The sequence below is a fragment of the Triturus cristatus genome, chromosome 7 (genome assembly GCF_964204655.1).
Source record: "Triturus cristatus chromosome 7, aTriCri1.1, whole genome shotgun sequence".
Classification (NCBI taxonomy): Eukaryota; Metazoa; Chordata; class Amphibia; order Caudata; family Salamandridae; genus Triturus; species Triturus cristatus.
The window spans coordinates 1,846,691,889-1,846,941,440 of record NC_140590.1 but is presented as its reverse complement, the minus strand read 5'-3'; the positions used below and the strand labels follow the sequence as shown (position 1 = coordinate 1,846,941,440).

The 249,552-nt window shown below is 48.4% G+C and overlaps 1 long non-coding RNA gene across 2 annotated transcripts; it reads left to right on the top strand.

The window, feature by feature from the left end:
• Positions 1-7,430: 7,430 nt before the first annotated feature.
• On the top strand, positions 7,431-236,585 carry LOC146813418 (uncharacterized). 2 transcript variants are annotated; one of them, XR_014966976.1, is made up of 7 exons: positions 92,590-92,727; positions 110,930-110,959; positions 178,109-178,138; positions 204,609-204,671; positions 214,174-214,191; positions 217,042-217,098; positions 236,465-236,585. It is a non-coding gene; the product is annotated as an uncharacterized LOC146813418 (long non-coding RNA). The 2 variants fall into 2 exon arrangements; XR_014966975.1 differs by lacking the exons at positions 92,590-92,727; positions 214,174-214,191 and adding an exon at positions 7,431-7,529 and having other exon boundaries at positions 204,609-204,681.
• Positions 236,586-249,552: the final 12,967 nt, after the last annotated feature.

Sequence of the window (249,552 nt, the reverse complement as noted above, 5' to 3'; positions counted from 1 at the left end):
GACTGGGCACGGCACCCTCCCAGGCCACCTGGGGGCTGGGTGGTCCCTGGCCATCTGGTCGCCTGGCTGCGCGACCAGATGGTCCTGCGGGCCGGGCGACCAGATGGCCCTGCGGGCCGGGTGACCAGATGGCCGGCCTTCCGGCCGGCTGGGCTAACTCCAACTTTTGTCCTTCCCCCAGAGTTCTGTAAGCCCCAACCACGTGGGGGCTTAAGAGTCGAGAAAAATGGGCTCCCCGGGCAGGCCGTTGGGGAGAGGACGTGGCCTGGGCTTAACCCTCCTTGGTTCCAGCCGAGGGTCCGGGTGCTGGGGACAGGGGGTCCACCGGGGGCCCGGGGAGGCTCTCCCTGGCCTGGCTAGGGTTCGGAAGCTGGGAACGGGCCTGGGGCTCGTGCTCCGTCCGGCAGGCCCCGGGGTGCGGGCGCCCCCCGTCCTGCAAGCCAGCCGAGGGTCCGGGCACTGGGGAAGGGTGTCCACCGGGGCTCGGGGAGGCTCTCCCCAGCCTGGCTAGGGTTCGGAAGCTGGGCCCAGACCCGGGGCTTGTGCTCCGTCCCAGTGTCCCAGGGTGCTGGAGCCTCCCGTCCTGCAAGCCAGCCGAGGGTCCGGGCGCTGGGGAAGGGTGTCCACTGGGGCCCAGGGAGGCTGACCCCGGCCTGGCTAGGGTTCTGAAGCTGGGACCAGGGCTCGTGCTCCGACCGGCAGGTCCCGGGGTGTGGGAGCCCCCCGTCCTGCAAGCCAGCCGAGGGTCCGGGCACTGGGGAAGGGTGTCCACCGGGGCCCGGGGAGGCTCTCCCCAGCCTGGCTATGGTTCGGAAGCTGGGCCTAGACCCGGGGCTTGTGCTCCGTCCCAGTGTCCCAGGGTGAGGGAGCCTCCCGTCCTGCAAGCCAGCCGAGGGTCCGGGCGCTGGGGAAGGGTGTCCACCGGGGCCCAGGAAAGGCTCTCCCCAGCCTGGCTAGGGTTCTGAAGCTGGGACCGGGCCTGGGCTCGTGCTCCGTCCGGCAGGCCCCGGGGTGCGGGAGCCCCCCTTCCTGCAAGCCAGCCGAGGGTCCGGGCGCTGGAGACAGGGGTCCACCGGGGCCCAGGGAGGCTCTCCCCGGCCTGGCTGCTTTCAGAAGCAGGGACCGGGCCGGTGAGCAGGGGTGGCTGGCTTTATCTGCTATGCTGGCGGAACGGAATTTTCTGCCCACCCCTAGTTATGATGCACATGGTGCAAGCACAAACACTGGCCATATAAAACCTTATAAAACTTAACGTGCTCTACCGGGTGCAGGTCATACATTGCTTAACAAAACATGCTATTAAATTGATCCCTTCCCTCCCCATATTCCTGCACTTACATTCGAGATGCTCACATTGAGGATCTAAGGGGCATATGTATGAAAGTTTGGTTTTGCGATTCCCAAATAGCGAATTTTAAGGAATCGCTATTTGAGAATCGCAAAACGAGATGTATGTAGGATTTGCAAAATAATTTGCGAATCCTACATATTCCTTAATTGCGAATCGCAAAGTGCGATTCGCAATTAAGGAAACCCTCCCCATTCATTCCTATGGGGCTAGAGGCCCGTAGGAATGAATGGGGAGAGATTCTCAATTTGCGATTCGTAATTAGAGAATCGCAAATTGAGAATGCAATTTCAAGGGTGCCAGGGTGTCAAAAGGACACCCTGTTGCACCCCTGAAATAAGCAAGGGTGCACATGTGGCGCACATACATGCGCTAAGGGCATGTATGTACGCCACATAGCACTTTGAAAAATGCAAAAAAGTGCATTTTTCAAAGAAGTTGCAAATTACCACCAACTTGAAGTTGGTGGTAATTTGCGATTTCTTACGGCCAAATTGCACTTTTTATGTGCTTCTTACATTGCATTCAAGGAATCGCAATTTACAATTCCTTAAATGCAATCACAAAATAGGGAATCGCAAATTTTGCGATTCCTTATTTTGCGAGGGTTGTTTTGTGCCATACATTGGACACTGCTGATTTGCGCTCGCAAATGCCGACCTTTGCGATCGCAAAATTGCTCTCATACATATGGCCCTAAGAGTGGTAAAATGTTCTCCGAGGAGTTTGGGTGTATCCAGAAGGCTGCATAATGGTCAGTGGGGATCTGCTCCACATCACTGCAGGATCTATGAGGATTTGCAATGTAGCAGAGGTAACAAACAAGACAATTACTCATGACCCTTTGCGAGATCGATGAGTTGTGGAGTTGGGATACTTGTAACGTTTAGGAGCTCAAGCGTGCGGTGGAGGTGACTGCAGAGATCTTCTCATTTCTTTGGTAAAAGAGTTTTACTACCTGAACACACTTGCATATTGTCCAAGTCTGCAAAAACCTCCGTGATGGAGATCTCATAATAATAATATAGTAATATATTATAATAAATGTACTATAATATACCCTAAATATAATATAAATATAATAGTAATATATTAATATCCAGTAATGACCAGTTGTTACACAGTATCACCCTGTATCATGCAATATTGACCAGGTGTTGTACAGTCCCATCCGGCATCATGCAGTAATTACTAGGTAGAAATGACCAGGTGTTGTACAGTACCACCCAGAATCAAGCAGTAACGAGTAGGTGTTGTGCAGTACCACCGAGTATCATCCAGTAATGACCCGGTGTTTTGCATTACTACCCAGTATTATGCAGTAATAACAGAGTATTGTGCAGTATCACCCAGATTCATGCAGTAATGACCATGTGTTGTGTAGTACCACCGAGTATCATTCAATAATGATTAGGTAGTAAAGACCAGGTGTTGTGCAGTACCACCGAGTACCATGCAGTAATGACCAGTTGTTGTGCAGTGCCACCCAGTATCATGCAGTAATGACCAGGTGTTGTGCACTACCACCTAGTATGATGCAGTGTCACAGAGTATTGTGCAGTACCACCCAGTATCATGCAGTAATGACCAAGTGTTGTGCAGTACTACCCAGTATTACGCAGTAATGACCGAGAGCTGTGCAGTTCCACGCAGTTGACTGCAGTAATGACCAGGTGTTGTGCAGTACCACCCAGTATCATACAGTAATGACCATGTGTTGTGTCTACCACCGAGTATCATTCAATAATGATTAGGTAGTAAAGACCAGGTGTTGTGCAGTACCACCGAGTACCATGCAGTAATGACCACGTGTTGTGAAGTACCACCCAGTATCATGCAGTAAAGACCAGGTGTTCTGAAGTACCACCCAGTATCATGAAGTAATGACCAAGTGTTGAGCAGTACCACACAGTATACTGCAGTAATGACCAGGTGTTGTGCAGTACCACCCACCATCATGCAGTAATAACAGAGTATTGTGCAGTACCACCCAGTATCATGCAGTAATAACCAGGTGTTGTGCAATACCACACAGTATCATGAAGTAATCAGATGGGGTTGTGCAGTACCACACAGTATCATGCAGTAATGACTAGGTGTTGTGCAGTACCACACAGTATCATGCAGTAATGACTAGGTGTTGTGCAGTACCACACAGTATCATGCAGTAATGACTAGGTGTTGTGCATTACCACCCAGTGTCATGCAGTAATGACCAGTTGTGTGCAACAACACCCAGTATCATGCATTAATGACCAGTTGTGTGCGGTACCAGCCAGTATCATGCAGTAACAACTAGGTGTTGTGCTGTACGACACAATACCAAGTAGTAATCACCATGTACCAGCTCTCTGTGCTGTGCAGTAATCACCCAGTATTAAGCAGCAACACATTGTGCAGTAATCACCCATCAGTATGCAGTAATCACTCAATGTTATGCAATAATCACCTACAAAGTATTGTGTAGGATCCTAGAAAGATTCTGGGATCTCTAATCACTGTCACTGTGCAATCAGTCAGTCAAAAGTCTTTATTCGGTTTAAGTGCAAACCATAAAAGCATACTACATAACATAATATATATAAAGAGTTGAAGGTACGTAATTCATTTTGAACGATCAATAGCTCCTAAATACCTATAAAAACATCCAATAGGACAATTAAAAGCAATTCCATTTTAAAAGCGATAAAAAGAGGATATACATAATATGATTATACAATTATTTCCTCAAAAATCTCATAACAGCAGATAAAAAATTTGCAATATTAAAAGTTTCCCAAACGTCAGTTAGCATTTGGAGGTAGAGAAGGGCAGGTCTCACCTGCACAAAGCCTTTGTTTTTTAAAATAGGGAGTATAAAACGTTTCCTGATGACAATGAAGTGTTCACAGAAAAAAAGGAAGTGTGTGATATCTTGTTGTGAAAAATTATCACAGGTACAAGGGCCAAGATCCTCTACCCTTTTCCATCCTTTCTGTTCTCCAATAAGTAGATGCAATTGGTTAAGTCTAAATCTAGTCAATAGAAAACGGTGATTTTTATTTGTGACGTATCCTAGATATGGTTCCATGGACGGTGTTGTTTTGCATAGCTGGTGAGCCCTTACTGTTACCTTTGACAGCTCACTCTCTTCCCTCTCCATGGTGACTATACACAAGAACGTTTCCTTACACCATTTTATATCTCCTTTCACTAGGGCTTCTGGTGATTGATATATTTCTGGGCGGCCCAACTTTGTTGCCAGTCTCTGGATGTATTTAAGCCAGGGTATACGTAGCCCATAGTCAAGTGACATGCAATCTTTCATGATGATACGGTTAAGCAGTAGGTCAGGATTTAACCAGATGCTTATCCATTTCAGTAATGGTGCCACAGCAATAGAGTCTTCCACAAAGCCAATTCCAAGCTCCTGATGAGTGTTGTAATTGGCAGTTGTTTTCGGGACCGATAGAAGGTTTTTTAAAAACCTATCTTCAACAATCTGTATGTTTTTTACATTCTTTATGCCCCATAACTCGGCGCCATACATAGCTAGAGAGAAACACTTGGCTCTATATATTTGAATAAGGGCCTTCATTGGCCTGGCTCCTAACTTTCTGGCAAATCCCAATACAGCCATAGTCGCTCTGGTTAGTATGATTTTTTTCGCTGTGATTTGGGTTCCCCAGGAACCTTGGTCATCAAAAAGTACACCCAGGTAAGGGAATGACGACACCCTAGATAGTGTATGGCCCTCACATTTAAAAGTTTTAGTCTTTGAGGATTTTTGTCCAATGGCCATTACATGCGATTTTGAGAAGTTGACGCTTAGGTCCAGTGCCTTCATAAAACCCGCAAAAGAGTCTAACAATAATTGGAGACCCACTGCCGTTCTTGCAAGTAAGGCGGCGTCATCCGCGTATAAAAGTGCAGGAATCAGGCGTTTCCCTGCACGCGGAATATCTTTACATGAAGCAATTAGGGCATTGTCTAGATTATTTATGTATAGAGTAAAGAGCAGGGGTGCCAAAATGCACCCCTGTCTAACTCCATTTGATATAGGTATATCTTCCGTACAATTTCCCTGTTGATCGTACCTGACCGTAGCCGATAAGTCCCTATGTAGGTCAGCTAAGAAGTAGACGATGTTTTTGTCTACTCCATACGATAAAAGCAAGGACCACAATTTTGACCTGTTTACACGGTCAAAGGCCGAAGACAGGTCCATAAAGGCTACCAATATTGCTCCCTTCTTAGCCACCGTATATTTACCTATTAGTAATTGCAAGTTCAGACATTGATCTATAGTACCCATCCCTTTTCTAAAGCCGTACTGGGCCATAGAGAGTGTTCCAGATTCCTCTAGCCAGCCAATCAGTTGGCCAAGGACCACCCTACCCAGTACTTTCACAGAAGAATCTATTAGGGATATCGGGCGGTAGCAACTCGGGTCATCTCTGTCGCCCTTTTTAGGTCTCGCCTTGCTATCGCGTAAGCGATCGCAAAGCGAGACTATAGGGGCTTTTAAAAGTGCTCCCAAAAAGCGGATTGCATTGCTAGCACGCGCACAATCACGCGCTTGGTGCCGCCATGCACTCCGCTTTTTGGGAGCACTTCAAAGGGTTCGCTCCCCCGCCCCCAAGCGCGCGCGCGCCACGCTCCGCCGGGCTTGTTTTAATTAACTTCACACGTGGCGCCCATTTCCTAAGCGCCGTGCTTTCAACTTTAAAGCGCCATCTCCCCGTAGGCTGCCCTCCCTCCCACCACCAAACACAGGCTGCCTATGGAACTCTCCTCCCACCCCTGCTGCCAGGTTAAGGAGTTTATCAGTCGCCCGGAGTAGACTCTTCCGCTATGTTTTGTTTGCAGCTTGTTTTTAAAGTTGTTTTACCTCCGTCGCTACTGCTGCCTCCTACGCCTAGCACCCTCGGACACAAACGCAGCTTTTAAACGTTGCGGCCAGATTCCTGTTTTGTATAGATGCTTAAAATTGTTTACTTGTGGGTGGACAAATATAGGACTCGAGGAGAGACAGAACAAAAACATGGGCATGAACCTGAAGAACGTTCCGCAGATAGCCACAGTCCAAGGGAACGGAGAGTGCGCTGACAGAGAGAGGAGGCAGCGCTAGCAAGAAGCTGAGCCGATAGTTTTCTGTCTGTTTTCACAATCGTTGCTTTTACTTCTTACTTTCCCTCGGACTGCAGATAAACCGTGTAAATGTGCTTTGATTAGAAGACTGGGTTTTCTTCATACAAGTGGGCTAGTAAAGGAGGGGGTTCGATGGAAAGGCGAGTAAGTTTACAATAGATGTAACTTTCTTTATGTAGCAACCACCTCGTTCCCATTAATTCTAACGACCTCTATTTCCGGATTGGTTTTGTCCAGCTGGGCCAATCATGTGCATGTTTTCTTCAAGGCTCTGCCCTGAAGTGTATGATGAGTAACATAAACTGATGAAAGGAGGGGGTTGCAAGCGGTGCGGGTCGGAGGGAAAGTGCCTGGCTGATCTGTGCAAATATAGGCGCTAGATCCCAGCACAGCTCTCTGACGCCCGGGCCGAAGTGCTAACCGTCAGGCTCGCGTGCAGTGACACTGGGCTTTGCTGCCATGTAAAGGTGCACCGCAGAGGTCATGGGCATAGCAGAGGCATGGCCTGGCTTGGCCATAAGAGCCTATACACAGCCAAACCATCCATTAGGTGTCGGGTAAATTGGCCAATAAAATATTTTGCCCATACCAAAACATTACTCACAAGGTATCTTGTGCCAAGTATGTATTGTAAAGGTATATTAGGAATCTTTAATATGAAAACATATCTTTGAGCTTCTGGGTGCCTTATTTGTAAAAGCGTCACGTGTTTCCCCCAGACAGGTACACTTTGCTCGTTGCCATATTGAATCCCGTGAATAGAATGAGAAATGTAGAAAACTGCAAGTCCCCGAGTGCGAAGTCTGTTTGGCAAGAACCAGGGCTGACTGAAAGCGTCCTCCAGCAGGGGGCAGCAGATATCACACAGTTTGTAAAGCACCCCCACCCATAGCGATCATCAGCACTGGGCTTTACGAACTGCAGCAGGTGATGACGTAATGGGAAGCGCACCTCACACAGACCTATCCATTAGTTCGAGCCTCTGCAGGGCGCACGTGTGAGCCCATGTGGCAGCGGCCCCCGGCTCCTCGTATTCTCAGTTTGGTGCCCGGTAAGTCAGTCCTTTGCATGAGCAGCCAGTGGCAGAGGCCACGGGCTTTGATTACTGTTTGGGGAGGGGAGAACCCGTGTTGCTGGGCTTTTGTCCTCGCCCTCGTGTTGCTTCCACCCTTCCTGGCCCGGCCCTCCCTGCGCGCACACACAGCACCTCCTGCCAGGTGCTACTGTACAGGGGCAACATCCTGTCAGTTTAATGGCAGGCCATTGTCTAGGTACATGAATATCCCTGTGGGCAATGCACAGGGGCCGGTGAAGTGCTTGGGAAGCTGGCATGAATAAAAGATGGGATGCAGGTGTAGGCGAAACGCTTGATGCGCCCTGTATTCTTTGTTTGCTTCTGAGTAGGCAGAGGGCACACACAGGAAGGCATGTATTCTGCTAGATAAGCTGTGCTGGCAAGGGACACTTGTGGGCACTGGCTTAGTGAGCCGAAGCACAAAATATGCAGCTGCGTGAAACCTCGGGATAGGGAGCTTCACACAAGACCTTCAGTTGGGGTTATGGTGCAAAGGAGGCCCTTGATACGATGCTGGTGGCACAGCTCTCAAAAGAGCGTCATTGAGGTAAACTGTTTTCAGACTATTAAGAAGGGCAAGGCTGATGTACGGCTTCCACCGCCATCAAGTGCTACTGCTGTGGCGTAACGGCCAGAGCAGCAAACTTTGAAGGTGGGGAACCATGTTCGAGTCTCGACATCTTCTCAGCATCCTGTGATTCTGTGCAAATCACTTAATCTCCCGGTGCCTAATAAAAAAGAATGTGTCCTTCGGTAATGTAACTGGTGCTCATGTAAAGCTCTCCAATACCCTCTGGTCGAGTTCGCACTATACAAAACTGACAAAAAAAAGCATTTGCAATGCAATAGGTCTCGCATTAGCGGGAGTTTGAGCTATTGGCATTCTAAAGGGCAATGCCTTTTTCTTATCTGTTGGTTTTTAAAACATAAATAAAAGGCATTGTCATTTACAATGCCAAAAGCTTAAACTCTCGCAAAAGCGAGACCTATTGCATTGCAAATGCTTGTTATATATGGGTATGATAACCGATCGTGCCCAAGTAGAGGGCAGACCCAAATGGCAGGCATTAACAAAGACATTGAATAAAATCTTAGACCAAGTTTTTACGTCTGATTTGAAAAGGTCTGCCGTGACTCCGTCGGGTCCCGGAGCCTTATTACTTGTCATTTGCATGATGGCATGTGTAACTTCCAATTCTGTGAAGGTCAAAGTATATTTCTCCATGTTTAAAATTGGGCCTTCCAACATCCCGTTTCCATCATACACCTGTTTAAAATGACTGTGCCATATTTTTTCTTGGCTGCCACAGTCGAGTTCACTATTGCTTTTATCCTGAAAAAAGGGCTTGTTGACCACAGACCAGAATTTAGCACTATTCTTAATTATTGATAAAAGCTCATTCCACGCTTCCTCCCTGATTTCATTTTTACGCTTACTTTGTGCCTTTTTGTAAACATTCCTGAGGGCAGCAATTTCCGCTTTGTCAGGTGGCACGGCTTTCAGCGCTACCATCAACTTCCGTTGGGCAATTGAGCAATTATGATCAAACCATTTTTCCCCGTTTCTGGGTTGCCCCTTCCAAACTTTCTTAAGGTCACTATCGACCTGGGAGCAGATTCTACCGTATGCTACTAAGACCTCATCCCCTATGATGCCATCTTTCAGACAGGTGAACATTTCATCCCCGACCTTTCCCATCAGATTATCCTTAAAATCCTTCGGTACCACGCGGCACCATTTCAGGCGACGCATTTGATCGGTGGGCCTTATGTCCAGAATTCCAGCAGTCAGGATGTCAGATTCTTTTTTCCTTAAATCATCAGATAAAGTCACCTGAACAGGGTTATGATCACCATAAGTGGTCCAGGTAACTTTATACTTGCTCACCCTATTAACTAAATTTATGCTCACAAAAATATAATCAATAATGGACCCCAGGCCACTTCCTTTGTATGTTGGGATATCACCTGTGTATTTGGTGGGGTAAATAAGATCATTTTCAGCAATCAGGTCTTCTAAGTACAGACCCTGCGGGGTGTGTTCAAAATGAATGTTTTCTTGGTTTGGTGGGCCTAAACTGTCCCAAACAAAACAATTGCCTAAACAACAATGAACATTAAAATCACCAAGCACAATAACCGAATAGAGGTTCGTACTGTTAACATTATACATTTCCAAGAAATCATATAGACTGACTAAATGTTCGTTAGGCATACTCTTAGCAAAAGAATTATAAAAATTGACAATAAGCCAATTCCCATTTAAAATGGTTTGAATTTCCACTGCAAGGCAATATGGCGAGCCTGTCTCCACTTTAGTATAAATCCCTTCAATGTTTAATGAGATAAGGGTTAGGAGACCGCCCTTTGCCCTCCCCCTGGGAGAAACAACTGCAGCCGACCAAAAAGCCGCATACCCATCCAACAAAAAAGTATTTTCCGTGTCCCAAGTCTCTTGTAGCCCAATAATTTCACGATCTGATAAGCAGTTCCTCCACTGTGGATCATTAGCTTTACTATTCAGCCCAGCGATGTTCCAACTGAGGACCCTGGTACCGAGACATTGGGCCGGCGCTCCCACCAGGCCATCAATGATGCCACCGTAGGCACCCCCCTCTATATTCATGACATTTCGGGTACCACCCTCCACAGTGCACTCTGAATTTTCATTTAACCCATGATCCTCCTCCATAGTCAAAATAGGAGCTTCTATGGCATGTGTAAGATGGTCCCGACCATAGTCGAGTCAATCGTTTAAATCTAAATCACTCAATGGTTGATAACAATTGAATGTAGCAACACCATGGGCAATCCGCCCTTCGGAACCAGTTTCTCTACCCCTGCCTAAATCTTTTATGGGCTGCTTTGTGCGATATCTATAGAAATAACCAAGCGGGCGAAGTGTGATACCCTGGTCAGTATATGGCAGCGAGGAAGCTCTTATGAGGGCATTATTAACTAAGAATGGGTTACTGAAGTTTATAATGACGCAGTCCCCCTTAATATTCTTTTGTGAACGCCCTATCCATGAAACTCTCCTGGTGGTTAATATCAGGTGTGATAACTCTACTGGGAACCCACACTCTTTGTTTAACCATGAAACAGTTTTGTTCTTTAAGGATTCGTGGGATTCTGGCTTATTTGGCAAACCAACCTCTATGAGAGGTGGGACATTTGTCAACACTGCCACAAATGGGGCACACTCAGGAGGTAAGTCTGGTTGTGCACCAGCCATACAACTAGACCTTAATTCCCTCTTACTCCCTGGGCAAGTATCTAAAGAAGTAATTTTAATCACGGTTTTCAGGGGTACAGCATCTGCAAGTTCAACTAAACTGGGACCTTCCTTAAGGGGCTTGTGTGGCTCGTTTATTTCCCTCTGGCCCCTTCCAACAGCGGTAGCATTAGCAGTTTTATCACTCCAGGGACCCAAGAGGTTTCGTAAACTTTCAATTTCTGCTGATAACACACCAATTTTGGCCACTAAAGGTTCAACTATTTTAGAAATTTTGGCCTCCATAATGCCAATCAGGTAATCTATTTGTTCAGGATCTATTTTAGTTATGGGATTGTTTAACAGGGCCTCCTTTAAACTATCTCCATTTATGGGCGAAGGACCTATTTTCTTATTGCTATTTCGGCCACCCCCCGTTTAAGTTGTGTATGCTTACGAGGTCTCAACACTCTCTGAGTTGCCGGAACCAAGGACTCCTCTAGTGGAGCCTCATTGGTCTCTTTTAAATCAGCCATATTTTCTTGAAGCTGCTCTATTTCAGGAGATAGAGGAACTAGATCTGCCAAATTTACCAGGTCGTGTTGTTCAGTACTACAGCTAACACCTTGGGAGGGGGGAGATAATGTAGTGGGCGTACTAATCAGTAAGGGGGAAGTAGCACCCTGGCCCAGTGATTTGCGTCTTTCACTATTTATTTTAGTAACGACTTTCACCAGATAATTATCTAGTGTTGCGGCAGAGGAAGGTGTTTTGCCTATTGAGGATTTCAACATTTTCACAAATGCCTCGTGATGTTTAAATATTTAATGATAAAAATACCAGACTATAAAAGCGCCTACACGAACAAATGATGACAGAATAAGTCAATAAGGGAATGAATCAGCTCCTTGTACTAAATATCGTCACTCATACTCTATAAGACGATAAAACTCGCCAAGTCCAACACAAAGGTAACAGGGACGAATACCTGACACCAAGTGACGTGGCCCGTCCCGGCCTCCTTGTGCCTCTGAGGGCCTCAGAGGGCCCGCCCTTGTCCCGGGCTTAGCCCGGTGCCGCCCGTGCACGTCCCGCAACGCGGAGGAAGCCGCGTTCTTTTGTGCGCCTCCGGGCGCGTGGGTAGCGTCAGCGGCCGCTAAGGCACCTGGGAGCTGTAGTCTCCCCCCGCTCTCGGCCGCGAGGTGTAGTGGCGGCGGCGGCGGGGGAGACACACAGCGTGAGGGGCCCAGGAGCGGCAGCAGCAACACAGGCACGACAGGACGGCAGGAAGGTCCCCCAATCGGTAAGGTGAGCCTCTGGTTTGAATTCCCGCTCCCCCGAGGGAGCCGCGTTCTTTTGTGCGCCTCCGGGCGCGTGGGTGGCGTCAGCGGCCGCTAAGGCGCCTGGGAGCTCTAGACTCCCCCCGCTCTCGGCCGCGAGGTGTAGTGGCGGTGGCGGCGGGGGAGACACACAGCGTGAGGGACCCAGGAGCGGCGGCAGCAACACAGGCACAACAGGACGGCAGGAAGGTCCCCCAATCGGAAGGTGAGCCTCTGGTTTGAATTCCCGCTCCCCCGAGGGAGCCGCGTTCTTTTGTGCGCCTCCGGGCACGTGGGTGGCGTCAGCGGCCGCTAAGGCGCCTGGGAGCTGTAGTCTCCCCCTGCTCTCGGCCGCGAGGTGTAGTGGCGGCGGCGGCGGGGGAGACACACAGCGTGAGGGGCCCAGGAGCGGCGGCAGCAACACAGGCACGACAGGACGGCAGGAAGGTCCCCCAATCGGTAAGGTGAGCCTCTGGTTTGAAATACCAGGTGTTGTGCAATACCACACAGTATCATGAAGTAATCAGATGGGGTTGTGCAGTACCACACAGTATCATGCAGTAATGACTAGGTGTTGTGCAGTACCACACAGTATCATGCAGTAATGACTAGGTGTTGTGCATTACCACCCAGTGTCATGCAGTAATGACCAGTTGTGTGCAACAACACCCAGTATCATGCATTAATGACCAGTTGTGTGCGGTACCAGCCAGTATCATGCAGTAACAACTAGGTGTTGTGCTGTACGACACAATACCAAGTAGTAATCACCATGTACCAGCTCTCTGTGCTGTGCAGTAATCACCCAGTATTAAGCAGCAACACATTGTGCAGTAATCACTCATTAGTATGCAGTAATCACTCAATGTTATGCAATAATCACCTACAAAGTATTGTGTAGGATCCTAGAAACATTCTGTGATCTCTAATCACTGTGGAATCATAAGCTTGTGAGTGAGTCCTATTGCCAATGCATAAGAGGCAGCGTGCCAGCGAGTAAGAGTGGTAGTGCACCCTTAACCGTATAAATGTGTGGGGAAGTTAATAAGGATCAGAGAAAACCACATATTACAGAATAAACGAGGGGAAGGGTATGAAAGTGAAAGAAAGTGAGAAAACTGCCGCACTAGGAATGTGCCTATTGTTGCAGGGATTCTGCGTAGGCACAAAACAATGCTTGGGACCATAGAACCGTAGTAAGCACTACCACCTTAGTACCAATGTGCTCGGGACCGACTAGCTATAGTGTCTAATTTGCCCTCCTACTCACCCACAGAGGAACAAGTGATTAGACACCCCAGAACACAACATTCCAGACTCTCTCAGGAATCCCGGTTACAGGGCACACCCTTTCGCTCTCACACTTGTTCTAGTCCACAATAAGTTCTGAGAGAGACACGATAAAAGTTTAAAATATTTATTTTAACTATCATGCACTAGTATGCAGTATACGTGCCACAATAAATAATAAAATGTCTAACACAAATACGGTCAGCATAGTGAGTAGTCCATAAATCATAAAATAATCTGTCATTATACAAGACAGGGAAGCCCAACCCCCATCCCATTCTACAGAAGCAAAATGGTTATGTATCAGAAGATCTCTGAGTGTTGGCAGCAGACCCCGTACCTTAGCATACACAGATGAAAGTTCTACATCTCAGGTACTGTCACAATCTCTTCCCTGGAAAGATCCCTCTCCAAGTGTGTTGTTACCGATCCGTGCATACCTATATGACAAAAGTACATGTTCTCAAACAACAGCTGCAGTTGCATGTTTTGTCTAGGTGCTAGGGCCTGACGAGAACAAAATAACAAGGGGCATTGTTGTTTCAACTTGTCTATTGTAAATCGCAGGAAAGAACAGAACGCAAAAACAACAGCAGGTTCTTTGTGAAAGTACAGTGTGGCGCAAAGCAAAAAAAGTTTGTATAGTAGCGTGCGCAAAGCAGAGGGCAGTCTGCAAAGTGCTCATACTAAAATAGGGAAAATAACAATGGGCCTACATGGGACACATGACACCCTCTCCTTGTTGAGGATAGTAGCAACAAAATGACAACAGAAATCAGGCGATAAGCAGAGCCAAAGCATATAAAAAAATGTTTTAGTAAGTGACTCTTAGAGGGACGATGTTCAAATCTGAAAAAAGGAAATTCAATCAATCAATCACAGTTTATTAAGCGCAACTACTCACCCGAAAGGGTCTCAAGGCGCTGAAGGGAGGGCGGCGCAGCTCCCGGATCTTCACGTCTATTCGTCGAAGAGCCAGGTTTTTTTGAGGCCCTTCATGTACTGGAGAGTATAGAAGACTGTCGGAGGTAGAGAGGGAGGGTGTTCCATGCCTTGGCCGCGAGGAGGGAGAAGGAACGACCACCTGTTCTGGATTTCTTGATGAACGGCACCATAGCAAGGGAGAGCTGGGCTGAGGGGAGAGATCTTTGTGGTGCATAGAACAAGAGACGGTGGTTCAGGTAGGCAGGTCCGGTGTTGCGGAGGGCTTTGTGGGCACGGGTGAGAAGCTTGAAGGTGATTCTCCCTCGACGGGGAGCCAATTTAGTGTTCGCAGGTGTTGGGTGATGTGGCAGTGGTGCGGTAGGTTGAGGACAAGTCTGGCAGAGGAGTTCTGGATGTTCTGGAGTTTGCGGGGGAGGTTCTTGTTGATCTCGGCGCAGAGTGCGTTGCCGTAGTCCAGTCTGCTGCTGATGAGAGCATGGGTGACAGTTTGCCTGTGTTCGAGTAGAATCCAGTTGAAGGTCTTTCGTAGGAGTCGGAGGGTGTGGAAACAGGAGGAAGAGACAGCATTGATTTGGCGGTCCATTTTGAGTTCGGAGTCCAGGATGATTCCGAGGTTGCATGCATGGTCAGTAGGGGAAGGTGGGTTCCTGAGGGCAGGGGGCCATCAGGTGCTGTTCCAGGCATTGGGACAGGGGCCCATGATGAGTACTTTTTTGTCCGTGTTTTATGTTGTAGGCAGCTGCTCTTAATCCACCTGGCGACTGCTTCCATTTCTTTTTGAAAGTGGTGTTTGGAGATGTTTGGTTCATTGGATAGGAGAGGATGAGTTGGGTGTCGTCTACGTAGGATACAATGTTGAGCCCATGGAATCGAGTGGGACCATGTAGACGTTGGTTGGGTGCGAGTGGGGCCATGTAGACGTTGAACAGGGTGGGGCTGATGGAGGATCCTTGGGGAACATCGCAGGTGGTCTGTGTGGGATCCGAGGGGAAGGGTGGGAGTCTGACCCAGTGTGCTCTGCCGGATAAGAATGAGCGGATCCAGTCGAGGGCCTTGTTCCGGATTCCTGCGTTGTGAAGTCTGTGGGATAAGGTGTGGTGAGTGACTGTGTTGAAGGCCACAGAGAGGTCTAGGAGGATGAGGGCCACAGTCTCTCCTCTGTTGAGGATGGAGCGGATGTCGTCTGTCACGGCAAGAAGGGCGGTTTCGGTTCTGTGGTTTTACCTGAAGCCGTATTGACAGGAGTCAATGATGTTATTTGCTTCCATGAAGGAGGCGAGGTGGCTGTTGACGGCTTTTTGGATGACTTTCGCTGGGTAAGGGAGTAAGGAGATTGGTCTGAAATTCTTGAGGTCAGTGGGGTCCGCCGAGGGTTTTTCAGGAGAGCGTTGATCTCGGCGTGTTTCCAGTCATCAGGGAAGGAGCGGTTGACGATTGGTCAAAGTTCGGGGCAATGATGTCCGTGGCTCTGTGGTAGATGTGGTGGGGGCACGGGTTCATGGGGGCCTCAGAGTAGGTTGACTTCATAGTCTTCAGGGTGTTTTCGATGGAGAGGGCGGTCCAGCTGTCAAGTGTAGGCTGCGTTGTGTAGGGAATGATGGGTGTAGGTACCGCATGTAGGTTGTTGTCATCAAAGTTGTCGTAGATGGTCTTGATTTTGTGATAGAAGAAGGTGAGGAGTCTGTCGCAGTGGTCTTGGGCAGGGGGATGTCGGATGTCTCATTGTTAGGTTGGGCAAACTCTTTGATGATGCTTAAGAGTTCCTTACTACGGTGCGTGTGGGCGATGATTCTGTCCTGGAGTGCTTTCTTCCTTGTGAATCTGATGAGTTTGTGGTGGGTGGTGGTGGCTGTCAAGGTCTGCTGTGATTTTGGAGTTCCTTCATATCTTTTTGAGGCATCTGCAGGTTCGTCTGGATTCACAGAGTTCGGTGGAAAACCAGCTGGCTCTCTTGGCATGTGAGTTGATAGTATTCTTGAGGGGGTGATGGTGTTGGCGCCGTCGGATATCTAATTGTGCAGGGTTTGGGTAGGGTTCGGGTGGCGGTGGAAAGGTCATTGTTCTTGGTGGTGGGAGTGGAGCTGCTCAGAGGGAGGTGGTAAGCTGGTCGTCGGAGATCTTGCTCCAGTTCCTGCCCTGGCACAGACGTTTGCGCGTGATGTTTGTTTTGAAGGTGAAGTAGATGTAAAGATGGTCCATCTATGGTAGTTAAATCTCATTTAAACAATATATCCAATTACAGTAGAGCCAGGATGTGCGATAATAAGTGAAAAGAGAAAGTTTCCAGTAAGAAATCTGAACCTTTCAAATTAGAAATGTCAGCCATGCAGTTGAGCAGGTCAAAGGAACAAACATGTTCCTCGTATCCAGTTGTAGACAAGACCATCTTAGGACAACCTGTGTTGAAACTGAGGTCCAGAAGACGCTGCACAATTGCACAGGGATCACCTCAAGCCACTAGCCACAACACTGGGTTGTAAACAAGACACACACCCAAGGAACAGTCCTGGTTATGGGCCACTAAGGGACCCATCAACAGTTCAAAATCCAGGGCAGCGTGAGGTGGTGTAGCCAGGCAGATGTCCAGGGCCACTGAAAGGGGCACTGGATGCTGTGAAACGCAGGTTGCTCACAGGTGAAGTAGGCATAGCAGAATGTTAGACACAATTCGGCATCCACAGTATCTAAAGGCACCACTCCAAAACGTTGTAGAATTTGCTCACTGTACTGCTGCAGTGATGCCTTCCCTGGAAGGACCACAAATGGAGCAGCCATTGTGGAATAGCAGGAACCACACAATGATGCCGCAAATTAAGATGAGCATCAGCGTGAACCCACCGAACACACTGTATAAAAAAGAATACATAAAAGCTGGTATTATTCCAAAATAGTTTGAAAAGATGTCACGAGGTCGAAACCCACAAGTTTAAAAAAGTGTGCCAAGCCCGTGGTATCAGACATGTTAAATATTTGATGTATCAATTCACCAAAATGTAGGGGGAGATTTGTGTTAACAGTGTATTTCACTAGATGTTCTCGCCACCTGCAGTTCGAAGGTCTCACGTGCTGAAGTGAGAGACACTTCTTGTTGAAACAATAATGCTTTAAGTCTGCTTAGCTTGTTGAAATCTGTTTTCAGCATTGGAATGGAAGGCCATCACAAACTATCTACATTCCCATGTGGAGGGGGAAACAGGACGTTTTTCCAACAGGTAACTAACTGGGAAACAGATACTACAAACGGGATTCACGCCCATAGACCGCAACAGTCCTGATTATTAAGAACGAGATAGCTTCTATTTGAAAGCAATGTAAGAGTGAGAATGATTACGGGAACAGAAGTTCCTTTCGAATAACAAGCCAGATTTGGGGCAGAAACATTACAAGTGCTGTGAATTTTTACTTGTTTACATACAAGGGAATGATCGGTAGTGGAGTCGCACCCCTCGTTGACAATGATATGTAAAAGGCAGGGAGTAGAACTCATGAATGTAACTGCTCCCAAGGGATTCATATCTACCTACTGGGAAATGTTTCATGGAGGCAGTCAACTGAAAGGTCAAAATAGACAACAAAATTACCCCATGTATTAACCATACCCCAGAATGAGTTTCTGCAATAGTGAAGTTGTTCAAGCTTTTCTATGTGTAGCATAGTGGAACTAGCGACTTTCATTGCCATTGATTGCTGTTTCCGTGTCAAAATAAATGGTAAGAAGAAAGATCTACAATTAAAGAAATGCCAAGGAACGTGCCCACTCTCAAGTCTTTGCAGTGTCCAGCCAAATTGTATAACCGATCTAAGATGATTCAGTCCATGATACAAGGTGGAGACCTCATTTTATACAATATCAATTAGGGAAAACACAATAATATCTAAAGCATAAATACAAGATGACAGTGTATTAATACTGCTGTCAACAACAGCAAGCACGTTATCCAAATTATCTTGATCAATTTGGCTTCAACGGACTGTAGCTTCCGGTTGCAACTATTTCCAAAGTTAATTATCAGCAGCATAAACAAATCATTTAGAACGCGGGGATTTTGGACCCAAAAGGAAATCAGATATATTTATATCTTCGGACAAGAGATAAAAATGTTTCACCCCAGACAATGTGGAATGTTCTAACCATTGTTGACATAATTTACCTACGGAATAAATAGTAACAGTGTTGGAATGCAGGGTTTGTGGATAATATGGGTCAGGTCTATTTAATTTGAACCCAGAAATAGAGTTCATGAAACAAAAATGACAAACATTTGTGTCTGATGGCCATAATGCCCACCCAATTGGAGCTATCATAGAAGAATTAAATGTACCATTTTGTATCATACCATTCAGTTGGTCTTCAATATAATTTGTATAAAATTGCAAATTATCAAAAAGGGCCAAGGATGGAATAGTGGGACTATACAATTTTTTAATCTTAGCCGACACTAGACAAGTAGTCTGTTGGACCGTGTCATTAAAAAAGATAATTTGCGTAAGTATCAGACATGCTCGGTATAAAGATTCTGTACCTTAGACTTGCCAGGACTCAGTGACCCATACTGATTTAAAGTCAATATTGTACTTCCAGTAATAATATCCTTTCAGGGCTATATTATCATTAAAAAGGGATGCATATATCAACTTGGTCTGGGTAAGCATATATTTCTTCGAAAGAGTGGGAACCGATTTAAAATAGTATGATGCCGGGTCCGAAAGGTCACCAGGAGTGAAATAAGTGCTCTTCATCTTTTGTGTATGTGAACTACCCTGAAATAGAGTTGGGCAATGTTTCCATTGAGTGTAGTTATAGTGGGGGCGCTGTTCATTGGCTCTATAGAAAAAATGATGCCCATAATTTTGATAACAGAACAAATCAGCATAGTTAGCAGAGTTTAAATATAAATCCTCAGTGTCAAAGACAGTGTAATATTGGCAATTTGTAAAACATAGAATTCACAGCATCAACGTCCCAATCATCCGATTGCAACCCAGGCACTATTACATCACCCATGGAAACACGGAATACATAGTATATCTGCAGGGTCTCTGTGGCACCAAATTCATCTAATGGTACTTTATCCCATACAATTCCGTCAGTGACTAGGGCAGCTGAAATGTTAACAAGGGACTGATCTCTTTTAGCGAGGAGGAATGTGCAGCCAACAACACGTCGACAAGTTCTGCAGCAGAACGATCTGGTAGGTAATGGCCATTGATCAAAAGAAAAAAAAAGTTACAAAACCAATCCATATGAACAAAAATACCTTGGAGAACACGATCCATACATATATCCAAGGTGGAACCAGATAAGTGTGTTTTACCCAGGAGATGAATACACAAATCCGCGCTGGTGGTTGACATAAGACTGAAGACAACAAAAAACTGTCTGACGAAAAGTTATCCTGATTGATATAGTAATCAGAAGAACTCAGCTGGAATAACAGAGGCTGAGATTCTGGATGTAAACCTGAGGATCGCACTCCTGAAGGGGCCTCAAGGGGTGGATCAGAATAAGCGATTTCCATTGTCGGGTGTGAGGAAGGTAAAACAGGTACCAAGTCAACTGAAGACTCGACATCCGCCTTTGGCAGCTGGGGAGAATCAGAAGTAATGGAGCTCACAGGCTGTTAAGGAACATCCCGTGTTGGGACACCGCTAGGCATACTATTGAGGATGGGCCAAATGGTATAACTTGACATGTTCACTTGAAACAAAGCGATTGTCTTTGTATCCTAGAAGTGGAGGTAAAGTCACAGTTCGGGTACCCTTAAGACCAAGCACTGGATCAGGAGCACGGTAGGAGGGACCAAATTCTTTCTTGATCGCCACCTTTCCAAGAAGCAGATCTCTAACTTTAGGAAGCCAGCCAGAAACAGAAATCAAGACAGCTGCATTCGATGGCGGAGTCAAAGGCAAATAGGGTTTAACCAGAGCATCACACCACTTTTGTAGATCCTGTAATACAGTGTGAGAAGTTGGCCTGGCAGATGCTGGTCACTAGTTATAGTGGCCACCTTGTACCAGTCCAATTCGACTCTTGGTAGATAGGTTTAAAGACAACCTTTTAAAGAAAGCTATCCTAGTAGTAGCTGTGGAGAGCAGCCTTCAGGCTAAGTCTCTGGGGAATGTAAAGCAGCTTGTTTTACCTTATAATCTCTTGAATTACCAAATGAAAAGACACCACACAGGTATATATATCAAATATATATGTATTTATTTCTAAATATACTCTACTAATCTCTTTATGAGATTAGAGCCAGGTAAACATTCAAAAGATCAACAGTTCCCAATAAATTAAGCACAAATATGGCTGTAGCCCTAGGGGCGTACCAGACCATATACTAAAAAAATGGTATAAACAACTCGACTTGCAAATTGAAGAGGCCTAGGGCCTTGGGAATCGCTGGGGCTTCACTGCTGCAGTGTTGGCAGGTAAGTAATCAGCCCACAGAGGACGCATGCAGTGTCTAAACACACACGCGGGTTTCTCATTGATTTCAATGGCAGTATGTCGCGGTTATTATTTTACAGTTCTATGGCACTTCTGAATGGACAACAAGCAAACAACTTACAGGGTAAGTACTTCGATAGCCAATGCACACTTGGGCACCGTAATGCCAGAGTTACCTCACCCAGGGAAGCCGGGTGCATAGGTGTCCTTTGGTGTCGGGTCGCGATGCTGTTTTCAATGGGAATCGTTGAAGTCTTGCTGCTTGTGTCGTCGGGTGAAGTGTCCGTGGAAATCCAACGATGGATTGGAGTTGCAGGCGACCTAGAAATTGAGGGGACAGAGTTCAGAGTCACTTGCCAGTGACCGGTGGCCTTCAGGATAGATGACCACAACTGTCGAGTCTCTTCACGTCGCTGATGGTGTTTTGTCTCTTCGCCCACGTGGTCCAGGAGAGATCAAGGAAGACCAGCAGCTGGATTTGGAGGGTCCCACAACGTCTGCAGCTGATGGCGGTGTCAGCACTCGGATTGGAGCCAACACACCTTGGCAACTGCAAGTCTTGTGTAGAATGAAGATCTTGGATGGTTCAGACCAGCAAGGTTCGATGGACTTACCCAGCAAGGGTAAGTGAAGGCAGACCCAGAGCAACCAGGGGAACCCTTGGAGCAGTTCGGAAAGTCTTCGTGGGGGCTACTAGCCAACGGGCAAGCAACCGCAAAGACGCCTTTGCAGGGAAACTTCAGCAACAGCCCACGGTCACTCGGGACGAGGTAGGCTGCTGATCTTTGGTTCCAGACCTGCTAGGGACTTGGACAGTAAGTGGTCCAAAGCACAAGTTTGTAGTTTGTCGTTCAGGGCTTGCACTTGAAATCAGTGCACGGTTCCCTGGTATTGCTGTTCCTCGTCACTCGTGGGGTCCAGATGCCACAGCTTCGCTGGGGACTCAAAATGGCCGACGAGAGGTCAGGAAATCAGCTGCAGGGGACGCAGGGACTTCGGGCTCCAGCGGGAGCGGTAAAGTTTGCAACCGTTGTTCAGTCCTTTTGGTGCCTGCCAAGCAGGGGAGTCACTCCTTGACTCCAAGGGAGATCCTTCGGTCTTCTAAAGGTAGTAGAAAGTTGAAGGGCCAGGATTCTTCTTCGTAGAGTGTCGTCCAGGTGTAATCTAAGTTGCATTGGCAAGCTTTGGTATCTTATAGTGAAAAGATGGGAGGGACTAGCTCTATGGCCACTCCTCTAGGAGGGCCAGGGTAGTGGGTGGTTACACCCACTTCCCTTTGTCCAGTTTCGCGCCAGGACAGGGGCAGAGGCCCCTGAACCGGTTTGAGCTGACATATGCACAGAGGAGCCTACTGCTCCCCCAGTGCAAGACTTCAAAGCACTCTAAGAGTACAGCCACCCAGCTCCAGTACACTAAGTCCTGTCTGGGAGGTTGTGACACCTCTCTGTGACAGGAAACCCTTTGTTGAGCTCCCTCCACTGCGAGTTTCGGTCAGCAGCAGGAGGGCAGCCCGGTGTCTGTGCTGGTGGCATCCATTTTGTGATGCCAGGGCCTTAGAAGATTTCTACCGGTTAGTACAGTGTGTACATGTCGTCCCCTCTAGAAGGGTGGGATCCTACTCCCACACCAGTTACTGGTGTGGGGGTAGGATTCCAAGTTGTTTGACACCAAACATGACATGTTTTGATGCAGTCATTCCAAAGTTAGCATTTACCGCGAGGTTATAATGCACTTAAGAGTATATGGTTTAACCGCATCCACAAAAAGCAGCAGAGAATGGACTCTGCCAGCTGCAGAGGGGCCCTGCTCAGGCAGAAGCACCCCCTCACATAGTAAACCACGCACCCTGCCCTTGGGATTGATAGGGCCTACCATATGGGTGACTGATAGGTTTATATGTGTGTGTGTATGGTGAGATATAGGAACCTATACCTCTGTGAGGAGTGCTAACACTACCTCACACAGGCTGCAGTAGCAGGCCTGTGGTGTCAGATTGTGAGTGCTTCCCAGGGGTGGCATAATACATGCTGCAGCCCCTGGTAGGCCTGTGAAGTACCAATGCCCTAGGTACCTAAGGTACCATATACTAGGGGCTCATAAGGTACCACAATATCCAATCACTAGTGCATCTAATATGCACACCAAATTGTTTAGAGAGATCAGGTAGACTGGGGCCCTGATTAGCAGGGACCCAGCCAGACTATAGCCAGAAACCAGTGTATACATCAGACAAAAAGTGGGGGCAACACAAGTGCAGATCCTACTCTCCTACATACAGCACAGTGGTTATCTGCTCAAACGTTGTGGCAGCCGCTACAACATCTAGACCATCATTGTCTGGAAAATGCATCTTGATGCCAAAGAGCATTTTGTACGGGGTCCATCCAACCAAAGATCTTCTTGGGAGGTTATTGAGAGCACATTGAACCCCATAAAGATGAGTGAACCAACCAAGGCCGGTACCTAATACCCTACCTGCAAAAGATTGCTGTAAGTCACGGTTCTTCCGGTCCACCACAGAATTGCCCTTGGGCCTATATGGGGACGAGAAATGCAACTGCACTTTCATTGACATCATCGAATCATGGTACGCCATAGAGGCGAAAGCCGGATCCTGGTCTGAATGGCAAGCGCCATAGGCATAAGTTCCCACAAAGACAAGCAAATCCTGTATAACAGGGCGAGCAGCAGCAGAGTGCTGAGGCCAGACCCAGAGAAACCTAGTACAAGAATCCACTGCCCAAAAATATATTTGAACGCATTATCAGATATAAGAGGACCGCAATGATCAAGATAAATGCAGCCAACCTGCTGATTGGAAATATAAAGATGTGTCTGAGGTGGTTGCCCTCATGTTCCTCTGAGGTGGTTGCGACACAGTAAAACTCTTAATTTGCTGGCAAACGTTGCAACAAAGAACATATTGGTGAGTCTACTGGTATAAACCGTGCCACCAATAGCGTTGCTGTAAAATAGAAATAGTGGAAGCCACTCCTGCATGTGCAGAAGCAATACCTTCATGGGCGGCCACTATCAAAGAGTGTCTGCGGTCAAGGTTGGGGAATCAGATGATCACCAACACTAGGAATGGTCACAAAGGGAACTCTGTCAGCAGTTAACTGGTAAGAAAATAGATAAGGAAACCCCTGAGGAAAGGAAGTACCATCCCGAGTAGAGGCGATGGCTGAAAAAATGTAATCATCAAGTTTAGTCCTAGAACTCGTAACTGTGGCTACTTTAACTGTGGCTGCTGCAGATTTGGCTGCTTCATCAGCCAGTGAATTTCCAACAGTGGGCGCTCTCACACGTTGATGGCCCAATGTGTGTATAACATGTGTAACTGGCAAACGTTCTCTAAGAGCAGCCACTCTCTCCCAAAGCATTTTATGCGTTATTGTGCTAAATTTTAGAATCCCGAAAATCATTTTGTGTCCAAAAATACAAATTGTCATTAAAAGACTGTACACAATAAAAAACAATCATGTATAACAAGGGATGGCAATTCTGGATCAGAGCTAAAATCAAGGTTCTGAACTTGGCCAGTTTGGCCATTCTGTCCCCAAGGGACTGGGTGTGGATCAAGGTAGAGTTAAAAACGCCATCCTTCATTGTACCTACGTCAATAGCGCAAGCTGCAGAATAAGTCTGCTTAGAACCAATGGCCGGTTGAGCCGAAACATCAGTGCATATGATACATTTGTTCTGATCAAGAGGAAGAACGTAAGAAGGCAGAGGGTGAACATGTTCATACTGAAGAAACTCTTGCATTTGCAAGGAAAGGTAAAAAATAAAGCTGATATCAGCGGACATCAAAGCTGTAGCCCATTGAATCCAATGAGGATGTAGAGCTTTAGAATTAGGAACACTAGCTTTCATAAACGCCTCTAAGGCCGGCTCAACAAAATGCATTTACCTTGAGCAAGAGGGCGTTTTGTTAGAATCGCCATTTGTACCGCAATCAAAACATTTTCAGTAGAAGAGAGATGCAAATCTGCAGGAGTCTACAGGTGCGATTTATAAGCAATTGGGACTGTGCCCCCCTCATTAAATGTCACATAGGTGAAGCCAATCGTACCAGGCAAAATCTAGATGTCCAAATTGGTAGTATTCAACCTAGTCTATAAATATTGCGTAGCAAACAATTCAGACTGTAAAGCATGCAACACCGTGGTATGTTCCGGAAGCCAGGAGGAAGCAGAAAATGATGGCCGTATCAAAGCATAAAGAGGTTTGATACGCCGAGCATAGTCAGTAATGTAAATCCTGGCAACATTTTGAAAACCAAGCAGTGACTGCAATTTTTTAAGGGTAGATGGAGGTTGCAATTGAGTATACTTCTCCCCAAAAAGGGGTGCTAAACCCCTACCCTAATTAATCAATTCATAACCAAGAAAAAGAACAGCCCAAAATGCAAACTGCGATTTCGCTAAATTGAACTTGTAGCCAAGAGCAGCAAATCACGTGATGATGTGATCCACTCTCTTGAGAAGGGGATTTAATTCATCATTTGTCAGGTATATGTCTTCGACATAAGAGATGCGTCAGGATCAATATCATGCAAAAGAGCCACAATACATGCTGCAAATACCCCGGCGGATGGTGACATTTGAAAGTGGTGAGGCGTAAAACAACTGTCGTACTTCACTGTGGCGAGCCAGCGTAGCGAGCGAGCCTGAACCACCTATGGTGGGTTCGGGGGGGGAGTTATCCCCCGAGAAAAGTTTGAAAAAAGAGTGGGTAAATGGTGCATTTTCACGCAAAGAAATCCCATCTCACGAACTCCACTCAGCAGGGTGCAGCTTTCGTTTGTGCAGCAGGTGCAGTGGCACCAGGGCCCAGAGGGGCCAACCAAATCCTGATTATTATTGTATTGTCCACTTCAGAAAGCAGTATTAAGGAGACCCAGTCCATCTGTCTCAGCATCCCAGGCGAATTCTCTCGCGCCTGGACCACTCGCTTCACAAATCAGAGCCATCTTCTTTTAAACACCCCAGACAACCCCACGCTCATCCCAGGAAGCCCACTCACAGATGGCCCTTCTGGTGGGCCTCTCTCAGGATTGTGAAACAGAGATTGGATGCCACAAAAAAGCTTGAGCTCTGGCCACTACAAGTAGTGCTTCTGCAACAGACACTTCCATCCCTATTAGTCTTAATACAGATAATGAACAAGGCCTTCTAACCAGGCTGACATCGAGCGAGGAGTCGAGCCCACTGCATTCTGGTGGTGGAAAGGGCGTAAGTAATCCATGTATATTTAAGGGTGCATTGGGGATTACACATGCAACTGAGAATGAGATACGTCCTGAGCCTGCTCAAACTGAATCTTGTGCCCTCTAAAAGGCAAAGACATTTTAAATAACAAACCAAATTGGGCTTTAGGAAACCTCGTGCTGTCCATGGAAAGGAACTCCACCAGGCTGGTCATTCAAATGTTGCTTCCTTCATATCGATACCGGCTATTCCACCACAGGACAATACTGACTTTATGGAGTCCCTCTTTGCCAAATTTTTTAATCCAGTACTTTCTGTCTTAAAAGGGATTGAATTAACTCTGAAGGGTATTAAAGGGCAATTAACTGATCTCGCTGCTAAAAGCACCAGCAAGACAACAGGAGGGTGGCCTATACTAACAGAAATGAGGGCCAGTTAACCGAACCCAAGGGGTATTATCCGGGGCGCAAACAGGTCAAACTGACTGGTTATCAAACGAGACTGCCCCAAAGCAATGATCACACTGCACCCCAACTGTTTCGATGCCATTTGTTGTGACAGAAGCAAATTCGTAACCAGTCCCACGTCAGAGCTGCCATGCTGGCAATACAAGTGTATTTCACTCCTCCACGCTCCCTACCAAACATAGGCCTCTCTGCTGGGCATGGCTTTAAAAAATGTACCTGCCTTGCCACACAGTCCAGCCGTAGAATGGGGCCCAACTAAAGAACAAGGTCATTTATTGGCTTTGTTCATCGCTAGGCAGAATGAGAATTAATTTTGCATCACATAACCTCATTACTGTACGAAGAGTTCAATGGATAGGCAACATGTCAACACAACAGGGAGGGCGCCCAATACTAACAGCAGCGAGGGTCAGCTACCCGAACAAAACAGAATTGGCGGAACCCAAGGGGTATTATCCGGGGCACAAACTGGTCAAACTGACTGGTTAACAAACGAACGAGATTGCCCCAAATACATTCTTTCCCCAAATCTTCAAAGAACCAAGCCACATATTCCTAACAACTGCATTTTCCTAAAATGTCCAAATTGTACATTTTACAAATGGCACCGCAGTAACTTGGAGTTATGAAGTGTGCACGTGGCAAAGAAAACAAAGGGGTTACATGCAATATACAAGGTCACACTCAACATAACGTCCCTTAAAATAACTTAATAAAAGTTGAAAGTCTTCATATTTGGTTTAGTAACAATGCAGAATTCGACAAACTGTCGGCACATATAACTTTAGGCAAGATGTTGATTGTAAGCACTCCACTTGAAGCGAAATGTTTGGATATAATCTGGCATTTGCTGTTCTGTTAAATGTATTTACCACCGCCCAAAATTCAGCATTTATGCGTATCGTCTGACAAGGCCATTCTTTACAAACACACGCAGTCCAGATCTCTTGACAGCCGCGTTGTCTGCAGCGAGTACCCCAAGAAACAAACATGACGAGGTTTGCATTAAAAGTTTCCAGGGTCGAGGACCAATATTTACTGACTACTAAACACTGCCTGCGCATGCGCGCCGCGGGGGCACTGGGTGCCAGTGACAAGTGCAGAAGAGGTCACACTGCGAGGAAAAAGCTTTCACCTTCATTGATCAAGAGCCACCGACATTCTGCCCAATGTCCAGATTCGTAACTCCTTCAAGCATGTGCTGCATCTGGTAACCGCCGGGGAATATCAACCTAGGATCTTTCAGTAAGGGCGAGCCGAAAAGTAAGGTATCCTCTGTTTAAAAAAAATAAACAACAACCGGCACCCACCATCTTAAACAGACCCATTTTCACGTTGATCCCTCTGAATTAAGTTAATATTAATAACAGAGGCGCTGTGCGGCCCATCTGCGCGAATACCCGGTTCTGAGGGCGCTCACTTTCCCGGGCCACGTTCCTATAGTACCCCCAGGGGCACCCCTCTGTCGCCCCTCCCCCAAAATGCATACCCAAATAACACACACACAGACTGTTGAGTTGGGTAAAATTGCTGCAGGTTTATTACATAATCCAGATGTGTAATGGGTGGGTTATTTTACGGGCGATCCAAGGGCAGGCAACCAACTGGGCCGCCTGCCCGCCTGATGAGCCGGGCAGCGGGGGAGCGAACCCCGTCTTTGCTGCCATCCAGGTGATTCTTTCTACGATCACATGCCGTTGGTAACTTCTACTCACGCCCCCTCTCTTGGGGCGGAGCGTCGCATAGCAAACCCCCCGGTTGTTCAGGCCCACAACCGCCCGCAGGACTAGTGGGGCACCGACACGGCTTCCGGGACCCTCCCATGAGGCTCCTCGGTTTTGGCTCAGGCACCCCCTATGGTGCCGCGCAGAGGTACCCCTTTGTACCGGCCTGCTTCCAGATCGCCCTGTAACTCCGCCACAGTTCTGGCGGCGGCCACCGTCGCAGCCAGAGCCCCCCACCAGAACAGCTATAGTCTTACCCGCAGCCTCTCCTGTCTAGAGGTTCCTGCAATTCTAGATGACAGAGAACCATCCCTACCGGTTATAGATGGCCCCATCTATATCCCAAAGCCCTTGACGCTAGCCTGGGTCAGATAGTGTCTGATGAAACCAAAGGCCCGTTCAGCCTGAGAAGTTGTGCCGAGAACTATTCACACTCAAGCGGGAATGTTCCCTGCATCACATGCCTCTGCCCCGTGCCAGCTGTGGGCGGGGCGAATGCATTTGCCAAGGCTCACATTGCACCATCTATTTGCTGATCTCACCTAGCTGCCTCTTTTTAGCACCATGTGTGCCTGCACACCTGCGTGCCCCATCTATGGGACAGCAGCCCACTTGCTAGGTGACCACTCCCCCACCCGCCTGCCTACTTTGGCTATTAAGACGAGAGGATCATACCTAACCTTTGAACAGTCCCTTAGTTTGCTAAATCCTGGCGCACAGGTGTGCTCATGACTAGACTTGCGTGACAATGGGCGAGGGGCCCTCCTGCCCTTGCCATGTATCCCTTCTTCCCTATGGAAATTATGCCCGCTCAGTTCCCTCAACACGGGGCATCCCTAGCGGTGACAAATAGCCTGCTCCAATGAAGTTTGGCTGAGGAGACACACTGGACATGCCAAATGTTCTATTGCCATGGTGTCCCATTGAGTTTGGAACACCTTGCTAACCCCAGTTATTGGGACGGCAGCACCCTAAGTTGGCTGACCGTATCCCCCCTAAGCGTGGCACAAGTGTTGGTGTCCCAGGTTCCCCGTATACTGCGGGCTGCGGTACACTCCCAGTGGATCCGCTGGGAGATACCACACACCGCAATGGTCCTCCGAACATTAAGAAGCGCCTCATTCTCACCTGGGCGTGCCTCTAAATGATGGTGCTTTCACACCGCTGTGAGGCCAGAGACGCAAACCCTTGAGCCTGTTTCCCTTCAGGTTGGAGCTCTGTGTTTGCACAGCGCGCATGCTCCCAGGGTACGATGTCGCTCACGGGGCGGGGACTGTTGCCCACTTGCTGTCACTTATCTATCAGCGTTTCCCAGCGCCTCTCTTTGGGTTGTAACTACCAGGGTGAGAATGCAATTATACTTCCCACTGGAGGGCTATTGACCAGTGGCAATGCAGGCAGGCCCTGGGCATGAAAACTGATCTTGAGTGCGTCCCTTACCCAGCCTGTGTGTCCCATAATCCTTTTGCTACAGTCTCCCGACATGCCAAGGGGTGAGCCCGTACTTGGATGAGAGGACAGGGAGTAACATACTCGGCCCTTGTTCTGAAATGGAGAAGCTAACCTCCTAGCCTGGCGAATGCTAAAAGCTCCTGTGCCAATTGGAACCACACCGTCACCTTTCCACTTCTGACTAATTGAATACCTTTCCGCTGTGGATCTGGAACTGACTAACATAGAGTGCTTTCTTTACTTGCCTCCGCCTAATCCGCAGTCATGTGACAGAAAACCCTGCAATGGAGTGGCAGATATTAATTAGGATGCATCGTGCTGTGCTCGCCTGGAGAGGAGGCAGCTCTATCGTCCGCATGCACCGCGTGGCCTCAGGGAAGGTAGTGCACGAAGCAACCCCCCCAGGGGCCCTACCAGCCGCATGATAACGTGCCCACAAACCAGCTCCTGTTTGCAGTCTCCAAGCGCAAATGGCCCGGTGGCTGCAGGAAGGCACTCCGATGGAGATCAATTGGCCGCCTTTGCTCGTGCAGGTGTATGCCGCCCAGGGAGGAGTTGGCTAACTTCGCACTATGACACTTGTGTGCCGATTGGACGGCGGGCTGCGGTCCCACTCCAACCGGGTCAATTGTTAATTTGTACACAGCCAAGCCTTAGCCTCTGCCCTGCAGCCTGAACTAACGCCCTAACTAGCCAGCGGGTCGTGCCGCCGTCAAAGGGAAGCGGACCAATGCTGTGACTGGCCTGGGGAAGACCGCCTCTAACCATACGTGCGCTCCGCTGTTCTGCTCCGAAAGGCACCCGGAGCTTGCACAATTTGCCCGGCTTCCCCCGGGAAAGGGACATAGCGTGCACCACTTATTCCCGTCCCTTCCTCATGTGGCCCGCAGGTTGTTTTGCGGAACCGTCAGCCCTGACTTGCCAACAGCAATCAACCCCTCCCGGTGTGCTATCGCGCCACTCGCAAACAGCAAGACTTATTATTTATTTATTTATTTTCTGCATATTTATATCGCACAAACTGGAACCGAAGCTATTGGAGCCCTGCATATTTATATATCGCGATCTCGACCCGAAGGTATTGGAGCGTATAACATGCGCACCGTGTTAGCAGTCCCTCAAAAGGGGAGCTCGGGTAAACACGGAGTGATGAAATGGCCCACGCGACGGAACAGCAAGATTTTCATCTTGTCGTAATATTTATGTAGCGCGAACTCGAACCAAAGGTACTGGCGAGCTTGACGTGAGCACCGTGTTTACATTCACGTTTGGGTGAACACGAAAGGATTAAATGCTTTGCCCAAATCGAGGACGTGGACGCGCCCGCTACGCTCGCACCCTGGTTGCAAGCCATGCAAATTTATATAGCACGGTCTCGACCTGCAGTTATTGGAGCGCTGTGCATGAGCACTGTGTTTACACACACCTTCGTCTAAACACGGAAGGTTTAAACAGTTTGCCCAGGATCGAGAACGTGGACGCAACCTCAATGTTCGTACCCTGGTTACAAGCCCTGCATATCTATATGGCGCGATCTCGCCCGCAGGTGTTGGAGCGCTTGCATGAGCACCGCGCCTGCTTTGGGGTGACCTCTTGCACTTTGAGGGTTCGGCACATTTTATGAAGTCCACTGTTGGCTGTTCACATATTTGGTGGTACTATTTCCTTTGGGACACCAGTGCTGTCCGCGTCGCCATCTCACATACATTTGAGCTTGGGAAACACCATGCATAATTGATTCCAATTTCCAGGTCATAAATCGTGCCACAAAGACGCTGACACCCCGGGGCTCTGGCACAGGGACACGTAAGTGCACAGCAGGGCCTGTGGTGAAGTAGCCTGCCATCCTTAGTGGGCAGCGGGTCCCGGTATAGGACGAAGGATGCAACGTGCAGTGAGTCATAGTGTGCCAGGGGCCAGTACCCAGCCCTGTTGTGGGGGGGACTACAGTGCACCGCGCAGTGGGGGGCAAAGAAGTAAACATTACACCTTCTGGCACAGGGAGGTTAGGAGTTTTGCCCAGAATCTTCGTATGGGGACACGGTCCAAGGCTGGAAACCTGGTTCCAGCACCAAAGTCAGCGGCACCAACTCGGCAAGAAGAGTGTGCAATTTTGCCACCTTATGACACTTTGACAGCGTTTGCGGGACTCGAACCCTTGTCCTGTGAGATCCAGCATAGCTCCTGGTCAGAAGTGTGGAGCGCTTTCCGGACCAGTTCTTTCCTTACTTATCCAGGTGCATGCGAGTTACTCCACTTGAGAAACGCCGTAATAGAAAGCGACCCTGAGACACGCACCCAGGTTCTAGCACCAAAGTCGGCGGCTCGAGCTCGCCCAAAAGTGTGGGGGCTTGCAAAGAAGAGTTTGAAATTTTGCCACCTTATGACACGTTGACAGCGTTTGCGGGACTTGAACCCTTTTCCTGTGAGGCCTTTTACAACCACAGGTGCAAGACTTACCATTGAGCTATAGCTCCGGGTGTGAGCACAGTTTCTACATTACACATTCAGGCGCAGGGAGATAAAGCGATTTGCCCGGAATCGCTGGATGGGAGCAGAACCCCGAGGCGGGAACCCCGGTTCCCGCACCAAAGTCGGCAGCGCGAGGTCAACCCCAACAGCTTTGAGCGCTCACATGAACAGTTTTACATTACCCTTTCAAGGCACCTGTAATGTCGTGACACTGACGCGATACGCAAAGGCGTACGCATCAGGTCACGTGATTATTGTGATATAAATAAATCGTCACACACGCACGTAAGCCAGAACGGCTACGGCTGCGGACAATACACCAAGTCTCCGTGTCAGCCCTTCATTGCGCCCCACTAGGCCAACAGCGGCAGCGGCCCCCTCACCCCCAAAAACACAACAAAGTGGCGACAAGGGTGGGCGTGCCCTCGTGTTTGCTGACTCCCGTGGGCGTGGCGGCCGTGGAGCGAGCCTCGTTCTCTGCGCTCGTGCTCCGGTGTCAGCGCTCGTGCCCCCGCGGTGCCTCGCTGAGAGGTGTCGGCCCCTGCAGCGGCGTGTGAAGGTGGAGTCGCGCAGTAGTTGGAGCGCGCTCTTGATTTCCGGAGCATCGCGCACCACGTGTCTCCGAACCGGGGCAGAAGCGGGCGGTGTCACGAGCCTCGCTGGAGTGTCACTGGCGCGTCTGCCACGTGGTTGCTGTCTCCCTGAGAGGGACGGAAGCGCTGTCTCGTGCTAGCTGCACGTGGTGCAGCCTTGAAGCCTCCCAGCCCGTGAGTAGTGTGCCTGGGCCCCACGTGTGTTTGGAGGGAGACTGGTTGCTAGCTGCCCAAGGCCCCCGCATCGTTGAATAGCCCTGAGAGCAAGAGGGGAAGTCTCAACTCGGCCAGGCAAGAGGCATCCATCTGCCACGTGGGAGAAGAGCAGGGAAAGTGAAAGTGAGAACACCAGGTGTAGAAATAGGTCTCGCCTAGCGCAGGCAGTTCGCGCGCAACATGACCAACATTCCACCAGTTGAGCCGTTCTCAATAGAGGGGTCTCCATCAGCAGTGGCAGCCCGATGGAGAGACTGGGAAGATAGAGTCCGCATCTTCTTTGAAGCCACGAAGGTCCAGAGAGACCAAAAGCGCGCAATGATAATACACCTCGGAGAGAAGGAAATCCACAATATAGTCAAGACGCTCGTAGAAAACACCCCCAAAACTCACACGACACTGATAGCGGCGCTAAACGAACACTTCGAACCAATGGCGAATCGCGATTATGAGAGACTCATATTCCGCCAAGCGCGCCAGCTTCCCGAGGAGTCGTTAGACAAGTTCCACGCCCGCCTGAAAAACCTAGCAGCCACCTGCGGGTTCCGGGACGAGACAGAAGAAATGAGAGGCCAAATAATACAGGGGGGCGCGTCAGTCAAGCTGAGGGAGAGAATATTGGAGGAATCCGGCAAACCCCTAGCAGAAATACTGACAATGGGTCGGACAAAAGAACTGTCGAAAGCACGTGCTGCGCACATGGAAGTCGCCCTGCAGGCACCTGTAAAGGTTGAGCCCGTCAACGCAGTTGCAGTCAGACCAAGACAGAGATGGCCCAAAAAGGGAGCAAGCTCGACCGCTCAGGAACAACCCAGGTCATGCGGATACTGCGGAGGGTCACCACATGCTGCGGCGGAGTGTCCCGCACGTGGAAGGAAGTGCCTGGGGTGTGGTCGTTTCAACCATTTCGAGAAGGTGTGCCGCTCGAAGAAATTCCGCAAACCCCGTCAAACGGCAAATGCCGTGGAGGAAGGAGAGCTGGTGGCCAGCGACATGGATGATGATGGTGAAGAAGAGAAGGTGATACACCGGATACACATGATAGGCACAGCAACGCGCAGGACAAGACGCCTTCCACAGTGCAGCATCCGGGTAGGATCATAAGAGATCACCACCGTAGTAGACACAGGAGCTAGCATTAACATCATGGCTGCTGCGCTGCACAGCTCCATGCACCCGAAGCCCGTGCTACAACCATCAACGATAACGGTATTCGCCTACGGACAGGAGGAGCCGTTAAAAGTGTGTGGCAAGTTCAAGACCACGATATCTCATGGGACACGATCGGTCACGTCGAACATCTATGTTACAGAAGACGGACAAGGTATGCTCCTAGGCTGCAGAGCCGCGGAGGACCTCGGTGTAGTGACATTCGCGTTTGGAGTGTACCAAGAGTCGATGCAACACATCCTTGAAGAATTTGAAGAGGTGTTCCAGGGGATAGGCAAGTTCCGCGGCAAGGAAATCCACTTGCATATCGATCACACCGTCCAGCCAGTAGCCCTACGACATTGCCGCATAGCGTTCCATCTCCGACCGTTGGTGGAGGCTGAATTGAAGAAGCTTGAAGCGGCTGGAATAATCGAGAAGGTATCTGGGCCGACCCCGTGGGTGTCTCCCATAGTCGTGGCAAGGAAACCTAAACAGCCTGGCGCAGTCCGAATATGCGTTGATATGCGACTTCCCAACGTTGCCATCAAAAGGGAGCGCCATATCACTCCCACCATCGACGACCTCATCGGGGAGATGGCGGGTGCCAGGTGGTTCTCGAAGTTGGATCTCCGATCAGGATATCACCAACTGGTGCTGGATGAAGCGTCCCGGAACATCACCACGTTCTCGACACATGTGGGGCTAAGGCCGATTGAGCTTTGGAGTGTCGAGCGCTGCCGAGGTGTTCCAAAACGTGATCCAGGAGCTCATCACGGGGATCCCCGGGGCAATCAATGTCAGCGATGACATTATGGTACACGCCACGACGATTGCGGAACACAATGAGCGGTTGGTACAGGTGCTACGACGGATAAGAGATGCAGGTCTCACACTGCATCGTGAAAAGTGCGAGTTCCTGTGCGACAAGCTCCAGTTTTTTGGATACACTTTCTCTGCAGAAGGAGTAAACCCCGATCCGGAGAAAGTGAAGGACATTAAAGAAGCGGCCGCCCCTACAAACATCACGGAAGTACGAAGCTTTCTGGGAATGGTCAACTACTGCGGTAGATTCATCAAAGATCTGGCCAACCTAACAGCACCCCTAAGAGAACTGACAAGAGAATCCACCCCCTGGACATGGAGCAGCGAGCATGCCCGAGCATTTGAGGAGATCAAGAATGCACTATCAGACGCAACAACACTTGCATTCTTTGACCCAGCCAAGCTCACACTAATTGCCGTGGACGCCGGTCCAGTCGGACTGGGCGCAGTTTTACTGCAGAGGAAGACGAGTGCGGAGGAATGGACTCCTGTGGCCTTTGCCAGCAGGTCACTCACAGAGACAGAGCAAAGATATTCCCAGATAGAGAAAGAGGCAATAGCCATTCATTGGGGTTGTCACCATTTCCACTTATACGTGTACAGCAAACCATTTGTGGTGGCAACCGACCACAAGCCTCTGGTAGCCCTGTTCGCGGGTACATCCACGAAACCACCACCGAGGATTGAGAAGTGGATGCTTCAATTACAAAATTACAACTGCAAAATAGAGTACCAGCCGGGAACACGGAATCCCGCAGACTACCTCTCTCGTCACCCTCGCAAGGCGACCCCACAAGAGATGGCCGAAGCGGCGGAAACGGGGGAGTATGTATGATGCATTACTGCCCGGTCATGTCCCAGACCAGTATCCATAGCCAGCCTGTCACAAGCCACCAGTGAGGATGAATGCCTGCAGAAAGCCAAGCTGGCGGTCCGAAACAACAACTGGAATAGAGCTAGAGAGGATTGGAAGAGCCTGACGCCTAGAGCGAAACAGATAATGGACAGCCTCTACAACGTCAGAGAAGAGCTGACCGAAGACGACACAGGGTGCTTACTGAGAGGACACCGCCTAGTTGTCCCAACGTCGCTAACCCAGAGAATGGTGGACCTAGCTCACGTTGGCCATCAAGGCATGGTGAAAACCAAGTCGAGGCTCCGCACTAAAGTGTGGTTCCCTCTCATGGACGAACTGGTAGAAGTCACGGTTCGGGCGTGCCACGCCTGCCAGGTCACTGGAGAAGTGCCCCGGCCAGCTCCCATTGCCATGGAACCTCGACCCAGGAGACCGTGGTCCAAGATCAGTGTGGATTTCGGCAGCCTGCCGGATGGAAGGCACACGCTAGTCGCCATTGATGACCACTCAAAATATCCCGAAGTAGAAATACTAGCAGCTTTGAGTGCAAGTGAGGTGATCCCGAAAATAGAGAAGATTATGGCAACCCATGGATTGGTGAAGGAAATCAGAACGGACAACGGGTCCCCATTTCAGAGTCAAGAATTTGCTGCATATCTGCAAGCGTTGGGCATTCATCATCGGCGAATCACGCCCCGCTGGCCTCAGGCCAATGGGGAAGCCGAACGGTTTATGAGGACCCTCAATAAAGTCATACGAATTGCTCATGAGAAAAGCCAGTCGGTAGAGCTCGCGATCTTTACCTTCCTCTGAAGCTATCGCCAAACGCCTCATTCCACTACAGGAACTGCCCCGGCTCATTTGCTGATGGGACGGGTAGTAACAGACACAATTCCACATCATCCAGAGTGGAGACCCGAAGTTCCCGACGACAGTGCCATTGATACCCGGCGCCGCGGAGCATATGCACAGGTTGACACCCGACGACGGGCGGTTGCACCGGACGTGACACCAGGGGACATGGTACTCATCAAGAATCGGATGCCCGGCAGCAAGTTCCGTTTGAGCTTTGAGCCGGAGCCATGGACTGTGGAAGAAGTTAGGGGCACCTGTGTGACGGCCCGACGAAGAGGAGAAAAGATAACGAGGAATATTTCGTATTTCAAAAATATTCCTGTTCCTTTTGGACTGGGAGATGGACGTCAAGGCGCGCCCTCGAGGCATTCGCAGAGAGTGGAGAGGTTCCTGGAACAAGCTGAACTGATGGACACTGCCAGTGGAGAGACTAACTCCCAGGTTCGGAGTATGGGCTCGCAACCTGTCCCACAGCCAGATGCGTCACTGCCAGGAGAACTCGAGGCCCCAGATGTCGGAGGTGAGGTCGACGGTGACTCTGTGAGTAGGGGCTCGGGTGCTTCACCGAACTGTGGGGAACCGCGATACAATTTGAGACCGCACCCTGAGCCTTCCCGTCGCCTTAAGGACTACGTCAAGTAAGACTGTTTTGATTTAAGTCAATCTGTCATGCCTATGTGGGAGGTGGGCCTGAAGTAAGATGGGTAATTATTTTGGGTCCAAGAAGTGACAATAATGTCTGATGTTTGTTTTCAGTTTTCGTGTGTTGGGGAGGGAGGTAATGTCGTGACACTGACGCGATACGCAAAGGCGTACGCATCAGGTCACGTGATTATTGTGATATAAATAAATCGTCACGCACGCACGTAAGCCGCTACGGCTGCGGACAATACACCAAGTCTCCGTGTCAGCCCTTCATTGCGCCCCACTAGGCCAACAGCGGCAGCGGCCCCGTCACCCCCAAAAACACAACAGGCACCCCGAGTTCAGTTATTCGCCCCGAGTCACCATATGAGAGCGCTTTCCTGGGACACGAACCCTGGTTCCAGCACCAAAGTGAGTCAACTAACCCACGGACCACGTCCTCTCTGGTCATGACTGAAGGACCAACCCTCGAGGGGGGGGGTGGGGCGGGTGTCGAACGTGCAGTTGAATGTTGCTCCAACAGCTCCCCCCCCGGTGAGCCTCCGAGGAGATGCCACAAAAGGGGGGTGGGGGGGCGGTGGAGGTGCGATCAGACCTAGATATATCCCAGGCGAGGCGGGGACTACGCTAGATACCATACCCACGCTCGCAACAAAGAAGGTCTCATTGCACAGACTCCACGACTTGTCCAGACTCACAGGATATTGAGCGGACACCGGACTCGAACCTAGGATCCTATGCCCAACCATAGCCGGCAGTTCTGGTCCTATAGCCCTCGTCACTGCAGGAATAATTGCAGTGACCGCCCTGTCGTGTCTTCGTTGAGCCCAATGACGACAGACTCTGTGGGTTCATTCAAGTGCTCTTTATTTACAACCGGTCACCACCTCGTCCCTACTCTCACTGCCGTTCCCCTGTCTCGCCACGCCTCTTCCTCCTGGCCGTCCTCCTCCTCCGGCCCTCACGATGCTCCACCCTCCAACCACTAGACCACCTCACAACTCTACATCTCCCCCTTTGTTAGCAACCAACTGAGTCACTGAAAGTTTACATCTCTTCAATTAGCCGCTTAGGCTGGCGGATTGTCTGTCGGGGTCTGAGTGACCGACCTTCGGGTATCACGGTGGCGTTGTCTCCGGGTTCCTGGTCCGTGTGGGTGCCATTCTCACCTTGCATTTCAGTCTGTTGAACTCTTGGTGGAGTCGTCCGCGAATCGAGCGCCTCTTGCAGAGCTGGACTGCACTTTTGAAAGTGAGACACGTTTCGGGCCTGTTGTCCGACTCCGCTGTCAGCATGGTGCCTTTCCGTCGAGTGACTGTCAGAGGTTCCGCTCTGAACTTGCTATCCGTCTTCTTGCATTGCTCCTGCTTGACTACCACGCAGTCTCCTTCGTGGAACGAGAGAGAGCGAGCTCGTCTTCTGCCATCCGCATACGTCTTCATGCTTTCTTTGCGAGCTTTGTCGGTAACTTCTACTTCCTGATGGACGCGGCTGGGGGATATCGGTCGTAGAGCTCCCTCCCAGGTGGGTATCCGCGTCCTAACCGGGCGCCCCAGCATGAGCGTTGCTGGACATTTGCCTGTGGCGGTGTGCGGCGTCGTCCGGTATGCCCGGAGCACGTCGTTGAGTGCCGCCTGTGGGTCTCTCTTGTCAAGAGCGGCCTGCTGGAATGTCTTCTTGAGGGTGGCCATGAACCTCTCAGCTGTGCCGTTGGCCTGTGGCCATAGTGGTGTTATCCGTCGGTGTCGAACATTCATTAGCTTCATGAAGTCACTGAACTCCCGGCCATTGAAAGGAGGACCATTGTCTGTTTTCACCTCTTTGGGTATTCCCCAGGCTTGTGGTAAATATTTAAATTACCTGTACTATTTTTTTATGCGGTAAAGTCTAGTAAGAATAACTCAGTCAAAATAAGAGGCAGAATCCGTGGTATTAGAGGTTCTGAAAAGGACTTTATTCCTTACAAAGGAATTATGGTTCGAACCAGGCAATCATATTCCATCACCACGGAGGTTCAGGAAGGGATAGGCAATACATTATTGACAAGTAATGATATATATATGAAAAGCATTACATTAAGACAGATGCAGGAGGCGTAACAGCTGATAATACAGATAAGAATACACATACGTAATGAAAATGGGCGTAATAATAGGCGTATACTAGAAACGTCATTTAAAATGATGTCACAAGTGGGTGGATCCATAAGAGAATCCTGCAGTGTCAGCAGAAATATTTGGCAGAGATGCGCGCGCAGCCGCATGACGTGTGATTGACGTGCAACTAGAGGGTGAAGGGGAATTGACATTTAGCTCTACATGTGGAGACAGAAGTCTGGGGGTCAGGTCAACCTAATCCCAAATCGTATCTAATATCTTTGTTTAAGGAACTGTTTTATCCAAAAGGAAAGGTCTCTCGGACGGAATCTATTCTATACTGACTGTTAGTGCATGTACAAGCGTCTATGTGTCTACATGAGATGCGAGGGGGCAGGAATCTTCCATGGTAACAGGGGCTATGAATTACTTGCATAAAGACAGCGAGGCCGGGCCCTTTGCTCGGTAGCTGGAAGGATGTTTACCTAAACTACTAGACAGGAATGCATTGGATGAGGAGCGGAGCAGATAACTTGAAGGCTGAATACAGTTTTTGGCAGGCAACAGGCCGCGTCAGGCACCGTTAGCCGCGCAGGGAGTAGGACAAAGTTCATGGATACGGATGCAGGTCCAGGCTGGAGCATTTCAGAGGCAGAAGCAGAAAAAGGCTTGATGGCAGAATTCAGGGCCTACTCGCCTAAACTGTAAAACGTGAAAAGTGAACCATATAAAGTCGGTGGCCAATCATACTTAGGAATGGAATATTCGACCCATTCATGGTGGATCTGAAAGAGGACATGTTGACGTTGGACGCACATGTATTTGCGTCTTCATAGCTGGAACTGGAGGGAACATACATGTACTTGTAACATGTACATGGAGCCGTTGGGGTCTAAGATAGGGGACATAACTGATCATAAAATTCATATTTCCCCATTCCCTCCTTGTCCCCTACGGACCCTTCATGAAACATCCATCTTCATCAATCCATCAATCTGTTCATATAGCATCATTTGTTCTTCTTTCTTCTTCCGGGATCTTGAATGAAAATTTGAAGGCGGGATACACGATGTGGCACACAGACCACAAATCGCTGGCCCACATTGTAGACACAAGCAGCAACTGAATAGTATGAGAAAGCCAATACCTAGGAAGGATAGGATCCTCCATCCCCAGGCTGACAACACGCTCCAGAACCAACCGGACCAAGTCCAGGTGCCTGGATTCTGGTGTATCTGGCTTACAATCTTATGAAGTCGAGTTATGGCTTTATATACTGACGGCGCGTTTTCTGGTATGAAAACACAGCAACTTGATCCGATGACCCTACAAGCTCCGCCCCTATCGGCCAGAATGACGTCAAGGACAAGACTATTTTGAAGAACAACAATCCGCATCGCAGACTGCTCCTCTGTTAAGTTGCCTAAGGCGGAAGTAGTTTCATTCACTACTGCTTCAAGGGTTCTAGTTAATCTACGTATCAGCTTACTATTAGTGACTGTACCTATGTAGGGAAAGAAACCTTTATTGAAATCTGTATATTGCTCCCATGCTGTTTCAGTGTAGTCGACAATCGGGAGATCTCTCTGCTGTCTATTGTGTACTAAATGGGTATTCCTATGGTAATCAGGCGGGGCTAGGAAAACAGGTGGCAGAAGGAATGCAATGTAACAGGTACCATCCCAATCTAGGGGTAGGCGTATGTATGCGGTGTGACCACAGATGAAGTAAGAGTGACGGGAAGCTCTAAATGTAGACTTGCCTTTATCACTGAATTCTATTACAGTGGTACATTTACTATGGCCCATGTGTATTGAACCATTCTTTCTTACACATAATTCGCCTCTAACTGGAAATACTGACATAGCGGGGAAGATTGGTGTAGCTTCGGATTCAACATTCAGGATCATGAGGTTAAGTGTAAAGTTACCTAATCCATATACTTCATTTTCTAGATCAGTCCCTGTTCTTTTGGGAAGTCCCTCCTTGTTAGGGTAGCAGACTTTAAGTAAAACTAGGTTCAGGTTTCCCCATACCCAGTTGTCTTGATAAACTACTGAATTTGAATCTAGGGAATTACTCAAACTAAACCATGCTCCACAGGAGCCATTGTGTGTGAATGGATACGGAAAGAGGGGCAGAACTCCCCTGTATTTCTGATAGGGAGGGAGTCGGCCACATATCCAACAATTTGTAGCATTGCTGGTCTGATGAGAATGATGTAACATACTAATGAATGTATTGTTGCGCAGCGCAAATCTATAGGACAACTCATGCGGAGGTAATTCGCTAAAAGAATGTTCGGCAGTAGCATTGAAAGCACGCTTGGAAATAGGGTAATACATGTGTAAAAATATACTGGCAATAATAATCAGAAGAGTTAGAAAAAACATAATTAATAATGTCACTATGCAGTGACTACGAAGTGATTTACAGTACGCATGTTTCTTGAGCTGTTTCTGTCTATTTCTCTCTCTATTTCGGTCTAGAGGATACATGTCAGAGACAAATTCAACCGATTCACCTTGAAGAGGACTTAAACAATCAAATTGTCTGACTTGCTAGACCTTAGTTTCAGTTTATAATTCTCCTTTTCTGGCTTATCAACCAGGGGGAGTTTTGAGTCAGTCTGTGAGGAAATGCAGGGCAGAAAGTTCAAGTCAGATGGTAGTCCATGACATTTTTTGATATGGCTCGAGTGCAACCACCCTTTGCGTCCCTCAATCTTCACAGCTGTCCTTGTGGTCAATAAGACGAGCTTGGGCGACTGCCAGCGAGGCTCCAGCGGGTTCCTTCTGTCGAAGTTCCTTACAAGCACAAGGTCCCCCGGAACCACGTCATGGGGCTTCACCTCAGTGTTATCGGGGAAGGCTGCAGCTACCTGTGAACGACAAGATTGTAGTGCAGACATCAAGGAAGCCAGGTAATCTGTCAACATATTACAATCAACATCAGTGATTTTACGAGGTATAGGCGTCCCCCACATATTTGGTGGTCTACCGAAGATCACCTCATACGGGGATAGCCCTGTTCGAGAGTGTGCTACCATTCTCATGTAAAAGAGCGCAACTGGTAAAGCTACTATCCAGTCGACACCTTTTTCTCTACATACTTTGGACAGTCTAATTTTCAGAGTTTGATTATGTCGCTCCACGAGACCTGCTGCCTCGGGATGTCGGACACAGTGGAATTTCCATTGGTAGCCTAACAGAAGTGAAACATGTTTCATTAGCTCGGATGAGAATGGCTGGCCATTATCTGAGTACACGACACGGGGCAAACCATACCGTGGGAAGAATTCTCGAACTAACTGTTTGGCAGTAGTCGGGGCAGTGTAATCTGAGACGGGATACGCCTCTGTCCACCGGGAAAGAGCGCATACAACTACGAGGACATATTTGAATCCTCGACATCGTTCCATCTGGATATAATCCATCTGGAGGACTTCAAAAGGGTGATCGGGGGGTTGAAATCCACCCTGTTCTACAGGTACGCCTTTTCCTGGATTGAACTGACAACAAATCATGCAGGTACGTACTTTCTGTTTAGCTGCTGCTCGCAAGTGTTTATTGAACCAAATGTGTTGGATACTGTCTAGCATAGCTTTCTCTCCTAGGTGCGCTGGACTATGTATTGTGTTAATGATGACTTGAACCATGGAGTCAGGAAGAAACCATATAGATTTTCCCTTCGTCATCCATCCTTGATCCGTTTGGATCCCTCCTAATTCAGTCCATCTCTTTATTTCTTCTGGTGTAGCATGTGTCTGTATGTCAATTACATCAAGGGCAGGATCCTTAACTGTCATGCAATGTGTTGGTGTCGGAACTATTGTCTTTGTCGTGTCAGTTGTATGAGTCTGATTCTGAGCAGTCTGTTTAGCTGTTCTGTCAGCTAGGTCGTTACCCTGAGAAATAATGTCAGTCACTTTCGTATGGGCCTTGCATTTCATAATCGACATTGCAGTAGGCAGATGTATTGCATCTAACAGAGCTTGAATAAGGGGACCGTGCTGGATGTGGGCACCGTGAGAAGTTAAATAACCTCTCTCTCGCCAAAGCACGCCGAAGTCATGGACGACTCCGAATGCATAACGTGAATCTGTGTATATGTTGACTTTCTTATTTTTGGCTTGAATACAGGCTTGTGTCAGAGCGATGAGCTCTGCTGCTTGAGCTGACAAGGTATCGATACAATTTGTTTCAATAACTTCAGTGTCTGTTGTGACTGCATAAGCGGCCACTAACTCTCCTGTATTTGTTCTCATGCATGAACCATCTACATACAATGTCAGGTCTGGATCTGATAGTGGAATATCTGTCAAGTCTTGTCTGGGTTTCGTCGTAATAGTAATAACTTCAATACAATCATGTGCCAGTGGGTCTGTTCCACTTAATGGCAAAAGTGTGGCAGGGTTTAATGTACTACAACGTCTGATTTCTATGTGTGGCTGGAACAATGTCAATTCATAACCCGTCAGTCTTGCTATAGTCAAGTGTTGTGTTTGGGTCCGGTTCAAGAGAACCTCTACTGCGTGTGGTACTTGTACTGTCAATTGATGTCCTAACACTATGGCATCGCTTTGTCTGATTGCTAAAGCTGTTGCTGCGACTGATTTCAGGCACGCAGGAAGAGCCTGTGCTACGGGATCTAATGTACTAGAAAAATAAGCACATGGCTTGTGTGATCCTGCTTGTTCCTGCGTGAGTACTGACAAAGCAGTACCTTCACGTTCTGTGACAAAGAGTGTAAAACGTTTGCTGTAACATGGTGTTGCTAAAACAGGTGCTTGACATAAAGCTTTCTTTAAGCTTTCAAAAGCTTGTGTATGTTCCTGAGTCCAAGGGAGGACAGTCGATGTCGCTGCCTCCTGTGTTGTCAACTGAATGAGTGGTTTTGCTAGAAATGCATATTGAGGGATCCACTGCCTACAGTACGAAGTGAGGCCTATGAATGCCCGCACCTCCTTTTGTGTCTTGGGTGGCGGCATGTTAACAATTAACTGGATACGGTCGGGTGTAAGCTGTCTTCCCCCCTTGGACAGCAAGTGCCCAAGGTACACAACTTGCTGGACACAGAATTGCAGCTTCGAAGGGGACACTTTGTGCCCCTTGTCGGCTAAGAAATGTAAAACCGTCAGTGATGCTTTTTCACATTCAGGTTCGCTTCGGGCGGTGATCAGCAGATCATCGACGTATTGAAGCAGGGCAGTGTTAGCTGGCATGTGGATACTGTCAAGTTCTCTTTTCAGTGCTTGGCTATAGATGCTGGGGCTTTCTGTGAATCCTTGAGGTGCGCGTGCGAATTTAAAGCTTCGTCCATTTAAACTGAATCCGAACAAATATTGGCTTTCCGGATCGATTGGGACGCTAAAGAAAGCGTTCTTGAGGTCAATTACAGTAAAGAACGTTGCTTCTGAATCTATGGCTGTTAGTAATGAAGAGATATCTGGGACCACGGGGTATTGTGGAACAATGCATTTATTTAATTCGCGCAGATCAATAACTAATCGATATACTGGTGGTGCTTTTGGATCAGTTCGTTTAAGAATCGGAATTATCGGGGAATTACATACATTGGAGTCGGTTTCCACGACCACTCCTTGTGCAATGAGCTCGTCAATGATTTGCAGCAAAGCCACTACAGCATCTGGTGGTAATTTGTATTGTTGCACTCGTGGTAGTACTACTCCTGTTTTGAGTGTGACTCGATATGGTGTAATGTGCATACAACCTACATCAGTGGGGCCTTGTGCCCATAAATGTGCAGGTAGATTCTGTAACCGGTGATCCATGTCTCTAGACACGTAGTGACCTTTAAAGTCACGCAAAAATAGTCGTACTTCGTCCGGAGAACAACATATTATAGCTCCTAGAGCTTTCAATGTCTTTATACCTAACAAGTTTTCTGGACATGATTTAGTAAGCAATAAATCTGTAGTCCGTGTCAATGGACCAACTGTAAATGCAAGTGGTTGCGATACTTCGTTAATAGTGGGCTTTCCTGAAAAACCAAGGGAAATATTTTGTGAGCCTGAGAGGGGTGCCCCTGGGACTTCGCTGTGACTGATAGTTGTTCTGCTTGCCCCTGTATCGAGTAGAAACTTTCTGTCTTTCCCCAATACTTGACTCTGTACATAAGGACCCTCTTGATCTACAGGAACCTCAATAAGGGGTAAGCCAACTTCCCTCTCTAGGCTATTTCATGTGTAGCGCTGATACTCTGGGTAGTCATTTTGTGCATACTGGTACATCTGTTGTGTCGTGTTTTGTGTTGCAGCAATAGGCTGTGACTGTTGTTGTAGTTGTTGTTGTTGTTGTGGTGCGGTCTGTTGTACAGCTGGCATAGGCTGTATATTCTGAGGTACTTGTTGTTGGATCTGATCCTGTCTAGGCGGCCGTGGTCTCTCTTTCGTTATACCCGTAGAGATATTATGTTTCAGAACTGCGCACTCGTGTATATAATGACCTGGCTGTTTACAATAGTTGCATGTCCCTCTAACAGGACCCGCTGAATCATTGGACTGCGTCGTACCCTTTTTATGACCGTCAGCTGGAACTGACTGCGCAACAAGCATTTTCATTTTCGTGTCTTTCATACGTCTTTGTTCATGTTCTTGTTCTTCTCTAATTCTATTGTGATGATATTGTAACATTTGTAACATCTGTGACGGTGTGTTACCTTGCCAAGTACTCTCGAATTTCAGTACTCTATTCTTAACTTGGGGCAAGGAATTTTCAACTAATTTTGTCACAAACAGATGTGGATACGACTCACTACTTGCGTTTATGCCACTATTAATACCAAAACATTTTTCAAATCGGGAATAGAAATCACTAGTGTCTTCATCTTGTTTTTGTTTACAGGCTGAAATTGCACCCCAGTCTTCCTTTTTCGTAGTCAATAAACGTGGTAGTACCTGCACTAATAATACTGGTAATGCTGTAGTCTTTTCCCCAAGCCTTGAACCTGCAGCTCGGGCCTTTTCTTCGTTTTCTAATGCTGTCCAATCTATCTTTTGGTCTCCCACCTCCCATTCCTTTTCTTTGAGTTTCTCGTAAATACCAGCAGGTAATAAGACTTTTAATATTTTCATAATGTCAGGGTAAGTATACTCTCCCATGAGTAACATGTCTTTTATCTCACGGTGGAAACCTGCTGGGTCTTTGTCATGGCTAGGTACTACTTTCTTCATTTCTAATAATTCAATTTTAGTTATGGGCGTGTACACAAACACGCGTTTAAAAGTATTGTCATCACCCCTGACTGGGTGCACTTCGCGTAAGGGATTCTGTCTGTCTATGTGATACGTTTTTCTTTCCTTGGGGGGAACTGAAACATGTTCCGGGCATACGAAGACAATGTATTGGTGCCGATATTCTAGAATTTCTTTAATTAAATCAGTACCTGAACCTCTCCATTTGTTCGTGAGTAGTTCTATCAGTATATCAGGTAGGGGACCAGGATCGGAGTGTTGGCTTCTATATAATATAAGGAGGTGTTGTATCATGTATATACCAGCTAAACGCTGTTCATCTAGGGTAAGATTCAAAAACGTGTGTGCTAGCGCATCATCACTGTATTTTTCAGAACTGTCAGCCCATTGTACTGCTGACCTGGCTAATTCTTGTTCATCCATAGAATCGAGCATGTGATACCCCCTTCGGTCTCGAAGTAATTTATCAGCAGCCTGGAATAGGTGTTCAGGGGACTTCGTATTTAGCATAGGGGCTTGAAAATGTCTGTTGCATTCTGGACGTATCGGACGCATCGGATCATTAAAGTATCTGGTATTACTACAAGGTCTTCCCCTACCTACATAAGCTATCGTTTCTAATTGTCCTGTGTGCATTTCTGATTCTTCCTCCTCCTCTCCCTCTGATTCAGTTTTGTCTGCCTCCAATCTGGCTTTATGTATTCGTTCTACTTCTTTGCGGATCTTTCGGCACATAGCTACTATACACGTCTGTTTATCATGTTTTCCCTCTGATATATTCTGACCCCATCTGGTAAGTACTTGCATTTCATCCTGATCTACCCCAGGCCTATCTCTGTCTCTGATCAAGCAGTTTATGAAGAAGCGTAACAGTAATCTCTGTATATCCACTTTCTGGTAATCCATGGCTTCGTCAATACTTTCAGGGCCTTGCCCTGTTTGGACAAAGCGATATATATTGTCCAGATGATTAACCATTCCTGGTAGTGTCGTTAAATATATTGAAGCTCGTCGTATACGTAGTGATGATAGCAGCATTCTGTCATTTTTACCGGGCACTGGATCACATCTACAATCCACAAGATGTTCCTTAAACATGTCGGACGTTGCTATTTGGGGTGTACGTTGGTTTGCTAAATCTCTAAGAGACGATTTACTTCGTGACGGTGGCGTGGCAAAAATTGCTGTCGCACCTCCTGTCGCACCTTCTGAGGTGCTAGGCACAAAAGGATTTGTGGGATGTAAGGTAGAAACTGTGGATGCAGGAAAAGCGGTGGAAACAGATGGACCTATTGGAATGTGCGGAGGAGTTTGTTGTCGCGGAGTTGGGGGCGGATGATCTCGGGGTTGAGCACCATCGACAGGTGGCGTGTGTGGTGGAACATTAACATATTCGGGAGCTACATCGTCTAAATAGGAAGAAAGGAAAATATCTTTTGCGGTCTTGGGATGTGCTTTAATCGGGAGTAATGGGGGTGGCAGATCTTTCGGTATTTCCGGGGTGGCCTTAGGTAAACCTTCGGCCAAAAGAGGATACATACCATTCATGACAGTGTTTCGTTGTCTGTCTACTTGTTCTGTTTTTACTCGGGTACCTTCCTCAATTAATATATTTTCTCGGGCTTTATTTGAGTTCTCCCTACTTTTCTCTTCCTGTCTGAGCGCTTTCTCTGTGCGCCTATGCGATTCTTTACGCCATAACTCAATGGCATCTTTCTGTGACTGTCTGGCTTTCTTTTTCCATAATTCTTCTTCTACTCTCATGATGCAATCTGCATCCCATGTCCCAGCTGCGGGCCACCTCTGACTTTCTGCTAGATCCTTGGTGTAATCCACCCATAAGTCAAGATATAATACGGCATCTAGGCCATGTTTATGATACATAAAATACCCTGGAGTGTCCCTAGGTGGAATGGGAACAGCTTCTTCGAGTACTCCTTTTCTAGTTTTGATCTGTCTTAATTTTGAAAAGAACGGCATCTTTAAACCTTGCTACTTGATTCTTATTCAAACTGGACTTGAACACAATTAATACAATAAACACAATAATGAACACTCATTCATACCACAATTTTTAAACACATTAAAACATTTAACATTTAACATTTAACGAACAATGATAATTAGAAGAAAACTAATTACTGACATAATACTAATACTAGATAATACTGAATTATATACATGAACATACTGGATATACTGCTAAACAGTACAGATACACTGCTGAAACAGTGCAGACCGGATCTGTGTACCCAAACCCGTCATGACCGGCACAAATTAATGTGCACGTTTAAATGCCTCCCCAGCAACGGTACTCACCGGGTAGCACGGAACGGAAGGCCTCGGAACTGAACTGGACTGGACCGGACTGGACTGGACTCGACTCGGAACTTCGGAACCTGGTGGGCCTCTGTATACCCCGGATCTTGCTCTCTCAGCTAGGCTCTGGTCGGGATACTTCGCACTTCTCACCGCCTCGTCTGGGTGTTGATCGCAGCCTCAGTCACCCCCGCTTGGCCGGAGGGAGATACAGGAAATCCTGCGGGTACGCGTAGTTGTCCGTCCAGCTGTGGCAGGAGACCGGGCCTGCAACGCACCTCCGGCGCGTGAGATGGGAAAGTGTCCCTATTCGGGCGCCAATTTATGTGGTAAATATTTAAATTACCTGTACTATTTTTTTATGCGGTAAAGTCTAGTAAGAATAACTCAGTCAAAATAAGAGGCAGAATCCGTGGTATTAGAGGTTCTGAAAAGGACTTTATTCCTTACAAAGGAATTATGGTTCGAACCAGGCAATCATATTCCATCACCACGGAGGTTCAGGAAGGGATAGGCAATACATTATTGACAAGTAATGATATATATATGAAAAGTATTACATTAAGACAGATGCAGGAGGCGTAACAGCTGATAATACAGATAAGAATACACATACGTAATGAAAATGGGCGTAATAATAGGCGTATACTAGAAACGTCATTTAAAATGATGTCACAAGTGGGTGGATCCATAAGAGAATCCTGCAGTGTCAGCAGAAATATTTGGCAGAGATGCGCGCGCAGCCGCATGACGTGTGATTGACGTGCAACTAGAGGGTGAAGGGGAATTGACATTTAGCTCTACATGTGGAGACAGAAGTCTGGGGGTCAGGTCAACCTAATCCCAAATCGTATCTAATATCTTTGTTTAAGGAACTGTTTTATCCAAAAGGAAAGGTCTCTCGGACGGAATCTATTCTATACTGACTGTTAGTGCATGTACAAGCGTCTATGTGTCTACATGAGATGCGAGGGGGCAGGAATCTTCCATGGTAACAGGGGCTATGAATTACTTGCATAAAGACAGCGAGGCCGGGCCCTTTGCTCGGTAGCTGGAAGGATGTTTACCTAAACTACTAGACAGGAATGCATTGGATGAGGAGCGGAGCAGATAACTTGAAGGCTGAATACAGTTTTTGGCAGGCAACAGGCCGCGTCAGGCACCGTTAGCCGCGCAGGGAGTAGGACAAAGTTCATGGATACGGATGCAGGTCCAGGCTGGAGAATTTCAGAGGCAGAAGCAGAAAAAGGCTTGATGGCAGAATTCAGGGCCTACTCGCCTAAACTGTAAAACGTGAAAAGTGAACCATATAAAGTCGGTGGCCAATCATACTTAGGAATGGAATATTCGACCCATTCATGGCGGATCTGAAAGAGGACATGTTGACGTTGGACGCACATGTATTTGCGTCTTCATAGCTGGAACTGGAGGGAACATACATGTACTTGTAACATGTACATGGAGCCGTTGGGGTCTAAGATAGGGGACATAACTGATCATAAAATTCATATTTCCTCAGGCTGCAAAGACTTCATCCAAGATAGTAAGTGTGGCAGCTGCGTTAGTGGATGTCACAAACCGGGCGATAGGGAATCTCGAGTATTCATCTATTATTACTAACACATATTTGCCCGACGGCATGGGGCCATAGAAATCCTTCGCCAGTTCTTGCCACACTCCTGGCGGTAGGGGCGTCATCTGGAGTGGGGCTGGCGGATCTCCTTGCCTTACCACTTGGCACTGCAGACAGTCCTTCAGAGTGTGTTCTACCATCTTGTCCAGGAAGGGGAACCAGACGCGCTCACGAAGGGCCCTTTTCGTTGCGACCACTCCTCGATGGCTTTCGTGCGCCAGGTTGACGACTCCTTGCCGCAATTGCTGGGGGATGACGATTCGGTGATCCCTCAGCAGCAGGCCGTCTGTTGTGATGGATAGTTCCTCGCACACGTTCCGGAACGCTTGCCACTCCTGATGCATTGTTGGGTCGCCGCTTTCATCCTCCGTGTCTTCATGCCGCCATCGGTTTGTTTGAACTCTGCGAATCACCCGTTGCAGCTTTGTATCCTGCAAGGTGGCGTCTTGGATGACTTCTAGGGGAACCGCTGGTGGTCGCGCCTGATCCACTACAAAGTGGATGTATTCGTCAGCAACAGATGGTGTGGGGCGCTGGGAAGCTTCGGGGTGTCGCGACATATAATCAGCTGGGTTGGCTGCCTTCCCCGGTTTGTGCACAATGGTGAACGTGTATTCCTGCAAACGGAGTCCCCAGCGCTCGATGCGGGGAGGCATTTTGGACCGCGGGTTTCCGTAGATGGTGATGAGTGCTTGGTGGTCCGTCACCATTGTGAAGTGTTTACCATAGATAAACACGTGGAAGTGTTCGCACGCCCACACCACCGCAAGGCTTTCCTTTTCGGGTTGAGAGTAGGCCTTCTCTGTGTCGGAGAGGCTTCGGCTGGCATGGGCCACTATGTGGCGTTGGTCCGTGTCTTTATCGTATTGGGCCAGGATGGCACCTAGCCCGACGGGGCTCGCGTCCACGGTGATTTCAGTCTTGCGGTCTGGGCTGAAATATGCCAGGCTCTCCACCGTGCCCACCGCCTGTTTGATTTCTTGAAACGCTCGCTCGCACTCCGACGTCCACTCAAACACTTGTCCCTGTTTGGTCAGCATTCGAAGGGGGTGGCTGAGTGTGGCGTAGTCCTTAATGTACCTTGAGCAGTAGCTCGCCATGCCCAGGAAGGACCGTACATCGCTGACGTCTTGTTGACTCCTGGTGTTGTTCAGAGTGCTCACTTTGTCAGGGTCTGGCTTCATCCCGGCTCCAGAGAAGATGTGGCCAAAGAATTTTAGCTTCGACTGGTGGAACTCACACTTCTCTCTGTTGAGCGTGAGGTTGGCTTCTAGGAGGGCATGGCAGACTCTGTCCAGGGCTGTGTCGTGGTCCTGGATGTTCGCCCCGTAGACTAAGATGTCATCGCTGTAATTCAGCGTGTTAGGGATGTGATGGATTGTTTGTCTGATAGCTTCTTGAAATATCTCTGCGGCTGATGAGATGCCAAAATTCAGTCTCTTATATCTGAACAGCCCCAGGTGCGTTGCAAATGTCGTAATATATCGGGAGCTTTCGTGGAGTTCCAACTGGTGGTAGCCTTTGTTAAGGTCTAATTTGGAAAACACCCGTGCCCCGTTTAGTGCAGCTATCATGTCGCTTAAGTGGGGCCCTGGATGGCGCTCCCTCTCGATGGCGGTGTTGGGCACCCGCATGTCCACACATAGTCAGACCTTCCCTGGTGTTCCTTTCTTTGGTACGACCACTACTGGAGATACCCACGGCGTGGCGCCTTCTGTCCGCTCGATGATGTCAGCCTTTAGCAGATCTTGCAGCTCGTCTTCCACAGCTTGCTGGAGGTGGAAAGGTACCTTCCGCGGATGCTGGGCAACTGGGCGGATTTGTTCATTTATGTGGAGGCGAATTTGGCCTCTGTTCATTTTGCCGAGTCCGGAGAATAACTTCGGGAACTTGTGAATGGTATCGTTGTCACTGCTGACACGGTAAAGTATTTCTACCAGTCTTAACCGTTCAGCCGTCGGCAGGCTGAGGAGACAGTCTGCTTCTGGCCCCTCAATGACGTGTATCACAGCTGGGACAGATGTTGTTTGGTGCCTCAGCGTCGTCGAGAACTTCCCAAGACATGGGAGCGGTTTCCTGGACATCCAGGTGTAGACGCGGACATGTGCAGGGCTTAGTCGGGGCCGAGGGTTCATTTTCTTATACTCTGTCACCGGGATATAATTGAGTGATGCCCCACTGTCCATTACAAACTTTGTGTGATGTGTGCCCACACTGATGTCCAGTCGAGGGTATTTCTTCAGCTGGTCTGGATCAGCAATCATGTTTGCATATTCCACGGAATACTCTTGTTCGCTTGACGGTGAACCAGAGTCTCTGGATGGTGACCTTCTCGACCACCTTGAGGATCGTGACTCCCTGCTAGACTGGGAGGATTTGGACGATGACTTCCGACGGTCATGTACTGCTCGAGCATGGTGTCGGCGCGTATCGCCCCTTGGCATCCTTGTTGTATTTTTGTCTTTCTCACGGCGGTACTCCCCGCACATGGTCTCAAAATGATTACTCCGGCCACACTTGTGGCACTGCTGCCCTAAGGCGGGGCATGCTCCGCTGTGTGGGAAGTCATACCCACATCTATAGCACCTTCGCGCTGGCGCCTTCTTCCCGTGATCCTGGCGTCTGCTCCTCCTTCCCGAGTCTGGCCGCCGATGTCCAGGGCGGCGGTGTCTCGACGGCGGTCGGGCGTGCCGCTCTCGTTCTCTCGATCCCCGGCGGGAGCGTTCGGTGTGTACTTGACAAACTAGCTCCTTGCGCTCCGTACGCCCCGCCTCCATGGTCTTGGCCTGTTCCTCTGTTTGGTCGTGTAGTCTCGTGAGTGCCTCGATTTCATCTAAGGTGTGGCTTTTCTTCAGTAACTTCCTGCGAAGAGACTCTGACTGACAGCCGTCAATCACGCGCAGCCGTATGGCATCATCTGTCGAGAATGCTTCAAAGTTGCAGTGGCGCGCCAATCGCCGTAGTCGCGTTATGTATGAGCCCATTACCTCATCTTTCTCCTGGCGCGCTCGCTGAAACACATACCGTTCGTAGTCCACATTCTTCTTGTGCAAAAACTTCTTATCCAGGGCCTCTCGCACCTTGGCATATGTCCCTGCATCTGCGGCGGGGATCTCTTTTATCATCTTGCTAATGTCCTTCCCCACGAGATTTCGAAGTGCGATCAGTTGGTCTTCATCTCCCAGTACCTTGGAACCTTTGATGTAGTCCTCGAAATCTTCGATCCATTCTTCCCAGCGAGGGCCCATACTACTTCCGACCACGAGCGCTAGGGGTTCTGGGGGTCGCAGGTGCGATAGCCCCATGACAATTGGCTTCACTTCTTGGCGGACTGGGGATCCCTGTGTCGACATCGCGTTTCACGTGATGCTATGTCTACTCTGTCCACTTGCCTTTGCCTTGGTTTGTTTATTTGTTGCTTGTTTTGTTATTATTTCCAGCCTTCCCGCTGTTTTTTCGAATTTAACCGTCCTTTTCCACTCGTTTGAGGCTTTGCTTTGCTCGTGCTTGTTTATTCTTCACGGCGCCTGACTTCAAAATGGCCGCCGGATACACTTGAATGGGACGTCTTGCACTTCGCCTGACCTCAAGATGGCCGCCGGGCCGGTAGCATGCACAGGGCTTCACACGTGCTGCTGTCGCTGCGAGGCTTCACTCACCCCCGGTCCGCGCACCGCTCATTTAATCTCCTCACACTGCTGGGCTCTCTTCACGCTCGGGGGCGCGCTCTGCATGTGGCGGTCTTCCTGCCGTCTTCTCCCGCGTTTTGCCCTCCGGCGATTTCTGTTGCACTTCAGTGTTTGGGAGTGTTTGGGAGAGCATTCAGCTCCATCCCACCCTCGTCGCCAGCTGTCGTGTCTTCGTTGAGCCCAATGACGACAGACTCTGTGGGTTCATTCAAGTGCTCTTTATTCACAACCGGTCACCACCTCATCCCTACTCTCACTGCCGTTCCCCTGTCTCGCCACGCCTCTTCCTCCTGGCCGTCCTCCTCCTCCGGCCCTCACGATGCTCCACCCTCCAACCACTAGACCACCTCACAACTCTACACGCCCCCATAGGCAAAGCCTCGCCGCTTTTATATAGCGCGAAATCGAAACGGGGTATACGGAGCGCACTACAATCACTCCGATGTCTCAAGCCAAAGGCACCGGGCACTCGGGACCAGCCCAAAGAAGCTCAAAGGAGTTGAGTGCATAGCACGGCAATTAGCGACATGCCGGTAACGCACTGTGCTGTCTGTGGTCACTTATTTGAATGCCTCGATCTTTACTTCGCATTGGGCAAGCGTGCATACAATGGCTGATACCCTGTGTATGTAACGATGGTGACACACTTATTTTTAGGTCGAGCTGTTGGCGATGCGCAAGCGCCAAGGCGACATGGTCAAATGCCTTAAAGTCAAAATCACACAGCACAAAATCAGAGATGCCATGATTAAGCTCGTATTTAGTTCATGATCAAATGTCATCAAGCCAAAAGAATGCCTCTCTGCAACATGCAGGCGTACCCCAGAGCCCCTCCCCAGAGCCCTCCGCACCCGCACACCTGAAGGTGCGGGCAACTGTGCCGTGCACAAAAGCGGCAACGTGAAAAGCCCAAAATCACACCATGCGGAAGTTGAGATGCCGTGCCCCAGCTCAGATTCAATACATGCGCACAAGTCCCCAAGCCAAAAAAATAAATTTCGGCGACATGTCGGCGCACCCCAGAGCCCCCTGAACCCGTGCACTGTGCAGCTCAACCCGCCCAAGACCACACAGGCCGAAGCAGAGGACGCCGTGATTGGGCTCTGCCACCTATTTCCCGCGCTGGAGAACAGCATGACCCTTTTCCGGAGCGCCGGGCCGTGCGCTCTCTGGCTGCCGTGCCTGACGCTCCGGTGGGCGCCCACGACCCCGCACTCCTATTCCACGCAACATTACTCGGTGGGCACCCGGTAAAGATTGGGAGGGGAGGGGGGTCTGTGTTGGTGAGGAGGGGTCCACCCCACGGACATTGCCCTCTAGGGGTGGGCCGGGGAGAACGGGGGCAGTCCTTAAGCTCCACATCCTCACCACGAGGCTCACAACCTGCTTCCCCCCCCCACCCCCCGGCGGCCGCGCAGCCAACGGACCACCCTTCGCGTGTCGGTAAATTTTTTTTTCTAATTTATTTTATTTTTTTTAATTTATGGAGAGTGCGGGCATCGATCCCGCTACCTCTCGCCTGCTAAGCAATGCTCTGCCGTTTGGAGCTACGTCCCCTGCACCCGGACCCAACTTGAGGCACGGGGCAATAAATGCTTTGCCCAGACTCACAGGATGGTGACGCGACACCGAGGCTCGCAGCCCGCGTTCTCAGGTGGCAATATTAATGATGCGCCGCCGCTGAGACCATTGCGCCACTGCCAAGCCTCGAACCCTGGTCCCCCAGACCAAAGTCGCACCTTATTCACAGCCATCCTCTTTTTTTTTTTTTATGTTTTTATCAACTAACTGCCCTGCAGTGAACATGAAAGGGAGCAGCGCGCATTGTACCCGCGCTGTCCCAAGGGGGGCCGAATTAAATGGTGACGCGACCACGAGGCTCGCAGCCTGCTTTCCTGACCTTTGGCGGCAGCGCAGTCGACGAACTACATCCTCAAGGCCCCACCCGGACCCAACACAACGCGCAGGGAATTAAATTAAATCATTTGCCCAGGATCACTGGTTGGTGACGCCACCACAAGGCTCGCAGCCTGCATCACCGCACCTTCGGCGGCAGCGCAGCCGACGGACCACATCCCCAAGGCCCCACCCAGACCCACTCGACGCACAGGGGAATAAATTAAATCATTAGCCCAGGATCACAGGATGGTGCCGCCACCACGAGGCTCGCAGCCTGCAATACCGCACCTTTGGCGGCAGCGCAGCCGACGGACCACCTCCTCGAAGCCCCACCCGGACCCGACTCGAGGCACGGGAGGGGTTAAAATGACTCGCCCATGATCACATAGAGGCGATTACCGAATATTCTCAATCAATGCCCATTTGTTAATGAGAGTGCGGGCATCTTTCCCATTACCTCCCGCGTAGCAAAGCGAGTGATGTTACATTCGCACAAATATATTTAGCCGAAGGTATTGGAGTGCTTTACTTGAGCACCAGTTACTTTATTGAAGGAGCAGGAAGATTAGGTTAAGTGATTTGCCCAGATTCACTGGCTGTTGAGCCAGCGCCGAGACTTGATATTTCCCCCGCGTCAACAACCCCACCCAGACCCAACTCGAGGCACGGGGAGGGGGGAATGAATTGCCCAGGATGACCAAATGCGGACACGACCTCACGCTCGAAACCTGCTTCCCCGCACCGGGGCGGCAAGGAGAGTAGGGTCCATTTTAGAATCGAGAGTGCGGGCATCGCTGTGTCAAACCCACCTCCGGACCCTGCTTGAGGCACGGGGAGATTAAATGACTAGCCGAGGATCGCAGGATGGGTAAGCGGCTTCGAAGCCAACCCCATCCAGGGGATTACCTGATTGCAAATCGGGAAGTGCGGACATCGATCCTGCTCCCTTTCGCTCTACCAATCGGCTATGTCCCTCGCTACCTGATCAGTGCCGCCATTCGGCAGCGCCGCCGGGGGATCGCGTCGCCGCCCTCTAAAATCGCCACCCTCGCCCTAATCTTGTGCCCCCTCCGCCCGTGGCCATCCGAGCCACAGGGCCCCGTCGACCTGGTACTGCCCAGGGACAGGGCCGGGGCAGAGTGGGTGCAGCAAGACTCACCGGTAATCCGGGGACACGACGACGAGACGACGACCGATCTGGCGATGCGGCGAGGAGGGCGACAAAGAGGTCACCAGGAGGGTGGGGGAAGGCTAAATAGCCTCCCCTTCCCCACAGGGGCCAGGAAGTAACGCGCTTCTGCGTCCCATCCGGCCAAGAGGAGGAGAGGGGGGACACCGGTCGGCGTCCCCGCCCCCTCCCCTTGGAAGGGGGTGGGGAGGGGTGACCGGTGCCCCGGTGGCACTAGGGCGCCGACCGCTGTAGTGGCCTCCTGTGGGGGCCGCGGTCGGCGGCATATTAACAGGCCACCCCAACCATTTTAGACCCCCATGGAGTGAGTTTGTTTAGGGCCAACGTCTCCTGGAGCCCTAGCGCTGACCGGGGATCTGGGCTGCCAGCTCTCTTGTAGGGGGGACGAATAATGACCCCCTAATCCCGACCCACACAAGCATTCTCCAAATAGGGAAAATATTCAAATTGCTGTACACTGCGCAAATATATTGACGAAAAAGCCATATGTTTCTAGGACTGTTCTAATGACTAACTTTTGAAATTATCTAATGCTGCAGGGCCAGGTCAGTCGCGGCTCGCGGGGGGAGAAGAGGGGGTGTCGCGCGGGATTGGGGGCCGGAGTTTTAAAATAAAATCAATCCTACCTGACTAGGTCCGCGCCGCCTCGGGTCTGTTCTGGCGCCAACAGTGGAACAGCCGCATCACTGCTGGAAAGTAGCAAACCCCTCTCAGCCAATCCTGGCACTGGAGCAGCACCAGGATTGACTTAGAGCAGACCAGGACAGTGTTAAGCTTCGCCTACCTGCCCATTAGGAGACCGAGGTTCGTTCTCCTAATTGGCATGCGCCAGCCTGAGCAGGCACCAGTGTGTATGACTGGGCATGGCGCAAAAATTTGCCTACCTTCCCCACTCATGGGCACTTGTGCTGCTGCTGCTTCCTGCCCCTGACAATACCTGTCAGTCAACATGACGCCAGACCGTCCACCCCCTTCAGACTCTGACTGACATGATTGTCAGTTCTCCCTTGGAGCCGCTGAACTTAAATAAACTAAGAGTTTACTTAAGTTCAGAGACGAGGGAGCTGCGGGCACGGGCCGGGGGGCAACACCCCAACGCCCCCAATGGACGCACCGCCACTGCCCCGGGGCTATTCTTATAAAACATGGGTAGTCTCGCTTATCGCCTCTGGGAACCAAGGGCACTGAACGCAGACAAATACCGGCTTTCAGGAGCCAGGTTATGACTGAAAAATCCTTTAGAAATATCTAGTGTAATTACGACCAACTAGCAATAGTGTCACACTTGCCCTCCTACTCACCCACAGAGGAACAAGTGATTAGACACCCAAGAACACAATCGCTGTCACAGGACACATCCTTTCACTCTCACACTTGTACTAGTCCACAATAATACCTGACAGAGACATGAGAAAAGTTTAAAATGTTTATTTTAAATATCGTGCTCTAGAATGCAGTATACATGACACAATAAGTAAGAAAATGCCTAACACAAATACGGTCAGCATTGTAAGTAGTCGATAAATCATAAATGGAGCTGTCATTATACAAGACAGGATAGCCTAACCCCCATCCCCTTCTACAGAAGCAAAATGATTATATATCAGATCTCTGGGTGTTGACAGCAGATCCCGTACTTTAGCACACACAGATGAAAGTTCTACATCTCAGGTGCTGTCTCGATCTCTTCCCTGGAAAGATACCTCTCCAAGCATTTTGTTACCTAGCCATGTATACTTATATGACAAACGTATGTGTTCCCAAACAACAGCTGCATTTGCATGTTTTGTCCAGGTGCTAGGGCCTGACGAGAACAAAATAACAAGGGGCATTGTTATTTGACCTTGTCTACAGTGTTTAGATTAAATCCCAGGAAAGAACAGAACGCAAAAACAACAGCAGGTTCTGTGTGAAAGAACGGTGTGGCACAAAGCAAAATAAGTTTGTATAGTAGCGTGCGCAAAGCAGAGGGCAGTCTGCAACGTGCTCATTCTAACATAGGGAAAACAACAACGGGCCTGCACGGGACACGTAACACTATGTATCTTCTTTATGAGACTATGATTGAGGAGGCACTGGGGTCAAGGAGTCAAGGAGTCAACACCCACTGTGGGCAGCACAACCCTGTCTGCTGCATGCTGGATTCTGCCATGGCCCAGAATCTTCCAAATGGATTCCTTCAACTTAGAGTTCCCCAGGATTAATATCCAAGCTTGGGCAGGAGAGTAGCAGGAAGTCACAAGTGCTGAAACAGGAAATGTGAGACTTGTCACTGCACCAAGAGAGCCTGTAATAGTGAGCATAATTGCCAGATAGAAAGAGAAGTAGAGGATGTCACGTTCCGCTGTGGCTCCTGTAGATCCGAATGAAGCACAAGGGTTCCACCTCCCGACGTACCTGGCTCTGGTTATAGAGACACAGAGTGCCAGGGCAATCAGGCGAGGGAAAGGACTAAAACGGGGTACCGTGGGAATTGGGAGTCCTGCAAAGAAAGAACAGAAAAGAACATAGGATATAACCACAAGGTAAACTACTCTCAGTTAGGTCTCACTAAGTGTAGCTGCCAAATGTGTCACTTCATGCATACCATGTCCCCTTAGGGACGAAGCCTTCCCTTCAGACTCGAGAGGACCAGCCCCCTCCAACACTCGCAAGATCTAACAGACCTTCTTCCCCTTTGTTCCCCTGTCGGTTCCCCCCGTGGCGCTACTAAGCGCTTCTGAAATTATGTACAAGAGCCCTAATCCCAAAGTCACTAATCCAGCATTGACATCATGTATAGAGTTAGCGCTTGCTGTGCCCTTGCCTGCATGAAAGGGAGTACCAAATGTCTCGTATGCCGGGTTCCCTTCCTCCTCCTCTCTGGCAACAAGAAACAGTCCTGAACAGAGCCGACCCCTCCCTAGGTCCCGAGATACCTGTTTCCTTTGCCGGAATCTCACAGCGTCGTCCTCGGCTCCTGAGGGGAGTAGAACCGCTCCTTACCTAGTTCAGTCCGGGGGTCTAGAAACGCGGCGACGCTTACGTCAGCGTCCCGCGTGTGGTTTCGTGAAGCCGGAACTGGCTTCCCTGATCCGAGTACCTCGTTCAGTCCTGAGGTCTTGAGACGCGGCGACGCTTACGTCAGCGTCCCGCGTGGGGGTTCCGTGAAGCCGGAACTGGCTTCCCTGATACGTGTACCTCGCGGCGGCACTCCGCCACAACCCGGTACTCTCCGAAACTCGATAACAGACGCGAACACACGCGTCTTCCTCCTTCTCTGCTGGGCGTCTTCTCCAGCACCAACCACCTTCCAGTATTACGCGCCTCGATTGGCTTGCAATGCGCGTATTTACCACTTCTGGTCACGCCTCCATACAGCCGGGGATTCTGGGGGATGTAGTCCTCCTCTGGCTGTACCTTCGGTAGGCGCCCTAGATCCGCGCCTGACAGTATGCCCCCCTTCCCGTGCGCCTCCTAAGACCAGGCTTGTCCGGGAACCGGGTGTGGAATGACCGCACCGCCTCCGGCGCGTGGACATCAGCTGCCGGAACCCAGGAATCCTCCTCCGCCGAGTAACCCTTCCAAGCCAGAAGATACCACAGCCGACCCCTCCGGATTCGGGAGTCCAACACCTTCCTCACCTCGTACTCCATCTGGCCGTCACGATAGATCGGCGGGGCTGCCACCCTCCGAGCCCCCACCGCCGGCTTCAGTAAACTGCAGTGGAACACCGGATGGATGCGCAAAGAGGCCGGCAAAGCCAACCTATACGCCACTGCTCCCACGCGACGAACCACTGGATACGGACCGATGAAGCGAGGATGGAAAACGCTGCGCAACTTGAAGCGGAGGTACTTCGTGGACAACCATACCCTGTCGCCCGGGCGATAGGATGGTCCGTCCTGCCGATGGCGGTCAGCCCATGCCTTGTACAGGCCCTTAGCTCTCTCCAGATTCGTCCGGAGGTGCGCGTGCAATTTCCCCAGAACTTGTAACTGGGCCGCCAGAGCGGGCTGGTCCCGCACGTCCGCGGGGAAAGACAACGGAAGAACCTTGGCATGATATCCGTAGGTAGCCCGAAAGGGAGATTCCCTGATGGAACTATGCCATGCATTGTTGTAAGAAAGTTCCGCCAACCAGAGGAGAGATACCCACGAGGCGCTTGCTTCCTTGGAGTAGCATCGTAGATACGTCTTGAGTGTTTGATTAAGGCGTTCGGTTTGGCCATCCGTCTGTGGGTGGAAGCTGGTGGACGTGGCCACCTCCACCTGCAGGGCCTTACACCATGCCCTCCAGAAGCGCGCGATGAACTGCGGGCCTCTGTCCGAAACGATCACTCTAGGGAATCCATGGATACGCACCACTTGAGATAGCAACAGCTGAGCGGTCTGACTGGCAGAGGGTAGATTTTTGCACGGCACGAAATGTCCCATTTTGGTGAGGCTGTCTACCACCACCATGATCGCATCGCAACCCTGGTCCATCGGTAGGCCCACCACGAAGTCGAGGCTGATGTTCTGCCAGGGCCCCGCGGGAGTCGGCATCGGGACCAACTTGCCTTTGGCTTTTGAGCGGTCCCCTTTGGCTTGGGCGCACACGTCGCACCGTTGTATCCATTGACGGACATCCTTCTTCATGTGTTCCCACCAGAAGTGACGTTGTAGGAGATGAAGAGTCTTCGTACACCCAGGGTGACCTGCTATCAGCGACTCATGACACCATTCGAAAGCCTGACGCTGCAGCGCCACTGACGGGACAAACAGCCGATCCCGAAAGAAAGGCAACCCTCCTTTCATTCGCCTCTCTGCTCCCTGTTCCTCCCATTGTAGCCATTGCGTCAGAGTTCGGTGTGTCCTTACAGTGTTCAAAAACGTGTCTGCCCTGATCCCACAGATCACCTTTGCTGGGGGTAGAATGGCCTCTAGGACCTCCCGACGAGCCGTATGTCCTCCGGATTGTCGGGAAAGCGAGTCAGCTTTTACGTTCTCCGAACCGGGTCGGAAAGTGATGACAAAGTCAAAACCTGCGAAGAACAGCATCCACCGCATCTGCCGTTGTGTGAGATGTCGGGCTGTCTTTAGGTATTGTAAATTCCGGTGGTCCGTATACACCGTCACAGGATGCGTAGCCCCCCACAGGTAGTGCCTCCATTCCTGAAACGCCTTTCTCACGGCTAGCAGCTCTTTTTCAGCGATCGTGTAGTGTGATTCAGCCGGGGTTAATTTCCTGGACAGAAAGGCTATGGGATGCAGTTGACCTGTCCGTGCCTCCCGTTGCGAGAGTACCGCCCCCACTGCTATGTCAGAAGCGTCCGCCTCTACTATGAATGGTACGTCGGGTCTGGGGTGCTGCAGAATCGGGGCGGTAGTGAACGCTTGTTTTAGCTCACAGAACGCCTGCATAGCCTCTTGGGTCCAGGAGAACTGGTGTCCTTTCCTTAGCAAGCGGGTAAGTGGAGAGACGAGCTGTGAAAAGTGAGAGATGAATCTCCTGTAATAGTTCGAGAAGCCCAGGAAGCACTGTACGTCTCTCACTGTCTTGGGGATAGGCCACTCCTGTACCGCGGACACCTTCCTCTCAGCCATACTCAATCCTAAAGGACTCAGGACCACCCCCAGGAACTCCACCTTAGAGACATGAAATTCGCATTTGCTCAACTTGCAAAACAATTTGTTCTCTCCCAATTTGTGTAGTATCTGCGAAACATGTGAACTGTGGTCTCTACGATCTTTGGAATATATCAATATATCATCGATGTATACCACAGCTGTTCTATCTATGTACTCTTTGAGAACGTCATCGAGAAAGTATTGGAATGCCGCCGGGGCGTTACACAGCCCGAACGGCATTACTCTATACTCAAAAAGTCCATATCGCGTCTTGAACGCCGTCTTCCACTCATCACCCTCCCGGATCCGGACCAGGTGATAGGCCCCCCGCAAGTCCAACCGGGTGTAAATGGACGCCTCCTTCACCTGGTCCAGCAAGACAGGGATGAGCGGAAGAGGGTAGCGGTTACGCACCGTGTTTTTGTTCAAAACGCGATAATCGATGCACGTCCTCAATTCGCCATTGGCCTTTTTGATAAAGAAAAGAGGCGACGCTGCCGGAGAACGGGAAGGCCTAATGAAACCTATGTCCACATAGTGCTCCAAGTACTGTCGTAGGTGCTCGGTCTCCGGCTCAGATAAGGCGTACACTCTGCAAGAGGGCATGATAGCCCCGGGGATTAATTCTATTTGGCAGTCATAACTGCGGTGGGGTGGCAAAACTTCCGCCTTGCTCTCGCTAAACACTTCCCTGTACTGATCATATACCGCGGGGAGTACCGTCTCTTTCTCAGCGGCCGTGAGAACGTGATACCCCCGGGTAAGGGCGAGAAGATGTGTCCGGTGTGCGTCAGCGCATTCCCCTTTACAATACTCGGTCTCGAATTCCACCGTTTTTCTCTTCCAATCTATCGAGGGATTATGGGTGGTTAGCCAAGGCATCCCTAGTATTACCTCATACTGGGGTGCCTCGATGATATTTAGGGCGACCTCTTCCACGTGATCCCATAGAGGACCTGGTTTGGTCAGAGTCAGGGCTTCCGTGACCTCAGTGATGGGCCCTGATACCAGAGGCTTCCCATCGACAGCCCATACCGTTTCTGGACTAGTTCTCGGGATGCGCCTTAACCCCAGCCGCTTCACCAACCCACTATCCACAAAATTACCTGTGGCCCCGGAGTCAACCATGACTCCGACCTCATGGTCTTGTGATCCCACCGTCAACCGCATGAGCAGCGTGACGTGTGATTCTGAAGCGATTGATTCGATGACCGCCAAAGAGGGCAACTGCAACGCACGGGGTTCGGATACCCGAACGCTCTGTTCTGAAGCCAGGGCGTCTGGGAGGGGGACCTGCATTGAGGTCACCGCCACTTTCTTCAGGCCAGCATACCCACTCTTCTTGGGTTTTGAGGGGCAGTCCCGAACATAGTGGCCCTTCTTGCCGCAGTACATGCATAACCCGGCTTGTCTGCGGCTTTCCCTTTCCGCCCTAGATAACGGGGCCCGGATTGCCCCCACCTCCATGGGTTCCGCCTGGGTATCAGAAGGGGTTCCGGTATTCCTGATCCCCCTCTCGGATTTCTCTATCGGGGCATACACTCTCTCTCCCCTCCGTTCAGACAACCTATGATCGAGTCTCAACGTGAGATTCATCAGATCTGTATACGTGGAGGGCTGCGGATCTATCTGGGCCAGTACGTCCTTCATGTCATCGCTCAAGCCTTGGTAATAGAGGGACATTCTTTTTTCCTCGGGCCAGGCCGTTTCAGCTACCAGACGGTTGAATTGGGTCAGGTACGCGACCAAATCCTGTTTCCCCTGTCGGAGTCTCAACAGTTCCCGGTCAGCTGAGAAAGTGGTGGCCCTTCGATCAAATACCCTCTCAAACTCGCTTCGAAAGGCGTTCCAATCCGACAGCATGGGGTCGTCGTATTTGACCAAGGGCACCGCCCAGTTGGCAGCGTCCCCAGTCATATACGAGATGGCAAAAGCCACCCTAGAATGGTTAGATGGAAAGGAAGCGGGTTTGCACGAAAAATGCAAGGCTATTTGCGTCAGAAATGTTTGAATCTTGAGAGGATCCCCAGAGAACCTCTCGGGGCTAGCCAGGGGAATGGGAGGAGAAACATTCACATGTATGGGAGATGACGACGGAGAGGCGTCAAACGGATTTCTACCCTGTCTGTCCACCCTATCTCTTAGGGCGGCCGTTTCCGCCTTTGAGGCGGCCAATTCCTGTTGCACCACCAGGAGAGCCTGTAACACATCGTCTAGTGACGCCATACTTGTGCTTTATTCGAATTCACAGGAGTAATATCTTGGGCGCGTAATTCTGTCACGTTCCGCTGTGGCTCCTGTAGATCCGAATGAAGCACAAGGGTTCCACCTCCCGACGTACCTGGCTCTGGTTATAGAGACACAGAGTGCCAGGGCAATCAGGCGAGGGAAAGGACTAAAACGGGGTACCGTGGGAATTGGGAGTCCTGCAAAGAAAGAACAGAAAAGAACATAGGATATAACCACAAGGTAAACTACTCTCAGTTAGGTGTCACTAAGTGTAGCTGCCAAATGTGTCACTTCATGCATACCATGTCCCCTTAGGGACGAAGCCTTCCCTTCAGACTCGAGAGGACCAGCCCCCTCCAACACTCGCAAGATCTAACAGACCTTCTTCCCCTTTGTTCCCCTGTCGGTTCCCCCCGTGGCGCTACTAAGCGCTTCTGAAATTATGTACAAGAGCCCTAATCCCAAAGTCACTAATCCAGCATTGACATCATGTATAGAGTTAGCGCTTGCTGTGCCCTTGCCTGCATGAAAGGGAGTACCAAATGTCTCGTATGCCGGGTTCCCTTCCTCCTCCTCTCTGGCAACGAGAAACAGTCCTGAACAGAGCCGACCCCTCCCTAGGTCCCGAGATACCTGTTTCCTTTGCCGGAATCTCACAGCGTCGTCCTCGGCTCCTGAGGGGAGTAGAACCGCTCCTTACCTAGTTCAGTCCGGGGGTCTAGAAACGCGGCGACGCTTACGTCAGCGTCCCGCGTGTGGTTTCGTGAAGCCGGAACTGGCTTCCCTGATCCGAGTACCTCGTTCAGTCCTGAGGTCTTGAGACGCGGCGACGCTTACGTCAGCGTCACGCGTGGGGGTTCCGTGAAGCCGGAACTGGCTTCCCTGATACGTGTACCTCGCGGCGGCACTCCGCCACAACCCGGTACTCTCCGAAACTCGATAACAGACGCGAACACACGCGTCTTCCTCCTTCTCTGCTGGGCGTCCTCTCCAGCACCAACCACCTTCCAGTATTACGCGCCTCGATTGGCTTGCAACGCGCGTATTTACCACTTCTGGTCACGCCTCCATACAGCCGGGGATTCTGGGGGATGTAGTCCTCCTCTGGCTGTACCTTCGGTAGGCGCCCTAGATCCGCGCCTGACAGAGGAGGCAGAGAGACACCACCGTCATAGCGGCTCTGATGTGGACATCCATTCGTGGTCCGGGAAGCCCATCTACATTCAGTGCCATATGTCTGACATGTTGGCAGAGCGATGTGATGATCAGCAAGACAGAAAGTGTCACAACAAGAAGTGGCATGGAATATCCAAAAGCCCCTATGTAGATCTGGAAGGAAAGGCTGAATGTCATTTTGTATTCTTTGATGGTTTGGTTTTTAAGATCTATCTCCGTAGAGTTAATTGGTGCCACCGTGAGCCCTGTGAGCGATGGAAGACTGGTGAGCAGGGCAGCCAGAACTGAGCCTAGGAACATCCAGGGCAGCACCTGAGAGATCTTGGTCTTCAGCCAGAGGAGCAGCACATGTTGAAAGTTCATGATCTTTACGCAGTATTAGATACACAGCCAGGCGGTGAACCAAAAGCTGGTGACGATGCTGCACTCAATGAAGCACCTAAAGGCTTTGGAGAAGGCTCGATGTTCACAGTTGCAAACCAAAGTGAGGAGGCATACATGATCTGCGACCAGGAGAGACCCACTGCTGATGTTTGACAACCCCAGGAAAATCAAGATGAGCTCAAGAGAGTGTTGCTTGCGGTTTCTCACCCAACATCTAAAGCTCAGAAATACGATGAAGGAATTGAAGACGGTTCCCAGTAACGTCATCACACATTCCAAGCTTAAAGTCACTATAATGTATCGATTGACCATGCTGTTGCTAGCTTCCTGCGTGACCCTGTAATGACTGTTTGCAAGTCTTCGAAGCTCCACTGACGAGAGACGTTACAGTTGATAGCTGTCGTTCACTGAGACTGGAACAGACTGGGTGGCTTGAAAGATGATATTTCTTGGCATGAGATGGTTGCTAAAAATCCTTTTGATGCAAATCTAGGGGCTATTCTGTATCATGTTTGAACACATTTGCAAACTGGAAAGCCCTGCTCATTACCATGAAAAATAGCCTCACGTCAATAGAGTCTAAGATGGACACTATGTCAGCCCGAATGGATACCATTGTACGTAAGATCGAAAAACATGATCATTGGATCACGGAAGCTGAAAATAGAATTTCCGAACTGGAAAATACCACAGTTAGTAACAAAGAACAAATCTCCCAAATGGATCGCCTGTTGAAGGTGATCGCGGCAACAAATGAAGATTTAGAGGGACTCAACTGGCGCTTAGTAGGACTACCCGAAAGTACAAATACAGGCCGAATGGAGGATTTCTTCGAACGTTTGCTACAGGAGATATTTGGAGCTGAAGCATTTATACCACAATTGGTAATCAAGCGGGCTCACAGATCACTGGGAGCGAGACCCCCTCCTGGAGCACTGCCCTGGCCCATCATAGCCAGATTCCTCAAATACCGCGACAGAGACACAATATTACGCCTAGCACGGGGATAAAAGGAAAATTGAATATAACAATACCACCCTCACGTTCTATCTGGAATTTACTATGACAGTCCAAGAGGCTAGGAAAAAGTCTGTACAGGTGAAGAGGGAGCTCCAACAGGACCAGATCGATTATGTCATGTTGTATCTGGTGCAATTTAGGGTCACACACGATGGCAAACAACACTTCTTCAACAATCCACAAGTTGAGGACTTCCTGAAATGATTTCATTGATCGGCATCCCATGCGAACTCCAACCAATCCAGATCTCGATCGTCTTCGCCATTATCAAAACTTGATTAAGGATAAAAAAAAAGAAAGAGACATTACAAATGTAGCTGAACGTGACCGGATAGAGCCCGGCGACTCAAAAATAGTGCCCACCCCCACAATACTGCCTGGCGGAACACTGCGGGATCACAACACTATCCGGGCGGCCCCCTCGCCAGAGCCCGGGGGAATCGAGACTAAGATAAGACTTCAACTGATAAGGTGCCCTCTCTTTTCTAAGCTAAGCCTCCCTTCCTGGCACTGACCTATATTCATAGGTCTAGGCACCTCCACACCTCCACACCCCTATTCCTCAACAGACCCATTGTCAACTGGCCACATGGGGCGGAGGTTCACGATGGGCCCCCTAGCAGCACCTCCAAGGGAGAACCCCCTCTCTATCTCTTTTCTTTGTCTTACTTTATTATCACTATCTGCTGATGAACAGTGCTGTTATTTGTTTTCTGTCTTTAATGTTAGTAAATGGTGGGCCATGCATTACCGACAAGTTTGGAAAGTCGGAGTGGGAGGAGGGTGGACTGGGGAAGCATTACTTTCATATTTCACTATACTAATTTAACACTATTCCTTTAATGGGTTCCGGAGTAGCATGCTACTCGTCAAAAAAGCACTTCAACACCCGATCAGGGGTAACAAGCGCTATATAAATGCAAACCTTTTTCCCTCTTCTATCCCTCCGCTATCCTTCTCAATCCAAATAACTGATTAATATCCACCACTCAAATTACTTTCATATTTCACTATACTAATTCTCCACTAATCCTTATGGGTTCCAGAGTAGCGTTCTACTTGTCAAGAAAGTGCTTCAACACCCCATTAGCGGTAACAAGCGCTATATAAATGCAAACGTTTTTTCCCTCTTCTATCCCTCCACTATCCTTCTCAATCCAAATAACTGACTAATATCCACCACTCAAATTACTTTCATATTTCACTATACTAATTGACCAGTAATCCTTTATGGGTTCCGGAGTAGAGTGCTACTCGCCGAAAAAAGCACTTCAACACCCCATCAGGGGTAACAAGCGCTATATAAATGCAAACTATTTTCCCTCTTCTATCCCTCTGGTATCCTTCTGAATCCAAATAACTGACTAACCTATCCATTACTCAAATTACTTTCATATTTCACTATACTAATTCAATACTAATCCTTTATGGGTTCCGGAGGAGCATGCTACTTGCCGAAAAAGGGCTTTGACGCCTCGTCAGGGGTAGTAAACGTTATTTAAATACAGTTAAAATACAATACAATACAAAAGACTGAGTGTAACAGAGCTGCAGAGCGGCTGAATGGTTTGAGGTGCAAGGGGGCCTGTCCACTGTGATCCTCCTCTGAAACACCTTGTATCGTTGAGTAAACGGGATGTGTTGCTTCACGAGGCACTGTATGAGTGGCACATCCCAACGCATCTTAAAGCTACCGAGCTAACCTTGAGATGTCCATGCTGACCCCCTATGAATCAACTGAATGATCCAGTTGAAGACTCAATCTAGGGCACTGGAGGCTTGAAGGTCCCTGGCACAGTGTCCATGTGGCCTCCTGATCCTCATTTTCTCATCCTGTCCCAGTATGTTTTCCTGTGCAGAACTTCTTGTCATAAGTCTCCTGACAGGTACTCTAGATGTGGTCTGTTGTCTATGCTCGGTGATGGAGGTACACCCAAAGTGGTTCTCTTTTGAACCTAGGTGGCTACAATCCCCTTGACCATGACATGACTAATGCTTGATGGCAGTTGATTAAATGTTGTGGGGTGCAAGCATTTGTATCCCTACTTTAGTAGAGAAACCCCCAACCAGCTCTCCTTGTGTGAAACTGTGTAGTCTGTTATGGTGGTGCCCCCTGAGGCCCCTGACTTATGTGTGATGTGCATGTGGAATGCTTGGGTACATAAGAGGTGGGTAACCCATAAGCTGGAAGTCACTTGTGTGTATTTGGCCCCAAGGTTTGCAGTGCATTCAATAGCTATTCCATAGATCGGCTGTTGCTGTTCATATATGCGATTCCACCCTTCATGCAAAAGCCACTGTAAAACCAAGTTTGGTGTCACTATCTTTGAACTAAGGCCCAGATTTACAAAGGTTTTTCGTTGGGCTTGCATCACTTTTTTTTTTTTTTTGAAACCTTTATTACAGAGTTCAAGAGATATACAAGTATGGGCCTACAACCTTCAGGCCGGCCGCTAGTAGACAGTGAGACCATGAAACATATTCATAAACACAAGCAGCAAGCAGTAAAAAGTCCCACAGATCAAAAATATCATTTGCTGCCACATTGCCCAAACATCCCAAATGGCGGTTTCCTTTTAAATGAAAAACAAGAAACAAACCCACAAGGCGGCAAAAATCTAGGCAACAGTATGTGCTCCCCTCGGGAGGGCTCTACCAACCTACACGAATAAGAGGGGGGGAAGGGCAGCGGCAGAAACAAAGTGGTTACGGTAACACAGAATCAAGAGAATGTGCAGACTAGGGAGACAGGGCCACCGCCAAGTCGGGCGTCAGTGGCGGGGTACAGATCCCGCCGCGGTAGGAGTTCCAGGGGCCCCACACCTTTACCCATTTCCCAGGCTTACCTCTCGCCACATACACAACCTTTTCTCGGAACATACACCAATCCATATTTTCCTTCCATACCGAAATCGTGGGTGACCTCTGGGAGCCCCACAATTGTGCAATGTCACGCTTGGCCACCATATATCCCAATGTGACCCACCACGTTTGCGTCACCATATAATCAGTCGGCTCCCACACATTCAGCAGACACCGCCTAGCCTCGGGGAGCAGCGCAACATGCGTGACCGCTTGCAACACCTCATGCACACCACGCCAAAATCGAGTCACCTCCGGACATTCCCACAAAATGTGGAGGAAGGTCCCTAACATGCCACACCCATGCTTACACATCCCATCCACCGCGTATCCCATACGCATCAGGCCCGGTCCCGTAACGTAAACCCTGTGGAGTATTTTGAGCTGGACGAAACGAAGGCGGGCCGGTATGGCCACCTCTTTCGGGGAGGCCACCGCAGATACCCAATCCTCGTCGTTAAGCTCCAATCCATCAGCGACCCATGCCTCACGGAGGGCAGCCAGCAGTCCCGAGCGATCGTTGATGAGCTTTTTATAGATCAATGAGATAGTGCCATCCGGTACATGCCCATCTAGCATTCTATCTTCCAAAGGGGAGCACTCCGGGATGGACGCGACCTCCGGGAACACGGAAGACAACGCGTGGCGAACCTGTACATACCGGAAGTACTCCCTGTCATGCAACTGGTATTCCGCTTTCAGGGCATCAAACGTTTTAAATCCCCCCTTCGTCCAAAGATCGCCCACCCTGCTAATGCCATCGTGTCCCACTTCTCAAAACCTTTCGTCGTCCACAAACAACCCAGTCGTTCAGAGGCATACAGTGTCAACCGATCTTTCCACCCCATCGCCGAGTTTGCCGCATGCCACACCCGTACCGCGACACGTGTCGGACCAGTCAAACGTGCGTCGAGCGATCTAGAGTAGAGCGCACGATTGTAGTCGCCACCCGGCAACAACAATTTGTCCATTTCAAAAGCCGGATTAAGGGCGGGCCCATAAAGCCCGTGGTTTATCGCAGCCAGCTGGGAGGCCCAGTAATAACGTTTGATGTCGGGGAGGGCGACCCCCCCATCGTACCACGAGAGCGTCAGCTTCGCGAGGGCGATCCGCGGCCTCCCATCCCAAAACAGTTGGCGTTGCAGACCCTCCGCCTCCCGAAAGTAACTAGCCGGAACGACATCCATCGTGTTTTGCAAGGCATATAAAATCCGTGGCAACGACATCATCTTAAACAGTGCCGCCCGGCCGAGCGGCGAGAGCGGCAAGCGCCTCCAACGCGCCACATCAGCCTTCAAACGTTGGAGGGGGGGGAGTAGGTTCTGTGTGTATCGGGCCGCCGAGTCCAGGGTAATAAAAATACCCAGATACTTAAATCCCTGTTGAGCAACCTGGATAGGACAACCCCGCGGGAGGATAGGGGCCTCCCCTGAGAGGACATATACACAGGATTTAGCCCAGTTGATGACTAGGCCTGAGTTACGGCCAAAGGAATTCAGCACATCCACTAACACAATCAACGATTCACGCGGGGAAGCAAGATACAAAAGAATATCGTCCGCGTAGAGAGAGACTCGATCCTCATACTCAGGAGTCCATCGGAGACCACGAATCGAAGGGTGCCACCGCAGCCACTCCGCCAGGGGCTCCAAGGCGAGCGCGTGCCCCTACCCAATTCATGGCTTGCATCACTTTTTTGACGCTCACCTGCCGCAAAAGCCATTTTGGTATTTGCAAAACAACTCAAATGTTGATTTGTGTTGCTTTCTAAATACAAAAGTAATGCAATGCACTGCACTGCCTTGTGTTACTCTGCACCAGGGAGCTGTTCCATGGGTGGTGCATGGGCGTTAACATGCTGCATCCACCCTTAGATTTTGACTCAATACCATATTACAAAGAATTGCATATATGAGTTTGTACCAGAATGGTGTGCTTGCCTGATGCTGGCATGACAAAGAGAAATTACTTTATTTCCCCTTGTTATTTCCTCTTTGCTTGTGTGCTGCATTCTGCTGCAGACATACAAAGAGGGGAAGTTCCCAAGGATATTTGTTGTGAAGGAAAGTACGTCTTCCAGCACAAAAACTATCCTGATCATAGTGCAGGTACCCTTGCACTACGACCCAAGGGTGTCTGCTTTGGCACTAGACAGCCCAAAGTGTGCCAGCTCATAAAGTGAGAGAGAGAGAGAGAGAGAGAGAGAGAGAGAGAGAGAGAGAGAGAGAGAGAGAGAGAGAGAGAGAGAACAAGAGATAGAGGGGTGGGGGAGAGAGAGCAAGAGAGAGAGAGGTAAAGAGAGAAAGATGAGAGAGAGAGGGAGAGGGAGAGGGAGAGAGAGAGAGAGCGAGATGAGAGAGAGAGAGCTAGAGAGAGAGAGAGATGAGTGAGATGAGAGGGAGAGAGAGAGAGAGCAAGAGAGAGAGAGAGAGAGAGCAAGAGAGAGAGAGAGAGATGTAGGAGAGTAGGATCTGCTTCACATGGTTACCCCCACTTTTTGCTGGTGTTTCACAGTTTTTCGACTTTAGTCTGGATGGGACCCTGCTATTCAGGGCCCCCGCCTAGCTGCTTCCCCTCTAAATTGATTGCATGTGCTTTAGGTACACTCCAGATTGGATTCTGGGGTACCCTTGTGAGTCCCTAGTATATGGTATACTATGTACCCAGGGCATAGGTACCCCAGAGGCCTACCAGGGGCTGAAGCATGTATTGTGCCACCCCTGGAAAGCCCTTCCAAATGACACCACAGGTCTGCTACTGCAGCCTGGGTAAGGTGGTGCATGCACCCCTTACTGAGGTATAGGTTCACTATACCTCACCTATCACTGCACATAGTAACCTATCAGTCACCCCTATGGCAGGCCTTATCAATCCTGAAGGTGGGGTGCTTGGTTATATGTGAGAGGGTGCCCAGGCATGAGCTGAGCCCCTCTGCAGCCTTCGGAATCTCTTCTCCGGGGTTGTCAGTGGTGCAGCCACTCTTAAGTGCATTATATCTTAAACGGTTAATGCTAACTTTGGACTGGCTGCACGGAAACGTGTCGTGTTTGGTGTCAAACACCTTGGAATCATATCCCCACATTAATTCCTGATGTGAGAATATGATCCCACCCTTCTAGAGGGAGAGACATGGCAGTACTGGTATACCCGGTAGAACCTTAACAGAGCCCTGGCATCACAAAATGGATGCTGCAGCCACGGATATTGGTCTGGCCACATGCTGCTGACCGAAACTCCAGCAGGGGAGGCTTGGACAATAGGTTTCTTGTCACAGGGAGGTGTAACCACCTCCCAGACAGGTTTATGTGTATTGGGGCTGGGTGGGAGCACCCTCAAAGTGCTTTGAAGTCCTGCACTGGGGGAAGATTTGGTGTCCCTGTGCATAGTCCAGCTCAAACCGGTTCAGGGGCTTCCAGCCCCTGCTCTGGTGTGAAACTGGACAAAGGAAATGGGTGTAGCCACCCCTCTTTCCAAACCCTCCCATAGGTGGGTCCCCAGAGCTAATCCAACCCCTTCCTTAGGTATAAGTAAGGAATTCCTGGCAACAGGACTTTAGGTATCCCTGGACGAAACTCTGAAGCTGAATCCTGGAACTTCGATGCTCTACTAAAGACTAGAGGACTGAAGAAATCTCCCTTGGGGTCAAGGAGTGACTCCCCTGCTTGGCAGGCACCAACGAAGCATTTTGCCAGTCTGCATCCTCGAAGCTCCCGCCGGACTCTGAAGTATTTGCAGCCCAGGGAGAGGATTTCCAGACATCTCAGAGGCCGACTCCTGGTCACCATGCACTTTTGCAAGTGCATTGACTTCTCGACATCTCTTAATTCCCTAGCAGCCCCACCGCGTTGGCGCCAAACGAAGGGAAGCGCTGACTTCCCCGAAAGCTGGTCCTTTTAACAAATGCAGGATAGCGAATCACCCAACTACCTGTCAAAAGCGAATAGTTCAATAAAGCTTTTGTTGAAAATAAAAAGATGTGAACTGCTCAGTACTGGCGTTCGTGCAATAATAATTCTCCAATAAAAAATAAAAGTAAAAGTAGTCTCCTCGATTCAGGAAGAACCTCCTCGATTTAAGATTTAAGAAGAAACAGTCTATCACGTTTTGTTGAAACAAAAGTACCCGAGCAACGCTTGCCTCCGATCGTAATGGCAAGATTGGCAGACATATGCCTTTGTATTTTTGGGTGATTCGCTATCCTGCATTTGTTAAAAGGACTTGCCTCATTTATACATTTGCTGGACTTTGCTTGGAGCGCTCTTAGAGAAGTTCATCTATTTGTGTTTGAGAGCAGGACCAGCTTTCGGAGAAGTCAGCGCTTCCCGTTGTTTGGCGCCAACGCGGTGAAACCAGCGCGGTAGCAATGAAGCCGCGGAGTTGAAACCAGTGGAGATTGACAGCTTGGGACGCCCACTGCGAGGAGGAAGGCTGGAGAGACCACGGGCGTTGGGCGCCCATGAAGATTTGCTGCCCTTGTTCTGCGCTGCAAGTGAGTTGGGGGTTCCTGATTTGCTGCTGTTGGGCAGAGCGCTCTGATCGGAGGGTGGCGTGACTGCTCCTCTGCCCTCGCAGATGCCTGGTGTCCTTGGGGTGCATTTCTCCTGCATTTTACCCTGATAACGACGCCCTCATCCACTCTGGTGGGACTCCAAGTCCCAGAGTGCAACGGCTGGCCCCAAATCGATCGCAGCTGAGTGGGAGGTGTTACCGGAGTCCACTTAAGCGCTGCTCACATCCCGTGGCGACAGGTGGAGGCAGGGCAGGGCCATATCCCTTTCGGCCATTTTTGCAATGACTTCCAAAAGTGGTAAGCCTTTTTGACTCTCCTGTGGACAACTGCACTGTCCAGGCGTACCAACTACACCCAGGTTATCACTTGTCAAAGTTGTTATGTCAGTTGTTTAATCTTCTGGCTGTGACTGTGAGATCACATGTTGACATTAGCCCGGGTCCCTATAACATTGAAATTGCTGTATAAACTGGATATCTGGGCAGAAGCTTGGTTATTGTATATGCGCACCATAAACTTTTTTTCGCCCGCCGTGAGGGAAACGGCCAACGAAGACTTAATTCCCTAGCAGCCCCAGCCCAGGCGCCTGACACCAGCGTCACCAGGCAGCGCCGGGGCTGCATTAAAGCAGAGCCGGTGCCCCGCAGCGCGGGACGCGCGCGGGCGTGCGCCGGGCTAAGTTTGGGCAAAGGGTAGGCCATCTGTGGCCGTCAGGGGCCAAAGGAGGCCGGGCCGGGCCATCCCTCTAAGCGGGATATACCGTATTCGGACTTGGACTGTTTTCTGGCAATCTTTAATACGTTGTTCAGTCAAAGTTAGGCTTTAAAGTGATTATTTTATATGATTCACTGTCACAGCGTTTTTAATGGTGTTATTGTTAACTTCTTAAAGACCATTACCCTTTGCAAATTGTGAAGTACTGGGATACTACTATCCTAAACGATTAAGCATCGTACGTGTTGCATCATGGGCAAAACAAATCCTCCAACCTCTCGCCCTCTGACACGACAAAAAGCAGCCCTAAAACCCCCAGTTCCGAGTTTAACTGCTATAGATAAAATGTTACAAAAAACAATAGGGGTGGTAGCACTATTGAGAATACCGAAAGACGTCTTTCCCTTTCCAGCTCTGCCGTCTGGGAATATATCTTTAGCCACTTGTAATTCACCTGACTCACTGTTAGCTTCCTCCTTTGCTGAGCTCCCTTGTGCACAGGTAGTGCAAGATGTTAGCTATCCTACTAAATTGGTACCTGAGACAGCTCCAAAGGTGAATAAAAAGGCACCTAAGCACTGCCCCAGAAATAAGAAATCTAAAACGAAAAAAAAAACAGCGAAGATGAATACATCTGCCCTAGACACCTCTCAGGATGATTTAGGCACCCCTTTTTCCACTTTAGCACCCCCGGTCTGGGCCACTCACTTATTAATCGATCTCCAGGCCCAAGTGGAACAGCTTATCAAATCTCAGTTTAAAAACTTGATGAGTAGAATTGATAAAGTAGTCTCATTGATTAACAATAAGAGTCATGGGGGTGAACAGTTGCCCATACGCACTGGGAATAACTCTGCGACATTGGCTGCAGGTAACATTGACCAGGGGGTCCAGGGCCCTAGTCCTAATGAAGGGTCTCGATCTGACGTCCAGGTACAAGGATCGGTATCAATGAATATGTGTAGACGCACCCCTAACAATATTAGTCCCGGCCCTGACACCCGTCTCAGGGTGCACCCGGACAAAGTTACTCTTCCCACTCTAGACCCACCCATACTCCAAAAATCCATCAGTAAGCAGCAGCCGGAGGAGGGTCCGGCGCCTCAAAAGTCCAACATGAGTTTTCTCCAAAAATGGAAATCGACAATCATTATTTTACCCCCAGTTACCACCCGAGGCATCTCCGTACGTGGTGGTATTAACCGGTGTCCCTCCGCTGTCGGGCGAACGAGGCGAAACATACACCGCGCTGAAGAATAAAATCACTTCGTGGTTAAACAGACATAGACCTCGAATGAGATCGGGTCAGGGGGAAATACTATTTGTTAGAAGAGTTACCTGGCTGGCGACCAAACCAAAAGATATTGGAGGGGAGTGCGTGATTGTTAATTTTAGGGATCCTGGAGTAGTCAAGCACATCCTTGATTGGGGAGGACCCTGTCAAATGGGTGCAATTATTCCACTTCCTCTGGGGTACTTCTACCCTCGGGTAATAGTATCAGGGGGACTTGAACCAACTCATTTTCATCAAGGTGGTCTGGAGGGGGAATATAATATGCCCACAGCCAATGGATTTAGTGCCTTGAATAATGTAGATTGACTATTTCACTCATTGGGGTCTAAAAAAATGAATTCCAAGGTAGCTGGGTGTCCCATGGAGGTTTCTGGGGTTAAGGAAGTAGGTCTGGGGATAATCCCCTTAAGCCCAGGTGCCGATACAAGCTTGTTAAGAGATGGATTTGAACTGGACAATTCTGCAGGGACTCCTTCTATCAACATGCCCTCTTCCACCTCACCCAGTCCTTATAGGGTGGAACCCCCAAGATCATTATTAGGATCCTGGAATATAGCAGGGCTGAGATCTAAGCTATCCAATCCAGAATGGGTTGAGTTGGTGGATCAGTATGATCTGTGCTTGGTTCAAGAAACCTGGATGGTGACTGCCCCCAAAAGGGTGGGATTTGCAACATTCCATCTACCCGCTGTACAGGGACCTAGAGGAAGACCTTCGGGGGGACTGTGCATATGGGTATCTACACACTTGGGGTGTACAGTGAAAGTAATAGATTCTCATTCTCCGGACATTCTCTCTATCATCCTTAAATTTATGGATGGCTCGAAGGTGATGGTTGCTAACATATATTTGCGTCCTACCCCCCCACGAGCTGGGGCTATCCATGTTAGAGGCTCTTGATGAACTTCTTTCATTTTCTTCACCATCAACACATAGAATTATTGGGGGTGACTTTAATTGTCACTTCGAACCTCTTGTGGGGATCCCTTCTGTAACCTTAGAGGAGGATTCCACCTGGCATATCAAGGAGTGTTCTATGTATCCAGCCATGCGCTTATTGCCAGTGGCCATACAGATTAATAAGCTTCTAGTAACCCACTCTCTTAGAGCCTGCAATGGCAGATTCCCTCCTGATGTTCCAGGGAAATTTACATTTAATAGAGTGGGGAAAAGCACTACTATTGACTACATTATGGTCAATGTAGAATTCTGGTCTCAAATAAGGGCTTTTTGTGTAATTCAAAGGGTAGATAGTGACCACAATCTTTTGTCTTTAGAACTAAGACACACACTGGGTCACCCACATGGATCAGGGGAGTTGGAGATCCGTGTTGACAGAAACTTAATCTCAGTAGCGGGTGGCAGACGCATTAGGTGGGCCAAGTTTGTGCTAACACCCGAAAAAATTGCTGAGCTATATTCACATGTAGCTCGCTCCCTAGAAGAGGCCTTTGAATTTCCAGCTGTGAATTATGATCTTTCTTACTTTCAAGCACTGGACTGTATTCACACTCATCTAATCGCCAATATGGATGATTATTTTTATACTACAGTGAATAATAGGACAAGAACAAAAAAACAGGTCCAGTGGTTTAATAGAGCTTGTAGGGAAGCGAAATGTGCACTTGTTAGCGAGGTTAAAATCGGTTCTGTGCAGAGAATTAGAGTGGCCAGAACTACTTATAAAAGTATAATCGCGGAGGCCAAGTCGGAATGGGAGGCCTTAAGATGGGCAACTATAAAAGAAGCCTTGGACAGACGTGACTTTGCCGCTCCTTGGAACCTTGTGAGATCAGGCTCGTCAGAAGGGACGCCCGCTATAACACCCAATCTGAGCGAAGAGGTTTGGATAGCCCACTTTAAGCCCTTGTACTCCCACACTGACATTGTTTCCTCGGTAGAACTAGGTCTCCCCGCAAAGTGCACATCCCCTCTAGTATTATCGGAGGTGAAGGACTCCGATTGTCAATCTTGTTCTATGCAGGAAATTAAGGCGGCCCTTAAAAGTTTGTCTTCTGGGAAGGCTCCGGGATTGGATAGAATCCCAGGAGATCTATTTCTGAGTGAGCAGAAGGTTTGGGTTCCCTACATTTGGTTATATTTGAATGCCATCTTACATGGCATGGAAATTCCCCGAACTTGGTTGGGGGCCGAGATTATTCCCATCTATAAAAAGGCATCCCCACTTGATCCGGCTAATTACCGTCCCATTAGCCTCATTGATGTCTTGCAGAAACTGTTTGCCCGCCTTTTACTAATGAGGTTGCAGTGCTGGATGGACGATCAACACATCCTGACCTCCCTCCAAGCGGGCTTTCGTGCTAAGGTCTCTACCATCGACCAACTGTTTAGACTTCAATTGGTCTATTGGAAGACGGTGACTCTGGGGGTTGGAAGCCTGTACTTGATCTTTGTAGATCTTCGATCTGCATTTGATTTGGTATAGAGGGATAAGCTCGGGGCCATACTGATAGAGATGGGTGCCCCAGCATACCTGTGCCAATTGTTCAAACGTCTACATCAAGGCACCTTTGCGAGGGAGAGGTATGGTAGAAATGGGGAGCTTTCGGCCCCCTTTCCGGTGGAAAGGGGAGTGAGGCAGGGGTGCGTGCTGGCTCCTACTCTCTTCTCTTTGTTTCTCAATGGATTGATTGACCATCTTTTGGGGGCGAGGGATTTAGATTCTCCTAGCTTAGCAGCCCGTAAGATACCAGCCCTGATGTTCGCTAATGACACCCTTTCGGTATCAAAATCTTCTATGGGTATTCAGCGAGCACTGGAGGCGTTCTGCTTTTTTTGCAAGACAAGAAATTTAGACATCAACCTCTCCAAAACCAAATTCATGGTCTTTGATGCAAAATCACCTAATTGTCCCCACCCCCATTTGGACGGCACGGTGTTGGAAAGAGTCTCCACCTTTGACTATTTAGGAGTAACACTCAACGATAAGATGTGTTGGGGGTCGCAGATGGCCAAGGCAAACATGAAGTTGGCCCAATCCTCTGGTGGTATCTTAAAGGTCCATAAAGAGTGTTCACTTAAAACCCTGGGACCCCCTTTAGAAATATACAAGGCCCAAGCGAGAGGGGGGGCGCTCTATGGGGTAGAGCTTTGGGGCCATCTTAGCGCCACCCCCTTGTCCATCACTGAGAATAGCTTTATTAGGCGTCTGTTGAGTCTCCCGCAGAGCACACCTCTGATTCCTTTACGGTTAGATCTGGGTCTGGCCCCCATACAGGGGATCATTTCTAACCGACCTGTGATGTACTGGAGGCGACTCTGGGCTACCCCAGAGCTGCTAAGCTACCGGGATGACCTAAGGGATTTAATGACCATAAGGGGGGTAGGGAAAATCCCCTGGCTAAAATATGTTAAGCAGCTCTGCTATGCACTGGGTAGGGGAGACATTTGGCTCTCTCCGGAGCAGACATGTTCTTTGATGCCTAAAAGGGTGTTGGTCAACGTACTCAATCAATATCGAATGGATCTTGTATGTTCTAGTCCATCCCTGGGCAAGTTGACCAACAGATTTCTGGAGGTGAAGGATACTTACTCCTTTGAGAAATTCTTGGATGACATTCAGCCCTCACTGGCGAAGAAACTTTATGTCCAATTTAGACATGGGACACTTCCACTGAGGGCAGTGACAAACAAGTGGCCAATCGCTTCACACGTTTCTAGCTCATGCCCGGGATGTGATGGTTGTGAAGAGACGGATCTGCACGTTCTGCTCTTCTGCCCTCCTTACACCAGGGCTAGAGCTAAATGGATTGTCCAGCTTTGTAAGTCACTGGGTCTCGGGGATTACAGGGAAGCATTTAGAATATTTAAATACGACACCACCCCCCTGATTGTCTTTGCGACCTCTAGATACCTCTGGGCCATGTGGTGCGCCAGAGGCGCAAAAATTAAAAAACAATTATCTGTTACACCCGCGTTACCACAGACCCAGCATATCACAGGGATTCCCTGATATTAATTTGTGAAGGGATTGATTTTACTCTTTTATCTGTTATGTTTTAAATTGCATAGGATTATTTCCTGGTTTTATATTTGCATTTAAAAACTATATTAGGAGTATTCCTCTTCATCATGAATATATTGCATTGTGGGATATTGGTATGTTTATTTAAATCTTTGTAAATATGTCCTTTTATGGTTTTTAGCCGATAATAAAGCTTTTTGACTGACTGACTGATATTTTACTGAAGTGGTAACTATAAGTATTGCTCTTTCAAGCCGGACCTACGAAGTGTGGGGTAAAGAAAAGGAAGGATATCCAGAAATAAGCAAAACCGCCTTAATTCAAAATGAATAATGTGTGGCTACACTAAACTCATCAAAAAACTATCTGTGCAACTACAAAGTTTCAAAGATTTCGCTGTTTGCTTGATCAAAGATTGACACTGTACGTTTATGGTGCTGATACTTGGGGTTTATTTAGGACATTTGTTGAATTTTGATATATGTTGCATTAAGCTCACATACACATATATGTTCGAATTCCAAAATATCGAAAACGTCTATATATATTCACTGAAAAAAACAAAGGTTAAAGTATTCCAATACGCCCCAAAGCCTATAGCACACTGTCAGGTTCAGTGGTTGATCTCATTAGTAATTTCAACAATGTTGAACCATAATCAGTGATGTCATTTAACATGTCATGAGTGATGTAATATGTGAGCTCATGAGCAGTGCACGTAGAGGGTGCTGGTTATAGTTAGCTCACTGATCTTTAACGGGTGAATTACAGTGTTTTTTTGTTTTTTGAATGTTACGTCTTGTGTGACGTAACATATTTGTGTACGTATATATTTATGTATCCTTGACTAGCATCCACACCGCATCTGAGGGGAGGGGGGCCACACTCTGCCGCACACTGGTCAGTGCGGGCTCTCCTCCCATCTCAATGAATTCTTGACACAACATAGAACATTTCAGAAGGGTGAATCTAGTCAGACTCTTCTCTCCCATTTGCATTCTGCTAGGCTCAAGTGAGCAGAGGTGATTTGCTTGTCGACAAACACCTTGCATGAGTATTCAAATATAAAATGATGCTGTGAGTATGGCTAAAATCAACAGCCTCTGGGACATTGAAAAGAAATAACCTTAGCAATCTCAACCGGGTTATTCTCCCACGACTTAGTATAAGTAAAATTATTTCTCCCCTCTCTACCCCTTTAAGGCAATACTCACTCGATATTGCTTGTAAATCCCTCAAATAAAATAAAAAATGACAAATTATAAAAAAGCGATAAAGTGGAAGAGGAGGTTTAGGACGATGAAAGGTTTTTTGAGGGCTAGTAGTGAGAGCAGTCCCTTACAAGAGGCTCAACACCTGACTGGTTATGGCCCTTTTGTGGCCATAAACCACCTCTCATGCCTAACAAGTCTTAAGTGTGTTTTGTGTCCCTTTCCTGGACCACTGCTGGACTCCTGGGCAACTTGGAGCAGAGTGGAACTGCCATCTCTTGGGGATGTGGAAAACTCAAGGATTTGGACCCAACAGGACCAAGCCTGTCTGTGTTATTCCCTACTTCGAGGTACCTACCTCCAAATCCCTGGATTTATGTGTGGGAATACCAGCCAGAATCAGGGGCCCAGATATACCTCCCCTTCCCTGTACTTAAATTCGGATATTCAGATTGAGGAACTAAGGGTCAAATTCAAGTGTATTTATCATGCATAGTTAATTAAAACCATTACAATTTCTTGAAAACACATTAAAAGACAATACCGTGTAACATATAATCAAGTTAAGCGGGCCTGGTTAAGCAATTAAAACAATATGATACCAGGTTCAGCTGAAGCCAAGAATAAAATCAGCCAGAACAGATATTGAAAATCCACAGGAACTGGTTTGGATGAACCCCCCTCATGCTTTATCTCCTGAAGGGCTTCAATCTTTATACCCATTCGGACAGTAAAGTGCTTATTGTACTGTGCAAGCCTCGTGCATTAAAGTGCATAGCGTGCACATATTGTAACATGCACTACTATATTGGCATTATATTAGAATTAATGTTTAATGTACTTCTACCTTTTTTACTTCCATAAATGTACTTCAATTATTAATTTTCAGCTACTAAAATTATTACCTGAGTATAAATATACTTCCCTACCTAATAACCCTAAATACCTTAAATACCATGTCTGAATAATATATATTTTTAAATATATATAAAAGTAGTATTAATTTAAATGTTCAACATTTATGAAATTTAAATATGAATATTAGAAAAATAATGAACACCTGAGCTTTAATACACTTCTCCACACAATACCCCATTTCCATTACATCCTTTCACTAAATAGCCATGTTTCAATTTTTTAAAATGTTTGAAAATTTAATATTACTATTAATGTTCCAAAATTGCAAATATTATATATTGATACAAAAACATAAATATTAATACCTGAGTATTAATACACTACCCTACCCAAAACCTCTTTATCCTGTACATACCAACCCTAATAGTAATGTTGCAATGTTGTAAAATATTTGAAAATGCAATGTCATTAATTTTCCAACATTAAAAATATTATATATGTAGGTTAACATTTAAATTAATACCCGAGTATTTTATACACTTCCCCACCCAATACGCCTATTTCCCTTGCAATAGTAAGTAAAGTTACAATATAATAAAGTATTTCAATATTTAAAATTAATATTAACTGACAACAATTACACTTCTTAAATATTAATATTACAGTATTAAAATTAATACCTGAGTATTAACCCGCCCAATTCCCCTATATTACTTGCATCCCAATTCGAAATGGTAATGTTAAAACTTTATAAAGTATTCGAAAATTACAATTCATAAATATTTATAGTAGCGTATTTAAATTAATACCGGAGTATTAATACACTTCCCACCCAAAACCCCTATATCCTTTACATCCCATCCCTAAAACTGATTATCGGTTATGATAATATTGTTAAATACCTAGTAGTTGTAAAAACCTGCGTGGTAAAGACTTTGTTGTAAATGTTTTCCGCAAAATGGAATTATTACTATCACATATTATCTGCTTTGTTCCCTCTATGTTTATAAGTGGTTTTGGAGTTGGGTTTTCAGTCAATTGTACCTAATGTTGTAATTAGAAAATAGCTTTTTTTATGTAAAGAAAACACAGGAAATGTTGCACGTGTTTTGATTACAAAAGTGTTAAAAATTAAAAAAATTAAAAATAATACTTTAGACTTGAAAAGAAATCTGGGATCCTGCAAATGTCCAGAAATATTCTACTGTTTATGAATATTAAAGAAAATCCCACGGTGGGAACCACTGTTCTGTGTCCAAAAGTAACATTAAAATGTAAATATTTTGTGTGAAGTTAGGAAACAATGCAGTGTTTTGAAAATCACTGAGGTTTGAAGACCGGTGTGTGAGTAGATTGCATTGATTCCTCACAGTACACACCTGCACTGACCGGATGCTCAGGTGAGCTCTGGGAGGCAGGTGCACAGCACATCTACTCCTGGGTTACAACATCTGTTCCTCCTGCACCACAAACAGCTCCTTTCCATAGCATTTTCTGTCCATATCTGATGTACACAATCTCCTAATGAAGGGTGCTTACAACAGATGGAGTGTGAAATATCCACTGGCGAAAAACAGAACTACAAAGAGAAACTTACAGACTGTTCTCGAATGAAGCTCGCTTCTCCCACAGACCATGTCCGTGATGGAAGGGCATGTCTTCTGCCTTCCCTCACATCCTGTGGTTATGGCTGTCCCTGTAGCCCCCCGCACAGACCTGCTGTACACAGAGAAGGGGTGACCAGAACCATGTGTCTAAAGGCCCCCTAAAGCGTCCTGGTACTCCTCCAGAGGCCCTCACCCTACCTCCTTGGCACATGCTGAGCAGGCATTACAAGCCCCTGCTTGATGGTGAATTCAACCATGTGGATGTCTCGTGACATGGCTCACATCAGTACCACGCCCTGTTGCTGGGTGGGCCCGGTGCTGAGGATCAGGGTCTGAAATACTAAAGCTGCAGGTGAAAGGTGAAACCTTGGAATAGGAGATGTTTATCTGTTCTCCATGTATGGGCAATACCAACTCTCTTCTGCCTAATATGTGCTTAAGGCCTGGAAGGAGTATTTTCCCCATAAATAGAGGTTGACATTCATCACCAAATGTCTCAGCATTCCCTGCTCCTAAGCAGTATGTGGTGTGCCCTGGCTGGGTATTGTTTCACAAGATGTGTTCTGTGTTGAACTGTGCATAATGCAGGTGGGCTGTTAGGATAATGTTAGGTCAGTCCTGCTCAGATGCCTGTGAGCCAATCACTAAAGCACAAACTGGTGCACAGGGGCAAGGAGGTGCTCAAAAAGTCGGAATGTCCTCGGATACAGACAGGCTCAGTACACACTTTGTACTTCTTGTTCAACCCTGCAGCGTTTGGAGAGCCTACGTGTCCCAGTGGGCAGTTGAGCCCGTCACTGCACTTCAGGGAGGAGGTGGAGACGCACAAGCCGCATTAATTAGCGCTTGCCAGTAGCCCTTTGCACAGGACACACCTGGGTGAAGACCGGGCCAAGAGTGGGCCCATATGCGCCCATCAGAGCCTGGATGAGGCTGGACCGCGACCCCTCCCTTGGTCCTGGCTTCCGGACGCGCTCAAAATGAAAACCTGAGAGTCCAGAAAGCTGTGGAAGGATGTAGCGCCAAGGTAGGGCTTTTAGCCCATAATAGCCCATAAAGCTCACCCTGCTAAATTTAATCCATGACATCAATCTGACTATTCCCCACAATCCCCCTAGTCATGGGAAAGAGGAGATTGACCCAAACTAAAAGCGGAGGAGAAAAGGATTCCCTATCTACTCCCTCTATTACCTCTTACCATTCTTCAGCTATGTGGAAAATCACCATCGAACTCGATACAGTTGAGGATTGCATTGATGCCGTTCAAAGACTGATATAAGATCCCTCAACACAACTTGAAACACAGCTCCTGGAAGTGAGCACTGGCTCCAGTGTGGGAGAGGTAGAGGTTGGGAGAATCTCGGGCCAGCTTTACCTACTAAAACTCCGCAGGAGGAAAACAACGCAGGCAGGATGGGGAACCCTTGCATAGTCCATGATCAACTGAAGGACATCCCCCCTGCATCCTCCCGTCCCCCCCAAAACCAGAGCCAACCAACCCTCTCCACCTAAGAGGAAGCGAGTCGAAGGAAAATTAGAGCGGGATTCCCGGTTCAGTTAGACCCAAAACATCTGAACCAAGTAACCCCGCCAGGGTCTGCAAAAGGGCTCAAGCCTTGCCTCCCTGCAAGCTCCCAACTCTATTGGAAGGAACACCCTCAATAAAGGCATACAAGACTACTGTAATCCATTCTTTGCAAATCTAGAGGCCCTTGTGAGGAACTTCCAGAGGACATCATGGGGCGGATTCAATCCTTGGCAGATAACGTTCAAGCTCTGTCTGAGTCACTGAACCTGCTTGCGACCAGAAATGCTGAGTCACACAATGAGACAACTATAGTGAGCTACTTCCCCCATTCCACTATCACAGTTGCTCCTCCCCTTCCACCCGCAACAAACACCCCCAAAAGAAAAAACTCTAAAGTGATGAGCAATGCAATATGGGATCTTGTAGAGGGACCCACAGGTCCCTTCCCTTCTGAAGAGTCTCAAGTCAGATCATACATGTCACACAAGGCCATCAGAAAGGCATCTTCAACTTTCACCAGAGTGCACCTCACATGTCGTTGTCCTAGAGGGGGCCCTACTCTTGCTGAAGGCACCCGGGAAGATTATGAGGGCCTACAAAATAAAGTACCTCACTGGTGGAGGAAAAACACAGGGTGGCCGACGGACTTAGCAGATGATATCATAATGGCCCGCAGAGTGGACCGGCTGGGCCCATCTCCAAAAGATTCTGAGGGGGATTGCATTGTCAAAAATGTCAAAGACCCCCATTTAGTGAGTTCCCTACTGCATCGCCTGGAGTATATAATGAACCAGCAGGGCAGGATTTGTGCCTTTTCTTTGGGCTTCTCCTACCTCCATCTTTTAGAAGACTCCTTGACCCTACTTGGCCCAGGACAGGCCCTGCAGCAGAATATATGCCCTCGGCGATCCCACAAACAACCGTTTCATGCCATTATCTGCGCTCCCCAATATTGATTGACTGGCCTCAGTTTCAGTTTGTCAATTTACTGAGCCCTCTCCTGTTACCGCCCCAATTCTGAAAGTCATACTCTGGGGCATATTTACAACAAAGTGGCAGAGCGCGGAGTTAGCCTTTGTGGTTTAACGCCACGCTCCGCCACTTCAAAAACGCAGGGCTGCACCATATTTACAACAATATGGTGCAGTCCTGCATCTCCCCCTGCGCTGGCGTTAAGTTTAGCAGCCTAGTGCCAATGCAGACACCCTTGCACTATAGTGCAAGGCGGTCTGCATTACAGGGGAATATTGTTTATGTGCAAGAAGGGAGACCTTCCTGCACATAAACAATCAATGGCCTTTTTCTGTTTCTATGTGTGTTGCACAACGCAGCACACATGAAAACAGCAAAAAACGAGCAGAAATAAAGCATTTCTCCTCGTTTCGCCTGTTTTTCCTTACTCTTAACGCTGCCTTGTAAATAAGGCGAGGCCTCTATCGCCACCAGAATTGTCACTGAAAGTGACGTTGTGGGGGAGATAGGGGCTTGTAAATATGCCCCGTGGTCTCTTATCAGTTTATCACTCGACCAAACCCTCACCTGTAACGCTCGCTGATCCCGCAAGTCACTCCATGAACGATATAATCTGGACCCCACGCAGGAGGCAGGAGAGGGTCTACAGTGCCTCAAATCCAGTCCCTGGGACTCAGTGAGGGTGGGAGGCACCTCCCGTTTAAGACATTAAAGCTGTTTTTCCAACCGGTGAATTGAAGTATTGAGAGGCCGATAAGGAGTTACCTGTAAATCAGGATTCTTCCCTCCTCAAAACGGTCCTCGCCTCATCTCCTGGGACATTGCGGGGGCTGCTCTAAGACTGCAAACTCTGAGCGGGTGGCATCTATGAGTGGTATTGAGATCATTCTCTGTGAAGAAACATGGATGCTAGAAGCCCTCCCTATCGATGGGTATCCTGCCCTCTTGCGCCTTCAAAGGCGGGAAGAGTCAAGGGGGCATCACTTCTTTTGTCTCAGTTAAAGACTCTGCCTGCCGCGCTCTGGAACTTTGGTCTCCCCCCTTAGTTTCTGATGACCCTCTTCTCTTTTTCAGCTGGACCAGATCTCATCTTGATTGATTTCTACTATAATGTTTTTAAACTGAACGTAAATGAAGGGATAGAGCACCTTGATGGGTTTTTAGAAGTTTTTTTTATAAGGAAACAAACCGTGCTCTTTATATGTTATGGGTTGTGGGTTTTAATATTGCTTTGTGTCATAACAGTGATAACAGTGTGTCTGGTCTTACAAACCGGAATGATAAAATGTTGCTCATTTTAAGCAACTGTTTATGGTGAGGCCTTAGATACTATTATCCTGAAGTATAATCTATCTTTTGAAGGGGGAAGGACCTCTTGCCAACTCTCCTGGGTTCTCACTCTGGAGCACCATTGACTAGCTCATGAAATCAGCTGAGATTATTCCCCTACTTTCCGATTTTCAAGTGGACCCCAAATGTACAAGCGATCGTAACCCTCTCACCATCATGCTGACCTCCCACACAATTCCTAAAGGTGCTGGAAATATGGCTGGGTGAAGTTATTCTAAGAACAAAGGATTGAGGATTGATTGAGATATGATTGATTCTATCATTCTTAATGGTGATATTGTATCTTGAAAGATGGCCTCTAGTCTAACTTGCCTTTCGGAAGAGTCTAGACTCGATCACATTCAGTGTGAGATTGAGAACATTTGCTGACCGATATCGGGGGAAATGACCAGCGCAAAGTGTGCCAGTGAGCCTCCCCCCCTGTCGATGGTTCAGTGCGGCCCACAGACAGTTGCTGATGGCTCTTAAATCCTCACTGGTCATAACACAAGGGGTTAAGGATGTAAGAAGACTTTACAAATCCAGAACTAGGGATAATACAATGGGAAGTAATAAACCGGCCCTTTTTTGCTTGTTCAGATCTACCAAAAGTGGAATCCCTAATTTCAGTTGACTCCTGGGTGTGTCACTTCTCGACAATCTTTCAGTGTGAAGAGCTTTCCACCACCTCAGGAGTCAGCCATAATCTGACCCCGCAAATACAATCAAGCCTTCCGGTTCCTCTTAGTATTTCTGAAGTAACCACAGAAATTGAGAAGTGTGTCTGTCCCCCTAATAAATGTTTTCAGCTCTGTCTTGGGACGCCCTATTCCAGATTCCTGGAAGCCTGCTCTTGCGATCCTTATTTTATAAAAGGCATCGATCCCTTCCACCCTGTTATCGGCCCATCTCATTGCTGGATTCCAGTGTTCAGATGTTGGGGCGTGTATTCTTGTCCCATCTGGAGAGCTGGGCTGAGGGAAATAGCACGTTATCTGAGGTTCAATACAGTCTCAGGCCCGGAATCAGCGCGGTTCATCAGTGCTTTCACCTCTATCTTATTGCAGAAAAATGTCATAGGGCAAAAGAGGGACCTTTACATCTGGCCTTTATAGATTTATCAAGCATGTTTGATTGAGTGAACCGCTCGAAGCTATGGGATCTAATGGGTAAGATGGGTGTTGAAAAAGAACTTCTGATACCATTGGGGGCCTTCATCAGGACCTGTCAATACACGTCCCTTATGGCCCCGTAGGGCAATGTTCCCCTCATATCAACTCCAGGGGTGTTAGATAGGGGTGCATTTTGGATCCCTTCCTTTTTCTGCTCTATGTAAATGGGATAAATAAACATCTAGTGGATAAAGGAAAAGATATGCCGCGTATTGGAACACATTCGATACCCATTTCACTATACGTAGATGATATGGTCTGGGACTACCGAACTTCCCCCTTCCCCCCTGCGCATAACCACATTTCTAATGATGGACATGAGAAGGGAGTTTCTTTGGAGGCGGGGGTCGTATAACCCCCGGCCGTATTTATTAAAATATGAAAACAAAATTAAAATTGGAAATAAACAATATTTACACAATTATACGCAGAAACATAACACGACATTTGATTACAATTCATATGCACAGATATCAGATGGCTAACCTTAACATATTTCTAATACATAGTTTTTCCTATCCGAATCTAACATCTGGATCATAATCATACATTAATTACTTTCTGCCTATCCTATTTGGGCCTACGGCAAGGTCGCTAACCGGTGTCAGATCCTTATCAATTAGCCACGCCCTCCCGTAGGAGTTGCGCATGCGCAGAGGGCCCGCTTACCCAGAGGGTACTTCCCCCCCCGGTTACCCCCATACCTTCCCTGAACTCCATTAAAATTTGGGGGCTCTTGCACTCTGCGCCATTTAGTGACCGCTCGAAGCTATGGGATCTAATGGGTAAGATGGGTGTTGAAAAAGAACTTCTGATACCATTGGGGGCCTTCATCAGGACCTGTCAATACAGGTCCCTTATGGCCCCGTAGGACAATGATCCCCTCATATCAACTCCAGGGGTGTTAGATAGGGGTGCATTTTGGCTCCCTTCCTTTTTCTGCTCTATGTAAACAGGATAAATAAACATCTAGTGGATAAAGGAAAAGATATGCCGCGTATTGGAACACATTCGATACCCATTTCACTATACGCGGATGACGCGGTGCTACTTGCTCGCACCACGAATGGTCTACAGGTCCTATTAGATTGAGTTCTATACTTACATGGATGAGTTAAACTTGCAGGTAACCCATCCCAAGTCGTACATTGTGACCTGAGGCCGCCAAACACAACATTGAAGCGCTTTGTGATGGAGGGACATCTCTTGCAAATACTAAATCCTTTAAGTATTTGAGAATTACTTTTAGTTCATCTTTTAGCGGGATTTCGTTATTAACTTTAAGATATCAACAATGTAAAAGAAACATTGAGGCCGTTTTTAGATTTACAAACACAGTCATAAACCGAATAAAGAGATGCTGGGCGTGTATAAGGTAAGTGCACCTCGTCTGGGTCTTTGGCGCAGGGCGTTGGGGTTATAGTCATGGGGGGATCCTCCAGCAGGTGGAAAACCATTTCACTCATGGATTGTTGTCAAATGCTGGTGGAACGGCCACTTTCATATGTCATGAGGAGCTGGGATACCGTATCTGGAGGATCAAATGGGGCTTGCGCCCCTAAAACTCTGGATCAAGAGCTGGGGGTCCCCGGAGGTGGCTCTTGTAACAACTTGCATTTCCGACGATTTGTCCCTTGACAGGGCAGATGAGATTTCTTGGCTCCCATGTTTGAGGAAAACTTTTCAGATCCTGGGTCTTATGGGTCTATATTGTGACCCACTTAGGGTCCCGCTCAAACATACAGAAGTAGACGAGCAGCGGTGCCCAGATTTCTGTTTGAATAAGAGACTGGGTGGTTGGCCGAGAAAAGGGGTCTATGGTTAGATATGTGCAGGTCTCAACAACTGGGAATGTGGAACCCTATGTAGTTTGGCTTCAGAATCCTTCTCGCCGGAATGTATGACTAAACAACTACTGCCTAAACCACGACTTCCTGAACCACGAAGGCTAAACAACGAGCTATGCTAAACCACTACTGTTTTTTACAACGGCTTCCTAAACTTCGAACTAAAAAACCACTTCGTTGTTCAGGTAAGCCGTAATTAATACTTCGTTGTTTAGGATGTTTCCCCCTCGCCTTATCCTGTTTTGCGTTCTGTATTCAGCACCGTGGTCCATTTTTCTGGCCCCAATTTGAGACAGTTCAAGGAGGGGCTTGGTTCAATAGAGGTCTGTAGTGCTATTTTAAACTTTGTAAGAATGGCTTTTAATATTAGGGAACGGTATGAATGTATATAGTTATGAGGATGTAATGCTGTTTATATTGTTTAAGATGATGCTGTGCTCTTTGCTATATTTTGCATACATTTGTATGTGTTTCTTTTATGGCTTCGGCCAGATAAAGAGAGATTGGTTGATTGATGAGGTTAGTAAACAGTTCTAGGGGTGGGGCTCCCCGTGGTGCTGTTTCCTCAGCTCTGGGAGTGATTGGCATCTCTTGATGGGTGCTGTGCACCTGCAGCAGGAGGTGGAGTTAGAAACAGCCCCCCCAGAGCCCATCAGGCAGACAAGGACACTCACTCATATGTGTTCCATGTATTCTTTAATTTATTCTGCAGTCCCTCTGGACTTCACACTGAGTTTGAGGACCGATGTATTTACAGTCCAAAGGTACAAGTTTGATATTGTATTTATTTACTTTAGAAATTCATACAACGAAGACTTGGTTGCAACGTCAGTGGAGCACTTTACACCCAGTCACCTGGAGGAGCTGGGAAGGAGCATTAAGTAAACAAGGGATTCAGAGAGGGAGGGGCCTAGGAATAGAACAGGACAGCCGGAAGTGACAGAGGCTTGGACCGGAAGAGGCTCCTTGAAGGGAGGAGTCTTAGGGTCTTGAGTGACAGGAGGGTTCGGTTCATTCTGGAGGCGTCGGCGATGGAGTCCAGTGTCGAGGAGTCAGGAGCAGAAGGCTTGGTTCGCTGCTTTGCTTTTCCTTGTTTTAGGAATTTCTAGAAGTTTCTTTTTCCTGCTTGTAGGTCCTTCACCACCTGTGGAGTTCGCCTGTGAGGTGAGGTGAGGGGGCTGAGCAAAAATTTGGGGGGGGGCTGAACTTTAAGCAATAGGCAGAGTGGAGCCGCAGGGGCTCTTAGAAGGGGTGAAACAACAGCGAGGCCTCATTAACACGCAAATGGTCGTTTAAAGACCTGTGAAGTGCTCGGGTGCGGCTGCTTTTTTGCCCGGGAAGGTGTCTCATCCCGGGCTGCCGCACACGACGGGGGGGGGGCTGAAGCCCTTTGAGTCCAATGGGTGTTGCGCGCCTGATGAGGACTGATACACACCAGGAATGCATGAAGTAAGAAGACACAGTGTATTGAATGGCTCGAGGGGGAGGGGTTACACTCCTCTAAATAGCTTCTTCCTCTTTATTCACATGAATAGGCGCTCAGCATCCAGAGAAGATTATAAGGCCTAAAATGATGTACTAAGATGATGATGAAATGTCAATCATCCAACCGATTTAATTATACATTAATGATGTAATAGTGAACATCAGATAAATGGAAAGTTGAATTAGGTGACCTGCAATAAAATCAGATAAAAAAGGTGCATTGATGAAATAAGGTAACTAAGTATATTTGCCAAAACAAAGGTAAAGTAGTAATTCAGTAATTAGTTTTACTACATCAAATTAGGTCTGTGAATACATTTCGAACCCCTTCTGTTTTATTCGTCACCCTTCATACACTGGCACGAGGAGGCCCCAAACACAACCATGAATCCCAAGTCTGGGGTACGAGAGGTGCTCAGGAGTAGACGGAATACCAAACTAGCCACCGTAGGGCCCGCGTCCGGGCTTGCACCGCTGCTGTTCCGCATCCTTCATATTTATTCCTCCAGATCGCTGAACCACAAGAGAAGGAGAAAGAGAGCGAGCACACAAGGGAGGAGGATTTATTGGACATTGTCTTAAGGAGTTTTAGGGCCCCAGGCAAGACATAACTTAGGGCCCCTTGTTTGTAGCAAGTTTGAATTTTGTATACATGTTTGTACTAGTTGTAGTACACATGATGCCAAAAAAACTTTCAGAAAGAGTTTTTTTGCAAAAAAGCAACTGAAAATGTCTTGCCAATGACCCCAAAAATCCTTAAGATGGCACTGGGCAAAGAGAGGCAGAGGTAGAGTCAGGCAGCGAGAAGAGTGGTTCAGATATAGAAATAGACAGACAGGAGCTAGAGAGAGGTAAAGTATACTTACCTGGTGGCGCCCTGTGTGACAATGTTTGTTGACGCCCCCCCCCCCCACCACCTCCACCACATTCTCTCACTAGCACCCTTTAACAGTGACCAAGTCTCCATAACCACACTCTCTCAGATGCATTGAATTAGTTATATAGCGCCACTCATACCAGTGTAGGGTGTCCGAGCACTTTGCATCACACACACATTACACCGATACAATCAATCATACGTGTGTAAATCAGTGTATAGGAAATGTTACATAAGCCAAAGGACTAAAAGTGTAGGAGTCACATGACATCCATACTGGTAGGCAGTATAGTTTAAGAGTGCTTGGTGTGGAGAAGCACAAACTCAGAGTCGAAAAAGAAACAGCATAGTTGGGAGTTTTCTTTAATAATAAGAATCAATTTCTAGCCAAATTAACCCTTTTTGCAACATTAATCAATGTTCTAATAATGTATACTTTGCAGTGTGTATGTAGTTCAAGGGTAAAAGTTAATAGTTCACTATTCTATATTAGGACTTTAAGTTATAAATTGCAAGTAACAAAAGGATGCCTCTTTTGAAAGCAGTAACCTGCTGATCTGTTTACATCATACGCTCTCTGTAATCTACTTGGGACACGTTCTTTGCAGCAGGCATATTAACCCTCTGCACTAACTTTACCTAAGTCAAAACCTCAACTATGCAAAATGCTGATCTCTTTCCAGGAAGATAATTAATCACACGAGTTATCTTGACATTTATGTGAGGCCTGGTAATTGCCGGGGGGGGGGGGAAGAAACGCTCCAGCACCCGGTGCGGTGGCACCGGTCGCACCGCCCTAAAGCCGGCCCTGCCTTGGAAGATGGGGGCCCTGTGCAATTCCACACTGTGCCCATGCCGTAAAATGTCCCTGGCTAATAGGTCATTTTTTAAATTTCTGAATCAGAGTGGATCGCAATCCAACCTACCTCGTGAATATTAATAACCAGGTGGCAAATTACCACTCTATGATTGGAGAAATACTTTTAAATGAAGCAAGCATTTTGTGAAATGCAACCCGCTTTCCTTAAACAAAAAGGGCCGGCATTTTAAAAACAAATTGTAATATTTTAAAGTTTGTTGAGGGGACCACTGCCTACTCTTCAATAAACTTTTTTTTCACATTCACAAAAGTGTACTTGTCCCAAGTGGACCCCTTTCCTTTCGCAAATGCATTACCACCGCCCTTGAGGTGTTGGTACATTTTCAATCTTTTATGACTAGATTTTGGTCACAAAACATTGATACAAAAGATACCAATTTGGTATTTCGAAGGGACCTGCAACATGCCACTTCCAGATACCGAAACAGTATCCAGTCCAAATCCCATTTTAGGGAACACAGAACCTAAAATGCAATTAGCACACTAGAAAGAGCATTTTAAAGGTCGCTAAGGCTGAATTGAAGCATCTGCGACCGTTAAAATGTGCAGTAAATCTGCCCCAAAGTGCCGACCCCAAGCTTGGCAGAGAAAAAGATTTGTAGGTGATTTTATTTGTGTCTGCTACAGTGGCTAGTCTCCAGTGTTAGCTGTGGTGGCAGATTTCACTGGAGTCCAACAGACCAGCACCCACCGGACTACCCGTTGGGAGCAATAGCAGGACAGGAGGTTAGTCTGCCTTGAACACTCTTTTATAAGTCCGTTCAGTGGCTTGTATCTTGAAACATGTCCATCGCATACAGACTTTCTATAGGATGGGGCACCCAGAGGTCTGGGGGCGCACCCCACAGGTAACAAAGGCATCAGTGTGCAGCTTGAGACTATGTTGGCTCAGAGGTGCTGTCCAGGGGTCGGAAGTGCTTGGGCTTGTAATAAAATGCTAATATTTTCGACTTCAGTACATCCTTCTTTAGCTACTCACACAGAAACCCCAGGCCTGGCGCCACATTATCAGATGCACGAATAGGGAATGGAGATGTTTCTCTCTGGGAGGGGGAACTGAGGTCACTTCCAAGGGGCTATTGGGCGCTCTTCAGTAGAAAAAAGAAATGGGCTCAGAGGGGGTGTTCAAGAGTTTGTGAACATGAAGGCTACAGGGTCCAAGACTGACCCCAGGTAGCCTTACAGAAGCCAACCCCTGTTTAGTCAGAGCACACACATATGGACTCTAATGGACTCCCCACGAGATAATCTGTCGAGCACCCCGGAAATCACAGAAAAACCCATTCCCCTGCACACGTATAATAGTGACATACTCGTGGCATAGGCGTACTCACCGCTGCCACTACATTATCCAGAGTTCTATGGGGCTATTTGCTGGTATGACGAGCAGTGTGCGACCTATTTCGTATTTGCATTTAAGCTCTCTCGAGCGACTTGGGCTGACGAGCCTTGGTTCCGCACCTGCGCACCGTGAGAGGTACTATACCTTTGATATTTTGGCAGTCTATTCGGCACCCCACATACTTCCCTGCTCCCTGCTGACGAGAGGCAATTACCTCGAAACACGTGTCCAGGGATGGCATAATAGTGACATACTCGTGGCATAGGCATACTCACCGCTGCCACTACATTATCCAGAGTTCTATGGGGCTATTTGCTGGTATGACGAGCAGTGTGCGACCTATTTCGTATTTGCATTTAAGCTCTCTCGAGCGACTTGGGCTGACGAGCCTTGGTTCCGCACCTGCGCACCGTGAGAGGTACTATACCTTTGATATTTTGGCAGTCTATTCGGCACCCCACATACTTCCCTGCTCCCTGCTGACGAGAGGCAATTACCTCGAAACACGTGTCCAGGGATGGCATAATAGTGACATACTCGTGGCATAGGCATACTCACCGCTGCCACTACATTATCCAGAGTTCTATGGGGCTATTTGCTGGTATGACGAGCAGTGTGCGACCTATTTCGTATTTGCATTTAAGCTCTCTCGAGCGACTTGGGCTGACGAGCCTTGGTTCCGAACCTGCGCGCCGTGAGAGGTACTATACCTTTGATATTTTGGCAGTCTATTCGGCACCCCACATACTTACCTGCTCCCTGCTGACGAGAGGCAATTACCTCGAAACACGTGTCCAGGGATGGCATAATAGTGACATACTCGTGGCATAGGCGTACTCACCGCTGCCACTACATTATCCAGAGTTCTATGGGGCTATTTGCTGGTATGACGAGCAGTGTGCAACCTATTTCGTATTTGCATTTAAGCTCTCTCGAGCGACTTGGGCTGACGAGCCTTGGTTCCGCACCTGCGCGCCGTGAGAGGTACTATACCTTTGATATTTTGGCAGTCTATTCGGCACCCCACATACTTACCTGCTCCCTGCTGACGAGAGGCAATTACCTCGAAACACGTGTCCAGGGATGGCATAATAGTGACATACTCGTGGCATAGGCGTACTCACCGCTGCCACTACATTATCCAGAGTTCTATGGGGCTATTTGCTGGTATGATGAGCAGTGTGCGACCTATTTCGTATTTACACATATGTGCACCTACCATACATATCGCAGAGGAGGGGAAGTGAATGGACCCCAGTTGGAGGAGTCTGCACAAGCGTTACACTGAGGATTGGAGCCCTTCCCTCCTTAGGGGTTTGGATATGGAGGACTGTACTCTGGCCTACTGGTACTGCTACAACCAGTGTGTGTGGGTATAAAGAAGGACTGTACCCCAGCTTACTTGTACTGCTCCAACCAGTTTGTGTGGGTACAAAAAAGGACTGTACCCCAGCTTACTTGTACTGCTCCAACCAGTGTGTGTGGGTACTAAGAACTGTACTCTGGCCTACTGGTACTGCTCCAACCAGTGTGTGTGTGGGTACAAAGGACTGCACTCTGGCGTACTGGTACTGCTCCAACCAGTGTGTGTGGGTACAAAGAAGGACTGTACCCGAGCTTACTTGTACTGCTCCAACTAGTGTGTGTGAGTACAAAAAAGGACTCTACCCCAGCTTACTTATTCTGCTCCAACCAGTGCGTGTGAGTACAAAGAAGGACTGTACCCTAGCTTACTTGTACTGCTCCAACCAGTGTGTGTGGGCACAAAGGACTGCACTCTGGCGTACTGGTACTGCTCCAACCAGTGTGTGTGGGTACAAAGAAGGACTGTACCCGAGCTTACTTGTACTGCTCCAACCAGTGTGTGTGGGTACAATAAGGACTGTACACCAGCTTACTTGTACTGCTCCAACCAGTGTTTGTGGGTACAAAGAAGGACTGTACCCCAGCTTACTGGTACTGCTCCAACCAGTGTGTGTAGGTACAAAGGACTGCACTCTGGCCTACTGGTACTGCTCCAACCAGTGTGTGTGGGTACAAAGGACTGTTCCCCGGCCTACTGGCACTGCTCTAACCAGTGTCTGTACGTACAAATATCTTTACCCCAGCCTACTGGTACTGCTCCAACCAGTGTGAAAGGTACAAAGGACTGTACCACGACCTACTTGTACTGCTCCAACCACTGTGTGGAGGTACAAAGGACTGTGCCCTGGCCTACTGGTACTGATGCATCCTGTGTGCGTGGGTACAAAGGGCTGTACACCTGCCCACTGGTACTGTTCCAACCTGTGTTTAGGTACAAAGGACCACGCCCCAGCCTATTGATACTGCTCCAACATGTGTGTGCAGGTACAAAGGACTGTACCCCCCTACTGATGGAAGAAAGGGACGGATGTGAAGGTGTGCCACCGGTTCCCTTGAATATTGTCACTGCCAGATATACAATCTTGGTACTCAGTGGACCCGAACATACCGCGCCGTGCAGACGAGGGGGCCTCCATTTTGTTAACAAACTTCCTCACTGTAGAGTTAATCAAGGTGGTCGTAGTAAGGGCAAGAGCTTTTTTTATACTTACGTAAAAGCCACTACGAAGAAGGAGAAAAGTGCCATAAACTACAACACGTGTTACCCAAAGGTGCCAGTTAGGATTGATACGTATTATTTGGGAAATTGGATCATTGCAGCAGTTTCCTAGGTTTATTGTCCACCGCTAACAGCGGTTTCCTTAATGTGTTTTATTCAAGGAGCGCCTATCGATTATAGTCTTGATAAAGATGGTCCCATCAGCATAACCATCGAAACATGTCGACGTTTGTGTTCCACTAATCCATAAAATAGATGTTTCTTTGGATGTTGACTGCTTGAGAAGCTTCAGGAATCATCTTAAATATTTGTATAGACGGATATGATCTGCTATGACAAAGATTAATGTCTTTTTTAACTCTCGTCTGGTGTTTTTAATACTGTGATTTTTTTATTATATGGATTTTTTTGTATCTCTTGTGATCATTTTGCGCTATGAGTATGAGGAAATAAATATTTGAATTTTAAAAAGAAACATTTCTAATAAACTGTGTTATCATAAGCTTAGCCTTGTAGGTTTTTTTGTCAATACATTGAAACGGTTGGACTGATCAGTGGCACGGTGGTTGGATGTCTGAGATCTATTGGGTGAATGATGATAGGCTGGTGAATAGGCCTTTGTTTGCCAAAGGACATTCTTTGTGCTTTTTTCTGTGAACCCTAGTCCTTTGGGTGTCCAAGGGGTCCCTCTCATTTTCCCTAAAAAACCCGCCTACTGGTACTGCTCCAACCAGTGTGAGTTGGACAGAGGATTGCAGCCCAGCCTAATGGTACTGCTCCAACCCGTGTGTGCATGTACAAAGAACAGTACACCAGCCTACTGGTACTGCTCCCACCAGTGTGTGCGGGTACAATGGACTGTACACCGGCCTACTGGTACTGCTCCCACCAGTGTGTATGGGTACAAAGAACTGTACCCCGCCAACTGGTACTGCTCCCATTAGTGTGTGCTGGTACAAAGGACTGTACCCCGGCCTACTGGTACTGCTCCCACCAGTGTGTGCATATACAAAGAACTGTACCCCAGCCTACTGGTACTGCTCCCACCAGTGTGTGCGGGTACAAAGGACTGTACACCGGCCTACTGGTACTGCTCCTCCCACCAGTGTGTGCATATACAAAGAACTGTACCCCAGCCTACTGGTACTGCTCCCACCAGTGTGTGCGGGTACAAAGGACTGTACACTGGCCTACTGGTACTGCTCCCACCAGTGTGTGCGGGTACAAAGAACTGTACCCCGCCAACTGGTACTGCTCCCATCAGTGTGCGCTGGTACAAAGGACTGTACCCCGGCCTACTGGTACTGCTTCCACCAGTGTGTGCATGTACAAAGAACTGTACCCCGGCCTACTGGTACTGCTCCTAGTAGTGTGAGTAGGACAAAGGACTGTGCCCAGGCCTACTGGTACTGCTCCCACCAGTGTGTGTGGGTACAAAGGACTGTCCCCCGCCTACTGATACTGCTTCAACCAGTGTGAGTAGGACAAAGGATTGCACCCCGGCCTAATGGTACTGCTCCAACCCGTTTGTGCAAGTACAAATAACTGTACCCCAGCCTACTGGTACTACTCCAACTAGGGTGTGCAGGTCAAAGAACTGTACATAACCTACTTGTACTTCTTTCCCCACTGTGTATGGGTACAAAGAACTGTACCCCGGCCTACTGGTACTGATCCAACTCGTGAGTGCGGGTAAAAAGAACTGTACCGCAGCCTACTGGTACTGCTCCCACCACTGTGTACATGTACAAAGGAATGTACCCCCGGACTACTGGCAGTGCTCAAATGAGTGTGTGCATGTACAAAGGACTACACTGGCCTACTGGCACTGCTCCAACCAGTGTGTAGAGGTACAAAGGACTATACCCCTGCCTACTGGTACTACTCTCACCAGTGTGTGCGGGTACAAAGAACTGTACCCCACCTACTGGTATGCTCCCAACAGTGTGTGCAGGTACAAAGGACTGTACCCTGGCTTACTTGTACTGCTCCAACCCGTGTGTGTGGGTACTAAGGACTTTACCCCCGCCTACTGGTACTACTCGCACTAGTGCATGTAGGTACAAAGGGCTGTAACCCAGTATACTGGTACTGCTCCCACCAGTGCATGAGGGTACCCCCACCTCCTGCCACTGCTCCAACCAGTGTGTGTATGGACAAAGAACTGTACTCCGGCCTACTGGTGCTGCTCCCACCACTGTGTATTGGTATGAAGGACTATACCCCCGCCTACTGGTATTGCTCCTAGCAGTGTGTGCAGGTACAAAGGACTATACCCCGGCCTACTGGTACTGCTTGTCCCAGTGTGTGCATGTACAGAGTACTGTACCCAGGAAAACTGCTACTGCTAAAAACCCATGTGTGCATGTACAAAGGACTATACCCCTGCTTACTGGTACAGCACCTGCCACTATGTATGGGTACGAAGGACTATACCCCCGCCTACTGGTACTGCTCCAACAGTGTGTGCAGGTACAAAGGACTGTACCCTGGCTTACTTGTACTGCTCCAACCCGTGTGTGTGGGTACTAAGGACTTTACCCCCGCCTACTGGTACTACTCGCACTAGTGCATGTAGGTACAAAGGGCTGTAACCCAGTATACTGGTACTGCTCCCACCAGTGCATGAGGGTACCCCCACCTCCTGCCACTGCTCCAACCAGTGTGTGTATGGACAAAGAATTGTACTCCGGCCTACTGGTGCTGCTCCCACCACTGTGTATTGGTATGAAGGACTATACCCCCGCCTACTGGTATTGCTCCTAGCAGTGTGTGCAGGTACAAAGGACTATACCCCGGCCTACTGGTACTGCTTGTCCCAGTGTGTGCATGTACAGAGTACTGTACCCAGGAAAACTGCTACTGCTAAAAACCCATGTGTGCATGTACAAAGGACTATACCCCTGCTTACTGGTACAGCACCTGCCACTATGTATGGGTACGAAGGACTATACCCCCGCCTACTGGTACTGCTCCTTGCAGTGTGTGCGGGTACAAAGGACTGTACCCCTGGTACTGCTCCCACCAATGTGTGCATGTGCAAAGGACTGTAGCCCGGCCTACCAGTACTGCTCCCACTAGTGTGTGCATGTACAGAGGACTGTACCCCGATCAACTGCTACTGCTCCAACCCATGTGTGCATGCACAAAGGACTGTACCCCGGCCTACACTGGTACAGCTCTCACCAGTGTGTGCATGTGCAAAGGACTGTACCCCGGCCTACTAGTACTGCTCCCACCAGTGTGTGCATGTACAGAGAACTGTACCCCAGCCAACTGCCACTGCTCCAACCCATGTGTGCATGTACAAAGGTCTGTACCCCGGCCTACACTGGTACTGCTCCCACCAGTGCGTGCATGTGCAAAGGACTGTACCCCAACCTACTAGTACTGCTCCCACCAGTGTGTGCATGTACAGAGAACTGTACCTCGGCCAACTGCCACGGCTCCAACCCATGTGTGAATGTACAAAAGAGTGTGCACCCACCTACTGGTACTGCTACAACCAGTGTGTGATGGTACAAAGGACTGTACCCCCTCCTACTGGTACTGCTCCTACCAATGTGTGCATGTACAAAGGACTGTACTCCCGCCTACTGGTACTGCTCCCTCCAGTGTGTGCGGGTACAAAGGACTGTACCCTGGCCTACTGGTACTGCTCCAACCTGTGTGTGTGGTTACAAAGAACTTTACTCCTGCCTACTGGTACTGCTCCCATCAGTGTGTGCATGTACAAAGGATTGTACCCCGCCTACTGGTCCTGCCCCCACCAGTGAGTGCATGTACAAAGGACTGTACCACGGCCTACTAGTACTGCTCCACCAGTGTCTGTGGGTACAAAGGACTATACCCCAGCTAACTGGTACTGCTCCAACCTGTGTGTGCGTGTACAAAGGACTGTACCAAGACCTACTGGTACTGCTCCACCAGTGTGTGCGGGTACAAAGGACTATACTCCAGCCTACTGGTATTGCTCCAACCCGTGTGTGCATGTACAAAGGACTGTACCCCGGCCTACTGGTACTACTCCCACCAGTGTGTGCAGGTATGAAGGACTGTACCCCGGCCTGCTGGTACTGCTCCAACCTGTGTGTGCATGTACAAAGTACTGTACCCCACCTAGTGGTACTGCTCCTACCCATGTGTGCGGGTACAAGGAACTGTACCACGGCCTACTGGTACTGCTCCAACCCATGTGTGCGGGTACAAGGAACTGTACCCTGGCCTACTGGTACTCCTCCCACCAGTGTGTATGGCTACGAAGAACTGTACCCCGGCCTACTGGTACTGCTCCCACCAGTTTGTGCATGTGCAAAGAACTGTACCCCAGCCTACTAGTACTGCTCCCACCAGTGTTTGCGGGTACAGAGAACTGTACTCCGGCCTACTGGGACTGCTCCTAGTACTGTGAGTAGGACAGAGGACTGTCCCTGGCCTACTGCTACTGCTCCCACCAGTGTGTGCGGGTACAAAGGACTGTACCCCGGCCTACTGGTACTGCTCCCACCAGTGTGTGTGGGTACAAAGAACTGTACCCCGCCAACTGGTACTGCTGCCACCAGTGTCTGTGGTTGCAAAGGACTGTACCCCGGCCTACTGGTACTGCTCCCACCAGTGTGTGCATGTACAAAGAAGTGTACCCCGGCCTACTGGTACTGCTCCTAGTAGTGCGAGTAGGACAAAGTACTGTACCCAGGTCTACTGGTACTGCTCCCACCAGTGTGTGTTGGTACAAAGGCCTGTACTCTGTCCTACTGGTACTACTACAACCAGTGTGTGCAGGGACAACGAACTGTACCCCGCCTACTGGTACTGCTCCCACCAGTGTGTTGTGCATGTACAAAGAACTGTACCCTGACCTACTGGTACTGCTCCTAGTAGTGTACATAGGACAAAGGACTGTACCCCAGCCTACTGGTACTGCTCCCACCAGTGTGTGCGGGTACAAAGGACTGTACTCCTGCCTACTGGTACTGCTCCCACCCGTGTGTGGGTATAAAGAACTGTACTCCTGCCTACTGGTACTGCTCCCACTAGTGTGTGCATGTACAAAGGACTGTACCCCGACCTACTGGTACTGCTCCCACCAGTGTGTGTGGGTACAAAGCCACTCAACTAGAGAGGTTCACTTTGGTTGCCTCTTCACATCTGAGGCCGCTCTTATGTCTCATGCTGTGTAAAACGTGAGAAGTCTCAGTGAGCCCACATGACTGCCTCCCTCACTGGATGTAAAATGGCAGAGAGCTATGAAAAACACGTGAGTACAGAGCAGCACAGCTTCAGCAGGCCAGGCAGAGGACTTGTGTCCCAACAAATGCCTTGTTTTTTGTGAAAGAGCAAAGTCAGCACAGCTAACTATTCACCCCAGTTCCTTGCTCTAAGGAAGTAAGACCTGGTGCAGCCTTTACAGGGAAACAAAAAAAAGTCAAATTCAGACAGATGCTGGCTTAGGAGATAGTCATAGTTATGACAACGTATTAGTCATCTTCGAGACCGACACCTCATCACAAACGCCTCACTAACTTTCAGTGACTCCTTACAAAAGATAACTGTAGTATCCCCTCTTGATAGTGAAACCAGTAACCTCAAAAAGAGGCAGAAACTCTTCAAAACAAACCTTTCATAGCCCACCTGCATTGGGAGTAGCTTTGGGTCCACAACCATCCTGATGTTTCCACACCTGGCAGGACCTCACGAGACCCATCATAGGTGTCACTGTGGATGTCGGTGTGAAAGGACAGAGACAGGAGGAGATGGGCGGGAGGATATGGGGGTTTGTGGCTATCATACTCTAGTCAGCAGGCAGTCCTCCTAGAGCCTTGTATGAGAGGGCAGTAGCCCGTCTTGGCGATTTGGGGGTCCACTTTGGATGCAGCTTTCTGCCCAGGAGACCCCACTTCGCTGCTCTTATTTGGGAAGTCAGAGAGCCTCATCAGCAGGCTCACAGTTTTGTTTAGTCAAATGGGTTAAACACAGGGAATGCCACAAAAGGTGGAAGAGTGGTGGTGTGCAGAGCTTTCTTGGGACTTTTACCTCTTCATATAGCTCCAGCCTCCACTACACGTCCCAAAAAACCTGACTTTCTGCCCAATTCCTCAGGAAATTTTGTCCCAAGCTCAGGTCATGATGTACTTAGATCATGTTGGGAGGCATCATTTTCACCTTTGCAAGAACAGCTTGCATATCTTGTTTATGAGCTAATATCTGCAATCAGGACATCTGAGAACACTGCCTTCCTTGATGTGGCCAGCACCAAGTATTAAAGCAGCTGGAGTCCCATCCGGCAACAGTCTTGCACGGCTTCCTTCATTCTTCTGGGGATCCGCTGCCTGCACCCAGCTATGCTCACCATTGTGGTTCTTTGTACCTTCCTGGCCCTGAACATGGCTAATCCTCTCCCTAATTCTGGTAAGTGAATTCAGGATTGAGGAGAAGCAACAGAGGAAGGGAAGAGAGGCTGATGCATCTAGAAGAGAGGATAGGGGGAACATGTGAGGCTGTGGACATGACATAAATATGCTGCTGTAGAAATACTGTGCATTCCTAGATCTCTACACTCATGCACCCTAAAGGGGTACTTATTCCCGCACACCGCTGTATCAGTGGAATCTCATTCCCACACATCACTGGCCTTTGCCTGTTTATTGGATCTTAACTCACTGGCACATATCTACCCTGGTGTCATCTAATAGAGGCTGGGATTCCCACACAGTACCGGCCTTTACCCCTTCAGGATGATCTCACTCTTTCACACATCACTAGTCTTACACATTCAAATTGTTCCCACTCATTGTCACATTGTATTGCATTGGCATTTTATGTTTTTAATGTGGGCTCACTCATTCACACATCACTAGGCTTGCACATTTACATAGGTTCCCACTCATTGCCACATTGCATTGCATTGGCCTTTACCCCTTCAATATGGTGTCACTGATCTACATGTCACTAACCTTGCTCGTTTCAACAGTTTTTCACTCATTGACACACATTATTGTATTGGCTTTTACTTCTTTAGCAGGGTCCCACTCATTCACACAGCTCTAGTCTTGCACATTTCAATAGTTTCTCACTCATTTCCACATTGTTTTGTATTAGCCTTTACGCTTTTAGTATGGTCTCACTTCTTCACACATCACTAGCCTTGCACATTTAAACAGGTTCTCACTCATTGACACACATTATTGTATTGACATTTCCCTCTTTAGCAAGGTCTCACTCATCCACACAGCTCTAGTCTTGCACATTTCAATAGTTCCTCACTCATTGCCAAATTGTATTGTATTGGCCTTTATGCTTTTATTACAGTCTCACTCTTTCACACATCACTAGTCCTGCACATTTCAGCAGTTTCCCACTCATTGCCGCATTGTAATGCATTGGCCTTTATGCTTTTAGTATGGTGTCACTCATTCACACATTACTAGTCTTGCACATTTAAATAGTTTCTCACTCATTGCCACATTGTATTGTATGGTCTTTTACCCCTTCAAGATTGTGTAACTCATTCACACTTCACTGCCCTGCACCTTCCAACAGTGTCACACTGATTTCCACACTGTATTTTATTGGCTCTTACCTCTTCAATATAGTCTCACTCATTCATACATCTCTAGTCTTGGGATCATCTACAGTTTCTCACGCATTGCCACTCTATATCGTACTGACTTTTTCCTCCTCTATATGGTGTCACTGATCCACACGTCAATAGCCTTGCACTTTTCAACAGTTTGCAACACATTATTGTATTGGCTTTTACCTCTACAGCAAGGTCTCACTCATTCACACATCACTGGTCTTGCACATTTCAGTTGTTTCCAATCATTGCCACATTGTATTGTATGGTCTTTTACCCCTTCAATATGGTTTCACTCATTCACACATCACGAGCCTTGCACATTTAAATAGTTTCTTACTCATTGCCACATTGTGTTGCATTGGCCTTTACTCTTTTAGTATGATTTCACTCATTCACACATCACTAGCCTTGAACATTTAAGCAGTTTCTCACTCATTTCCACACAGTACTGCATTGGCTTTTACCACTTCAGTATATTCTCACTTATCCACACATCACTAGTCTTGCACATTTCAATCATTTCTCACTGATTGCCACACTGTGTTGCATTGGCCTTTACCCATTCAAGATGGTGTCACTCTTTCACACTTCACACGCCTTGCACATTTCATCAGTTTCGCCCTGATTGCCTCACTGTATTGTATTGGCTCTTACCTCTTAATTATAGCCTCGCTCATTCATACGTCACTAGCCTTGCCCAGTTTCTCACTCATTTCCACACAGTATTGCATTGGTCTTTACCCCTTTAGTTTGGTCTCACTCATTCACTTATTCATACATCACTAGCCTTGCCCACTTCAACAGTTTCTCACTCATATCCTCACAGTATTACATCGGCTTTTACCACTTCAGTATTTTCTCACTCATTCACACATCACTAGCCTTGCACGTCTCAGCAGACCCTCGCTCATTGCCACAGAATTGCATTGCCTTTTACCACTTCAGTATGGTCTTCATCCTTCACACATCACTAGCCTGGCACGTTTCAGAAGTTTCTCACTCTTTCTCATTGGTACTGCTAGCTCAGAAGCCACATCCGGCTGAAGCTGTCTGCAAGTACAATCCATTCCCAGGCAGGGCCAAGGCACTTTACATACATTAGCTCCCTGTACGTAGTGGCATACAGAGAAAAGAAAAGATGGAAGGACATATGTTGTCATAGTAATACCTGTGGCCAGGATTATTTTCAGAATTCCAGCCATCTTTTTTTGTTTTCTGAATGAGGTGCCTCAAGCCCTTCAGACCCTGCATCAACCGTTGCAAATCTTAGCAGTTTTGTAAAATTAGCTGAGAACACGAGCTTGCAAAATAGACTCCTTACACTCTTTTGAAAGATTCTTCAGGTTCTTTTCATCAGCTGCATCAGACACCTTTTTTAAAAAACTGAGCAAGGGGTGCTGCAAATCTGGCAAAATTATTGGCAAATCTGGTATGAAATTTGCATAATCATAAATAAATAGTGACCTTCCTAGACATAAAAGTAGCTGCTAGGTCATTCCACTGTTATGTAATTTAAAAACAAATAAAATGCTGCAAGTATTCAACTATATTCTTGTACAGACCTACCACAAATGAGGATGTTGTCCTGGCAAATGACCAACCACTCCATGTAAACATTCATTTTTGAAGATAAACACAGAAGATACCATCCCACAGGGCATCAGGATGTGATGAAATACACCATCTAGAGTGGCAACTGTGGACACATTTCCACATTCAAAGGCAAGTATAAATATTAGATATGCTGCCTTAAATGCAAGCCGACAAAACCTAGCCACTTCAAATACTGCTAGTATTTTTTACAATCTTGGTAAATGATGGCAATTTATTATCATTGTCTTATTTGGGGAGCACAAGTCTACGCACAATCTAAGATAGGCTGAATTTGTTTATGCTAAAACTATGCAGGAAACCCATCCTCTCTGTCAATAGGTTCAATAACCTCTCCTTCACTCATCTTTCAAAATCTGGCTTAGGTCTTCTCTGCTACTTGTAAGAACATTCCTAAGCTTGTGTTTCACAGGAATTACATTTTCATTTAATATATTTCTATGCAGATTCCCTTCAATTTTACAGAGAACCCGGTAAAAACCATCTTTATATCATCTCATAATTTATTTAATCCATTTACCCAACATGCTCAAAATATACATGTGACGTAAGTGCACTGGTCAAGTATCATCCCCCAAATTAACCATGTGACACCGCCCCAAAACATCTTTATCTTGCTAGGACTTATAAATGTTTCCTAAAATTCTTCACGAGGTTGAGGAGCGCTGTGCATGTACTATTCTAAGACATGTCAATTTTCTTTCTTCCATGTTCTCACAGACATGCTTTCTAGTGCCTCATTCATTCACTGTCAATGAGTGGACTATTGCATTTCAATGCAATATGAGTCACATCCCCTAAACTGTTTGATGCTGTTCAGTGGAAGCTGATTCACTGGCCTGCCTGAGATAGTTTAAGTCTCTCTCATAGTTGCTTTGGTGGCTTTACACACTTTAGATGAGTCTTACTTGTGGGTGTTTAATTGTCTCACTCATGGTTGCCTTACTAGTATGATACACTTTGCCTGACTCTCATTAAGGTTGCTTCAGTGAGCACCAGCATTAGATGAGGTCTCACTCATGATTGGTTTGCTGGATTCTTACACTTTGATAGTCTTGCTCCATGGTTACTTTATTGGCCTCATAAAATTTGAGTATCACTCAGGATTGTGTCACTAGGCTTGACTATGTCTCACTTGGGGGATCCTTCAGTGACCTCACACTATTACGATGCAAAAGAAATCCCATTTTAATAGGAACTGGCATTAAATTAAAAAATACATCAAAAGACATTTCAAGCTCAAACATCTGCATACTACTGGTAATTGATAACACATATCAATTTCCAAAAACCCAAAAATGATTAGGTTGAACTAAATGCCAAACCTCCAGAATCATACTGGGCTAGGTACTCACAAATCCTGTCAAAACAGTGTTAAGCTACAGACTATATGAATTTAAAAAGAAATACTGCAAAAAATATATTTGACCCTCATAAAATGGAAAAACTTGGACTGCTAGAAATCGGAAAGTGATGAATGTGGCAAACACAATATGCTGAGTATGCTCAGCTGTTTATCAGTCTCCCCAAATTGTGGACTAGCGAACAGAAATTAATATGAAAAATGTTATGACATTATCACCTAAAAGAATCTTTTCATTGTCACCTCAAAAAAATTAGATTTAGGAGAAGGGCGTGAATTATGGCTTCTGCATTGATTGTTTATCATGGTAAAACATTTTAGGCCCAATTACAATGTCGGTGGAAAGTCTCCGACCAGCTGTCGGAGGCTTTCCGCCCGACATCATAGGTTTCATTCGGACCGCAGTTTTAGGATAATAGTGCTCAGAGTGAAACCTGTGGATAGAATCCACCTCTCTGCCGGCGGGTTCAGAGGTTCGGAAGTCACCAAAATCCCCTAATGATGGCGGTGCCATGCTCAGCTCCGCTTTCGAAATTATGATGGCACTTTCTGACAGCCTTTTCATATCGGCCTTTCTGACATGGAAAGGCTGTCGGAAAGTGTCTTTGGGGGCACATAGCAGGGCCCACTTCCTCCCTGGCCCTCCGCTATGGAGTCTGGGGGCTAAACATCCCTGCACTGTGTGGCAAGCACCATGAGGTGCCTACCACACGGTGCAGGGATGTTTAAAAACATCCATTTTACAATGGTAGCTTGTGCTGCAGGCCTTTTCTGCCCGCCGCACAAGCTTTCTTTATAAAACGGATGATTCCAACCGCCCATATGGCGGTCGTTTACTAATACTGGGGTCAGAACCGCTGACCTAAGGACAGGCGGTTCCAGACCGGTACTGTGTCGGGCTGACATATGTTGGCCAGATATCGTCAGGAGCCCCTAATTTGGAAATCAATTGGAAAATCTCAGATAAATGCATGTCTACTCAAAATGACAAACCTCGCTAAACAGGAGAAAGTTATGATCAAACTCAAAGATCGCATAAATCTGTTCAGTTTCGTATGGAAGGACGTTTTGGAACTACAAGTCTAACTGTTAGACCAACACCCTGATCATGAGACTCATTTCTAAGACACTTTCTGTAAGGCTCTGAATATTCAACTTTGTTTTATCGTGATCATTGTTTGCTTAGATTTCACTATAACACAACTTGGATTGAACCAACTTTTAACAGGGGTTAGAAACCTGCCTCATGTAAACACTGTGGTAATTCACACCAGTGTAATGACAACGTCTCAAATTAGTTAAAGGAAATAAAAATGTTTGCACACATTTAGAAGTTTATTCAAATTCTTGAATAAGGTTTCACTTTTGTTCAATGATTTTCAGAAATATGAAATAACTTATCGAATTGCATTTTACCATCATTTGAATCTTACAGTACCTTGTGTGAAGTGTCTAAAGCATATTGCTCTCCTATTCAGCATTTTATTAAATTCTCAAATAATGAATTGTTGATCATCAAAAAAGAATGAAAACAAAAACAAAAATGGGCATTATAAAACACACTGCTGAAGCAAGCTACTGCATGTTGAAGGCAAGGTAGATGCAGTCAGAACCCTCTCTATAACTATTCTTCTTTTACTCCCAGGTGCTGCAGCGGAGACCACAACTTTTGACTGTGAGAAAACTCTTACTATTTCCATTGTTTGTTTTGGTTTCATGTTGGGTGGTGAAGTCCCCATGTGACTAAACTCATGTCATCTTGACTTTCCAATAATAGTACTTGTTCACCACTGGAGTGATGGGGAACTGCCATGGTTAGCAACTGCTGCTGCACACATACTGCTGGCAACCACTGTGGACTGCTTTGCAAACCCTTTGAGTTAACCAGGTTAACTACTGATCTTTAAAAAAAATACTTTTAGCTTTGGCTGGTGCTGGATTTGGTTGTTTGTGACGCGCTGTTTATTAATATGCTGCAGTTTGGAGTTTTCTAAAGCATTCATTGACTGGTCATCAAGTACAAAGCATGTGATATGTTATGTTATGTTGTACTATGGTTTTTTACTGGATATTTGTATAGCTTTCTTGGGCTTTAAGTGGAATATTTTACTGCAAACAGAGAAGTCAAGAGGAACACTACTGGGAGGGGGATCATGCCTAGTTTTTAGCTGTTTCCTAGAAATAATCAGTGAAGGATGAACACAAAATAGAAGAGTACGGTGTTCAAGAGCTTGGGGAAACCACTGAGAAACCTATCTCCAGAGCTGCCCTTCTGTCGCTGAGTTGAGAAACAAAAAGATCTCGAGGAGTGAGGCAGATAAACTTAGATGCCAAATGTGGGGTCTGAAGAAGAATGGATCACTTTATGAATGATCATTAACTATTTCAACTGGACGCTTCTATGATCTTGGTGCCAGGGAGGCTGACCTAATGTGTGGCACCTATTATTCCATTTTATTCATTCTGCCACCAGCCTTGAAGCCTGATGCTTTCTGAATCAGCTGGAGGTGGCTAAGAAGTTTGTAGGAGGCTTCCAAACAGACCACCTGATTTGATAACATCCATGATAACGTATATCGAGGAAGGGCAGAATGCATGCAAGACTGTCAGGTGAGAGAAGCGCAAGGTAGGCGATGGTTGTCACAAGAGAAGGGCAGCCAAGGCATTGTTAACCAGTCCTTGCACCAAGAAGCAGCCCCGGAACCAGTCTGTGAAAAATTACTATTTTCTTGCATTCTTTCTAGTATCCATGTCATACATGCATGCTAGTGGCAGTCACAGAAAAAACAGTAAACACAAATTATAAAGACAAGTCACAGCTAAAATGATAGATACACATAATATAGACAAAAACGTATTGATGTTTGGATTCTGGAATAGTAATAACAGCAGAATTAATTATTCTTAAGGTTTGTATATTTCTTTAGTGAGAGAACATGCCTCGTTAGCGGATTACCTCAATAAGCACTCAGTGCCCTATTCACAAAAGACATCAGTAGAACTTTTAGGCATGCTACAATAGTACTACTAAGTACTACAAAATGCTATTCACAAACCCACGAGCGATATTCTCCACTGACGCCTCTTCAATATTTTCTTTCAGGAGATCCTCACACATGTATGTTAAGCAAATGTGGGAGCAACCAGGAGGAGTGGTTGAAAAATGGGGTGTACTCATTACACAGTACGTGGAGTTTAAAAAGGTGTACGGAGGGGTTAAGGGAGGGTTAAAGAGGGGCTTAGGAAGGGACTCCCACCGAGCCACAAAAGAGACATCCAATTGCTATTCTCAACTTCAATTCTAAAATTACTACAATCAATACGGACCCAAAACTGTAGTAAATGCACTCCATCTCAGAGATGAAGAAAGCACACATGGCCAAACTCTAGTACTGCAACATCCTCCCAAAGAAATATATAGAAATAGGGACTTAAAATGAAAACCTGTAGGAAATAAAGTCAAATGAAATTAAACTATTTAAACTATTTGTAGATATAAATACATTTAATTTAAAGTAAACTAATTAATATACATGTCAAATGTAATTATTATTAAATTCAAAATATTGTAATAACTTTTTAAATTAAAATGTAATGTAACATTTTGATTTATTTAAATGTAGTTACAATTTATGTCAGTTAATTGTGCACATCACTTTTATTACTTTTATTAATTATAAATACATAATCAAAAATATATTTTCTTTGGTTTAGGTTTTTTTTTCCATTTATACTTCAGAAAAAACTTGTTTAATTCAATCTATTTGAATTAATCAGATATTAATTTAAAAATGATGTTAATATTGCTGCAGCATTTTTTACATTGTACTACATTTCAAATAAACATATGAAATTATTTTACATTAATATGTACCATAAAACATGGTGATTATTTTTTCAAGTTTAATAAACTTGTCTACTTCCCATATACTTTATCATGGGGAACATTCCACCACCAGGGACGGGATCTCTCTACAGTAAAGCATAAGGAACATTTTAAAAGCTTATGAAACTTCAGAAAAATAGTAAGAATATTTTTATGCTAAATATTATTGTAAATTTATTTTATAAATGTAGAGCAAAATAAAAGAAAGCTATGACACTATCAACCTTAATTTAAACTGTATAATTAATCAATTTAAGCACATTAAATTTAATAGATACAGTTTTTGTAAAGCTTCATAAACAAACAAATTTCACCTAAATTAACTTGCTTCTATTTATTTATTATGCATTAAAAAGTACAAGACTACATACCGAGGATGAATTTGAATTATCCTATTTTTTTTAATTAGTCACATTTTTTCTTTTTAATTAAAATAGTGAATAATATTTCTTAAATATATTTAATTCTGTTAACATTACATTAAGTGTACATATATATTTAAAAAGACAAAATAACATAATTCAATGTAAACTTGATTCCTATGGGGTTCTAATTCAAGTCCCCGCAACCAATATTTTCTTTGGGGGGGGGGTGGCCACGTGTGGTGCTGGACTTACTACAGTTCCTTTTTAATGACAGTACATTTTGCTCCATACCATTTCAGGGGGTGGAGACACTTAGGTCTACACTTTTAAGTATTTTACACTTGAATTATGTGAATTATGTGAATAGCCAAAGTAGTAAAGTTAAAATCTGTGCCCCCTCACCACCTTGATCACCCCTGTCTGAAGGTGGTGTTGCGCTCAACATCTCCTGTCCTGCTGGTGCCCAATAATTATCAATGGTACCAGTGGCTGCAGCAGTGCCACTTGGAGTGTGGATGGCATAGTACACTCTGGAGTTGAGGTTGCTTAGAGGAGCGATGAGACAAGTGTTAGAAGCTGCAGGCGGATGCCATTTGGGTGTAGTTGATATCTCCAGTAATAGCTAATATATTTAAGACCAGTTGGTCTGCAAAGCTACAGATTAGGTCCCACAACTCCAGAATATTGATGAGGGAATATTCCATCTTAAAGCACCACTCAAGCCCTAGAACCCTCATGAGCTGAGCTCTCAGTGGTCCAGTTAGATCCTGTTCCTTCCCTCATCAGAGTCCTGAGAGGGTTAGGACGTAGTTCAGCTGGGCTTTGTGTATCAAGCAGGGGAAGCAGGAAACATATTTTGTGCCCCAGTGAAGTCCACTGGTGTGTGTAAGAGAGTTAAAAAAAGTAGATGGGCTTAAGGAAGTGCTGAATGAGTGATGAGGAAAGATAAGGGCTTGGCGTGTTGGTGGTTATGCTCTCCAATGCCTGGTGGGTATTTTAAGGGGTAGAAGACGGTGTCTGAAGCAACTTGCAGCCTCTTACACCTTGCACAAATAAAATCAAGATATCAGCTTTTTCATTCATGGACTTTTCACATTTTCTTCAGTCATTTCACTTCTACCGATATTATTATTATTGATCATATCTTACATTTTAATATTTATTTGGCTCCATGGGGCTTAATGACCAGAGATTATAATAATGGGGCCTAAGTCCCTGCATTTTAAGGACTATTGTACATGGCAACTATTCCTGCCGTAGCTACTGTAGGTTTATATCAGTCCATGCCTCTGTCTTTTTATTTTTTATTTTTATTATTGCTTTTTTCCAAGAGACATTACAACCAAGCAAGGATTTAACAAGCCAGTGGCCCACGAATTGCTGGGCCAAAGACGAAGTCATGTCGGCTAGAAAACATTCTCATGCAATCAACACAAAAAGAAAACAAATTACAGAGGAGCATGGTACAAATAATAATCTAAAAATAAGTACAGTACAGCAATCTCTCAGTAAGTAATCATAGTATTATTACCGTTACGCACTCTTAGATGTTGCACACATCGGGAGTCATTTAGGCTAAGCCCAGTTTCTGGTTCAGGTGATAATAACATACCACTAACGTGTCAATGCACCTGTGACACTAGTTGTCCATGGAGTGGGATTGTAAATAACTTTTGAGTGGTTGTCAAATATCACAGGGATGGGATGTGGCGGGTAGAAGTGTGGCACATGTGTCACTCATAGTATCACAGTAAATGAGGTCCCAAATCCATGTCCGTACTAATGGTGTTTGCGTTGTACCCCATTGTAGTGACACCTGCCGCTTTGCTATCAGTAAAGCCATTGCCGAAAATCTTCTAATACTTCCCTTTAATGGCTTAACATATCCCAAAAAGGGCAGTCAACGGGTAGGGGGGTATAGGTTGTTCTACCATGATGACAACTGCCGGAAAACGTCTTCCCAGTATGTGTTCACTGATGCGCAATGCCATGCAAGGTGTAAAACATCAGCCTCAGGAGCGCCACACCGCACACATGTGCTTGATACCGCGGGGTTCATTTTCACTAGTAGTTTGGGAGTAACGAAGGCTCTATGAAGATATTTAAAATGTATCAATTTATGTCTATAGTTACCAGAAACGTAGTGTGTCTGGGATAAACAGTAATGCCATATGTCGTCGGTGATAATGATATCTAAATCCTGCTCCCAGGATGTGCACACTTTAGAGCCCACGGTGGGCGAAGGGAGAGCGACAAATGATAAATGCGGGATACTAAATGTGCACTGTTGGGTGAGTTTATGAAAAGTGTGAGTGGGGGAAAGTCTTCTGGTTCAGTAGAGGAATCGAGCAGGGTCTTCAAAAGGGAGCTGCGTATTCTATGGAGCAAGAAACTGTCCATGTTTGTTGCAGTACCCCATGGCTCTGTGTTTTAAAGTCCTACTTCCTTTTGATGGTATTTGTTTGTTAAATAGAGAATAATTTTATTGAGGACCTAATATTTTACTCTAAAGGGCTCATTCAAAGGAGAATTAATATATATTATATAAAATATCCAATACTAATCAATAAGAAACTTTTCTCATACACAAATCAGCTCCCTCAGATGTACTCCCAGGTATTTTGAGATTAGGTAAATCTTGAGGTATGGAAGGGACAAAAGGGGAGTTACCTTGAATCTCAAATGCCCAGGTGATTCTGATGAGCTCAAGTTCTGGAACTCAGCTAAATTTATCATTGATTCATGATCACCTTTATTACCCTTTCACTGAGTCCATACACAGCTTTGTAACTATGCACTTTAAATCTACAAGAGACACAAATAAGCTTTGTTCACTTCAAATTCCTCATTCCACTCCTCAAGATAAAGACAAATTGGAGCATAGTATTGAGAAAATAAATCAGACAGAGTCCTCACTATCTGGAATAAGAGAAGAAACCTCCAGTCTCATCCTCTGTATTTTTGTCTTAACAATTAATCTTAGAACAGGGATAAGCCAATATCCCAGTACATATCTTTAACAATGCTATGTTAGGCATGGCATCTCCTCTTCTGGAGACTGAATCCCGAGATTTAGATGAAGTTTCTTGAACTTGGACCAATTTTCAAGACACAGCAAGTCTGGCCAAATGTATGAATCTCGGGCCATCTTCAGATTCTTTCATGCTTGGTGTACGTCTTCTAATGCAAGGTCTGTTTGAAGCACTAGTAATTGTTATTAGAAATCAAAAAAACAGGTAGATTTACTGTGAGATCTAGTCCAAATTCTGCCTGATCAATACCTGTCTTCTGAGACCTATCACCAATCCAACAAGTGAACTGAAGCTCGAGCCTACGGCAGAAAGGTAAAGTGATACTATTACCTCTTCTGACTCCTCGCTTACCTCTCATTATATATTTCTCCGCAGCCTTTGCTGGTTCAAATTAAATAGATATCAAAATTAATCTAGCATTCATTAATAGAGCTCCAAAATGGGTCACACAACAGCATAGTTGTAAATTGAGTAAACATGTAGAACATGAAAGGGCTTATTGACATTGCAACCTTCTCCCAAGAAATCTCCCTCCTCGATTATGATCAATCAGTCACCCGAGTTTAGTCACAAAAATCAGGTTTCTGGTAGGAAAAAAGTCAACAAGATACATCATGGAGAGGCAATTAAAAAGACTGGGACAAAGAATCTGAGTAGAAAATCCTTTTATAATAAACTAAAAGCAAAAGTAAAGAGTTCAGACAAGGAATTGGGAAACTATCTAATGGGTCAAGTAATTATTAAGAGGATATAGTATCCAACCACAACACCAAGACGTCAGTAATCTCTGTAAAAAGGGAACATACCAAGGATACTACGACCATTGAACCATCACTTTAATGTCCAGTTTCTATTTAAATACATCCCACAACTACAGGGATTGGACTCAACTGATGTGAAATTGATAATTTTTTATAAAAGTCTAGCTGGTTGTGAAGTCCCAAATGTAATGTTTTTCTCTTCATTTGCCAAATCAACATATCTTAAAGCCTCTGAGGAGTTGCCAGATTTGGCCTAACGATAATTCTGCATGATTAGAACTTACAGAAACAACAATCAAGCGATAGATCCTCAATGATCGCTGGGAGCTACCCTCTCACCAGGTAAATCTCAGCTATAGATTCTCCAATCTCCAGCATCATGAAAGGTCAAAGAAGAGAAAATGTATTCCATCCATCTTCTCAACGACCAAATGTATGCGGTGTCATACCTCATGATGAAGCAGTTATGATACTTTGGGCCCTCATGACGATGTCGGTCGGAAAGCATTTAGACCGACTCGGTTTCGTAATGGTTTCGTCCAACCGACTGATTACGATGTTTCCGAACACCGTTCGGTCGTACTCCCATTGACTTCAATGGGAGCCTGTTCTCCGACCAACAACACAGGCTCCCATTGAAGAAAGGGGTGGGTGCAGAAAACCTTGCACCCTGTGGTGGGCACCCCATGGTGGCTGCCAAACTGTGCATCATTGGAAAAAGGGATCTCTTGGGTACCCCCACAAGCCCCAACCAGAGACCACTGGGTGAAGGGGGGCCTGAGTCGGAAAAGCTGTCTGAATCCGACATCGCAATCACTCGATGGGAAAAGCAGCCCATAGAGCTGTACGAGTCGACTCCGATCGACTCGGTTTCTCCGACTGCCGTTAGGATGCGTTTTGGACCATCGTAATCAGTCGGTCGGAAATGTTTCCGGGTTGGTTGGAAAAAAGGCTCCCAACATGGATATGGATGAACCGAATGCCATTCAGAGCCTTTCGGAACTACACCGTAATGAGGCCCTTTGTATTGTAACTATTGGGATCCAATGGATATTTCATTTTTTTGATTATGTTTTTTAATTTGTGGTGTATGTCTCCTCTCCTGGAATGCACATGGCTTTAATCGTTTATTTGGGGAGGGTTTTTTGGATGTTAGTTTTCAGTAAAATGATATTATTATGTTACAGTAAGCCTTTCTATCAAGGTGTCCGAATACGCAAGATTTGTCACTACTGATAAACTCGTCAGAGCAAACCTTTGGCGGCTGCCCATCAGGTAAACTCCTACCACTGATCTCTGCTAAAATAGTGAAAAGGCAGACCTTATATAAACGGAACGCCCCTTGATTCTAATGTGCATTTTTCACTTGTCCTCCTTAAGGTCTGAATGTTCAGCTGTAATTCTGATAACTGTATATATTCACACTTATGATCATTCCTCAGAAGGCAATTTAATGACAGTTATAGAATGGGGTATTGTTAACATTAAATCTGTTTACCCTAATCCACTAGTTACTGTAGCAGGTGATTTTATTTGGAAGCTGCCACCGTCAAAGGCTCCCCAATCAATCAGTGATCTGTCGGAATTATATCATGCCCAATTTGCAAATTTTCTCACTTGTATTATCTCTTAACTGTCAGATAGAATGTTCAAATTAGCGACCAATAATGTTATGATCTGCGAGAAGGGATGTTATCACAGACGCGTTGGCTGGGCAGACATTTCGAAATAAACTTCATTCCTCCCCAACTGACTATATATTTGTTTCTATTTGTCTTGATTGTCTTTTTACAAAATGTTAAAGTTTGTCACCTGAATGGACTAACAGACATGTCTTACAAAGTGTCGCTTCACATCATCTTTTATAGCTTTACCAGCCATAGTTAAATAACCAAGATGACTGTTCACTAGGTGTTGGAAGGCGGACCCCGAGGAGTCGGCGAGACCACCAAGGGGGGGGGGGGGGGCCCTCACACTGTACGAAGTAGCCGAGCGCTGCCGAGAAGTCTCGTGAGAGATCCTTCTTCTATCACGTACTAGCCCAGTAACACCACCACACAGGACTCAAGGAGGTTGTCTCAAGACAAGCAATTCTTTATCAGCAATAAAAAGGTTACGAGGTCAATATTTACACGAGGGGATCGAGGGATCCACAAAAAGTCTCAGTGTCTCTTTGGAAGGGTAGGGGTAGCGGGACAGTCTTTGGCAGGAGTGCGGTACGAGGGTACCTGGGGCCCAGTTCTTATCCTCAAGCTGGAGGACCTCCGGATCTCGGAGGGGTCGAGCCGCGACGGCGTCAGCAGGGCTCTGGCGTACAGTTCGTGGAGAGCCGCGATCCAATCAGCAGGGCTCTCAAGATGGTTTCTGCTCAGCTCGAGCCGCGACGTCGTCAGCAGGGCTCCGAGGGAGGTTTCAGCGAGGTTGGGCCGCGACAGCGTCAGCAGGGCTCCGATGCTCCAGGTGGCTTCAAAGTGTTCACAAGAAGGAGCCGCGACGCAGTCAGCAGGGCTCGTGATGGTTCCGACAAGAGTTCTTCTCCGTAGGGTCAGCCGCGATTCAATCAGCAGGGCTCTCGACTCCGGGATACAACTGCCGATCTGTGGCGGGGTTGCCCCAGATATAGGTCTGGAGCCCTTTGATGTCCGGACCCAGGCGCCCCGGTGGGGGCGGAGAGGCCGGGTGGAGGTGGCCAGACGCCCAGCAGGAGAGGCGCCAGGCCCAGGGGAGTTGCAGGGCGATCACACCTTGAGAGGGGAGGACAGTTGGGGGTCCCATCGATACTGTCCTCCGCCGGGGGCGATGAATGGTTCCTGCGGCACCCCCTGGCCAGTTCGTGGTGCCTCGATGTCGGGGCTTCGCTGGGGTCGAGGCCGGGTTCAGCGGGGTCGCGCTGGCTGGCGCACAGAGTCACGTGGGTGCCAACAAGATGGCGGAGCCACGAGGGGTATGCGACCTCGTGCAGCTCAGGATGAAGGGCCTCGGTGCAGTTCAGAAGGGTGGCCCGTGAAGGCCGGGGCGGGGAACGGGCACAATCCACGGGGGTAAGGACCATGCCACGAGGCCGGGTCCAACAGGCGTCCCCCCCAGCCGAAGGCATGGAGAGTCACCCATCTCCTTGGGGATTCTCCTCGTCAAGGCGGAAGAAGCGGGACAGGCCGTCGGCGTTGGCGTGGTCATTGCCGGGCCGGTGTTCAACGTCAAAGTCCATCCCTTGTAGCGAGATGGACCACCGCAGCAGCTTGGGGTTCTCGCTCCCGCATTTGCATTAACCACCGCAGGGGCCGGTGGTCGGTCTGGACCCGGAAGTGGGTACCGAAGAGGTAGGGCCGGAGTTTCTTAAGGGCCCACACCACAGCGAAGGCCTCACGCTCGATGGTGCTCCATCGTTGCTCCCGGGGCAGTAGCCGTCGGCTGATGAAGGCCACTGGTCGGTCAAGCCCCTCTTCATTGGCCTGGGACAGGACGGCCCCGATCCCATACTCTGAGGCGTCCGTCTGCACCACGAACTCCTTATTGTAGTCAGGGGCCTGTAGCACCGGGGCAGTACACATTGCGGTCTTTAGGGTGTCGAAGGCTGCTTGGCAGCGGGGTGTCCAGTGCACCTTCTTGGGCTGCTTTTTGGACGTTAGCTCTGTGAGGGGGCCAACAATGCTCCCATAGTCCCAGATAAACCGCCGGTAGTATCCAGTGAGACCCAGGAAGGCCCGGACAGCGGTCTGGGTAGTGGGGGGTTCCCAGGCCCGGATGGCATCTATTTTTGGTTAGAGAGGGGCCACCTGCCCGCTCCCCACTTGATGGCCCAGGTAGGTCACGGATCTGTGGCCGATCTGGCATTTGCTGGCCTTGATTGTGAGCCCGGCCCGCTGGAGGGCGGCCAGGACGGCTTTAATGTGAAGGAGGTGCTCTGCCCAGTGGTTGCTGTACACGGCAATGTCATCTAGGTAGGCCGCGCTGAAGGCCTCAAGCCCGGCCAAAACCTTGTTCACCAGTCTTTGAAAAGTGGCCGGGGCGTTCTTCATTCCGAAGGGCATCACCCGAAAGTGGTAATGCCCATCCGGGGTCGAAAAGGCGGATCTTTCTTGGGCGCCGGGGGTGAGCTGGATCTGCCAGTACCCGGCGGTGAGGTCCAGCGTGCTGAAGTAGCGAGCGGCCCCTAAGCGGTCGATGAGTTCGTCGGCCCTGGGTATAGGGCGGGCGTCCGTCTTGGTCACAGCATTCAGGGCTCGGTAGTCCACGCAGAATCGCAACTCCGGGGGGTGGCCGGGAGCTGCGGCCTTTGGCACCAGGACGACAGGGCTGGCCCACGGGCTGTCGGAGGGTTCGATGACCCCCAGGGCCAGCATCTTCGTTACTTCGGCCTGGATGCATGCCCGCACTCGGTCGGGTACCCGGTAGGCTCTGTGTCGCACGGGGGGGGCTCTCCCCGGTGTCGACGTCGTGGACGCACCAGTGGGTCACCCCCGGGGTGAGGGAGAAGAGGGCTGCGTAGTCCTGCAGCAGTTGCCGGCAGTCGTTGCGCTGTTCCGGAGTCAGGGAAGAGGCGAGTTGGACACCCTCGATTGTTCCATCATGGACGTTGGACTGCAAGAGGTCGGGCAGGGGCTCGGAGTCGTCCTCGCCCCCCTCGTCGGTCGCCAGTAGCAGGCTCAGTTCGGTCCGGGCAAAGTGGGGTTTTAGCCTGTTAGCATGTAGGACCCGGAGGGGGTTCCGGGGGGACTCCAGGTCGACCAGGTAGGTGACGGGACTTTTCTTCTCCACTACCTTGAAGGGCCCGGTCCACTTGTCCTGGAGGGCGCCGGGTTCAACCGGGGCCATGACCCATACCTTCTGACCTGGCTCGAATTCTATGGTAGAGGAGTTCCGATCGAACCACCGCTTCATGTCCTCCTGGCTGGCCTCGAGGTTGGCTTCGGCCATGGCTCGGAACTTGCGGGTCTGGTTTCGGAGGGTCAGGAGGTATCGGTAGACGTCCGGAGGGGCGCCTTGGGGCTTCGTCTCCCAGCTCTCTTTGACCAGGCTGAGCGGTCCGCGGACCGGGTGTCCGTACAATAGTTCAAACGGGCTGAACCCCAGGGACTTCTACGGGACCTCCCGATAGGCAAACAGGAGGCACGGCAGCAGGACATCCCATCTCCGCCTGAGGGGCTCTTCTAGGCCCTGGATCATTCCCTTTAATGTTCTGTTGAACCGCTCAACCAGTCCGTTCCCCTGAGGGTGATAGGGGGTCGTGAACTTGTATGTGACCCCGCACTGCTGCCACAGGGACCGCATGTATCTGGAAATAAAGTTCGTGCCTCTGTCGCTCACCACTTCGCGGGGAAATCCCACTCGGGAGAAGATCCCCATTAAGGCCCGGCCTACCACGGGGGCCGTTATAGTTCTTAGTGGGACCGCCTCTGGGTACCTGGTGGCGTGGTCCACGAGGACCAGGATGAAGCGGTGGCCCAGGGCGGTCTGGGGGTCCAGGGGCCCCACGATATCGATTCCGACCCGTTCGAACGGGGTGCTGACGGCTGGAAAGGGTTGGAGGGGGGCCTTGACCCGACCCCCCCGTCTTCCCGCTGGCTTGGCAGGTCTGGCAGGACCGGCAGTGGTTGTCCACGTCTCTCCGCATCCGGGGCCAGTAGAAGTGGGTCACCAGACGGCTGTACGTTTTGTCTTGGCCCAAGTGTCCGGCGAGGGGCACATCATGTGCCAGGTTGAGCAGGAACTCCCGGAAGCGGAGGGGGACCACCAACACTCGGCTGGCCCCGAGTTCTGCCACTTTCTGCTCACTGTATAGCAGGCCCTCGGCCCAGTAGACCCAGTGGGTGCCGGTCTGGTCCCCGTTGGTTTGGGCGGACGCTTGTTGGCGGACCCCTTCGAGAGTGGGGCAGGACTGCTGCTCTTGTTGGAACTGCTCCCGGGTGGGGTCCCCTTCGTGTCGCCATTGTGTCAGCTCTGGTAGGGCGCACGGGGAAGCCATCTCTTCGGGGGAGGATTCACTAGGTCCAGGGTCGGTGTCCGCCTCCCCCTCGCTGCTGGCGGGAGGTGGTGCGAGCCCCTCGGGCTGGGCGGCCCCGGAGGCCGAGGATGAGCGGGGGGCCCGGGTGGTCATGGACCGGGTGATGGCACAGGCCCAGTCAGATAGTCCCAGCATTCGGAGGTGCTCTCGTCGCTCTACTTGAGCCCAGGGGGAACTCTCCAAGTCGTTCCCCAGGAGGCAGTCGATGGGGGCGTCGTCGCGTACCGTCACCTTCAGCAGGCCCGTCACCCCTCCCCACTCGAAGGGGACCAGGGCCATCTGGCACAGGCTTTCGCTGTTGTCGGCCGTCCGGACGGGACACAGCACATTCGGTAGGATCTGTTCGGGGGTCACCAGGTGGCAGCGGACAGCGGTGACACTAGCGCCGGTGTCACGAAGGGCTTCGGCCCGTTGTCCATTGACCGTGACCTGCTGCCGGTACTTCTGGGTGTTGCTTGGGATGGGGGTGCAGGGTACCATTTCTCGGCTACCCAGGCAGACCAGGGACATGGATGCCGGCTCCCATTCAGTGGTCCCTTGGTCGAGGGTCTCCTCTTCCTCTTCTCCTTCTCCCAGGGCGGCGGCTGCCAGCTGTCGGGGCGGGGGCCCGCCGGCCCCGTTTCTTCGGTTCAGGGGGCAGACCGGATCGCTGGCATAGTCTCCTGTTTGTTGGCAGCCGTAGCACGTTACTGGTGGCCGTGGTCCGGGTCTGGCCGGGGGCGCCCCCCTTCGGGCTAGGCTCGGGGAGAGTTGTTGCTGCGGTGGCCATCGAGGGGGGCTCCTGGGGGCCCTGGCGGGAGGGTCTCGGTTCCTGTTCGGCCCTCCCCCTCCACCGCGTTGGCGGGGGGGTCCGGTGGGGTTCCTCTGGTACTCCCCCATTGAGTTCCGGGGGACCCGGGAGTTGACCCATCGATCGGCCTCGACGGCGAGTTTTCGCGGGTCGGTCATTTTGCTGTCGAGGAGGTGCTGTCTCAGTTCCACGAAGCAATTGTTGGAGAGATGTTCCCACACGATGAGGTCGACCAGCTGCCCGTAGGTGGTTACTTTGCTACCTCTGATCCACCCTTCTAGGGCCCGACTGAAAAAGTCCACATATTCCACCCAGGTGGTGCCCGGGATTTTCTTGCAGTCTCTGAACCGCTGGCGGTACATTTCTGCGGTTAGCCCGTAGCGGGTGAGCAGAGCCTCCTTCATGTGATCGTAGAAGGTCATCACCTCCTCCGGCAGCTGGAGCAGTGTGTCTCGACCCTCACTCAGGAACCGCCCCCACAGGCCCGCGCCCCAGTCTTTTCGGGGCACCCGATGAGAGGTCATGGCCACCTCGTAGGCCTTGAACCATTGTTGGATGTCGTCATTCTTGTAGTACTCCTTGACGACCTCTTTCGGGATATGTACCTTGGTCTCGGCAGGCGGTAGAGTGTCTCTAGTACTGGGGGCGTTGGTCCCTCCGTTCTTGGCCTTGATTTCGAGCTCCTTGAGGCTGCGCTCGTGCTCAAGGGTCAGTTTCTTTTCCTCCAACTCCCGGTGTCGCCTCTTCTCCTCTATCTCCTCTTGAAGCCGTAGCTGCTCTAGGGCCAGTTTCTTTTCCGCCAGCTGGAGTTCGCGGTCCAGCCGCAGTCGTGCGAGCTCTAGCTCGTGGTTCCGGACCTTCTCCCGCTCTCGTATTTCTTCTTCGGAGAGGCCGGTTTCTAGGCTCTTTCTTCCTCCGGTTGCCGGAGTCAGTGCGGTTGATGTGGTCTCAGTCAGGGGCAAGGGACCTTCTTCCTGGGAGGGGCCTGCCCCGGCCTCCAGCCATGTCCTCAGAGCTTTCTGCATGTCCTCTTTGGTACCTAGGCCGGTGGTTGCAATGCCTTTGTCTTTGCAGAACTGTTTTAACTCTTTGTGCGTATATTCTTCCAGCCGTTCGGGCTGGAACTCCATTGTCGCGTTGTTTTCCTGGCTGCTCATGATTACTGTCCGTTTGGATGGGTAGCTAGTGGGTACTGGCTGGTACGTACTGCGTTCGGCTCGGATCCCGTCGCTGGCCACCAAATGTTGGAAGGCGGACCCCGAGGAGTTGGCGAGACCACCAAGGGGGGGGGGGGCCCTCACACTGTACGAAATAGCCGAGCGCTGCCGAGAAGTCTCCTGAGAGATCCTTCTCCTATCACGTACTAGCCCATTAACACCACCACACAGGACTCAAGGAGGTTGTCTCAAGACAAGCAATTATTTATCAGCAATAAAAAGGTTACGAGGTCAATATTTACACGAGGGGATCGAGGGATCCACAAAAAGTCTCAGTGTCTCTTTGGAAGGGTAGGGGTAGCGGGACAGTCTTTGGCAGGAGTGCGGTACGAGGGTACCTGGGGCCCAGTTCTTATCCTCAAGCTGGAGGACCTCCGGATCTCGGAGGGGTCGAGCCGCGACGGCGTCAGCAGGGCTCTGGCGTACAGTTCGTGGAGAGCCGCGATCCAATCAGCAGGGCTCTCAAGATGGTTTCTGCTCAGCTCGAGCCGTGACGTCATCAGCAGGGCTCCGAGGGAGGTTTCAGCGAGGTTGGGCCGCGACAGCGTCAGCAGGGCTCCGATGCTCCAGGTGGCTTCAAAGTGTTCACAAGAAGGAGCCGCGACGCAGTCAGCAGGGCTCGTGATGGTTCCGACAAGAGTTCTTCTCCGTAGGGTCAGCCGCGATTCAATCAGCAGGGCTCTCGACTCCGGGATACAACTGCCGATCTGTGGCGGGGTTGCCCCAGATATAGGTCTGGAGCCCTTTGATGTCCGGACCCAGGCGCCCGGTGGGGGCGGAGAGGCCGGGTGGAGGTGGCCAGACGCCCAGCAGGAGAGGCGCCAGGCCCAGGGGAGTTGCAGGGCGATCACACCTTGAGAGGGGAGGACAGTTGGGGGTCCCATCGACACTGTCCTCCGCCGGGGGCGATGAATGGTTCCTGCGGCACCCCCTGGCCAGTTCGTGGTGCCTCGATGTCGGGGCTTCGCTGGGGTCGAGGCCGGGTTGAGCGGGGTCGCGCTGGCTGGCGCACAGAGTCACGTGGGTGCCAACAAGATGGCGGAGCCACGAGGGGTATGCGACCTCGTGCAGCTCAGGATGAAGGGCCTCGGTGCAGTTCAGAAGGGTGGCCCGTGAAGGCCGGGGCGGGGAACGGGCACAATCCACGGGGGTAAGGACCATGCCACGAGGCCGGGTCCAACACTAGGTGATATCCAAAATATCTCCAGATATTGATTTCTTTACAAATTTCACAGGCCCAACAAGCAGATTTTCATCTTAGTGCAAATAAATACAGCTGGTATTCACCTTTAGTAAAAGCTAATATCATGTTTTCAGTTACAGAGTATACACTTAAGGCCATTTTATGAGTTTGGCGGTGTGGCAGCAGGCCACCACACCAGCGCCCCGCTGCCAGACCTCCAAACCCATAATGTGACCACCTGCTGGATTTCTCTCTCACCAACATTTCATGGACGTAGGGATGCCGCTAATACGGCTCTAAGCGATTACTGCTATGTTAGCAGCCATTACTCGGCTAGCATAACGTAATTTGTTTTCGAACTCTAAATTTGAGAGCAGTATCGCTCTTTTTTCTGGTTTCCTGTTCCCTATTGGATGAAACTCTGCAAAAGACTTATTCTTCACAAGCTTTTAAGATCTTGATACTAGGATTCCATTTGGACATTTCCACTAAATTCAACCTGCTACCCTTCGTGTTTTCTTACTGTATTTTATTGCCCTGAAGAAGCCCATGCTTCGGCGAAACGCGTTGGCTGGTTGATTTCTCATGGAGCACAACAAAGAATAACAGACACTTTGAACTTACTTACGTATAACTTGTATTTACCTTAATGTTTGTTGCTTATGTATTGCCTCTCATCCCATACAATTTAGTTCTATTATTATTGTTATCTATGAGCAGCAGTTCACGTGAGGTGGGCAACACAGTTTACTCTAGTGACTTTCCTGGTAGTGCAGTTTTCTTTGTCCCTGCTGCTTTAAATCTTTTATGTAACCTGCTGGATTTCAACTGGAATCTTGGTCGGGCGGTTCTGCGGCAGTTGGCCCACGGCGGTGCTGTGCTTAGGCTCTTATGTGTGACTGAGTATGGCACTACAATGGGAACGCCATTGCACGTTCCTACAGGGCATGGACTGTCAATTCTATGCCCTGCAACAACTGGGGGTGCATACACACGGGGGGCACACCATGTACCCCTCTGGATGCATCTTCTGGCCCAGAGGCAACAGGGGGCCCTGTAGGGCCCCCTTAGTTTTCTCACCACCACACTTTCCATGGAGGGCTCACTGTCATGAAAACTGTGGTAGTGAAGAAACACATATTATATGCTTGGTGGTGCCACAGCGGCACCGCCAGCATATTGCGACCTCAGACTGCTGCGCCACCGTTTAGAGATTGCGGATCCCCAGCAGTAGCAGTGGTCAAGTGGCGGTCTGACCGCAATAGTCAGAATATGGCAGGTGGACCGCCACCACAATTACGGCAGTCCAATGGACACTGTAGTCAGAATAAGGCTCTTAGAGAAGGCAAATTCTTTATTTTTAAATGTGGTGCGACACATCATGACAATCTCTAAAAATTGAGCTATGTAAAAATATGATATCAGGCCAAGCATAGAATATCAGGTAAAACATGATCCTGAACAGATATGTGATTATAAATTAAAAGCACTCAAGTAGTTTCATAAATTGACCATTCAAGCCAAAATTGAAATAGTTGAAGGAGTTGTCTGCCCTCCTGCCTATTCCCAGACCCCCACTCCCTCCTCCCGACTTCACCGGCTGGCAGTGACCGCTCCAAACTACACTTCCCAGCAGCCCCAGAGGCGGGGCCAGCTGGAAGACCTTTTTTGCGCCTCCACACAGGATTTAGTGGGCCTGCGGCACCCGCATCGTGGGACGCATGGGTGCAGTGACTGGGCAAAGTCCGGGCTAAGGGCAGGCCTGTCCACGCACATCACAGCCGTGAGGAGGCTGGGCTGGGCCATCCCTTCTCCGCCTGACCCCCGCTCAAGGTACAGTACCCTTCTATCTCTGACCTGCTTGCTGTCCCTGCACGGCCTGCTGTCTCTGGGGGTACCTGCTGTCACTGCACTGTCTGCTGTCCCTCTGCTGCCTGCTGTCCTTGCGCTGCCTGCTGTCCCTTGCGCTGCTTGCTGTCCCTGTGCTGCCTGCTGTCCATGTGCTGCCTGCTGTCCCTGCACTTCCTGCTGTCCCTGTCCCTCCACCACCTGCTGTCCCTCCACTGCCTGCTGTCGCTGTTCCTGTGCCACCTGCTGTCCCTGCACTGCCTGCTGCTCCTGCGTCACCCACTGTCCCTGCCCTGCCTGCACTAAGATCCCACCAGGACTTCTAATGGAGGATGCAGCACGACCACGCAGCAGAGGCGTGCAGCGGGCAAGCTGCCAATACACCGCCAGTTGTACAACGCCCAGCGCCAGAACCCTTGACCCTCCCACCACTATAGACTACACCACCAAGGAAGTCCTGGACCTGGACCTGGATGCCGAAACAGCTGTGTCTCCTCCTCCCCACAAACCACCAAAGGACCTTTCACCTGCCGAGACTGACACTTCTCCTGCGACACAACCTACGAAAGATCTCGCACCACTCTTGCCCACAAGACCAATAATACCCCGCAACCGCTCTCCTGTATCATGCTCAATGCCCGCTCACTCTACAAACCTGCCACGGAAATCTGGGACACAATCACCTTCCTCTCCGCAGAGGTTGCCTTCATCACCGAAATGTGGCTCAACCCCTCCTCAAACATTGATATCACCACCGCCACTTTCGAAGACTAAAAGATGATACACTGCGCCAAGAAACAAGGTGGAGGCATTGTCATCATATTCACGGAAACTATCAGATGCACCATTACCAACGACAAACCCATGACTCCATTGGAACACCTCAACTTCCTACTACAAACTGATGTGAAGACTACAATAAGAGGCACCCTTACCTACAGAACCCCGGGACCCCAGCAACATTCTGAGATGTCATCCTTAACCTCATCGCCCCCCTAGCAATTGACTCACACCACTACGTCTTACTCAGTGACCTCAATTTCCATAACGACTACCCCAACTACGCCAACTCTGTCACCCTCCTGGAGAACCTGAACAACATCGGTCTTGCCCAACTGCTCACTAAACCCACGCACAAAACCGGGGACACACTCAACCCCATCTTCACCTCCAGTGACAGAATCCAGTTCAGCCACACCACAGAACTCACCTGGACCCACCATACCATCCTACACTTCACCATCACCGACAACCAGCACACCACCACCAGGTAGCAGATCTCCTTCTATTGCAGCTGGAGCAAGGTCACCGAAACTCAGTGGTCACAGACTCACCATCTCCGAACCAGAGGCCACAACAGACGTCAACCACGCCGTCCAGAACTTAACCACCACTCAGGCCCTCTACACCACCCGCTTTGACTACGGCAATGCACTCTACACCAGCATACCCATCCAGCATCTGCTGCACCCACAGCGGTGGGCGCTCCTTCTCCTACATCGCAGCCAAGACCTGGATCGACCACCCCTTCCAGCTCTGTATAGCTCCCTATCTGGCAGACTTCAAAAAGAAACTTAAGACTTGTCTCTTCAACAGAGACACAGCACCCAGATACCCCTAGAGGTGACAGAGTGCGCTTTACAAATGCTGATTGATTGATAAACTCCCCTTTTATTACATATAAGTCACCCCTAAGTTAGCCCATACAGCAGGTTGCTGTGTAAGTAAAAGATAGGACATGTACTTTAAATGTTCGCATGTTTTGGTAGTGAATAACACCTACATTTGTTTTTCACTATTGTGAGACCTACTCCTCTCATAGATTAACATTGGCAATTCCTTAGTACACTTTTAAGCTATAGTCCTGATTAGAAAGGAGGAGCTCTGTAATTTATATCTTTAGAATGGTAATGATAAATCCTCTTTACTGGTAAACTTGGATTTAACATTGCTATTTTAGAAATGCCACTTACATCTCCGTGTGCCTTCAGCCTGTCCCCTATACATGTCTGGGGAGGGTGACAGATTAACTTTGTGCATTCCCCCTTTCCCTCTAGACAGCCACAAGCACAGAAATAGTAGGTATGTCCAGGTGCCCATCTGCATTCTGATGGCTCATCATGGGCAGGATGAGAGGGAGGAGCTGACACGTATACCTAAATAGACAATGTCCAGTCCCCACATAAAGGACTGATTACCCCTTACAGATGGTCTGGAGCCAGGAATGGGAAGAAAGGACTTCTGTGCATTTCAAAGACCCTTGTTTGAAATCACCCCAGTTCAAAAGGCACAACTGGGTAAAAGTACTGAGTCGCTGACCCTTTCAAATCAGACCCTCCTAGATCTGTAAATATTCTCAGCCAAATGAACTGCTGTGCTGCATCAAGGACTGACACTCTGTAGGACTTTTGATTTGGAAGACTTGCTTTTCTGCTGTGCTGCCCTGCTGCTCTCTGACTCTGCTGATGGAGAGTCGGACTCTGCCTTGCAACCAAGGTGATCTTCAAGGGCTTGTTGGCTTGCCTCCTGTTGCTTGAGACTCAGGGATATCAAAGTGTCTACTCCTTCTCCTGTGCCTGGTTCAGTGGAAGTGGACCTAGATGCTTGCACCGGTAACATCGATGCATCTCCTGTTTGTTGGAAGCAGCACCCGGCACATCAACCCTGTTGCGTGAGTAGAATCGGTGCATGCCTTTCGGGCCATAGCAGCATCACCAGAACCACCCCATCATCACCACCACTAAAGGATCATCAACGCATCCTTTCAACAAGTGGAAAAACCCAGCGCATCGACACAGCACTGAAACCGCTACATTGCAGCCACCAATCAATGACGATCAACGCATCTCTTTGACAAGCGTGGCGAAACCTGGCGCATCAGCTTTAGAATCAAACCATCACTGGTCCGACGCTCGTCTTAGGAAAACAACGCATCGCCATCAACGTGTGTGTGAAATCAAGGCATTTCTCCATCTGTGGGAGTATCATTGACGCATCCATCGATGCATTCTGCATCTCATGCTTTGCGACAAGGACCAAGGTACTTTTGCTTAGCAGACCCTATGTGTGCCCTGTAGCCGGCCTGCACTCCATTGCGGGCAGCCTGAACTCTTGACTTCATCCAGGGCCAGCGCAACCTCTATTAACCCTTAGACTGCTATATTATTCTAAGTGCTAGAACTGTTTTTATTCTTTCAAAATTCATAATTCAACTTGGATTTTTGTAGTTTTGGTTTAGTCTTGCTCAGAAAATAGTAATCTGTTTTTCTTAAATCTGCAAGGAGTCTTTTTGTTGGGTTTTCATTGTGTTGCTGTGTGTTGCGTTGCACAAATACTTTACACATTGCTTCTTTATATTAGTGTGACTGCTCAGTGCCAAGCTACCAGAATAAGCATAATTAATCTCTTAGTGTGCACCTGACTTACTCTGACAAGAATTGTGGTTCCTGCTTGTACAGGGTGTGTATTATGACAACCAGAAACCCAATTTCTAACACTTGCTTAATTCAGGATACTTACACTGTTCAGCTAACAGCAGATGGTGTGACTGTGTTGATTGTCATTGGGTACCTTATTTCACTGTCGTAGAAAAAAATGGATGCAAAAGTTCTAGAGTGCACTGATGAGCTAAGATGGTGCCCTGGCACTAGAGGGTTCCAGAAAAGCAGCTACTGAGGATGAGGGAATAGACACACTATCAGCTTTTATGAAAACACTGATGATTGGTGTCACCCTGAAGGTTTGGGGAAAGAGCCAAATAAAAGAAAGGTCAGCGTCCAATGTGAGCAGAGGTTATCTGTGGAGCAGCAAGGTTAGCCCTGGAGCTGGAAGGTTAGCTGTGGAGCAGGAAGGTTAGCTGTGGAGCAGGAAGGTTAGCTATGGAGCGGAAAGGTTAGCCATGGAGCAGGAAGGTTAGCCCTGAAGCAGGAAGGTTAGCTATGGAGCAGGAAGGTTAGCCATGGAGCAGGAAGGTTAGCCATGGAGCATGAAGGTTAGCCCTGGAGCTGGAAGGTTAGCTATGGAGCAGGAAGGTTAGTCATTTAGTAGGAAGGTTAGCCGTGGAGCAGCAAGGTTAGCCCTGGAGCTGGAAGGTTAGCTATGGAGCAGGAAGGTTAGCTGTGGAGCAGGAAGGGTAGCCTGGAGCAGAAAAGTTAACCGTGGGGTGGGAAGGTTAGCTGTGGATAGCGGTGGAGCGTGAAGGTTAGCCGTGGAGCAGGAAGGTTACCCGTGAAGCAGGAAGTTTAGCTGTAAAGCACTAAGGTTGGCTGTGGAACAGGAAGGTTAGCCGTGGAGAAGGAAGGTTAGCTATAAATATCCGTGGAGCAGGAAGGTTAGACGTGGAGCGGGAAGGTTAGCCATGGACAAGGAAGGTTAGCTATGAAGCAGTAAGGTTAGCTGAAGAGAAGGGAGGTTAGCTGTGGAGGAGGAAGTTTATCCATGGCACAAGAAATTCAGCTGTGGAGCATGAAGGATAGCTGTGGAGCAGCAACGCATTAGAAAGAACATGGGAGGTGATGAGATCCCAGAAGAAGAGATGATTTGTTTTACTTTCCATTATTCTCTTTCCTGTTACTCGAAATCTCGTCCTTAGCACCCTTCGAATAGGCACCAGAGTACCCCTTCCCCTGAAGAGGTACTTCCGTTTGGGGGAGCTTTCTCACTTCTTCTACCTTCTATCCAGTGCCTCCATCACCTGTTCCAAGTGTATTCTGTTGCCCAGGAGGGATAATTGAACCCCATCATGCCTGAACAACTCTGGGCATTCATACACTATGTCTGTGAGTTTAACCACCTCTGTCCCCTACTGCCTGCAGAACACTGGCACCTAACAGGGGTTAACTTCACGCCTGGCCCTGTTGATGGCTTATGGTTTTAATGCCCCTGCCAAACTCTACTGGCCAATAAAGGCTTACACATGACTAGCATTTCTGGCCATATGTCCTTCACTATCCTCAACTCCTTTTTCACTGTCTTTATCAGTTCCAAACCCACAGCTTAGACCAAATCATTCTCCCCCAAAGGCACTAGCAATGCATCCGGACAGGATAATTTTCCATACAGCTCCCAAAGCGTGGGCATCATTTGACCCCACTGCATGCCCCTGATCTCTTTCGAATATTCTACTACCTCATCCAAGCCCAACTGGGCAACTTCCCTCTGATTATTGGGCTGCTTTCCAGCCCACATACTGATGGAGTGGCCACCGATCCAGACTTCCTTTTTCTGCCTACCCTTCAGATCCCTAACTGTCAATCAACAGAACACTCCTTCAGGCACAGATCTCTCTTCATGGTCTCACATACTCCCGCATGCAATCACTCTTCCACCACTCAACCTCCTAAGCTCTTGCTCTGCAGAACCTTACTTGAAGCCCTCAGTGGCTGCTCTTATACAAAAAGAGTGCCTACCAGAATCCCCCAGTTCAAGCCTTACCCCCGCACCAGGTGGAGCCTTAGCAATCGCAATATCTGTCACTGAACTCCCATCACTGTGCCCAAACAAGAAGGCTCTTTGGATCCCCTAAACGTCCATCTATCTTTTAATCACCTGCACCGGGAATTAATTAGCACTGGTTTTGCTCTTCCCTTTTTAATCCAATTTGCTCCTTTTCAGGTTCATCTGCACCTCTTAAACCTGCATCCTTATGTCTTCTCATTAATGGTCTCCGAAACACTCGGATCCCACAACCTCCGATACCCTAAATGCCCCAAAAACATGAGGGTGCACACTGCTCTAAACAGCCTGAATTCCAAGGTGGAGTAGTACGTAAATCTCATCTGTTGAACCACTCTCACCATAAGTATTAAGTTGTCTTCAATCCACTGTTCTCCCCTACTCCGTCGCTCAAACCATATCTTCTTTTCTAACTTTACTCCTAACAGCTGATAGCCCCAATAACCTTTTCTTTACAACACTATGCCTGCCATATTTCCTGCAATCCTTTCAGATGAACACCATTTTCCAATTAATCCCATCAAAAATCTCGCTGCATCATTCTGCCTGCGCTACAGAACATCTCAAGCCTGTCCCTCCTTTGGGCTCCTGACCACATAAAGCTACTCCGCACCACCCAATGTGACCGCTTTCTAAAATCTGCCAGCAATTTTTATATCAGCCTTTTTGCCTTTAGCCAATGATCTTCATCTCAGGAGGTACCCCTGTCACTGCCTCGTTGTAATGAGAGGTCTCAGGTCTTCCCTGGACCAAGGTATGTACCGTCACTTTCCCAGGGAGAGAATATCAGTTCCAAACTTATGGAATATAACATATACACAGCACTTCCTAAGGTGGGCAAACTTTCAACACTCCCCCAAAGGCAAGGCAAGAAAACAATATATAGACAGCACTTCTCCAGAGCGAAATATACTTTGCACATCACTTGCCAGGAGTAGAACAACTTCCTATAACACAATTACCTGCTAGAAGGGAATTCACCCATCCTTCTACAACAGAATACTTGGCCAAGAAGAGTCCACACCTCCTGCTACAAGGAAAAGACGAATTGGTATAGCTGGGATGTATTTATTAGTAAATAGCACCACACGGTAAGCCGAATGCACCTATCATAGCAGACTCTAACATATCAATAGTATGATTGAAACACAATCAAGGCAAACATATATGTAGAAATATATATGTATGGATATAATAATCAGAAAATAAGAAGGAAAGGAAAGAATTCAGAAAAGAATCAAGAGACAGTTAGTAGCAGAGACACCTCACCTACTGCTCCATCATTTCACCCCACTTCGCTCAAGGGGAGTCCCTTGTTTGAACCAGGTGAAAGCTCAGAGGTGACACCACTCTTCCGTGACAACACGTCTGCTCCACGGCGTGAACTTCCACCAGGCCAGTGTAGGCTCCCCTTTTTAATACAAATTCAAACACAACGAAGTTTCTAGCAAGCCTCGCCCCCTCGTTCTCATGACAGCCCGTACCAGCCTGCTCCAAGGCCACTGCATCGGTTGATCAGGCCTTTGCTATGGCTCCGAGACAGACCATGTACATTCCTCTGATAAGAACCAGTTCTCTCTAGTCAGTAAAGTGTGAAAACAGGAGAAGAGCAAAACATGCCCTCCCCACCTCTGTAGCTTCGTGCAGGCACAGAAAATAGCTTCAGTCATGAAAATGGAGTTAGTTAAGCTATGCACACAAAAGCCCAAAGCAAGATGGAATCAGAAAAGCAAGGATGACATGAAACCATGTCAAAGGCAATAGTCAGCACTGCCATAAAGCAAGGTAAAGTCAGAAAACAGAATGACATTAGACCACGTCAAAGCCAATAGGTCAAAGTCCTAATTCACCTAACCCAAATAACATTATACACTTAATCCCTCAGTATACAACATTGAGCACATGTGTGCACCACCACCCACAACACTGCACCTCAACATCCCATACCTTCTATTCTTGGCAAGACTATTCTACTAAAAGACAGCAAGATTACAGAACAGAAGAGAAGCAGGCATACCTGCACGCATCTGTTTTCTCTGACACTTCGCGCTGCCCCTCTGCCCGGTACTCTAGTTCCGGGTTCGGCGGATTGCCGTTCCGGTACAAAGACATGGCTCCTCCCCCCCACCGCACTTCCGCTTCCTGGGGGCTCTCTTCAAAAACACGATAGGTATCCGGCCGTGCAGCGGACGTGCGCAGCGGGCGCGCCGGCGGCACACCGAAGGCGCGCCAAAGGCAAGCCCGTCTGCGCCCGTCCTCGCCGGTTCGGCACCGGTCGTGGATCTTGCTGATAGTCCGCTAAGACCCAGGTATGTATACTCCCGGTCTGAGCTGTGTGCTATGGGGAAGCAGGCGGTAAAGTGCCCCCAGCCTCGGCCGGTTGACCCTGAAGGCTCACTCGGATGTATGCACTGCGGCTTTTCACCCGTTGCTCTGGGCAAACCTAGCAACTCCACGCCCCGTTCCTCGGTGCGGGTCTGTTTGCTGAACTGTCGTTCGCTAGTTAAACACTTCACTGATGTTTATTGTCTCTTGGAGGACAGGTCGCCTGATGTTCTGTTTCTTACTGAGACTTGGCTCTCGGAGGATACAGTGACGGAGCAGGTACTTGCTCTCCCGGAAGGCTACATGATGCACTCTCTTAACAGACCCAGGAGAGGAGGTGGCATTGCAGTTATTTTTAAATCTAAGTTCTCCTGCACTTTTATTAAACAGACTGTCGCTGACTGTGAGTGCACTTCTTTTAAATTAGCCTTCAACTGTAATTATACGATGTCAGGATTACTGAACTATCGCCCCCCAGGTCCATCTACAGAGTTCCGCGCTACCCTACCTGAGGTACTTAGTACCTTAGCAGTTAATGCCCCCAATTTTTCTATTATAGGCAACCTCAATTTACATCTAGAAAATGTTCTTGACCCGACTATAGCATCGTTCCTGGCAGACCTTATGGCCTGTCAGCTTGTGCAACGGGTTCCCGGCCCCACTCATGTGGCCGGACATCTACTTGATCCCATTTTCACAAATATTTTATCGTCTGGGGTTTTTGTTCCAGACCCTATAGACTGGTCAGACCATTACCTAGTCACTATGGTGATCCACGACATCCGGCCAATACGTAAACCAGTAAACACCTCATCCATCAAGCGTCCTTGGCATAAATTGAGCTGGGAGCACTTCCAAAACCATCTTGCAGCAACCTCGCCGATCCTTCCGGCTGATCCGAATGAGGCTTACCCCATCTTTTCGGATTGGATCCTGCAATATCTGAACGCTCTTATACCTGCTAGGCCTACTAGGAATCGGGTTAAGAAGCCCAACCCTAGGTATAATGCTAAACTGGCTGGCCAGCGCAAGCAGTGTAAGAAGTTGGAGAGAGCTTGGCGTCGGGATTTTGACCCAGCCTCTAAGGCACTTTATCCCGCAGCTATAAAGCGCTATCATAGGGCCCTTCATGCTGAGCGTGCTGCCTTTTATTCCTAACAGATTCGGGTCAGCCCTAACCCAGCTAAGACCATCTTCTCAATAGTGACAGGGCTCAAGACTCAGAAGAATGATGTAGGCGCAGGGATCTACTCCAACTCACAGTGCGAAGATTTGGCTAATTTCTTCATTGAGAAAGTCAAGGCTATCTATCATAACTTTCCTACGGTCCCTCTAGGCCTTTCTGAGCCCTCTATCCATTCCAATCACAGGTTTCTCGAATTTTTTCCTCTCATTACCCGAGAAGTGCTTCTTACACTCTGCGATAAGGTCAAATCAGGTTCCCCGGCTGATCCCTTGAAGCCTGATCAATTTAAAAGAATTCTACCTTCTATCATTCATCCTCTGGAAGAAGTAATCAATGGATCTTTGCGTGAGGCAGTTGTGCCTATGGCCTGGAAACAGGCCAAGGTCCTTCCTTTACTCAAAAAACCCTCTTTAGACCCTTGGAAGCTCGACAGCTTCCGCCCCATCTCTTTGCTTCCCTGGGTTGCTAAAATCACCGAGGCATACATTACCTCTCTCCTCACAGATTTTTTTACAGCTCATCAGAGGTTCGATGTGTCCCAAAATGGCTTCCGACCCGGCCACAGTACGGAGTCTGCTCTTCTGGCCGTCACTGAACACCTCTGGGCGGCTTTAGATGCAGGGCAGATGTCGGCACTGATCCTGTTGGATCTCAGTGCCGCGTTCGATACTGTATCTCATGCCATCCTGTTGAAGCGCCTCTCTGAGGCTGGGATCTCTGGGCTAGCTCTTGGTTGGCTGTCCTCCTTCTTGGCTGATAGGACCTTTCAGGTAGCCGCCCCCCCTTTTGCCTCTGGCATTTTTCCTATTGGTCAGGGGTCCCACAGGGCTCGTCCCTGAGCCCCCTGCTCTTCAATCTTTACGTTCAACCTCTGGCGGAAGTGGCAAGGAGTAGGGGGCTGACCATGGTTTCCTACGCTGACGACACGCAGTTGGTGGTGGCCCTCTCGAGCGACTACGAGGAGGACGCCAGAAAATTTCAGGGCGACCTCTCTGCCGTTGCCGAGTGGATGACCGCCAACTGTCTACAGCTAAATTCTAACAAGTCTGAGGTGTTGTTAGTGGGGGGGAACCATGAGTACTGGAGTGACCTGTGGTGGCCTGCTAGTTTGGGTATGGCACCTACCCCTAAGCCGGTAGTAAAGAACTTGGGGGTTTGGATGGACAGCTCACTCAACTATGCGGTTCAGACGAAGAAGGTGGCTGGCACTTGTTTTGGTCTTCTTCGTGGTCTGAAGCCCATTCTGGCCTTTTTTGACGCCTCTACTAGGCAGACCGTTGTCCAGGCCTTGATTTTGTCGAGGCTTGATTACGCCTGCTCGCTGTATTTGGGAGTAAACAAATCTGAGATACAGAGGCATCAGAGAGTCCAGAATGCGGCTGTCAGATCCATCCTGGGCTTGCGTAGACCCTGCTCAGTGACTAGTGCCATTCGACGGCTACATTGGCTGCCGGTGGATAGGCGCATTGAGTTCAAGGCACTCTGCTTTGCCTTTAAAATTTTGAAGCTGGCCTCCCCTTGTATTTTATCCGATCTTCTCTCACCGTATATCCCTAGGCGATCCCTTCATTCTATGGGACAATGTCTAGTCACGGTGCCCCGGGTCAGGAAAGTTTGTGCCGGTGGACGCTCCTTCCGGCATAGAGCGGCCCTGTTGTGGAACTCTCTGCCGGTTCACATTCGGGAGCTTACTAATTTCCTCCAGTTTAGGAAAGCTATTAAGACCTTTTTGTTCCCCTCCCTGTAGGCCCTCTTTATTTCCTTTCCTTGTTTCGCTCTGCCGTTGCTTAGCGCCGGGACGCAGCTCAGCCGAGGCAGCTGTCGCGCTCTATAAATCCGGCTAACATAACATAACATGCAAACCCATCCTACATTAAGGGTAGGGTAACATAACACACTTAAATCAGTACAAAATGGTGGTGGTTGAGGGTCATCATAGGGTGTCAGACCACAAAAGTGGCTCATTCACTACATTGCACCCCATGACCCTCGATCATCACCATTCACATATGTCAAAAACAAAATCTCTTAAGCACTGCATGTCTCAATTAAAAGCAAAACCATTTAAAACTACATTTCTAAATTGAAAGACACAACTACTTAAAAGCACATGTTGAAACAGCAAGTCATGTGTTGAAGTGGCTACACAAAAATACACAATTCAAAACAAATGACTAAAAAGCAACTATGATCGAAATACTGCATTGCAAAACTGAAAAACTCATCAAAAGTATATGATAATCACTTTAGAGCAAATAAAGACTGCATTCCCTAAATACATGTAAAAGCAATAACTCAGGTACCTCTAGAAATAGCTCATAGATATCTGGATACATGTTAAATGAATACACAAAATAATGAATCAAGCTCTTGAATGCTCCTTATGCCTCTAATGGTTAAACCGGAACCTCTACTGTTAAAGTAGTCAAACTCATATATTGTAGCAACAGCAACATGTTTTTTCTCTTCAGCCTCTAACTCAGAAAATATCTTCTCTAATTGCAGCAAAGTGTCTCTATTGGTCTCCATCCCTAAAAACAAAAACAGTCCTTCTGTGTGAAAAAACATACAGCCTTCTCCCATCGCATCTGAACTTCACGTTGATAAACAGTACACAGTTCTGTAAAGCACATCCTGTAGTTCCCTCTTCTTCACTTTTACACAAGCAGTTCCTTGTGTGAAAGACACACAGCCCTCATGCATGTAAAGTCAATCTCATGTAAAGGAAACAGTTCCAATCGCAGCACACTCTGCTGATCCCTTCTTGCTTGGAAAGAAGCAGTCCATCTGTGTAGGACACAGCTCTCCGGCATCTATCTTTATCTGTATCTCCTTGACAAAAGAGGACCCCATCCGGTCCGGTCAGCCACAGGACATCAGTTCCATCAGCCACATGACATCAGCCGCCATCGTCTGGTCTGGTGATCATTCCAGGCTTGGGGGGGGGGGGGAGGGAGGGCCCCACTCACACGGGGGAAGGGAGTCCCACTCACACGGGGAAGGGAGTCCCACTCACGTGGGGGGACTGGGCGAATCTGAAAAAGAAACAAGCATCACTCTTCTTGCAAAAAACATTTTTCAAAAGTACACTTTATCTGTCTTGCATTTCTGAAAGTACAAAATGTTCATTTCTGTCTACATAGCTCTCCTCTAGCTCTGGGGAATTATCTAAGAATTCTACCAACGCTTTAGCCTCTGAATTCTTGGTAAAATCTCTCTTTTTCTTTACAGAGCAAGAAGGGCTGGGGCAGTCTCCTTCACTCACTGCACCCCTCACAGGTGCTGCCCCCCTTCACAAAATCTCTGCGGACACTAACTGGCCGCTTGCCCAAAATAACAAGCAGAGCCTTCTTCCTCTGCTGCCTCTAGATCCCACCTTATCTCCTCCAAGGCCGAAGTGCCATGCACTCCTGCCAACTTTCGTCTGCTCCTATCTGCTCTGTGACTCTCCTCATGGGGGGAAGGAAACCTGCGCCTTTGCAAGCCTCCCAAACATCTATCTCCAAGAAGCTGTCTCTGTCTACTGAGGCGAGGAGCTGGGATGACCCCTCCTGTAGGAATTCCTCCTCAGTCTTCACAGAAAGCCTGAACTCTTCTCAGCGTTGCTGGATGATCTCACTGCAAGCCTCCCAAACATCTATCCCAAAGAAGCTTTCAAATGAAGCACCAACAGTATTTCATTTCTTCCCGTGTGCCAGATTTCTACGTGCACCCACTCCCAGAACAACTCTTTACATGTCTGAGAGGAAAAACAGCTTTAACCTCTCCTGACCTCCAGCAAGACTTCACATTCTTTAATCTGAAAATGCTCCACCATTCTGTCTAACTAATTCAAGCAAATTCTTAACTGTCATTTGGCTACCACCTCATGAAAAAAAATTGAACCATTCTTGACACTCAGGGGCTATTGGTATCAAAAAGTAAAAAAGATTGGCAATATCCAAAGTCGCATACCAAGTCCCATGGTACTTCTGTAACAATATCTGGGACAGCATCAGTCAAAGAAGGTATATGTTTGTCCAATTCGCAATAATCAACTGTCATGCGCCAAGAATTATCACATTTCCGCACCAGCTACACAAAATCATTTGAAGCATTAGTGATTGGGGTCACCAAACCTACCTCTATCAAGTCCTGCACAAACTGCTTTTCTGTCTATATAGGCCATTTAATAACCATTGCAATCTCCCATAGGCAAATCACATTTTCTCTAACTCTGTTCTGTCCAGTATCTTTTGGTGCGCAAAAGCACAGAATCATCCGCATTTGTCCAGCATCTGAATTTAAAATTGACCTTTTCTTTCCCTACACTTTTCTGTAACTAAAAAGGGCACATTGCTCTTGAATTAACTCACAAAATACATTTTCATATTTTCGAATTAAACACATATCAGAATTATTGTACACAATCTGCTGTTGTTCACATTCAAAATCATATTGTTGCATTTCTCTTTTGAAGCAAAATGTATCATTCACTGTAATGTCTAATTTATGTCCGCAACCGGTGATCGTTAAGTCTAAAACACTGGTCTGTTTATCTCCCTGCACATTCCTTTCTGGCTGAAAAACCTCTTCGGAAGAATTAATTAAAACTGTCTGTGCAGCTTGTAGCCTGACTGGGTTCTCTATCACATTTTTCATATCTGAATTATCCTGGCTATTGGAATAGCTGGGCAAAACAAACGGTTTTAGAGCCTGGTACACGTTTAATTCTGTCTTCAAAGATATGTTTTCAAACTGGGCATCCACTAACTGTTTCTTCAGCTCACTGCGTTCTTTTTGCAAATGCTCAAATGGTTGATGCATAGCAAACAACAACACATTCAGAATAACACCGCTATCTCTGTCTAAAATGTCATTAATCTGCTGCTGAACACATTTTATATGCATTTCCTAATAAACACTTGAAAGGGATCCAGCCCTTTCTGCCTAACGTAGCAAGCTATTTATAAGCACTTTTTACAAAACACACCTAAACACACACACACCAATTCTAACTCAGCACAATTAGCTCACTTCACAAGCCAGCACACCATATGGGCTACCCCGATTCAAATAAATCAATTGGTATCTGAGAGTCCGCTGTTAATTTCTAGAAAACATACTTCTTCCCCTTTTAAATCAACTTTCATATCCTGCAACCGACTACGCCAAAATGTAATGAAAGGTCTCAGATCACCCCTGGACCAAGGTATGTACCGTCACTTTCCCAGGGAGAGAATATCAGTTCCAAATGTATGGAATATAACATATACACAGCACTTCCTAAGGTGGGCAAACTTTCAACACTCCCCCAAAGGCAAGGCAAGAAAACAATATATAACATATACACAGCACTTCTCCAGAGCGAAATATACTTTGCACATCACTTGCCAGGAGTAGAACAACTTCCTATAACACAATTACGTGCTAGAAGGGAATTCACCCATCCTTCTACAACAGAATACTTGGCCAAGAAGAGTCCACACCTCCTGCTACAAGGAAAAGACGAATTGGTATAGCTGGGATGTATTTATTAGTAAATAGCACCACACGGTAAGCCGAATGCACCTATCATAGCAGACTCTAACATATCAATAGTATGATTGAAACACAATCAAGGCAAACATATATGTAGAAATATATATGTATGGATATAAAAATCAGAAAATAAGAAGGAAAGGAAAGAATTCAGAAAAGAATCAAGAGACAGTTAGTAGCAGAGACACCTCACCTACTGCTCCATCATTTCACCCCACTTCACTCAAGGGGAGTCCATTGCTTGAACCGGGTGAAAGCTCAGAGGTGACACCACTCTTCCGTGACAACACGTCTGCTCCACGGCGTGAACTTCCCCCAGGCCAGTGTAGGCTCCCCTTTTTAATACAAATTCAAACACAACGAAGCTTCTAGCAAGCCTAGCCCCCTCGTTCTCATGAGAGCTCATACCAGCCTGCTCCAAGGCCACTGCATCAGTTGATCAGGCCTTTACTGTGGCTCCGAGACAGACCATGTACATTCCTCTGATAAGAACCAGTTCTCTCTAGTCAGTAAAGTGCGAAAAATAGGAGAAGAGCAAAACATGCCTTCCCCACCTCTGCAGCTTCGTGCAGGTACAGAAAATAGCTTCAGTCATGAAAATGGAGTTAGTTAAGCCATGCACACAAAGGCCCAAAGCAAGATGGAATCAGAAAAGCAAGGATGACATGAAACCATGTCAAAGGCAATAGTCAGCACTGCCATAAAGCAAGGTAAAGTCAGAAAACAGAATGACATTAGACCATGTCAAAGTCAATAGGTCAAAGTCATAATTCACCTAACCCAAATAACATTATACACTTAATCCCTCAGTATAAAAAATTGAGCACATGTGTGCACCACCACCCACAACACTGCACCTCAGCATCCCATACGTTCTATTCTTGGCAAGACTATTCTACTAAAAGACAGCAAGATTACAGAACAGAAGAGAAGCAGGCATATGCAAACCCATCCTACATTAAGGCTAGGGTAACATAACACACTTAAGTCAGTACAAAATGGTGGTGGTTGAGGGTCATCATAGGGTGTCAGACCACAAAAGTGGCTCATTCACTACACTCGTCCACTCCTGGAGCCAAACCACGGAACCTCTCTCACTGTGAACGAGATAGTGCATCAATCACCTTCAACCGCGGGATATGTCTAGCCCTGAACCATATGTTACATCGTACACACACCAACAAAAATTCATTCTCAACAGACCCAGCACTAGCTAATCCTTTGGGGTCTTCCATTTCACAACTTGCTCCACTGCCTGATTGCCAATCCTGAAAGTCATCTTTTTGTCTTGTAGTTCACTTCCCCACAGTTGCACTGCTATGAGTGATAGGTCTTCGAGGCACTTTCTCATTGAAAACGCTTTCTACTAAATTCTCTGCATGCAACACCACTCAGCGTGCAAAGTTGAAATGCCCCAATATCTTATCTATAGGAAGTACATCTCACCCATCTTTTTGCCAATGCGCCTGTGTCAACAATGTCTGTAGCATCCTCAGTTTACCTGGAGGCAAGCAGGACTCCATTAACATGGGTTTGACCACAATGGCCAAATATGTGGAGATGCCTTCGGTTTTCTTTTCTGCCAATGGAATGCCCAGATGCCTGGACACTTCCTTGATGGTGAACGGCTATCTAACTCAGTTCCTTTGACCCCACTATTAGAACGCTCTAAAAAGGTGGTGCAGCATATTCTCTGACCTCCCTACCTCCCAAACTGCTAAACCTTTGGAAAGCAGTGCATGCTGCATGCAACTGCCCAGCCTATACACATTGCCCTAGCCACATAAATTCAGTCGTGGAACTGTGTTCTCTGTAACAGCATGTCCTGCGGATGAACCAGTAATAATCAAAATGCAGATTTTTAATCAGCCTTAGTTGTTTCTGAACTGGCTGCGCACTCCTGCACCATCCTCACCACCTCATGCATACTTGTGTATGCCATTGAGCAGTCCCTCTGATCTGATCAATATGGTCTTTAGTCAATAGCGCTTCCAGCCACAACATGGTATGTAGCAAGCTGCAGGCTTCTCTGGTCTTTTTAGGTACCAGGCCTGTGGTGATATGATCAGCAATGCCATCGGAGGAGCAGTAAACTGAGCCGCCATCCTACCTCCCTCCAGTTCCTTAGTAATTTTGTCTTGTACAATCTGTTCTCTGCCCAACATGAGTTTAGGTAGTCCGCCCCCTTCCCAAACCTTTGGCCTTTTTATGGTGTTCTGGAACCCTCCATAAATCCCCTCGCCAAGTATATCTCCACTCTGCATTCTGGGTACACTGTTGTAGCACCTCCACTTTAATTGGTGTAACTGTCTTTTCCACGTACTTCCCTGCCTATACCCTCTTGCGGGCACCCTTGTTCCCCTACGTAGTGTAATAGTGGGTATCTGATAGAGACTTCTAGCTGCAGATTCCTTACCTTTGAATTTCCCAGGCATCAGACTGGACCCTGAAACTCTTGCGTGAGGTGTACCTATGCACGCAGTCAGGTGGCTCAGTTGGCTTCGCAGTTGGCGTCATTGGTGCCAGATGTGATGTTGCTGTCACCTATATAGGCACCACCCAGGTGCACCGAAACCAGTTATTTTTTTTCCCCGCCGGTTAGCGTTCATCTAGAGAAGAGCTAACCCTTTGTCTCTTCTTGACAGACTTTTTTCAACATTTTGTTGAATATTTTTTCTTGTGTGTCAAGGGAATGTACTCTAGAAAGGTAGGGTTCAAGACATGTGGTGCCGGTCACCGTGCCACGCCGGTTACTGACTGCACCTTATGTGCTTATGGTGTTTCAATCATGACTACAACTTGAAGTTGTGCTCGACTGCCGGGCCGTGGCGCAGAAGTCTTTGGGGGAGTGGTCGCTAAAGCTACTTGGGGCTCAGCAGTCGATGCCATTTAGCGCGACTTCTAGGAGGTCTCGGTCCCCATCGAGGAGAAGAGGGTTGCAGGCTGAAGCACAAAAAGAAGAAGTCTAGACGGACTTCGACTTCACCTCATCCATCGGCTGGCAAGACAAGTGGGGAACATCGATGTTCTTGGTAAAGAGGGATGAAACCTCGAAACCGTTCCTAGGATGCTTGTTTCCGGTCCAGGGAGGACCTGGCTTGGCAGTCGGGCTGGACTGTTCCCATGAGGCACAGGGTCAAGACTGATTTGCATATGGCCAGGTCTCAACTGGGGTGGCATGGTGAGCAAATGAATGATGGATTTAGCCCAGATCTCTTGACTGGGGGTGAATGTTTGATTTGTTCTGCATTCTGTCCATCAATTGTGTGTCTTTTGCTTTCTCGCCCTAAGTGCGCCAGGTATGCCCAGACGTGGGTCCTGGGCTCACTGTGCCACTGGAATCAAGCTATCCTGGCTGAAGAAGGGTGTAACCCCGAAACCGATCCTAGGATGCGTGTTTCCAGTCCAGGGAGTACCTGGCTTGGCAGTTCAGGCTGCCGTGTTCCCATGAGGCACAGGGTCAAGACTGATTTGTATATGGCCAGTTCTAAACTGGGGTGGCATGGTGAGCAAAAGAATGATGGATTTAACCCAGATCTCTTGACTGGGGGTGAATGTTTTGATTTGTTCTGCATTCCGTCCATCAAGTGCGTGTCTTTTACGACCTGTGTGAAAGCACTCCAGCCCAGCTCCCTTTTTAGGTCTCGCCTGGCGTTAGCAGCGCATGCGCTACACTCGCCATGCAAGTGCCTTTTGCGATCGATTCAGCCAAAGCTAAACATGCACGCGTAGGGATGGACAAAGATGGCTGCTCTCGCCATTCATCCAAAGCTAAACATGCACGCGCGTACGTACAGACAGTGGACAGTCCGACGCCATCTTGTGCCAATAGCTTTCTATTCTCATGGCAACCAAGCTGCGGCTTTGCGTATGCAGCTTGCCGGAGTTACCTAAAAAACGCGTGGTGTGGAACTTGTGCTAGCCTCACATGCTCTCCTGAGACACTGCTCCTCACATGCGGCACCTCCCTCAGGCCACCACCCCCTTCACTGGCTCCGCCGACGCACGGAGCGACTCGCAGCCCTTCCGACTCGCGGCCTCCTCACCTTCTCGCTGTGTGTACGGATTTATTTTTTTGCAATGCCGCATGCATGCTTGCACTTTAACAATGGCGGGCATGTGACTTTTCTTTGTTGTGCGTGTCTCGCCCATCTCTATTTTTGAAACATTGTATGTTTTTTTAACAGCACGATGGTAATGGCGCCCGCGTGTCTTCTTCTTAAAATGCGAGGTTAGCAATGGTGCTCAAGCGTCTTTTTAAAATGAGCAGCTCGCCCGACTTGCACCATCATTAAACTTAATTTACCCCCCCCAAAAAAGATATATATATTTTTTTATTTTTTTATTTTTGCGGCGCAGCATGCTTTTAGAATAGCAATAGCGTCCGTGCACCTTACTTTTATTCGCGTAAGCAAAGGGGTGCGACTGGTCCCTCGCCACAGCTGGAGGAGGAGTCCTTAGGACACACACTAGGACCTCGCTCTCCTCAAGGGCAGCCAATGCTTGCCTCACAGCCCCCCTCCATGCCGATTCCACAACAACAATGGGGTGCAAGGCACAGGATGGAGCACACATGCGCGTGGCTCTGAGCAAACCCTTCCCTTCAAACGCTATTCACCTGTTGTTGGAGGCGCGTGGGGACAATGGAGTGCTTTCTAAAGGGACGCTAATCACACCGTAACTATATTTTCTTTATTAATGTATAGAATATATCACTTTCGTCCACCCTCAAATATCACTACGTTAAAAAGCATATTCAGTGATTGCTTTATTTGGGGTGGGCTGGAGTCAAGGAGTTGACGGGTGCGAACCTGTGGTTCAAAAGTGTACCAGTGAAGTGTGTGGGTGAATTGAATCTCTTCCGGTTGAGCTGTAGACTCTTCGCAAACCAGCAGATATTTATGCCCTGGGCACCAGTCCACCAGAAGATCCTAACCAAGGTCACATGTCCATAAAGTTATATGATGCCCTTATTGGTAGAGACGACTGCTCTGTTGAGCAATTATGTGGTGTTCGAGCCCCAGACATGGCAATTCCAAGGCTTCCTGTTCTCACCCACCAATCTTACCTGAATTCTTGCCTCTAGTCCCTCGTTCGGGTAGTGTCCAGTTTTACTGAGTTAGGTGGTAGTATAGCGCTCACAGCTGCATTACAGCTTACGGCTAAAAGATTCTCTTGAATTGTTTATTTAAAAAAATAAAATAATAATGGTGGGCTGGAAAGAGTTTGGGGCATGTCCTTTGAGTAAGCCGTGCAATGAGTGCAATTTCGTATGACGCTTTACTCGTGTTTTGAATGTTTTTGATTTTATGCTGGTTGAAAAAGGGACAGGGGTTGGTCGATAATAGGAAATGTCTGTTTGTGAATTGATAAATAATGTTCTCGAACATCATGTTGAGGGGCGGAGAGACTCACAGCGATACACAGCCATGGAGCAAGTGAGACAGTCCATGAGCTGTACTTTGGACGCGCCCTTCAGTTGGTTGCGCATGTAGTGCTTCGAATCTTCTAAAGCAAGGCTGTAACGCTTTTTAAATTGAAGGTCACCAATGTCTTGAGCATGCCTTTAATGAGGGGCGGTGTGTAATTGTTGCAGAGAACTAGATATGGGTCATAGGGTGGGTGTTTCTAGAGCGGTTACAAGAGTCTACTGAAACATCAGCAGAGTTCATGCAATGCCCCTCTGTACCCGCCTTCCTTGTGCCAAGCACCCATCGAGTTCTCATAATGCACCTCTGTCCTGACCTGCAGAATTCACTGATTTCCCAGTCCTGAGGCACTCGCAGATATACTTAGATATGTGCAGTACTCAGACAGTCCACTTTCTTCACTGTGCACAACTATACCAGTATGGAGACTTCTCAAAGCTCTCACAGTGCACCTCTACTCAACAAGCATTTGCAATGCAATCGGTCTCGCCTTTATGAGATTTTGAGCTATTGCCATTGTAAATGACAATGCCTTTTATTTATGTGTTTTGAAAACCTGCAAGCGGTGCATAAACATAGTCCTTACTTACAAGAAGCAATGCTGGCAGTAACTGCACCTTTTTTACTGCCAGCCTTGCTTCTCGTAAGGACAAAGTGCTTGTTTACGCGAAGCTTGCAGGTTTTTCATTTATAATGTCAATAGCTCAAACTCTCTCAAATGCGAGACCGATTGCATTGCAAATGCTTGTTGTCTTAGCAAGGGGGAAATTCAATGTACACGTCAGAGGCTAAGCAAAGTGTGCTTTGAGACTGCAGAAATCTCCTCTTAGGGTTTAAACTGTGTTTGGAAAGTGTATATAGCACTCGTTTTTCGCTAAGAAAAGTAGTATTGTTAGTAGCTTAGATTTGGCTATTACCTGCAGAGATTCGAACAGGAACTCCTGAGTGTGGATTGAGCCTGTCAGTCTCCCAGGAGATTCTGAATTGAGGAGCGGCTCCCAGCCCCCTGCCCAGCTGCTTGAGCTTAAGGTCACATGGCCCTTATATACATTTCTTACTAGTTGTTACATCTGATTGGTTCCTTTATATATAGTTTCTATTGGACTAAGGGTTTAGGGTTAGGGTTCTAATTGGCTGATAGGTCTGGGGTTCTGGTTGATTTCTATGGCTAGGGTTTCTATTGGACTTACGGTTAGTGTTATGATTGGATGATAGGTCTGGGGTCCTGAATGGTTCCTGAGGCTATGGTTTCTATTTAAACGTAGGGCTTAGGGTTAGTGTTCTGATTGGATGCTAGGTTTGGGGTTCTGATTGGTTCCTGAGACTAGGGTTTTGATTGGAGATGCTGCCCTTTTCCCATTCACCAGCACTGACCTTAACCCATCCACAAACATATTAACACTCAAAGCAAATGCACTCCACACATTTACTACAAACAAACCCTAAACACATTTCAATGCCTCAACGCCCACTACAAACCCCACTAACGACACCTATACACCCTTCTACCCCAACTACCACACAATGGCACCTTCACTCTCACACAAAACACCGCTCTGTCCTATACCACTAACCAATCCACTCATCGTCGACACAACTTAAATCCACACCATAAGTAACTATAACCCATCCAGACTCACACTCCCTTCTCATACAAAACACCAGCTCTACCCTCTAATTACTCCTAACAGACCCTTTCTGTCACCATCACACCTGTGCTCAACCTTTCATCTTTTCATCCACCAACACTCTCCTCTTTTTATCCAAAAAACACAACCAGACAACCCTTACACTTCACCCCATGACACATATTACCTCTTCCAACAATCAAATCTAACACAATCGCTCCTAACTCTTGTCTATCCCCTCTAACACACCACATACACTCTTTTCCAAAACACATCACCACCCCCTTTACCTTGCATCTTCCACTCACCAACAATACTTTACACACAAATACTTTTCAGAAAACAAATACATCATCATCTCCTCTCACTGCTGCACAAAAACAAAACATGACACACACACCAGCTATAGGAAAGTAGGATCTGCCTTCATAGTTACCCTTACTTTTGGCTTGGTGTCAGTGTGTTTTTGACTAGTCTGACGGAGACCCAGCTAATCAGGACCCTGGTCACTATGCTTTCGCCCTAAATTGACCATGGTAAGTACTTCTGTATATCCACAGTTGGCTACGGGTGTACTCTTGTAAGTACCTAGTATATGGTACTAAGTTACCCAGGGCATAGATACACCAGGCGTCTCCTATGGGCTGCAGCATGTATTGTGCAGCCAGCCATTTTGATACATACAGTAGACATCCGTCATCACGCGATGTCTAACTATGTAGTGGCTGTGCCGAACCTGGGCATGTTTGGTATCAAACATGTTAATATCATACCCCAACACCGATTATGGTGTTGGAGGTATGATTCCATGCACTTGGAGGCTCCTCCGGGAAGCCCCGAGTACTCCTGGTAACAGCCTTTCTTGGTCTGCCAGCAGGCTAGTGCTGCTACCAACCACAGATACAATTCTACCCTCCTGCTGCTGAGCTGAGCTCGAGCAGGGGTGGGTAGAACAATAGGTTTCCTGTCACAGGCAGGTGTGACCACCTCCCAGACAGAATTTAGTGTATTGGGCTGTGGTGTGGACACTTGCCAGCACCACCAGACTGCTTTAAAGGGCACATTTGATCCCCTACTTGCATACTCCACTTTGAGCCAGTTCTGGGAGCCCTTGGCTCCAGCTCTGGCATAAAACTGGACAAAGGACATGGGAGTATCCTCCCCTCTGTCCAGCCCCTCCTCTGAGAGGGACCCCTGAGTCGTTCTAACCCAAGGGGACTCACAAACTTTCTGTTGGGGGCCAAAATTACAGTGTGGTTAGTGGCCGAGGGCCGCACTGGTAGGGGTGGAGTCAGTGGGGGCGGGATCAGTGGGGGCGGAGCTAGAGTAAAAAAAAACCTTTCAAAACATTAGACAATGCTGTATTTCACAATCAGATGCAACTACAAAGAGCACATTTTGACAATACATGTTTATTTGAAGGCATTTAGTGAAAGTAGAACAGCAAGTACAAAGTCAAACATAATGGGGGGAAAAGTATTTCCCAAGGCACAGTTTATCCACTAATTTTGCCCCACTTAGAGAAACTTGCAGTGCACTGACCCGCTATAAACACCTGGATTGGACTCAATTCTAATTACGCACTTGACAAGAACAATATGCTGCCTACAAAAAATTAACATCCTAGAAAAAGCAAACACTCATAGGGAATGCAAGATTAAGTAAAGCATGTGAAATGTAAGCAGCGAGTGCTTTCGCATGAAAAGGTAAGGCCATGAATACAGGGTCCGGAAAGGACCCGTTTCAGTGCCCATTGCTTATAATTATATCCTTTCAAAACATAGGCGGTATGGCATAAAAAGACCACATTCGTAAACACACAGACGCTGTATACATTTTGTTTTCCAATTCACCCATCAAGCAGGTATTTCAGTACCTCCAGGCAAGGTGCCCTTTCCCACACAGGGAAAACAATGTTGTTCAAAGAGGGGAGAAAACAAAAGTATCACTTCACTGGCAAACACTGTAAAGTGGCGCTAATGTGTTTGGGTGTAAATAAATCAATCTGGCCACCTTGCAACCAGTCGGTCTTGCTTTAATTAGTTATTTTTTACATTTGGGATGTTTTATTCCTCTCCACCCCCGAGGCTGCACTGGTGTCAGAAAAAGACGTTCCCAGCAAAAATGTTTTCTTTTTTGGATCCATTTCACAGGGAAGCAAATAAGGAAAGGAGGAAAGAGAAGGTAATACCCGTTTCCTGGAGTCTTGGTTTTCACTGAGGAGCGAGACCGAAAGAGAGGGAAGACTCGGAGGCTTAGAGGCCGTCACCGGGGCATGCGCTCACAGTTTAATTTATAGGGGCTTGGGGAGGCTGCGCGCAGGAGCCGTATGGACCAAATGTACATAACGATTAAAAAAACATACCTGTGCAGGCGCTGCTGTGAAGGTTCTCCGGGGCTGGAAGGACGTCGTGACACCAGGGGCACAGGAAGCTCACCAAAAGGTCCTTTAAAAGTCAGCTGTAACTAGCGCTAGTTACCGCTGACTTTTAAAGGGCCTGAGCTTCGTGTGACGTCAGAGGCAGGCAGGCCAATCGGAGGAAAGCAGGAAGCAGAGACGATGGCCGCAGGAGGAAACGTTGTTATTACGTATTAAACGCGTATTCACAACGTTTGCTCCTGCGGCCATCTTACCTGCTTACTCCAGAGAAGTGTACTGTCCTCGATCAAGGTCCGCGGGCCGCCAATGAAGGCCTGGCGGGCCGCCAGCGGCCCGCGGGCCGTACTATGAGGAACACTGTTCTAACCTTTTCCCTAGGGTACTTAAGGGCCTACCTGGGGGTGGCTCTTTAGATTTGTCGTGGGACAAGACTTCGTCTGGATCTGAGACTTGCTCAAGGAAGACTCCTGCTGCTCCTGGTCTTGCTGTTCTGCAAGTCTTCTTCCTTGTCTGTGCTTCTTCCAGGATTTTCAACATAAATATGGGCATCAAGGACATCAGACTTAATCTCCCTTGGAGTGGAGGAGTACCTCCTCTGCATCTGAAGGCACCGCAACAAAGCTGACCCGTCTGCTGCTCCTGATTGCCCACAAATTTCAAAAGGCTCATAAACACAGGTGGTGATTCTGCAACTCCCTCCAGGCCTGACCTGTCCTCTGCAATTTTGAGGCCAATATCCTTTGTTGGAATCGCTGACACCAAACCCCTGTGTACTGCCTAGACCTGCCATTGCCAAGGCTTGTTGGCTCTGCACTCCAGAGATCTTTGGGCTACAAGAAGCTCCATCCTCGAGCACCTCTTTCTGCCAAGTACAGCATCCTCACCACATCCTCTGCACTGTGGGCCTCCCTTCTTGGTGAGCTGCTCGAGGTCCTCTTGCGACTCCTGTGCCTTCGACCTGTGGGTCCTCTTGAGGGCCTTCTTATGCTCCAGTGGGCTCCCTTGCTTGCTGGAGGCCTGCTCTGACTCTCCTGCTTGTGGTGAGTCCCTTGGACCTTGCTGGTCCCAACGTTGCTCCTTCTTCTCTCTCCATTCCAGTTGCAGCTGCCAAGGCTTGTTGGTGCTCCCACCGTACACAAACTCCCTGGTTCTTGATTTCCGACATGGGACAGCTTATGCACAGCTCATGGTCTTCCTCAGCATCGCCTGGTCCACACAGCTTCAGCGACAAGGTCACCATCAACACTTCTGAACCGCCTGACATCGGTGGGCATTGCTCTTTCGTGCCTCCTGGTCACATCTGAGTGGCATAAACTTTGTCTCCTCCGCTTACAGGTTCTTCACTTCAAAAACCCACTCTTGAATTCCACCAGACTCTTGCACAGTCTTCTCCAGTGGCATCTTTCCTGAAGTCCTCCATTGTGGTCTACGGCAGTTTCCGAAGTCACTTCGCACCTATGCACTCGGCTTCCCTGGTGTAGGTATCCTGGTCCCTGTGGTATCCATGTGTGGGGTAACTCTCCAACCTTCTGTCTTCCATGGGATTTCTTCAGGGTCCACTGGAAAGGGTTCTTATTTTTTAAAACTCCAACCACGACTTTCCCGTTGACGTCTATTCAGCACGCAACTGTGTTTCCACTCTGCACATAGCCTCCGTGGGGATCCTGGGTACTTACTTTGGGTGCTTCCTTGTGTCTTCAGCTCCTCTGAGTCTCCTGGTCCAAATCCTGACTTTGGTTTTAGTTCGTATTCCGCTTTTTTAGTATATGGTTTGATCTCGCCCTGGAGGCTACAGAATTTTCTGCTTACTTATCTGTTTACAATTGAAGTATTATTGTGTATTTGTGTTAATATTTCTGGACAGGAGATATACAAATGCGTTAGTGAGTGTTGTGTAATAAATAGACTTATTTTATATATATACTTTGTGTGATTCTTTTTCATTTAACCTACACTACATGATTAGAACTGGTAAAAGAAGCTGCTTAACACTCCTTGCAGATAAGCCTGAAGGCTGCTGTCCACAGCTACCACTTTGAGAGATTTCTATGGTTATCAAAGACCACTAAAAGGGTTGCCTGGATTAGTGCATGGTGGATCAGCTAAATAAGTGTGCACCATATACTAAGCCAGCCTCCTACAACAGCACAACAAAATCACACACACACACACTACTTCATAATACTTTCTGTCACAAACCAGAATTGTACACCCACTCCCACCCTCCTGGCTATCCAAATAATACACACCCTAAACCAACTGTACTGCCAAGCTTGATCTCTTCCCCCACACCTACAACATATACAGCAACACAACAACTCTCTCTTAACCGCCTCTCATCCCTTGGACTATTTAGAACCTTACAACATGACCCACATGCTGCACTATCACCCCTAACTCATACACTTTCCACCCTAAACAGAAGCAAACAAAATAAGCAACATGCCACTCTTCACAACTTCATATCTCCATGTCTGCTGAATAATAAGACTACTCTACAAAAAAAACAAGCTCACCAACCCACTCTCAACCACCATCTCCACCACCTACATATGCAGACCCATGAAAATGCCTTCTTAGCCTGTTGGATGAGGAATAAAATACAGACCAGATGCACTATTGCTATCCACATACAGCCAATACCAGCAGTAAGGACACACCTCCTACAAGTCCACAAAACACTGCTCGCTCTTCTAACAAAGTTACACTATCACCAAAAGACATTCTCTAAACTGCCTACTAATAAATGTTCGATCACTGTCAAAAAACAAAAATCACATCTACGACCTTCTCACTGAGGCAAAGGGCAAGGTCTTGTAATAAATATCTCCTCAGTCGCATTAACACCAGCTCAGCAACAAGTTCTTAACAAAGGTACTTCTTTTGTACCTGTCTATCATACCAATTATTTTGAGTTAGAAATAGCGGTTTTCAAGTTCATGAGAAATCTGATACTGAAACACCTTTTTTCTAATGTAATGTCCACTCAAGAATCAGTCGATTCTACGACAGATGATACCCAGTTTGAAATGCGCGCATACAAACCCAAAAGTGTATTCATGTCGCCAGTTTCCCACAAAACATTGGACTCTTTTGAAACATTGATCCGCAATGATATGGCTAAATTTAACTTGCAAACACCAGCCCCTACCAATTTGAAAAAACATGAAGTTGCCATTATCAAACAACTAGCCAGGGATGATAGACTCACATTCCAACTTGCAGACAAGGGAGGAGCTCTTGTCATTATGGACAGAGTTTTTTATGAACACAAAGTGTTTTTACACTTGCAAGATAACACGACTTACATCCAACTAGGTCAGTATCCTACCATAATGATACAGGAAACTCTTACGCAAATATTGGAACATGCGGAAGACATGTCATGGATTACCTCTAAAATCCGTAGCTTCTTGTCTGTGTCTCATCCCAGAAGACCCAAATTGTACATGCTTCCCAAAGTCCACAAAAACCTACATGACCCTCCGTTTCGTCCAACAGTTTCTGGCTGTGATTCCATCTTCGCGCCAGCAGGTCAATTTGTAGACCACTTTTTACAGAAATTTTTACAAACATGGAAGAGCTATGTTAAGGACACTACTCATTTTCTTAACCTTCTCAACAATGTTAATGAACAATTTTCTGAATCATGGATACTTTGCACTATCGATGTGACATCTTTGTACACATCGATACCATTAAAAGAGGGCATAGAGGCTTGTGAATGGGCCCTACTTCAATTACCAGAGATTGGTGTCAATAAAGTTTTTGCTCTAGAACTCCTCACATTTTGTTTGCAACACAGTTCTCTTCAATGGAAAAATTATTTTTATTTACAAACCAGTGGAACTTCGATGGGTTTTTCTGGCGCACCAGCGTACGCTAATACTTTCATGTCTAAGTTTGAGTACGATCATATTTTTTCTGACCTTCTATGGAGTTCCAATCTGGCATTTTAAGTCAGATTCATTGATGATATCTTTTTGATCTGGAAAAGCTCTCAGGAGCTACTTGAAACACAAATCAAAGAGTTGAATCTTAAAAATGCCCGCATCAAGTTCACATTTAACATCAGTGCAGATAAACTATCATTTTTGGATGTACTAATTACCAAAAACAACAATACTTTAGCAACTTCTGTGTATTCCAAACCTACAGACAGGAACAACTTATTGTTGTTCTCGAGTTTTCACTCTCCATCATTGATTCGCAACCTCTCCTATTCGCAGTTACTCAGGACAAAAAGAATAGTATCAGACACCAATAAACTAGAAGCAGCTTTGCAAGAGCAATGTGACAAATTCAAAAAGAGAGGATATCCTGATAACGTGTTAGAGCAAGCGATCATGAAAACACGTGCTAAGGAACGCACTGAGTTGTTATCCACATGACCTAAAACAAGCCAAATTCATCATGTTTTTGTTTCCAAATTCTCTACTAATTCGGCTAAAATCAGCAAAATTATCAAATCAAGATGGGAATTATTGAAACATGAACCTGATTTCAATGGCCTGTTTGAACATCAACCTTTATTTGCTTACACGCGCAGCAAAAACATCAAAGATATGTTGTCGCACAGTACCACAGTTAATAAAGAACAGTTTAAGGGTATGCGCAAGTGCTATAATTGCGTACATTGCCACAATGTTATAATAGGCAATTTCATCAACCATCCTCATTCAGAGAAACCAATTTCATTAAGATATAATGGTGATTGTAACAGCTATAATGTCATCTACACCATTAAATGCCCGTGTGGCTTATTGTATGTAGGCAAAACTTCACGGAAAATTAAAGTGAGGATTTCTGAACATAAGAGCTCTATTCGTACCAAATACTTGAAGTCACATTTTGTTACACACTGGTTGGAACACCAACACACCAATGCCCAGCTGAGATTCACTATTCTCGAGATAATTCCGATAAATCCCGACATCAACACTGACAGGTTATTAGCTCAAAGAGAAGTGTGGTGGACGAAGTACCTTCAGACTTTACTGCCAGGCAGATTGAATGACAAATTAGAAATGCAATGTTTTTTGTAATCTGATTATATTGTGAGTAGGCTTTGTCCTCAGCAATTATCTCAGCACTTTTCTCTTTCTCACATCACGTTCTAGCTTAATTTTTTCTGCAAGGTAATAGTTTGCTTTCTACTTCTATTGGCACTACTAGTTTACTGTTTAACATCTTTTGTATTCATTTTATACTTTCACATTTTTTATTTTGCTTTTATTTTTATGCACGTATCTTTTTTTCAGTTTGTATATTCATGTACTATATTTGTTCATTATCATTTTTGTTTTTGTGGTTATTGTTCTTTATTACTATTATTTCGCTACTCAACACTACTCATTATTTTTTCCATTTTTTCATTCTTATATTTCACACACTTTTTTGCGGAAATTTTCATGTCACTCGCGCCTGTCTCACACATAGTTTTCTATTCTTTTCCATTATTCAGTTTTCCTTTTCCAAGATGGCGCTGCTACTCGATTTTAGTTAGTCAATTTTCTAGTTCTAAGCAGTTTCACGTCGCATGTAACAATAACGCAACCTCGTTCTTATTTATTGGCAATCACTGCGCATGTTTCTTTCACCGCCTCAGCGAACGTATTGATTCGCGCTTGGGTATATCGGCAAACGGTTTCATCTTTCATCACATCTGGTAAGCTTTATGGCGTTGTTTCTAGTCATTTGTCCGGACCCACAGTTTAGGTGCACAGTGATTCTGACCGCACACCTTTTTTCATTCATTTTTTACAGAAGTCCAGGGTGTCAGTTCAAACGCACACGGTTATCTCTACCAATTCTGTTGCCGCAAGCTTCATGTTTCATTGACATTGGCGAACCTTTGAGTGCGTCACTATTTCTCAGGTACCCTACAATCGTCTAAGGTTTTTCACAGCAGTTTTTAGTAACTTTACAGCACTTCTCATAATTCTTTTTAAAAAAATTTTATCAGCAGCATCGTTTTCGTCACGTCGTCCAAGAGTTATTTCTGCAGTTTATTCACTTGCAGTAAGTTCTTTTCACACTGGTCACAGGCCCTTTTTAAAGCATTTTTCTTAAGGCTTTCTCTCATATTTTGCACCCTTTTATATTCTTTTATTGTCATAATAGAGACCCAGTCAGCGCATACGTTTTCTCTGGTCCCAAAAATCTACAGCTAGCAGCAATTCTTCTAGTGTTCTCTCAACAGTAAGCAATTTTCAAATAATCACTACTGACCTTCACTTACAGTGTGCTCGCCATTACCACGTTATATGTCTTGTGTTTATTTTGTCTTACCTTTCAGGCATGAGTTTGGATTTCACGCTTCACATCTTAAACTTGTGCACTAGTTTTCTGCCTTTTTTTCACGTATTATTTCATCACGTGTTGATCATGGCTATGGGCTTAAAGCGTACAGGAACTTTTCACACTCTGGTCACTGACCCTGCATCTTTAGTGTTCTAATCTTTTTATCACATTATAATTCATGTCATTTTTCAAAATGTTTTCCCATTTGTCTGTTTCAGAGGCCCTTAAAGAAGGGATTTATCTTAATCCTGAAATGCATTGGGCAGAACTTCGATATTTTTATTTGAACATTTACTGTTAGCTGCATTGCTTGTTTTTTGATTAATTGATGTTTCTCAACATGTTAATGTTTTAGTTTTCATTACTGTAACATTCATGTACAACTTCTCCTGTGCTTATAATTGTTGATTACCAACAATTTGTTGGATATCAAAACAACCATGTTTTAGATAAACATTGTGAATCGTAACTATTCTAGATTCTTTTTGTTCTTCATAGATTAATTGGTGAAAAGATTACTATATATTTGTGACCTAGCTCTAGGACACCCCCCAAAGGTAAGCCCGTCTGCGCCCGTCCGCGCCTGGACCGCGCCCAGTGCCAGGACCCCTGGCCCACGAGGACCCCGGCCAACCCGCCTGACATACACCGCCGCCACCCTCATCGCACTCAACACCAGCCGAACCCCGGGATGCCACCAAGCCACCCCGAGACGCACCCACGGACCCTTCAGCTGCCACGCCTGCAAGTTCACCTGCATCCGGACCTGCCCGGCACCAGCACCTGCCAAGCCGAACACCAGCAGCAAACACCTCAAGTGCATCCTGCTCAACACCCGCTCCGTCCACAGACACGCCACCGAACTCTGGAACCTCCTAGACGCCACAGCCCCTGACGTTGCCTTCATCACGGAGACCTGGATGAACACCTCTTCAGCGCCCGACATCGCCATCGCCATCCCAGAGGGCTACAAGATCACCCGGAGGGACCGCACCGCCAACCAGATGGGAGGAGGCATCGCCATCATCCACAGGAACACCATCCGAATCACGACTAGCACCGACAACACCCTAACCACCGCCGAACACCTGCACTTCCAGATCCACACCGACCCGAAGACCACCCTCAGAGGCACCCTGATCTACCGACACCCGGGACCACGCACTCAATTCAGCGAGGACATCGCCGACTTCGTCAGCCCGCATGCCCTCCCCTCCGCCGACTACATCCTCCTGGGGGACCTCAACTTCCACCTGGAGAACAACAACGACCGCAACACCAGCACCCTGCTTGACAACCTCGCCAACCTTGGACTGAAGCAACTGGTGAGCACCCCCACCCACCTCGCCGGACACACACTCGACGCCGTCTTCTCATCCAGCAAAGACATCGCCTTCAGCCACGCCAAAGAACTCCACTGGACGGACCACAGCTGCGTACACTTCACCTTCAAAAGAACGACGATCCACCACCACCAGCAACAGGTTGCCCGTAGAAGCTGGAACAAGATCACAGCCGACCAGCTCGCCGCTTCCCTGAGCCAGCACCCTCCTGCCAGCTCAGCGAACCCCAGCCAGGCCGCCGACAACCTCACGAAGTGGATCAGCAACTGCGCGGACAAACTCGCCCCGCTGAGGACCCCGCCCAGCAGACCCGGCAGCAAGAAAGCCCCATGGTTCACCGACGAACTCAAGAGCTCCAAGAAGAACTGCCGAGCCCTCGAGAAAGTCTGGAGAAAGGAACCTACACCGGACAACAAGACCACCCTCAAACTCGCCACCCGGAAGCACCACCAACTGATCCGCGCCGCCAAGAAAACTGCATTCAAGGACCGGCTGGACAACAACCCACACAACTGCAAGGAACTCTTCAACATCGTGAAAGAGCTCTCCAACCCCAACGCCGGAAACAACGACATCACCCCTTCGCAAGACCTCTGCAACTCCCTCGCCTCCTACTTCCACAACAAGATCGCGGACATACACAACAGCTTCAGCACCCAACCGACGCACGCCACGACCACAGCCAAGCCGCCCACCGCCGCCCTCCGAGCCTGGACTCCGATCAGCACCGAAGACACCGTCCGCATGATCAACTCCGTCCACTCCGGATCTCCGACCGACCCCTGCCCTCACCACGTCTTCAACAAGGCCGACGCTGTCATCGCACCCCACCTGCGGGACATCATCAACACCTCCTTCGACACCGCCACCTTCCCCGAGAGCTGGAAGCACGCCGAACTCAGCGCTCTTCTCAAGAAACCTACAGCAGACCCCACCGAACTCAAGAATTACCGCCCAATCTCGCTCCTCCCGTTTCCTGCCAAAGTCATCGAGAAGACCGTCAACAAACAGCTGGCCGCCTTCCTCGAGACGAACGGATCCCTCGACCCCTCGCAGTCCGGCTTCCGAGCCAACCACAGCACCGAGACCGCCCTCATCGCCGCCACCGACGACATCCGAGCCCTGATGGACAACGGAGAAACAGCGGCCCTCATCCTCCTAGACCTCTCCGCGGCCTTCGACACTGTCTGCCACCGCACCCTAGTACAACGCCTCAGCAACGTCGGAATCCAGGAGAAGGCACTGGAATGGATCGTCTCCTTCCTCGACGGAAGAACACAGAGAGTCCGCCTACCACCGTACAAGTCAGAAGCCACCGAAGTCATCTGCGGCGTCCCTCAAGGATCCTCGCTGAGCCCTACCCTCTTCAACGTCTACATGAGCCCCCTCGCGGCCATCGCACGCCAACACAACCTCAACATAATCTCCCACGCCGACGACACCCAGCTGATCCTCTCCCTGACCAACGACCCCACCGCCGCCAGAGCCAACCTGCACGAAGGGATGAAGGAGGTAGCCGAGTGGATGACGACCAGCCGCCTGAAACTGAACTCAGACAAGACGGAGGTCCTCATCCTGGGCTCCACGCCCACCGCCTGGGACGACTCCTGGTGGCCCCCCGCCCTGGGCACCGCACCCAAACCGACTAACCACGCAAGCAACCTGGGCTTCATCCTGGACTCCTCCCTCTCCATGACCAAGCAAGTCAACGCCGTCTCCTCGGCGTGCTTCAACATCCTGCGCATGCTACGGAAGATCTTCTGGTGGATCCCCACGGAGACCAGGAAGACCGTCACCCAGGCCCTCGTCACCAGCCGACTGGACTACGGCAACGCCCTCTACGCCGGAACCACCGCCAAGCTCCAGAAGAGACTTCAGCAGATCCAGAACGCCTCAGCCAGACTCATCCTCGACATCCCACGTAACTGCCACATCTCCGGACACCTGAGAGACCTGCATTGGCTCCCCGTCAACAAAAGAATCACCTTCCGCCTCCTCACCCACGCACACAAAGCCCTACACGATCAAGGCCCGAGCTACCTCAACAACCGAATCAACTTCTACGCTCCCAAACGCCACCTCCGATCAACCAGCCACGCCCTCGCCGCCATCCCACGCATCCGCAGAGCGACAACAGGAGGAAGGTCCTTCTCCTACCTGGCCGCCAAGACCTGGAACTCCCTCCCGACCGACCTGCGCCTGACCCAAGACCACCTCTCCTTCAGGAAGAAGCTCAAGACCTGGCTGTTCGAGCAGTAACGGCACCCCCCCCCCCCTAAGCGCCTTGAGACCCTACGGGTATGTAGTGCGCTCTATAAATGTCTTTGATTGATTGATTGATATTATTGAGCTGTGCATCCAGTACACTGGTGGCAGTCCACCAGAATAGTGTGCTCAGTGTTGCATGAAGCCATTACTCTAGGCTATCAAACTATCACACAAAATCGTATAGGCAAAAGAGGAGGTAGCCTAGCTGTTGTGTTCAAGCAAACATTAAATATCACTAAAGCTGACAACGTCTCCATACAAGGTTGTGAAGCCCTCTTCAACAGGTGCAACCCTATACCATCTTCCTCCTGTGACGTCCTACTCCTTTACAGACCTCCACCTAGCAATGCAGCATTCCCAGACACCATCATCATCAATAGATCTTTATTCGGCTTAAGCAGCCATAAAAGAATACAAATAAGAAAAACATTCAACACATTAAAAACATCACCTAAGAGATCCATAAATCTTGTCAATACATATGATAAAGTACATTTCTAGTGGGCTTTACAGCAACTAAGTAGACCTCCGTACTTTCCGGATTAATTAAAAACCATAGCCTTCAAATGAACACACTTCCTAAAATTCAGCATCTGACGGCAATTCATAACACCAATTCAAGCTTGCAAAGACATTAGCACAGTGTATATTACCCAACTAGACAATATTTTAAAAACAAATCCTAAAAGACCGGGGTCATACGGCTCTTTAGATAAAACGTTTCACTGGGACAACTCAATGTGTTCTAATTCATATCTTTTCCTAATGGCCAAAGATACTTTTATGTAACTGGCTATTGCACTACAAATGTCGGGGGTGGCCAATGATTGCAAATATTTAAAACCATCAACATGTGTACAAGGGCGAATTTTCTTTAACAATGGAATTATAAATCTAGTCCTTGCCGTTTTATATAAAGTGCAAAATAAAATAAAGTGCAAAGTGCTTTGACTTGTGAGGTGACATGGACAAAGAGAGAGGTCATTTGCCCAACCACGCTGTTGTGGAAACGCCAGCAAAAAGTGCACAGTACCTACCAGGAATCTAGTTAGGTAAAATCTAGTCTGTGAGTTAATGGTGAATGTTAAATAATATTGCAGTGGAGCAGGAGGCAAATGCATCGGGCCAATTTCGTTTTCCTGAAGATAGCGCGTTTCCCCTTCAAAGCAATGCCTCTTTGATGATAACTTTGACGTTCAGTAGGAGGCTTTCAGGCCTATCATAAAAGTGCCCCAGGTCTATTTCATGATATTTGTCCTTCAAGAACCAAAGCCATGGTATTTTGAGAGAGTTGGCCACATTTTTACAGCCTTTTATGATTTCTTGTGAGAACATTAGTTCTTCAGAAAGCCACATTTTCACCCATAGTAGAAGAGGGGCACCAGCTATACGATATGCCAAGAGCTCTAGGCCTAATTCATCATGGCATAGGCGGTTAGGGGCACTATTAGGCGTCATCAAAAGCCTTGTAGTGAAAAGAATTTCCGCTACTTGTAACTGGCGTGTATTGTGATGCCTTCACGCCCCTAAGCCATAGGTTGCAATCGCGAGACATTTGGCTTTATAAAGAATAAGAATTTCCCTCACAGGCTTGTGACCTAATTTGTAGACGAAACGAAAGAGGCCATCCACCGCCCTGGTTGTATGGTGAGCTCTTGCTGTCACAAGTGGGTCCCAGCTTAGTTTATTGTTAAATAAATTACCCAAGTACATAAAATTCTCAATCTTTTCTATTATCTTGTCCCGTGCTACAAAGGTCTTCGTCTTTGTGCTGATGTATGATTTAATAAAATTAACTTTAAGATCTAGAGATGACATAAGATCAATAAAAGTGTCCAGGGATTTCTGAAGGCCATTCGCTGCCGCAGCCATTAACACCGTGTCGTCAGCGTAAGATAGCAAGGGGACAGATTTGCTACCAATCTTGGGAAAATCCAGATTTCTGTTTAATAGGGAGGCCTCAAGGCCATTAGTGTAAATTAAAAACAAAAAGGAGGCTAAAATACACCCTTGCTGGACGCCCTCTGTTGAAGCTATCTGCTCCGTTTTTTCTCCTTGAGTGCCATATCTTATGGAAACTGTGATGTTAAAATGTAACCTATGGATAAGCGACACCAGGGCTTGTTCCACTCCCAAGCTTTCCAGCATATCCCACAGTTTCTCTCTATTAACAGTGTCAAAGGCACTACATTAATCCATGAAGGCCAGGTGGATCGAGCCCTTCCTGACCCTCACGTATTTGTTAATAATTAAGCACAGGTTTAGGCATTGTTCAGTCGGGCCAAGCCCCTTCCTGAAGCCATAATGCGTAATGGCTATCGCTCTTGTCGTTGTTGCCCATGTCTCCAGCCGGGCGAGGAGAACTCTACCCAGTACCTTGACTGTGGTATCAATGAGCGATATTGGCCTATGTCACTTCTATTAATCGGGACCACTATTGCCTCCTTCCAGGTCACGGGCATTGGGCCAATAATTACTGCCCTAAATACGTTTGTCAGCAAGGGTGCCCAGAGATTTGGATTGTTTTTAAAAAGTTCAAGGGGGACCCCATCAGGACCTGGTGCTTTCAGGCGGGACCCCAGGGCACTTCCAGACAGTTTTCGAACCTGATAACACTACACTCTAACCTATGCATTCTTGGTGACCTAAACATTTAGTGACAAAAAATGGCACATCTAAAAACAATCATCATGGCCTAGACGCACTGAACCTACATCAGATCGTCCTTAAGCACACACACATCGCTGGACACATCCTAGATGTCATTTTTGCATATCCAGAAATAGTTACCTTTCATTCAATTACTCCAGTCACATGGTCAGACCACCATTTGCTTGCTTTCCAACATAAAAACCACAAAGCAACAAACCAAAAACAACCTTACATGCATCCACCTATCGATTGTGGAACAAACTCAATTTTGCACACTTAAAAACACTTAAAAACACAACTAACCTCAAATACAGATCCAGACACAATACATTCCGTACAAATATGATATGATTGGCTACAGGAAGCTTTTGATATCATAATGATATTGGATTCCCCGAACTATTTAGAGAACCAATAGACAGTAGAAAGGTCACGAAACAAAAGTTAATCGATATGTTCTTATTGAGAGCAGAATATAAACGACTGTAAAAGAACCAAGATAAACAGGCGGTCCTTGCTTATCGTTTAAGCCCGCCCCTGATAGAGGGATGGTATTTTTACCTAGCAAATGTCACTAGAGCGCAACATAAATTTATATTATTAAGATTTTGCGTGAATATGATACCTCTGATGCTAGGTTATCCAGAAAAATGTTTAAGCACTCAGTCCTGAGCCCCTGCCCTTGTGACAATCTCTCTTTACACTCTGATCTACATCTAGTCTTGTTCTGCAGGCTTTAATGACTACATTGTCCCAATTTTTAAGCGCCACGATTTTAAATAGTGTTGGGTTGCACTTTATGTTTTAAAATCCTTACAACTAGTCTGCTTCTCGGTAGTAATGTTTTTATGGGCCTGCATAAAAAAGAGGAAGCAGGAGGTTGAAAAATGTAGTGGCCTTATCATGCGTTAAGTTTGCATAAAAAATGTTGGTTTTCCTTTTAGATTATGCCCCCTTGAAGGATTATATAAAAACAATCTCATAACATGTGAAATGAATTAGCAGACATTGATTTTATGTAAGATGAATTGGAATTTTATGCTAGTTTATGTTGTTTTTATCTGTGCTTTTATGATCGTATCTATTGGATCGAATAAAGAATTATTGAAATTGAAAAATTGAAAGATATCATACCAGAACAACAGAGCAAAATAAACAAGCATTGGCATAGCCAATAGGTCTCGCTTTTGGGACCTTCTAAGTATTTAGTTATGCAGCACAATATCCTTGGTGCAACCACATTACCTGTTGCGTGGTTAAATGCTTATAAGGTCCCAAAGGCGAGACCTATTGGCTATGCCAATGCTTGGTGTGGTTGTGTGTGTGGTTGCGTGTGGTTGCGTGTGTGTGTGTGTGTGGTTGTGTGTGTGTGGTTGTGTGTGTGTGGTTGTGTGTGTGTGGTTGTGTGGTTGTGTGTGTGTGGATGTGTGTGGTTGTGTGTGTGGTTGTGTATGTGGGTGTGGTTGTGGGTGTGGTTGTGGGTGTGGGTGCAGTTGTGGGTGCGGTTGTGGGTGTGTGTATGGATGTGTGGTTGGGTGTGGTTGGGTGTGGTTGCGTGTGTGGTTGTGTGTGTGCGGTTGTATGTGTGTGGTTGTGTGTGTGTGTGTGGTTGTGTGTGGTTGTGTGTGTGTGTGGTGTGTGTGTGTGGTTGTGTGTGTGTGTGTGTGTGGTTGTGTGTGATTGTGTGGTTGTGTGGGTGGTTGTGTGGTTGTGTGGGTGGTTGTGTGTGTGTGTGTGTGTGTGGTTGTGTGTGTGGTGTTGTGTGTGTGGTTGTGTGTGTGTGGTTGTGTGTGTGTGGTTGTGCGTGTGGTTGTGGTTGTGTGTGGTTGTGTGTGTGGTTGTGTGTGTGGTTGTATGTGTGGCTGTGTGTGGTTGTGTGTGTGGTTGTGTGTGTGTGGTTGTTTGTGTGTGTGGTTGTGTGTGTGTGTGGTTGTGGTTGTGTGTGTGGTTGTGGTTGTGTGTGTGGTTATGTGTGTGTGGTTATGTGTGTGGTTGTGTGGTTATGTGTGTGTCTGGTTGTGGTTGTGTGTGTGTGGTTATGGTTGTGTGTGTGTGTGTGTGTGTGGTTGGTTGTGGGTGTGTTTGGGTGTGGTTGTGTGTGGTTGTGGGTGTGGTTGTGTTTGTGGTTGTTTGTGTGGTTGTGTATGTGGTTGTGTGTGTGTGTTCGGTTGTGTGTGATTATGTGTGTGGTTGTGTGTGGCTGTGGATGGGGTTGTGTGTGTGGTTGTGGTTGTGCATGTGGTTGTGTGGTTGGGTGTGGTTGTGTGTGTGTGTGCTGGTGTGTGTGTGTGGTTGTGGGTGTGGTTGTGTGGTTGTACGTGTGGTTGTGTGGTTGTACGTGTGGTTGTGTATGTGGTTGTGGTTGTGGTTGTGTGTGTGGTTGTGTGTGGGGTTGTGTGTGGTTGTGTGTGTGTTGTTGTTTGGTTGTTGTGTGTGTATGGGTATGGGTGTGGTTGTGTGTGTGGTTGTGTGTGTGGTTGTGTGTGTGTGGTTGTGTGTGTGGTTGTGGTTGTGTGTGGTTGTGTGTGTGTGTGTGGTTGTGTGTGTGTGGTTGTGTGTGTGTGTGTGTGTGGTTGTGTGGTTGTGCATGTGGTTGTGGTTGTGTGTGTGTGGATGTGGTTATGTGTGTGGTTGTGTGTGTGGTTGTGGTTGTGTGTGTGACAGTAATACTAAAAGCATCTCAAAATAAAGAAACACAAACATCGAGTTTGTGGAAAGAGAAAGCACGTTGTAAGTCAAACGGGCGCAGCAAAGCATTAACACAACAACAAAACAAACAAGATCACTTAGCGAAGACTGAGTGCTGATAATGGATACACACAGCCCATCATCTTAAGAGTTCGATTGCAGCCAATGTGCACTCAAACCTGCCCCATCCTTGTGAGTTGCACCCCATATTTCATGAGTTGTAACTGCTGCACCCACCATAGCGCTTTGAGATCTAAAGCGCTACATAGGTCTAATCGATTAACCAGTCACCAACATGCTGTGCTTTTAAAGAGAATGTGCCAAAAGTTTCCAGCTTCCTCATCATGTCCTCATGAAAGCGCCAACGAAAGGACTCCCTGAATGGTGTAACGGACATGAAGCAGCCGCTGCGATCAGAAATAAACACTTGGAACGTTGTCCAGTTTCACAGTAACATTTCCGTTGTGTTCTTTAAGTCACAAAACAGTAATACTAAAAGCATCTCAAAATGAAGGAACACAAACATTGAGTTTGTGGAGAGAGAAAGCACATTGTAAGTCAAATGGGCGCAGCAAAGCATTAACACAACATGTTCTTTGATGTTTGATGTTCTTTGAACGAGAACATCAAAGGGGCGCTGCAAAAGTGATCACAGGCGAAAGTGAAAGTGATCGCGGCCGCTTAATGAGCATGACGAGGTTTGCCAGCCTCTGCTCCGCAGCGCGCGCCCGCGCACATTCACTGTAGCTCTAGGCTGGCCATGGTAGCATTTTTTGAGCCCTCACAAAAAGACCTAAAAAGGCTACTTGTAGCTAAAAGAGATAAAATGCAAATTAGAAAGCTGTAAAGCGCCTGGCTCTCAGCAAATGCAAATCAAGACGAACTTCACCTACAGAAACTTAACAGTTTTTAAAAGTCAGTTATCAAAAAAGTTAAGTAAAAATACCATTCAGACAGAATTTAAAATGCTAAATGTGCAAATAAAGATTTCTGTAAAATTCCTACCGAATTTTATAAACCAAATTGCCTAGAAGAAGCTCATACCATTACTCAAGAATTGATAAACCGGCAAACCATTGCACGACCAAAGCAGACATGTTGGACTCCTAATTAAAACAGAACAACCACCAGCATAAACCTTTTCCAAAAGCACACTTCAAGAGTAAGCTAGCCCAGCTTCTCTATTCCTTCCAACAAATTTCTCACCATGAATTTATGGACCTGGTCAAAGCAGGCAGGCCTGCTGGCAGCCATTGTGACCCATGTCCACTACAAACCTTTAAGAAAATTCTTCTAATTACCTCTTCTGCCACACCAGTAAGAAGAATCAACAACAATTCCTTAACTAATGGAATGTTTCTTGAAGATCTGAAAAAGTCATACATATGCCCATTACTAAAGGAAGCAACCTAGACCTCCTTAACCCCGTCAACTACAGACCAATGACACATGGACCTTTCTGGGCAAACTGATAGAAAGAGCAGCATTCGTCCAGATGTCACAATTCATTGAAGATAATTCCATACTTTCAGACTTCAAACACGATTCCGTCCAGGAACAGGCACAGAATCTGCCCTCATTGCAATCTGGGATGAAGTTAAGAACACAGTTGACCGGAATGGCGGTTGCTGCACTACTTCTCTTGGGCCTCTCAGCTTCCTTTGACACTGTTGACCATTACCCTGTAATACAAAGACTCTATGAAGCCGACATAGGAGGGACTGCTCTCGACCGGATCACATCCTACCTTCAAAACAGAACTAATGTCATCCAAACCCACCTTTCTCATCCAAACTATAATTCTCAAGACCAGGGGTCCCTCAAGGCTCTATCATCGCACCAATGGTTTTCAACATCTACATGAAGTAATTACCAGAACTGATCAATGAATTTCACCTCACATTCTATAACTTTGTTAGGGGGAGGGGTCTGGGGATCCTTCAGGCCCTCCTCAGGCATTTATAGATGAAAGTCAATGGCAGACCAAAGTCGCAGAAGAAACGTTAAAAAGTATAACTTCGAGGCCCTCTCAGGAATCCTGGGGTATTGAGGGATGGTCTCTGCACGAACGATGACACTGAGGCTCTCCTTGGTGACTATTGTCTAACCAATGGTCTGCTTACACTGACAGGGGGGCTTAACTGGGGGATGACCCTTGCTTATGCTATAGTCTCACTCACTCTTCTTGCATTGTAAAATTCCCTGATTACCATATTTTCTGAATGCCTTAGCGGGTAATGACCGTTACGCCTGAGAAGAAGTACCATCTTACTGTCATGTTTTCCCTTAAAGAAAGATTTATTTTGCATGTTCTTTTTCTGAGGTTTGACTTGTTGTATGAAACTGTATGTAGGAGGCTGGCTTAGAAAATGGTGCACACTTATCCAAGTGGTGCACCTTGCACTGATCCAGGCAACCCTAATATGGTGATTTTAGTGGTCTTTGATAACCATAAACAGCTCTCAAAGTGGTAGCTGTGGAGACCAGACTTCAGGCTTATCTTGAAGGAATGTTAAGCGGCTTGTTTATCAGTTTAACCTCATAGTGTGAATTAAATGAGAAAGAACCACACAGTGTTTATATAAAAATAATTCTATTTATTACACAATGCTCATTAACACATTAGTATATCTCCTACCCAGAGATATCAACACAATACACAAGAAAACTTCAAAAGCAATCAGGTAAGAAGCCAAAAATACAGTGGGCTCCAGGAGGAGACCAAATCATACACTGGAATGCGGAAAGTGGAATGCGAACTGCAAGGGAGGACAGAACTTGCACCAGAAGACCCAGAGGAGCCGGGGACACAAGGAACCACCCAAGGTAAGTACCCAGGAATCCCACGGAGGCTGTGTGCAGAGTGGGTACACAGCCACAGGCCCAATGGAAGTCAATAGAGAAGTTGCGGTTGCAGTTTTGTAGAAGAAGGACTCTTCCCAGAGGACCCCGAAGAATTCCCTTGGAGGATGGAAGGTTGGAGAGCCGCCCCACCTGTGAATGCCCTAGGAACCAGGTTACTTACACTAGGACTAGGTGGTCGGTGTTCGACGGGAGCACCAACAAGCCTTCGTAGCCGCAACTGCAGTGGAAAACAAAGAAGGATCAACGTTGGGACCAGCAATGTCCAAGGTACTCACCATCACCAGGAGAGTCGGAGCAGGCCCCGAGCAAGCAGGGGAGCCCACTGAGGCACTTGAAGACCCTCAGGAGGATCCACAGACCCAAGGTATAGGAGTTACAAGAGGACCTCAGTCAGCTCACCAAGGATGAAGGCCCCTAGTACAGAGGATGTGGTGAGGATGCTGATCTTGGAGGGAAGAGATGCTGGAGGCTGGAGCTTCTTGTAGTCCGAAGATCTCTGGAGTGCAGAGCCAACAAGCATTGGCAATGGCAAGTCAACATGGTACACAGGGTTCAGTCCCAGCGATTCCCACGAGGGATACTGGCCTCAAAATTACAAAAAGGACAGGTCAGGACTTGAGGGAGTTGTAGAACCACCATCTGTGTTGCTGAGTCTCGGGAAGTCCATAGGACGACAGGAGCAGCAGACCAGTTAGCTTTGTTGCGGGGCCTGCAGATGCAGGGGAGTGACACCTTCATTCCAAGGGAGATTACTTTGGGTGTCCTTGATGTTCACAGGTCTGCTGAAGAACCTAGAAGAGGCACAGACAACTAAGAAGACTCAAAGAATAGTGAGATCAGGAGCAGCAGGAGTCTTCCTCTGTGCAGTCTAGGTTCCAGTCGAAGTCCAAGTGTCCAGGCGGTCGAAGAGCGACGTAGTTCCAGGCTTGAGTATTGTCCCACAACGAATCTGAGGACCCAGCCACAGGTATGCCCTTAAGTACCCTAAGGAAAGAGTTGGAATGACTCAGGGGTCCCTCCCAGAGGAGAGGCTGGACAGAGGGGAGGATACTCCCATATCCTTTGTCCAGTTTCATGCCAAAGCAGGAGCCAAGGGCTTCCTGAACTGGCTCAAGCTGGAGTATGCTAGGAGGGCCCCAAATGTGCCCTTCAAAGCAGTCTGGTGGCACAGGCAAGCACCCCCACCCCAGCCCAATACACTAAGGGGCATGTGCATCAAGGTATTTTGCGATTCAGGCAATTGCAATTTCTTGCGATTACCTAAATTGCGAATGCACATAGGGAATAGCAATTTGCGATTCCCTAAAGCATATGCAAGACGCCTTTACTAAATGCGATGCTTGATTCCGGTCCAGGGAAGACATGGCTTGGCTGTTCGGGCTGGGCTGTTACCATGAGGCACAGGGTCAAGACTGATTTGCATATGGCCATGTCTGAACTGGGTTGGCGTGGTGAGCAAAATAACGATGGATTAAACCCAGATATGTGACTGGGGGTGAATGTTTTGCCAATGTGCAACATTCCGTCCATCATCTTGTGTGTTTTGCTGTTCGCCCTATGTGGGAAGGGTATGCCCAGATGTGGGTCCCGTGCTCACTACGCCACTGGAGTCAAGCTATCCTGGCTGAAGAGGGGTGAAACCCCCAAACCGGTCCTAGGATGCTTGATTCCGGTCCAGGGAAAACATGGCTTGGCAGTTCGGGCTGGACTGTTCCTATGAGGCACAGGGTCAAGACTGATTTGCATATGGCCATGTCTGAACTGGGGTGGCGTGGTGAGCAAAATAACGATGGATTAAACCCAGATCTGTGACTGGGGGTGAATGTTTTGCCAATGTGCAACATTCCGTCCATCATCTTGTGTGTTTTGCTGTTCACCCTATGTGGGAAGGGTATGCCCAGACGTGGGTCCCGTGCTCACTACGCCACTGGAGTCAAGCTATCCTGGCTGAAGAGGGGTGAAACCCCCAAACCGGTCCTAGGATGCATGATTCCTGTCCAGGGAAGACATGGCTTGGCAGTTCAGGCTGGGCTATTCCCATGAGGCACAGGGTCAAGACTGATTTGCATATGGCCATGTCTGAACTGGGGTGGCGTGGGGAGCAAAATAACGATGGCTTAAACCCAGATCTGTGACTGGGGGTGAATGTTCTGCCAATGTGTGACATTCCGTCCATCATCTTGTGTGTTTTACTCTAGAGTAGGTAGCACACACCCCCATAGATCCATCACAGGGAGCTTTACCAAGGTCTGGGAGTTGGGAGAACTGGGCCTCCTGGACGCATGATGCACCTTACACCCAAATGGAAGGGATTACACTTTTTTCTCAATCTCCATCGGAGTTACTCCTGCCTGGATTAAGTTTTTATCAGTAACGCCCTGGCCTAGGCCCAGCATCGGTCGCCATCCATTCTATAGCTATGTCGGACCATGCTCCAGTTGGTATGTGCCTAGAGTAGGAGGCTCCTCTCCCTAAGTATCAATGATGGTTCTCCCCTGGGTCACTTGTTCAGGACAGGTTATTGTAAGATGATCTGCGAAGACTGATCAAGGAATATTTTTGATGAATACCCCATGCAAACACCTCTCCCTCTAAAACTTGGGATGCCTTTAAGGCAGTGTTACAGGGACAATGCATAGCATTAAATTCATAACTAAATAGGCAAAAGGACAAGGAAAGACAGACACTAGAGGCAGAGTTTCAATCTGCAGAATGGGTTCTTAAAGAGAGACCCCTTCTCTTTCAGCAAAGGAGGGTGACTGCACTTAGAGGGAAACTCAATGCTATTTACACCAACCAGGGAAAATTACTCTCTTAAAACTTCAGTGCACAACCTATGAACAAGGTAATAAAGTGGGCACCGATCTGGCAAGGCAATTGAGGTTTAAGAGGGAGAAGGAATATGTTGGGGATATTAATTGTGAAGCGGGTGGTGTCACGACTTCTGAAACTGAGAAAGCGCATATTTTTGGTTGCTTTTGTAAGGCCGTATATACGGCAGAGGAGATGGATGTACAGGCCCAACTAGAATATCTGGACGGAGTCACCTTACCCCAAGTGACAGAAACTCAAAATGAATTTCTAGGGAGTCTGGTTATGGAGGAGGAGGTTCATATGGGGATATGGAATATTAAAGTTCACAAATTTCCTGGGCCTGATGGGCTAACAGCCCAGTTTTATAGGACTTTCAGCTCTGAGCTCACCCCCCAATTGGTGGCTTTCTTTAACGATATGGCTATCTCCGGTTGCCCCTCCTCACCCCATCTTGGCATCACTCTCCGTGGCATGTTCCATCCATTCCACTCAGATCCCTCTACGCTGCTTTTTTGGCAGCTGTCTCTTCTCTCTAGTCGCTGTCCTGACCTGTCTCTGCTGGCTGCCCTCTCATGCCTTAGCCTGCTTCCGCGGTCCACCTCCTCTGTTCTCTCTCCTCTCTCTCTTGTCCATCTTCTCCTATCTTATTCTTCCTTCTCTGATGTGGATGTAGCTTCTCCCTTGCTCCTTGTTCGGAACTCCCTTCCCCATGTGTGTTGATTCCCCTTCATTTTCTTCTCTGACTCCCTCTCTACATCTCCCATCTCCTGGTATGCCAGAAAACCTGCTCCTTTGCTGTGTGGTCTTGTCGCCCTTCTGTTCTCCATCCCGTTATTCACTCTGTTGCCTGGTTTATGTACAACCATCACTGCTCACTGTATCCCTCTTTGGTCCCTGTAATGTTTGGTTCGGCTGGCATGGCTCGTGGGTGGTACATGGGGTATGGGCGGGGTGCAGACGGGGGTTCAGGAAGGGCTCGTGGGATGCTCTTAAAAAAAACCGTACCTTGCCTCCACTGGGTCCAGTGTCTTGGCTCTTGCTGCTTGTGTCCGACTCCAGGTTGCAACAGGAAGCAGGCGGCCAGGCTCCCACCCATAAGTCAATCACAACGCTCCAATGGAGCGTTGTGGAGCAATGTGATTGGTCTGAGCGCTTGCGCTCAGCCAGGGGCTGTACCGGTGGGCATGGTCTCCATGCAGACTGCAATGAAGAACAGGTGAGTACCCATGACTGTTTTGGGCAGCCTGTAAGGGCCGACCAAACAGTCATTGTGCACAGGAGTCTCTACCACTCCTCTCCTGCAGCACCACCTCCTCACGCACTGCTGCAGCAGGATGAAAAAATAAAATGCTCCTGACAGTGGGGCGACGCTCCTCCGCCCTCCCGCCTTCCCGCCCTACACCCTGGAGTGGTCCAGTTGTTTACCTGCATACGTGAAGGTTTTAGTTTGATCCCGCGATCGCTAGTAAGTGAATAAAAAGCCCTGGGCGGGGCTGACTAGTCAGACGGCCGCCAGCCTGTAAACCTTGGGCGGCTCCTCCATGTGGGCGGAGGAGCGTCGCCCCACTGCTTTCTCGCAGTGCGAGAAGCAGAAACATAAAACGAAATTATGAATACCATTTTATATTTCTGCTCCTCACACTGCGAGAAAGCAGAAGGGTTTGGTTGGGGGCGGGCGGTTCTGCTTTAGGGCAGGGGAGGAGTGGCTTGCCCACTGCTGAGGGCGCTGACTGTTTGGTCGGCCCCCTGGGGCAGACTAAACCAGTCATGCACACTCTCCCTTTTCTCCATATAGGCTTCATGCAGCCTACTTGGAGAAAATGGCCTCCCCATAGGCGCCTGGCTGGTTGGCGTCTCCACCAATCACAAAGCTGCCATTGCAGCGTTGTGATTGGCTTAGGGGAGGGGAGGGAGGCTGCCTGCTTCCTGTTCAGGAGAGGAGCAGAGAAGCAGAGACCACGCGGGACCGGGCGGCGAAGGTAAATTAACTTTTTTTTTCCTCCATGGAGTGAGAGCGTCCTGGATTTCTGCTTCGGACGCTGTGATGAATGCGTCCCCCATCACTGCCCCTCTGTTTCTCCCCAGGAAGAGCGGGCCAGACCACCCCCTCCAACCGGGTCCTGCATGTGCCTCCAACCCCCAAAAATACTTTCTCAGAATCCTTTCTTCTTGTATGTCATTTTCTGTCGCAGAAAGCAGCGTGTAGGAAGGTGGAATCTGACTACATGGTTGCCCCCACTTTTTTCCTGGTGTTTTGATGGTTTTTGACTTAGTTTGGCTGGGAACCTGCTATTCAGGTCCCCAGCCTGTCTGCTTTCTCTTATAAATTGATTCCATGTACTTTAGGTACACTCCAGATTGGATTCTGGGATACCCTTGTGAGTCTCTAGTATATAGTATACTATGTACCCAGGGCATAGGTACCCCAGAGGCCAACCAGGGGCTGAAGCATGTATTGTGACACCCCTGGAAAGCCCTCCAAAATGACACCACAGGTCTGCTACTGCAGCCTGGGTAAGGAGGTGCATGCACCCCTTACTGAGGTATAGGTTCACTATTCCTCACCTATCGCTGCACATACAAACCTATCAGTCACTTCTAGGGCAGGCCTTAAAAATCCTGAAGGCAGAGTGCTTGGTTATATGTGAGAGGGTGCCCCGGCATGAGCTGAGCACCTCTGCAGCCTTCAGAATCTCTTCTCCAGGGTTGTCAGTGGTGCAGCCTGACCATATACTCTTAAGTGCATTATATCTTAAACGGTTAATGCTAACTTTGGACTGGCTGCACGGAAGCATGTCGTGTTTGCTGTCAAACACATTGGAATCATACCCCCACATCAGTTCTTGATGTTAGGATATGATCCTACCCTTCTAGAGGGAGAGACATGGCAGTACTGGTATACTCGGTAGAAACTTAACAGAGCCCTGGCATCACAAAATGGATGCTGCAGCCACATACACAAGTCTGGCCTCCTGCTGCTGACCGAAACTCTGGCAGGGGAGTCCTGAACAATATGTTTCCTGTCACAGGGAGGTGTAACCACCTCCCAGACAGGCTGATGTGTATTGGGGCTGGGTGGGAGCACTCTCAGAGTGCTTTGAAGTCCTGCTCTGGAGGCACATTTGGTGTCCCTGTCCATAGTCCAGCTCAAACCGGTTCAGGGGCTTCCAGACCCTGCTCTGGCGCGTAACTGGACAAAGGAAATGGGTGTAGCCACCCCTCTTTCCAAACCCTCCCACAGGTGGGTCCCCAGAGCTAGTCCAACCCCTTCCTTAGGTATAAGTAAGGAACCTCTGTAACCAGAACTTTAGATATCCCTGGACGAAACTCTAAAGCTGAATCCTGGAACTTCGATGCTCTACTAAAGACTAGAGGACTGAAGAAATCTCCCTTGGGGTCAAGGAGTAACTCCCCTGCTTGGCAGGCACCAACGAAGCATTTTGCCAGTCTGAGGTAACTTTGATTTTCCTTGGGCTTAACTGGTTGCTCCAGATGTGCCCTGACTCCCAACCAAGTGGTGAGTCCCTCAGACCTTGCTGGTCTGCACCGAAGCATCATTTCTGCGTGGGTTGCAGTTGCCAAGGCTTGCTGTGTCCAATCCAGGCACCGATGCTGCAGCACTTGACATCCTTCGTGGGACAGCTCGAATCCAGCTTCTGGTTGTCCTCGATGCCTCCTCGTCCTCGTGGCTGAAGAGTCAAGCTTCACCTTCTTCACCTGAAACACCCAACACCGGTGGGCATCCGCCTATCGTCTTCCTGGTCACTGGGAAGTGACCCAGACTCTGTCCCCTCTGCTTTCAGGTTCTTCTCATCTTCGATCCAGGCTTGGATCTGTTTGGACACTTCACATCTTTCCGGCAGCAGCACTTCTTAGTCAACTCCCATTGAAATCGACGACGTGACCCGACACCATTTGACACCCATGCACCCGGCTTCTCTGTGTGAGGTAACACGAGTGCTCCGGTGCTCCCATGGTTGTTGGCCCTAGAACTTCCTAAGTCCAAAAGGGTTTGGTCCTAGCTCATCTCTAAGTGTCCCTAATCTTTAAAAATCTAACTGCGACTTTCCCCATAGAAGCTAACGGGAGCTCGCGGCTGTGTTCTCACACTGCACACGGCCCCCGTGGGTCCCCTGTGTCACTACCTTGGGTGGTTCCTTGGGGTCCCAGTGATTCTACAGGCTCTAGGCTTTGTGTCTAGTTAAGTCGTGGTTCTTATACCACTATTTTAGTATATGGTTTGGCTCGCCCCTAGGGCCTGATGGGTATTTGTGCTTATTACTGTCAAATTTGAAGTGTAACTTATGTGTTTTGACCTCTAGCCTCATAAACTAGGAGGGTGTGTTTAGAAATAAATACATATATTTTATATATATACCTGGTGTGATTGTCTTTCATTTAGCCAGTCAAGGGATTATAGACTGGTAAAACAAGCTGCTTTACATTCCTTCAAGACTTAGCCTGAAGGCTGCTCTCCATAGCTACCACTAGGATAGCTTTCAATAAAGGTTGTCTTTAATCTATCATCAATGAGGGGTGTTTGGACTATTACAGGGTGCCCACTATAACTAGTGGACAGCATATACCAGGCCAACTTCTCACGCAGCGCACAAAATGGAGGGCAGCTGCCATGAGACGAAAACTTTAAATAAACACAATACTCAAAAAGACGGAAAGCCTTTGTTTGGGATTCATGAAATTGAAGAGAGGTGAACACTTTCAGAATAAGCAACAACATTTCGTTTTTGAAAACGTGTTGGGCTCCCTTAGATCAATGCCAGCCTTCACTGAACTAGACGGTATTTCATTTGAGTAAGATGAGTTTATGTCACTCAAAAGTTGATAAACAGTATTTATGGGCATGTTGTTTTTCTCTCCCAAAGATATGGATATGGATTCCGAGGTGGACAACTGTGAGTAACCTCTTGTTTTGTGAAAAATGCCTCATGTACATGAGATGTGTGCCAGGGTTTGTCTTTAAATGCCACAGAGCCAGGCTGCTAAGATGGTCAGTGGGAGAGAAGAGGTGCCCTGAACCCAGCAGCGCCTCAAGGATGCCACCCCCTGGCCAGGCACCACAATACAGGCATAGTTGGGGTGCAGGGGCCCCTCAGAACCCTGGGTTCATTGCACTGAAAGTGCTCAGACTACCGAGGTGCAGGGACATGTTAAGGATTTTGGGGGCCCTGGCCCAAACGTATTTTGGGGACCCCTGAGCTCTTTGATGCCTTTGGCTAAGTCCCTGACAGTGCACAGGAACACTCGTCCAAATTCTAAATGTGTTTACAAGGTCATTTTCAGTGACAGTTATGTGTTTTTTCGATATTGTACCACAGCAGCAGCTCACCAATATTAATACAAATAATCTCTGTGACACCCTCCTATTTCTCATATGTGAGGCCCTGTTTTGATCTAAAAGAAACCTTTTATGAATTTTGCATGAAACATAAACACAGCATTTATCTGCAGACTCACACACACACCTCCCACTTTAAAAGTAATTTCAAGGAAAACAGTATTTCAAACTATCTGTTTAAGAAATATTCAATGGCATTAGGGCAAGACTCTGCAGAACAGAGCTGGCTCTATCAGGGGGCCCCCTGAAAGGTTGGGGCCCTCGGCCAGAGCCCACTTTGCCCATGCATTGGAACGTCCCAGTGACTCGTTGTTCCTCATCTATAATGTATTGTATTATGGCCCCCAAAGTCATCTGTCTCTGCTTTCACCTCGTAGGCAGGGGAGGGGGAGTAATGGGGGAGCCATACAGAACATGGCCTCTCCTCTGTGTCACAGATACTTAAACAAACCACTCCCTCTGCCCTCCCCTCCAGAAGCTGCGCTCTCTGCCCCCCAGCACTCCATAAAGCCCTGCTCCTGGAACTCCTTTGTGAGGAACCACCAGAGGGTGACACGTTTTGTTGAGGTGGAATCACGTATTCATGCTCGAGGCACGAGAGCCAATCATAAGAAAGCAGTGACGCAGAGGGGTTCAGTTTGTGTGTGGGTGCCAAGAGGCAAAGAAGGAGCAGAGCGCCACCTGCAGGCACAGGCCCTCAAGTACGACTGCAGAGGGAGGGGCGAAATCATATCAATTCATTACTATAATGATTTTCCTCCCAAAATAATCCTGCCAGAGCAAGAAGGTGAGTGAGCAGTAAAGACGCCTTTACAGTTTGTTTCCATCTTGTCACATCTGCTGTGCCCCAAAAGGCAGAGCTCAAATGTGGGTGATGTCCTATGCCAGATTGATGCCTCTTCTAACATGGGGGTGCTGGTTACCCTTCTTTCCCTGGCACCAAAGTGAGAGCACTTTTCAAAGTGACGTATTGGACATTGTTCCCGAGGTACAGGGAGTGTGAAAGGAAAGGCAGTTAGTGTGTCATTTTTAATTTTGTAAAACACAACTTTTAAAAACCTTTCAATTAACTTTACACATCATTCACAATATATCAGAAGACAGGAAAGCACAAATGATTGTATCAGGTGGTGTGAATATCCATCAGTCAGAACAGGCCCCAGTCAGTAACAGTGGCGTCACTAGGGTTGGTGTCACCCGGTGCGGGTAACTCATGGTGTCACCCCCTCACGACTTACCGCATGGACCTCCTCCGCTCCGAGTCCGCCAGTGGACACAGTTGGCAAATAACGGGACCATACAGAATCCTTAGTAACGTTTGTAAATGTAGGTCCTATATTTACAAAATGTGCCTGTTAACAACAGTGTGATAATGACTCATTAATCAGGTTGTATAGTGGGCTACCTGCTAGTCAACAGTTTATTGGAATTTATAATATCATAGGTATGGTACCTTTTACTGGTGTGGTGTTCCCACTATCCAGCAACACAATATATCAGTGGTCGAAGTGGGGGGAAAAAAGTAGGGGAACTATGGGAGGAGAATCAGAGGGCGGGAATAACCCAAGGATTGGATCAGTGGGCGGAGCCAGAGGCGTGGCCAGAATGTGCAAACATCCCAATTTTTTGTATTTGTTTGGTTTCACTGCCCAGTTTTATCAACCAATGGATACACATGATTATTTAAGGTTATAATGAGTTATTGACAGTAAAATGTATTCACAAAGTGGGATATGCTTCTAATCACAGAATGTCCCCAAATACGATAAAATGTGGAAGCACAAGCCATTTGTCTCCGAGCCATGGAGTTTCTGTCATCAGCACTTCTCCCTTTTCCAAAACAGCAGTTCAAACATGAATGGCTAAAAATCCTAGTTTGCAAATGTTTTCTAAATAATAATGGCTCTGCCATATTTGACTCATAATGCAAGATCTGCAGCATGATCTGACCATTTAAACTAATAAATTGTTTGTAGCTCAAACGTATCAAAAGTTAATAAAAAATTTGACTTGTGTTGCTGCGGAGTAGATGACAGTTAATAGCTCACTGTTCTATGTTAGGATTTTAACTTATAAACTGCAAGTAACAAAAGGATCTCTCTGACAAAAGCAGTAGCCCACTTGTCTATTTACATTATGTGCACTTTGTGATCTGCATGGTACATGTTCTTTGCAGCAGGTACATTAACCCTCTGAGCTACCTTTTCATGAGTCAAATCTTCCATTAGACAAAATTCCGATCTCACTCTAGGAAGAACATTAATCATCAGAGTCATCATGACATTTTTATTGTTACCGAAAATTACTGGAGGCCAGGAAGGAGGCAGCAAGTGCTTTTAAAACCATAATATACTTGCAAAAATGATGCCTCCACCTAAAGTCAGCACCTGGTGCAGTCACACCGGTTGCACCGCCTTAGAGCTGGCCCTTCTCAAGGGCCCTGTGATCTCAGTGACAGGGTCACTGTTGTTCTAGGGTGTACTGCTTCATAGGCCTGCCCGCAAGACTGGAGGTGAACTTCAGTATGAATAGTGGTGGACAAGCCTTGAAGGTTAACCTACACTTGTCATGTAAGGGTCCACCTGCTGGTGCTACGACACCGGGGCTTCTAATGTCTTGCGAAGCCTTCTAAGGTCTAGCATGAGATAATGCTCTCTCAGGAGAGTGGTCTGGCGGACTGGTTATTAAGGCTGAACCTGGTTCCCCAGTTCCAAATTCAGCAGCTCTGGCCATAGTGCCACATCCTCTCCCCCACTGAACACCATACTGCCCCACTGAGAAAAACTCAGACTGCCTTCAACTACAAACCCAATTGCTGCCGGCTATAAACACCTGGATGCGGCTCAATTTAAATTACGCACTGGGCAAGAGCAATATGTGGCCTACAAAATAAAAGTGACAGCATCCTGGAAAAAGCAAACACTCATAGGGAATGCAAAATTTAGCAAACCATGTGAAATGTAAGCAGGAACAACATGGTTACCTTAACGCTTTTACACTCAGGTGCCGATTCTGATCCTGGAAAAACCGGGTACGAACCGTCGGTCGGAGCGTTTTCTCCGTCCGACTCGTACCCGGGAAAAAAACATTACAAACATGGAAGTACGATTCGCACGGAAACACCATTTCCGTACGAGTCGTACAAAACACCGACCGACGAAAATATACATACAAATGTGATCTGGGGAAAGCGCCGACGTGACGTCGGGACGCTTTCAGGCAGCGTTTCACGAACCAGGAAGTACAAATCGCACCGACGTCACCCCGCACGGATAAAATTCTCCACTTGCCAAAAACTGCCGGGAAATCAGGACGACGCGCGCAAAGAGCACCTGTACGCGACGGACAGCCATGGACCCGAACCTACGTGTCATCCCAGCCCTCATAGCAGTCCACCTGCTCTACAGGAACCGACGCAGACGCCGCAGAAGGTCAGAACAACACCCAGGGGAAAAGGGGGGGGGGGCAGGGGCAGGACACAAAACCCCCACCCAAGTCACAAATCATACATGCCCTGGACATACCTGACCTTCAGGGCCTGGTCACTTCGAGGGGGTGGGGGCGTGTCCAGCAACGGAAGTGGATGTACACGCGAACCAGCAACACAACAAGTCCGGTACGTACCGTACACACGCCTTAAGAGCGTGGGTACGAGTCGTACCACGCCCACCCCTACGTCACCCCAATAATGGCGGTACGGCCCGTACCCATGTACCAAAGGCCTGGGTACGGGCCGCACCCCCACCCGTGCATGTACGGCGCGTACCAACACCCCAACAGTGCATGTACGGACCGTACCCCCACCCGTGTATGTAGGGACCGTACCCACACCCGCGTACGTATGGAGCGTACCCCCACCCCAACAGTGTATGTACAGACCGTACCCCCACCCGTGTATGCATGGAGCGTACCCAGACCCGCGTATGTTCGGAGCGTACCCCCACCCGTGTATGTACGGACCGTACCCCCACCCGTGTATGCATGGAGCGTACCCACACCCGCGTACGTATGGAGCATACCCCCACCCCAACAGTGTATGTACGGACCGTACCCCCACCCGTGTATGCATGGAGCGTACCCAGACCCACGTATGTTCGGAGCGTACCCCCATCCATGTATGTACGGACCGTACCCCCACCCGTGTATGCATGGAGCGTACCCACACCCGCGTACGTATGGAGCGTACCCCCACCCCAACAGTCTATGTACGGACCGTACCCCCACCCGTGTATGCATGGAGTGTACCCAGACCCGCGTATGTTCGGAGCGTACCCCCACCCGTGCATGTACGGACCGTACCCACACCCGTGTATGCATGGAGCGTACCCACACCCGCGTACGTATGGAGCGTACCCCCACCCCAACAGTGTATGTACGGACCATATCCCCACCCGTGTATGCATGGAGCGTACCCACACCCGCGTACGTATGGAGCGTACCCCCACCCCAACAGTGTATGTACGGACCGTACCCCCACCCGTGTACGTATGGAGCGTACCCCCACCCCAACAGTGTATGTACAGACCGTACCCCCACCCGTGTATGTATGGAGCGTACATGGCCAGACACAGGAGGGGTGTGTGCAGAGTCCTCCCAGCAGTGCCCAGACACAGGAGGGGTGTGTGCAGAGTCCTCCCAGCAGTGCCCAGACACAGGAGGGGTGGGTGCCTATCACTTCCAGCAGTTCCCAGACGCAGGAGGGGTGGGTGCAGAGTCCTCCCAGCAGTGCCCAGAACCCGGAGGGGTGGGTGCAGAGTCCTCCCAGCAGTGCCCAGACACAGGAGGGGTGGGTGCCTATCACTTCCAGCAGTGCCCAGACGCAGGAGGGGTGAGTGCAGAGTCCTTCCAGCAGTGCCCAGACGCAGGAGGGGTGGGTGCAGAGTCCTCCCAGCAGTGCCCACACACAGGAGGGGTGGGTGCAGAGTCCTCCCAGCAGTGCCCAGACACAGGAGGGCTGTGTGCAGAGTCCTCCCAGCAGTGCCCAGACACAGGAGGGGTGGGTGCCTATCACTTCCAGCAGTGCCCAGACGCAGGAGGGGTGGGTGCAGAGTCCTCCCAGCAGTGCCCAGACGCAGGAGGGGTGGGTGCAGAGTCCTCCCAGCAGTGCCCAGACGCAGGAGGGGTGGGTACCTATCACTCCCAGCAGTGCCCAGACGCAGGAGGGGTGGGTGCAGAGTCCTCCCAGCAGTGCCCAGACACAGGAGGGGTGTGTGCAGAGTCCTCCCAGCAGTGCCCAGACACAGGAGGGGTGGGTACCTATCACTCCCAGCAGTGCCCAGACGCAGGAGGGGTGGGTGCAGAGTCCTCCCAGCAGTGCCCAGACACAGGAGGGGTGTTTGCAGAGTCCTCCCAGCCGTGCCCAGACACAGGAGGGGTGGGTGCAGAGCCCTCCCAGCAGTGCCCAGACACAGGAGGGGTGTGTGCAGAGTCCTCCCAGCAGTGCCCAGACACAGGAGGGGTGTGTGCAGAGTCCTCCCAGCAGTGCCCAGACACAGGAGGGGTGTGTGCAGAGTCCTCCCAGCAGTGCCCAGACGCAGGAGGGGTGGGTACCTATCACTCCCAGCAGTGCCCAGACGCAGGAGGGGTGGGTGCAGAGTCCTCCCAGCAGTGCCCAGACACAGGAGGGGTGTGTGCAGAGTCCTCCCAGCAGTGCCCAGACACAGAAGGGGTGTGTGCAGAGTCCTCCCAGCAGTGCCCAGACACAGGAGGGGTGTGTGCAGAGTCCTCCCAGCAGTGCTCAGACACAGGAGGGGTGTGTGCAGAGTCCTCCCAGCAGTGCCCAGACACAGGAGGGGTGTGTGCAGAGTCCTCCCAGCAGTGCCCAGACACAGGAGGGGTGGGTGCCTATCACTTCCAGCAGTGCCCAGACGCAGGAGGGGTGGGTGCAGAGTCCTCCCAGCAGTGCCCAGACGCAGGAGGGGTGGGTGCAGAGTCCTCCCAGCAGTGCCCAGACACAGGAGGGGTGGGTGCCTATCACTTCCAGCAGTGCCCAGAACCAGGAGGGGTGGGTGCAGAGTCCTCCCAGCAGTGCCCAGACGCAGGATGGGTGGGTGCAGAGTCCTCCCAGCAGTGCCCACACACAGGAGGGGTGTGTGCAGAGTCCTCCCAGCAGTGCCCAGACACAGGAGGGATGGGTGCAGAGTCCTCACAGCAGTGCCCAGACGCAGGAGGGGTGGGTGCCTATCACTTCCAGCAGTGCCCAGACACAGGAGGGGTGGGTGCAGAGTCCTCCCAGCAGTGCCCAGACACAGGAGGGGTGGGTGCCTATCACTTCCAGCAGTGCCCAGACACAGGAGGGGTGGGTGCAGAGTCCTCACTGCAGTGCCCAGACGCAGGACGGGTGGGTGCAGAGTCCTCCCAGCAGTGCCCAGACACAGGAGGGGTGGGTGCAGAGTCCTCCCAGCAGTGCCCATGGAAAGAAAAGGGTGCAGTACCCACAGATACAATGCCCAAAATTGTCAGTCAGGTGCTCAAAGATCCTGCAGAACACGTAACATGTGTGCGAGGCTGGGAGTACACACATGCATGGTGTGTAAAAGGGAACATGTCCACATGAAGTAACTGCAATATACTCCACACACAAGTACAGTGACCACCAAGGATGCCACAAATGATGCAGGTGGAGACATTGCCCAGCATGCATGGCCAAAGTAGAACAGATCTGTCACACACCAAGGATATGTAGACACAGCTCAGCACAACATTTAGGAAACACCCTGCAGGGAAGAAGTCAGGGTCCACAGAGGAAGGAACACACCTTGGGACAATGTCACCATGCAGTAAGAGCATACATGAACAAAGTTATTTCGCAAATACCTTGTGATGGCACACAGATACCAGGGTCCATCCCATGAGCAGCACACCACTACATTTCCCAGACACCTAACACATTATCCCCACCCCAAATCATGGAGCAGCACCACCAACAGCAAGTCCAGGAAAGCAGTAGTGTGCAAAAGAAAAACAAAATGCTTTATTCAGCAATTGTTATAAATGTCCACTATTTACAAGGCCCATGGGCCAGGCCATCAGCAAAGTCCTGGGGGGGTACACATCGGGACGTGTGTCCCCTAACTTGCCTGCACAGTTCACATGTCCATTTCATCCACAGAAGGGGGGGCATCATGTGGGGGGGAAGGACCAGGCACCGCAGGGACTGGAGGGGCAAGGGTAGGTGTTGTGGGTGCAGGGACGGAGGACTCCACCACAGGGGGTGGGGCAGCGCCAAAGGAGGAGGTCAGAATGGCGCTGCACACGGTTGCAAGGTCCCCCAGCGTATCCCCTGCACCCGAAGGAACCACAGGCCCCAAGGAGGGGGGGGGGGCGGAGGAATGGGTTGCAGCGCCACTGGGGGAGGGTGTGGACTGGGGGGGGCAGTCAACTACCCTGACCGGGGACTCCTTTGCCCGCTTGCTGGGTGGTGTCACTGTTGGGCTCAGGGACAGAGCGGCCATGAAGGAATCCTTGCTGGATTCGTGGCCAGGAGAGCTGAGGGGACTGGATTTGGAGGGAGTGGATTTTGCGGAATGCGGACTCCCACTCTGGCTGCGTGACTTGCGTTTGCCCCCCGACCCAGTGGGTGTGCCTACCTCACCCTGTGTGTGCGTGCCAGGAGGTGTGTGCTTGCCCTGCCCTGCTAGTGTGGTGCCTGTGTCTGGTGGTGTGCGTGCATGCTGACGTCTGGGTGTACGTGGGACAGGCATGGGAGTGGGAAGTGTGGATGGGGCAGGGGTAGGGGGTGGGACGTAGCACTGCAGGAGACCCACTGCTGCAGTCAGTGTCGAGTCGATGGACCTCAGCAAGTTGCGTTGGTCAGACTGCGCGGCTGAAATGCCCTCCAAGTATGCCTCCATCTGGTTCAGCACTTGGCTGTGGCCATGGAGGACATTAAGCGTCGCAGTCTGACCAACCCGCAACTGCCGCAGGATGTCCACAGACTCGGCATTGGTGGCAGCAGTGGAGACAGGGGCAGGGGGTGCGGTGCCTGGCAAGAAGGAGACACGTGCTGACCGAGCACGGCGGGAAGGGACACGAGCAAGTGGGAGGCCGGTGATCGGAATGGAGGGGGCGGGTAGTGATGGAGTGCTGGTGTCAGCCGTGGGACCAGCCTCTGCCCCCTCGGAGTGCTCAGCCTCGGACCCGTCTGCGTCATAGTCGGTGGTGGATTGACTGGACAGGTCCTCCGCTGCACTCCCGTCGGCCTCCGTGGTGCCACTCGATGTGCCAGACAACTCTGCACTGATGGCACTCGTGCTCGATCCCTCCTCACGGTCCGTGCCAGTGTCTCCCTCGGTGTCCCCCGACGATGCTGTGAGCAAGGTGAAGAGACAGGAAATAATCAGACACCTGTATACATATGTCACATGAGTCAAATCCACATAGGTCACAGTGCATAGCCTGAAAAGCAACATGAGTAACATCTACAATACAAGGCACATATGTAGGCCCTGCAACACACAGTTGGTTGACCCACCATGCCACTGAACAACTATGGAGAGCATGACACAATAGCAAATAACATGATATGGATTTGGACAGAGGAGCCAGGCACTGGGGACAATCCAGCACAGCATCTGCAGCACACAGCGTTGGGGTAAAAAGGGATGAGCAGGAACCATGTCTATTAACTGTAGGCACATGCTGCAAAGGCAATACTTACAAACATGCCCAACATTAATGGGTCACTTCACCTTGAGTGTATGTCCACACAAAAATCACACACTGGCCAGACCTAGCTAGGAGACTTCAGGTCTAGACATGTAGGCCTTGCCCGCACCAACCACCCCCTACATGAGACAATTTATTGAGACACAGGAAGCACTTACATCTCTTAGTCTGGAATAAAAACACATGGCCTGCAAGAAATCCTGATTGGATACAAAATACCCCTGGTGCGCCGGTACAAATGCATCATCTACAAATGGCCATCATCAGATAATTTTACCATTACACACAGGCACTGGCCCCCGTGAGTATGAACAAGGGACATTTGGTCAGCCTGTACAGTGGACACATGTAGCAGAGTTTACGTAGACACAAATGGTGCCAGGGTACAATGGCACAGAGCACAACCTATGCTGTAGACACAGAGATTGTCGGCATTTTTGGATTACACACATGATACCTAGGAAAAGATGCCCCAGGGGACAGTAGTGGCCACACTACTCCATGGTCCTGAATGGTACTGACTGCAACACAATGCACCATCCCTGCACTCTGCATATCTCACACTCATGCACATCATGTCACAGGCCACAAAATAGGACATGCATGCTGTAAAGCAATACACTTTAGAGACACACTCCTATGTCTGGACTCAGCATCAGTGACAACTGACATGGACCCCACAAGTACTGAACTGGACAGGGCACAGGCAAGGTCCCAAAACCTGTTACACACCACCCCCACACATGAAGCTGCAAGCATTGGGCACATCGATAAACTGGCAGCCTAGATAACCTTGTGCAAGTGTGACTACACACAGACCAGGGTACACATGCCAAGGAGGGGAAGGGAGGAAGGACAGCACCGCTACACTTTGGGGACCAGGAACTGCACTGCACATGTAAACCCTGGCAGTGTATCCATGCAACTGTGCACTTACAAATGCTGGTGACACACAACAAACACACATGTACCTACCCCCTTCCTGCTGCTGCTTTTCCCGTAAGCGCCTGTCCATTGCAGGGAAGACGACCGCCAGCACACGCTTGTGGATGTGGGTCAGACGGCGGCGCCCATGGTTCTTTTGGCTCACAGGTGAGTCCCCCAGCAGGACCCGTGCGATCCTCCGCGTCCAGCACCGGATATCCTGCCAGCGTTGCCTCACCTGGGCTAGGCGCCGCTTCCGACCATCCGTCTGTCTCACGGCACTGACGGCGTCCTTCCAGATCTGCTCCTTGGCACAGGCGCCTACCTGTGAGGATGAAAAAGTGAGATAACATCAATACACCTGCGACATGTCACAGAGACACACATTAGAACAATTTGGCTGGTTTTACCAGGGCATAGAAAGCATCAAACTCATTACACCTGTGTCTTAGGGACACTTTCCTCTGTGGAAGGCAAAAAGCACTAGGTGGCATTGTAGAGTACACAGGTGGCATGAGGGGTACGACACAATCAATCATCCAGGCACACATTGCGCATCACAAGCGACACCAGGATTATGTGCAGCACCTCAAAGCAGTCACATGCCACAGGCCACTGAGGCGCCCTCAGCCGAGTACACAGACACACACAGCCACAGGACAATCACCTGCCATTGACAACTGCAGCTACACACCTCACTCTGCACATGTACCACTAGACTGGGGGGTGTCACAGGTGTGGGGCTGGCCCATCACCGCAGACACACAGCACTGCTCCCTGCTCACATCAGATGGGCAGGGTATATCCATCCCTCATGCAGCTGGGGTGCTACACTCCACATATGCACTCACCCACATGACAGGGGACTTACACACACACACCAATGTCCAGGGGACAAACACATCTTTTGGACACTCTCAGCACATTTACACTAAACAAACACACATCTGTGGGTACTGCCACCTGTCACACTGGGGGGACCACAGATTCACATGAGGACTGTAGTAACAACATTCCCAGGAGGATTAGACAGGCAGAATGTGTAATGCCACATGCAGTGATTGTCACAGTACACACAATGCAAGTGAGGAGAGCAGACATGCACCACAGCATGCTCTGGCTGGGAGACATTAGGCATTCCCCCACCCGGGACCCACCCTACAGTACATTGCATGTGTGTTACACCTGGACACAATGGCAGAAGTCACAGTCACAAAAAAGGGGCACAGTCTTTGCTAGTGGACTCAGCACTTACCTGAACCCCTGGTCAACCGTACGGCATGGGGTACTGTGGGAGGATCACATCCAGCAGGGCTTGGTTCTCCTCCTGGGTGAAAGGCTGGGCCCTCTCCACAGACCTGGACATGGTGCCAGTGGATTCACGAGCAGCAGCAGTGTAGTTGAATCAAAGGATGTGCAGGCAAGTGCTCTCTCATGGGACCTGGCTGCCTTATATCTACCTTGCTGCCCTGTTTCATTCACAGGAGTACAGAGTGATTGCTCACTCACATTTGCATCCTATGTTTCCTCCAATCCCTTTAAACCTACCACAGTCAGTGGCTTTGCTCTTTTTTTTTATTGAGCATGATGTCAACTCAACAACCACTTTGCAACAATGTAGATTCTTTCAAACCGACTTTAGCTGGGCAACCAGCATGCATGTAGGGCTTTATACTTGTCCCTCACGTGTCCCCTATGTAATTTGGACATTCACACACAGGTACGGTGAGTTCCAGGGCCCTAGGGCACACCACATGCATAGAAACGGCCCGTACACGCGCATGTACGGGGCGTATCACCATGGGTACGCATACGCAAGCAAAGCCATAGTGAAACGGGCCGTACACGCGCGTGTACGAGCCGTTTCACTATGGCTTTCAAGGCATTGTCTGTGCAGTACTACATGTGTCGGGCACAGGTGTGTCAGGCTGTAATGTGGCACATTACTCCTGAGTTGTGAAGGCAATAGATGTATGATGAGATGAGATGTGTACAGGTGTCATGTGTGATGGTGGAGTATGTGCCAGACATCCCCTTCACTCCTTTGACATGTGTGCATGTAGTACAGAACACTTGTGAAAAGCGTCACTGCCATGGCACAGTCAACAACACACGCAACTGTCCCCTGATGCTAGCTACAGGGGTTTTCACACATGACATGTGACTACCCGCGTTGCACGATGTGACTATGTCATGTATGTGTCGTGTGTTCCCATGGGCTTGCTGTAGGTGTTTGGTCAAATGCTTCTGCAGTTGCTGCAAACAACATGTGTCTGTGTGTAGATGGCCATGGCACAGTGTTACGCATACCACGCCACATGTGGAATCAGACGTAAGGTGTGTGTGTATGCATCGACACGGAGTTTCACAACAAGGACATATCTGCATACTCTCAATGTATGTGGGATCATTCTTGAAATGTAATCCTTCATGGCAAGGTGTGTGGTGTGTCCTTTTTCCATTACATGTGACCTGTGCCTCTAGTGTTCCGCAACCTGTCTGTACAATAAACATCCTTCCTCTGCACATATTTGCTCACTTACACTGGCCCACAGCTAGTTTCATGGCAATGCATTATGAGGTTGAGAATAAACGTTTGGAGCTGTCTCTTGGTAGGAGTGTCACATGCCTGGCACACGTGTCCAGGGCATATTGCACAGACCTGACTCTGTATGTAGCATATGTGTATTGCCTGTTGACCATGTGCTCAGTACATTGACATTAGTGGTGTACTGTACTCACTCTTCGTTGTCCCTTCTAATTCACTGCAGGGCTCCGCCTCTCCCTCGAGCAATTCCGGACTTGGCTGACATGCGGGAAAAGGACTGTATACGCCGCTACCGCTTCCCCCAACGTTTGATTGAGGACTTGACGACACGGCTGGCAGCACACCTCCAACAGGTATCCTGGTGCACTGACACCCAAGCCCTACATTTCTTGGCCACGGGTACCTTTCAACATACCATTGCCCATGTGGGTGGGATGTCCCAAACCATGTTGAGCCGTGCTCTGCATGATTTTTTAGAGGCCATGTTGGAGCACCTTCATGAGTTCATAAAATTCCCAACTCCTGAGCAGTTGTCAGCTGTCAAGCGTGAGTTCTATGCCCTGGGAGGGATGCCCCATGTCATTGGGTCCATAGATGGAACACATGTGGCTTTGGTACCACCACAGGCACAGGAGGTAGCCTTCCGTAACCGCAAGCATTACCACTCCATTAATGCCCTTGCGGTGTGTCTTGCCAACATGGTGATTTCACATGTCTGTGTTCGTTTTCCAGGATCAGCACACGATGCGTACATCATGAGGCGTAGCAGGGTGCCTGAAATGATGCTGCAGCTGCGCAACGAACGAGCATGCATTGTTGGTGGGTATACTCTGCCAGTCCTGTATTTAACGTCATCTTCCTGTCTTACTGCTTACCCTGACCCACTCTTGTCCATGATGTTTCCATGTAGGGGATGCTGGCTATCCCAACATGCCATGGCTGATCACGCCTCTCTGCAACCCCAGCACGGCTGCCGATCACCGCTACAACAACGCCCATGGGCGGACCAGGCGAGTGATAGAGAGGACGTTTGGCCTCCTGAAGAGCCGATTCCGTTGCCTCCACAAGACCGGTGGCGCACTCCCATATGCACCGGTGAAGGTCTGCAAGATATTCCTCATGTGCTGCATGCTGCACAACATGGCAGTGGAGAAAGCTGTGCCACTCATCCTGGATCCAGATGAGCAGGACCATCCACCCGTGGAGGATGAAGGGCTTGGGCACGAGGCAAGTGATGTGGAGGAGGAGGAGGCGGCGGAGGACATGCGGAGTCGGCTCATACGCGACTTCTTTGCTTAGTGGTGAGTTCCAGTGTCTGAGTGTGCACGCATTGGGCTGTGTGTGGCATGTGTTGCAATGTGTGTGTCCATCTGCATGTCTTCCAAGTGAGTCTGAGGTGTGTTTGGATGTGTCACTCGAGTGATGGTGCAATAGAAGAATGTCTTTCCTGAGTCATCATTGTCACCTAGCATGTTGACAACCTAATACGTGTCGAGTACATGCACATGCATGCGGATGTACTTCTTTTGGCTGACTGCTAGTGTGTCTCCCATCCACAGGTCCTTGCGCATGCTGTCTGCTGGTGGCATTGTTGTGCTCCTGCTATTCCTCATGATCACAGCAACATGTGCTGAATCAGCGTTACATGCACGGACAAGTTTGAAAATCTCTTTCGGGTAAGGGATGCAGCACGGCTTTTTGGGAGTGGTATTTGTTTTGAATGTGTGTGCACTGCTCCTGTTCATGTTTGGTTACTTTGCATACATGTAGAATCACCATGGGGCACATGACCTTGAGCAGAATTCACCAGAATTGATGGTCAGACTTGGTGACAGTCATCTATAATGGGATTGTGATGGAGCCATCAATGTGTGTGACACTGACCCCGGAAACATACGGGTTGCACCGGGTTGACATGGTGTGTGAATTCCCCATTAGGGGCTCAATGGTGTATAGCAGGCTCTCCGTGAGCAGCAGGGGGTGTTTAGCTGTCACCCGTCACTTGTGTGCCAGTGCCATGGATTTCCAGCATCTGTGGTGCTAAGGGGGGTGCCAGTGTTGGTCCCACGTCTTCATCCACATGACCTGTGTATGTGTAGACAGAGTTGCATTAGCATTCCGACACACATGACTAATAAAGGTGTCCCTCTGCCTCCAAGGTGCCTCATCTCTGTCAATGGTGGTCTGTTGCCAATGTGCATGCGGCATGTCTGGCATTGTTCACAGAGATGGTGCATATGAGTCTATGTGTAGAGTAGCAAGATGCAAGCTGTTTGTCAGGGATTAGATTCTGTATTGTGCATGATGTCCATGGCTGTGTAGGTTTTGTGGCCTGTCAGTCTCCACGACGGACACTGTGCCGCATGTGAATCCATTGTGTGTGTGTGTGCCATGTTGAACCAGACATTCCTTCCTTGACATGCACCTTTTGCATGGTTCCTTCCTGAGATCCTTGTCTTTGTGTGCTACTTGTGGCATTGTTTCCTTGACATGGCACATGCTGCTGCAGGCCCTGCTGCAAGGGCACCCAGTGTCCACGCAAACGAGCTGGTGTCCATCATGGATTGCTTGCTGACATGTGCTATGCTGATCAGCAGCATCTGTGCCTCATGCGGCAGCACACTCTGCATTATGCACAAGATCCCCAGTTCCATCCACCTCAAGGCAAGAGGGAGACCATCCCCCAGGTCAACTATGACATCCGTGTCTACTCCTACCTGGACTCTACGGACATGTGCGTTAGAAATCCCATGATACTTGTCCACATCCAGGGTGCATCTGCACAGCTCTGCTACTACATCCGGCGATTAGGCCACATCAACGTCAAACAGAGATGGGGGGAGTGGATCACTGCCAGCTGCAGGATGACCTTCTCAATCCACGCACACCCTCAGGATGCAGCCCACACCCACAACACAACCTTGTGGCACTGTGATCCAACACCCTATTGTGCCATCTCCATGCATCCAACCTTGGCTGGCCCACCATTCGCCACATCCACCTGACTCAAGCATGCAGGACATGGTTCTGCCACGTGTCTACACATACCTGGGACTCCCACCCCAGGACACTCCACATGATCCCTGACCTCTGCGCATGACTGTTGCTCTTCTAAATAGGTCTGTGGGCACAGTTGTGTGGGCACCCCCTCAGCTGGTTGGGCCCATCACGGGTGAGTATGGTGCTCCATGTCTGTCTTGGATGGTACGTTGTGACCCATGTGTGTCCTGTGCCAGACTCAGACCCCAGGGTATGGTGGTTCGGAGTTAATTCAGAAATCAGGCATGGTTTGACTTTACAGCACACACATGTAGTGTAATAATGCAAAATGAAGGCATCATCTTGTGATTGTGATGAATTTTATTAGTGCTGGGGTACGTGTTTGGGGGGGTGACAAGAGGTGCTTGGCGGGAGTGTAGAATCCAAAGTTCACAGGGGGAGTTGATGTCCTTGCCATTGACAGTCATCAGAGTCTGTGCCACAGTCTTTGTCAACATTGGTCAGACAGTGACCAGCAAGGCCATGTGGCAGAGAATGTCCTTTGCTGCTGTGCTGCTGTTGGGCCATAGGGCCAGGTGCCAGGCCAGGTGACCTGGGAGATGGTGATGTTCCGATAACTTTCAAGTTTTCTTGCGTGGACGACCCACCTTCCTGCGGGGACCCTCAGACGCCTGGCTTGACGGTGCAAGGGACGCTCCGTCAGATGATTCCTCCTCCTCCCTCCCTGGGGCTGGTGCTGCTCTACGCCTGCTGGCACAGGGAGGGTTTGCCAGGCTTTGGGCGATCTGACAGAGGGATTGGCTCATGTCCCTGTGCACCGCCAAGTGCACTGCATGTCTTGCCTCCATCCTGGCATGATGCTCAACCTGCAGGGCCTTCATCTCATTGAGGGTCTCCACTACCTGGGCGATGCCTCTGGAGTCACGCCGGTATGCGTCCAGGATGGTTCTGACGTGTGCCATAGCCGGGTCCTGAGCTAACTGTGCAGGTTCGGGCCTCCGCCGTCCTCCACTCCCACCACCCCTGCCCACTTGCGCCTGGCCTGCCGTTGTGGGCACATCGAGTCTCCGGGACCCCTGAGGGATGGCATTTGAGGGTCGCCTGCCTCCTCCTGGGTGCCCGAAGAACCTTGTCCCTCCTGGACAGACTGGCTGCGTTGTTGTGTGCGGGCAGGGCTCCTGGGTGTCTCCTGGGATGTGGCAGGAATGGGGGTGGTGGTTGGCACAGTTGTACCTGACGCAGGTGCTGCAGGTGGTTGGACACCAGAGGGGCCAGGTTGGTCTGGGTCATCCACGGAATGGTGAGAGTCGTCGCTAGCGTTGGGGTCCTCTTCATGCAGAGCCTGGTCCTGTGAGTCTTCCCCCCCAGTGTTGGGGGGAGATCGACGACGTTGACCTGTGTGTGAGATAGACAGTGTTAATTGTGTTACATGCGACATCCATGTTTCATTCTTTTTTGATTTGGCACAGTTCCTCTGGGTGGTTGGATTTGGCTAGCATTCCTCACACAGTGCACTTGTGCATGGGTATGTCCCTTGGCCACAGCTTTTGACACTTTACCTATGTGTGACACAATCTTAGTTGATGCATATTTTGTGAACGCAGTCAGCAGTGTAGTGAGCGGGCGTAGCAAGCCATGCAGAGCCGCCTTACGTGTTGCACTGTACGTGGCCAAATGGTGTTTTTTCCATGCTATTTGAGAATGCAGGTAGGTAACTTAACAATTTGTGACAGGGTTCTGACGAGCACAGTGGGTAGGTATACTGGGTGTACGGTTCTGTTTGTGCCTGCAGCATGGATGTACTCGTGCACAAATTGACACATGGCCTAGTGTTTATCAAAGGTTGAAGGGGGGGTTAAGGCACTGCCAAACCTTGTCTACATGCACACAGTCCACCTGCTGACGAGTGGACATGGCCACACCACCCAAGGGTGATTTGGTCTCCCTCTGCCTCCCTTACTCCCTCCCTCTGTCCGTCTCCCTCTATCTCCCTTTCTCCCTCCCTCTGTCAGCCTCCTCCCTCTGTCCGTCTCCCTCTCTCCCTCCCTCTGTCAGCCTCCTCCCTCTGTCCGTCTCCCTTTACTCCCTCCCTCTGTCAGCCTCCTCCCTCTGTCCCTCTCCCTTTCTCCCTCCCTCTGTCAGCCTCCTCCCTCTGTCCGTCTCCCTTTCTCCCTCCCTCTGTGAGCCTCCTCCCTCCTTCTGTCTGTCTCCCTGTGTCCACCTCTGTCTCTGTCCCTCTCTCTGCCCCTCTCCCTCCCTCTGTGTGTCACCCTCTGTCACCTCAGCCCAGCTTCCTGGGCACACAGAGTTTGCAGGTCTTGCAAAGGCCATTGGTTTGTTCATGTGGGTTTGTTTCTTCTCTGCGGGCACCCATTGGGCGGAGTGTGTGAGTCTGCACTGCTGCTGTGGCGGTGTGTGCTGACACTCCTTCAGTGTGCTGCGTCTTCATTGGCTGCTGTTATGTGCAAATTGTGCCTTCATACCCATGTCGTCCTGCAACGCAGACACCATTAGCAGGCAAAACAGTACTGTGTGGGGACACACTGTTGGTATGGCTGTGCCCTAAGCCATATGGGCTGAGGGCATTGTTGTGTGCTTTAGACTTGCTCTATGTTAGTTTAGAGGCCCACCCTCTCGTCGGGGACATCCTGTCTTGTGTTTGTGTTTTGTGTGGCCTGTGACTTGGCCTGGCCTTGCTTGGGGCATGGTGCATGGAGGCGCTAGTGGCATGTGTGTGTTTTTGGAGTGTGGTTGTGTCCGGTGCTGGCTTTGTGGGGGTTGCGTGCATGATTGGTATTTGGGTTGTATATGACGTTCCCCCCATGTGAGGTGAGTTGTTTGTGTACTCACCAGGCTCTCGGACTCCTTCTAGTCCGTCACATGCCAACGGCTCCAGCGTGGTCATCACCTTCTCCTCCCAGGGATGGTAGTGTACCGGTCTGCGGGATGGCCCTCCTCCAGTGACGTTAGCCTGGTTGTGCTCGTCTGTCATTTTGCGGCGGACCGTCCTCCGCAGATCGTACCACCTGGCTTGGCACTCATGCCTGGTCCTTCTGGTGGACCCAACAGCATTCACGGAATTGACTATCCTCTCACACATGGCAGTTTTTTCTGATATGCTGGTCCGTCTGACCAATGTTCCAAAGAGCTGTGGCTCGACTCTGATGATTTCGTCGACAAGGGACTCCAGCTCGACCTTTGTGAACTTTGGATTCTTGTTGGTGGGCATGGTGTGGGGTGTGGGTGTGGATGGTTGTGGGGGTTTGGGTGTGGATGGGTGTGGGTGTGGATGGTTGTGGGTGTGCAGGTGTGTGTGTGTGAATGTGATGAGGGTGTGTTTGTGATGGTGGTTGTGTGAAGGAGTGCAAGTGTAAGGTGTATTGATGGTTGAAGTATGGTGCAGTGCGTTGTCTCTGGGGTCTGGCAGCAGTTGATCTGTTGCAAAGGATCATGGTTTGTGTGTGTTGGGCCTTTTTATTGGTCCATTTGTGGGTGTGGCTGTGTTTGAACTTTGGGTGGGTGTGTTATAAGGAGTGGTAGTGGTTTGGGCCTCTGTTTCTCTGTTTGTCAGTTGCAGGTCAGTGTATAGGATGTATTTGGCCTTGTTGGATATGTTTTGTGGTGTTGTGTGCCTCGGATTGACTGTCCTTGTGTTTTTTTTGGTTAGTTCTGGTTCAGTAGGAGTGTTATTAGCGTCTGTACGGTGCGTACATGGGCCATGTTGTTGTACTAAGCCATAGCAAAGGACAGCACTGTACGACTCGTACATGCCCGATGTTGGGTGAGGGTGCTGGTGTGTGGGCCTGGGGTAGGGTGCGTACGAACACGGGTGGGGTGGGGGTTCGGTCCGTACATACACTGGTGGGATGGGGGTACGTTCCGTACATACACTGGTGGGGTGGGGGTACGGTCTGTACATACACGGGTGGGGTGGGGGTATGGTCCGTACATACACTGGTGGGGTGGGGGTACGGTCCGTACATACACGGGTGGGGTGTTGGTACGCTCCATTCATACACGGGTGGGGTGGGGGTTTGGTCCGTACATACACGGGTGGGGTGGGGGTACGGTTCGTACATACACGGGTGGGGGTACGGTCCGTACATACACGGGTGGGGTGGGGGTACGGTCCGTACATACACGGGTGGGGGTACGCTCCATTCATACACGGGTGGGGGTTCGGTCCGTACATACACGGGTGGGGGTTCGGTCCGTACATACACTGGTGGGGTGTTGGTAAGCTCCATTCATACACGGGTGGGGGTACGGTCCATACGTACACGGGTGGGGTGGGGGTACGGTCCGTACATACACTGGTGGGGTGGGGGTACGGTCCGTACATACACTGGTGGGGTGGGGGTACGGTCGTACATACACGGGTGGAGTGTTGGTACGCTCCATTCATACACGGGTGGGGTGGGGGTTCGGTCCGTACATACACGGGTGGGGTGGGGGTACGGTCCGTACATACACGGGTGGGGGTACGGTCCGTACATACACGGGTGGGGTGGGGGGTACGGTCCGTACATACACGGGTGGGGTGGGGGTACGGTCCGTACATACACGGGTGGGGGTTCAGTCCGTACATACACTGGTGGGGTGTTGGTACGCTCCATTCATACACGGGTGGGGGTACGGTCTGTACATACACTGGTGGGGTGGGGGCACGGTCCGTACATACACTGGTGGGGTGGGGGTACGGTCCGTACATACATTGGTGGGGTGGGGGTACGGTCCGTACATACACGGGTGGGGTGTTGGTATGCTCCATTCATACACGGGTGGGGGTACGGTCCGTACATACACTGGTGGGGTGTTGGTACGCTCCATTCATACACGGGTGGGGGTACGGTCTGTACATACACTGGTGGGGTGGGGGTACGGTCCGTACATACACTGGTGGGGTGGGGGTACGGTCCGTACATACACTGGTGGGGTGTTGGTACGCTCCATTCATACACGGGTGGGGGTATGGTCCGTACATACACTGGTGGGGTGTTGGTACGCTCCATTCATACACGGGTGGGGGTACGGTCCGTACATACACGGGTGGGGTGGGGGTACGGTCCGTACATACACTGGTGGGGTGGGGGTACGGTCCGTACATACACTGGTGGGGTGGGGGTACGGTCCGTACATACACGTGTGGGGTGGGGTTACGCTCCATACGTATGCAGGTGTGGGTACGGTCCGTACATACACGGGTGGGGGTACGCTCCGAACATACGCGGGTCTGGGTACGCTCCATGCATACACGGGTGGGGGTACGGTCCGTACGTACACGGGTGGGGTGGGGGTACGGTCCGTACATACACTGGTGGGGTGGGGGTACGGTCCGTACATACACTGGTGGGGTGGGGTGGGGGTACGGTCCGTACATACACGGGTGGGGTGTTGGTACACTCCATTCATACACGGGTGGGGTGGGGGTTCGGTCCGTACATACACGGGTGGGGTGGGGGTACGGTCCGTACATACACGGGTGGGGTGGGGGTACGGTCTGTACATACACGGGTGGGGGTACGCTCCATTCAGACACGGGTGGGGGTTCGGTCCGTACATACACTGGTGGGGTGTTGGTACGCTCCATTCATACACGGGTGGGGGTACGGTCCGTACATACACTGGTGGGGTGGGGGTACGGTCCGTACATACACTGGTGGGGTGGGGGTACGGTCCGTACATACACGGGTGGGGTGTTGGTATGCTCCATTCATACACGGGTGGGGGTACGGTCCGTACATACACTGGTGGGGTGTTGGTACGCTCCATTCATACACGGGTGGGGGTACGGTCCGTACATACACTTGTGGGGTGGGGTACGGTCCGTACATACACTGGTGGGGTGGGGGTACGGTCCGTACATACACTGGTGGGGTGGGGGTACAGTCCGTACATACACTGGTGGGGTGTTGGGATGCTCCATTCATACACGGGTGGGGGTACGGTCCGTACATACACTGGTGGGGTGTTGGTACGCTCCATTCATACATGGGTGGGGGTATGGTCCGTACATACACGGGTGGGGTGGGGGTACGGTCCGTACATACACTGGTGGGGTGGGGGTACGGTCCGTACATACATTGGTGGGGTGGGGGTACGGTCCGTACATACACTGGTGGGGTGGGGGTACGGTCCGTACATACACGGGTGGGGTGGGGTTACGCTCCATACGTACGCGGGTGTGGGTATGGTCCGTACATACACGGGTGGGGGTACGCTCCGAACATACGCGGGTCTGGGTAAGCTCCATGCATACACGGGTGGGGGTACGGTCCGTACATACACTGTTGGGGTGGGGGTATGCTCCATACGTACGCGGGTGTGGGTACGCTCCATGCATACACGGGTGGGTGTACGGTCCGTACATACACAAGTGGGGGTACGCTCCGAACATACGCGGGTCTGGGTACGCTCCATGCATACACGGGTGGGGGTACGGTCCGTACATACACTGTTGGGGTGGGGGTACGCTCCATACGTACGCGGGTGTGGGTACGCTCCATGCATACATGGGTGGGGGTACGGTCCGTACATACACGGGTGGGGTGGGGGTACGGTCCGTACATACACTGGTGGGGGTACGGTCCGTACATACACTGGTGGGGTGGGGGTTTGGCGCGTACATCCGCGGCCGGGGGGCATTTTGCGCGTACATGCGGGGTCTGTGGTGGGGTGTTTGGCGCATATGCGGACACGTGTCTCCATGCTTGCTGTGGGAGTTCGGTCCGTACGGTTTTTTTTGCATACAGTTGTAAAATCGAAAGGACGGGAGTGATCGTACTAGCGCGGTCGGACTTCATTTTTCCGATTCGTACGGTAAATCGTCCGGGGATGTGTCGGACACATTTTCCGACCCGAGGACGTGTGGGGGAGTTTTCCGGATGTGATTCGTATGGAGTTTTTCCCATGCGAATCGTACTTGGCAGTTTGTACGGTACTTGTGCGACTCGTACGTAAAAAAATACGGATGCGAGTCGTACGGTATTTTTTTTTACCGGATCGGAATCGGCACCTCACTGTTCAGAAATCAGTGAGTGCTTTTGCCTGAAAAGTTAAGGACATGACAACAGGGCCCTGAATGGACCCATTTCAATGGCCATTGCTTATATCCTTACAAAACGTAGTATGGTAAAAAAAAAGACAAACTCCCTAGATACAGAGCAGCAGTACAGACTTTTGTTTTTCAATCCTCACGTTGTAGTACCTCCAGGATTGGTGCACTAGTTCCAAGCCCAGGGAAAACCAAGCCAAGACAACAAAAATAGCGCTTCACTGGCAAACTCTGTAAAAGTGGCGCTAATGTGTTTGGGTGTGAATAAAATCAATCTGGCCAGTTTGCTACCACTCTGTCTTACTTTATTTAGTTATTTTTTTTTCATATTTTTAAACTTTTATTCCAGATGCTGCACTTACGACATTGATTTCCGGCAAAAGTGATTTTCTTGATATCAATCTTGTTATGAATATACATTTGTGTACTTTGACATTTAATTTAGCGTGTGCATGAAGCGGGAACGTCAAACACTTGTAGTACTCGACTCAAACATGGTTTCTCTGGACGATGGTTAATAAGATTTGAATCTTGAAGTGGCATCAAACTCTAAGGTTGCTGATGTTTCATTGGCTTGGAGAGGACTTGAACGAAGTCTCTCTGGCAGGAAACACTTTGGGGAACACCAACTCGGTGACAGGCGCTTGAAAGCCGCAGGGAAGCACTTTTCCGTGGTGCTGGAGAGAGAGACATGCAGGTTAGGAGTTAGTTAAGATCGTTACCAATAAAACTATGGGAACAACCACCGAGGATCTGGGTATATCTGGGTGTGGACCCTACAGACGGCCATTGCCATTGGACCCGATGGGACTCTGACCTCTGACCCCATAGCAGGGAAACCTGTCAGCGGACCTTTTCTTTCACTTAGCACCAAAGGACTACGGAAGCATCTCTCTTGTGAATGTAGGGGGTTCAGTCTATGAGGTCACTATCAAGTCACTACTAGATCACTATCAAGCCACTACTAGGTCACTATCAGGCCACAACTAGGTCACTCTCAAGTCACTCATAGGTCACTATTAAGTCACTGGTAGGTCACTTCTAGGTCACCATCAAGCCACTACTAGGTCACTACTGGGTCACTACCAAGGTCTGGTGTAAGCATGATTGAGTTGATGGTCTTTTCGTGCTCTTTCTTTATAATCCTTCTGTTAGACCTGGCACCATTGGCGTGGGTCTCCCTTTCATCTTTCGCTTTTTGTCTCCTCTGTGTTTGCTGGTGTTAGATGCTCTGGGCACTGTGACACTGCCATTCAGTGCCACAGCGCGAATGCTCCATATTTTAAAGAGACTGTATGAATTGGTATTCCCTATAACCCTAGCTGACCCAGGGAACATGTTTGGAGAGTTGAATTTGGTATGCCTGAGCTCAGAATATTAGAGTGCGTCTTTTGGTGGGGATTATTTTTATATACTGTGTTTGGGAGTGCCACTTTTGGCGAGCGGGTATTTTCTTGCCTAAGTCTTCCAGTGTGCTCTGCTGTTATGTGTATTGGCTGTCTGGTTTTGGAGGGACAGGGCAGGCTGAGCCCGACCTGGATTGAACAGAGAGATCTGCAGTTGGAGTATGGGGAGGGGTGACCCTTTGATCTGAGCAGGGCTGTGCCTGGCAAGGTGAATGATGGCTCCACCTCCCACTGTGCATCTGATGGCAGACCCCCTCTTCCTGAAAGGCGGGATGCCGCCTTGTAAACAAAGTGCTCCAGGACCACACCAAACTGGTTCTGGCTGGGTTCAGTAACTTGTGACTTTTGAGAACAAAGGCTTTTGGTGTATAAATATCTGTGCTAAAACCCCTACACGCTGTGTTACTTCTGGATGTCAAGACGAACCTCTGTCCGTGTAACTAGAGGGAAAGGACTTTGAAACTTCTATCTATCTTGCTGAAGCAACTACCCAAGGGCCTGATTTGAGCTTGCCTCCTGCCGAAGTCTCAGGGACATTAGACTTCACCAATCAGCCTTCTGAATTCCTATTGAGGGGGATTCTACTCGCAGGTGAGACTTCTGTTGAGAATTCCAGAGCCTCTGGGTCTACTGCGGGGAGCGCGGGCTTAAAATGATCATTATCGCTATTGCGGGCCGCTGCAGCTGAGGAGCTGTTGCCGCTGAGAGCCCACATTTGCCTGTGCTACAAGAATCATCGCTATCGCTATTGTGGGCCGCTGCAGCTGAGGAGCTGTTGCCGCTTAGAGCCCGCATTTGCCTGTGCTACAAGAATCATCGCCATCGCTATTGTGGGCCGCCGCAGCTGAGGAGCTGTTGCCGCTGAGAGCCCGCATTTGTCCCTGCTATGAAAATCATCGCTATCGCTATTGTAGGCCGCTGCAGCTGAGGATCTGTTGCCGCTGAGAGCCCGCATTTGCCTGTGCTACAAGAATCATCGCTATCGCTATTGTGGGCTGCCACAGCTGAGGAGCTGTTGCCGCTGAGAGCCCGCATTTGTCCGTGCTATGAGAATCATCGCTATCGCTATTTTGGGCTGCTGCAGCTGAGGAGCTGTTGCCGCTGAGGGCCCTCCTTTGCCTGTGCTGCGAGAATCATCGCGATCGCTATTGTGGGCTGCTGCATCTGAGGAGCTGTTGCCGCTGAGAGCCTGTATCTGTCTGGGCTACGAGAATCATCGCTATCACTATTGTGGGCCGCTGCAGCTGAGGAGCTGTGCCGCTGAGTGCCCGCACTGGTCACCGCATCAAGGATCTTTGTTATCACCTGTGTGGGCCGCTGCAGCTGAGGAGCTGTGCAGCGGAGTGCCCACCTTTAAACACCGTCTCGGGATCATCGTGAGCGCACGCTGCGGACCGCCGCAGTTGGGAGCTGTGGCCGCTGCGAGTCCGCCTGTCATCATTGTGGCTTCCTCACAAAGCTGCGTGCCGTGCCCCTTTAAACTTCAGGTACATTGTGCATCCCGGGTCGCGTAGACCCCGGCCTCAAACTAAGTTCGTTTCACACGCTTTTTGATCGCTTTTATTGCTTTTTAAGTGAATCCATATTTACGTGCGTTGTGGCTTCTTGATCACTTTTGAGCCAGGTTTTACGCCTATATAAAGATACTTTTTTTTCTATAACTACTTGTGTGGTGTCCCTTTGTAGTGTCTTCACTGTGTTATTGTGTATGGTCATAAATGCTTCACACACTGCCTCTGAGATAGGCCTGTCTGCTCGTGCTACGTTACCACAGGCTTTGTCAGGGGTTATCAAAGGGTGTAGCCCCCTTACTCTGACTTAGGAAGAAGGGTCCCTATTTGGACATTGGCGCCAGCCACTGCCAACTCCCCATTTCTAACCCCTTCCTTGTTGGTGATTGCATTGAATGCTATTGGTGTTGATGGTGGTCCATTTTATTCTATTTGTAGAACTCGCTTAAAGATTCTTCTGAGACTGCTTCAAAGCACGGCAGGCCTTTTAGATGAATGGGATCTGATCAAGGGTGAGATTGTGCAGAAAAGTGCATACGTTCTATAGCACCTATAAACCATCAGAAGAGGAGTAGGCACTCGACTTCAAATTTTTGGAAGTCAGACCTCTCCCTTCCCTGGGGTACAGATGCACCCCCCTCCGATCAGAACATCTCCCAGATGGAAGATGCCAATCCACCACACATGGATGGTCTCTCAGGATTAACAATATACAGGTGTTGTACAACATTCACCGTGGGCTTGCAGGGAATGTTAGAACTAGAGTGGGGTTTCTTTTACTATTTATTGCTTTACTCATTTTATTGTGACCGCAGTCATGTTAGATCAGCAGGAATGTTGTGAGTACTCACGAAAGTATGTTTCATTAAGAAGATGTCGATAAATGCAGTGAGAATAACGACTGTTCTTGATTTCAGTGACATGGACGACGAGGCGGCCATACATATTCCTTTGTTACAAGGAGGGGCCTTCCACGACGAGTGAGTCACGGTGGTTGTAGATCATACATCATGTCATCTGTGGTGGAGGAGGAGTATCTTATCATATCTTAATAATAAATAACAAGTAATTCATGAATAGAAAAATCTTTGATCATTAATGCAAGTAAAAATGACAGGAGCCCCCTAAAAACATTTCTTTGACAATATTCCAGACAGGGCACCGGTCAAGAGGGGGGCAGCTTGCGCAGGGCCATCGTTATCTTTGCAAATATATTGAGGGCCTCATTTATGAAAAGTGTAGCATCGCTTCGTGAAAACAGCGATGCAACAGTTTTCAGTGCACCCTCCTTGCGACACCATGGATGTGCCGTATTTACTGTATGGCACTCCATGTCGTAGGGATTGACATACGTCAGGAATCCTGACGTATCTGTAGGCGCAAAAGTGGCACATTGCTGGGGTGTGTCTGAAAACAGATGCAACTCCAGCAGTGTGTCCTTTCACATGGGGCAAGCCCCATGTGAAAGGGCCTGCGTCACTCCTTATGTCTGCTGTGACGTGGACGTAAGGATATAGCTCATACATTTCACTGCAACACTTCTACGAGCCTTTTATGTGCCGGAATGCACACCCTGCGTACATTATACCTGACGCAGGTATAATGTAGTGGAGGGGTTTACAAAATGATGCATCTGCCTAGATTTGTAACTTTGTAAATATGGCACAGTGTGGCGCATATTGTACATCACCGCAGTGTCACAAAAAGTGACGCAACGTTAGCGTAAATGGCACATAAATAAGGCCCTGAATTTAGACACGAAAACTGATTTCCATACTTTACTGTTTCAGTGTTTTGTAGCTTTCTCAGGAAAACAGCACGTCTCTGCAAACTTCCAAGCCATTTCAATGGGAAATATGCTGTCTTTGAATGACAGTCACTGCCCCATGCTTTAGAGATACGTGATGCGGTGCGTCGAAGTGCACCCCCCACCCCCACCTATATATCACACCTTTACTGCTTGTGTGCTACACTTGTTCTTTGTGCGACGCTTGGGTTTTTCACAATCCCTTTAACTGCAGTGATGCAGGGTGTAATGGAAGGCCCCCATCCCTGGCAGTGCCAGGGGGCTCCCACACATTAAATTTCAGAGTGGACCCCACGGGCTGCAACAGAATACACTTGAATAAAACAGTTTGAATGTTCAGTGGTCAGGTCTGCCAAGGGTCATGACCCAGGCAGTGTACTATTAATGTATTTCTGCCCTATGTCCACATCATGACAAACCCCACATGGCTCATAGCAGCAGACTGGCTTCTGCCCTGGAAGGAGACGGCTGCTTGAGTCCACTCGGTGGAGCTCAGAGCTGACACGTGAAGTCATGTTGCAGCCACGGGTTTTGTTCAAGTAAAAGCTACCAAGGGTATTTCAGGGTAGCTTAGGTTGGGGAGTCAGGCACAGATCGCCTGTGGCTGGGGTTGTACTGGGGCTAGGAAGCCATGAGCCTTGATGAACTGGAGAAAAGGTAAATCAAGAATGTAACTTTCCTTTGCACTGTCAGAAGGGAAACACATTCCCTTCTGGCAGTGCTGCCAAGCTGCCTCCTGCTGTGCATGAATCTGAGTAACTCCTGGTGCTTTGGTCACCGCCACGAAGCATCATGGGATTTGAAGTTTCATTTTAATCATTAAAATTGTATGAGCCGAACCCCAATAATCACCCGAACCCTAATATTATGAACACTCTAGTTTTTACCGAATCAATTATTGCTCCAAAGCTTCCAGTTCATCTTGCAGTTCGAGACTCCACTCATCAACAAAAAGCACAAAAGGAAAACAGGATAAAATATGGAAGCACTAATGACTGAGTTCTACATAAAAAATAGAGCAAAGATAAATTTTTTAGAGAATTATTAATAAACGCCACACAGAACAAAATGCATGAATCGCCATGAAGGCCCAGTTACAGCAATACAGACTCATAAAGCTAAGCAAAATCCCTAATTAGACAAGTCTAGGCAAAAAAAACTAAGTGCCAGATTTATCATAATTTGACGCGTCAAATGGAGAGGGCGAGAATGCCACATATTTACCATAATATGGCACATCCTGCTCTCTCCTGGCGCTGACGCACTACGTGCTGCTTAGCACACACACCCAGATGCGAGGGTGCTTGCGTTGCAGCAGGATTGTTTTTGTGCAGGAAGGTCCTTGAGCGGGCTCCCCCCTCGCTGCACGATCAGCAGGCCTTCCTGACTCTGCAGATCATGTTTCTCTGCCGCCGCTTGCGTTCCCCGCATTGCTGCTCCCGCGTCGGTTTACTGCTGTTACATACTACCGTTCTACTGTCTAGCCTCCAATCGTTAGCCTTCAACTTTTTCATTTGTAGTTTTCAGGCTAACCATAAATGCCTAATATTGTTATTATAATAACTGTAATAGCTTCATTTTGTAACACTGTTGTCATTATTTATATTGTTTAATCCATAAAAGCCTCATTTTGTGACACTGTTGCTAATTCTATGTGTTTGATATATTGTTACCTTCTCTGCCCATAGTGCTATAATTGCTATCTTTTACGAGCCGGCCTACCTCACCACACAGTCTTTCCCGGTAGTTTTGGGCCACTCCCTCTTCCTGCCACCCTGAACCCCAATTTCCTCCCAGGACCCACTTAATGGAGGCCGCAGCTCAGGCATACCAGAGGCAGGCCCATCTGCACCTGTCCACACCTAGAATGTGCCCAGCACCAAGGACCCTGGCCCTTCCACTATTTGATGATCTGCCGCCACCAAACTCCAAGCCCTCGACCTCCGACTTCCCAACAACAAGTGCTACCACACTGCCCTCAAACCACTGTAGGACCTTTCACTTTCCAAACTGTCTCTCTCCTGCTCATCTGGAGCACCCGCACCCACAACAAAACAAGAACCACCACCATGCCGACCTTCACCACTTCAGCACAACTCTAATGCCTCCTGCTCAGTTCACGATCTCTCTGCAAGCATGCCATCAATATGTGGGACACCATCACCTCCCTCACCCTGGCATCATCTTCCTCACCAAGACCTGGCTCAACCCGGCAAAGTGCCCGACTTCGCCTCAGCAAAGCCTTACAGATACAAAATAGCACACCCAAGTTGCATAAAAAAACACGGAGGTGGAATCGCCATCATCCACAAAGAAGGCATCCACTGCGCAGACAACACCACCCCGATTATAAAACACCTCAATTTCCAACTCCACACCAATGGCAAAACCACCATAAGAGGCACCCTCGCCTACAGACTCCCCGGTTCTCACCCCAGCTTCTGCGACGCCATCCCCGTATTCATCGCCCACTCGCCATTGATTCCAAACACTACATCTTACTTGGCTACCTCAATTTTCACCTCAATGACACCAATACTCGAAAGCCTGGGTAACATCGGCCTCACCCAACTAGTCACCAACCCCACTTGCACTGGAGGACACACACTCAACCATATCTTCATGGCCAATGACAGAGCCAAATACAGCCATGTCACTGAGCTTACCTGGACAGACCGTGCCATTGTACGCTTCACCATCGCAGGATCCCCCCGGCACCGACACCAACATGCCCCAAGACACCACTCACGGACACTGAAGCAAAGTATCAGGCACTGCAAAGAAAAACCCCGGCAACCTCACTCATTTATAACTTCATCCAAAATGTATGGCTCAGAGAAAGGAAATCTTCTTTATATTCACATCTTTATTGACAATCAACAGATAGAAAAATTCCTAAACATATTCTCATATTTATATAGTAACAGCAGTGTCTCATCGATCACTATTGCATGTTACCCTAACAATTAAAATGCACATTAGACAGACAACATTCACACCAAACATACCATCTATCGTACCTTTATGTTTAATTTGGCATCCTCATCCTTTGATAAAATCAGGTGAAGCCTCGAAGACAGTACAGATAGGTCTTATTAAAACCAGCAATAATAATTTTCAATCAATTTTTAGTAACACACTTCATCTTTATGTGCCTTTGGTATACAATATATTTATTTACCCGACATGATTCTAAAATATTCAATCAGCCTTCTTGCTCCAACAGACAGAACCCTTGACCACATGCCCACCACCTGCAATAAGCTCACCTCCAACAACACCACAGCCATCATGAACAGCGTCCACTCAGGAACACCCATGGACCCCTGTCCCCCCATATCTTCAACCTCTGCAGCAAGATGATCAGCAACAAACTCACCACCGTCAATGCACCCATCACCATGGCCACCTTCTCAAAGAATGGAAACACGCAGATGAAAGACGATTGGCCTGGAAGTGATCTTTCCTCGTCCTGGTTCCCTCATACATTACTCAAAACTCACTGTGGAAGGCAGAGTGCTGACCTCACCTGATCGCTCACCCATGGCACGGAAAATGTAGAGGTACTGTAGGAGGCTGGCTTACTATATGGTGCACCCTTATGTAAGTGAAGCACTCTGCACTGATCCAGACAACCCATATAGTGATTGTAGTGGTCTTAGACAACCTTACAAAACTCTCTAAGTGGTAGCTGTGGAGAGCAGCCTTCAGGCTTAGTCCAGAAGGAGTTTTAAGCAACTTGTTTTACCAGTATTAATCATATAGTGTAGGTTAAGTGGAAAAGAACCACACAGTGCAGTTATAAAAATATCTGTTTATTATAAACACTCACTAACACATTCCAATATCTCCTTCCCAGAGATATGATCACAATACACACAGTACTTCAGTAATAGAACACGTAAGTAGCACAAATACACAGTGGTCTCCAGTGGAGACTAAGTCGAGACTGGACCCAGGAAACATAGAAGAGCCGGGGACCCAAGGAACCACCCAAGGTAAGTACCCAGGGACCCCAGGGAGGCTGTGTGAGAGTGGAAACACGACCGTGTGCTCAATACAAATCAATGAGGAAGTCGTGGTTTCAGTTTTCAAGAGGAAGGACCCTTCTCAAAGGACCCTGAAGAAACCCTGTGGAAGATGGAAGGTTGGAGAGTCACCCCACCTGTGGATACCCCAGGAACCAGGATACCTACACAAGGGAAGCCGGTTGCATAGGTGCAAAATGATGTCGGAAACCGCAGTAGACCACAATGGAGGACTTTAGTAAAGATGCCGCTAGCGAAGTCGGAGAAAGAGCCCGGTGGAACCCAAGAGTGGATTCAGGAAGAGAGATACCTGCAAGCAGAGGGGACAGAGTCTATGCCACTTAGGAGTGACCAGGAGGCATAGAAGACGAATGCCCACTGATGTCGGAAGATGCAGGAGAGTTGACAGTGACCTTGGCGCTGTAGCTGTGCGGACTAGGTGCATTGTGGAAGACCAGGAGCCTTTCAAAAGCTGTTCCATGCCGGATGTCAAGAACCAAGGGGGTCAGTGTCCAGCGGGAGCACCAACGAGCTTAGGAAGCGGCAACAAACGTGGCAGATAAAAAAGGTGCAGTGTCAGGACCAGCAAGGGACTCACCACAATCAGGTAAGTCAGAGTAGGGCCCGAGCAAACAGGGGGCCCACTGGAGCCAAAGAAGACCCTCAAGAGGACCCACAGGCCGGAGGCACAGGAGTAACAAGAGGACCTCGAGCAGCTCACCAATGATGCAGGCCCACGGTGCAGAGGATGTGGTGAGGACTGAGATCTTGGTAGCAAGAGATGCTGGAGGCTGGAGCTTCTTGAAGCCCAAAGATCCATGGTAAAGAGAGTCAACAAGCCTTGGCAATGGCAAGTCGAGGCAGTGCACTGGGTATTGCTCCAGTGGTTCCAACGAGGGATACTGGCTTCAAACTTGCTGTGAAGACAGTGCAGGTCTTAAGGGAATGCCTGAACTGCAACCTGTGTTTCTGAACCTTTTGGAGTCCATGGGAGCTTAGAAACAGCCGACCGGTCAGCTTCATTGCAGTGCTTGCAGGTGCAGGGAAGTGACTCCCTCACTCCAAGGGAGATTCCTTTGGGTGTCTTGGATGCCCACAGGCCTGGAGAAGAACCTGTATGGAGCACAGGCACAGACAACGAGAAGACTGGCAGGACGACAAGACCGGGAGCAGAAAGAGTCTTCCAGATGCAGTATCGGTTTGCAAAGCAAAGTCCCAAGAAGTCCAAAGTGCCCAGCGGTTGAAGATGAAGTGGTTTAAGATCTGAATCTTGTCCCACAATGAATCTAAAGACCCACCCACAGGTAAGCCCTTAAGTACCCTAAGGGAAGGGTTGGAACGATTCAGGGGTCCCTCCTAGAGGAGGGGCAGGACAGTGTGGGAGGATACTCCCTTGTCATTAGTCCTGTTTTGCGCCAGAGCGGGAGCCAACAGCTCCCTGAACTGGTTCCAAATTGAGTTTGCAAGGAGGGCAGATAATGTGCCCTTCACAGCAGTCTAGTGGTGCTGGCAAGCGCCCCCAGCACGGCCAAATACACTAAGTCCTGTCTGGGAAGTGGTCACTCTGGGATGAAACTCTGCTACGCGTCACTTTTTTGTTGTTGTTTTTTTGGAACTCCGCGTGGAGTGGGCAAGATTCGGCGAACTCTGCTGGTGGAGCGGAATTCTTTGTCCACCCCTAGTAAGTAGCCCATTGGCTACTACCCTTCACTCCCCCTAACGCCCCTTAATTCAGTATTTAGATGGCCCCCTGAAACCAGGAACTTAGATACCCTTAACAAAAGAAGAAAGACCCAGAAGAGCCAAAGAAGCAAAAATTGAGGACTTTAAGCGCCAGCACTATCAATAGAGGGTGTTTCCTCATTTGCATAGTGGCATGCCATATGCAAATGAAGGAATTCCTTTGTCTCTGTGCCCGTGCCATATTACAGATGCGGGCGCAGAGTCAAAGAAGCCCTCAGGAGGCGCACTGACAGTGCGCCATTTAAAAGATGGTGCACTATCTGTGCGCCTCCTGACTGCAGCCCTCTGTAGGGGGTAATGGGAGTCCCATGGACCCCCCAGACATCCCCTTGCAGGCAGGTGCAGTCACTGACTGCACCCGCCTGCAAGGGGGTCTCTAAACCCCTTTGAAAGTGCAGGCGGGTGAATGCGCTGCCCCCAGGGCAGTACGAGTTAGCGGCTGCCCTGGGGGCAGCTCATTAACCATTTTGGGGTGCATTGGCATTGTTCGTGCCCGCCGCACCTTTTCAAAGGTGTGCCAGGTGCAAACAATGCCAATACATATTACGACCCCAGGAGGACTTTGGTGCCAAACCCTGCCTGCTCTTGTCCCGACAATCCGACTCGTCCTGAAGCTGTGCATCCTCCAAAAGCTTCAGAGGTCCTCCATCACCTCGCTGAGCCATCAGCATCTCCCTTGAAGAAGTGGAGGAGCCATCTCCCTGCAACCTGCAGGCACCAACCACTTCACCGTTCTGCTGAGCACCGGGTCCACTGATGCAGCAGCCACCCAGGAGGTCACTGTGGTCCTGGAGGTCAGAACCATTTGTCCACCAAGTGTGAAGACGCTAGGACCAACAGGACCCGTGCTGCATCAATTCCCATGATACTGGACCCCTTGCAGCAATCAAAGCTTGTTTGTAGTCCAATCCAGACTCCAATGCTGAAACAACAGACCAGACGATGAGGGACGTCGGCATCGTAGAGGCCAGCAGCGAGAGTGACCCAGCTGTCCTGTTTTGCCTCCTCCGCATGTCTAACCAAGACCCATGAGTACCTTTGACACATGGGCCCAGCAGACCAAAATCCTCTACAGCCAAGCTCCCTGGCACAGGTCCACGACAACCAGCTGGGCCCCCCTGCTGCCAGAACTCTCATGAACTGAGCCCCCTGTGGGAGCTCCCGGACTCTCCGCAAGTCCCCCCTCTGCAGCCTGTTTCCAGGTGGCCCCCTTCTTTGCCTACGGTATAGCACACAAGGCTACTAACCTATCCAGCACCTCTGCACCTGTACACACCAGGGCAAGTAAACTCACACTGCTGCTGGCACTTTGGACCTTGGCCTTCCAGCACCTTAAGTCCTAAAGGTGACCCCAGAATACAATTGCAAGAACCTGTATGCAGGGCATGTTTCTTTCTCCATAGGAAAGCATTAGTGTGAAAAAATGCATGTGTGCTTCAATTTTACTTACCTGTAAAAATTGATATCTCAAAATACTTATCCAATCCCGAAGTTCTTTGTGTTAAAATATATATAAAAATGCCTGTTATTTTTCTAACTTGGTCTCAAGTTTCTTCTTGAGTGTGTGCCTCATTAATTGAGGCACACACTCACTGTGTTGAACAAATGCTTAACACTACCCTCTGATGAACCGAAACTACTCGCCACACTACAACAAAAGAGCATTTGGGATTATTAATTTAAGCCCTTTAAGCCAATATGGGTCGTCTGGACTTTCCTACATAGTGTACCGCTTTTTGGTACACTACATACAATGCAAGCATCCTACATCTGCAAAATGCAAAGATTTTGGCTACGCCCAGGACATTTGTCCAACTTTTCCAGACGCTCTGCAGCCCTCCGATACCCTAGTGACCCTGCTGAGCTTGGCAGAGGGATGCAGACTGATTTCTAATATTTACAAGACCCTGCAAGCCGACATTCTGACAGTGACAGTCTGAGTGCAAACCAAATGGGAGGGTGTACTGGAGAACCCCATGACCACAAAAGTATGGATTTTGGTACATGAAGGAGTAAGAATGGTTAGTTCTAATACCAGATTTAAATTATTACAATACAATTATGTGCACCAAACATACCTTCCTCCCAAAACACTACACATCATATACAATACCCATAGTGATAGATGCCTACGGTGTGGGGGATTAGATGTGGACTTTATTCACGTGGTGTGGTCCTGTACTGCACTGACGCCGTACTGGCAAACGGTGTTCAGAAATATTATTAGAGCCACTGGGTGGAATATACAGCTTACGATGAAGCAGGTGCGGCTAGGGCTGATCCCTATCCTACTCATAAAAAACTTAGCAGAAAGTTTATTTTACTTAGTTTATTGTTGGCAAAACGCCGTTTAGCCATAAAATAGCTTGGATCCGATCCCCTGAGACACACGGACTGTCTTAGGGGTGTTTCTGAGTGGGCGACTGCGGAGGAGATACTCATGAAAGATGTATCTAAAGATAAAAAATTGGAAGACGACCCAAGAGCTTGGGTGGCCATGCTGTCTGATTTAAAAGAACCTCTGGACGCAGTCTTCTCAGAGGAGCCAGTAGATTGTCACCACATCAAGGGAGAGAGTGCGGGACCCAGGTGTAGGTCAATTTATCCTTGAAACAACTTCACAACCCATCCAAACAAGGGTATCTCTTAATACTTTTTGTGAGACCTGACACAAGAGCAGAGGGGGGGTTTGTTGGGGATTTGTTGATCGGACAAAATTGAGGATGGCATTACGCTTTTGAATGGTAGACCGATCGCTTATTATAATTACATCTTGCATCTTATGAAACCTCAATAAAGATCATTTGAAAAAAAGCTCATCATTGAATATAAATGTCCACTGCCTTTGAAATTCATGAAATAAAAATAATGTCTTTTTTTCATTTTCTTTGTTTGTTCCAACAGCTAAAAAACCTAAAACCGGTAAGTGAACCAAGTGCGAGTCCTGGTGACATGTTAGGTATTGCGAGTGAGCGACCCTCACCCCCAGAGAGGTTCATTTCAGACTGAGCCATAAAACATTCGTCAGTGAGGTTTACTTCCTATGTCCTTCTTTAAATAAGTCTCATTCAGAAAGAGACCAGCTTTGGCCATGACCCCAGTGTTACACCTGAACATTGATATTTGATGGTCGTAACCCAGGGGTCTTCACTTCTCCAATGTGATATCATTATTTCTTTAGAGTTGGTGAAGGCTCAATCTCTCTTTATGTGTGCAATTGGGACCTATAATGGTATCTTATGGTAGACAAGTCAGGACATATTTCTCGAATATTTTCTGTTTTTTTGAGGCTGAAACAATGTAATATCCACAAATGAGATCAAATCATAATATCCATTATTTTTGCCACATGTAACTCATATATAAGGTTAGTGCACAGTAAAGGAGCTAGAGAACAGAGGAAGGTGGAAAAATTGAAGGAGAAACAGATGATATGAGTGAAAGAAAAGGAGTCTGGAGGATACAATTGATAATGAGAAGAGATCAGTGAGAATGGGAGATGAGAAACAAGCACAGGATCTCAGAGCAGACATCCAAAGAGGAAGAGGCGTGCACCGAATGGATCGAAACGCTGTGTCAAGGGTTCCCACTAAAGTATAGAGTCACTGTCTCAGTTCTTTTGACAGTGACCAGAAGCATTGTACATAGTTGAAGAAAATGACACATGGCAGGGGTCAGACGTGGTGTTTGCAGCTTGTCTGCTTGTGTAGACCATGGAATGTGGAATGGAGAAAGATGAAGGTGGAATGGAGAAGGAAGAACATGGAATGCGGAATGGAGAAAGTTGTAGAATGCGGAATGAAGAAGGGTGTACGTAGAATGTGGAATAAAGAAGGATGAACCTGAAATGGAGAAGAATGAAGATGAAATGCAGAATGGAGAAGGATGAACATAGAATGTGGAATGGAGAAGGACTGATGTGGAATAAAGAAGGATTAATATAAAATGAGGAATGGAGTAGGATGAATGTGGAGAGGAGAAGTATGAACGTGGAATGGAGAAGGATGAACATGGAATGTGGAATTGAGATGAATGAATGTGGACTGGAGAAGGATGAATGTGGACTGGAGGAGGATGAATGTGGAATTGTGAAGGATGAATGTGGAGTGGAGAAGGATGAACATGGAATGTGGAATTGAGATGAATGAATGTGGACTGGAGAAGAATGAACGTGGAATTTGAAACGGAGAAGAAGGAACATTGCATGAGGAATGAAGAAGGGTGGATGTGAAATGAAGAATGGAGAAGGATGAATGTGGACTGGAGAAGGATGAATGTGGACTGGAGAAGGATGGACGCTGAGTGGAGAAGGATGAAAGCTGAATGGAGAAGGATGTAAAGTTGAACTCAGATGCAGGCAATGGATGGAGGGAGAGGAATGGTCACTAGCCAGGAAGTCTGTTTGTATAATGAAGCTGAACTGTTCACCATTGGAAATAGTGGATGTGTGTTTTTTCACCCCCGCAACGTGTATAAAGGAGAGCAATCTTCTCCACCTGCATGGGCGTGGGGCCAGTTTAATATTGACTGCATTACAAAAAGAACCATGTGGGTTGACCACCTCCTTCCTGGTCATTTCAGATAGAAGGGCCTATTCAAAACTGCACTTTGTAGTACATTAGTAGAAACACCAAATATTATTAACATACTTACGTGCTGAGATTCACACCTCTGCCATCTTTACTGTGTTAAGATCTCCACCTGACTGTGTCGATCTCCTCACATGTATGTATACGTTTTATAGTAAATTTGGGAGGGACAGAGGGGAATGGCTGCAAAACGGGTAATATGTATGACTAAAGGGGCGGGGCAAAAGGAAGAGTAAGGAGGGGTTTAGGGATGTTTCAGGAGGGGTTTAGGGAAGGGATGCACCAACCTATAAAAGAGTATACTCATTTCTATTCTCAAACTGCCCTTCTATAGTTACTCCATCCAAAACCACCCCAAAACAGTCATGAATGTACTCCACCTCAGAGCTGGAGTATATCCAGCACCACACATGGCAACTCACTGGATCCTTATCACCTTCCCGTAGAAAATGATGGAGCTAGGAACTTGAAGGAAAGCTGTATAGGAAGGAATGTAAAAATAAAATTCATGTATTTAAACTATTTGAAAATATTAATATTTTTATTTAATGTTAATGTTAAACAAATTCTATAAATAAAACGTAATTATTATTTGAAAATTTTTATTAACCTTTTTTAAATTTTAAAATGAATGTAAAAATATGTATTAAAAATAATGAAACTACTTCTAATTCATATTATACATCACTTGTAATTATTTCAATACATATTTGAAATATTGCATTTTGCTTTAGTTTGTAATGTCTTCTGAAAAATAATTTTACTTTCAATTAATATATAAAAAAATATTTACATTTTATAATGTAAAATTAAGTTATATATGCAGAAATATTTTTCATACTGGCATACCATTAAAATAAGTATATATAAAATTATGTAAAATAATATTTAACATAAAAAGATGTATTCCTTATTTTTTTTTAAGTTTACAAAACGTTTCCATACTTTATCATAGGGAGATTAAGAGCCACCAGATGTTGGGTAGTCATTTTTTAGCCACTTTGTTGGACCTCCCTGAATTTTGCAAGAAATGGCTTCCTTTTCAGAATGTCCTTCTGTAAGTCTGGGGCAACAACAAGTCTACAGTCTGTTATATTTGCATGCAGTCACTTTATTTATGTTTTGTATAGCCTTTAGATAAAGGGAATTGTAGACTGAATCGTTCTCTACTCTTTTTTTCCAGTTATAGCGGTATGAGAGCGTCCCTGCCGGTCCCTCGGAGACAAGGAAACATCTGCAGGTAAGTTATCTCTTCCATATATGGCTAGGTATCACCAGCTTCACTGTATCTGTATTTGTTAATAACCCTTTTCTTAGGGCTGTATTATGTAGTGCTTCAGGTGTCTTTAAAATTCAGATAGGGAATTAGTCAAGAGGCACTGAGGTATGGAGTGTCAGTTAATTGACAATCCTACCCTCCATACCGTTGCCATCACCAACAGCTCATGTGTGCACTTAAAAGAAACTTAAAGTAAGCAAAAGAAAATCCATTTGCTGTTGACCTTAACACTTAAAATTTCCTACTGTTGACTTCCCTTCCTGTTATCCGCCCATCCTCCCCAATTCCGAATCCGATCACACAGCTTCAAGCGTGGCTGGGACTGTTGGCTTGCAGGTGGGGTTATTCGCTTGCCGATGACGTGCAGTCTCCGCGTAGTCGGTGGACAGCTCCTGCTCTGCTTCTGACTGCTCTAACTCGCCCTCGAGATCTCCGCGGTTTTGGCTGCTGTCACAGTTTCTGTTGATGCCGACTCCTTAGGGTTGTTGGTATCTTCCTTGCTTGGCACAACGTGCCACAGCAACTCCTCCTCCTGTCACAATGGCGCGACGCTTTGATCCCCCAGTGTCCGTTTGTGTTGGTTCTGGGTCCTGAACCACACTTCCAGTCCCGCCACCTCAGTCTCTGTGATATTCTTCTTAAAGGAGCAGGCGCCAGCCTGTGAAAGAAAGGGCTACTTAACTTGTGTATCAGGTGCCCGGTCACACCTACTCTGGGTCAATTTGATGATTTTTAGACGAGACATGCTGTATTCAGGTATGGACTTGAAGCTCCGCCCACTCTCCACTCATATTTTTCATTGGCTTGTGTCATTGTCCTTTGTAAATGTTGACTTCTGATTTGTTCATTGGCTTATTAGTCCCTCCTTAATACCGCAAGGCCAATATCTGAAACTTTCAGTAATGTGAGACCTATTGCATTGCAAATGCATTTGGAGATATAATTAAGGAAACATTTGAAATACAATAGGTCTCGCGTTTGCGAGAGTTTAAGCTATTGGCATTGTAAATGACAATGCATTTTATTTATGTATTTTGAAAACCTAGTCTAGACTCTGATTACCGCTCCACCTCCCAGCCCATCACTCACCTACCATTCATCAGCAAGATCATTGGAAAAACAGTCTATGTTCAACTTCAAGATCCCATCAGTGCTAACCATCTCCTGCATGACTATGTACTTAATTAATGGGCACAGCACGCAAGGGACACCAGCTTCAGTAATGGCAGCCGCTTACTAACAGACTTTGCATTTGCATTTCTTTTCAACTTCTAAATACGCTCAGTTCCCTGCTGCACGTCTGGCATTAGCCCATGCTGCAGCACAGAAATTGCTATCTTAAATGACGTAGATGATGCTTCCTAGACCACAGATCACTTCCTGCCTTTTGATATGGCTTGACATCTCAGCATCTTTCAACACAGTCGACCATCCCACCTTCATATGCACCCTGAAGTCTTGAATGAGATTCATCGGCAGGGCCTTCACTGGTTCTCCACCTATCTTTCTAACCTACTCATGTTTATTCACATGGGCATGTCTATGTCACAAAAGATCCCTAACACATGTAGAGTCCTCCAGTGCTCCACAGTGTGTTCTGTCATATTCACCCTATACATCAAGCTGCTTGGTGTTCTACTCATGGATGCCAGCATCAAGATTCACCAATACGCTAATGATGATCAACTCTACTTGAAAGTCTCCTCTACTTCAAACAACCAATGCCTCAAACTCGGCACCACATCCAGAGATGAATGTCCAGCGCCTTCCTCAAGATCATCCCAACCAAGACAGAATTCCTGTTATTTGCCAACAACAAAGGACAAACGGGGGTCAATGATATGAACCTTTATGCCTTTGAAACCCAACTTTCTCTGAATGACAAGTCACCCCCAAGGACACATTCCAAACAGCACAAAGACGGTAGTACCAGCTCTCTCTTCTAAAGAAAGTCAAATCATTTCTTTCCAGAAACCGACTTGAGAACTGCTGTTCAAACCCTTCTACTCTTGCATCTGGGTAGTGGTAATGCCCCGCTCCCTGATGATGTGTGGAAATGTCACTCTCTTTCACTCTTGACGCCACTGTCTGCCCTGCAGTGGTTGCCGCTTTCTTTTTCTTTTTTTACGTAGGGTGCCTCCTGTAGCCCTGTCCCCTTCCCACCTCGTCGACAGGTATTTTGCCACATTCTGCAGTGCAGTATTATCAGGTGCTGAAGTGCATGCAGTGAAATGCCCGTCGGGAAGAATAACACAGCACAGTCCCTGCATGGCCTCTCAGACATTACACTGGCACCACTCAGGGGCATCCTACATGCCGCCGTACGTCTCATCCAGGGCTTGAAAAAATAGGAGCACATCACCCCCATTCTGATGAAGCTCCATGGGCTCCTGAACTATCTTCAACAACAGCTGCATTATTTACAAAGTTTTCACGACTAGCACCCCCACTGATCCACCAGACAAGCTCACCATCTCAGGTGGATTGAGGCACACCTGTGGGCAGGACACCATCAGGCTGTAGACTCAGAAGTATTACAAAGAAAAAAAAGACAGCAGTACTTCTCTTCCAGGGGATCCTCGTCAATAGTCATAAGCACAGAATATTACCGCTCATGTGCGAGGACCATGGATGCACATACACTGTTGGGTGAAAAATAAAATGTAAGATATCCCATTCCTGTGGTGCCGTCCGATTTCTACAGTGAAAGGAGGATTTTGAATGGGAATCGTTAGCTATATATATATATATATATATATTTACATGTATGTATGTAACCTATATCCAAGGCTAAGGAATGCCTCGGTTACATTGGGTTTTCATTTATTGAACCCCTTCCCAGACTAAAGCACTTCTGTACACTACTAACAACAAAACAAAGGGGAAGGCCCTTTTGATAGACTATATAATATATATCTAATACGTGCTCCGTGGTGTCCTTGCACGTGGGGGGAATATTCAGTGTTTATGACTTTGAGGAGGATTCCCCTGGATGGGAACTAGGATTACAGGTAAGTAACTTATCATTTTCCATCCCAGTATCGGGAATAACATCCCTGTATCGATCCGAACTTTCCTAAAGATGCTCCAATTTAGGGAAGAGTTGAAGACTCACATCTTTAAAGAACACAGCATCCCAACACATTAACTGTCCAAAAACCAGCTTCATCTCTTATTACTTGTTTACTTTATGCTTGTCTTTGAACATGTGGCTGAATTCGCGTTAGAAATACTCTACATATATACATACATAATTTATACCTTGATTGACTATGGCAACTCACTCTACGTTGTCATCTCCAACAAACTCAGCGACCCTCCAAAACACCGCCCCTAGATTCATCCTAGACATCCCCAGAAGTGTGCACATTATGCCCTAACCTATGGAACTACACTGGCTACCCACCCAGAAAGGCAAGCTTCTCATCCATACCTACAAATCCCTGCACAATGCAGGACCAGCCTACTTCAATGACCAACTCCTACTCTACCAACCCTCCAAACAGCTACGCTCCACTTTTCTCTCCCTTGCATGATTCCCCAGCATCCGCAGAAGCAAGATAGGAAGAGGTGCATCCTCCTATCGCTGCTGGAATGAACTTCCTCTACACATCAGGACTGCTACTCCACTCTTCAACTTCCGCAAAATGCAGAAGACCTGGGGTCATATTACAGAAAGTCCCCTGGGGGTGCAACGTGCATTTGCGCCAGCTTTGTTCGCCCCAGGCGCACTTAGGTTGTACAAATTGGGCCGCAGATGCTTGTGAAACCCTTTCTGTTATTCCAATAGCGCTGGCGCACGTAAAGCACCTACGCTATCCTCAAGGGGGCGTTCCTTCATTTGCATGGAGGTGCGCCCATTGCAAATGAGGGAATCCCTTTGCCTCTGCACCCACGCCATATTACCGACATGCACGTAGAGGCAAAGAAGCCCTCACGAGGCACACTCAGAGTGCGCCATCTAAACGTTGGCGCACTGTCAGTGCGCCCCCTGATGGCAGCCCTCTGGCAGGTGGAAGGGGACCCCTCAGACAAATAAAGTACTTTACTACGCGATGCATTACATCGCGTGCTATTACAACACGGTCGTTACAATGACTGCGTTGTTAGTATGAGATGCATTTACATCGCAAGTCTTTACAACGACTTCCACTGGGGGGCGCGCTGGACTTAGGAATAGTATTATTTACTATTCCTACTCCAGTTCGGGCAACAGTAGGGAAGGTGTTGGAATTCATTTCCAATACCTCAGCACCCCCTAGTGAAATTCATTGTAAAGATATGCGATGTAAATGCATCACATACTAACAACGCGGTCGTTATAACGACCGCGTTGTAAAGGTATTGCGGTGTAATGACCGTGTTGTAAAGGTTTTTTCCCCCTCAGACATCCCCTTGCAGGCAGGAGCAGTCATTGAATGCACCCATCTGCAAGGGGGATCTCTAATCCCCTGCAAAAGTTCCACCTGCACTGTGAAAACAGGGAGCACGAGATTGCAGCTGCCCTGGGGGCAGCTCATTCATGGTAATAGGGCGCATTTTGACTGTTTGTTCCCAGTGCATCTTTTTAAAGGTCCGGCACAAACAATGCCAGTACGCAATTATAATAATACGGCCCCTGGATGTTCAACTAGGAGCACCACCAGACCCATGCTTCTGCTCTGGCGCCTGGATACCCTCACGGGTGATCAGCTAAGCCATACGAATCTACACTTTTTAGTGTCCTCTTAGAGTGGAACAGTGTGATATGACTGAGTTCTCTCCACCCATTTTTTGATTATATACTTGGCTCCTCCTGGCTATTGATCCAAGCTTAAGCCTTTAGTTAAGTGCAGGTAAATCCCAGTCTAACATAAAGCAATTGGAAAGCATTCAATGTGATTCCAATGCAGCGCCTGAATGTCACACTCAAGGTTGCTTCACACTCTCTCTCTTCCAATGCACAAAGCCTTTGGGGCACCTACATTCAATTTATGTTCCCAAATGCCAGGATTTACTTGTGCAAATTCAGGTTTGTCAGCCGCTAAACCTGAATTCACACCTGTAAGTCGCTTTACTCCCATGTAATATTACACTGTGAGGTATAATATTATATGGAATAAATCTGCTTTCCAGTGCTGGGACCAGACATTCCAGTGCATTACTTTTGGCTAAATAGCTGAACACCAACCTTGAAATGGATTTGAGATTTTCTCTATTCAAAGTCAGGAGTCAATATGTATCCGAAGAATATTTCCCTCCCTGACCAGAAAAAAGCAGACCATGTGCCAATAAATGTGTAAATACTAACATATGTGAGTCTCATGGAAACCAATCACATTTGCAGATTTCCAGCAGTACTCTTGGAAGTGTTTGTGAATTTCTGAAAATTGGTAAATCTACTCCAAATGTAGGTGCAACCCAAAAGGAGTAAATTCACATTATTTCACTCGTTTAATTCTACAAGGGGCACTTTGTTGTGCACTGAGTACATCTTTAGATCATAATTGTAGTGACCTACCCAGCCTGGTAGCATGCAAATGAATACACCACACACGGAGCTCTGTACTGCACGTCTTTAATCATCAGAGTGCAACGGCTAACTCTGCTCACATTGCGTCATCAACTTCATTTAAATACACCTAGACACACCCAACACTTATGTCATCCTACGGAGTCCTTCGAGGACCAGAAGTGTCTCGCTATACAACTATATACAAGACATTACATCTCCCCCTTCGTTAAATAAAAAGTACCAAATTTACATATGTACACATTACAGCTCCTCAATGAGGCATCGAGGCACTCAAATCGGCCTTCCAGATCACGCTGTGTACGCAAAGGACAGAGGCTTGCCTCGGATGTAGGGGAAGCGGAAGCAGGCGGTGAACTCTACTCTGAGGTGGGCATACTTCCGTGCAGACATCTGGAGCCGAAGAACATCGAGGCAGATGTTTGAAATAGGATGTAGCCTTTGTAATGGACTTGCCTGGACGTTGAGCGGTCAACATAGATCCCTTGCTAGTCAGGATCCACAGCGGTCAGCCTCAGACTTGCACTTCTGTTTCTGCTTAACCAGAACCCGGTCTATCTCCTTGAAGACCATGTCCCAAGTGCTTTGTCAGCGATCTGCATAAGTCTTCATTTTGGAGTTGTTTACAAGATCTGTTTCACGGATCTCATCAGCACCAATCATTCTCTGATGGCTCCATTGGGGCAATTTTGTTCCCATGGCTCTCGCAAACATCAAGGTGGAAGGACCTGTTGTAGAATAGGGAGTGGACCTGTAAGCACGAAGGGTGAACACAAAACTTATCTAAGGTCACTTTACTCCAACGCAGCACGCTGAACCACTCTCTTTAGTGTACTCATAAAGCGTTCGACAACCCTGTTTGCCTGGGGCCAGAGAGGGTTGTTTTTCTGATGTTTTACATTTAGGCTTATAAGAAAATCTTTAAACTCTCGACTGTTGAAAGGTGGGCCCCATGTGGCAAAAACGTAATTCACGACCCTAATGACTTTATCAAGCGTCGTTGATGACATGTCGCGTCCTACCATGACGTACGTCTGACATAGGGGATTCTGCAGGACCACGGCGAGGAGGGGGAGGGCAGCCCGGAGACACCACGATAAAAGTAAGTGTGTTTTATTTACCTTCATTTTCATTTAGAAAAATATTTATTGAGAGGGGGTGGAGGCAGGAGGGCCCGGGGCTGAACTCTGCTCCACTGCGGACTCAGAAGTTTTGCATGAACTTATCGTTCTCGTCAGAACGCGGAGTATGCAAAGATCCGCGAGCTCCGCGAGCGGAGTTCCTGCCCAGGGTTAGTCTATACTACCAGGCAAATCCATCCCAACATCTTAGATTAACAGCAGCATATCATCAGCAAAAAATGCTGCAAAATGGGTTTGCCCATGGACCTCTATCCATGATATAAGTTCCTGGTAAGGGCACAACTGGCCAGAGGCTCCACTGCGGTAGCAAATAATAAGGGGGATTTTGGACACCCCTGTCTAGTCCCGCGTCCCCTGTCATAGGTTTCAGGTACCACTCTGCCATTATGCACCCACGCCTTAGGACCTGTATAGAGAAGTTTGATCCAGTGAATAAATCTTGCACCCAAACCCATTTGAGCCATTACAGAATATAAGAACTCCCAGTTTAAATTGTCGAAGGCCTTCTCAATGTCTATTGCCATGTCAGCTGCTCTTTTCTTATCCACAAAATCATCATTTAAGAGAGAGATGAGCCTCCGAATATTACACTCCGTATTACTCCCAGTAATAAAGCCAGCTTGATCAGTATGAATCAAAAAGGGCATTTGTGGTAAGAGTCTGCTCACCAGAGCACGGCTTAGAATTTTAAAATCTACATTGAGCAGAGACAATGGCCTAAAGGTGTCAAAAGAGGACTGGCCAGCGCCTCACATGTAGACACCGGCAGGTGTCCTGTCTTCCAAGATGGAGAATACATTTCCACCAATCTAGGAGCCAATTCATTCTTGTATGTAGCAAAGACTTCAATAGAGAAGCCATCTGCTCCAGGAACCTTACCGCGTGCCATATTTTTTATTGCAGCTTTAATTTCTTGTATAGTTCTATCCCACCCTCAAATCATCTGCATCCCCACGCGAGAGGACCTGCAGCGGCTTATTGATCACAAATCCTCACTATCCTGAGGTGGTGTCAGGGCCGGCTTTAAAACTGGTGGCGCCCTGTGCGACAATGTTTGCTGGCTCCCCCCAAAAACCACCTCTGTCATGGATTCCCTCACCAGCACCCTTTAACAGCGCCCCTCAAGTCTCCAAAACCACTGACTCTCAGATAGCTTTAGTGTTATAGCACCACTTATGCCAGTGTAAGGTGTCAGAGCACTTTACATCACACACACATTGCACACAGACAACCATATGTGTGTAAATCAGTGTATAGGAAATGCTGCATCAGACAGGACTACAAGGTGTAATGTAGTAGTGATATGTCATCAATACTGGTAGACAATATAGTTTGAGTCCTTTTTCTGGAAAAGCACAAATTCAGAATTTAAAACGTAGCACCATTGTTAGGGGTTCTCTTTAATAATAAGAATTGTGTTCTACCCCATGAACCCTTTTGAGATGATTAGGATAATGAAAGATGGGCAAAAAAACATATAGCTGTAACATATACCTTGCGGTTTGCAGCTCTTTGCTGACATTTAATACCTCAATGTTCTATATTAGGATTTTGACTTATAAACTACAAGTAACAAAACCAGCTCCCTTACAGAAGCAGTAACCAACTGACCTATTTACATTATATGCACTTTGTGATCTGCATAGTACACGTTCTTAGCAGCAGGCATTTTAATCCTCAGCGCTACCTTAAAAGGAGTAAAAACTTCCGGTTGACTAACCGTCGGTCTATTTCCAGGAAGACGATTATTCACCGGAGTTATCTTGACATCTTAATTGATGCTTGAAAATTGTTGGAGGCCAGGAACGCAGCAGCTGGTGCTTTTAAAATGTTAATATACTTGCGAAAATGACGCCCCCACCCCAAGTCGACACCCGGTGCGGTGGCACCAATCGCACCGCCTTAGAGCCGGCCCTGGGTGGTGTTCTAGGGGCTGGAGCATATAGATGAGTGTAATATTCACGGAAGTGAGCATTTATTGAATATGTAATGCTTCACCTGCATTTGAGTCAAGCTCCAGAATCAAATATTTCCGGATTTGGGGATTAATAAGCCATTTCAAAAGGAATCCTGCTTTATCACACTCAGCATGAGCACGGGTCAAATATTCCTTATAATCAAAACAACTCTTCAGTGTGGGCCGCTAGTAATTCCTCTGCCTCAAGCAGGGGGGGCCTCACTCTCATGGCCTAATTAATAAAAAGTGTGACTTTGCTGGTGAAAATAGCGATGCAACACTTTTCAATGTAACCTGCTTGTGACACCATGGATGCGCCGTATTAACTGTGCAGCGCTCCATGTTGCAAGGATTTATAGATACGTCAGTATTCCTGACGTGCCTGACGTATCTGTAGGTGCAAAAGTGGTGCATTGCTGGGCTGTGTCTGAAAACAGACGCAACTCCAGCAATCTGTCCTTTCAGATGGGGCAAGCCCTATGTCAAAAGGCCTGCGTCACTGCTCACGCCTGCTGTGAAGCATTCGACGCAGTGTTATCGTAGATGTGGTGTAGTGAAATCTCATAGATCTCAAAGATTTCACTGAGCCACTACTACAAGCCTTTCTGTGCGGGGGAATGCCCACCCTGCATACATTATACCTGACGCAAGTATAATGTAGTGCAGGGGTTTATAAAATGACACCTCTGCCTAGATGCGTCACTTTGTAAATATGGCACAGTGTCGCGCATATTTTATGTCTCCGCAGCATCACAAAAAGTGATGCAACAATGGTGTAAAGGGCTCCTAAATAAGGCCCGAGATATTTAAGAGTGGGATTACCAGGCCTATGTTGCTCAAGGCTTCTAAGTACCCTTTCCTGATTTTCTACCACACCAACTAAAGTTCTACGCACCCCAGCCACCTCTGCGATGCATCAACCCCTGATCACGGTCTTAAATGCCTCCCATTCAATCAAAGGGGATGCAGCTGTTCCAGCATTTTAATTAAAGTTAGTAGCTATAGCCTCTCCAATATTATTTTTAAAAACTGAATCATTTAGGGCCTCTACCTTTAAATGCCAAATCGAAATACAAGGGCACTCACGCCCCCAATTCCAAGAGATGAACACAGAATTGTGATCAGAAATAGATTGGCATAGATATTCAATACTGTGAAACGCACCATGGACTGTCAGAGGACTTAAAAAGGTATCCAGACAAACATGTGTAGTCCTGAGAAAAATGAGTAGTCACGTGTCACGGGGTACATTCGCCTCCAAGAGTCAACAACCCCCCACTGTTGCTGCCAGGCCCTACAATTCTGAGCTGTCCGGTTCACAGGAGCATCCCCTAACGGTGGGTGTGAACGCTCAAATCCTGGATCTGCAACACAGTTAAAATCCCCACCAAATAAAGTAAGGTACCAAAGCCCTAGGCAAGTCTGCAAGAAATCCACTCTGGTTTGTGTTAGGTGCATAAATTCAGACAACAGGTTTGGAGACTGCAGCAAACCTAGGTGGACAAATATCTTCCCCTGTGGCTAAGCAGAAGGTACCAAGCACTCATTACCTGCAGCAAGACAGAGGTACTGAGCTCTCATTACCTGCAGCAAGACCGAAGGTACAGAGCTTTCAATTCCTGCAGCAAGGCAGAAGGTACCAAGCTCTCATTACCTGCAGCAATGCAGATTGGTACATTACCTGTACCAAGATCGAAGGTACAGGCGTCTCATCCCCTGCACCAAGGCCGCAGGTACAGATGTCTCATTACCTGCAGCAAGACCGAAGGTACCAAGCTTTCATTTCCTGCAGCAAGGCAGAAGGTACCAAGCTCTCATTACCTGCAGCAATGCAGAAGGTACCGAGCTCTCATTACCTGCAGCAATGCAGAAGGTACCAAGCTCTCATTACCTGCAGCAATGCAGAAGGTACCAAGCTCTCATTACCTGCAGCAAGGCAGAAGGTACCGAGCTCTCATTACCTGCAGCAAGGCAGAAGGTACCAAGCTCTCATTACCTGCAGCAAGGCAGAAGGTACCGAGCTCTCATTACCTGCAGCAAGGCAGAAGGTACCGAGCTCTCATCACCTGCAGCAAGGCAGAAGGTACCGAGCTCTCATTACCTGCAGCAAGGCAGAAGGTACCAAGCTCTCATCACCTGCAGCAAGGCAGAAGGTACCGAGCTCTCATTACCTGCAGCAAGGCAGAAGGTACCGAGCTCTCATCACCTGCAGCAAGGCAGAAGGTACCGAGCTCTCATTACCTGCAGCAAGGCAGAAGGTACCAAGCTCTCATTACCTGCAGCAAGGCAGAAGGTACCGAGCTCTCATTACCTGCAGCAAGGCAGAAGGTACCAAGCTCTCATTACCTGCAGCAAGGCAGAAGGTACCGAGCTCTCATTACCTGCAGCAATGCAGATTGGTACATTACCTGTACCAAGATCGAAGGTACAGGCGTCTCATCACCTGCACTAAGGCCGCAGATACAGATGTCTCATTACCTGCAGCAAGACCGAAGGTTCCGAGCTTTCATTTGCTGCAGCAAGGCTGAAGGTATCGAGCTCTGATTACCTGCAGCAAAGGCAGAAGGTACTGAGTCCTGTAAGATCTGTCAAGAACTAAGAAAGAAAGATTCCTTGGATGATGTTGTGGGGGCACTTGCGCAGTCAGCGCGATGGTCCCGGACCGCGCACAGGGTCTGCGGTGGCAGACCCTAGACACATTTTACAAGGCCGCTTTCTGTGGGTGGCGCAACCAGCGCTGCAAGCCCACCAGCAGCATTGGCATTCACAAGCCCTGGCACCCCTGGTGCACTCTACTGGGGACTGACAGTGAATCCAATAAACCAATCGTGAACATCAATTACAGGTACACTTTACCTAGGGAGTACTTGCACTGCGGCACGGATTAGCCGTGGCGCAGTGCCCTGAGCGGACAACATCAGCAAAACAATCGAGGCACACCATCAAAAAGTGGAAGGGAAACTCACGCCAAGGTGCCAGGTCTAACACGTGTCCCCTCCAGCTGAAATGTGGGGAGAACTACCCTTGCCCAGGGGGTTCCTCGTCACTAAGGCAGAAATACCTGGACAGACCGTCAGCGTTGGCGTGATCTGTACCAGGACAGTGTTCCACCGTAAAGTCCATACCCTGTAGGGAGATGGACCACCTCAACAGCTTCGGGTTCTCACCCCTCATTTGCATCAACCATCTGAGGGGCCTGTGGTCCGTCTGAACCCGGAAGTGAGACCCAAACAAGTAGGGTCTTAGCTTCTTCAGCGCCCAGACCACAGCAAATGCTTCTCGCTCAATTGCACTCCACCTACTTTCCCGTGGAAGTAACCTCCTACTGATGAAGGCTACGGGTTGGTCCCAGCCCTCCTCAGTCATCTGTGAGAGAACAGCCCCTACACCATGCTCTGAAGCGTCTGTCTGCACTAGGAATTCCTTGGAGAAGTCAGGGGCCAAGAGCACGGGCGCCGTGCACATGGCAGTCTTCAGGGTGTCGAAAGCTTTCTGACAGGTGTCCGTCCAAATCACGTTCCTGGGCTGCTTCTTGGAAGTCAGCTCTGTCAAGGGGGCAACAATCGTTCCATAGCCCTTGACAAACCTCCTGTAGTACCCAGTGAGCCCCAGGAAGGCCCTCACTGCGGTCTGCGTCTTGGGGGGTTCCCAAGCCAGGATGGTCTCAATTTTGGGTTGCAAGGGTGCCACCTTGCCACTCCCCACTTGGTGTCCCAAGTACACCACGGAACCCTGCCCGATCTGGCACTTGCTTGCCTTGATCGTGAGGCCTGCTCGGCGCAGAGCCATCAACACTTCCCAGAGGTGGCGCAGGTGTTCGGGCCAGGTGGCACTGAACACTGCGATGTCATCCAGGTAGGCGGCACTGAACGCATCCAGCCCAACCAGTACCTGGTTGACCAACCTCTGAAAGGTGGCAGGGGCATTCTTCATCCCAAATGGCATGACTCGGAACTGGAAGTGCCCATCTGGTGTAGAGAATGCTGACCTCTCTTTGGCCCCATCGGTCAAGGCGATCTGCCAGTACCCAGACGTTAAATCAAACGTGCTGAGGAACCGGGCAGCCCCCAGCCGATCGATGAGCTCATCAGCTCTGGGGATGGGGTGCGCGTCAGTCTTCGTCACTGAATTGAGTCCTCTGTAGTCCACACAGAACCGGAGTTCAGGTGTGGCTCCCGGCGCAGCAGCTTTGGGGACCAAGACCACGGGGCTGGACCAAGGACTGCTGGAGGACTCAACCACCCCTAGCGCAAGCATTTTGGAGACCTCCTCCTTGATGCAAGCTCTGACCCTGTCAGTTACCCTGTAAGCCTTGTGCTTCACAGGTAAGCTGTCTCCTGTGTCCACATCATGGACGCACCAATCTGTGACACCAGGAACCAGGGAGAATCTGTCGGAAAACTGTCCCAGCAAGTGGCGGCAATCTTCCTGTTGTTCGGGCGTCAGGGTGGGTGAGAGGTTAACTCCATCCACTGACCCATCTTTCTCAGAGGCCACTAAGAGGTCAGGAAGAGGCTCGGTCTCCTCTTCCATTCCATCATCAGTGGCCAGCAGCATGCCCACTTCGGTCCTCTCTAAGTGGGGCTTAAGGCGGTTAACATGTAGGACCCTCAAAGGGTTCCTGGGAGACTGCATGTCCACCAAGTAGGTGATAGGACTTTTGCGCTCCACAACCTCAAATGGACCTGTCCACTTATCCTGAAGTGCACAAGGCTCCACTGGGGCCAAGACCCACACCTTTTGTCCAGGTTGAAGCTCTACCAGAGTGGCATTCCGGTCGTACCACCGCTTCATCTCCTCCTGGCTGGCTTCCAGATTTGCCTCAGCAAGTTGCCTGAAACGCCGAGTCTGGTTTCGGAAGGCCAGCATGTAGCTGTATACATTCTGGGGAGGTTTCCTGGGAGATTGCTCCCAGCCTTCCTTTACCAAACTCAGAGGTCCTCTTACCGGGTGACCATACAGAAGCTCAAAGGGGCTGAATCCTAGAGACTTCTGTGGCACCTCTCGGTAAGCGAAGAGCAGGCATGGCAAGAGGACGTCCCACTTACGCCTCATTGGACCGTCCAGGCCCATGATCATGCCTTTGAGGGTTCGGTTGAATCTCTCAACCAACCCATTTCCTTGGGGGTGGTAAGGAGTGGTGAACTTGTAAGTTACCCCGCACTCCTTCCACAGGGATTTCATATATGTGGATATGAAATTGGTCCCCCTGTCGCTCACCACCTCTAGAGGGAATCCCACTCGGGAGAAAATTCCCATCAGTGCCCGTCCCACCACGGGGGCCGTCACTGTCCTCAGAGGGATGGCTTCAGGGTACCGGGTGGCATGGTCCACCAAGACCAGGATGAACCTGTTGCCCAGGGCTGTCTTGGGGTCCAGAGGCCCCACAATATCAATACCCACTCGTTGGAATGGCGTACCGACCACAGGGAAAGGTTGCAGAGGAGCCTTGTGCTTCCCTCCGCTCTTACCACTTGCCTGGCAAGTCTGACAGGTTCTGCAGTAGGAATCTGAATTCTTGTGCATTTGGGGCCAGTAAAAGTGGGTGACAAGCCTGTCATAGGTCTTGTCCATCCCCAAATGTCCTGCTAACGGCACATCATGAGCCAGCCCCAGTAGGAAGGTTCTGAACTTCTGGGGTACCACCAGCACACGGGCTGACCCAGGTTCAGCAGCCTTAGGCTCGGAATACAGGAGGTCACTCTCCCAGTACACGTAGTGTGTTTTGGCCTGAACACCATTGGCCTGGTCTGCAGCCTGCTGCCGCATACCCACGAGAGAAGGGCATTCTTTCTGCTCCCTGCAGAATTCCTCCCTGGAGGGACCTCCTTCTTGCTGCCAATGGGTCAGCTCAGGCAAGTATCCCAGTTCGGCAATCTGTTCCCCGCTAGGCTCCAGAGCATCCCCCTCAGGGTCTACTTCCTCCTGGGCCGTGGGAACTTCGGGGGCCGGTTTCCCGCGCCTCCTGCGCCTTCTCCCTAAGGCCGGTTCCTGGACCTCTCCCTCAGGCTCCAGGACCCTCTCAACACCCCTACTGGCTGCCATGGACCGGGTGGTCACGCACGCCCAGTCGGGTAGACCCACCATCCTCAGATGCGTGGTCTTCTCCACCTTTTCCCAAGGGGAGCTCTCCAGGTCGTTCCCTAGCAGACAGTCTACAGGCATGTCAGTTCTCACAGCGACTTGTAGAGTACCAGAGACCTCCCCCCACTCAAAGGGAACTTGAGCCATTGGACAACGACTCTCTATGTTGTCAGCATTGACAACCCTACAGTAGGCATTGGGTACAATCTGCTCTTGAGACACCAGGTGTTGCCTCACCGAGGTCACGCTGGCTCCTGTATCTCTAAGAGCCTCAACCTTCTTTCCATTGATGGTCACTACTTGCCCATATTTCTTAGTGTTAGAGGGTAAGTAAGTGTCGGGGACCATCTCACTGTCTCCTAGCGAGACTAGGGTCATCTGCCCGGGACCCCCACCCTCCTGGACTGCTACCTCCTCCCCAAAGTTAACACTAGCTACTTGCCGGGGTGGAGCACCAGTGGGTGCGGTCTTACCAAACAGGCGACACTTAGGATCAGAGGCAATGTGACCCGGGTCACCACACCTATAACAATTGAAGGGCCCCTTTGGAACAGGTCTACCTGTCGGGGCCCCGTTCTGCTGCGGGGGTGGGGGAGGCTGAGAACCCTTCTGCTGGTTCCCTTGGGAATTACTTTGGGGGCCTTTTTGGAACCCCTTCTGTTTACCCCTGTCCCCCCCACTCTTCTGCTGGGGACCCTGCCCACCTTTGGCGGAGTCTCCCACTTGACACTTGTGGACCCTGGTGCTGAGCCAGCGGTCCGCCTCCTCAGCAAGCTTCCTCGGGTTGGACAGCTTGCTATCAATCAGGTGCTGGCGTAGCTCAGGAAAACATTGACTGGACAAGTGCTCCCATGCAATTAAATCAAGCAGCCCTTGATAATCATTCACTTTGCTACCCTTCACCCAACCATCCAGCGCTCTGCAGAAAAAGGTCACATACTCCACATACGTACTCTCAGGGATCTTCTTCGTCTCCCTGAACCGCTGTCTATATAGCTCAGGAGTTAACCCATACCTGTTCATTAAAGCTTCCTTCATATGGGGGTATGAGGCTTGGAGATCTAAGGGTAAATCTAACAGTGTGTCACGCCCTTCAGCAAGGAACCTTCCCCACAACCCCGCTCCCCAGTCTTTCTCAGGGACCCGGTGTGAAGACATGGCCACCTCGTAGGCTCTAAACCACTGCCCTATGTCATCCTTTCTAAAATACTCCTTTACTACATCTTTGGGGATGTACACCTTGGACTCTACCTGCACTGGTGGAGTGCTGCCACCAGAAGGAGCGGTGTCCAAACTTTTCGCCTTCAGCTCCAACTCCTTCAATCTGATATCATGATCCATTTGGCGTTGTTGTGCCTCCAGGGCCAACTTCTGCTTTTCCATTTCCATTTGTCCTGCCAACTTTGCCATCTCCATTGCATGCGCCCTGTCTGCTGCCCTGTCTGCCAGCTCCTCTGGCGACCGGACTCTGCTGGGCTCCTCAAGGTTGTCGGGTGGAACGATGTCCCCCGCATTCCGTGGGTCTCGTGACTCCTTCCAGGCTCTCAACGCCTTGGTGTACTGGGGCTTCTTCTTGAACCCAGCATGGGGGACTCTGAATTTTACACTGTAGCCTTTCAATTGCTCCACCGTGTAGCCTTCCAGTCTCTCCCAATCCACCTCATCCATTCCAGAAATCACAGAGAGTGCTCTCCCAGCGGAGAGTGAGCTAGGCATGGTTGCAGTAACGGCAGATGTCTCAACAAAGTTCAACAAATAAAAACCTGTGGCTGCGTTATTTGGTCTGCTCTCACTATCTGGTGATTAATAATTCACTGTATGCAAATTACAAGTGCAAATCCGAAATCCCACCGCTGCCACCAATGTTAGAGTCGGGGATCTCTGGGTGGCGCAAGGTTGCCCTTGTGTCAAGCAGGAACCCTCTCCTCCACGTCAGGGCGCAGGATAACCCCTTGCGAATGACCCTTGCTCACCCTCTAGGTGCGTGGCGTGAGCAGCCAAGGCGATTCCTCAGGCGTTGTTGGTTAAGCACTTACAATCACACATACAGTAAATACATCAATCCCCCCAGAAACGGACACCAGACTTGGATATATATAAAAATACGCTTCTTTATGTAAAAATAGGAATATATATCTCAGCAGACTTATCACAAGACCAATAACGTTTTCGCTAGGCCACCAGGTTATAAAGCAGGCAAATGTTCTTCGTTCGTAGTTTCAAATGGATACTTTGTAGTCTCTCGCAAATGTTACTTGTAGTTCCAGTACTCACAGAGATCGGCTCCTGCGAACGGGGAAATAAGGCGTTGCGGGCCCCGAGCCCGATACTGGAACTTCCTTCGTGATGTGGAGAGCCGGCACAGGTCGGTGCGACTCTCAGCTTGAGAAGTGGTCTTGGATCCTCGATCAGCGGGTGTGGGCAGGTAGGCAGGCGCGGCCAGCGACCCTCAGCACGGCGGTGCAGGGGGGGTCTCCACAGCGGGGGCGGCGCGGCCTGAGATGTCCGGGGATAGTGAAGCGGGGTCACAGGGCACAGTCAGTGCAGCTGGATGACCCGGCGTAGATCACAGTCGTCGGACGGCTTCCGGCGGGAGGGGTGATAGCGCGTTCAGCGCGCTCCAGTGGCAGGCGGTGACAGGGGTGCAGGCGGCCTGGCACGGGGACAGAGAGCGGCTCCGGACGGAGCGGGGCTCTCACGGGGTTACGGCAGGCGAGCTCCTGAGTGTCACGGCCCTAGGAGGGGCGATGAGGGGCGCAGTCTCTTTTCCAGCGGGATGCCCACACGGCTCGAATCGGAGGACGAGCAAAAGCACAGAGAACCCACTGGTCCTGGGGTTCAGTTCAGGGGGCAAGCTCAGATCAAGCCCTTGGAGAATGTTTAAAGCACAAAGCAGCAAAGTCTTTTCAGTAGTCTCTTCCTCTCCTTTCTCAGCAAGGCAAGCAGCAGGCCAGCTCCTCCAGCGTCTCCTTCTCCTTCTAGTCGGGCAGAGGTTCTTTGTGGTAAAACAGGATTCTGATTCCTTAGGAGCCAGGCTCCTACTATTATACCATGATTCTTTTGTTCTTTAGCGCCAGGGGGCCTAGGCCTGGCTCAGTCCAGTTCTGGAGCACTTTGTTATGGTGACTCTGCTCTTTCCTTTCAGCAGCAGGGCAGAGACATCAGCCGCCCCACAGGGGGCGGCGCCGGCTTTGTGGTGGCAGAGCACAGGTCTATTCAAGAGTCAAGGTGTACTCCTCCCACCCATCCTCCTGGCAGCCAACCTGTCTCTGGGGATCCCCCCCACCCCGCTCCTTACTGTTGCTAGGCAGAACACACACACACAGCAGAGGCGGACTGAGATGGTCAGGTCAGTAAATACTAACTTTCTAAAAATAGTATTTACAAACCCAGGATATTAAAATAAACTTGACTACAAGAAGTATTTTACTATTCTGAGTTCAGGCATACTAAACTTGACACTCTACCATGCTCTCTGAGTCCACTGGGGTCACAGCGTTGGCGTGATCCCGGCAGCCCATTCTGGCCTATGGAGAGCAGGTAGCCTTCAATAGTGAAAAACGGAAAGGGCTGTAGTTCACTACTAAGACATGCCACACACACCAGGGCATGTCCTACCTTATGCCTACAATGCACCCTGCCCTTGGGCCTACCAGAGGGGTGGCTAATATGTAGGTAAGGGAAGGTTTAGGGACTGGCAAGTGGGGGCACTTGCGCAGTCAGCGCGACGGTCCCGGACCGCGCACAGGGTCTGCGGTGGCAGACCCTAGACACATTTTACAAGGCCGCTTTCTGTGGGTGGCGCAACCAGCGCTGCAAGCCCACCAGCAGCATTGGCATTCACAAGCCCTGGCACCCCTGGTGCACTCTACTGGGGACTGACAGTGAATCCAATAAACCAATCGTGAACATCAATTACAGGTACACTTTACCTAGGGAGCACTTGCACTGCGGCACGGATTAGCCGTGGCGCAGTGCCCTGAGCGGACAACATCAGCAAAACAATCGAGGCACACCATCAAAAAGTGGAAGGGAAACTCACGCCAAGGTGCCAGGTCTAACACATCGTTTCACCCCTTGGTTGAACTTCACAGGGTCTGCATCAGGACCAAATGAATTCAGTAGAGTGCTCCACAGATTGTCTAAAAAGTGAAAGAGAACTACCATCAGCCTGAAACAGCAGACACAAATCTTTAACTTGCTCTATTGAAATAGAAACAATATTATTTACACAGCATATTACATAATTTTCTATTGAGAAATATAAGTATATCTCACCCTTACCAGGAGGAAGATAAAGAGTATTTTCAACTTATTAAGTATCTGATATTAGCCTTGAAATAAAGCATTTGTATCATAAAACAATTCATGTAAGCAAAACATGTCAAATGCTGATTTGCCCTAGAATTGTACCTGAATTGTCTGTCAAATTGAACTGTTGACTAGCAATATATATATATATATATATATATATATATATATATAATATATATATATATTTTTTAAATGTTTAAATATTACATTTGAAACAACTACAGTGAGTATGAGTTATTGATAGATAGCATAATATATGGATTGGTTTATTAAAAATTCTTGTCTCTTTTCTTTTTTCTCCTGTGTTTCTTCTTTCAGAAAACAGGTGGATGCCGATGCCTCATCTGAAATCTCATAGTTGTCATTTATTTTCTTAGAGGTGGAGGAATAGTTTGTTTTGATCAGACCCAGTTTACAATGAATAAACGTTTACATTGAATTTTTTTTATTTTTCTTCACATTGATTTTGAAACTTTTCAGAAATATCAGGGTGTATCTTGAAATGTCCAACTGCCGTGGTAAACAGTAGTGAGTGTCGATGGTTGTGGTTTAGGCAGTGATTGGTTCTGGTTTGGGACTTGTTTCTCTCTCTCCTGCGGTGTCAGGTGTGAGCCACGGAGGAGACTACACCATCAATTTCTAATTCTCCCACCCAAAGATCCATGCGTCAATACACTAAATCATAAATTAGCCAATGTCCACCCTCAATCTGCCCATCCAACCTTGAATTTCTCAAAATATTCACCATCCTTCACTCAGTCAACCATTCATACACTTGTCGTCCATCCAATTTGCATCAGAATCAAACCCTCTGCCCACCCCTGATTCTGCTGGACCATGAGGAATCCCTCTGTAAGGAATACATCTGCTGGCTTCCATGCTTGGAACTCCTAAGTTACTTTACGAACACTCAAAAACACAGTGGTTGATCTTAAAGCCATACAAAAGATGACCTTACCCTTTCATTCATCCACCCATGTGAATACATCATTGGTTCATATTTTTGATACTGACTCCTATTCCTTCATTCATCTATTTATCTGTTGACCCACACAACAGGTGAATTACTTGCCTCATATTCACCCACTTGTTGACCTGTTTCTTAACTGTCCCATCTGTCTCTCGCTTATCACTCATATATCCAACACCCAAGCATGCATCCTTAAATGAACTCAGTGATTATTCAGTTAGCCGAGAACCCACTCACTCATCCTTGCACCGGCTCTGATGCTGAGTTATGGCCCTCAGTGTCCCTTTGATTTGCGAGGGACCGTATTGGGTTCTGCTGGTTTTAGTCCAGTGACACCACACAGGGACCCTGTTAAAATCACCATCTCAGCCCAGAGGATGCTCAAGCATGAGTTACTTGAGAATCCTCTGGTAAACTGAGGAGCCATTCCTTTTTCTCCTAGTTTTTCTTTATGGCTTCTACCACGCTGCTATCTGTGGAGAGTATTAAGGATCAGCTTTCCATCTTTCACTGCACCCTCCAGTCTTCAGTATCTGCAGGCCTTGCCTCCACACACTACTCAGGAAAAACGCAGGTACTCTCTGTGTACCCAATGGGAGCAATCAGTGGGGATGAGGGCAACACGACTGGTAGCGTCCACTTCAGATTCACAGAACAGCTCCTATTAGAGCCATGCTTTGGTGCTGGTGCCAGCTGACATGCAAAGAAGCAAGACAAGTGTGGGCCCGTGCAAAGTCCCGACAGCCAGGCGTGTGGTGTTTTGAGGGCAGCAGGGTTTTCTAGCACTATTGTAAGTTGACATCGTTCAATGACAACCAGATACGGGATGAAAGTCACAAAGTCCATCCCAGTAGATCCCTTCCACCATCCCTAGCTCGAATCTATGCCTGCTCAGGGTCATCAACTTGAAACAGAATATCTCAGAATGGACATCCCAGTGCAGTAACTAGCTAAGTGCACAATGATCATACGAAATACCATAAAGGGACTGACTTGAGGATCTGCTCAAAGCTGCCAGCTTACTGAAAACTATAAACTGCGCACCTGTTACTCACACTTCTTCATCCATTACACTGCTTAGTTCTGTGTCCCATAACACCATTACCACAACTAGTGCTTAATTTGAGCCGGTGGTTTCCGGTGCTCAGCAACGGCACTTAATTGTCAATAACTGCACTTATGATGGTCTGCCACATGGTGGCGCTGTTTATTTAATTAAGAGGCGAGCACAACAGTTGTTTGTCAGTCAATACACCCGGGGATCACTGGAATTATGCATCACTGGAGGGCCAAAATAGGCAGCAGGTGTTGAGTAAATTATGCACAAGAAACAGCAAATTATGTTGCGTAATGTGGCACATTTTATCATAGTATTACTTCATTATTTTGTCATTTGTACACTTGCTAACACTACCTGGACATTGGTTGCACTTCATTAGTACCAGTTTAACACCTAAATATAGAAATAAGCTACAGAAATGTACCCAGCCAATTATTACAAAGGACCTTCCACTGCTGCTGACAGGGACAATGGGTGGTGCAAGCTGCAGTACCTCTTGACAAGGGCCCCAGCACTTATTTTTTCACAAATTAAGCACTGACCACACATGGAAATACAAGCCTCAGTGGATCAAAGATAAAGACAACACACTTCCAACCACACACAGAGGTTGAAGTGGGAGGGATCTGAGGTGCCCATGATTTATTCATTTGACAGAAACAGTTCCCCTGCTGTATGTTAAAAGGCAACCATCATGGGATGGTTTATTCTGACGTGTGAGATGCCTCAGCTGAAGTGGAGGTGATAGAGACTCTTCTGTATTGTGAAGCAGAGGGAGGGACAGACAGTTGAATAAGAAACAAGCCTTTTTGCCAGGGTGCCTGCAAGAAATGTAAATGTGCACATTTGGTTGATCTACAAATGTAAAGGCTGCTAGGAAGCCAGTACTGTCTTTAATTGATGGAGTCATTTGAAGAGTATTCTTTAGTGGTGTATTGTAAGGTGATCTGATGAGCTGTGGAGTGTGTGATTTCAATGGACAGTTACATTCTGCACATTACTAAGATCTATATTTTGGAAGCACCTTTTATTATCGTAAACCTAAATCTTTTTGTGTACTTTGTGGCAGCCTATCGTATACTGTGTGTAATGGCATACATATTCATGGTGATTTCTGTGACAGGCTGGCACCTCGTAACGCTAAAAACACACAAGTCGCTGTTCCCCACTGCACCAACCAGAGTTCAGTTCTGTGTCACTCTGCTAACACGTCCAGATATCTGCAGTGATTGCATTAACCAGTAGAGGTTTCACAATCTAAAATAGTGCATCTCTCAATGATTACTTTAACTTGCTTTATTCTTCATTTAAGGTGAGTGTTATTTTATATGCAGTTACTTGTAGGTGAAAGACAACATCCTTACAGAAAATTGTGCTTTTTTAAGCCACACCTTTGATCCCGCCCCCACGGTCACTGGCTCCGCCCCATTGTACTCAGGATCACAGTTTTGTACTTTTTTTTATGTACTTTGACCGCTGACCTCACACTCTGCAGCTTGCTGTCCCTTTAGACAAATGCTTCAGCGCCCCTCTTAGGGTTAGTAAGCGCTATATGAATGTTGGAATATAATACACTAGTGTGTGCAGCCAAACACAAGTAACCTAGAACCAATGGTGACTGCATGCGCGGGGTGAAGCGGAACCAAGAAGTTAACAAATTCACTGGTTGGATGATTGTGCTATGGAATCAGCTTGAAAGTGTTCATTTGTTGGTGGCCGGCAATCTCAGGACTGAAAATCATCTGTCTGGTGCGTCAGCACTGAGCATGCCTCGGTGACAGCTCACCTGTGCCTGCAGGATGTGTCTGCTGTAGTGTCTTTAAGATCATGAGTGCTTGCACCCTCACGGGTCTGGGCAGACTTTAAAAAGGATTTACGCAAGCTGCTGGGATGTGTTAAGGTTTGGTTATTAAAGTCATGATGCAAAGCGTGCAGCCTGTGATCATATGCTGAAGAATAAAACCGTCTGTTACAGAGCTACGTGAGTGGCATGTTTAATTTCCATGCTTCTGGGCTGGGGTGGATGCTACAAATGGCGGCGAGTAGGAGATACATGCCCTCAAGACTGCTCTCCCTGAGAGTTTGCAACAATACAGTAAACTACTCATGCGTGCCACATGTGCCCCAAATTGCTCCAGCCCATACACGGCCCAAGAAGAAGTTGAAGAACCGATAGAGGAGCACATTCGAAAAACCCCGCCAGAATCTGCTGTTAAGGCTGAATGAAGAGATATTGAGCTGTCCCATGACACAGAGCCATCATCCATGCAAAGCAAATGCTAAAGGCAGTAATAACCAAATATTAAAGCAGAAATGTACTTACAGACATAAGCGGGTGAAGCGCTTTACGATCTCTGATCGAATGTCGAGACCCAAACATAAGTTGCAGGTGCTAGGAGTTATCCTTCATTGTGGTCACCCAGACAGTATGTGCCCACACAATGTTGACAGAGCGGAGCGCAAAATATACAGCAGCCATATTCATGAAACCACCAACGCCATCCGACACTGGGAAGAAAAAGACCATAGGAGCCAGGTGGGCTGCATGGATCAAAACATTTGTTGACTTCATAGGTGTGCTATAAGAAGAAGATGATGATGATAAAAAGATCATTAAATACTTTAAGAACGTTGCTGGTGATGGTGTGAAAGAAGTGATAAAGAAAGTCTTCTCAACTGAAGCAAAATTGAACCAAGAGATAAGGGTGTTCTGGTGCAACACTTTATGGGTCAGTCAGGCAATTTTGAGATGCATTCTGGCCTCAAGTTGCAGCTAATTCAAAGCTCTTAGGTCAGGGGTGATGTGATCAATATTTTTAGATCCCGTGATGAGCCTGGCTGCTGAATTAAGAGTGGGCCTAAGAGGAGCAAGTGAGGTTACTGGGAGGCCCACAAGGGTAGCACTAGCATAGTCCAGTTTCGGAAGCCTGAGTCACAGTTATGAGGTCAGCTATGGGGAGGAAAGGTTTTAGTTTTCTAAGGACATGTGAGTGATGGTTGACACCACTGGGGATGGTGCTGATGTGTTTATGCATGGAGAGGTCTTTGTCTAGAAGGACACCTAGGGATTTGGAGTCAATGATGTATGGAGTGCAATTTAAGGCTGAGAAAAGGGCATCCATTCTTTGACGTTAGAGGTGGAGGTGGGTGGTGCAATAGTAAGAATTCAGTTTTAAGGGCATCGAGTTTGAGGTGATTCCAATCAGCCATTGTTGTGTTAATGTTAGGGAGTTATTAAGGGTGTGGATGTCCTCAATGGAGGTTATTGTCATGTAGAGTTGGGCGTTGTCCGCATACATATGGTAGGAGAAGTGGGAGCATTTGATGATATCAGTTAGGGGGTCAATGTAGAAGTTAAACAGGGTTGGGGAGAGGATAGAGCCCTGGGGGATGCCCAGCAATAGGGGGGCCTGCCTGGATAGGGTATGATTAATTAGGAAGTGTTGTAACCTATTGTGTAGAAAGGAGGAGAACTAGTTTAGCGCAGTGTAGGATAGGCCCATCCTCTGCTCTAGAATGTCAAGCAGGGTAGCATGGTTGATGATGTCAAAAGCTGCTGACAGATCCAATAGGATCAAGATTCAAGGTTAATTCCCGTCAAGTGAGCAGAGGGCATCATCAACAATATGGACCATGGCTGTTTCAGTGCTGTGGCCTGATTGAAAGCCTGATTTGCACTTGTCGAGGAGTTGGAATTGTTCAATGTGATTGAGGAGCTGTAAGTGCACACATTATTCAAGGAGTTTGGCCAGAGTAGGGATGTTGGAGATAGATCGGAAGTTGTTGAGATTGAACTGATCAGAGTTTTTTCTTTTGGGATGGGGTAAACTGACCAATTTTGAGGCAGTTTGGTAGGAAGCCCTGTGAGAGAGGGCATTGATTATATAAGTCCACAGAGGGAGTAGGAGGTGAATGGAATCATTTAGGCAATTAGAGGGGAGGGGAATCAATAAAGTGGTTAGAATAGTTCAAGGAGGTCTGAAGATTCAGAGTGCCAATCCCGTTAATGGTTATGAAGCTAGACCAAGAGGCATCACTTTTGGGTGAGAAGAGGTGGTAATACGGGTGAGCTTCCTGATCCATTGTGGGGGAGGAGTCAGAGGGGTTGGGGCGGTAGAAGACTGAGTGTGGTCTAGATGTTGTTGGTGATTAACAACATTTTCTCAGCGAAAAAGGAACCAAAGTTTCCCAATTAGTGGGTGTTTCGGTATTTGAGGACTCAGGGTCGCTTTTGCAGGTACATTGATTTCTGATGATTTCAAACAGTTTCTTGGGTCTGTTAGTAGCAGTGTTAAGTAGATTTAAGAAGGAACGCAGCTTTGGAGTTGCTAATGTGCTTATTGTCGGCGTGGCGTCTTTGACGAAGGAGTAGCAGGTTGGCCAAGGAGGGATACGTCTCCATGTTTTTCAGCAAGCCTAAGGAGACACTGCTCTTCGTTAGGATCACTGTTGAACCAGGGGTTGGATAGTTTGGGCGGTATTCTTTTTGGTTCTTTAGGGGCTATGGTATGCATGATGATTGACAGAGAATAGAAATAGTGATCAGTGAAATCTTACGCTTCTGTCGTGGTGCGAGGTGGAAGCTGGGTTTTACAATTTGTAGTAGACTTAGAGGTTAGGTTAATGTAACGGGTATCACAGGTACATTGTTTGGATTTCTTATGTTGGCGCTTGGAGGTGATTACTTTTATATTTAGGGAGAAGGCGACGCAATGATGGTTGGTCCAATCAGAAGGCACAATAGAGTCAACAAGTAAGGTGTTCTCGTTAGCTATGATTAGGTCAAGGGTCGCTCCTTTCTCATGGGTCAGACCGTTGCAGGCTTGAATGAGGTTGAGATCTTGGAGGAAGGATTTGAAGCAACTCACAAGTGGGTCATTGATATTGTTCCGATGGATGTTGAGGTCACCTAGGAAGATCTGGTTGGTGTGATCTTCATTGTTGGAGGTGATAACCTACATGATCTGTTCAATGTATGATCGATTACTCCCAGGGGGGTGAAAGAACATGTGGAGGGAGCATTTGGAATTGCTGGTGGTGAAGATGTCAATCTTAAGATACTCACATGAGGGCAGAGAAGAAGTGGGAGACTGTTTCACAAAGAGCGAGGCTCTGTAAATACAAGCTAGGCCACCCCCATTGCATCTTGGATGGTCTAACCTAATGATGCCATACCTGGGAGGGACTAAGATATCCAAGGAGTGGTTGGAGGAATTATTTAACCAGGTCTCAGTGAGCATGAGGACGTCAAGGTCCTGATCAACAAGATCAGCTATATCAGCTGCGTGCTTCACAGCAGAACAGCAGTTTAGATGTGCCCATTTCAGGGGTGAGTTAGAGGAAGCGGTGTTAGGGGGGAGGTTCGATTTGCTTTTAGACCTGATCTTAGTACGTGAATACTTGAAGGGGGAAGAGATGATAGTCTCGATTTCGGAGGCGGGGGGGATGAGAGATGATAGTCTCCATTCTAGAGGCGGGACAGGAGAGATCGGCTGGGGAAGCGTTGTAAGAGTTAAGGAGGTCACGTAAATCATCGTTTTATAGCTGTCTTACTAGCCCATCAGGTTGAGAAGAATGATTGTAGAAGGGAGTTGTCTTACAAGAAGGCTGAGAACTCTCAGCATAGGCAGGGATACGTTCTGGTTAGTGGTTGGGGACAGTGGGGGTGTTATTACATAGGTGGTGGGTTGTGAAGGAGGGGCATTTGTGTTCGAGGTGCTACAAAATAGTTTGAGATTGTCAGCTCGGATCAGATGAGGAGTTAATTAGTGTTGAGTATAGAGTCAAGGGAGGTGCAGCTAAGAGGTTCCCCTTTGAAGGGAGCCTAGGAGTATGGAGGAGTCCCCAAGCGAGTAGGAGGGCTGGCGTCCATGAGGTTTACCAATGGAGCCTTGGTGGGAATTGGGTGAAAGGAGGCGGTGGGAGGTTGGGGCCTATTGCTGGAAATGTGGGTGCTGTGATGGAGTATGGAGTAATGGTGTAGGAGTTAAAAGGAGGAGAGGGGGAGCAGAGGATGTTCTTGGTGGTGACATCCTGGAGTTGGTGAGAGGGAAACTGGAGTTTTCAGCAGGGGGTGTGGTGCGAAGGGCAACAGGGGTGTCTGAGGACAGATGGGTGACCAAATGTGGACAGGGGTGAGTGAGGGGGTATCGGGCCAGAGGAGTAGTAGTGGGAGGGGACTAAGTAAGGGGTGAAGTCTGAGGGACAGGAGAGTGGGTAGGAAAGGGGGTGCTCGCGTCAAATGTTTATTTGAGATTGGGGAATAGACTGCAGAAGAGTTCCAGGTTATGGAGATTGTGGCATTGACATGGTACAGCAAGAGGGCACGTTAGTAAGTTTATGGCCGTGAGGGATTTTTTGGGTTATGGTGTTGTTGAGTGGGGAAGCGAGAACAATCCTCCATTTGGCACACTGGTTGGTAGAGAAGATGAAGTCTGGGGGCATATCAACAAGCGGCAGCGATAATTATCGCTGGCCGCCCTTAGCGTGAGGAATTTTATCGCCGGCTATCGCAGATAATTATCGCCATGCTAGCGCAGTATTACCAACGCATAGCGCAATGGGGATAATTATTCCTGTGATAGCGATGTTTTCCATGGAACATCGCTGGTGAGATCCTTGTTGATAGGGCTGGGTGGTCTCAGCCCTATAATCCACCACCCATTGACTAACATTGTTTAGTCAAAGGAAAAGCAGGCGTAAGGAAAGTAGCGATAACCAAGGTTAGCACTACTTTTCTTATAGCTATGCCTGTTAGCGTGCCCATTGATAATTGGAGAAATGTCGGTTAGCGACATTTCTCCAGTTATTTTGGGACGGAACGCCCACTTTGCATCTCATTAGAGATGCAAAGGTGGGCGTTACGGGAAAGGGCACTAAGGCAAGGATTCACGCGATAGCGTGACCTTGCTGATAAAGCGATAAAATTATCGCCGCTTTTCATCCGAGAACGGACGCAAAAGCGGCGATAATTTTTTTATCGCCGCCTTGTTGATATGCCCCTAAGTAAGGTGCCCTTATTGTGTGAAAAGTAGCGGTCAATGAAAAGGGTTTCTTTCCTAAGGTGGAGGATTTTATGTTTTAGTTCTTTTCTGGCATTTTTACTTAGATTGGAGGGGCAGATAATTACCACAGAGTCATTACCTGTGGAAACTAGCATACTGTTCAGCAAAATGGCGTCTTCTGGGTCCATGATGGGGGTGGTGGCAGGGAACTGGTGGGGAAGTAGGGCGGGCCATTAAAGGCGGGCATTCAGCGAGCTGGGGCGTAAGCAGCAGCAGTAGCACTAGAGGAAGTAAAACTATTGAAGTTGTTGTACGCCTAGTTAGTGAAGTTGGAGGGCCCTATAGCAGAGAGACATGGTGCATCTTGGGGACCATAGCAAGCAGGACCAGGGTAAGGGAATTTTAGCTTTCAAAAATGAACTAAGAAATTAGGAATAGATTAGTAAGGCATAGACCAACCATGTGCTGTGAGATTGTGCTAAATTCGTATATCAACAAATCATGTCACAATCGCAATATAGCATCACAGCGCAGAAAAAAACATTAAATGCGCAAAAGAATGATGTCAGTGTACAATACCAGGTTTCAGCGCACGTATGTTCAGGCAACCAAACCAGTATTAGCTTAGGGTAGGTCGGAGCCACAGAGCAGGCAATAAATAACAGCATCGACGTGGAAACCCCTTGCCTACACAGGGAACCAACATAGGTAGACAGGCAGAATCGTCTTGTAGGGAAAAGATAACTGAAACAACAATGATCACAGGGAATGCAACAAGGGTTTGATGTTAGGATGAGGTAGACAGAGTGTGTAACTTATGCCTGCAAGATCTTAAAAGCAAATGAAACAGTGAGCACAGAAAAACACATTGAGCGCGCAAAAATAATGATGTTGGTATACAATACCCAGTTTAGCGTAAATATGTTCAAGTACCAAACCAGTATTAGTTTAGGGTAGGCAGGAGCCACAAAACAGGCAATAAAAAACAGCATCGAAGTGAAAACAAAGTGCCTGCACAGGGAACTAACAAAGGTGTAAGATAGATAAAATCAACTAGTAGGCATAAGTAGCAGTATGTACAAAGAAACACAGTAGATGTGCAAGATGTGTGGGTGGCCATAATGTCAGTGGGAACCAGTGAAGAAGCTCAAACAGAGTTCAAATTGGAGAGGAAACCCAATGGTGCACTTCCTACTGAGTGGCTAGCCCAAAAGGAATCATGCTGGTGTGGTAGCCCAATGGCCCTACTGAAAAGAAGCCCAAAATGAAATGGGTGAAAAACAGACAATAAGGCATCCTTTGGCAGCAGTGGCAAGGCGAAGTCGACTCCAGCAGCATCCAGGGATTGAGATCGGTACCCTGCAGAGCGTTCACTGATACGAGGCAAGCATGTGAGGACTGCTAGGGCCTATTGTGCAGCCGCCATCTTCTCTGTGGGACACCAGCACAAGGGGATCCAAACGCAAAAACCCACAAGTAGGCTTCTCCCACCTTACTAAGAGGTTGTAGTGTAGCGCTCTAGTGTTCCTGCCGTGGCGTGGCAAGGAACACTGGGAGCGCGGGCGGCCATGTTGGCCAGAGGAGGAATACCTGGTGGCGAGCGCACGCTGTTCCCGGCGCTACGGAAATGATATAAATAAATGATCTTAAGCACACACCGTGTCCGCCTCTAATTACCCCCAAGCGCCTCACTACAAATTGGCGACGAGGCTGGGGGAGGCGGTACACCGGATTTGACTTCCGTTTCACCGTCTGTTCCCAACGCGGCCCGCGTTAAGGAGCATTGCTGGAGCGCGGCAGAGGAGCGGCCGCGGAGCCCCGACCACCGAACCCGGCACACAGACAGCACGATACATCAGTGCTGGAAGAGGCCTGGCAGAGGCAGAGCACCCAACCAGCTGAGAGGACGACCTAATGCACAGTGAGTGAAGCAGTGCCCCTCCCCTCCAGTGCAGGACTGGGTACCCACGAGTAAGAGGGCAGGCACAAGCACTCAGGCTACGGAGGGTCAGCAGGGGGAGGAGAGCCCACAGAGTGTTCTTCATCCATCCACCACCTCACAGAGCACCCCAGCCCCAGTACCCACTGCTCCTGAGCCCTACAGCGCCCATCCCAGCAACAAAGCATCAGGTGGGGACCAGAACAGGGCAAGGTGCTGCACGTCATCCCCCAAGAGGACACAGGGAGCACTGCGTCCATCGTCTTCTCACCAGTACAGCCAGAACATCTCCAGAGTTCCCATAAGGAGCCACACGCACCTCGCGTAGCGCCACACAAGCTGGCAACTGGAGGAGCTGCACGCCTAAGGGGAAGAGTGATCCTGGCACACCAAGGACAGACCAAGGGTGGAGAGGATCTTGCGTCTCTGGGGAGGGCGGCGATCTCAAGCGAGCTTAGTGCACCAGGGAGCCCACCACCCAGGGCGGACGAGGTGCCACAGAGACGGCAGGCAGCCATGTGCGCCCAAACCTTCTCCCTCACGAATGCTTACCGAAACCAGGAGAACCAGCCATGAGATGGGAAGACTGGAAAGAATACTTCCTGAACTACCTGTCAGCGCTGGAAGACGAAGGGGGCGAGGTCTTTCCGAGCAAGCGGAAAAAAAAGGTCCCGCTACACAATTTAGGCCCAGAAGGCATCAAGGTGTACATGAACCTAGTGAAAAAGATGAGGCTCGCAGATGACGACAACGTATTTCAACATGCCATAGTAGACCTGGATAGCGACTATCAACCAGTGGTGTGTACAGCGATCGATCGATTCAATTTCTACCAGCGGAAACAGAACGTGGATGAATCTATAGATGATTACGTAGCGACGCTGAAGAAGTTGGCAACCACATGTAAGTTTGGGGGACTCCATAATGACCTAATAAGAGACCAAATCATCATGCATACGGTGAATATGTCCATACAGGAGAAGTTGTGGGTCAGCGGCGATGCGCCGCTCAAGGAGATAGTCGCGATGGTAAAAAAAGCGGAACTTTCAAAAAGGTGCACGGAGGCCGCTAAAAAGGATAGTGCCAGTAGAGCCACGGTAAGCAAAGTGACAGAAACAGGTGTCCAAGAGTGGAGGCAGTCAACACAGGGAGGATCCGAACAGCCCCAGAAAAATACCACTAGAACGGCCACAAATCTAAGAACCCGATGAGAAGACAAGAAAAGTTGCTACAGTTGCGGAAGCTGGGCACATGCTGCCAACGACAAACGGTGCCCAGCCTTCAGAGCCAAATGCCTATACTGTGGAGTAATGGGGCACTTCGAGAAAGTGTGTAGGCGCAAACCCCGGAAGACGGCTGTCAAATAATTGGCACAAGACTCAGAGACGGAGGAAGGTGGGGGCGAAGAGGACGAAGACAGTGTGCTCTGCATCAATGACCAAGTCTTAGGTATAGACTGCGTTAGGGCACGCAAACCGGTGTGTGAGCTGTCCATTGGAGGTGTTCAGGTCTCCATGGTTGCTGACTCGGGGTCCCCATACACCATCATACAACGCAGCATTTGGGACAGAGACTTTGCGAAAATTATAGACACACACCTCCTTCCTCCGGACATTCATCCCGTCACCTTCACAGGAGAATCTATCCCCATGGTGGGGTATTGCCAGCTACAGTTCGAATTCAAAGGGCGCATAACAGAGGGAAAACTATATGCGGCGGAGAAGGGACCCTCTGTGTTAGGGTGGGTAGATCAAGGAGAACTAGGGATCCAACTCAACCCAGGAGGCATAACGCAAGTGTTGATGACAGACTACCCACGGACGAATGAAAGCAACACGTGGAAGACAAGCTTCCCAATAGTCTTTGGAGGCACCATCGGCAAGTTGACAAAGTTCACTCACAGAATATGCCTCAAGGAGGGCGCCCAGCCAGTAAGCCACAAAGTGCGGAATATACCGTTCAACTGTAGGGAGGCAGTGCAACAAGAACTGCAGCGCCTGGAGGACAATGGGGTAATTGAACCCATAGAGAGCGCGGAATGGCTGGCTTCTCTGGTCGTAGCCCGGAAACCAAATGGGAAGGTGCATCTATGTATAGACTTGAGGGAGCTCAACAAAAACATAATAATTGATAAGTTCCCGCTACCCAGGATAAATGAAATGTTGGCCCTCACGAAAGGCGTCAAATCGTTTTCCACCATAGACTTGACCTCAGCCTACCACCAAATTGCACTACACCCTACGTGCAAGAAACTAACTTCTTTCATCACGCCGTTCGGGTGCTATTGATTCTGACGCATTCCCTATGGTTTAGCCTCCACGGCGGCGGTATTCCAAAAGTTGATGCACAGACTCTTCAAGGGCACGGAAGGAGTACAGAATTTCCAAGACAACATCCTGGTCATGGGGAAAACCAAATCAGACCATGACACCA